This window comes from Sceloporus occidentalis, unplaced genomic scaffold (assembly GCF_023333645.1).
Source record: "Sceloporus occidentalis isolate IW3139 unplaced genomic scaffold, rSceOcc1.0.p SCAF_2, whole genome shotgun sequence".
NCBI classification, from domain to species: Eukaryota; Metazoa; Chordata; class Lepidosauria; order Squamata; family Phrynosomatidae; genus Sceloporus; species Sceloporus occidentalis.
In genome coordinates this window covers 177,324,825-177,613,182 of record NW_028316982.1, presented here as the reverse complement: position 1 = coordinate 177,613,182, position 288,358 = coordinate 177,324,825, and the positions used below count along the sequence as shown (strand labels likewise).

The following is a 288,358-nucleotide window of genomic DNA, read 5'->3' as shown; positions in this document are numbered from 1 at the left end:
CCCCTTTCCTTCCTCCCCGCAGGTGCGTGCAGCTGCGGGAAGGAAGGAGCAGGAGGACCCCCCCTTTCCTTCCTCCCCACGGGTGCGTGCAGCTGCAGGAAGGAAGGAAAGGAGGAGGAGGCGGCCCCCCCCATCCCCTTCTCCTTGCAAGTGCCTGTGCCAGGGCCAGCCCTTGCAGGGAGAAGGGAAAGAGGAGGGAGCCCTTTTCCCTTGCGCGGTGCCTGCGCTAGCACAGGCAACCTTGGAGAAAAGGGGAGGGGGAGGCAGGGGGATTCCCAACCTGGCAACTCCTGCAAAAGGGTCGCGTGACCCCCAAGTTGGGAACCCCTGCTTTAGTGGATTACAGATGTAACCCTTCAAGTATTTAAGTACAGACAAGACGCAAAAGAACAAGGTGACAGAAATAGGGTAAGAATCCTAAAAACAAAGTCCAGCAGTGTGTGCACAAGGATAAATATATCTGCAATAATAATAATAATAATAATAAATTAAGTACAAGATGACATCAACAAGGTAAAACAAGAGACCCAATCTGCAAGATCTGAGAACTCAAAGGGAAATTTAAACCAACAGGAGAGATGCTGTATGACCAGTAGGAGAACATATTCCTTGATAAAGAAGAAATAAAGAGATGATGGAACCCATCCAAACTATATGTGAGAGTGGAAAGGATTGCAGATTCATTCAAGGAAGGACCATTTGAAGAAGAATCTACAATTTTAGAAAGTGAAGCTGCACAAAAAAGTTTGGAGAAATAACTCACCAGGAACAGAAGAAATACAAATAAAGCTGTTTCAAACTACAGCAATAGAATCAATTCAAATTCTAACTAAAATCTACCAGCAAATATCAAAAACAAAACAAAACCCAACAGATTGGAAATGTTCAAAGTACATTCTAATCCCAGGAAATAACACACCAGGCACTGCATTGGACCATTGGATTAATCTCCTATGCAATCAAAGTGATACTCCAAATGGAGGGATACTGAAGCTGAGTTCAGAAAGAAGATGTCCTGGACTGCAGCCAGCACACACAGACACAAGCCAATAAGGAAGGAAATTAACTATGAAGCTGGAAGTAGTCCACAAACCTTGCAGGGAAAGAGAGAGAACAAGCAAACCAAAAGCCAAGCCGAAGTCAGGATAACAGAAGTTACAATAGTCAGTCCAGTCCAGGGTCAGGTCAGCCAGAAGGTAGCAACAGTCCAGTCCATTCCAAAGTCAAGGCAACAAGGAGTCAAGATACAGAGAACCAGTGCAGGCAGCAGTCACACCAAAGGATCATACAATAAACTCTGGCACTGAGTTGGTGTCTCTCTGCTCATTAAGTAAGAGAAACTCTCCCCCGTGCCACCTGAGGCTGATTTGCAAATTGCTTCTCAGCAATTCTCTGGGATCTGCGTCTGCCAGCACTTTCAGCCCTGCATTGTCTATAGGAGGGAACCTTCAAGCTTGGTTCCTCCCCAGAGTCACCACTAAGCTGCTGTACCATCAGAGGAATCCCATCAGCACTAGGACCTGGCTGAGCCTCCGCCTCTGGGGCTGGGAGATCAGGGCTGGATTCTGGCAGAGCAGGATTAGCACCTGGTGTAGCCTCAATTACCTCTTGCTCTGGAGGAGCCCCATCCTCCTCCTCATTCTCTGAGACCTGCTCTTGGCTGGACATGACAGAAGATGCACTGGACATCATACATCATAGATATGTTGGATAAGGTTCTTCCCCTTTTTTCAAAAAATACATTAATGTAATTTAAATGTATTAACCCATTACTTTTTTATTATAATATTTCTGCATTATGTATTATTTATTTTAGTAATTAATTAATTTTAATTGACATGATAATATTTACAAAGATCAATAAAAGTTTTCTGAATTTCTTTTCTGAGTATTATTATATATTTCATTTCATGATAATTATGGAAAATAATTTAGGTGGGGTTAAAATGTACCATGCTGGGTGTCAAATATGCTAGGTATGCCACTGTGAAATATAAACACTATCCTTCAATTCCCATTGTTTTCTCAGTATTAAGATTTCTGGATCAGCAGGAAGTGCACCCTCTGTTTCATTGCTACAATGAAAATTTCAGTATTCTTTGCAGTATAGAATGCCTACAAAATGTGCCAGGGACAGCTATTTGGTTTCAAATCTGTGTGTTCACTTTCTTGCCTTAATAAAATAAAATAAAAAATAAACATCTGGATGGTTCAAAGAAGGCAATATGTCTTTTTAGTTTCTCCCATTTGTGTGATCCTGGATATGTGATGCAACTATATCACCAACATAGATTTAGGGGTGCTGTAATTTAGAAGTAAGGAGAACTGTACTGGATCAGGAATCATGTGTGGCCACAAATACTGGAAGTTTTCTGCTTTGAGGGAAAGAAATGTGAGTGTATATGTGAGTGTGTTTTGAAAAGTGCAAAGGTGAATGTCTGTTCCTGGAGGCTTCCAGGAATGGCAATTTGCCCTCTTTTTGAATGGAACAACAACAAAAAACAGTTCAAAGATGTTGGAGGGCCTGAGAGCCACAAAAGCAGCCTTACTTTCCACATGCTGTTTTAGCATCACATTTTAACCACCACTGGTTTATAGGAATTCTGTCCTGACTGTTTAAGTACTGGACTGGATCCATTGTTTCTTATGTTGGAGTATCACAACAGAGTAGACTTTCTGCTGTGTCCTGTTCAAACAGCTGCCTAGACATGCTCCCTGCCTGAGGAGATGAAGATTGTCTCAAACATGGGATAAAGATCTCTGGAATAACTATTTCAGGTAATTTCAGCATAACTTCTGAGAACACTGGGTGCAGGATAATTTGAGACTTCATAGATGTTAACCATGAATCTGTTCCAACATATCATTTCCCTATCATATATAGCATCACACATTTCAGGTATGACTTCCCCAGCTGGACAGAAGCATGAAAATTTGTAGTTAGGGGATTATAACATCTTTCCCATTATAATGGTGACATCCTTTCTTCATGAGGTCTTGATGCAATAGAGGGACATTGGATTACTCAGAAGCCAACAAGATAGCAAGAAGCACCATTTTCAGCCATTTGTTGAGTGACACATCTGTGTGCTTATTCGTGCACACATTCTTATGACTTAATATTGAAACATCTGGTGATGAGTTGAATGTGCAAATGGACCACAGACAATAGCACCACAGACAAATCCTTCATATATACATGATTTGAATCACTGAAGGGGGGGGGAGAGAGATGCTATTCAAATGTATTTAAATAATGTGCTAGTTGCCCAAAATGGCGTATAAAAATGGTAAATTAGAAATATAAATTAGAGTGTATGATAAAGCAAAAATGACAGGAAAACATGAAACTAGTACCCACCACTAATATACAAAGAGAAAGCTGAAATGTGATTACTAGTTTACATACACAAAAGTGACTTGTGCAGGTATCTCATATGCTATATTGATCAGGAAGCCAAATTAAATAATAATATCTTTATTTAAAATGAAAGAACCCTAGAAAGAAAATATTGGTTGAAAAATATAATAGAAAGAGAAAAAGAAATATGCAAGGTGTTTCTACCTTGCTACATGACTACCAAATCTTAGACAAGCTGTTTTCATATCTCCCCTTGATGTGAATAAAGGAAGCAAAAAATCATCAAGGCAAAGCCTCCAAGGAACAGTCTACATCATTCATCCTTCCTGTGAACTGGAACATGGACAGAATATTAAGGAGAACAACAGTGCCATTAATAAACAACAAGGAAAGTGCATGTTTTCCAAGTACTTTTACACTCACTGTCATACCATAAGGATATAAAAGCCAGTGAGATGATATTACATAAGAAATTTTTGTATGAATGCAGCTCAGGAATCATAACAGTGAACATCTGGAGACAGGTTTTCACAGTGTAGGTCAGGGGTAGGCAACCTTTTTGAGCCGGGGGCCGGGTTGCTGTCCCTCAGACAACTGGGAGGCTGAAGCCAAAAAATAAATAATTAAATATTTTTTTAAAAAATTAATTAAATAAATATACCAGGACAAATGTAGGACATAATTTTCAAATGGAGGACCCATTTTTTTTAAAATGGAGGACACATAAAAAAATTTGCTGATTTTTAAAATTTTTTTAATATAAAGGCATGTTTTGGAGGCTTCTATAGACAACTGCCCCCCTTGCCTGCCGCTTGTTCCCCTTGCCTGCCACTTGCCCCCCCTTCCCCGCCTCCTCCTGATAGGCCAAAGGCTCCAGCGGCAATCGGTGGCAGGACCGGGCGGGGGCCGGTCCCAAGGCCTTGCTGGGCTGCATCCAGCCCGCGGGCCGCAGGTTGCCTACCCCTGGTGTAGGCACTAAAGTTGTTTTGAGTGTTTTGAAAATGTGCCTGATATTACCCAGCAAATTGCTCAAATGGGATTCCAGTAGAGCAAAAGTAGGGATGCAGGGGCTTAGTGGCTAAGATGCCAGTTCTGATGATCGGAAGATCAGAAAGTTGGCAGTTTGAGGCCCGGGTGCTGCATGATGGAGTGAGCTCCTGTCACCAGTCCCAGCTTCTGCCTACCTATCAGTTTGAAAGCATGCAAATGCAAGCAGATAGATAGGTACCACTTCTCAGTGGGAAGATAACAGCATTCAGTGCAGTCATGCTGGCCACATGACCACTAAAGCAGTCCTCGGACAACGCTGGCTCTTTGGCTTAGAAACGAAGATGAGCACCATCCCCTATAGTTGGTTACAAGAAGACATTCATGTCAAGGGACTACTTTTACCTTTACCTTTAGAACAAAACCACCGTCCCATTAGGCACAAGCTGATATAAGTAGTGGAATGGCATCAGTATGGTACAAGCCATGTTAAAGAAGCAAGCTTGCATGCTGCTTGTAATGAATGTATTTGTACAGTAACAGCCTGTACAGATTGGCCATTAAGGCTGGCCTGGGGGAGGAGTGGAGGAATGGCATCCACATGATGCACTCCCCAACTCCATCCCCATGGTGGTGCGATGCCACATGCCACACCATGCAGCAGGGGGTGTCACGGCATTCCAGTGGCACTGCATCTAGATGACGTAGCACCAAAGGAGTGCCATAAAACAGTGGTGCTGGCAGCTAAGGTGCCCTTTCCATGGCACAAAAAGGAACTGCTTTTTGTTGCTCCTTTTTGCCCATGGAAAGGCCAGATCGAGGCCATGCCATTCGGTTGCTGCAGCCCCGATCTGGCAAAGACAGAGGTGGGTGCAGGCCACCCCTTCTGTACAGCCTCTGAGGCAGCTCAGACCAATGATGCCAAGAATTTTACAACTCAGCACAGTAATGATGTAAAGCAATGCATTGTAATGTAAACAGTTTGAGTAAAGCTCCAACAATCCCTACCAGACAAATTCATTGTATCAGTAAGCACCCTAGAAGGGCCTCCAAATTTAAACTTGGAGTATAGGCAGGTTGGTTGCGATGCCTTCAGATATCATGATCCCAAACCATTTTGGACTTTTATGGTGAAATAGCACTTTAAATTGGACTCACAACTGCATCAGCAAATACAATTGTTACTGATGTGTTGTTGTTGTTGTTGTTGTTATTGTTGTGTGCTTTCAAGTGTATTGGTGTCCAATGTTCCAACCATCATACTCACACTAGCACTCAGCTGAGGTGTCTTCAGGTATAACACCACACAGAATACATTGTAACAGTATAATCTGGCTGTCACTAGCAAATAATTAACTGAGGATATATGATTTGTTTTTCATTCAGAGTTTTCTCACACACTTCCCTCCCTTTTACACATGGCTGTATACTCCAAGGTAGCGTTTTAGGTATTGTAAATGGTTGGAATCTTGATTACATATATTTAACTATACTTAACTAGGTAACAGCTACTGGTCCAACCACCGCAAACCTGATGAAAATGTCATTCACCCATGCTCCAATTGCTGGCAGAATGGACCTCTTTCTCTCCATGCAGAAGATGCCTGGTGAAGTAGGTTTCAAAAGGAGTTACAATTGTGAGAATGATGTCAAAATTGTGACTAAGTAGCAAGCATGAATACAAAACAATTATGGATAAATAAATCTAATTAACTATTTAGTGTTCACAAACAGTACTTAGTAATGACTGTGACACTATTACCATTATCATAAGCCCTCCTCCCCCAAACTATTTTAATAATAATAATAATAATAATAATTTGTTTTATTTATATACCGCTATTCCAAAGATCATAGCGGTGAACAGCAAGTAAGCTAATTAGCAAGTAAGCTAATTTGCCCCCAACAGTCTGGGTACTCATTTTAGCGACCTCGGAAGGATGCAAGCCTGAGTCGAGCTTGGGCCCTTTTTTTTGCTGGTCTTGAACTCGCAACCTTGTGGTTTTGAGTGAATGGCTGCAGTACAGGCATTTAACCACTGCGCCACCAGGGCTCCTCCTTTTATCAAGCATAAGTTGCATGAGGAGACCTGGGTAACCTTGGGCAAGTCATACTTTCTCAGACTAAGATGATGGCAAAGGCAGAACACTTCCGAACAAATTTTGCCAAGAAACTCCCATGATAGTGTGGCCAAAAGTCAGAAATGATTTGAACACATGCACTTAAAAAAAAAAAATTAAAGCTGTCATATTTAGCTATATATTTTGTGCTACACTGTTACCTCTTTTTTTTTTTTACTTTTTTGTGATTATATGTTAGAGATAATTCAGGATGTAAATCCTCAGCTATTTCATCCTCACATGCATGGATAAATAAATAGAATAACTGCAGAATAAAATATTCCTTCACATTATTTTTCCTGGTTTTGAATGTGCCGAAGTGTTGCAGATAAATTATTCTGTAAAGAAAAGCACACTCAGGTTTTTATTGGGAAAAATGTGTAGAACAGGTTTATTGCACAGGAAACCCATCTGTGCAGAATAGTAGTGAGGAGATGAGAGGGAACCATATGTTTTGTCTCTAAGTAACTCTTTTGCAATGCATGTCAAGTATCAGGGGGAAATCATGCAAAATTCTGCTGGTCTACTATTCTTCCAGATGCAGTTTCCCAACTGTGAGGACACTCATTATTTTACCTGGGAACAAATGATTACAAAAATTGTTTCCACTTCTAGTAGTTACCCTAAATTCAGTCTTAGCACCAATAATTACTTAAAATCCTTTCTAGGACAGTTGACTGAATTGTAACTCATATTGGTACATTTAAAATCTCATCCATGTGGGTAAATTTTAATTTTTTGAGGATGGTTGAGATAATCATAAGTGTGCTAACCCAAAGATATTAGATAAGAAGTCAGAAGCAAGTTTTGTTCCAAATTCTGCTGCCCTTTGTTAGGGCCTAGATGCCAGCTATACCAAGGAGGTTAATTCTTATTTGACAACTCTGTGGTGAAAGCATTCTCCTATTCCACAGGAGCTGTAGCAGCTAATAGTTTCTCTTTTATGGTGACAATCCCTTATTTGATGTGTTTGTATACCAACTGTGAGGTTTGTTCTGCTGAATAATTTGATGTTATTATCTCTTCTTTTGATACATCTTAAACTATTGATCAAGACCCAGTACCATGACCTTCCATTCTCAGATGTGTCACTATGAGAAATTGGGAAAGCACAGAAACTCCATCAATGACACACCATATAGGATGTGCTGGTTATAAGAAAATTGGCATATTGCTTACTAGATAAATGTAACAACTGTACTGCCACCTGGGCCCCTTCTATTTCCCTCTTTTTTCAACTGCTCACTATCCAGCTGCCACATCTGCAACATTCCTAATCTCTAGAAATACTTTGGTAATGGACTATCATTTGCTGGAGAAAAGGAAATATGGTTTGAATGAAATATGATCAAAACCAAGTTTACAGCTGCCTATACCTGTTGATAGTTTGGAGGATGGCTCACTCAGAGTTCTTCAGTTTTCAAACCTTGTGGTAAAGCTCAATGTTATATAAGAGACAAGTTGCTGTTCAAGTTTGCTTTACATTTCTGTCTTCAAGAGTCTTAACACAAAGAATAGCAATAGGAACAGAAAGTACATTTCTATACCACTTATCATGGCACTTAAGTACTCCCTAAATGGTTTACAATGTGTAAGCTATTTGCCCCCAACCAACTGGGTACTCATTTTAGCAACCCACAGAAGGATGCAAGGCTGAGTGGATTCAGGAGCATTGCCTGAGATCAAACTCAAACTTTGTCGCTGTGAACGGCTGCAGTATCAGTATTTAACAACTGCTCCACCAGGGCTCCTTATGCAGAACATGACACCATCACTCTCTAAAGAGACTCTGACAGAGACTCTGCAGTAAGATATGGAATATAGCAGTGATCACATTTCTTTGACCATCCTAGAATCTTAGTGCTTCGCTACTATGAGGGAAGACACAACCTCTCTTTAAAGACCTCCAAAGAAGAAGATTCCAATCCCAACCCCATCAGCCTTTTCCACTGTTGAACAACTCTTACAGTAAAGAAGTTCATCCTAATGTTAGAATCTCTTTTTTATTATTTGAATACATTAGCTCATGTTCTGGAGCAGCAGAAAACATGTTTGCTCCATCTTCTACATTGCTAAACTGATATGTCACCTCTTAGTCTTCTCTTTTCTATGCTAAATATACCCAGCTCCCTCAGTTGTTTCTCATAAGGCTTCTTTTCAGGACTTTGATCATCTTGGTCACACTTTTCTGGAAATGTTCCATCTTGTCAATATCCTTTTGAATTGCCATGTTAAATACATAGTATTTTTGATTTGACAATAAATCAGCTGTGATGTATGGCAGGGAAAATTCACATTTTTGTACTTTCATGTTCTTTTTGTTTTTGTTTTTTTACACTTCTTTTTTGTGTACAACTGTTTCTGTACAGCTTGGCATCCAAGCCAATGTGCATTATGAATCAAAATGATTTGTTAATGTGATAGATTTTACAGGAAGTAATGTGCCATCTATTAGATACTTTGGATAGAACGTCTTAATGGTAGCAGTGGTTTGGCAATGGAATCAATTGCTTAGAGAGATGGTGCAGTCTATGTCTCTGAGGGTGGCAGTTATCTGTTGCTGGGGATTTTCTGCATTGAATAGGGAGTTGCACTCAGTGGCCTATGGGGCACTCTCCAATGGTAATCTCTTGATTCCTATAAATTTGCATGTGTTCATCCTTGTTGTTGATCATTAGGGTTTCCTTCTCTCTTTTTTTTTCTCAAAGGTTCCTCATCTTTAAGAACTATGGGCCTAAGCAGATGGGCAGGATAGCACAGGACAAGCCCATCATCTGGGTCTGATCCAAGTCAGTTTCACCTGCTCGCCACTGTGCCATGAAGACATTGCTGTCACATTCCCCTGACTGCCTCAGCCATGAATATTCTCAGAAGGTTTTTGTTGAGGCCCATAAGGGTGGAAACAGGGCATCTAGCTACATACACATGGCCAGGTGGCCTCATCCATTGTCACAGGTAACAATGGGAGCCTTCTAAGAAGATATGGTGTCTGAGGCAGGTAAGGGATGTGTGGGGCTGTATGGGGTTCCAATGGCATCCATGAAAATCCACAGCAGACAACAAGTCCTTTTGACCTGCAACCAGGGTCAGGTTCAGTCCAGGACCACCAAATTGGTGTCTGGACCAGCAGATTCCAACCTGGGGCTAATAGTTTGCATTGTCCATACAGAATGATATAAGGCCAAAGCGAACACAGGCATTTGGACCTATATGTATAGGCCCTATGTCTTCTCTTTGGCTATACCAGGAACAATTTTGCTTTCACACACCCTGTTGGAAAAGCAAACACTCTAAAGAATAATTCACATGGCTTAGAGAGGGTAGGCCAAACACAAGATTCAAGGCCCTTGAATGTTATAAATGTTGCTGTCTGGACATTTTAGCACCCTCCTCCCTTCCCCAAAACAGTATGGGATTATCCACTGGATTTTAAGTAGGAAATTATTTGGACCATTAGCACACTGTGGTGCGTCAATGATGCAAGTGTGATGCCCCGACGTACGGATATGGTGCCACACTTGCATCATCATTGTGGCCCCCATGGGGACAGGATGCTGCCATGATGGCGGTGTCTGTGCGGACTAGGGTTTGGGAGCATGCGATTGGTGCGCGCTCCCAAACCCTAGAATTGGCATCAGCAGTCTGCTTTCTGCCTGTCTGTCTCAGGCCTAAATGAATGAAGTTTTGGTCTGATTTAATTCCATATTATTGTCTTGAGTCTTCATTCTGTAATGTGAGAACAAATGGCAGACAGATAAAATATCGCCCTTTGTGTGCTGTGTATAGTTATTAGCTGGTGGAAGTGATGGATCCTTTCATATCAATTCATTTTTGAAGAATTTCCAAATCACATATTCAGGATAAAAATAAATTGAAGTTTTAAAAATTGAGATGTGGAAGAAAGCGAAATTGACAGATTTTCTCATCTATAGAGGTGTGTGCGTGCGTGTGTGTTAATCTCTAAGGAATATATATATATATTCCCAAAATATAACATCTACAGTCTATTTCCTTACTTTTTTACTGTCACAGCTAGAAAAATACAGTATGAAAACCCACACCCCAATTTTGCTGGTAAGTGGAATACTACAACTGTGCTAGTGCTCTTTATATCAATCAGCTATAAACTCTTCATTGGTTAAGTCAGGGCATTCAAATTAAGAGCTAAGACAGTCAAGCACCTGCACTTGCTAGTGTAACAAACAGCATTCAATTACCATCACTGGTTTGCAATTGGCAGCCTCTGTATTTCACCTTCTTTTATATCCTGGACTTGGTTTACAGCCGGCATATAATCACCATGAATAGTCACCGCTTGCTGTTCTCTAAAACTTGAAAGAATTACACTTAAGCACAGACTTCAAGTGAGCTGCATTCTCACTGAAAAAAAAGATTTATTATATCTAAACTATCCATTTTTCAACAGGGAACCTCCTTTATGCTCACAAATACTGCAAGCAATGAACAACTTTCCTGTGAGGCCAACAGGGATGTAGAGGAGGACAGCAGGAAATCCAATAATGGCAGCAATCTACATGGTCTTAGTAATACAAGCATGGAAGCAATATATACACTATCATATCATGAGTGGACTTTATTATCCACCTCTGAATATACCTAACATATGTTGTGAATCTTTCCCCTAGCTATTCCCCTAATTTAGGCATAGCTGTTTCCAGAAGATTTATGTCACAAGTAAACTGACAGGCAAAGCCTGTGCCACAGTGCCAAGAAAGATACATATATGGGATCTCTTCAAGCATTATAGCCACTAAAGGCATTGGAATCATATGACATATTACTGTTTAGAAACAGTGGGGATACTAAGGCCCTTTCATACTTTATAATTATCACACAATAATTCCACTTTAACAGACATAGTTGCATCCTGTGAAATCTTGGAATTTGTAGTCTGGTGAGGCACAAGAAATCCCAGGTTGTGAATGGGACATGCCTTGGATCCCATTTTGGGAGAAAGACGGGATAAAAATAAAATAAATAAATAAAAATAAATAAATAAATTCTAAATCCCACTCCCTAAACTACAGATTCCAGGCTTCTGAAGGATGTTGTCATGGCAGTCAAAGTGGAGTCACAGTGCCATAATTGTGGGGTGTAAAAGGCCTCTGGTCTTTGAAAAGTTTGGAGTACATGAATAACCATCCTTTTACAATGAATTTGGATACAGTTCTGTTTTTCAAGATTTCCAGAACTCCTGGGAGTTCCTTATTCCAAAAAGGCCTGAAGTATTTATTTCTTAAAATGAGGCTGTGAATTAACTATGGGGGAAGATAGGAACATGAGCTGTGATTTTTGCTGGACACCTTCTTCTGACCTCAGAGTGAAGTGACTCATGGTAGATGTGGAAATAGGGGGTGGCATAGTGGAATTCACATGTGAACAGCTATCTCACATCAGAACTGAGGTCCATTGTAATGGGGAAGATTTGAAACAGTCCCAGGGTATCCTGAGTCCATGCAGATACAGTCTTCTTTGTCAAAAATTCATTGGCATCAAAACATACACACACTTTGCAATACTTTTTCTTACATCTATGTGTATCTGTCACATGGTTTTCTATGAAAATCATTGGCTTGGGGACAAAAAGTGGGAATTTCACAAATAAATGTGTCCGCACAAAATTCTCCCTGTGTGAACAATCAAGGGAAAATGTACAAAACCTCTCACAATCTCACCCAAAGCAGAGAAAACTTTTAAAAGCATTCATTATTACCTGGAAGAATGAAATCGGCAAAGATTTCACCTCGAGGCAGAAATGTATGTATATATTTAATCAATAAATAAATTAATTTGTATGCCGTCTTTCCTCTAGAGTGGAACTCAAGGTGGTTCCCAGACAGAGACAATTAAAAGAGAGAGAATAATACAATAAAATGTTAAAAACAATTAAAATCACCACACAAAACAGTATAAAATTGTTTAAAAGGCATACATGTAAATGGTGCAGGTAATAAAAAACTGAACATCAGCCACTTTTAGAATGCACACTATTAAAAGAGAGCATTTGTATCCTTCCAGATAATAGCCAGGAGAAGAAGTGGCCTTAAACCATTTGCCCTACTGAGAGGATAGCCCAATTAAGATAATGGCCAAGGTGCCCTTGCTCTGTGCTATTTTCAATTATACATGAATAAAAAATGTTAAATCAATATGCCAATCTGCTCTTCCAGTACCCTCTAATAATAAAAAAGGCTCTGAAGGAGCCCCAAAATGTCACTGATGCAGGATCTGCACAGATTGCACTAGGACACAATCTTGCATCATCAGAGAGTGATGGCTGAGTCTCTTCACGGCCCTGGGATCATTTACAATGTTATTAAGACCTGTAGGGTCAATTCTGAGGGCCTTAGGAATAAGACTGCTAATATATCTAGATGATATCTTAATAGCAGCTCCATCAGAGGAAGCTCCATTAGTTCACATAAAGGCCACAATTCATTTATTAAAAGCCTTGGGCTTTGTAATAAAGGAGTGGAAAAAATCAATCTTTTCACTTCAAAAATCAATAGCCTACTCACGTTTTGAGGGGGTGAACACTCGAACCATGACAATAATGATACCTTGGGAAAAGAAAAGAGTTAATATAAAGAGAGGGGGAAGGGAGAGAGAGTGTCCGCAATGGTAAAAGACTTTCAGATGTATTATGCAGTAAGACATAGTCATACATCCTTTTAACTGTTTCTCAGTGGTAAAGGGAGCATGTGTATTATTATCTAGCCCTGAAACCCCAGGCATATGTGTCAAGAATGATGGGATACGTGCAAAAGCTGAGGTTGAGTTTACTCCTTTTTGAAATGTACTGTGCTTGGAAGTAATACTTTTGGACTAAGAGACCCAGAATCCACTATCAACATAGCACATGACTTTAAAACAACATGGAGATAATTAAGTGAAAGAACCACTAGAAGGTGTTTGTAACTTTCAGGTGTTGGAAGAAACTGGGAAAGAGAATAAAACCTTACATTTCTCCACTGTATAATTGTACCTCATTGCAGCAGAAGTGGGAGCAAAGCAGAGCACCACTTAACCAGTCCATCAAGTTATTAATTCGTATTTGCCATTCCTTTAGAACAGATACTTACTTGCAGCATTTTCCTTATTGAGACAGTTACTACTGAGATCTGACATAAATCATAGTTTAGTGGACTACTTGAAGCAGTAATTTGCTTGCCACCAAATTAACCATCAAAGTGCTATGGGGCTTTTCTGGTAGGCCAGATAGTCAAGGCCAAACTTTGTTTTCTTTCTTAATGTTTGTTTAAAGTTAAAATACATACAACTTAGCAATATAGAGGTAAAACAGATTCAAAATTTCCGGAAATTAATCAAAATGTCTAAACATTAAAAGCCTCCCTCTCATCAGCAAATAATCCCCACACATGCGCACACTCGTATTTGATTAATGGTTTTTAAATTTAAGTTTATACAAGTAAATGTGAAAAGTGCTTAAATAGAGCTTAATATTGATCATGGTATTGCACTATCGACTTTAGTAAATTGACTGTTATTGACTATGGTACTGATTGTCCTTTTGGGGAGAAAGTTGGGACATAAATCAGATAGATGCATAAAATAAATTTCCTATTGGCCATAATATATTCAGCAGTTTGATGATTAATTTGATGGCAAGCAAGATTCTTGGTTTCAGGGGCTATGGTTTTCACTCTGTGGCAGGAGACATTAAGCAAAACTAGGAGATGAGTTCTTCATCAGCTGGTGATCTGGCTTGGCTTGTGTGGCCATTGACAAATGGAACCAAAATGGCTATTCCCTTCTACAGCTCTTGGTATCGATTGGAGTTTGGTTCCAGACACCTCACCCCATGTATACCAAAAACAGTGGCTGTTCAAGTATCATTATATACAACGTTGTAGTAAAATCATAGACTTATAGAATTGTTGATGTCCCTTGTGTAAAATAGCAAATTCAAGGTTTACTTTTTGGAAATTTTTGTGAGTGTGAATATTTTCAATCCATAGATGGTTGAATCCATGGATGTAGAATCTATGGATACAGAGGGCCAACTGTTTTTTGTGAGGTCCCACCCAAAGAATATTGAGTAAATGCTTTCTATCAAATTAGAGGCTGTAGAGCTATGAAATGGTGCAAAAGGTATTATAAATAAATGTCAATGTTGTTATTATTATTATTAGTGGTGATGGTGGTGGTAGAAGTATTAGCTGGCCTCATTCCCAGGTTCAAGGAGAACACACAGTTGCGTATGTCCATGTGGCTTCTTCAGTCTGTCATCTTGCCCATATCCCACAAGCGAGAGTGTTGGGGTGATGGTCCATTGGTCAGCGGATAAATTTGTTGATCTTTCATTCTGTTTCATTCTGGACATTATGCTATGCCAATGCACTTCAACTGCAACCAAAAAAGTTGTGGCATTTTCACGCCAAAAAGATGTTGAATGATTCCTTTCTTGCTCACTTTCTTAACCACAAGAGTTGCAAACTACAGCATCATTTAAATATTTCTGGCCAGAAAAAAAAAGGACTATATGTGGCCCATGAGTCACACTTTTCACACTCCACATTAAAGGGTTCATGCTTTTTTGCTGACAAGGAGAACTGTGATACATGATTGTTTCAGACTGTATCATAATGAAGCTGAGGGGGAAATGGCCCAGGATAGATGGGCCCGAAGCGGCATGCCACTGTCGATACTAAGGTTCAGGAATGTGCTGTAACCGCACGCTCCTTAGCCCTAGCACATCACAATGGCAGCATCATAGTGATGTCCCATCCACATGGGCACCACCATGATGACGTAAGTGACGCACAGCGTATAAATGTCGCTATGGGTCACTTATGTCATGAGTGTGCTAATGGCACACTAGTGACGTGCGTGCGTCATTCCAAAAAAAACCCTTTTTTCCAGGTTATTTTTAGGGTGGAGGGACACCGGGCAGTTTGGCTGCTGCGGTGTCCCTCCTCAGGGAAACAGGCCACCACCAGCCTAAGGACTGTATGTGGCCCATGTTTCTACCGGGCCGATGCTTCTGAATGAAGCAATCCCCATGTCTCATTCACAGAAGTTTACCAGTGATGGTCTTGATGTTCTTTTCTTCAAATTTTAACCTTTCAAACTTTTTTCACTGCTTCTTCCATATTTTTACCGACCACAAAAATACCCTTTACAGAAGTGAAAGAATAAACTGGGGTGTTATGTTGTTTTAAAGTATTTAAAACATTTTTATTTTTTTAAAACTATATTTTATACTTTAACACACAATTTGTTTTAATATCATGGTAATTTAATTCAGTTTTAATGTACTACTTTTGTATGCTTTTAATTGTACAGTTTTTTAAATATTGTAAACTACTACCCTGAGACCCAATTTTGGGGAAAAGGCGAGATATAAACAACAACAACAGCACTACATACTCCTTTTTGATAGCTAGCATGGCATTGCCCATATCAAAGAATCTTCAAATATTCTGTTAGTGAAAATGGTTGACAGGTGTTGTGTCTAAAAATGCTTCCAACCAACAGCTTCCCACTAAAATATTTCATGCTAAATTTCCTGAATTTAGAAAATTATCACTGGGATTTATCACCCTTGACACTGTTTGGACAATATGTTTTTAATCCTCTTATTTCAGCTGAGCATCTCTCACTCTTGTTTGTATACTTCTCTGCGCCAGATTGCATGCAATGTTAAATGCACCTTTGCATTTAATATGCGTTGTGTATCTGGGAAGGCAGATAACTTCAGTGGGGAGAGCAGATAATTATTGCAATTGCAGCAAGGAAAACATTTCCTCAGGGCCACAGCAGAGGAAGAAAGGACAAAATATGCCCTTCACACTTACTGTGATGCTGGTAATTATCAGCTGATGCTGCTTTATTAAGTGAACTTTCACATATACCACAATTAAAAAACATTATCCCAGTGCAAGAGAGTTACATAATGCAAAGACACCCTTCCCCTTCATCACATGCAGGCAGTTTACTGTTATCTATATAATCCATGTCTCACATTATCTTTAGATATTTTCAGCATATTCCATGAAGATACTGATCTTTGTCCATGAACAGCTAGTTTTCTCAGTCTGGGTTCCATCTCACAAACAAAAGGTGAAGGAGGCAATTTAAATGTCACTGTAGTTCACTGTACTCCACTATCCCTTCATGGGACACATCCTTATTGTGACAGAGACACAAAAGTAGTCCAATGGCAAAAATATTCAGATATGTTGGACATTTCTTGTCCTAGATGTTTGTTGTTGTGTTGTGTACAGCTGCACTATAATACAAGAAGGTTAAAAAACTATTTTTGGTGGTATCTGTTCATTCAGTCAATTGGCTAGAATACAATAAATGTATTTACAGAGGTGGTAAGCTAGACATTTTTGGTTCTTTCATGGGTTTATCACTTCATGTTGATTAGATATATTCTACATTGATGTACTTTATTGTTAAGACAGATTTTCAGACTCTCTTTTGTATTTAAATCTCTTGCATTTTTGCCAATCCAGAGAACCAATATTAAGATTATTCATATAAGCCCTATGCCTTATGATATTGTATTTAGTATATATCATTATTATAAATATTAAAACTAATCCTGAACATGATTAGTTGGAATAGGTTCTTTCAGTTCAGTGAGGACTTAATCTCAAATATGCTCAAGGCTTCACCTCCCAGCAAAAATTAAATGTTTTCTAACAGAGCTGGATCTCTTCTGAATAGCTGCAAAGGGACAGAATGAAAGAGTATTTTGTCGCAGTGACAGGTGGTAGGTGGGACTTAACCCTGATACCTTCTCTCTCTCCATTTTTTCCAGCTTCAACAGATGTAAGTACCTCTGTGTAACATGGGTTGAGAAAGACTTTTGCCACCATCTGCTTTGTTGCTCCAAATTGTTCTTACTCTATTTTAATTGCTTTCATTTAATTGCTTTCATTTCATTTTATTTTGCTCTGCTCCACAGTAACTAGAAATGCAGGTATTCTATACCTCCTCAACCTCAGGAAAGCTTTATAAGGACATCACATACATTGTTCCTCCAATTCTGAAGTCTATATTCTCAATTTTCAAGTGCAAGGTTCTAGTAATGCATATTTTACAACATTATTTATTTGAAACACAAGACCTTTTGATAAACTTACTTCACTTCATGAGCAGTTTTAACTTATGTTGAGATATGTTGGCACACTCCATATTGTCAAGATTCTTGTTGCTGGTGGTTATGAGATAAAAACAGAGGATTAGGCTTTAGAAACCATTTCTGGTTGTGCTAATCCATTTAGCAAATTAAAAAGTCAACATCTCACTTTTGACAAAGGTGCAGAGTGGCACTGGCCACGTGTGTCTTCTGTTTGCTTTTCATTTCTACTCATTTAAAGCATTAACAAAGTTCTTGTATAAATTATATAATTGAAAGGCATTATGAGGAAGTAAACTACTGCTTGCTCATTGGAAACTTCTTCAACCATTAAGCCAGATTTGAATGCAAACAGTATATTGTTATATAAAATGTAAACACAGCAAGAGTCTTCTAATTCAAGTTAAATGTGTTTCAGTAAAAGTGTCAGAGTGGATCATTTGTTGCTATTCATGTCAAAAATCAGAAAATGATATTACATGAACTTGGCAACAGAATGAGCTAAAATGATTTGTCCCCTTCCTTGAGTTTTAATAAAATGCACAGTGCTTTTGTTCGGAATGCCAAAGCTATTACACAGATTGCAAAATATAACATATCCTCATTGAAAAAGGTCATTCGTATTTGCTTCAGGACTAAGAATAGCCAGTGAAAGATGTGTATTTGTCAAGCCTGAGTTCCAGAAACATTTAGCAGAGGATGTCTTAAATAGCTATTCAGCATTTCCTGACTTCTCAGTGGAGAATATTTTGGCAATGACAGCTGAAAACATGCAACCTATTAGTATAATTCTAGTGGCAGTAATGACACATTTATTTCTACAAATGCGACCTGCTTGATGCTTAATATTAGGATGCTAACAGCTGAAGTCAAACTAGGATAATAATGTCAGCAGTACTGTCACATATGACAGGCAAAAAAGATAAGCAGGGCATATAGAACTAGTTAGGGTTCATGGTGGACAAAAGGAAGTGCTCATATACCTTTTCTATGGACCTGATTTCCAAAGGATATTATGAGTGAAACTCATATTTTCTTTAATGCAAATTGCTATCACTGAACTTTTCCCAAATAGAGAGAAATAAAATTTTCATAATCAGTCACCGAATACTGTATTGACTTTAATTTTGATCACCAGATGCTGGAGGGAACCAACAAATGGCTTTCACGTTCTTGTGCTGTTCTGTTCAGTTTTCTGATTATTACAGAACACCAACAGAAATATTCAAGCAGGGAAGTTTTCCACACTCAGACAACTACTATTTAGGATGATGCAGTCCATAAATACATTTTAGAATGTTTTTAGGAGAATACATTTTATCAGAGCAATGGGAACACCCAGTTGACTAGCCCAAGATGCAAGCCTATTATTCTGAGGAACTAAAACAAGTGAAAGGACATCAATCAATTAAAAAATAATACACTGAGATGATAATACACTTTCCATTTTATAACCAAAAATATTAAAAGGCCATTAAATTATTGTAAGACTCTTTCCCAAGCTAGATATTATGTTAAATGATAATATCAGAAGATTTTGGAGGCTTTGGGCATAGGAGAAAAGCCCCAGTGTGGACCATACGTTAATTTCAGAATGCAGAAAATATCCATCCAGAATTTAAATAGAAACTTTTTGTGATGGTGACAACATGGCACTGCCCCAAACCTCTTTATTTCCCTTTTTAAAACCCTTTTACTCCTTTGTCACCTTGTGCCACAGTTGCCACCACTGTGTGACAAAGACTTACTTTTACCTCAATCTACTCAAGGGCACTTAATACCAAAATATTTTCCTCAATGTTGGTAGTGTGTAACTGTATCTTTGAAAGCACTCCAAACAGTCATTTATTGAAACAATGTTATAATTTTATTTGCAGGTGAAGTTAAATACAGTATCACTTGTGTTAGATGTTGTTCACTTTAGATACGTTATTAGTATACTTTATTTATTACACTGTGCTACATTTGTGGTTTTTTGTCCTTATACTTGTTTGTTACAGTAACCCAAAATCATTCAAAAACTTTATTATACTCATTTCTTACATATTTATTAACTGTTTGTGCTTTATTTTTCACTGTGTACTATTCTTCTCAGAGACTAACACTTCACTAACACTTTACTGCTTTTCTCTGCAGTAAAACCTAGCCTCTCAGGCTCTTCAACCCCTCAGGTTGTACTTTTATTTTACACAAATAGCATTTCCCAAGGTCAGTGGCACAACATTTCATTAAGAACATTTTTATAACTGCTTGTTGGACAAGGCACCAATGAGATAACATGCATGGCATTGGACTGCAGTAGGTATGTGGCGAGAGGCTTGTTTCAGAGGTTTGCAATGAACCTCAGAAATGAAGCTTGGAGCTTTGGACTAAAATCAAGCTCAACTCAACACATCCCAACTAAACATTTATTCTACCAATTTCATTTATATAAAACTAGGGATGGGCAAATCTCCCTGTTTGATTTTGCCCACATTTGAATTTTTGCAAAGTTAGGTTAAGTAGTGATAAAAGATAAACTGAAACAAAAATATCTCCCATTCCTATTGAAAAGTAGGACAGTGGATATCAAGAAGTATGGAAAAAAGAACCCAGTGGAAAGTCTATTTGTGTTGTCTCTCTTAAAAAACAGTATATAGACCTTTCCAACCTGTTCATGCCCTGACCCCTGAAAATCTCATTATGACTCAGCAGCTTAAGATCAAATGTCAAGTGCATTTCTGTTTCATCAGAGTATCTGGACAGAGTCCTTACTTTTATTATTGCTGCTCATTAATGTTTTTAGGCATAGTCTCAGGCCTCTCAGAGAAAGATTTCATTAGATTCAGCAAGGTAAGAAGAAGTTCAATTTAAGATGCTCGTGATCACCTTTGAAGCCCTAAATAGTGTAAGGTTAGGTTACTGAAAGTCTTGATCCAGGCCATGAAGTCAGAGGCCCTGGTAACATTGTTAAAATTAGATCTATCAGGTTGGTAGAGCCTCTCTGTGGCAGCATATCTAGTTTCCTCACATTTTAAATGGTCTTTAAAATATGGCTGCTGTAGTCCATTTTTAATTAGTGCTGCCATACTATATTCCAGGCTGTCCTGAAACCCATAAGAATGCAGATGATCATGAAAATCAATTATTGATTGTACTGGTTAATATAACAGAAATTGTTGACAAAGTGAGCTCAGTGCAACAACAAGGGAGCATTGATTAGACCGATTTTGTGTCAATGGTGAAAATATAGGATGTCATTTTAAGATGTCATGTATAAAAATGCATATTGAAGGATATGCTCCATATCTTGCCAGCTTGGGTTTTCTGTTAGACTTCTGTTTCAGTGGAATTTACATTAGGTTGTTCAAAAGCAGTGGGAAGTATGTAGCAGAATTAATACTAAATACTGTTCACCCAGTATTATCTAAATGTTTTTTCAGATATATTCTAATTTTAATTTTAATAGGGCCATTTCCCATTAAGCCTGTTTTGGCTGCCATTGTTATTTCAAAGCAATTTCACAGGTGTTTATGCATAATAGATCTTTACTGGCCACTGTTAATAGCAGGATTTTAACATGCTTTCTACTTCCTTTTTCTGCTTTCTCCCCAACATACTGCAAGTGAAACAGAATGAACTAAATTAATAAAAATTACTTTAAAATGAGGTGAACACATTAAAATTGAATTACAATAAGTACATAGGATTCACAGCCAGTCTATGAGCAAAGGATTCCCACTGGGATAAGCTTGCTTACCTCTCCTTGTATCTCTGTAATAATAATTGACCTTTATTTAATGAGGCTATATGTTTAGCTATTCTTTTGTAATTTTTTTTTAACTGTACAGGCTCTGTGGGTTTTCTGAGGCATGACCTATGAACAGCAGTGTCCTTATTGCCTGGAAGTCTAACATTTTCAAGCTGACTGCCCATTACTGCATCACTGCTTCTTACTATACATTAATAAGAGAAGTACTGCAGATTCCTACACAGGAATATTTATCACTCCCACTGCCTCTTAAAGCCGTGTCTCCATGGACCATAACACCAGTATTGCAAGAAATCAAAAAGAGATAATATATGATTCAGAACTGCAAATGTTTAAATGTTAGACTAAGACCATATGAACAGTTAAATATTAGAATTTTCCCTTACTCCAATGTAATCCTTATGGATATCTGATCTCCAAGAGAAGGCTCCCCACCCCCAGAGAATAAGGCTGAATCCCTGGTTATTAGTCATAGAAAGATATCGGCCTTGACAATTGTACTTTGCCCTTTACTAAAGCCATTCTGCCTGTGGGGGATTCTGGGGGCTATAGTCTCAAAAATAGTTCCATTTTCCATATTCTGAACAGAAGCCACAGTTTAAATCCAGGAATTTCCAGATCATCTGCCATACAGTGCATAAATGCACGGACCTTTTTGATAATGTTAGCTTCCATGAATCTAAAGGCAATCAAAATAAATTAATCCCAGAAGTCATCTTAACAATATAAACGCCAACATTTCACAGATGAAAACTAGGACATGTGACGCCAAGCAACATCAGAGTGTGGATGCAGCAGTTTACTTTTGCCTCACCCAACTGAGAAGAGCACAATTCTGCCCCCTACTCCCCCGCTGAGTTAATTGACTGAGTTAATTTACTTCAAACCATTTTTGTATTTTGAACTCAGTTTGCAACAACTGAAGTAAGCTGGGTACAAAGGTAGAAACTGAAAGGAGGATAGAGAAATTGTGCTATTTTCAAAGCAGCTAAAAATTGGACGACAGAGTAGGAAAGATGTATACAACTGGAATGAAGTATTGGGCTCAGGGTCTTGACTTTTGACTTACCTCTGAGACCTTATTTGTCCCAATAAAATAGCAATAGCTACTAGCAATTAACCAATCTGTCTTCACTGAGTCATATGGAAGGCAAAGAAGTAACTGGATGCAGGGAAGGCCAGTATGAACATGCTGGGGCCTTTGGGCCATGTACAGTTTAAAGGGCCCTATTGGCCCCCATTACCTCCCTGAACGTATATTATGTAAAACTTGAAATTCAGTAATTTTGTTTTCATTTAAAGGGCCTTCATAATCTAAGCCCCCAAACTGTATCTTAATTGTTTTATGTAAAAAAAAAACAGAATTATACATGATTTATTAAGTGCATCTTGTTTTGGAGGGCTACATACACCTCCCTAATGGCACCACTTCCCATCTGATCTTGGAAGCTAAGAAGGTCAGCCTTGATAAGTACTTGGGTGGGAGACTGCCAAGAAATACCAGGTGCTGTAGGCTACATTTCAGATCAAGAAATGTCAGATCAAGTCATTTCTGAGTATTCCTTAGCTAAAAAAAAACCCTATGAAATTCATAGGTCTCCATAAGTCAACATGGAACTTGAAGGCACAAACACACACACCCATTCAGGGACCACTAAACTCTAGAAGATTTTTAACCATGTGTGGTAGGGATGGGCAAAACTGAGTCTTTCAAATGATGTTGGGACTTCAAGCATTCCTTACTGTTTACTCTGCTGGATAGATCTGATAGGAGCTGCTGTCCTAGAACACACATTTGTTTAGGGCCACACATTTCTGACCCCTGATCTAGGTAGCTGGCTGAGGACTAAAAAGAAGATAACTGATGTAAAGAGTGAGCTTCTTTTCAGCCTACGCTGACATGTTATCCCACCTCTGGGAGCCTGCCTCAAAATTTGTTCAATCACTCACAAAGCTGCACCAATGTTGAGAGAAGATGAGAAAGAGTGCTATTTGTGACTGCACCATCTGTTGATAGTTTAAAAAAATGGCATTTAAGATATTATTTTTGAGGGAGATGGGAGGAAGTAAGAATCAGTGGGGAATATGGAAAACTAATTTGAAAGACTAAATTGTGTGATGGGAAACTAGTTTAGGGACTCTGAGGGAAAATTAATTGGGAGAAACAAACTGAAAGAAAATAGCCTTGGTGTGAAAAATTAACTGGCTTGCCTTTAGTAACATGACTGCTGTCTTAGAGCACCAAATTTAAGGTCAAAGTAGTGGTTTGCAACTAACAGATGAAAGAGATGGGTGAATTAAAGCGGCTTCCAGCCACTTTGAGGCGGGCCATTTATATAACACATGCCTCCAAAGCAGGTGGAAAATGAAACCAAGCCATGATCTGGGGCTAAAAACCAGAGCAAAAAGAAGTGATACTCCAGCTTAGCTTAAAAATGCACATCTTCATGGCTGCATATAAATGCCCCAATGCAGGTTTGGAGCTGCAGCAAAGCAAAAAAGGTGAAGTGTGGCAACTCCAATGTATTTAATTCCACCATACACAAACCAGACAATCCAACAGGGGCATGGGATGAAGGAGAGTGAAAGGGGTATGTATGGGGAGGTGCTCCATGATTGTGCTTTGTCAAGGTATCACTCGTACACCAATGCATTGTTGCCCTGTACAGGCAGAGCATCACACCACATATGTGACTGTGTGGCTGATCAAAGCAGTGGCCATGCATTTGGATGGCATCTGGGCAGGGCATGGGAAATAACTGGATGACACAGGCAGTGTGTTTGTGCAACAGTGCATGTGCATGGTGAGGAGGCAACAAAAAAAATTACTTAGTGGCACAGCTTGAGGCCACATGATTGTTTCATTCTCACGATTAGGGATGCATTTACCAACAATGCATTTTGCCTGCAGCATTTTCTTCTCATGACTACAATTGGTGTTGTAATGGATTTAGGTCTAGTTTGAAAGGCATGGGTCATGAATTTGTTTCTACTGGCTGAAAATGATGTGCAAATTTTAATTTGACTGACTTTATTGTGTGGAAGGGACACATTTGGTGTAGACAGGTGCCATTGTGCTGAAATGGCATGTGCCTAAAATGACCATAATAACACTTTTTGATAGATATGCGTGGAATACAATTGAGAGATTATTTGGCTTTTGTGTTGCCATTATCTTGCTATTGCACTTGTGCGAAAATATTGACCACTATAGTGGTATTATCATGTTCTCGTCTAATACCGTGACTGTTGCTGAGCTGGTTCTCATGTGATAATCTTGTAAATTCCAATTTCTATCTGAGTCAGGATTGCAATGCTGAAGGAAAATGAAGCTTCTTGAGAAAATTATACCTGAAGTTTGCTTTGAAGAGCTCTTTGCAAAGACTGCACTGAAGGAAAAGGGATACAACAAAGCAATAAAGGAAAGGAGATGCCTCAAAACTGGAAAAGAGATGTAACAAACATGCAGTGATTAGAATTTAAGATTGTGTGGACTCTTTTTTGTTTGTTTGTTTGTTTGTTTTGTTTCATGACTTGTTGGATGGAGTAATGCTACACGTTTTGTATTAATGTCCAGAAAGAAATCAAGTTCCATTTTATTTTTTCCTAACAAGAATCTCCCTTCTGTAGGAATAAGAAATTTTCTGGAGAGTATGGAGTGGCTTTCCCCACTCAGTTTCCCTCAAAGCAGAATAAAATGTCACTGCTTTGCCATGTTTTATTGGTTATACCTCCTATAGAGAAGTATTGTACTTATGAAAATGTACATACACTTTTTAGTCTGTATTATTTATATAGTCTGTTTCTGTAGTGTTATGAAACATGTTTTCATTTCCCACTTGAAGTGAGAGAATAACTTGATCCATACACTTTTCTTCATAATCTTTGACTCTGGCCTTATGAAAAGTAGATTAATTCAAAGCAATCTGGGGATTAAACATGCTGGTTCCTACTACTGTGACCTTACCAAGTCACACCTCACTTCATACTCATAAGCATCCTGAGGACACAACTGTGCATAAGCTTACATGTGGTTTCTCTCTTTTTTCAAGGCCCGAAAACACTTTAAAGACCTTTGCATTGAGACACTAAAGACAATATACTGGAGAGATAGTTGAATGCATTGGAATTTAAGTAAGAATTCATTTCACTGGCCTAAGCATCACAGTGTAAACAAAGTGATTACTGCTTCTTTGAACATTATGATTATTCCTGACTTTTCCTATGAATTCAACTAGTGAAATTGATTTAAGGAAAATAACAGAGATTCATCCACTTATTTCTATAATTTATCATCCTGAGAAAGAAAACAGCTATAAAGAATAATGAAGTTTTTCTTTCAATGTGAATGTTGTGCTACTGAATGGTTTAAAATATATAAATAACCATATATGCTTATGCAAAGCGGTCTTGTTGTACCTTTGAGACTAACTGAAAGAGAGAATTTGGTAGTATGAGCTTTCTCAGACTTGAGCCTACTTCCTTAGATGCATGCATATATGCTTATTTCATATTTAATTAGAATATTGCATCTCTCTCTCTCTCTCTCTCTCTCTCTCTCTCTCTCTCTCTCTTCCCTCTCTCTCATGCTAGATTACTCCTGGTTTAATTGAAATGAAAGTGCAAATTGCAGTTTGGGTGTCTTTGGATACACTGATGTATGACACATTGCAAACCACAGGAAAATGCATCACCTGTAGTTTTTCTTAATAGAAAATACTTACAGTAACTATCTCTGGGGTTGAGAAGAGAAACGTAATTATACTATTCTAGATTGTTGTGCTCCAAAGAAAATGTGTAACATGTTAATCCAAAGGTTTAGAGGGAACAGAGTTAAGGAAAAAAGCAACAATCTGTCAATTCATGCTGCTAAAATAATTTGACTAAGTCAAGGCTTTACAGTCAGCCTTCCATATCCATGGATTTTTCAGCAACAGATTCAACCATCCATGGAAATATTTTTAAAAATATATAAATTCCAAAAAGCAATTTTTAATTTTGCCATTTTAAATAAGGGACACCATTTTACTATCTGTTGTATTTAATAGGACTTGAGCATCCGTGGATTTCAGTTTCCATTGGGAGTCCTGGAACCAAACCCAGCAGATATTTGGTTGCTTTAAACTCTAAAAATGAATCTGAAGGTGCCTATTGACAGATTTGGTATTGGCAACTGTCATGACTGGCAAATTCCAGATCCCATTCAGACTGATTTAAAGCCAAAACAAACAAACAAACAAACAAACAAATAGCTATAGCACTTTGGGAAGTATCATACTTTATCTACTTGGTAAGCTTACTGAGAAGAATTGGAGATGATGATCAGGATGCCTCAACAATAAAACCATTCAATAGCCTATTAATAAAAGATGCCTTCTTCTGTTCTTTTCTCCTTCTACTACTTTCCTTGGGGCCTAAATACTCAAAAGGCACCATGTATCATTTGATTTTGGAAGATAAGCAGGGTCAGACCAGGTTAGTACTTGGATGGAAGACAGCCAATGAATAACAGGTGCTATAAACTATATTTCAGAGGAAGGAACTGACAAAACCACCTTTGAGTATCGCTTGTGAAAGAAAATCCTAAGAAATTCATGGGGTCACCACAATTCAACAGGCAACTTGAAGGCACATACAAATACACAATACCTATCTCCATAATCAGGTAAGCTGGGTGATTCAGGTATCACTGCCTGAGAAAAAATGGTCTGGTACACACCGCTAGGAAGTGGTGTCCTGGTGGCTATAGTAGGGCTCAGGACCACACACCAACTGCACGGTCCCGAGCCCTATAATGTGCAGGCAGTGCCATTATTGAGCAGCACTATGTGCGGGCAGCGGCCTGATGGCAGCATCCCATCCACACGGTACATCCCATCCTCACGGGTGCATTCCATCCTCATAGGCGACATCCCATCCTCACATTGCTGTGCATCCATTACGTCATGAGTGCGCCAGTGGTACACTTGTGACGTAACTGGGCACCACAAGAAGAACCTGGAAATACCGGGTTCTTTTTATGCCAGAGGGACGTCATGCTGTTTGGCAGCTGCGGCATCTCTCTGGAGTTAAAATGGGCACCTACAGACCACTGTTTTGGGGCAGTCTGTACTGCGCCATAGTTTAGATGGATGATCCTTTGGTTTATTAACAGTGAATACTGGAGACTCTGATGTCAGTGGGGTGGTGAATCCACTCCATTTTAGACCAAATTTTAAGATGCTCAGTCATATCTCCAAATAGTTTTGTTACCTTGGATAGTTCCTTTAAAGTTCTGACTACAATGCAGAGTGAGTTTACCACCCTGCTGGAACTGCCTGGTTCCATTCATTAAAAGGAATTAAAATGCAGGTGGAAATGGAGTTAAGCCAAAGTCTGTAAACCACTTAAAAATCCAGGACAACTAGTTGACTTGAATATTGTAAAGCTGTGATAGTTCAGTCACCACCCAAGTAAGTACCCATATAAAAGGCAAGTTGGTTATCTGTGGTTTTGTCAACTTCTCATCCAAAACAAACTTTTCAGTGTAAGTGCTGCAAACCTTATAGGCCTGAAGTAGATGGGCCAAAAGGACTGCACTGGCCTCCATTGCTGTGACCACAGTGACCATACGGACTCAGTCCCAATCCAGGCCGGTGTCATGGTCCTGAACTGGGCCATTGGAAGGAGTGGATGATTTCCGCTCCTTTTTAGCCAGATTCTTCTTGTATGGCACAGTGTCAATGCAGTTTCCACCCACATTCATGGCACACCTCCAACGAAACCCAAAGCTGCACTATTTTGTCCATGTGTTTTGCGCCATAGACAAAAAATTTGTTTGATCTACACATTGTGCTCATGAGAAATTGGAAGTAAAGTCACAGATAAACATTATGATTATGAATTACATCATTTTCTATGCCAGTTATGCCAGAAGTCCCATTATATGGGCACTTTGATCAATGTTGTAGAGAGTTATTTTCTTGAACACAGTCAGAACTATGGTTGGTAAACTTAACACTTTAAAATGCTTCTTTATGGTGGCAAGGCACTGTATAGTAAATATGTTAACAGAAATATGTCTGTGCAGAAAAAATATGTCTGTGGTGCCTTTAATTTCAATAAAAACAGAAAAGAACAGCTCTGAATCCTGCATGCAGTGGAAATAACAAGCCAAAGCAAATGGACATATGTTATTTTGTTTGTTTATTCTTTGTTGGGATTAATCATCTTGATTTTCTGTTGAAAATATTTTTAATTCATACTGTTAAAGTTAATGATATATTTATTAAAAATAACTTGTAAATAAAATATATACATATTTATAATTAAATTATAATTTATAATAAATAAATGCAAATACAAATAAATTAATTAAGTTACCGCAGAAAATGTGGCACAATAGATCCAGTCATTTACCACAAATTTTTGGTTTCTGTGTTGGATGAAATGGACAACATGGATTATGCTTTGCTATTTGATTCCTAATTATATTGTTTTGCTATATAAAGAGGATAACAGAATTAAGAGATGAAGGAAGAGGAGGAGGGAGGAGGAGGAGGGAGGAGGAGGAGGGAGGAGGAAACATCTTTCCCCACCATGACACCAAACCTGGAATTCAGTCTATACTTGTATAATGTTATACTTGTACACTTATTAATGTGTACTTTAATATATCTTTAATATATTGTTCTTCAAATAAGATGGAAAGATACACAGGATATGGCTTACCAAAATGACCACATAAAAGCAAAAGTCCTTGCAGTGGAGACTTGAGGAATCCCTTGAATGCCCTCTAGAGTTTCTTGATGAAAAGATTAAATACACACTTTTAAAAAGTGACTCAGCAGACAGCAAAAGTAGCAAGAGTACCACAAAACTACATTAGCAAGACAAACACATCATATGAATGTGTATTTTCATCCTTCGCAGAAATATATATTTGCACCACAGTATGCCAAAAGACAGGGATCTCCAGTTATTTGCAGGCCTTGCTGGCTAGTTTTTATTTGTTTGTTTGTTTGTTTTTAATGGTAGACTTTTTCTGGCTCTTTTCTACTCTTGAAACCCTCCTTCTGATGGCTTGTTCCAAGACAGGTACTATAGCCAGTGTGATGTAGTGGTCTGGATGTTGGACTAGGATTCCTAGCAACCAGGGTTTGACTTTCTGCTCAGCTATGGAAACCCACCTAGTGACGTAGGACAGGTCACACTCTCTCAGGCCTCAGAGAAAGGTAATGGCAAACCAATTTGAAGAAATCTTGCCAAGAAACCTCATGATAGGTTTGCTTTGGGTTTGCTTTGAGTTTGGGTTGCCATAAGTCAGAAAGAACGTGAAGGCACTCAGCAACAAGTTACTACCAGATGGTGATTGCTACTTGAAAGAAATGTGTGTACTGGAGGCTCAAAACGCAATCACACATAATATCATTGACTTTTGCCACAATTCATCTAAAATGGTTTACTTTTACCTTCAGTTAGTGGTAGGCTGGTAGTTTGCTGGTTTGGGCCCAGCCTAGCCAATGCTCTTCAGGATAGCTATTGTTTGGTAGCTTGTAGCCACATGCCTTTGCTAGCAAGCTGCAAAACAACCCCCAACCTTCTTAGTATTGGAATTGCCAAACTTATAGGTTTCACCATATAACTGTTGGTATTATCTCTATTGAAATTTCAGAATTGGGAGGAAGCCTACCCATTAATCACACTCAGCAGTGGGTAGTACTACTTTCACCCTGTTAATCATATCAGACAGAATTGTTGAAGCCTAGAAAAGAGCTAACAATGGTGAGCCAGGTTGCCCCTACTTGACAGCATTTACTTAAGTCTAGTGATAAGTCTGTCATGGACACGGTGACTCAGTGGTTAAGGTTTTGACTCTGTCGATTGCAAGATCAACAGGTCAGCAGTTCGAGGTCCAAGTGCCACGTGATGGGGTGAGCTCCCATTACTAGTCCCAACTTCTGCCAACCTAGCATGTAAAAATGCAAGTAGATAAAGAGGTACCACTTCAGTGGGAGGGTAACAGAGTTTGGTGCAGTCATGCTGGCCACATGACGCACAGAGTTGTCTTTGACAATGCTGGCTCTTCGGCTTAGAAAAATGAGCACTGCCCTGACAGTTGGGCATGACTTGACAACCTTTTAGTGACAGACACAGAAAGGTCTTGTATACTGTGCATAAGCAGGGTATTTCCCGATATCAGAAAGGCAAGTAAAGGTTCTTGTATATATATCTAGGATGAGCAAGTAATCAGATATCCCACTACCGCATCATATAGGTCTTTAAAGTAAGGACTAATATCCAAGAAAGAAATTAGTACTGTCTAAAGATGGTAGATTATTTTATATGATTCAGTCAGTACCCTGACAGTTGCATTCTGAACCAATTGAATTGGCAGCAGCTTGGAACCTCAATACTTGATGAAGAACCTATCCCTACATTTATTTATTTATTTAATTTATACCCTAACTTTCTCCCAATATGGGATGCAGCCTTCATATGGACTTTCTGCTGGAGGGCACCTTTCTTGTGTCCCACCAGTGACAATAGTATATTGTGGGAGGGTGTGTGGAAGGGCTTTACACCATGGAATGTCCTCTCCTTGAAGGTGTAGTTAACACCAATGTTGATTTTATTCCAGTGGCAAGGTAAAGCTTGGGAGGTGGGCTAATTTGTGCTATTGATTCATATGTTTTTGTTTGTTTAAATTGTTTTATTGTTTTAAATTATTAATAGCTTTAAACTGTAAATTGACTTTATGTGAATGGCACCCCAATATCCCATATTATAGGGTAGGATATAAATATTTTATTTTTTTAAGCACGTTCCTAAGACAGTTATGGTTATTATAACACTACAGTAGTTCTACCTAGATGTCACTAAGGCCAAAATACATTGGCAAGCTCTCTTTTTTTTCATGATAGTATGTAACTGTTGTGAGCTGCCTTGAGTCCTGAACTTGGAAGGAAAGCATGATGTAAATAAATCTTCTACTACTGGTGAAACCTAACACAGGAGAAGGCACCACTGACCAGAATCTAACAATCAAACTGCAGTTCCAGCATACTAGTAAGCAGTAAATGTTATTCTTAAGGAGAAGTGTAGCCCTATCCAAAACACACTGACCTTCTAATCTTAGATCAATACATTACCCCAAAGCAACAGTATTTCATTTTATTTGGATGAAGCTAATCATTAATGGACAAATAGACCATATTGTGAAAAGAAATTGGTCTCTCTCTCTTTTTTTTCTCCCAGATACAGAAAGACTATAATATTGGTCATATACTCACTGTTGGTTGTTACATCATCAGAATGGTGTGTGTGTGGGGGGGGGGAGATGAAAAAGAAAGATAACAACAATAACTAGCATCCTTTCTCTTACTTTTTAGGGCTACATTGGTGAGTGGAACTATGGCAGAAAATCTTGCACGAACATCGTTGTCCCTTGACACACACTGACATAGAAAAATAAACACACTAGATAATTCTAGGCCAGGGAGTGGAACCTCCATCCCTTGGACCTGATACTCTTTGTAGAGAGTTGGAGTCCAGCCCTATGTTCCATATTCTATAACTAGTACTCATTTTCTTTTCTGAAGCTTCTCTCCTCTGCGGGATAGGAATCAACCTTAATTATGATCAGAAATCACAGCAGGGATTCCTATTAATGCCATCCAAATCTCCCTCTTATCCATATATGGACTTACAGAACAGAGAGAAGAATCATGTCATCTGTGCCATGTCAGTGGTAAATACTTTAGCAAATACATTCTCTATAGTTAGCAACAACAGCATCAACTAGCACACATTTAGTAGCTACACTTTCTATGGCCAGCTCAGCCTTGGGAAGTTTTCTTGCAGAGGCATTATCATACAAGGCAGAAGGATGACCATAGAGAGCATAGCTACTAAATGATCAGCATCATTATGATAGCAGTGGACCTTTCAGCAGTGCCAGCAACTGGGCACCCTAGGCTTTTGCATAAGAATTATTATTATTATTATTATTATTATTATTATTATTACGCTTTATTTATATAGTGCTGTAGATTTACACAGTGTTGTACATACAATCAATAAAATAGATGAAAATAGATAAAAAATAAGCCTGCCTATGGTGTACATTCTACAAAATAATAAAATAATACAATAATAAAATAATAGATATTAATACAAAGGAGGCAACAAGAATTGTATAAGACTCTGTAATTACATGGACTAAACTAGTACTACTGAAATTTGTGCTCAGTGAAAAAGTTCTGGGCCTGAGCCACTGGCTTCTGGTCCCTTGCAAATTTCTAGGAAAGAAAGAATTATCATCAACTGTCACAAACATAGTCCCAGTCCCTGGTACATAGGAGAAACAAACAAACAAACAAATGCTTTTTGTGTGTTTTTGGGCTATGTGGCCATGCTCTAGAAGAGTTTCTTCCTGATGTTTCAACAGCATCTGTGGCTGGCACAGATGCTGGCGAAACATCAGGAAGAAACTCTTCTATAACATGGCCACATAGCCTGAAAAACCCACAAAAACTATGGATGTCAGCCATGAAAGCCTTCGACTTCACAAACAAATGCTAGTTCCCACATATCAGATACCCTAGACAGGACAAAGGGACAATGGAAAGACATAGCAGAATACTCGTACTTTTTTTTAAAAAAATTATTCATATATTATACTTTTAAGCTACCTGTTAATTGACATTCCTGAGCAGAATAGAGTCTTTTAAAATATAAAATACATCAAAATATAAAGAACAATTACCTTAAAAAATAGATTAAAATCTGGTAGCAGAGAATAAAGCATTTCAGCAATTCTGATATCTCTTCACTCTGGTATCAAACTTTCACACATGTAGATATTCATTATTGGCATGGGTTTAGAAATGTAAAATGTCATCCCCTCCATCCCCAAGTCTGGCTGTTTTGCTGTTCTGAAATATGGTGAATTAGAAACCCATAAGAGAGAGAGATAGAGAGAAAGAAAGAGTGGGGTGCCCTGAAAAATCAGGAAAGTTAGCAAAACTTGGCAAGGTCTGTTTCACCTAGGATTAACTGTGCTTGCCGATTTCAGTTAGAATGTATCAATAAATAATCCTGCCTGAAATACTGAGCTTCCTGCTTTTCCGTTATATTTGGGTAAGTTATCTTAGACAAGCAGCAGGTGCAAACAGACTTTTTTTCATTTCTAGCTCTGTCATCATCAGCAACAATTTTTATGGGTTTGTCTATGGACAAATTGTGCTTTTCAGTGGACTGACATTAAATAAGAATTTAATTTTGTTGGGATGACTTGTCAACTTGTGTATGGAGAATCTACCATGAGACCTACGCTGATCCAGGACAGTGTCACTCACAGAAGGTGATGTAAGGGGTTTTGGTTTTACAGTTTATTTTTTAAATGTGCATATTCCATTTCCACATGAGAGTGGTGAGTACTGCTATACAGTACGTTTGCAATTTGTACAGGGGCACCACCCTTTGCACAGTCACTCTCAAACTTTGGCCTTGAAGATGGTTTGGACTTCACCTCCCAGAATCCCTGACCATTGGCTATGCTGGTTGGGACTTCTAGGAGTTAAAGTCCAAAACATGTGGAGAACTAGGAATTGAGAATGGCTGCATTAACAATTAATGGGTAGGGCTAAAATCAAGGTTTCACACCTGTTTCCTTCCCTCATTCCCCACAGTGGACCTCCATAAGAAACAAGTCTTGCCCATTTTCATTGACCAGCTTCCGCTTCCTGTGTACCTCTTTCACTTCATTGGTTCCTGCAAAACATGGTACCTATGACAGAGCAACACCCTCAGGGCTGTCTTGGAATTTTTGCTTTACCTGGGGGTGCAATAATGCACTCATATATTATCTAGTGGCTCTAAATTTAGTTGTATCCAGCTGAGAAGGGATTAATTTACCTTTTTAGGTTGGTTAGGTGAGATCAGGGAAGACAATCTTTGCCAGTAAAGCTTCCTCTGAGCATCGAGATGCTAAAACATCTAGAACTTTCAAAGGTCAGGACTATAAAGGTTTCACTCCTTTATTCTCAAGGATTTGGCCTGTTCTTTCAAACTGTTCTTGGGATGCTGACCATTGGCATGAGAAAGGGGGGTAGAAAATGGTTTCCAAAATGTCAGACTCCCCCTTCCTTAGTTAGCGAAAAACCTGAGAAGAGAAGGTTCGCTTCTTTGTAAGTAGAAAGGGACCATTTTTAGTTGGGACCAGTAAAGAATTGAGTTTCCCTAGTTGGTCATCTTCAAGGTATCTTTGGAATATAATGTGTTTCTGCAACTTCCTAAACTAAGCCTAGAGAAGGATGCTGCAAGATATGATACCTAGAAACCTGATGTAATCCTTAATTTAAATAAAACTTCCTTAAACTCTCTGTTAACCTTGAAGTGCTTTTGGCTACTCGGACACACACAGGTTCATTTTTTCTCTGGGGGAGGAGAGGGAAAAGTGGATTTACTCTGGGTTGCTCATAGCTCAGTCTTCCACTGGGAAAAGTGGAGAAGAAGGGGCTGGGGAGCATACTGGTAGGAGCAGGGAGCTCTTGTCTAGCCCTCGCTTCTTTGCCCAAAGGCTTAGGGCAGAAGAAAAGCTAAGAAAGGGACATGAAGAAAATTTGAAAGGTCTGACTCAGAACTTGATGTGCATATTACCCCAGGTACCTTAGTACCAGTTTTTTTTTTTAATTTATCATTTTAAAAGAATCCTCAGGAAAGAAGTAGCAGAACCACTGGAAAAAAGATGACTATTGATCAGGTAAAAAGAAAAGAGGATGAAGTAATAGATCTGTCATGATAGGATAAACTGGGGAATGAGGTTTTAAAAAATTGTCATAATCCTAATCCTAACAATTGTAGATTCATTTGTTCTTTAATAAATTCTTACTGTCTGGTCTCTTGCTCCCACTCACAGGATTTATGCTGATATGAATACTAAAACAAAACAAAACAAAAAAAGAGACACTTAAAAAAACTCTTCCATACACTGAACAAATTGATGGTCAAGGGAACATTTTCCTGTGCAGAATATTTTGAGGGAAGTAAATGGAAATTTAACATGATAATAAAATAATTAATTGTGTATCATGATACAAAAAGAGAGAGAAACTACATCTGCCCTAGTAACCTCCTCAGAATGAGTTTGCTGGAGTAGGAGTGAAGATAAATGATTTACATTTTATCACTGAATTCCTGCCTCTCCATAAAATTGCCAATAAAATCCTCTATCTGACTGAAGGTTTTTGATAAGGATCCTAGTGAGTTGTTCTCAAAGTGGTATTGCTGTTTCAGTTCCCATTTTGTCCTCAGTCATCTGGGAGGAAATACCTAGAGACTTCCAACTCTTATAGTTCTCAGCGATTTTTTTAATGCTCAGAGTCAAATGAAATTTGAGGATTTTTCTGTATCAATATCCTTTGGCTAACATCTTCTCACCTTATGTTTGTTGCCCGTAACATTCACATCATGACACACATACCATTTATATTTGTAAACACTGAATTTTTGTGGCAGTTTCAAAATAAAGGTAACACATACCTTTGGTACAATCTGCCTTAGAAACAAATGAAATCTAAAAATATTATAAAAGAGAAAAGGTATAAGAATGTGCAACTAGTATCAGATTATTTCCATTTCCAGATGTAGTTTTGTGTCCATAATACACTACATTTGAAGGGAAAAACTAACTCTGAGATGGTGCTTGAAAAACATAACAGTATTATTTGTATTTTGCTGTCACTAGGGAACATAAAAAAAATCTTACCACTCCAGTTGTAATCATTTCTGTGATGAAACATCTCTCTCAGACAACAGTATATTATTAATGTTAAGATAACATAATGCTTTTCTTCAGCGTATTTTAGGAGTGTTCCACTAGTAAATAGTTTGAAATGATGCTGGAATGTATATTTATAGAGACATATTAACAGTATGCTGAAAGGGTGGCACCATACCACATCTATAGATGTCTACCATTTTACAATGCTCAAAACTGCTTCCATATGATATTGCATATGTTGTGCTTAGGTGCAATCCCTTAGAAAAGGTAACATGCCTCACACATGGATACAGCAGTATTATTGTGGCAATGATTTCTGCAATCTCTGCATCATCTTTTCAAGGACCTACCACACTGCAGACATAAAGCAATTTGACACCACTTTAGCTGTTGTTTCTCCATCCTATGGAATCCTGGGATTTGTAGTTTGGTGTTAGAGAGCTCTGGTGCAAAAATCCTAACAAAATCTTGTAGAATAGAGTCATGGCAGTTAAAGTGGTGTCAAACTGATTTATTTCTGCAGTTTGGATATGCCAACAGTCAGAAGTACTGATTCTACATCACTGAAGCCTTATGTATGGAATGGCCTGTCAAATTATAACGGCTTCTTTTACTCCTGCTACCACCACTATGACCATCATCTAAGGGACAATGCAGTGCCTTAAAACATTTTTGATCATGTGAACTAAACCAACATCAGATTTTCTTTCTCAAGAGTCACTTGCATGCATTAATATCCTCTAACATTACAATGTTGGGAGGGATTTTAAAAACATGTTAGGAAATCATATGAAAAATAAGAAACATACATAAATGCCAGGCACATTTTACATGATGTGTCAAAAACGTCAATATGTGTTGAACTTTGTTATAAATTCTTAAAATCGGGATTTTCTGTTCCTTACAGCAACAATGACACATTCAGGCATCCAGCCTAGAGGCTAGTATAATGAAGTAGTCTGTGTGGCACCCAATGTTTCATAAAGGTTCCTTTTGCAAGTTGACAACTTTTTCTCAAGTGGGACTCCTGTGCCTTTTTGAGATTTTTTTTGCACAACTTGGAATGCAATTTTTAAAGAAGCTACTTGTAATTCACTATTACCAGAGGAATGTGAGTAATACATTAATGACTTGTTAATGACATATAACTTTAAATAGATATATAGACAAACAGTTGGATAGATTTAAAATACAAAAATGGCTCAACAAATTCTTCATAATGACCCCTCAAAGCAAGGTTTTACAAATGACAAGAAACTGTGACTTATTATGCTACAGAAATGATGAAGCTATTAGTTCTTACATTGCTTTTCAAAACTAACTTTGCTTTTGTTATCCAACACACAATGTTTGGAGTCCTATTTGTATTATGCATATGCATAAAATGAAGCGGTTGGACATTGTTGCTTTTGGTGGAATACCTGCATTCATTTAAAGGCTGTGGAAGTGGAACTCTACATATGGGACTATTGCACAGATGCATGGAAAGGCAAACATGTATTTCATTGTATGTTCAGTTACAATGTCTTTATTCACTAACAGGCAGCATTGCACAGCCATCAATTAACTTCATTACCCTCTGTCTCCTCAGTGCAGAATCTCAGCCAGGATGTTGAAGGTTACCTGAAATGTGTCACCTCTAACCTCTGGTGCCTTGCAAACAGAAATTTAACAGAAACAGCTTTTACAAGCAATTTATCAGTAACTTGGGGAAAGTGTCACCACCTAACTTGCTCCTTTTTGTTAGAGCTCAATGTTCTCTTCAAAATTATTGTTGAAAGGAGGAAATCCTGAATTTAAGGATTGTTAGAGAAGCCAAATAGGTATTGACATTCCAATACTGATGTCAAATGTATTTAGGATTTCTATTGATTTGTTATCCCATGTCCTTTTGTTTGCCTTTGCAGTTCTCTTTGACTTTGGGGTTTAAATTCACAACACTTATACCAGTTTCAATTTCAATCTGAAGAGTCAGGTTCCACTCTGTGCCAGTATAACCATTTGCAACATGTACCAACCTGAAGATTTTTCTTATATAAACCCCATGTTTGCCCTCTTAACAACAACAATAATAACAACAACAAAACCAGGAGGTGTCAAACAAACTCAAAACAGTGTTGAGTTTGCTCTGCAGAGGGCCTCTACTGGTATTGCTGTGGTCAATGGCAGCTGGTAATTTCTGTGTCTGTTGCAGGTTTCAGATAGAATTTAAACAATTTAAGGTATTCAGCTTAGATCTCTTCTAGTTCAGACTGAAAAAGCCTCAATGACAAGCAGTGGTGTCCTCACCCCTGGTGTCACCTGGTGCAGAGGGTCTGCTGGTGTGTGGCAGCAGCCAAAGGGGTGTGTTCAGGTATCTCTTCTGAGATGGCAGAGGCCTCATCACAAGGAGGACCCTGCCATAGTGGTGAAGGAGAGGCCTAAGCACACCCTTCCTGACTTGGCAGAGGTGGCTGAGGTCTCCCTGTGAGGAGGTCTCTTCTGCCACAGAAAAGATGGGAGGGGCACACTTGAGGGGCAAGTGGAGGTCTTCTCATGACGCAGACTCCAGAGCACCACTGTGGCTCTGGTTGCCATAATTCTCTACTAAAAACTGGGACAAAATGTAGGACAAAATTTAGACCAAAATTGTAGCATAAAATTTAGCCCAAAATATAGGACATTTAAGAAAAATGGAGGACCTTAAATATCCTATATTTTGCGCTAAATTTTATCCTACAATTCTCCTACATTTTGGTCTAAATTTTGTCCTACATTTTGTCCCGGTTTTTAATAATAATAATAATAATAATAGGATTTATTTATATACCGCCCAATCACTGAGAATCCATAGTAGAGAATTATGGAAACCCTATCCCAATTGGAGGTTATGTCTGGAGGCTCTTGAGATGTTGTTTAACTGAAAATAAATCAAAGATCAACTCTGCTAGCTACAAATGCCTCAGCTGCTGGAAATGATGGAGGAGATGTCTTTATCAGCCAAAATATGGGACAATGAGGTGTTTCCACTTTGTCGCTGTGTGTCTTCAAGTTGTTTCTGACTTAAGGAAATCCTAATATGGGGCTTTCTTTGGATTTGTTCAGAGGGAGATTGTGTTTGCCTTCTTCTGAAGCTAAAAATGTGTAACATATCACTTGGTTTCCAATGGCTGAGCAGGGATTCAAATTCTGGTCTCCAAACTAGTGGGCCAATGATGAAACCACTACACTGCACTGGCTCTATTTTTCTGCTCTTTCTGCTTTGCTTTCCTGTTTGTCCTGTTCTTCTCCAAATGCTGGTGACACCAGACTCCAAAGCTTCCCAAATCTAAACAGCCCATGGCCAAAAGTAAACTTCACAGAGGTGAGGAAGCATAACCAAAGAGCATAAGAAAACCTTCAGAGCAGTGGAATAGGGACTGAAACTACTTGAAGGTGGTTTCTCCTGCACCCTCCCTTTAAAATAGTACAAAGAAGAGGGAAAAGCAAAGCAAATCTGGTTTAAGTTATTTATACTATTTTTTTTTTTTAAAAAACTAGGAGTTGGGGCTGCACTGTCCGAAGCAAATGGGTAGTCCCCTGCCTAATCATGGAAAACCGGTGGGTAAGTATGTATTTATGTATTTTTATTCTGCCTATTACTCAAATTTGTGTTATTGCTATATATAGTGTACGTACATGCATAATGCATACATTGCTGCTGTTTCATTCTCTGTGATGTTATTTCATTTTATGTGTGGTTGCATATTTTATTTAATTATTTTAACTTTTGTGCTGCATTCTAGAAAATACTCTTCTTGAAAATTAGGAAGGGTATAAATATTGTAAAGAAAGAAACTGGTTCACAAGAAGCTGACTTACACCAGGAGAAACCATTAGTTATTCTATCCCAGTATTATCTGCTCCAGCTGGCAGAGGCTCTGCAGGGTCTGAAGCAGAGATCTCTTGCATCATTTCCCATCCAGGTGATATGACAGAATGGTAACATTAGGGATGAAACTTGGTGCTTCAGGCATGGAACACTCTACTGCTAAACTACTAGAAAAGACTTTGAGTACATGTTCAAGACGTGGCTCATTGAAGAGGAACCAAACCCCACATCTGCTTTGAATGGGGTTTCAGTGGATGGCAGGCAGTGGCATTACTGGATTTGGTGTCACCCGGTGCAGTAACTCTGGTGTCACACACACACACACACACACACACACCACCTCCTCTCATACTACACCATACAGAATCCTTACTATTGTTTTTTGTACAAATGTTGCTCATACATCGAAATTCCAATAAATCACTGAATATAATGGTAATAGTTGTGATGTAAACAACTAGCAAAATTAAAACTATACCTTGAAATTGCAATTTCATGTGCACAGCCTAAATGTGTTTACATATACACCGTTTCACGGGGTTAAAGTTAAAATTTGGTAAAATGTGATTTAAAAAAAACAAAAATTATTTTTTAAAAAAATTATTTAAAAATCAAATTTAATTTTTTTTATTTTAAATACAATTAAATTTTATTTGTTAATTAATTTTTTTTTAATTTAAAAGAAACCTGGGGGCTTTTTCTTTTTCCTCCCACTGAGCCTCATCCCACTCAGACCATCTCTTCAGTGTTTTAAAAGGACGCGGGCAAATACCACAGCCCATTTCTTCCAAAAAGGAGATGTTTGGAGAACAGTGGTGTAACCCCCTCCCCTTAGTGATGCCACTGATGGCAGGGAGAGAAAATAAGGTTCTTGAAATGTCATCTCAGTTTGAAGGTTGATTTATGAATGAATGAATGTCTTTATTTCAGTTAAACAGTAGGCAGTATAAAAGCAAAACAACTTTTATGGATTAGCCATTGGCTTGAGTCCAGGCTATCTAAAGGGCCATATCTCCCTATGTGAGCCCATTAGGGTTTTAAGATCATCTGGAGGGGTCCTCCTCTCTCTCCCACCACCTTCTCAGGCTTGTTTGGTGGGAACAAGGGAGGGGGCCTTTTTGGTGGCTGGTTCCAGACTTTGGGTCTCCCTCCTCAGAGAGGCCAGGCTGGCCCCGTTCCTGCTTTCCTTTTGGCCAAACGTTAAAACATTTTTGTGCTGCAAAGCCTTTGCAAACTGTTGCGGCTGGATTCTTAATGCTGTATGGTGCTGGTTGTAACGTTTTTGATGGATCTGTATGTAGTTTCTTATTTTTATTCTTTTCAATGTGTTTTAATATTTTAACTGTTTTATTTATGATTGTTGAACTGTGTGTGTGTATATTCATTTAATATTTGTATTGTTTTTAATCTGTATTGTTTTTTAAAATGGCGTTAGTCATCTTAAGTTCTATTATTGGGAGAAGGGTGGGATATAAATTAATAATAATAATAACAACAACAACAACAATAATAATACAATCCTGCCATACTTCCATACTTGTTTTGAACACCAACTTGCTACCATACCAGGTTATCTTCCCAACTTGCATTGATTCATCACAGTGACCATAGATATGTATGTTTATTGGAGTCAGCTTAATACTTGTCAAATGTAGCTTAATATTTGTTATCAAATGAAGTCTTCTTAAATATTGTGTTCTAGCCATTTGGTTTATATTCTGCCAAAATTTAACAGTACAAAATCCACACATCCCTTTTTTTTTTTTTTGCTTTAGTTTTGCTGAAGTTGGAACATAGAATATTACTTTAAACCGAGGCCACACTGCAGAAATAAAGCACTGAAACCACTTTATCTATTATTATTATTATTATTATTATTATTATTATTATTATTATTATTATTTTCTTATATCCCACCTTTCTCCCAATATAAAGACTCAAGGCGGCCATATATCCATGGCTTAATGCTATGGAATTCTGGGGTTATAGTTTTATGGGACAAGGGACACCAGAGCTCTCAGACAAAGAAGGCTAACTATCTCATAAAACTACAAATTCCAGAATTTCGTAGTATTAAGTCATGACAGTTAAAGTGGTATCAAAATGCTTTATTTCTGCAATGTGGCAGCAGCCTGAGTCAGACTGTTGGACTGCTAACCAAATTTTGGTTTATCTAACTTACTGTTAGCCAATGACTTCTATGTCAGTGTAGCAGTGATACCACTTTAGGTGGCAGTCTGAAATATAAAGGAGTTACTCATAGTGTCAACATTATTTTAGGGATAGGATTCAGAACCATGGAGAGCTCATTTAAATTTAGGACTAAAACCTAGAATTGAGTCATTGCTCCACTGAAAAGACAGTCACCTGCCGCAACTGTTGTGTAAGATAGTACTCTCTATCATTTCAAGCAGGATTCTTTCCTAGTTTTACCTAGAGATGCTAAAGATGGAAAGTAGGACCTTCTGCACTGTATCACTTATGTGCCCTCCTATTATGTTCTTTTGGATTAGACCAAGTTCCTATCTAGTTCCTCCAAATATCTACGGGAGGCCCATAAGTAGGACATGCAGAAGCATGCTTTGTAATACAGGAAGCCCATGTATCACACAGGTTCATTTCCATGTGCTGGAAAAATTATGTTCTCTCTAGGCATTTTCTAGCTCCTCCACCACAATTCTATGGTATGCTTCCGCTGCACATTGACCATAGACTTGAACATTGACCTAGAGATTCCTAGAGAAACACTTTTCTAGACATTTCTAGAGAATACAACTCTATGATCAATTTCTGGCATACCATATAATCAAGCTGGAGGACTTAGAAAATTCCTGGAGAGAATACTTCATTGTTCATTTCAGGAAGGGAAATGTGGTTCCAGATTTCATGTGAAAATCATATTATGTGAAGGGTGCTGGAACAGATCCCTTGCATAATGTGAACACCGTTTGCACATGTATCTCCACATTTCAAGTGAAAAAGAATGTGCATAGATGTTCATGTATTTCCTTTTCTCATATTATTTTAAAAGTGTGAATATGGCCTATTTTCTCCTTTGCAAGTAATGTCCTAACCACATACATACAGAAACCACCCTTTTCCTCCAGCACACAGGGAAAGGGATAGTCTGTATAGTGGGGGCCTAGAAAGAAACAAGACATAATGTGAAGAATAGAAAGTTCTTGTTGTCATGGCACATTGTGGTGCACACTTAACAACATGGGATATGGTGGCTGATCCTGTTGTTGGTGCCAACCCAACAAGTGGAGTTATCACTAGCCTTCACATGACAAATTTAAGTAATTTTACCATGTGTATGGAAGCTATACTGCTGTTACAAATATATATAAGATGAACTGTCAGCAAGAGGTGTAATGATCTTTTAGTGCCAGATCTAAAATGCCTCTTCAAAGAAAATCTCTGCTGGTTGTTTGGTGTTCCACTGTGAAAGATTATCTGAAGGACTGTATCCTCCGGGATGAGCTTGTTTTTTGAGATCAACATAGTTGGGCATTCTTTTGGTTCAATCACAGTCACAGACTTATGTAATGAGAGAGAGGGCCTTCTTGGTGGTTGGTCTAGCTTATTAAACACCCTCCCAAGGGAGTCTGGGATGTCCCACCACTCTCCTTTTGCCAGCAGGCAAACATATTTATTTTGAGAGGCTTTTGGCTCTTATTGGTTGCCATGAAAGGGTCCATAAATGAGTGGTGCAGCACTTTTATTTTATCCTTCTTATGTTTAACATGCATTTAAAGGCTTAGTTCTGTTTTTAATAAGATACTTTGTTTTTACTATTAGAGTTTAACTGTTTTATTATCATGGGTTTTAGCTGCATTTTGTTTTAATTTGTGTTGCAAGCCTCCTTGGGTTCCAAACTGTGAGAAAGGCAGAAAATAAAATGAGTAACAGCTAACTAATTCATTCAATAAGTCTAAGGGCTTAAAGAGAGCCAGCATGGAATAGTCATTTGAGTACTGGACTATGACCGGAGACCAGGTTTCAGTTCCCCGCTTGGCCATGAAACTCACTGGGTGATCTTGGGTGAATCATTCAGAGGAAGGCAAAGACAAACTCCTCCTGAACAACTCTTGCCAAGAAAATCCCATGATAGGTTTACCTTTGGATTGTCATACACTAGGAACCCCTTAAAGTCACACAGCAACAACAACTTGCATGACACCCAGGCAACACGGCCAATGGGAATCCTATGATTTCCGCCTCAGGAGAAGGCAATGGGAAACCTACCCTGAACAAATCTTGCCAAGAAAACCCCATGATAGGTTCACCCGAGGGATTACCATAAATTGGAAACAACCTGAAGGCCAAAAGCAAGAACAACAGCATCAACAGCTGACTCCACTGTTGTTCTTGTCACTAAACATCACAGTCAAGGCCCTTATCACACGGATGGTTTTGCAGCTCTGATCCGAAGCCACTGCAGGTCCAACTATGCAAATTCACATTAAAACGTGATGTATTATCTCACGTAATTGCTTTCTATGGGGGGTTGTTCTGAGGCGGATCCACAGTCAATCCAAAGTGACTCCTGATTTTTGTGAATTCGATAACAAGTGAATTCACAAAAATTGTTTCCAAGCTCACTTCGATTTCAATCCAAATTGGTCTGGTGTTGAATGGGATTCCGTCCCAGTACACCCCCCCCCAAACCTCCAAGGTCCCACATTTCCCATGATGCTGCGCTGCAATTTTGCTCCATTTGCTTCTGGGATTCCTTCAAGAATGGAGGCTGCACAATTATTCTATAATAATAGTAATGGAGAACAAGGCACTGCAAAATAACAACAACAACAACAACAACAACAACAACAATAATAAAGTTATTAGTTTTCTGAGGCACCAGAGCTCTCTGGCAAAGAAGGCTCAATGTCTCCAGGACTCTGGAGACCAGGGTTGAATCCTGCCTTAGCCATCTAAACCCACTGCGTGACCTTGGGGTAGTCTCACTCTCACAGCCTCAGAGGATGGCCATGGCAAACCGCCTCTGAAGAAACCTGCCAACAAAACTCCATGATAGATTCACCTTAGGGTCACCATAAATTGGAAATGACTTGAAGGCTCATAAGAACAGCAAGGGCTGAAAAACTTGATTTCACTGTTGTTCTTGTCACTGCATAGCATCTAGAGTCCAAATCTTGAGATTTGTGGAGCTTCTAGTCCTTAAAATAATTTTTTTTATAAAGCAGGTGGAAACATACTATGTATTTGCCTAAAAGGAACTATTTGTGTGTATGTGTGTGTTTTTGTTGTGGTGGAGTGGAGGAAGAAGAGGGCAGAGAGGTCATAAAGGAGTAGAAGAACAGAACAGCAACAGTTGTTTTTCATAGAATCATACAACCTTAGAACCGGAAGGGGAGCAGCATGGTATAGTGATCCGAATATTGGACTACAACTCTGGAGACCGGGGTTCAAATCCCAGCTTGATCATGTAAACCTATTGGGTAGTCTTGAGTCACACTCTCTCAGCCTCAGCAGAAGTCTGTGGCAAGCCTCCTCTGAAGAAACTTGCAAAGAACACCCTATGATAGAGTCACCATAAGTTGGAAATGACTTGGAGGCACACAACAACCATGAGAAGAGCTGGAAGAGACCCCTAGGGCCATCCAGTCCTACCATGCAAGAAGACACCATCAAAACACTCTGGACAAAGGGCCACCTAGCCTTTGCTTAAAAACCTCCAAAGGTTTTTCAATGGCATGGTGGCCTCCAACAGTTCTTGCCACTATGCCATGCCCCAAAACTCAAGGTTGAGGGATCCCCTAGCATAGGTCTTTTAAACAAAAAACATAATACAGCGAGTGGGAACACGCTACCTATTTACATTAAAAAAAACAACCCAAAACCTATTTGTGTGTATGTATGTATGTGTGTAGCTAGCCAGTGTGGCATAGTAGTTTGAGTGTTGGACTAGGACTCTGGAGACTAGGATTCAAATCCTGCCTTAACCACGTAAACCCACTCTGGGTGGCCTTGGGCTAGTCCCACTCTCTCAGCCTCAGAGGATGTCAATGGCAAAACCCCTCTGAAGAAACCTGCCAACAAACCCCCATGATAGGTTCCCTGTAGGGTTGCCGCGAGTCAGAAATGACCTGAAGGCCCACAAGAACAAGGGCTGAAAAGCTTGGCCTTAGAGCCATAGTCCAAATCTCAAAGCTGAGGGATCTCCTAGTAGAGTTATTTTTAGAAAATAATAAAGCAGATAGAAATGTGCTCACTATTTACAATAAAAACCACCCTTATTTCTATTTATATACAAAGATCCAACATGGTTAGTTAATTGGTTAGTTTGGTGCAGTTGGTTAGTCTCCTAGTATAGTTATTTTAAAAAATACTAATAAAGCAGGTGGACATATGCTACCTCTTTACGTTAAAAAAACACACCTCTATTTCTGTGTATGTTTACTTCTATTTCTGCTTATGTATAATGATCTGGCTAGTTTAGTTGGTTAGTTAGTTGGCTAGGTTAGCTGGTTAGTTTAGTTAGCTGGCTAGTTTAGTTGGTTAGTTTAGTTGGTTGGCTTGTTTAGTTGGCTAGTTTAGTTGGTTAGTTTAGTTGGTTAGTTAGGTCCAGTTGGTTAGTTATTTCAAACCTTATTGAAGCAGGAGGAAACACGCTCCCTCTTTACATTAAACAAACAAACAAACAACCCCCCTACTTCTGTTTCTGTCTAAAGATCCAGCATGGTTAGGTAGTGGTTGAGTCCGGTCCAGTGGGGGAGTCCCTGGCTGTCCTGGGGCTGGGGCTGGGGCTGGGGCTGGGGCTGGGGAGGCCGGGGAGGTCCAGGGAGCTCCCGGGGCAGGCAGGGCAGAGCCGGGCTTGGCCCAGGGGCTGCTCTCCCTCTTGGCTAAGGCTCCAGAGTGAGCCTCTTCCTCGGGGCCTGGGCTCTTGCAAGGGCCCCCTGGGCTCCCTTTGGGGGATGCTGGCTGGGCCCTCCCTCCTCCTCCTCCGCCGGGGAAGCTGCAGCCTGGGGCTGGGCGGCCGAGATCGATTGGCTGCCGGCTGGGCAAAATTCATGCCTCTTGGTCCAATCGGAGGAGGAGAAGGAGGCGAGAGCCGGGACCCTCCGCTGCCTCCCTCGCCCTCTGCCTCCCTCCCGGACCGGCGCCCTCCTCCTCCTCCTCCTCCTCCGCCGCCTTTTCCTTTTAGCAGCATTCCTATCTTTATTGCAATTATTTCCCCTCCTTTTCCCTTTCCTTCCTCCAGTGGAAGTCAAAAAGCCTCGGGGGCTCCCCAACCTGAGGTCGCCCCCTGGCAGTTTGGGGGGGGGCGTTGGTTGTGGGTTTTTTTGGGGGGCTGGGTGCATCATCTTCATCCTCCTCCTTCTGTTCTTCTTCTTCTTGTGTTTTTTGGAGAAGAGGGGACTGTTGCATTCCTTTGGGCCAAGGAGAGGAAGGCGGGGGGAAACAAATAAACGAACAAGCCAGAGACCCCCCAGCAGACGCCAGGATTGGATTGCGCCCCAAAAGGAGAAGACGGGATTTGGAGCTTATCTCGGGTCGAATCCGACTTAGGGAACACCGTCTGGATGCGTTTCCCTCGGCGGCCGCCTCGCCCGGGCAAAGGTAGGAAGGGGGAGAAGAGCTCTGGGGCAGCCCTTCCCCAAAAGAAAGAAAGAAAGGGGAAAACCCTGTCTTTCCCTCCCTCCCTCCCTGTCCTTTCCTTTCCTTTCCTCCCGAAAGGGACTCGCTTTGCTGCAGTCGAGGATGGGTTTTAAGCTTATTATTGTTATTATTGGCTTCGCCACTGTTTCGTTTCATGTAATTTGAAGGGTGTGTGGGGGGGGGGGAGAAGGAGAATTACGTCTTTGTGGTCCCCCTCTCTCTTTTTCTCCCAGCATTTCCACAGAGAGAGAGAGAGAGAGAGAGAGAGAGAGAGAGACCCCATCTCCATCTCTCTCTCAGTCAGTCTCTTCTGATGGCGAGGGAGGGGAGCCCTGTGCTGCAGTCGCCTTTTTGGAGAGGCTTCTTCTTCCTCTGTGAGGCTGGCCTTGGTTTGTATTTTATAGCTATAGATATATATTGAGGGAGGGGTGGCGGTGGGGGTGGTTTCCAGCAGGAGAGAAGCTCTGTGTGTGAGGTGTTTACCAAGTCCCTCAGCCTCAGAAGTGGGGGAGAGAGAACAAGGGAGAGGAATTGGCTGGGGTGTGTGTATGAGTGTGTGTGTGTGAGAGAGAGAAGGGGGGGCCTTGCCATCTGCAGTGTGTGCTGCTGGGGAGCCTGGCTCCACTTTCCCTGCAAAGCACGAGAAGCTCTGGGAGGAAGGACCAGGAGGGACGGCTCTTGAGGTGGGCATTGCAAGGGGTTCTTCTTGTGGTGCTTGTTGTTGTTGTTGTTGTTGTTGTTGTGGGGAGAAGGGTGGCCAAAAAAAAAAAAAGGCAGGCTGAACTTGGAGGTATCCCTCTCCCCCCTTTCCCCCTCACCCTTGGAAAGAAATTGGTCTGATTTTTTTTGGGGGGGAGCAATGGTTGGAAGGGGGCTGAAGGAGAGGAAAGGGCGCATTGTGAATCTCTTCCCTTCCCTCCCCCCATCCCCACCAGCACTTGGGGGAGGCTGGTGATTGTGCTGGTGGTTTTGTTCAACATCCCTCTATCCATCTATCTTTCTCATCTATCACTCTCTCTCCCTCATTCTTCTTATCTATCTAATGCACGTGATGGGTTCCCAGTCTGGCCCCCGGGGTGCCTTCTCCTAGCTTGTTTGCTGGTCTTTTGCTTTGAGGGAGAAAATGCCAACCAAGTATTGGGGGGGGGGGGGGGAGCCAAGCATGAGGCAGGATTGCTGGGGACAGGAGGGGGGAGAGGAATTTTGCAGGATCCTCTGGGTCGGATCTGTTGGTTTTGTTGTTGTTGTTTTGCTTTGTTTTCCAGAGCCCTGTCATTTCCTGGAGCTTTGTAGGGTGGGATTGGTGTGTGTGTGTGTGTGTGTGTGCTAAGATCCCCCCTCACCTCTTTCTTGCCCTAAATAAGGGGTTGGTGGCAGTGGCCAACTCGGTTGGAAAGTTCAGAAACCCACGTCGGATCCTCTTGCCCCCCTCCCTTCCCAGTCTGTAGCATCCCACATCCAAGGGCTCCCAGTGTGTAGCATCCCAGGAGCATCTGTGACATCTCTCTCTCTCTCCCCCTTCCCCTCCTCTGCACTGCAGCTGACTCCCTTTCCCTGCTGCCACCCCCCCCTTCTTCGCCTGCTTCTCCTTTTCCTCTGCAGGGCTCTGGGAAGGATGGACTCTCCCCTCCTGCAGCCACCCAGGAAGGGGGTCCCCAGCTCTGACAGCCAACTTGGGGGAGCCATCTGGCTTCAGTGGCTGTCCTTCTTTTTGCCCCCTCTTTCCCAGGGGAGATCTCTCTGACAGCGAATCTTACACACACACAAGGTGGGCAATAGTGTGTGGGTCTGGGAAGGGCAAGGGCATGATCCACCCCCCTCCCTCCTCCTTCAAGCCACTGCAGACACTTGGAAGTTTCTGGTGCAGACAGGTCTCCTCCACAGGCTGCTCCTCTCTCTGGCACACCGAGAGGCTTCCCACGCTGCAGCTCCCCCTCCCCTTCACACAGGCATCTATACACACCTACACACACATTCACCCTGCCTTGCAGCTGATCAGGTTAAAATCTAGCTTTGATGGTTAGGCTCATATTGGTGGAGGGGGGCATGTCTTCCCTCCCTTGCCTCCACTTTGCCAGGGTCTCCATGCTTTCCTCTAGCTAAGTTGCTTCTTGGCTGGTCGCTGCTGGCCACCCCACCCTGGATTTCCCAGTCATTTTGCCAAGTGATGAGGGCTGTGCTTCTGCAGCTGTAACCCAAGGGTAAACTCAACTGGGAAGCTCTAGTCCTCCCTCCCCACCATACAAGCAACAGTTCAGTGGCCCTCTTAGATTTTTGCCTATGCCTTGACTTCAGCTGCCTACAATAGAGCCAATCCCTGAGGTTATGACTATCCACCTGGAGCTGTTAGTATCCTCTCAGGAGTACACTTAGTTGCAAGGGACTAGATTTGCTTTCCCTTCCCTTCCTCTCTTTCCTTGCCACCAGCTGGTGTTCTGGTTACTAGAAAACTACAGGTTGTGGTTTACTGCTTTCCATTATGCCAGGAAGATCTTGTGTGCGCAGTGGCAGAAGGATTCATGGTTGGGTTGTGCGACTGGTTCATCATGCTCCTCACTGTTCAGGAGGATGACAACGGTATGTTATTCCAAGGAAAATCAAGCCAATGTCATTGTCTTCTGTAGCATTTTCATGCTGAAGACCACCAGATAACAAAAAGACAACTTTTATCTGGCCCAATGCTGTAGTAATTTTCAGTCTAGATAAGGAAGGAAGGAAGGAAGGAAGGAAGGGGGGGGGGGGAATAACTTTTTTAAACAGTAGGAACAAGCAGGTGTTGTTCTTGCGAGAAGATTCCACAAGGTGGTAGTGTGGACACTTCTTAATGATGTGTATTTTATTTATTTTGGGGGGAGATTTGGTCAATTGCTTGAATAGTTTTATTTCCATGTACTTCACTCAGTATCTTAAAAGACCCATTGTATGTCTGTTTTGCAAATGACAAAAGCAGGATTGTTTTACAAATCATGGGGTATTCATCCAGGCCTGCTCTCTTCTCTGCTGGCTGTTCCTCCTCCAGAAAGAGAAAGGCTTCTGAGATTGCAAAGTTTATATATGGGAACTTCAATAAATGAAGGATTTGGTTTGTTTGAGACTAGATATAGGCATGATGTCAAAGGATCTGCAACAGAATGAAAAATGGAGCATCACTTCATGGTTATATTAGATAAATCAAGTGTTCCGGTTTAAACTGTAGCAGGTCTGGCAATTCAATAACCAGAGGCAAAAAGCCTCCTGATGTTGCTACTGAATCCATTACACTGGCTGTTTTAAATCTAGTGCTGAATTCTTACTTTATTATAAGGGTTTATGAGTGTGAAAGAGTGGCCAGTTGTTGAAAATCTTCTTGCTTTTTTGTAAATACTGTATATGATTTTATTTTATTCCTTGAATTCAGCAAGGAGAAAGCTGTAAGCCAGGTTACTGGGGAAAGATGTTCCTGAAAACAGGATAAATCTTTTGATCCTGTATATTTAAGGTGGGGCACGCATGTGGCATCACAGAGATGACAAGGTTTGAAAGAAAAGGGCAAAAGGGCAACATTATTGAGAGAAAGACCATATGGAAACCATTCAGATTGCTTTTTCATTACCATTTTGCTGCAGATTTGAAACTGAGGTTAAGGGAAGGCCAGAAGTATATTTTTGGAAGATGCAAAAAGAAGTATTGAAAAATATTATTTGCTTGTTGCTAAAAGAGAGAAAATAGTTGATTACATCACTGAGTTGTAAATTCACCGGATCTAAACCTCTTTCTTGCATCCCTTTCTTTTTTTCTATTTGACTTTCCTACTGCAGATAAGGATTTACTATGGCATAGAAACAGTTACTCTGATCTCTTATTCTATATACAGTACTGTAGTGTATTATATTGCTTGGAAGTATGTAAAATTCTCTCTCTCTCTCTCTCCCTGTGTGCGTGTGTGCGCTATTATATATCTGTCAATGATGGTAGAAACATAAGAATTAAAGCAACATAGTAACTTACGACTGTTAAAATTTCATTATGATCTCTTTCAATAAGATTGTCTTTTTTTTCTTTGTAGCTGTGAAGAATACATGTAAATACATGTTTTGAAAACATATTTGTATTAGGTTTCTTTTCTCTGTTGCCTCTGTCTAGTAGATTCTCAATGTTTCTGTAATATTTCAAGGCCATAGTTGGATGAAGGAAGTTTTTAGTACACTATACTGTAAATATTTACCTTTAAATTCTTGTGTTGGGTATGCCAGAATATTACATTTCTATGGTAAATCATAAATATAACTGGTAAATATAACTTGGCTGTTGGTGTTACTAAACAACCATGATAAAATAGTGCAGGAAAAAATGGACTGTCAAATGTGATAAGAAAAAAGGAAAGTAATTCCTTTAACAGTAGATACTTTTTAATTCTATTGTTATTTTAACTGAATTAGCTGCTTGTTCAGTTTGACTGTATCAAGATTTGTTTTTTTTAAACATGGCTAGCTTTGCTTCACAAGCACTATGTTGAGTTGAGGGTTTTGAACATTCAGTTTGGTTCCAGAAGAGAGGAGTTAAAAGGGTTTGTCTAAAAATGGCTGTCTTAATATGCACACGCCAGGATGAAGTTCATCAGCAGTCGCTGAGAAAAAGCTGAATCTGAAGGAAGAGCTGCTTGAATCCTGCCACTAAATAGAAATTGTCTTCTAAACAGTGACAGTCCCTGGAATGGAGGAAGGCAAGTGTGTACTGCTGTTTTTGATGGATTCCCAACACAGATGCTACTTGGCCTTTCAAAGTGAAGGTCTGTTCTTTGATGAGTCAAATCACCCACTGGGTGGAACACATCCACTTGCGTAGGGCAGTATCTCTATGCAAACCCAACAGAAGGTTCTGTCATTCTGCCATTTTGTGGCTTGCTGTGAAGAAGGAGGGAGCTGATCCATCCATATGACTAAGGTCTGTTATTAATGTGTACACCTAAATGGCTAGAAAAGAAAGAAGAGGAAACATGATAAAAGCAGCTCATAAACACAGAACTGGCACTGAGCCGTTCTGAACAATATTGAAGCCTTCATGCCAACATGCAGCTATTTTCCCTTACCATGCAGCTCAGGTGCACTCAAGCTATGTTTGTAAAGCATTTATGTTATGAGCCATTTTGATCCCTACATCTGACAGGGTTATGTATTCAGCTCTCTTACCTTTTAATGGGCCTTACTCTGTTTGCTTTAGTAGTCCCCTGACCTGAATTGCAGCAGGGAAAAATGCTTGTTGTCTGATGGAAATGAGATTTCATTGGCAGTATTCCTGGAAATAATAAATAGCGAAAGGCCACTCTGTATATCTGGGTGTTGGAGGGGAATATGGGGGTGGGTTGCAGTAGAGGACAGCTGGGCAGAACTGTATTTGCAAGGGGATATTCGTCAGTAAATTCTTAAGCTCCCATTTATTCTTTAGAAATGTTATGAATAACAATTCTTGACATACACAGACATGCACGTGTGCTTTCCTTTCAGGTTTCTTAAAGATACTACATCTGATCTTCACATCTATTTGACTACTTGTTCCTTCTCCCCCAGTTACTTAATGTATTGCTTCTAACTTTCATGTTTGTTTGGACTAGCTTACAAGATAGGACATGACTTAGGCCATGGGATGAGTTTCCTGGCTCAGCAGGGATTTACATTTACACTTCCCTCTTCCTGTCCCAACACTTTATCCAGTGAAACACATGAAATTGTGGGTGAAATGTAATAGATTTTTTTTAAAAACAAACAAACAAACCACTACTTCCTTCTGGGATAATAAGCAAAAGTGAGAAAAGAATGCATACAGAAATTTCTGTCAGTCAACAAAGTAATTTTGAGTCCCTCCACACTGCAGAAATAATCCAGATTGAGATCACTTTATCTGCCCTGCATCAGTGCTAAGGAATCCTAGGAACTGTAGTTTATTGTGGCACCAGAGCTCTCTGTCAGAGAGAATGTCTCACAAAACTTGAGTTCCCAGAACTCCCTAGCATTAAGCCAGGGCAGTTAAAGCAGTCTCAGACTAGATCATTTCTGCAATGTGTTTTGGACCATAGTTTTTAATACTGAGACTTTGGATTTATAGAGTAACCAGACAACCGAGGCAAATTCTGGTGGCATAAGGGGAAAAAGAGATATCTTCATAATGTTATTATTTCCCTAGAGAATTTTACCCCCCAAATGCTATTTTTTAAAAAACAGATGGAGGCTTAAATTCTGATTCTCAGCCTTCAAGACCATATCACCTTGTCTCATTGACCAATGATGAAATGAAAATCATAAAACAGAATTTGTGCAGCCATTTTACTGTTTATAGTAACTGACTCTTAATTGTTAAATGTTAAGAATAAATCAAAACAAACATGCACAGACACACATTATAGTTAATACTGCTGAAATTTTGTGTATAAGGGAGAAATATGATTCTATTCTATGTATAACTACTAATCCAGACTGTTTCTGCTAAATGTACTTTCAGATAAGATAATCAAGAATTATTATTATTATTATTAAAAATGTGGATCAAACTTAGTGGCTAAACATATTGAATCATTTATATTTGCTCTTTTATATTTATATAATATGCCACGCGTGGCTTTTTAGTTAAAATCAATGTGAACTTCATTTTGTATGGGACACCCTCTTAGACCTAAGTGCCCCTTTATCTAATAGTGTCCATCTGACAACAAAATGGATTCATTTTTTCTGCATGCAAGCCTCCCACAACTTCCATATTGTCTCTGAAAGGCTAGGGCATATTTAGGGGGAAGCCATATTCTATGAGTGGATGTCAAGAGGCATGGTGTTGGATTTAGGCCAGGCTTATGCACTTGTGTACGTTTAACTAGATCAATAATTGTGTATCTCAATTTGCTGTAGATTATTGCTTAACTTTTCCAGTACATGGGCAGAAAACTGCCAAATGAGAGTAACAGTTCATGCATTTGATGGATAGTGTCCATGAAAGTTTATGCCGTTATAAATGTGCTGGTCTTTATAACTCCATGAAATGCTCTATAATATTTTCCATGCAGATTTTTACAGAAATTGGTTACCAGAAAGAAGTTACATGAGCTTAAGTTCCTCTTATGACTGTATAATATGTAACTCAATGTCCTTATAAAAGTTTAGTCTCACAAGTCTGTGCCTTCTTGGGAAATTTTATTTTACACCTATGTAATCCAGATACTGGGTTGCCTTACCATGGGGCTGTAGGCATGCATGCCTACATACAAATAGAGGTCCTATCTAACCAACTTTCTTGAATTTGGCAAGATGATTAGTAAATGCAGAGGTAGGTGCTCTCCAGCAAAGACTAGATGCTTTCCAAAAAGTTCTTCACCAAATTTAGCAGTCACAATGGACCCAAAAATAGTATGAGGGCACAAAGCAGATCAGGGAAGAAAAATCAAAGGGTTTCTTAATGGAAGGAAATAAGTGGTGGAGTTCCCAAAGGATCTGTATATGGAAAGTTCAGTGTAGCACTATGCAGTTTATTAATAAATAAATTGTATAAAAGGATGAGTATTGAGATACCAATGTTTGTGGATGACACCAATATTTACAGTGACAAAATGAAAAGGTATCCAGAAAAATCCAGTACCATCTGGAACTATTTTGAAAATAATACCAATTTGAGCAGACAGTCACATATTTGCTGATAGGATCTGAATTAGTTACAACTACCAAAACAAAAAGACTTTAAGATGTAGTACACTGAAAAGATCAAGTCCTCCTGCAGTAACATTGAGAAAGACAAACTGGGAAGGTAGGGTCCAATTGTGTCATTTGCAGCAGTTTCTGCTACACATGCCCTCAAAATTTGCTTTAGTGGACCGGCACATGTTTGATTTGATGTAATGCAGAGGACTTGCAGAGGGGAAAGAAGAATAGAGGAAAAAAGCTGTTGCACTGGCAGAGGTCTACTAAATTCATGTTGGCTTTAAGTAGGTTGCTCAGGTGAAAAACAGGAAGAAAAAAACAGATTTTTTTTTGTGCCTTTATGTTGTTTCTGACTTATTGTGACCCTAAGGTGTACCTGTCATGGGATTTTCTTGGCAAGATTTGTTCAGAGGAGGTTAGCCATTGGATCTTGTACCTTTAACAGTTTTGTAGAAGAAGGAATTTCAGCTGTTGTTGTTTTTCTCACAAGTTATATCTGCTAAAATTCCCTTTTCTGCATAATCAGTAAAGGTATATGAGCCCTATCCTGTTTTTCAGCTGGTAACATGATTGAAGCCAGTGTTTGGAATTATTAGGAGATGGATTAAAAATAAAATCCTTATGTTATAATTCAGTAAATATATAAATTCAACGTAGAGCCATGTTTGGCATAATGGGGGTCATTGAGGAATTTGAAAAAACAAATACAAAATGGTATTGCCATGGCAATACAGGCTTTGAAATTAAGATTTAAAAAGACCCCTCCCCCCTTTAAAAAACAAAAAACTTAATTTCTAAGCACCCCTTGTTAAGAGAAGTGTGAAGACACAGACACCAGATGAGCCACAGCAGTGTTTACGGATGAGAAGCAAAAATGAGGTCATCAAAGCTTGAGGAACAGTTCAGGTGACTTTATATTCAGACAAAAATTGCTAGATTGCCATAGAAGTATTGCTATCTAACAGGGTCAGCAAAAGCAAATGTTTCATGGGAGCAGCGTTCTGCCAAGTGGCAGTCTCAGTGTGTCAGGATTCCATTCTAGACCAAACCTGTGGCTGCAGAAGGATGGCAGAATCTGCAGTTGCCTGTCAAAGGGTAAGGTTTTTGCTGAAAGCTGCAGTGCCTTTGAAAATATGAAGCCAGACATGTAAAGATACAGTTATGCTAGAGATCACCCATGAAGTCCTTGCAGTCTCTGATTGGTTTACAAATCTGGGGTGTGTATCAGAGGCTGAGTTAATCTGAAAGCTGATTGGCTGGTTTCTGTCAGTGTTGAATTTTTTCATTCTTAATTCAGTATTGTTCAGTTGTCACAGCAGATTGTCATTGTATTAAAATTTAGCATGAAAATTAATATACAAATTCATTTGTGAGTATATGCATATACACATTTTGTTGAATATATGCATTTTGCCCCCTTTTTAAACTAGTGTGTGTGTGTATGTGTGTGTGTGCGCGCGCGCGCGCACATGTATATGTGTGTGAACTCTCTCTCACACACACATACACAATATGCAGTTTCCTGTAACATAGCCTATTGTTCTATGGATTTTTGGGGTGTGTGGAGTTGGAGAACTTCATCATAGCATTCATATAATTTTGCTTTGTTCTTGATATGGGAGGTACAAATTAAGTAGGTTCATGGGATAATTTCGTTTCCCATTTCTAATTTTTTTTTCTATTTGTCCTTATCATTGTGGGTAAAAACAACACTGGCGATATTAAGCATTTGAACTCTCTATAAAGCAGGGATGGGTGATTTGGAGCCACCCAGATATTATTGAAGTGCTGCTAGCCAATGTTGAAGGAGCATGGCAATTGACATCCAACTCTTTCCCATTCCTGCTATAAAGGATGTCTTTTCTCACAGCTGATCTGATTTATGCATTTTCCTTTTACTGTGCGCTTGTGTTAATGTGATTTAATGTGCTTGTGTTCCAGCTCTGCTGTTAATGGAGTCCTATTAAGATGGCTTCATTTCAGTAATGTCATAGCATTTTTGAGGTTCTTCTTCCCTATGCTATTTCGCGAACACCTTTCTACTTGATGGAGGTGCTGAAACTTTTAAGAGGGCCAAGCTTTGAAAATTAATGGAACTCTTATTAGAAACACATTATAGGAAATATCACAAAGAAGTGATTAAATGGCTAGGCTGAAAGAAGAGGAAAATGCACTCATTATTAAAATGACTTTTTTTTAAAAAAAAAGTACCAATTTATCAGTGGTTGGAGTGGGACTATTTTACTGGACTTTGGTAATAGCTTAAGAGGGTCTTATTGGAGTGTGACTGGCAGTAAATGGAAAACAGAGGATTTGTGATGAGTCTATTGAAAACCTGAAGAGTATAAAGCTATATATTATTGAAATTATGAGCCTGAGTGATATATAAATATGTAATTGTTCATTAGACATAATTTTATATCTTATCTAATGTAGGTTTTATACATTACCATAGCAGAGTGGTTGCCTGTGGATAATGCTTCCATGCTGACTCTTCACTAGTAAAATATCATTTAAAGAAAATGCTTAATGAAAGAGGATATACTTTGCAAAGAGTAGATCACAGGTTCAGACCTTGTCCCTTTCAACTAAAAAAACTCTGATAAATACTGGAACATACTCCATCTGATGCCATTCCTAATAACTACTAAAAGGACAGTATTGGGATAGAGAGTATCTGGTTATGCAGATATCTAGCAGTGTCACTAATTGATTTACATTTTTTGGTATCACATTGTTCCTAAACTACATTCTGATGGAGGAATGATTGACTACAGAGAAGGATGAGATATGTGTATGGAGTTAGTTGAATGACAGATGGGGAAAGGCAGTTGTGAAAGTCAACAGAGCGATTTTAGAGGGATTTGGAGAAAGGAGGAGGATGAGGTAAAAGTCTGGCAGTTGGAAGAGTTGTTAAGGAAGGGGTTTAGTATGGTACAATAATGGTATGGTGTGTGTATTGTATATCTATATTGATGACTATTTGCTCTGGTTGTTTAAATGTGACTTAGGGATGGAAAAATATTTGAAAATGTTTTTAAAAATGATTTAAAAACCCTGACAAAAAGAATCCTGATGAAAATATTCACAGTTCAGGACTTATTCTGCACAAGATCCACACATAATTGTTTTGCACAGAAAATAGCATTTTTGTTGCAGAGAGCAGCGTTTTCTGCATGGAAAATAAGATTTCAATGCAGAAATATTAATTCTGGTGAAGAAAATGTTGTTTTCTGTGCACACAAAAAATGAAATTGGAGGTTTGTTCACCATAAAATTGGTACATGGTTGATTTACATAGATACCAGTGTTTTCTGTGCAGGAGCTAATATTTCTGTCATTGTTTCTTACACAAACAAGTATAAGGAATGGAGAGAGTACTATGTCTCTTGGTAAATCAACAAGTGATGACAACAGGTTATTTTGGGAATGTATTAGAGAAAATCTGGAGTCAAGGAGCAGTCTAAGTGAGATACCAGTTACCTTATTTAAGAGCAGACTTTTATAGGGAGTTGTGGAATGTATCAATGAGGTCCAAAGCAAAATATTTTTCAACAACTGTTTTTTACACCAATTTGGGAAGCACAACCATGTTGGCCCTGACTTGGGGAGCACAACCATGCTGGGGAACTGCATCAACCGAATATATACATACACAATGTCTATGCGTATTCTCTTTCTTCACCATAGTCTCATCTGTGGGCAGAGAAGAATTAATGCTTTCCTTGACAGCAGAGATCTGGGGATAATAGGGTGAAGCCTCACCTATACTACAGAAGTTATCATTGATATTTCTCCCATTCCTCAGCAACTGTTGCTGGAATGAAGTAATACTTTAGGAAGACAGCTATCTCAGAAGTGGTATCATGGGGGTTTATGACAGGTTTTTGTTTCTCCCCCATCCCAACAAATATTCACTAAGATAATTTGTTTATGAATATTGCCACTTTAGCCTACTAGTGCAGAAAAGCAGGAATCTCAGAAGCCAGGAGATCTCTTTAAAGTGGGTAGGTTCCTTCTGTTTTTCGAAGCCACACAGAGAGCAGTTGAGAGGTTATAAACCTGTGATTAACTCTAAAACAGTTTTGCTAATTTTTCAATGTGTTATGAACTCTTTGAGATAATGAGGATTAAATGAAGATCATGATAATTGAATGGTCTTAGTTGTATTCAGGTGACAGTAATGAATTCCAGGGGAGTTTAGTGTTTATGTCTCATAGGCTATAATACTTTGAAGACAAGAAATTTCATTGCAGTGCAAACTTTTATCAACACTTAATCAGATGAATGAATTGTTTTCTTCAGGTAGCAGACAATTTAGATGCGGGGAATATGACCCCTGCAAGTATATTATTTATTTTAAACAAATCAACAACAACAGTATTCAGTTTTCTGTGTGGGCATGTAAACAATTTTAAAATGGCATCTGAAAAATGGAAAGAGACTTATTTAACAACGATCCTATTTAATAAGGTTATATGTGTTATGTGTGAAAAACCAATAAAAATTATTAAAAATAAATAAATAAGGCATGACTTCTTATGTTTAACTATCTCAAATAAATGATTTAAGTCATTTTCCCCCAACAGGATCACATGTCTTCCTCTGAATGTGAAATGTATTGTCATGAAAGATGGTTTCTAGGCCTGCATGAAATGCTATCGCCAGGGCCACATATGCTCACTTGGATAGGAGCTGCTTTTGAGCAAATGTGTCAATGTATTGGTAGGACAATTCACTAGATGTAATGTAATGTAGTCAGTGAAGTTTTCGGCATAATATTTGCTGCAGGTCTCTAGTAGATGAAAGGAAAAGATGAAGCTTGTGCTATCCCTTGGAGTGCTGAATCAGTAAAGCATGGTGTAAATTATACACAGCTGGACAGACAAGCTGCAACCCTTAGGTTGTAAATTAGATAATGCAGACTTCCCTGTGGTAGGTCTCATGCCCAAATTAGAAATGCAGGGTGATGTGTCGAGATTCACAGAACAGTTAGGAAATAAGAAGTGATTATGTAGTTCTGAAGTCAGCAACTGCTTAATGTATGGCACTTGTTTTGCTCTTGCATACCAGGCAGATAAATTTGTGCCAGTGAAGATAATAGAATTGTGGCAAGGACTCTAATGGATTGTATTGATGAAATGTCAGATGATAGCAGATATTACTGTAAACACCATTGTTGGCTTCAGTGGGTGTGTGTTAATGTCTTGATATGTACTTCCATTCACCATCAAGATGAGGAGGCAATGCAAAGATGAGTCTGAACTAATTTGGGGAAGGATGCCAACAAAGACTATGTTTATTTTTTCTCTATAACAATGTGGATATAATTTTTGTGGATCAAGACTACCATCTATAATTAACTATTAAGTATTTATTGCTAACTGTTGCATGATAGTTGAAATTGATAGGTGAAATTCGGTTACAGTGCACCATCCACAGGGAATTCTTTTTTTTGCCGGAGTGGTTTGATTGCATCCATGAGGCAAGGCAAAATTCAAACTCTATAGACAGCTACTGTGAAAACAATTATTTCAGTTTTAGCTCTGACTTAAATAGTTGTTTAATGTTATAGTTACTTTAAAAAAAGATTAGTTTTTACTTTTCTATTTTGCCAAAGTAAATACATAAATTATAGAAATGTAGATTAGGCTATATCAGTGTGCCTCTTTTTAGACCTCTTCTGGAAATCATGTGATTTAAAACTGTACAATTGCTTTAGACAAATTCCAAATTTTAAACAAAACTGGCTGATTCAGACCAATTTAGAAGCAGGTCAGGGCCACCTGATTCAGAAATGGCGAAGATCAGCCAGGTCTGAAGTGATTTGGTCCATTTTGGAATGTGTGTATGTGTCTGTCTGTATGGAGTGGAGACAGTATGTCTCCATCTATACCATATAGGGAAAACACTACAGTGGGATAATGGAGCTGGATTCTGCACAGTGCATCCCTAGCTCCCAATTTGAGCTAAGAATCTCACCAACGTTTTCCAGGAGAGGAGAGATGAGATCGCCAAACTGTATATGTTCGGTTGTTTCTGGTCTTTTGTTGGTTTGTTTGTTTTTCAGCTGATATAAGTGCCTGGCTGCCATCGATTGGCCACCATACTGCCTCTAGTACAATACAGTACTTCTGACCACTACTTCTTTAGTTGTGCTCTTCAGTGTGGATGTGTAGTGGGCCCTTTGTATCTGTTGGGGTTTGGTTCTAGGACCTCCCCCTCCCTCTGCACATACCAAAATCCACAGATGCTATGTTCCCATTATATACAATAACATAATAAAACGGTCTCCCTTATATAAAATGGCAAAGTCAAGGTTTGTTTTTTTGGAATTTTTATAAATCAAGCCATGGATGGTTGCATCTGTGGATGTGGAGGGCTATCTGTAATTGTATTCTAAACTTTGGGAATGAACCTAGGTGCTCTTATGTGGTATTTTTCAGGTTCTATGATTTGTACCTATCTAGAGAAAGTATCTTACTCTTCCCTTGTCTCTTTATCATTTTTATTGTGCCCCTTTGCAGTGTGTGTGTGTATGTTTGTGTAAGTGTAACAGAAACACATGGCTTTTACTGCTCAGGTGTCAGACAAACATCAGAGACACTGGAGTACAAAAAACATCAGTACCCAGAAGAATTAAGCACTCAACTGTATGCACATGCTTATTTTTATTACAAAAAAGCAATTGCACATGTGTCTAGCACATAAACCCCTGGAGCTACAGTACCTGTCTGCAATTGGGCTGTCTTTATTTGCTCTGAAAGGGATACCATACCTTCAGATTTCATATTTTAGTGTTTACAAAGAACATAAATCTTGAAAAGCTATAGCTTTCCCACAGCAGCTCAATAGGAGACACCAGAAATTCAGATTTCTGAATCTTCACTGAGATTTAGAATTCAAAACAGATTGGACTGGCCCTGAATCAGTCCAAATGTATTCAGGCCCAATTCATATTGTTAAACTGGGATATGAACCAAATTGGGAGAACCCTTGCACAGCCCTAATACATGTTTAAATGATGTTTCCTACATGTTCAGGCTTTTGGTCTTTATAAAGCAAAATTGCTCATATGGTACTTAACTAGCCAGTATCCTTGAACTTTTAATCTTATAGCACTCCTTATAGGGAAAATTTATTATAGGTTAATAACCTGTAATAAATTACCAGATTGTGTACTCCTTTAATGTTCCATAGCAAAGAGGTATAGATTTCTTCACCAGTGGGCTTTTTATGAGCAATTAGGAATGAATTTGTCATATATATATATGGGGAGGGAGAATATCCTGAAACTGGTACTCATACCTATATGCTAGGTAGGTACCATATTATCATATGAGGAAGATTATAATACTGAGAAAAGTGATGTTGTTTTGGGGATTTTTTTTTTTTACAAATTTTGCAAATGTCTACATAAATTCAATGGAAAGAAATTGTAATTACAAAAATGGAGGGGGGAAAATCACAGAGATGATTGTGGTTGGTGGCATGTTTTTGTCCCATTTACTAAACATTCTTGAACATGTGAGTGGAAAATTATGAAGCTGTTACACTATTATGTGATCACATTGTATACTAAATCACCATTTTCAGATTTGATCACACTGGTTCCTCCCTCCCACCCCAAAAATAAATGTGATACAGTGGGCAGAATGTTCAGTTTCAGTGCTAGTCATCCACCTGGAGTGTGCATTTGAGAGAACGATTGGTACAGTTTTTAATTAATAAATCTACATGCCTGTTCAGTCATCTTGTCTATTAGTTCCCTTAAGTGTACCATTTCCCTTCATTTGACCTCTCAGTGTATCTCATAAACTGTGGCAAGATAATGAGACAAAGGCATCTGTGAGCCCTTCAAACAAGATGAGGAAGAAGCAACCAGATCATAGACTCCTTGAGTGGGAAAGTCCTCACAAGTCATTGAGTCTCACCCCCTCTCATTGCAGGATCTTCAGCTAAAGAATCCCCAGCAGGTGGCTGCCCAGCTTTTTTGGGAAGATGTCCAGAGAAGGAGACCCCATTGTTTGTCAAGGCATTTGGTTCAATTGTCAAGCCATTCTTACTGTCCAGATGATTCTTCTAATGTTTTATCAAAATTTCCTTGTATTTTTGTTATCTATACCATCACAGGATGTCCCCAGGAGTTGAGAATGCTTTTGAATCATCTTAAAATAACCATTACCCTGGCAGAATTAGTATATCATGGCACACTATTTCCATTTACTAGTCTTGTTGATTAAGATAAATGTGGCACTCTTGTCTAGATAATTCAATATGTACTAAAGATCTATTTCTACAGGAACAGATTTTCTTTGTTCCATATGATCAATAACCATTATACTTTTTTCTTTTGGTTTTTAATATTAATTTAAATAATACAAAATATGAGATGGCAGCCAAAACGTGGAAGACAAAATGGACTACATAATCACATGATTCTGAAGACACATGGATATATTACAAGGGTCAAACATGTAATAACATTTTAAAGTCTGCAATAAGAAAGAAAAATGAGTTAAGGGAAAGAATGAAAAATAAAAAGGCATTTTTCCTTTTCTCACATGCAAATAAAAGACACCGTTTCTTATTGTGGTGTTTTATATTCTTATTTGAATTTCAGTCTGGATTTTATAGCTGTGAATTACATGGTCTCCTTTTCAGTTAACCCTAATGCCTTAGCAATTAGCCATTTTGTTTTGAAGTCCATATTTATGGCTACACTTATGTTATATAATCTCATGATATTTATGTATTCTACAATTTTCTCCATTGGGAATGGAGCATGCTCTTGGCTTCACAACAACACTATCAGTAGGCTTGCCATATCCCGCCTGGGGGTGGGACTTTCCCGGTTTGGGGCGGGGCCACCCAGTCCCGCCCCAGTTTGGCCCCTCCCCCGGGACCTCCCCCCCAGCAAGGCCCTGGAGGCAGCTCCACCCCTCCCCATGGCTGTGTGCCACCCTCCCCGCCTCCCTGCCTGGCTTAGCCTAGAGAGCAGGTCTTCAAGACATCTGCCACTCAGAGCTATTGCCAGCCCACTTGGTATATATACCCTGCAAGAGGCATTACTTTCCAGGTTACAGTGAGAAAAAAAAAAGGCCATCAATTGTTCCTGTTTCCCTGGGAGTCTAAATGCCTCATCTTTTAAATGTCTACCGCGTCAGTATTCTTGTAATTCTTTATCACAGGGTCATTTTTGAGGCCCTAAACACCTTTACTTGTAATATGCAAATTTCTCCCGAAGCTGACCAATGAGAAAGAAGCAATCAGCCCTCCCCTTGGGTTGGTTTTCAATGGCTTGGAAGGAAGAGATTTTGCCTTGCAAGTTGCTGGTAAATAATAGAAGGCTTTGGGGTTGCAAAAGGCTGCAGAAATAGTTTGACCCCCCCCCTTAAACATCCATGGCTCAGTGCTATGGGATTCTGGGAATTGTAGTTTCTTGTGGCACCAGAGCTCTTTTGACAAAAGGAGACTGAATGATCCACAGAGGAGGCGTTGCCTGGCTGGGGGCAGAGCCTCTTGCCAGCAGTGAGAAGGCTGCGATGATGAGGAAAAGCAGGGGCTCCTCTGGTGGTCCTGGCCACTTCCCTTGGCTCCCTCCCTCCTCCTCCTCCTCTCAGAGCTCATTCACACTCCCTGGCTTTTCTCTCTCCCCCCCCCCCCCCTGCACTTTGAGACCCCTTTAACTGCCAAAGCTCAATGCTCTGGAATTCTGGGGTCTGTGAGGCATTTGGCCTTCTCTGTCAGAGAGCTCTGGTGCCACAATCAACTACCATTCCCAGGATTCCATAGCACTGAGCCCTGGCAGTCCAAGCAGTGTGTTTTGGACACAGAGATCCTCCAAATGAATCCAGTCCCTAGCTTTTATATCTCTCACACACACTGCAGGAATAATAACCCACTTTGAGACTGCTTTAACTCAGTGCTAGGGAATCCTGGGAATGCAAGTGTTTGGGAGACATTGAGACTTCTCTGTCAGTCATGGCTCTGAGGCCACAATAGACTACAATTCCCAGGATTCCCCAGCACTGAGCAGTCTCAAACTGGACCATTTCCTCAGTGTGGATGCACCTGGGGAAGCATTCTAGGCACTGCAGTTTAACTACGTTTGGAGGGTTATGGGACTCCCTGTCAGAGATAGCTCTGGGGCCACAATGTACTACAGTTCCCAGCATTCCCCAGCACTAACCCAGGACAGTTAAGTCACTCTCAAACTGGATTATTCCCTCAGTGTGGATGCAGCTTTGGTGAGGAACTCTGGGCATTTCAGTCCAGCATTGTTTTATTTCTGCAGTGTGTTTTGGACCAGAGACAAGGTGACCAGGCATCCTCCTCCTTTTCCAGGATATGCCCTCTTCTGTCAAATTTCAAAATGTCTTCCATTTGGATCATGGCTAAGAAGCATGGATTTATAATTACATGGGTGTTTTTAGCTTTTATTTTTGGCCATGTCCTACATTTTTTTGCTTGGGTGCCCTACATTTTGGGGTGAGGGCATTGGTCACCTTGGTCCGAGAGCTTTCCAGGGGTTAACTGCCATTCTGCTGTGGTGCTGGAACAAACCACCATTCCCAGAATTCCATAGCATTCAGCCAAGACAGTTAATGTGGTCTCAAACCAGATTATTTCTCCAGTGTAGATGCAGCCCAAGCCTTTTGCCTCTCTTATGCCTGAGATTTCAAAGCCCAGCCCTGGCACCACAACAAACTACAAATCCCAGGATTCCATAGGATGGAGTGATGAGAGTGAAAGCAGTGTGGCAGCAGCCTAAGTGTGCTTAATGCAGTTCTTAACATGGTGCACCTCTTGCCTACAGAGTCTCACAAGACTTTTTTGTTTAACTACTTGTACCCATTAACTCCATTTCATGTCTCCTTTATTTAGTGGGGTGGAATACAGACAAAACAAGCCAAAATGAAGAAAAACCAAAGTCCCTTGACCAAAGGGTTTGGTTGTGGAATAAGCCTCTGAAATATGCAAGAGGCAATGTTAAAATAAAGCCATGATCAATGCCCAAATGTGCTGTTTGGAATGGGGAGAGGGGGGTGGCCAGAAAGGGAAGTACATTTCCGTGATCTGTCTACGAATAATGTCAAAATGTCCTCCATTTTGATCATGCCTAAGAAACATGCATTTATATTAACATTTCAAAAAAAAGCCTCAATTTTTTGCGTGTCCGCCATTTTATAAAATGTGTCCTACATTTGAAAATGTTGTCCTGCATTTGTCCTACATTTGTCCCGGTTTGGAGGTCCTCACTTATGGCAACCCTAGCTATCAGGAAACTTGGACTGAGGAATAACTATGTTAACAAGACATGTGGGTCACACAACTGAGCATAGTTTGGCACAGGGAAAACTAGCACATTTACCTGCTGCCCACAAGTGCAAAAGTTTAGTTTCCTCCATTGTAAATATTGAAGGTTACTATTGCTTCATGTGGTGAAAATAAATGGTTGCAGTTGGGAACAAGAGAGCTGCCTCTTTCCTGCATTCCCTCTAAAGCAGTGGACCCCCAGGAGATGGGAGAGTTGCTCAAGGAGAGTGTGAGGTGTGGATGACCTGATCCCTGCTCCTACTCCTCTTCCAAAACTTTTTTATGTGTAAAATTTACACATCAATTGAGTTAAATATTGCCTTTTCCAAATTGAAACGGTTCTAATTTGAATGATGTTATTTTTGTATAAGGTATTACAATATGAATATTCATGAATGTGAAAATGAAAATACACACATTAAATTAACAAAATGTTTTTATACATATATTATGTCAAGGGGGCACAATGCCCATATGTAAATCTAAAGGGGGATCCCACGGGTAAAAGGTTTGAGTACCACTGCTCTAGAGCACTCATTGAAATATTTGAAAGACCATATTGCTTACATGAGACAATTAGATTTCTAAAATCTTCAGAGGAGGCCTTTCTCTTTGTCCTACTTCCTTCTCAGGCTTGTTTGATGGGAATAAGAGAGAGGGCTTTCTCAGTGGCTGTTCCTAGACTTTGCAACTCCCTCTCTAAGAGGGCTTAGAAAGCTGCCTATTTACTCTCTTATTCTGTCAGACTTTTAGAAATTAACCATAATGGTCTAATATGGTGCACTGTGCTTTTTTGTTGATTTTTATATGGTTTTTAATTGAATTTTAATGGTTTTAACTTTACAGTCCTCAGATTATTAATGAAAATAAGAAGAAGAACACGTACTATCTCTATATGTAGGGCAGCTTATTCATACAGGCCTTTTCCCCATCCATACATTCTTTCCAACAGGATAATTAGTTTCAAGGGTTTAGAATAATCTGTTGTTCTGTTCTGAATCTTCTTTCAGCTTGACATAGGAATCCAATATATTTTAAGACTCCATGGAACAGTTTAACTTAAACAATACCCTATCTTTCTCCAAGCTGTGGTTTGCAAAGGTAAATGCTGAGATCAGGATTGGCTGCCAGACCTGAATTTGATAGCTTCCTTACATGTAGTATTTGAAGAGAAGGGTAAGAATGCTTTAATATCATGGGTAAATAATTCTTGTTGCTGATTGAATGTTGCCATTCAGGATCATGTAAGGTGGTAAGGGGCTCAAACAAGTCATTTCATTTTAGATCTGCAAAGTGCAGGAAGCTTCCCAAAATGGCAGGGAAGGACATAGTATAATTGCATCTCATGCCAACAGGTGGTGTGAGGAACATTTCTGGTAATTTTTAAAAAACAAAGTCAGGGGCACAAAAGGGATTGTGGCTAAACAGTCCCTGGTAGTTGTCCCTCTGGGTATACAGGGACTCTCTAGGGGTGTAAAAAAGAGTATTTTCTAGTTCTTCCTAGATATGCTTGACACTGGAACCTTCTGCAAAGTGTGTGTTCTTAAAAACACTGCAGAAATATACATAATACCAAACATATTTTTGAAAATATATGATAGCCCCAACAGATGAGCACTGAAGTCTTGGTAATAATTATTTATGAAACATTCTGTAGCTCATATTAAATTGTATATGACCACTATTTCCCCTCGAGTAGGAATAAAACACACAGAACACTGCTTAGGAAAGTCATGATGAATCATCAAGTATTAAATTAATCCCTTGCAGTGCTGTGCAGGATATGGATAAAATTAACATCTACTGTAAATGTTTTTATGTTCCCATTCCCCTAGCCTAAGAGCAGGAAAATCCCTCATAACTAGTAAATTTATGTAGCAAACAGAAGAATGTACTTGCAGTAATAGATATCGACTTGGATCCTTCCACTCTATGATAGGGTCACCTTGTGTCTTAATCATACAGAGGACAATTCTCTGGAGATTTTTCCAGCCCAAGCCTAGTATAAGATAAAGACCTACAAGAAAGAAGAGCAAGAACCTATAATTTGCCAATTAACTCTTATCACCTGTATAAATACTGGACAAGTATACCAGTCAGGTGGATCATCACAAATAATTATTTCTACATTGGTATGTATGTATACACAATAACATAACAGTATACAATTTTTGTGTGCATATGCATATAACGGAACAGTCACAGAGGTCATTACAATCTTCTCCATTATGCTGAGACAGATGGCATTTAAATTATAGTGTGTGTATATATGAATGTTTGCATGCATGTTGTTGTGCACCTTCAAGTTGTTTCTAACTTATGGCAACACTAAAGTAAAGCTATCATGGGGTTTTCTTAACAAGATTTGTTCAGAGGCAGTTTGCCTTTGCCTTTCTCTGAGTCTGAAAGAGTATGTCTTGCCCAAGCTCACCTAGTGCGTTTTAATGGCTGAGCAATGATTTTAATCCTGCTCTCTAGAGTTGTAGTCCAATGCTCAAACCACTAACCAAACCAATGCCACCCATTGATCCTGTCCAATCTTGCAAGCTAAGTCAGGCCACACTTGTTTGGTACTTGGAAGAGTGAATTCCAGATAATGCCATGTGCTGTGGGAGATACTCAGGGGAAGTCAATGACAAACCATCTCTGATTACTGGTTTTCTGTGAAAGCCCCATGAAATTTTCAAGGTGCCATAAGCTGACAGGTGACTTGAAGGAACATAATACTAGCCCTGTGACTAGGGTTGCCATCCCTGAGGACCTCCAAACCGGGTAGGGTTGCCATAACCCGCCCCCCCCCGTGACCAGCACGCTTTTGGGGGGCCCCTCCCGGTCACGGTCCGGTTTGGGCCCCCACCCGTGCCTGGTCCCCTGTTTGGGGGCCCGCTCCGGCCATTGCCACTGCCGCTAATGCGACTGCTGTGGCGCCAACCCACCTCCTCCTCCAGCTCCGCCTTCCTCGCCTCCAGGACGAGGGCTTGAATGCCGCCCAGGCCTCAGTAGGGGCCAGAGGCAGCGCGCGCGCCTGCCCCACTTCCCTCGGCGCGCGCACGCGGGGGGAAGGAAGTGGGGCAGGCGCGCGCGCTGCCGCTGGCCCCTACTGAGGCCTGGGCGGCATTCAAGAGCTCGCCCTGGAGGCGCGCCTGCAGGCTTCAGGGCAGGGATGAAGGGTCTCTCCTCCAAGGGACACCCTTCTCTCCCTGCCTTGGGGCTTGCCCCGCTGGCCAGGCAGGCTTCAGGGCAGGGAGGAAGGGTCTCTCCTCGAAGGGAGACCCTTCTCTCCCTGCCTTGGAGCTTCCCCCGCCGGCCAGGCAGGCTTCAGGGCAGGGAGAGAAGGGTCTCTCCTCGAAGGGACACCCTTCTCTCCCTGCCTTGGAGCTTCCCCTGCTGGCCAGGCAGGCTTCAGGGCAGAGAGAGAAGGGTCTCTCCTCCAAGGGAGACCCTTCTCTCCCTGCCTTGGAGCTTCCCCCGCCGGCCAGGCAGGCTCCAAGGCAGGGAGGAAGGGTCTCTCCTCGAAGGGAGACCCTTTTTTCCCTGCCTTGCAGCTTGCTCCTCATCTTTCTCCTCCTCATCTTCTGTCTCCTCTCGTCCTCCTCTTCTTCCTCCTCTGCTCCTCCTCCTCTTCCCCTTCTTCTTCTTCCTCCTCCTCTTCTTTTCCACCTCATCCTTCCCCTCTTCCTCCCCTTTTTCTTCCTCTCTACTTCCTCTTCTTCCTCCTCCTCCTTTCCCCCTCTTCCTCCTCCTCCTCTTCCTCCTTTTCTTCTTCTCCTCTTCCTCCTCCTCTGCTTCTTCCACTCTGCCTCCTCTTCTGGTTTTGACCAGAAAGGGAAGCACATTTCTGCCATCTGTCTAGGAATAATGCCAAATGTCCTCCATTTTTATCATGCCTAAGAATCATGCATTTATATGAATTTTTTTTAAAAAAACATCATTTTTGCGTGTCCTCCATTTTTTAAAAAATGTGTCCTCCATTTGAAAATTTTGTCCTATGTTTGTCCTACATTTGTCCCAGTTCGGAGGTCCTGACTTATGGCAACCCTAAAACCGGGAAAAATGTAGGACAAGATTTTAAAATATAGGACTTTCTTTTTTTAATTTCCTGGCCAGGAAATTAAAAAAAAAAAAGGTCCTACATTTTAAAACCTTGTCCAAGGCCTGGCTGGGGCCTGAGAGACAGCGTCTCCCAAGCCCCAGAGAGGCCTTGGAGGGTGCTAGATTTTAAAAAACAGACTTTAAAAATAGATTTTAAAAAATAGACTTTAAAAATAGATTTTAAAAAATAAAAAAAAACATTAGTACTGGAACTGGCCACTCACCTCCTCCTCCTCCTTTTCATCCTCCTCCTCCTGGATGCCAAAAAAGGGCAAAGGAAATGGCCCTTTCTGGCTGCAGCCCGGCCCAACAGAGGAGGAGCTCCTCCTCCTGAGCCTGGCTGGCCAATGGGGGCAGACTGGGGCTGGGACAACCCCGCCTCCTGCCAGTTCTCACAGGCTCCAGCCTGGAGAAGGGGAGGGATGTTCAGCCCCAGCCTCAGGAGGAGGAAGTCCTCCTCATTAGCCCTGTGCGCGGCTCCTCCTCCTCCTCCCCTTCTGAGGCTCTGCCTCCTTAAAGGGACCAGCTCCCTTTTGAGGCCGGCGTGCAGCCAGGGCCCAGGCATGCAAGCAGGCCAATTGCTTGGGCAACTGCTTGGCGCCGTCACAGAGGAGGAGGTGGGTGGCCAGCCAGCCAGCCGCGCACAACCATGCAAGCTAGGGGGATGTGCAGGGGGAGGAGGAGGTTTGAGAAGGAGGCGGAGGTGGGTGGCTGGTGGCCAGAGGGAGCGCGCAGGGGGCGGAGGAGGAAGAGGAGGAGGCAGAGGAGGAGGCGGCGGACGCGGAAGTGGGTGGCCGGCCGGCTGCATGAGCAGCCGCGGCCATAAAGAAGTCGTGTGCGGGGGCAGAGGTGGCCGCAGGCGGGGCAGTCACAGTTTTGGGACAAAACTGGACCGTGACCGTGCCAGCACCCCCAAAAGTGGGTTTGCCCCACCTGCAGCCGGGTTATGGCATTCCTACCTGTGACTACCAGTATACATTCATATTGGCATGGAAAAAGAGTATGTAAATAGACTTCTTTTTTTCATCATATTGTTTGCTGATACACTTCCTTTCTTTTTGGAAATGTGTAAGTAGACCACCTCATTCTCCGAACAGAAGGTGTTTCAGTTAATGAAGTTCTGTGTGTGGCAAGGGACCATGAATGGAACCTGACTTCTGAGGATGAAAGCTCAGAACTTGATGCCAGTGTTCCATAACTCATTTCTCCCAGTGTTTCTAATTGTCCACAGGTTTCTAGCATGATCATAGACACTTAGTACAGAACACTGGGAAAGTGTTTTCTTCTAAGGTGTCAGGGAAAGAGCTAATTATCATTTTGTGCCAACAGACCTATATAATGAATGCTTGCCAATATTTATAAAATTGAGTGCTTTTCCAGCAATGTTACTGAGACAAAGCCCCCCATAACAAAATCACTGTTGTATTATCAAGGCTTGCATAAAAGATGATGCTTGGGCATACCAAAGCTTAATAGTTTTAGTTGGAATTATATACAAAAAATGTATTAAATATTACAAACTGTTTTCTGTTATCACTGTATGTGTTTTTGTCAACAGTTTTTGAGGAAAATAAATTTTGATAAATTCTTTATATTCTATTAATGGAAACGTTATTATCTAATCTTTCCTGTCAGGTAACCAATAACACAAACAGTTATTTATTGCTGTCATTATCTTAATACCTTTTCTTTTTTGGTGTAGTGCAGAATTTTGCACAGGATTTTACTGCTTGTTTCAAAAGTAGACAGCCATTAAGTGGGCTTGTTTGGGAATTTGCTTAACAATAATTATAGACACAAACTGTATGAAGGAAAGCTGCTGTTGTAAAGCCACACATCTGGGAATAGACCTCATCAAATGTAATAAATATACATCAGAATAAACTTCAGTATAGTATTGTGCTGTGATGCTGCACAATAAAGTACATTTTCAGCCTGCAGGTATGTTTATTCAGAAGTATGTTCCATTTATCTTTCTTCCTTCATAATATGCATATGTATGTGTGTACATCCATATATATATATATATATATATATATATATGTGTATATATATATATATATATATATAGAGAGAGAGAGAGAGAGAGAGAGAGAGAGAATAATTTTACTGGGAAGAAAGGACCAATGAAGTCAGGCTGATTTCAAAATAACTCTTGCAATGTCTCATTACATAACTAAAGTATAAAACATTGAAGGTAGAATCCACTAGATTCCCTCTGCCACACAGGATCCCTGTTTAAAACATTGGAATTCTGGAAGCATTGTCGTTTCAGAATGAAATTGATCATGCATGAGATTACTTTGCCAGCTATTGCTTCCATGGACTTTAAGGGAGGAAAGCAACTTGATAACATTTTAATCACTTCTCAGATTTCACCAAAACAATGAAGATTTGACTTTTCAGGCTTGTTAACAAAGTATATTGTTCAGTCATGCAGCTCTGATGCAATCATACTGTGTTTGAGAAACTGTGCAACACCTTCTAGTTATGAACTTAGAATCTGAGGTATGATGAGGTAATTCATCCCTAATTTTCATAATAATAATAATAATAATAGACAGAAATATAGAATGTAATGGAGCAAAAATGAGAGTAAAAAAGTTAAGCCTGGGTGCATCCAGACCAGAAAGTCCCAGGTGGGTGGGTGGGTGGGTGGCTGTTCCTTCTAATTTTATGTTGATCCATACAAGTTTTGTTTATCACTAAATATTTTCTCTCAGCTCCCTGTATGATCAAGGACTTTTTGTACCATCTCATATAGAAGTATTCAGTATCTATAGGCCTGAACAGACAGGCCAAAATAAAGCTGCTTCTGGTCACTTTGGAAGTATGTTGTTTAAATGATGCATGTGTCCTAAGAGGCCAGAAGCTGTGCCAAAGCTAGTGCTCCAGTCCTTGTCAGAGAGCTCTGGTGCCACAACAAACTACAAACGCCAGAATTCAATAACACTGAGCCATGGCAGTTAAAGCAGGGTCAAACTGCATTATTTCTGCTGTGCAGATGCAGCCTTAGTGTCAAAGATGCTCCAAGATTGCTTTGCATGTTGATATTCCAGATTAACATGGCTATCTCTCTGAACTGTATCATTTCCATGTTTATATGATTATCCAGAAGTGGTTTAGACACAACACTGTGTTGCAAACAGTTATTCTGAACTTACTGCGTTAAGTGTTATGCCTAATGTGAAATGGTTGGGAAGCACATTGGTACAGCCAGGATGGGGGTCTATTAGAAATTGCTGTAATGTATACGTTTTGCTACCATGTTGACAGGAGTGCTTGAGGGCTGAGAGATCAAATTTCTCCATCTGTTAACAAGTTATTTAGTATGCCAAATGGTAGGCAAGCACTTGATTAGATTTAAATGTCTAATGGAATCCCCTGTCGGGGTGAGAGCTGTATGTTGTTCAGAAGTAAACAGACAGATATAATCATAGTCACTGTTATAACTCAGTATCTCATATGTTTCCAGAGATTGCTCAGAAATCTCAATATTGGACACACCGTACTATAAAAACTACCCCTCTACTGATGATATTTTAAAATGTTTTTTTTAATTACTTCATTAAAAAAAACTTTAAATTTATACATTTATATTTTTTTTAAATTGAGGCTAGATAGCCATCTGCTAGGGGTGCTTTGATTTTGTATTCCTGCATGGCAGGCAACTGAACTAGATGGTCCTTGAGTTGTCTTCCAATTCTATGTTTCTATACACTTATATCTTATTTATTTGATTGGGTTTGATTTATACCCTACCTTGTTTTCAAAACTGGAACTCAAAGTGGCTCACAACAAAATAAAATAAATCTCTGATACAGATAAAAGAAAAGATATTATATTAAAACCCTATAAAGGAAATTAGAAAATTAAAAAGAATCAAAAAAGCATTTATAAGCAGATGAATAAAACATTGCAGCATTCAGCATTTTCAAAATTACTTTCCTCAGCAACCAGCCACAAATGATCATTAAAAACAACAACAACAACAACAACTTTGTGTGCTGGTGGAGGACAAGAAGTAGAGAGGATGTCTAACCATTCTTGGAAAACCCATGGCTTTGGAGGAACGGTTGGATGGTTGGGCTGATATTATATTCACAGAAATAAATATAGCCCAGGACACTTGTTATCCCCCCCCCCCCCGGCCAAAGGTGCACACACCTGAGGCAAATATAAACATATATTATTTTTGAGTGAATTACCGTCTCTAAGCTGTAACCAGCTGTTCTGACTCCTCAGATAAATGACAGGAAATCTATGTTGTTGTTGTTTTAAAAAATAATTTTAATTTAAAATGTGTCAATACAACTGCTAATGATGGGCTGCAAAATAAATGATGGGCTGATTAGCTGGGAGTAATGTTTTCTAATCATGAGACGTATATCTCTAAAGAGCTGAAAATGTTATATTCATTTGCTAGTGATTAAAGGATCTATGTAATTAAATTTGTTACCTATGGTTAAGATACACATTTTCTGCAATTTGATCCATACCATATTGATCTGTAGGCATAATTGTGCACAACTCTAGTTTGATACTGAAAATAAAGTGAGCAAAACAGATCATACCTAAGCATAAATCAATTTGTTACTTTCAGATGTGAGAGATCCATGAATCAGTGAGACCTTCATAAATCAAATGTAAGTTCCATTGATTCACTGGGTCTGCTCTACTTGGACTAACAATTGGATTTAGGCCACAGACTCTAAAACACGTAAACACATACACACACACCAATACCAATTCTAACTGCTAATATAAATCCTTGGCATTTTAGTTTTGCTGACAGAGAGAATAGGTAGACATAAATCTCAGAAATCACTTAATGGATTTCACGTAGGGAACACACACACACACACACACACACTGTGTGGTGAAATGTGTGTTTGTTTGTGTATTTCCCTGTGTCGTCCATAGCTTAGTTGTATTTCTTGAAGCAGGGTGTATGTTCATGTTCATGTGTTGATCATAGACTTCTGTTCTCAAGAATCTAATTTTCAGGTTTGAGCCTATAGTTTGTTCATAACTGACAGGGAGTAGAGAACTGTAGGACTTATTATTAGTTTCAAGCTGAGCATTTGACTTAATAATAATAAATGATTTATTTGTATCCTGTCCAATCACAAGGAATCCGGACTTTTTTTTTTCAACTGCACCTTCTAGCAAGCTGTTGTTCAAACTTCTGATGTATTGTTGCTATTAAAAAAGTGAAAGATTTTACAAACTGGGTTGTTAAAGCCTTTGGCTGTGCTAAAACATCACAGCCAAAGGAATATGTGCATAATTTACAAACTGCTTTGTTGAGGGAATAATTTTGTAGTATCCTGATTCTAAAATATTGCAGTGGCTGTGATGTTTTAGCACAGATTTCAAGCAAATGTGTGTGTGTGTGTGGTTTTTTGTTTTTTGTTTTTGTTTCTGTACTTATCTTGTAATCTTGCTTCAATCCTGTTCATACTAAGGGTCAGTTTTACACATGCACTGGGCACAAATTGTTTACAGAATGAGTTTGAGAAATATAGGTGTCCTATTTGTAGGCAACTAGCTGTGAGGACTTGCTACCACTTCCAAATTTTTGGAACACCACTATCATAGTTTTTCTTCACTTCTGCTCACAGTTTGCATCATTTTTTTATTTCAGGAGAGCCACTAACTGCTCAAACTCCTCCTTTCATTTTCCCATATCTCACTAAACAATGAAGTTTTGGGCAGGATTGTATGTATTGCTGAAACTGTTAGGTTTATCGTACAGGACTTGAAGAATGGGAATGGAGCGGAACAGAAGGGAATGTAATGGAAAGGGGGGGAACGTATGTTATTGCATGGGAGAACACCGTTGTTGCTGCCGGGAGCCCCCAATCCGTTCCCCAATCATTCCACAGCAGCCAATTTTGAAGAACAGTTCAGAATTGGTCTTCAAAATAGGCTGCTGTGGAACACTTGAGGAACAGATTGGGGACTCCCGGAGGCATCTGTGATGTTCCCCCGGAAAAACATACATTTTTCCTCCTTTCCATTCCATTCCCTTCCCTTCCGTTCCACTCCGTTCCCATTCTCCAAGTCCCATGTGATAAACTTATGTGTTTTCTCCTTGAGGAGGATGGTCTGTCATTGTAACATTAAGACAGAGAGAGGAGCACTCTTTCCAGTTTTCCAGACAATGTACAATTTTGAATGTTATCATGTCTTCCTTACTTGTCTTTCTTGCAAACTTAGTAGATTCAAACATAATAATCATTGGGCACTTGGCTACATTTACTACTTTCCAGCTCTACAATAGGACACTTTTCCTGGTCTATTGCCTACAACTCATATTGTGTCAGTGTATATGTGAAGCTAGATACCCCCCACCTCCTCCTTTATGCATTACTTTGTACTTACTTGCAAATCTGCCGTTTGACTGTTCCTTTATCCAGTTTAAATAGATCCTTTTGGAGTGCTGATTGTTGTTGCTCACCATCTTGTTTAATCTGTTTTCATGTACAAATATGGCCACTTCACTGCTCACTCTCAAATCCAGATAATTTATGAACAAGTGAAAAAGCACCCATCATGACAAAGAACCTTATGGCACTCCACTTCTCATGTCTCTCTATAGTGACAGCTATCTACTTATTCCTAGTCTTTGTTTATAGTTTTTTAGCTGGTTGCCAATCATCTTATTCCATAGTTGTTGAGTTTGTCCAGGAGCCTCTAATGGAGAACCGTGTCTACAGGCTTTTGAAAATCCCTGTGCACAGTATCTGTTTGGTCATCCCTACCCATGTACTTTTTGACCCTTTCAACTCTGAAAAGGTTACTATAAAGGATGAGTGAAACATGTTTTATCTTTCCAGAATCCACATTAACTCTTCTTCAGTGAGCTATGTCTTTCTGTGGTATGCTTTATAGCTGAATCTCCAATAATGCTTTTCATCAGTTATCTGGAAGAGATGTTAAACTAATGGACTTTAATTTCCTGTATTTTCTTGTTGTTGCTCTCCTGCTGTTGTTATTGCTTTTTGCCATCAGCTTCCAACTTATGGAGACCCTGTGTATGAGAGACCTCCAAGGGACCTGCCCATCCACTGCCCTCCCCTTTAAAAATTAATACTATTTGAGCACTTCATAGTTTTTAGGTACTAAAGCAAATTGTAGGGTCAAAATGCATAATTTTTGCTATGTCATTTCACATTTGAATTTCTCTAGGTACATACCATCTGGAATCAATTTTTTTTTGTTAATTTTTAATTATTACCAGTAATTTTGGAACATTTCTTGCCAGTACTGTTTGCCTTAGTTGTATAGAATTCTTCAAACAGGAGTTTAGGGCTTGTGTGTACCCTACATATTCCACAGTGAAGACAGAAGCAAATAATTCACATAGGCTGCAACTGCACTGCAGAAATAAACCAGTATGACACCAATTTAACTGTTGTGACTGAATGCTATGAAATTCTGGGAAATGTAGTTTTGTAAGTATTTAGCCTTCTCTGTCAGAGAACTGTGGGGCCACAACAAGCTACAGTTCACAGAATTCCATAGCATTTGAGCCATGACAAAGTGGTGTCAGACTGGATTGTTTTTGCAGTGCGAATGCAGCCTTAGACTACACAAACTTCTTTTACTGATATCAGTGGTGTCACTGGGGGGGGGGGGGTGTACCGGGTGTGTGGCCTGCACCCAGGTGACACCCTAAAGAGGGGTGACAGCATTGTTCTTCAAACACATTTTGGCATAAACAGGCTGTGGCATTAATCTGCTTCCCTTTAAAATGCTTCAAGAGATGGTGGGAGTGAGGGGGAAGCTCAGTGGGAGGAAAAAGGAGTGGCTTTGGAATTTTTTAAAATCAAAATTTCAAATTTCAAAATTTTATTTTTGAAATTTTTATTATTTTTAAATTTTCTTTAACAGCATCATATTTTACCCAAATTTTCACTGTGTATATGTATATACATTTAGGTTGTATGTATGGTGTTGTAATTTGAAGGTATAATTTTAATTTTGTGAGCTGTTTGCCTCAGATGCTGCTGCAAATAACCACACATAACAACAAGTTTGGAAGAAAGGCCACAACTTTATTAGCAAGCAATTGGTAAGGGTTGGCACCAAGCATGAGGTCAGGGTCTGCAAAATCAAACAACCCCACGTTTGTCTGATTATCCAAAAACCTGGCACCCACCAGGTGCTTGGGATGACCTAGGGGCTAAGGAACACAACTTGACCGCAAAACATGCCATGCGTTCACATATTCACTAAGCCCCTAGTCACCGGGAGGCGCTCCCGCGTTATGGCCCCCGCAATGGCCATACGCCTGCCCTATTTGCCCCCGGGTACCTATTGACTCCCAACCAGAGCTCCATAGCCCTGGTACCACACCGTGCAGATCCTGGCCTATGCTGCCGCCCCAAGTTGTGACAAAAAACCCACAAAACAGCGGTGGGTGGGCGGGGGAAGCTGCTCCTGTCTTCCTCCCTTCCTAGCTTGGCTCCGCACCATGCAAAGCCAGCACGGCCTTATATAGGCCTAAGCCCCGCCCCCACAATGTGTGCTGCAGAACTCCTCCTCCAAGGCAGCCCAACCAATGGGCTGCCCTGGAGGATTGGAAGCTCCGCACCACTGAGCCTGACTCCCAGAGCGTCGTGGGGCGGAAGGACCGCCCCTTCCACCCCGTGCACCAATAGGGAGCCGGGGCAAGCCCCAGTGCATACTGGGGCTTGCAATTTTTGCCGTCTCTAGCGGCAAAAAGGTCTGCCTGGCTAGCGGGCGACCGTTTTTAATGAAGATTTTCAGACCAGAGCTTAAGCGCTGGTAAAACGCCACTAAAACGTTTAGGAAGCCAATGTGTGGGAAAGCCTGACACACTTCCTAAACATCAGGGAATTGTCAGATCCCCTCCAGCATACCTAAATCATTCAGGGAGCAGCAAGATCCCATTTCCTGCAATCATTTTTTTTGGTAAGAATGACCAATTGGGATCCTATTGCTAAATTGTACCATTTTCTTTCTGGAGAGAAAGTACACCTAGTGTGCTGTATTGCAAAATTTATTATAAATGCTGCTCGCCTGAGAGATCAATTTATTATGCAAAATGGGGTTCTGTGCCATAGCAATGAGTTTATTTAAAAACTCCCATTGTTTTTTTCCCCACTCACCCAGTCTTATTTGTTTTATATATCTTAACTTGTATTTTATTACATTTGCTTTATTTAACTTTTTGTGCTTTTATTTATGTGTGTTTTAAATTGTAAAAAAAATGTTTTGGTATTTTTAATACCTAACAAATCTCATCTGGAATTCTGTTGGTTAGTCCTAACTTATTGGTAAATCAGTACACAGGTAAATCTTTTTGATTCAGTGAGCCTGTTTTAGGTAGGAGTAACAACAGAATTCAGGTCCTTGTAGATTATATAGTGTCACAGTACTATGGAAGTAGAATATCGGTAAGGATGTAGCCTCAAATTACAGCATCACTTAAAGAAACTTGTAGAAATCAGTGCAGAAAGATGGAAAGAAGATAAATGGTTATTACTTCCACTCCCTCTGCCCCTGTATCCATTGCTAGTATTGTACTATATAGTTTTATTCAGTTAAAAAAAGAGAGGTTACCTTTATCTACCGATACTGCTGTGTACTAGTGATACAATCTATGGTAGCTGAAAGAGACAGGTCCATAGAGGGTTGCCAGTTCAGAACTATCCCAACCCCTGCAATTTTAGCACTAAAACCTGATACCTAGGGAGGATCCCTGGTAGTGTTGGGTGGCAGTCACTGGTGGTGATACTGTAACTATTAATTACATATGCGCAGAGTATGTTATTCATATCAACTTCACACTAGCTAACAATTGAGAGAAACGTACATACAACACATTTCAAGATGACACTCTCACTCTGAGATTCATCCTGTTCCTCCTGAGAATCAGAGACAAGGCCCTAAGATTGGGAACTCTAAGGCGGGTTACAGACCGCCGAGAAGCGGCTGTCTGGCTCCGCCTCCTCTTGCAGTGTCCGGGAACCGCAGCCTTTAAATGGCGCGGCTTCCGGATGCTGCAGAGAAGGAGTGTGGAAATCGCGCTCCTTCTCAGGCTCCGGAAGAGGCGCCGCGAGTGCCAAAGGGTGCACTCGCGGCATCACTTCCGCCGTGTGGCGTGTGGATGCAGAGCGTCCGCTACGTCAAAATGGCAGCAGCCGTGTGGAACGGCCGCCGCCATTTGTCACGGACTCTGTCCGTGATAGGGTAAGGGGCGTCTGGAAGAGATGCCCCTTTTTCAAAATGGGACGTCCTAAGGACGTCCTCTATGGCGGTCTGTAACCCGCCACAGTTCACATCATAGGTCCAAAACACCCTGCAGAAATAAACCAGTTTGAGACCGCTTTAACTGCCCTTGCTCAAAGCTAGGTAATTCTGGGAATGTAGTTTTGCGAGATATTCAGCTGTCTCTCTCAAAGAGCTTTGGTGCCACAATAAACTGCAATTCCCAGAATTCCCTAGTACTGAGCCAGGGCAGTTGAAGTTGTCTCAAATGGGATTATTTCTGCAGTGTGTTTTGGACATTAGTCTCTGAATCTATGGTATATAGGTCATGGAATATGTGACAGGATGAATGTTACAATAGTAGCATGGGGGGGGGGGTGATTGGGTACGCACAACTGTTATCACTGATTTTTGCCTGAAGGGATATTTTGAAGTACCTGTGCCAGCCAAATATCTATGAATTTCCAAGAAAAGCAGAAATAATTTGGATAAGTTTAAATACACTAGGGCAATTTTCTCTCTCTCTAATTTACCACCAAATGTCACCCAATGCTATGGTTCAGGTGGTTTGGAAAACTGTGTTTGGGTGAAGCATCTGCATGGATGTTAAAGGGTAGCAAAACATCTCAGAGATCTCAGATATTTCTAAGCATCTGTGGACTGGAATGGGGAAAAGACTGGGGACAGGGAGAAGAAACTGGGGAATTCCAAACAGGAAGATGGTGTGGAGAACAGGCATAGGCTGCCACAGAGATCCTTGCATGATATTTGAGGATCAGTATAGCATGCTTTTGAAGCCCTACTGATTTCATTAATGATACATATTTGACACAAACCTGTGCCATTAAACTTTATTTGGATCAAACCATTTATCCTACTTTGTGTGTCATGTTAATGTGCTAACAAATGTTTATTATCTTGCATGATGAAATAATGCAACTGTAGATTATTCTATCCCAGAGAGACAATTATACTTTCAGTAGCTTGAAAACAGCTATTTGCTTGTATGTATAAGCAATCTTGCTATTTATTTACTGCAACAAAGGTGGTCCTGACATTGCAGAGCCAACCACATGCTGGTTGTTTCGAGTCTCTTATTGTTACTATTTTGTGTGTGTGTGTGTTGCAATTTTGAGGAGTATTAAGGAAATTAGAAATATAGGACACTACTTTATATAGATTCATACTCATGGTCCATCTAGCCCAGTAAATTCAAATCCATCTAGTAATGGGTTTCAGGCAAATTAGCAAGTCTAGGTCTCCCAAATTCCTTGCAGCATACAATTCTAGACTCATCTAGAGTTCTTGAATATAGTCTGTAATAAGCAGAGCCAGCCTTGCTTAAGCAGGGTAAACACTGCCAGAAAGAGGTGTGTCCTCGGCACCTCTCTTTGCTCTGCAGGAGCACTGCAGCAACCAAATTGTGCGGTGCTCCTGCAGAGCAGAAAAGGAGCGCCAGGAAGCGGCTCCTTTTTGCAGCGCACTTCCGGTGCCCCAAAGCATCAGCAACGGTGTGGGGATGTTGCAACTGCGGCGCCCTCATCACATGTGAGGGCAGCTGGCCATGTGGGCGCTCTGCCCACCAGGCAGCCCTCGCACGTGATGAGGACAGTGCAAAAGCCCATCTGTTCCGGGCCTTAGTTTCCAAAATCAGCTCAGACTGAGTGTATTCAGGGTGATATTATGGCAATGCACTGTTTTAATGATAGTGCTATTGCACACATGTGGGTTTCCTGTAAGCTACTGTTTGGCCAGTGAGTATATATACTGGATAGATGTTTACTCTGTTTTACTTATGTTTACTTACCACCATGACATTTCAAATTAATGTGTTTTTAATTCACTTGCCTCTGCTTTAAATAAAATTCCAAAACAAACTTCAATGAAAGCTTGCTGTTGAGTTCATTTTTAAAAAAAAAAATAGCATTGTTTTATTTGGTCAGGAAACATATTATATAACATTTGTATAATCTGCAATGTTGTCCTAGTTAAATTGCTAGATGTAACATTAGAGTGTAGGGTGAGAGCTGTCCAATGTACTGTAAAAGGCCTAGATACAGGGAAGGAATTACAAGATGAGATTTACTGGGTTGACTTTAAATGACACCTAAAAAACAGTTAAGATAAAAAGCTATTTTTAAAATATACATAAATCAAAATTCCTATGGTTGAACACACACACATACACACACAGTCAGTATGGTTTCAAGACCAGTTAGAAACACTGTTTCATCTTGTAAACATGGGAAATTGATTAACAAATTGTCAGAAAATTTCCGGCACTTTTCAGTTACTTGAGGACTGAATAATCTACCATACATTGTGCACACATCTGTTTTTTATATATGCTTTTCATAGCTGAGAGATTGTTGAGTAGATAGCAGTTGCAACTCATGAAGATTAAGCTGAATTAAGTACTGCAAATGGTCAGCGCAGGTCAGTGCAATTAAGTAGAGATATGCATAGGCTAAAGAAATGTCTGAATGCTTTCAGATTGCAAGTACATGACCAAGAAAAGTTGGATAGATTCCAAAATAAACAGGATTAATATTTTATAAGTAGGAGTAAATACTTCCAATATATACAACAAAATGCATTGCTATGGTGCCTGAAGTTATGCATAATGAAAGGGACACTTGCTTGAAGAAAAAAAGTTTTACATTACATATAATAGCATCCTTTCTATTCCTTTCCACAAATCTTCTTTGGGTTAAACAAAGTTTGACCTTAGGGGAGCCTTAATGCATATAGGATATGATAACAAAGTGCTTCCAGGCAGATGAACTCTTGGATTTAACTGATATGGAGAGAACATGATGGGAAGTACTGCAGATTTAAAAACAAGAGCGAATCTTTGACTCAGTGTGGTACAGACGGTTACTTATGTTTTTGGGATCGTGCCATTCATTCCCAACTCTCTATTGTTCTCTTCTGATTCATCCTTTAGGATTATTAGTTATACATTGCTTACTTGAGTAGTTACCCAAGCTATCAGAGGACCTTCAGGTCTGATGTATGGTTTGGCCATGGAACTACTACCTAGAACTTGGACCTTCATAAGGGAGACACTATAAACTGGCATATTGGTTAATGATTAAAAATGCAGATACTACTTTATCTCAGTTCTCTTCATTTTTGTTTCCTTTACGTTGTGTAGATCTTTGTCCACTCCCTCCCTCCTTCCCTACATCCCACACAAACACATACATATATGGATAGACACAAATCCTAGAGTTTAAATACACATGTAAATGGTTAAATATCATACATTTCTCTTTGATAGCAATTTCTTCTCCTTGCAACACAATCTTTGTAACTTTATCTTTCATACTGAATCCATCTCATAGTACTGTTTCAGTCTTTGTGGTAACCCTCTTTTGTTCTCTGACCCAGGGCTCCAAATTATTCTTTGACATGGAATTATTTTCTGTTAAAACTTCATATTCTGATTTTGTTCTAAAGTAGGATCTCAGAGCAGGTCAGTCATAGAAATGGTTGGAATAGTGATGTAGTTATGGTATTTGATCTTCCATCTCTTTACTTGCTTGCCCTCTGCTCTGCCTTTTGAATCAATACGCTTTGTTGTGTATGCTGCTTTACTGAATTCCAATGGCCAGAAAATTTTTTGAAATACACTACAGAGAATATTCTCTTTAAGAGTGTTTGCAAACATAGCCCACATGAAATTATCCATCACAGGGTGATGTCACAGTTGTTGTTATGTACCTTCCAGTGGACTCTAACTTATGGCACCCCTATCATAGGGTTTTCTTGGCAAGATTTATTCAAATGTGGTTTGCTATTTCCATATTCTAAGGTTGAGAGAGTGTGGTGTGCCCAGGGTTTCCCTGTTTAAGTAGGAATTTGAACCCTAGTTTCCCAAAGTCCAAGTCTAACACTCGAGCTACTGCACCATGGTAGCTGTCTCTTCTAACTTAAGTGCAAATGGGCATTTAGAGTCAGTTGAGCTGGATAGCTAGTGTTAAATCCTGAGAAGAGCATGGGATGGGGGTGGGGAAGGAAGCAAGTAATATAAAAATATTTACACATTTTCTAAGTGTCAACTCAACTCAGTTTCACCATTCAGCTCAGCTGAATCTCACCATGCATTTTAGTAAGGGCTTTTAAAAAACAACATTTAAAATTTGAAAAAAATAATAATGTGTGAACAAAAGAAATTGTATTTCGAAATGTTTTACTCTTATGTGAAAGACAAAGGTAACCAAAGAATGGATACTGCTCCTCTTCCTCTCAGCACCATTCCTAAAAGGACTTTCCCAAGGAAGTTTAACAATTACTGTTGTTGTTTGTTGTTGTTGTTGTTGAAGAGGAAGGAATGGCTTGTGCAAACAAAGCAATAGATGAATATTTGAGATTGTTCCCTAAGTATTTATTGTGAAGCTTGGCCTATAGTGACAGTGTCAGCTTTATGGGATGCCTCTTTGCAGCTTTTTTGTTCGTTGAAAAACAATAAATGTTCATTGTTGTTTTTGAAAGAAAGAATACAGCAAATGTTGTTCCTAAGGTGTTCCTTTGTCAACAAAATAACTGTGCCTCTAGAGCAGGGGTAGGCAACCTTTTGGAGCCGGGGGCCGGGTTGCTGTCCCTCAGACAAGTCGGGGGGCCGAAGCCGGGGGGTGGAGCTTCCACCCTCCCGGGGCGGGGCTGCATGCTGGGGGCGGAGCTTCCACCATCAAGGGGCGGAGCCACATGCCAGAGGCGGAGCCTCCACCGAAGCCCCGCAAGGAAGAGGAGGTGTGTGCCCGTCCTCTCCTCCTTGGTCCCTTTCTGGACAAACACCCCCAACCTGCATTCCAAAACACACACAACAGCACATTTGTGCATTTCACACTTTGAAAGGTGACACTCTCTCAGCTTCAGAAACAGTAGTTCTCTGCCTCTCAAGCTCACTCATCATCATCACCATCACCACACTATCATTGTCAAAGCAAGGGAGACTTGTTAGCATTAAAAGCACACAAAACAAAATTTAAAAAAACCTTGAGGCCTCTAGCCACTCACCACCTCCTCCTCCTGCTCCTCCTGCTGCCCCCTCCTCCTCTTCCAACTCTTCCTCCCTCCTCTTCCTCCTTCTGCTGCCCCCACCTCCTTTTCTTCCTCCCTCCTCTTCCTCCTTCTGCTGCCCCACCTCCTTTTCTTCCTCTTCCTCCTGCTGCTCCTCCCCCTCCTCCTCTTCCTTCTTCTCCTCCTCCTCCTCATCTTCTTCTCCTCCCCCTCCTCCCCCCTCCTCCCCCCTCCTCCTCTTCTTCTTTCTTCTCCTTCTCCTCCCCCTCCTCCTTTTCCTTCTCCTTTTCCTCCTCTTCCTCCTCCTCCTCCCCCCTCCTCCATGCGCCGCACGGCCTGGGGGCGGGGCGGAGGAGGCAGAGGAGAAGGAGGTGGGTGGCGCAGGGAGACAGGGAGGGCGGCGCATGGCCACGCGGGGAGGGCGGCGTGGGCCCACGCAGGGAGGCGGGGAGGGCGGCGCAGGGCCGCGCAGGGAGGTGGGGAGGGCGGTGTAGGGTTTCCCCCTTTGCCTCCTCTGCCCCAGGCCGCACAGCCCTCCTCTTCCTCCACCACGCGGGGAGGCAGGGAGGGCAGCGCAGGGCCGCATGGGGAGGGTGGCGGCGGTGGCAGGACCGGGCTGAGGCCGGTCCAGCCGCCTCCGCGGGCCGCTTCAGGCCCGCGGGCCGGGGGTTGCCGACGTCTGCTCTAGAGGTCCTGTGGGCTCCACAGACTGTGTCCAAATTATGTTCAGACTTCGTAGTCAAAATTGGTATTTACTAGTCAGTAATACAATGCAGAAGTGCCTCAGATACATGTTGCCTAAATAAACATACCTTGCCTACGGATGACATTGTTCTCCATAGGCCTGAATTCCTAGCATATCTCTTTCTGAAAATTACATCTCACCCATTTATAGGGCAAGACACAGCACAACAAACATGCATTTTCAGAAGCAGGATTATTATTATATATTTTTTTAAAAGTAATCCAGCATTATTTTCTGTTTGCCTCTTCGATTAAAAGGTTCTGTTTTATTTTTCTAGTCTGGAGAGTGGAAAAAATGAGTAAGAAAGTCAGAAAGATTGCAGAGAGGAGGACGAGGGAAAAATAGATCGAAGCAGGCACTCCTTGAATGGTTTTTCAGTTTGGAGTGTACACATTTGCCTGCTCCATCTTCTCTTCCCTTTTCTTCTCTTTCTTTTTTTAAATATCTGTACTTTGAATGAAGCAGCACAGGAATTATTTTTGAATTATTTGGAAAGACATTATTCCCAAGGGGTTGGACTTTCTGAGATTCTTAATGATGAATTTTAGAGTCAGGATAGTTCATAGAATTGTCGAGTTGGAAGAGACTACAAGGGCCAGTTCTTTGGAAGGTAAGAGAGACTTGGAAGCCTTGGGCTTCTTCCTAAGTGTTTACCCCATTCTTGGGCTGGGTAGGTACTGTAGAATGAATTTTGAAACTTGCAGGTTTTGGAGGCCTGCTTTGTGTGTGGAGACAGAGAAAAAGAAAAGTGAATGAAACAGCTAGGAGAAATATTGAAAATGGTGTGGCTAGCCCACAGTCATCAGCCCACTGACGAGATCCTCAGTATTCCCAAGACATGAAAGAGAGGAAACACTTGCTGAACCCATTTAGCACTAGAGAGAAAAAAAATCCCCCCAAATAGCTCCCTACAACCTTATTTAGAAGCTGTAATGCCCTTCCGAGCATTTTGAATAAGCTAGAAAGTTCTTCCCACCTCACCCTCATATACATAACCAAGCTTGAACAATTACAGAAGATAGTAGTCTCTTCAAAATTGGATTTGGTCTTCAAGTCTGAAAATTCATATGATTCTGAAAGTTTATATCAAAGCTGAATTAGCACAGATCAGGAATGGATGGAATGAGCTATACCTCCATATGTGTATGATCTGTAAAGTCATAGTGCTTGTTGGAGAAGAATTTAGGGCAGAATCCATGGCTACACTCTGAATGCACTCAAAACACACTGTGGCTGACTTTCCATAACTGAACTGATAAGCAGTAGCATCTAAACAAAGGTACCCCATAAGACTATTAAGTCTAAACTCTAAATATGCCTGAGGAGCCTGCTATGTGTCTCACAGTGTCATAAAATCTGCGGTCAAGTATATGTAAATAGTGTTGTGCAAAAAAGCTCCCTGACCTTTTTTAAAATGCTTTCCAGCTGTTCTTCTGCTATTTCTGTCCAAAGTTAAATTCTTTTTAGTGGTTTTTAATAACCAGCTGTGCTTTCCTCAGAGATAAGGGTAAGCAACATGTTTGCTCAGTTAAATATATGCACATTTTAAAATGGTCACTGATTGATTTTCAAAGATGAAGATTAAAATAGGAACAACAAATAAGGAGGGGGGATAAAACAATTTGATTTAAAACTACTGAGATGGCAACAGTTTGTATAAGCCAGATTTCCTCTGGCAGCAGTGATTTTATAGAAATTCATATATGTGACATTCTAAATATTCTGGTGCAAAACCAGCATGTTTAGAACCATATCATATAATAAATAATAAAATTTTTATTTATATTGCCCCGCCTCTCCCTACGGATCGAGGCGGGGTTACAACCTGATAAAAACATACGGTGCTATCATAAAATCCAACAGTTCCAATAAATACATCCAGTGGTTATATACAAAGAGTCATATATTATATGGTTCTAAACATGCTGGTTTTGCACCAGAATATTTAGAACTTCACATATATGGAAGACATTTCCAAATCACTTTGTTTCCATCCATGTATCATTCACACTTAGTATTACAGGGACATTTCAGCTGCAGTTCTAGTCCATAAATAACTATGCTTAGCTCCATTTCAAGGTGGGGGAGAATGCTGTTTAAAATTATAGGCCAGAATTCTCTTATCAGCTAGTTAGTTCAGTATGCTTAACTAGGTACCCTCTTGGTGTGAACAACATCTCTTCCCCCCAAAAATACCCCGATGGATACATCACTTAATGGTGTTCTTACTGCTAGCAGAATGAATCTCCTTTTCCCCACACATCAGACGCCTGATAAAGTAGGTTGGGTGGGAAGTTACAATTGTGGCAATAATACAATGCCCCCCCCCCCCTTATGCAGTGGATCTGTTATGGATCCCCCCTGCATAAGGGGAAATCCATGTATGCTCACACCCCATTAAAAATAATGGGATGCGTGATTGCAGCTCAGGGCGTTGCGTGCACATGCACCATTGGCATGGGGCTTCCGCATAAGCTGGAAGCCACATATAATGTGCCCACATATGGTGCAGACGCACTGTAGCACAATTGTGACTATGTAGAGAGATCTTGTAGCACTGAAATAAAGAAGTTGGCAGCATGAGTTTTCATAGACTTCAGTCTACTATTCTACAGACTTATATGGCTATATCTTTGAATTCTACAAGTGTGACTAAGTAGTGAGTATCAATATGGAAAAGTTACTCATCTATAACTATTCTGTATTCATGATCACTCTTAGCAACATCTCTCCCCCTCCCCACTTTATAGTCATCAGTTGTAGGGGGAGAAGGGGTCCCACCTTACCAGTAATCAGAGCATAGGTTTCTTTTTTTTTAAAAAAAAAAATTAAAATAATTTTTATTGAAACTAAAGTTCATACAGTGAATTTTATACAATACATAATTCCGTATATACATCTTCTACATTCTATTACAATTTATCTGAATATCCCACCTCAGTGCTCCCCAGAGCAATTTTCACCCTTATATTCCAACCAAAATTTCAGTTCCTCTCGTGGAGGTAATCTTCCATCTTCTTTTCTCAATACTTTCTCAATGAATTATTTCCAAATTGCATCAGTCACTTCTTTTCCATAATGCCTTTTTTACTTTTAATCTGCATGTCAATGTATCATTAATCGCTAATTTCCATACCTCTTTATACCACTCCTCCAATTGTACAGTTATTTTTGTTTTCCAACATTTTGCTATAATTAATCTCACTGCTATAATCAAATTTATTATCCAATCTTTTCCTCTTTTTTCCATTTTTCAGAATTATATAATTATAACAATACTATAGTCAGACTTCTATCTATTTTTATATTCATAATACTTTCTACTTCTATCACTTTTTATCAAAATTTTGTACATATGTACATTGCCGCCACATATGCATATATGACCCTACTTTTTGATGACCTCTCCAACAACTTTTTGAATTATTCTTATCAATATTATGTAATCTCACCAGCGTCAAATACCATTTCTAATAATTTTCTTTGATCCGTACTGATAATTTCTTCAAATGTCTTTGTTCCCAAATTCTGTCCCATTCCTTATCACATATTTTACATCCTAGTTCTTCTTTCAGTATTCCTTTCAAAGTATTCTCTTTTGTTTTTACCCTTTATTTTCCATCAGCGTTTTGTAAATTTTACTAATCATTCCTTTCAAGTTCTCATTTTTCTCCATTTCTCTTCCTTTCTGAATTAATTGTTCAAATTGTGTGTACTTTTTTCTTTCTACATTCCTCCTTTTCCTCCAATTTTTAATCCATTGTCCTCTTTGAGCCCTGGTGGTGCAGTTAAATGCCTGTACTGCAGCCACTCACTCACAAACCATAAGGTTGCAAGATCAATACAAGCGAAAGGGTTCAAGCTTGATTCAGGCTTGCATCCTTCCAAGGTCACTAAAATGACTACCCAGCTTGTTGGGGGCAATTACACTTTGTAAACCGCTTAGGGAGTGCTTAAGTGCACTGATAAGTGGTATAGAAATGTACTTGCTATTCCTATTGCTATTTGCATCCAATGAAACCATGAAATTATTATTGAAGCTGCTTATCTTTTACAGAAAGTAAAACAATTAAAAAACAACAGCAGTGTGACATATATGCCCTGGTGGCACAGTGATTAAATGCTTGTACTACCAGCCACTCACTCACAAACCACAAGGTTGTGAGTTCAATACCAGCCAGGGGCTCAGGGTTGACTCAGCCTGGCATCCTTCTGAGGTCACTAAATGAGTACCCAGCTTGTTGGAGACAATTAGCTTATACAATGTAAAATGCTTAGGGAGTGTTTAAATGCACTGATAAGCGGTATAGAAATGTACTTGCTATTTATATTGCTATGTTTCTCTCAGTAGTTTTACCAAAAGACAATCTGTGCCTCTTTCCAACAGGGAAGAAAATGTTCTGCATCTAAAATGACATTATGCTGTCTCCCTCAAATAAAATTTGAAAACTTATTAAACAGCAGAATTCTTATTTCATTTATTTATTTCATTTATATGCCACTTTTCCCCCAGATGAGGTCCGAGTCAGCTCCCAAAATCAGTTTAAAAACCTTCACAATAAAAATGTAAAAACAAGTAAAGCAATTGACTGGTAAATGGTCTCCTGTCTTAGCCATAATCATATTTTAGAAATTCAGACTAGAAGAAACAGTGAATATATAAGATCAGATCTTTTGTCTCTTCAGATATTGATAAAAGGCAGTTGTGCATGGATGGGAGGAGTTGTCAGGATCATGGTGTAGGAAGGAGAATAATCACACTTTAAATATTTTTACAACTGTCATATTGGATGTTTCCTGTTGTTGCTGTTCTTCTTGTTGCTGCTGCTGCTGCTGTGTTCTTTCAACTTGTTTCTCACTTATGGTGATCTGAAGACAAACCTTGCATGGGTGTTCTTGACAAGATTTGTTAAGACAGCATTTGCCATGGTCTTCCTCTGAGGCTGAAAGAAATGTGATTTGCCCAAGGTCACATTGGGCCCAATGGGTTTCCATAGTTGTACAGGGATTACAACCCTGATCTCCAAATATACTAGTCCAAAAATCAAACCACTATACCATGTTGGCTCTCATACATTCTTCTGCAGCAACAGAACATTGATGTAGTATTCTGTTCTTCTTTTGACTTTTTATACCATGGATTCTCTGCCTTTGGTGCTTTGTTGATCATTTCAAGACACATTTTAAAGTCCCATAATATCTCCTTAAGAGAAACGTAATGGTATGGGAGCAGAGTAGTAATTGGAAGCTTTATGTTACTTTGTTTGGGTTCTAAATTCCTACTTGTATTTCTGGTTGAGAAATAGTTCTCCGCTACTTTTCCCCTCCATCTCCCTAAATTATGTTCTTTGTCAGTTCTGTTTTTTTCCAATTCTATGATACTGTGCACTACTTTTAAATATTCCATAAAAGAGAAAAAATGGAGCAGTCCTATGCCAGGTCTACTTAAGTTCAAACTAGCCAAAGATAATGACTACAAGGACATTAAGAATTAATGTTGGGATGTGGTGGTTTTGGATAAAGCATTTGATTTTGATAGGACTTTATAATGGTGACACAGATAGGAGTGATCTGTTCTGAGACATTGTGGCTTTTATTGCTAGTGACAGGGTTTCCATTAATAGATACAGTGGCTCGGAGGCTGTGAGCATGAAATGAACTGATCTAAGTAGAAAAGAGAGTGATGCAAGCTCAATAGTGTGTTTAAAATTTTACACTGGGTCAGTAGGACCTGGATTTAACTGTGAGCTGAAACAATCAAGCAAAAAAGAAAATCAGCATAAATAGACGTTAGAGACTGATTCCCTCAGGGGAAATTACAGCATTGAACTGCTTAGATGTTACTTCTTAGACCTAGCTGTATACATGGATATGGTTCCTTAGGTTATCAATTAACGACTGCCAGAGATAATTTACACTATCAGAATTGTTTATTCATTTTTAATTTCCATGTAAATGACAAAAGTATGCTAATGGTGTGACTCATTGTTTTTTCCAATATAAGGTTTGCATTGGGTCAGAGTTGAAAAGCTAGGACAAAGAGTTTTGGTATGGTGTGGTTTTTATTTTGTGACATGCCTGGTTAAAAATGTTACCTCCTCTACAACTTTGAAAGTTGCAGTATGGATGCAACCTTAGACACATCACTATTATCTGAGTTTCAGTGCCCAGTTTGCTAGATGGTCCTAATAATAACTCCCTTAACAAAGGCTTAAATGCATTGTATTGATGATTTATATGCACCATTTGAGCAATTCACATGTGCTGCCTTCATATTTACCTTCTGTTTTTGCTTTACTGGAAAGGGCTTCAGCTTGTCCAAGTTGGCTCACCTCATTTTTGCAGATTTTCCATAACTCTGTTCCAGGGGTCACCCTTTCTACTGATTTTCGGGGAGGCTTAAAAGGGGAAGATATTTTAACAAGAATCAAGTGTTTGGACTGGTGCTTATAGATGGACAGCACCACAACTGAAAGGTACTGGAGATGCTGGATGAAGCTGATTTCCAAAATGTATTTTCATACTTCCTGGACCAATATGTGAACTGGAAGAGTCATCTTTGGTTTTTATGTTTCTCTGTATTTTGCAACACAGCTCTTGGCTCCCCCACCCACAAGTGCCAGTATGAATTTAAAATGTGAATATTCAAATTCACTCAAAACACAGGTATAATGCATTCAATAATAGATGGTGCTTTTTTTTGTAGCAAGAAGAAGGTGTTTCCACTTAAATATCATTTTGTGGGATTTTTTAAAAAAATAATATTAATGTAAAAATGGGACCAAATAGGCTTATGCAGAACTCACAAGGAGCAGGGATATGACTTGCCTTTCCTTCACTAGATTAAATCCAGTTTTATTTATTCAGGATTTATTGGGTTGCATCCAACAAACAGGGCTGTATCTAGAAGTTCATGTAACAAAGGACAAAACATACCTGTGGTTTTAAGGATTTTATAGTTCTGTCATTTTGATCATAAATGTTTGCTGCTTTGTACTGTACAATGGAATTCAAAGAAAAATAGTGATAAAGGTTAATGGTAGTTATGGGAAGAAACATTATATCTTAATTCAATGATTCTGCCACCTAAAAAGTATGGCATGGAGGTGGGGGAGAAAACAAACAGAAAACAAACAAGAAGAAACAAATCTGGAGGTATCTATTGTATTTCATTGTGTCTGAGACACAAGGGAAATTTGAAACTTTTCAGTTTGAATTTTTTTTCATGCATCTTTAAAGCAGATGAATTTAGAAATTACAAATTGAAAAATGTACAAGAGATTGTGACTGATCATTTCTTAGAGGTCAGTACATTTTGCCAGATGTTAATGTGATTGGATAGGAGGTAACTGAAGAGGGAAAAAAAGGTTAGGCACAGCCCTGTTAGAGGCAGTCCAGTATTGGGAAGAGGACGAAGAGTCTTCTGCAAGGAAAATCTAGAAGAAGCTGATGTGGTAACACAGACACGATCTGAAATATGTTAGAAGGGGCAATAGAACTGCAGCAAGCTGTAACTATCTAGAAAGAGTAACACCAGAAGGACAACAGAACTAAAATCACAGAAGGCAGAATCTGAAACAGTCTGTGATGGAAAGAAAACTTCTACCACAACCATCTAAAACCAGTGAGGCCAGATTTATCAGCTAGTTGCTGTTGCGATGGTATGGATTTTTATGTAATGGGAGCTGAAAGATTATTTTCCCCTGCTGTATTCTGTTCCAGTAAAGCAAAATTAGGCCTAGACATATGAAATGTTTAGGACAGGGATGCTTGGATAATAGAACTCGTTAGGCAAGTGAACCCACTTAGGGAAGTAGATCCTTGAGACAACAATGGAAAGCAAGTACTAAATTACGCCTGCTTTTAATATTGGCTAAATGATCTTACGTTTTAAATAAGCTATATATAATATGTTATTGTTGGCTGAGACAACAATGTAAAGCAAGTACTAAATCACATCTGCATTTAATATCGGCTAAGTGATCTTACATTTTAAATAAGCTATATATACATATGTTATTGTTGGCTGAATATAAACATACATCTCCTGGTTTATCTGTCTCATCCTGATAGCCAAGCTTAGCTACTCTGCAATTAGCAGACTATAGAGTCAGCATGATATAGTGGTTTGAATGTTGGACAAGGACTGTAAGACCACAGTTCAAATCCTCTCTTGGCTATTGAAGTCCTTTGGATGACCTTGGGCAAATCACACTCTCTCAGTTTAGAGGGAGGCAATGGCAAAACGTCTGTCAACAAATCTTGCCAAGAAGACTATGCAATAAGTTAAAAACTAGTTGAAGGCACACAACAGTAACATCATATGTGCTTGTTGGTAAGGACATCATAATGTTATAAATATTTCATGTGTAGTGGAAACACATGTAGTAGAGATTAGTGGGTGTTGTAGTTCTGGTCATCCATTGTCCCAAGTAGTGTAATCTCAACATTTTATAACAAGTGGAGTCTAATCCTCCCAAGTTAGCATCTTTTCTTCTACTCTGTTTGGATGATTGTGTTCTGAGTATGGGGAAGCAATTTGTTAGATTCACATTTCTGTCTGAAAATGCTCATTTCAGACCATTTGAGACTCCCAATGTAATGGAACCCAATTTGCCTTGGAAATCCATTTATTGATGAGGCATGAGATGCATTTTAGAAAGATGCACACAAAACATATACCATAGAAAAATGCCCTGTCTGAAAATGCATACATTTGGGGTGGGGGCGTGGGGGTGGGGTGGAGTATACAGTAATAGGCAGAAAATTTCACTGCAGGGCAAAAAATAAATAAATAAAAATCCTATAGCCTGATTTAAAGATGAGATGGAATGAGAATCTGGGAGGGAAATTGAAAAAGTATAGAAGAATGAGACTTGCAGATTTGCATAATTATGGAGACTTTATGACTTCAATATAAAGCCAGTCCTTTCCACATTCTCCTCATTCTTTTTTCCTAACAACTTGTCTAAACCCAATTTTCATCCCTATCAGAAGAGAATCATTGAATTATTGGCATGTATTAGGCAACACCAAGACAAGCCCTGTTGATTTAACTTAGTATAGTCTGTGAATCTACAGCATTATATAAATAATAATAACAATAATAATAATGTTTATTAATCAACTGTAAATCATTTGTAACTATTTGACTAATGGGATATACCATTATACTGAAATTTTCCCCTTTGAAAGCTTGCTCACAATTTGTGTATTTTTGATGGCTTTAATAATTACCTAATCTTGCAATTTTTAAAGATGATCAAGTTAACAATATGGACCATCTGTTCAGAATCCATGAGGGGTATATGGTATATCCCATTCGTCAAATAGTTACAAATGATTTACAGTTGATTAAAAAATTAGGACTTTCAAACCTCCATCTCTCTCACCCCCAGTATGACATTACAAATGCACAACAACACATTCATCTTCTCTGAGGGTGGTGCTGATTGGTAGGGTAATGTGAGAAATTCAGTGTTGCTCAGTTTATTTAGGAAGTTCATAAACACTGATTTGTTACATCATGTATGACAAATTGTTCTTTGATCTCCAAACTGAGTGCTGCTAGAACAAAGTGGTGCAATAAAAGGATTTTAACTGATGAGACATAAGTACATCAGTCTATTTTCATGCCAAATGTAAGCAATCCACCTCAATTATGCTAATTTGTGCCCTAAAAGAAAATGATACAGCTGTTCAGTGACTCACAAAGGTAAAGATGCTATCTTTTTCAGTAGAAAAGACCCCACAATATTCTTGTCAGAAGGCAGTCAAACTGTTGCATGTACATCTCCCCCCCCCCCCCCCATGCAACATATAATTTGGTAGCATGATATCAAGGTTCCCTGTATTCCATGGGTTGTATATATTTGTAGTCTCTCCTTAATGTAAATATCTATGTTTCATCTGTATGAAAGTTTCTCCTGAATCAGTTTTTCCTCACTTGCTCATATTATATGATGCTATAGAAGGGAGGAAATGGAGGCTACAGTCAACATTATGCTCCCGTTACACCTCTTGTTATAGTTATAATTTCATCTGATGAAATATGTGTGTTGTCCTCCAGCATAGGCTCTTAGGGCGTCATAAAATAAAATAAAATAAAATAAAATAATAAACACACCTAAAAATGCATGGAGAGCTTAACTCTAAATACGTGTATCTAGGGATACGTATAACTGAAATTAATGGACTTGGTTCTGAGTAGACATTATTAGATTGCTGCCTTTGACAGATTTTTGGAGAAGGAAAGGAATGAATACATGCATTGCACTATAATCCTAGGTAAATAACTACAACAGACCAATAAAAATACTTTTTATTAATATTCATTAATATTCAATTATATGGTAGTAATCATGTGTTTTATCCATCTCTGGCAGTGAAGAAATAATCAGAAACATGGATACTATAGCTTCTTTGGATGATCTAACTTTCTGATTGATCCTTTTACAGTATTTTGTCCATCAAGGGGTTTGGACTTCAACTCCCAGAGGCTCTAGTCAGTTTGGCCAACAATCAGGGATGATGGGAATTGAAGTCCAAAACATCTGGAGTACCAAAGTTTATGTGTATGTTTGTACATATGTATGTATGTATGCACATGCATAAATTAGTTAATTTGAAAACTTCTTAGAAAGATACATACATTAGCAAAAAATGAGTTAAAATAGTGTACATTAGGAAAATTACAAACAGTACCAAAATAAGCACACATGTCTATGTGGAGAAAACAAACAAACCCAAAATTTCACAACCCAATAAAAATACAAAGATGGGAAGAAAATATAGATTGGGAATAAAGAGCGAGATTGAGATTAAGTGAGTTTTACATATCTTTCTGCTTTCTATATGGGCTAGTCTTGCAGCAGTTGGAGATGATTTAGGATATGAACAGACAGAGAAGGAAAGCCATCTTATTCCTGGGGTTTCCCGATTCACAGGGAGAACCCACTGACTACTTCACACACTCCCACAACAGGCCCAAGACCCATGGGCAGTCCACAACACTCCCCTTCTTCTTCCAGAATGATGGGCCAAAACGGGGCATTCGTGTGTATACAGTAAGCCCTGCTGCACTATTATGTTTTTCTTCTTCCACCCCAAACACATGTGCACGGATATGCCACCTGCAGTCACTAATGACCTCCCTCATCCCACCCACCTGTCAGACCATTTGACATGCCACACAACCAATCATGCAACTGCCCAACTGATCACACAAGTGATTGACCATTCCTACAGCACATTTGTGCACCCAGTGACACATTGCCATGGCACTATCATGGAGGGACCCCGTACATGCTCTCTTCCCCCATTGGTCTACAAAGATACTGACTGGTTTGTTAACGTTATGATTAAATCCATTGTATTGTTGGTGACAAACCAGGTCAATTATCATTTTGTTTCATGGGTTATGCAATGGGTTTATAATGCGGCTATCGCTTGTGTACATGTGTGATTGATTTGTGGATGAATGACAAAATGATATGGGCAGCAATGGCACTGGTCCTTTCCCCCATCTCCACATTGGCATACAGTCTGTATGCCAGTGTGATAATCCATACTACCTAGCATAAACTAGAACAAATTAGATTGTATGCCATGGGCAGGTTTACTTTATTTTATTGTTTGTATGTACAGCACTGTGTAAATCTACAGCGCCATATAAATAAAGCATAATAATAATAATAATAATAATAATAATAATAATAATGGGGTTATTTTGCTTTAGTGTTTAGCTGTGGAGCGTGGCTTCATCCTATACCCCTCTCTTGTTGGCCACATGCATCATTTAAACAAGTAGGATTCAAGATGGGGCAAAACAACATTTTATTATTTGTGTGGACAGCCCTTGAGTTAAAGCTGACACAGTCCACGATGAACGCAGCCTTTATCTTTAAATGTCATTGAGCATTAAACTCTGCTTGCTTAGTTGTAGCACTTTCAACCAACAAAAGTTGTAATCTCCTCCCCCCACTGAGGAGGACCTCTTTGGGGGAAAAGATTTTTTTTTTTAAAGCTTTCTTCCTGATAGGAAAAAAAATCCCAAACAAAGGCAAAGTTTAATGGAATTAACACTCAGTATCTGATTTGGTTGTTTCAGATTTGTATGCTATTGTGTACTTAGCTAGCTAAAAAGTTGGAACACAGGAATAGTTTCCACGATTTTAATAGTGGTTTCTTATATGTTGATGAAAATGCTGGGCTTATTTGTGCAGAAGCGCAATTCATCTGGACCCAAGGCCATATTATTTTCCAAATGCACATTGACAGACTGATTAAATATACTGAGATGTCTGTTTATAGTTACAAAGTATACTTACTTTCTGTGCCACCAATTTCCTTTGATTGTGCCATAAAAAAGTATTGCTTTGGCATTTAAAGGATGGTAATTTAAGGAAAAGCAATCAGTACAATCAGTTTTTATTGCACATAACTCTATGGCTCTATTGCTTTTCTGTAGTGCATTTGCATTCTGAATGAATGATGCTTGACAGCCTTGTTTTCCGTCTGTATCAGACAGAAAAGGTTTTCTAGTCAAATGTGTCTGGCTCTTACCTGCCCACTGGGGAATCCGAGTTACACTGTGTTAACATTTGTGCCTGTGCAGTAATTTATGTGAGTGTGATATGGACTGGAGAGTCTGAATTTCCAGTGCTTATTGAGTGGTTGTGGGCTAGTTATTTTCTTTCATTTGAACCTACGTCATAAGTATGTCATAATTTCAAAATGGGATAATCACTGTGCATTTGGTTCAAAGCTTCTTTCTGGAGTTGTCATATATTCATATGGTAAAAAGTAAAAATAAGCATATTTCAGCAGCATACAATGAATTTTTTTTGCAAGACTTTTCCCCTTTCACTTTAGTAAACAGGGAATTTCTAAGATGTGCTGGCTAAGCATAGTTACCCCAAAATATCATAGAGAAGAAGAAAGTCTGTGCACACAGAGATTCTGTGTGTCCACTTTGTATCAGAGCCATATTGTACCGTTCATGCATCTATGAATCATGTGCTTTGTTCATGCTGGCTTTGGAGATTAATGTAAGTGTTATTTTTGTCCACTGCCTCGTTTCAGCCAACTGCTACGGGCTATTAGATTTAGTGACACTGAGCAATGAAGAAAATAAATATTATTGCCTACAGCAGTTTGTTACAGGGCAAGCCAAGAAAAAATTTCTAAACCTTTGTTGAATTCTAAAGGACACTGGGAAACAGCCAAGAAATAAAAGCAGTGCAGTATAGAAAAATCAGGGCTGGCACACACACCATAATTTAATTGAGGTTTGTAGAATCTGTGATCCTCCTGCCATCCACCAACCATGTATTGTGACCTGCCAGATGCTTGTCATCCCCCTTGTTTGTGCAGTGCCAGACAGCCAATTAACACTGGAGGCTATTTAGCCATTGGTGTGACATTATCCACAACCCACAAAACAGTGATACCTTTATCGGTCCAAATAAAAAGTAAAAAATGCATCATGCAATTTTCTGAAGATTCACTCGCTCGATCGTCAGTCAAAGATATTAAAAATCATGTAGGAGAAGAGTGGTGATTAAGTTAGAGTCACAGGCATACATTTGACGTGGATATTATTTTTGTTGTCAGTTAAGATGATATCAGTGCTTGCAGAAGCCACTCCCTCTCTTGGCCATGTGGGGACAGAACAAAAGACAGTGAAACACAGGAAATAGAATTTCAACTCCATTAGTAGAAGCAAAGTAAATTTGTGTGATGTATTTTGTGCTTTTTAGTTTTAGTACTTTGCTGCATGGCCAACATAGCTACCCCAGAATATGTTAGCTGCTGGTAATTGATGAAGCTGTGGTATGGTCTATGTTTAATAATAATATAATAATAATGATTTATTTCTATTCTGCCTTTTCCCACAGAATCAAAGTGGATTACAACAAGAACATTAGATACAAAAAAATAATCATACAGTAAACATAAGCCAGAATACAAAACATAAACCTAATGTCTAAAGCAAGGAAAATATATATAAATATATATGTAGAAAAAAATACAAAGAACAAAATCCACATAATACATTGAACTATACCCTAACATAGTTAATCTAACTAATAAATATCAACTTTCCCCTAGCAGCAAAAAAATACTGTTCAATACAAATACTAGGACAGTAATAATACAGTAATGACAGGAGACCATAGTCCCTTATACTCCCAAAAACATGACAATAGCAAATTCCTCAATTTAGATTAAATTAAACAATTAAAACAATACAAAACCTGTAAAATGCCACACTCTGTCTAAGCTGGCCCTAGTTGGTACAGGGCAGGAGGCGAACTCCGTGTCTGTCTTCTTTCTTAGGCTGGTGGCTGGATTGTCCAGAGGAGAGCTGCGAGGGTTTTGAAGCCTGACCTTGGACTCCCTCAACGCTGCTCACAGCTCGCCATAGTTGGTATCAGGCAGGGAGGCGAGCTCCAGGATTTGTTCTCCGCTCAGGGCTGGGGCGAGATGGTCAAAGGTCTGTGAGCCAGCTCATAAAGGTGCCTCTCTCACAGGCACGCCTCCTCTCAAACAGCAGGGCTGGAGTGGTGTTCTAGTCTTCAAACAGCAGGGCTGGAGTATGTTTGACTTGGTAGATCACAGTATGGCCCAAAAGGCACTCTTCATTCTGTAATCTAAACCCTGAGCCTTTTGTTTTGTTTTGTTTCGTTTAAACATTAAAGTACACTGATAAGTGGTATAGAAATGTACTTGCTATTGCTATTATAGATCGTGCTTTTTGAATTCTTCTTAACTGAATTGATGGTTATTAATACTCTTTACAAAATAACTGTGTCCACTGAAGGAACTGTGTGTTTCTCAGAAATTGCAGTGGTGAAAATCCTAGAGCATAACTGTGATTACAATGTAGGCTTGATTTTTTTTAAAAAAAAAATCAGTGTCTAATGACATTTAAATGAAAAAGGAATAAACTAGCAAAGAACAAAATACGTAGCAAAATGATTTTTTTCACTACATTGCAAATATGTTAATATTAGAGTGTTGCTGTTTTAGTTGTTGCTGTGTGCTATCAAGTCGTTTCTGACTTAGAGTAACCCCAATTTGAAATTATCAGGTGATTTTCTGGGGCTGAAGTATGTGACTCACCCAGTGCCACCCAGTGAGTTTCCATGGCCAAGCAGGGAATCAAACCATCATCTCTAGAGTCGTAGTCTAATGCTCAAACCACTACACCACACTGGCACTCCAACATCCGAGTGGCTTCCCCAAATGATACCTGGGATATATTTACAGTGCATAATGCTAGTATTCTTCTAACATGTATAGTGTTATGGTTTCACCAATACATTCTTGGGATTTGAAGTTGGGTGAGGAATTATCTGGTGTACTCCCCTGCTCTGTGGCACCCTTCCCCCATACCATAGGAATCTACAAATCCTAAGGAACTATAAGATGGGGATGTGTCAGTTAAAGAGGTGACAAAATGTTATAATTGTGTAGTAAAGGTGTCCAGGTAGAAGCACTTTGCACTCAAGCCATTTCAGAAGAGAGAAAATTGTGGGTTACTTTGGCTTTGGGAAACTCAGGAAGCCATATTTGCACTTGGAATGTAGAAGAAAAGAGCTGCCAAGTGACTGGATTGGCTGTCTGAATCATTTTGAATTTTTTAAGAGTATTCTCATGGTGCTTATGGTCATGGCTTTTTCTCTTTTTTAAAACTATTGAATGAAAGGACTTAGAATTAATCAATAGTGTAAGACTAGGCAAATGTAGTTTTCATAGCTCTTGTATGAGAAGTGACCAAAAACAAACAAACAAAAAAACAAACAAAAAGCAATCATCAAGTGCTTTAAGCTTTCTCATATATACTAGGAAACAGGTTGAAAATGAGACTTTCCTGATATCAAATTATCCAACCTCTTTTTCTAAAAACAAACACACAAAACAAAAACAACCAAACTGTGCATGTGTATATCAGAAAAAGTCCCAGCATTATCCCTGTCCAAATGTTTCCTTTACACCAATTTAACCAGAGCAGTTTGTAGTCACACCTGGAAGTAGTTTCTACTTTGCCATAGGAGAGTGTAAATAAGCCAGATGACTGTCATGGAGGATCATAGCATCACATTCACCCTTGTATGGAGGCTATAGATAGCTACCTTTTTCCATGCATGAAGTAGATTTTGAAATATCAAGGTGATGTGCCATAGTCCTCAGTTGTTTGTGTGAGGAAGGCTGGGAGCTTTACATCTTTTGTTAGAAAGAGCATTGAAACACATTCACTGTTTCCACTGCAATGAAAGCAACATTACCCTACCCTAACATGAGAAAAGTTGGTTGCTACAGATGGTGAAAATGAATGGACAGCCATGTGAAGTGAAATATGACTTTGCTTCAGGATAAACAGAACACAGCATAAAGCTCTGAAAGTAAGAGAAAGGTCTGACAGAGGCAGGGAAGTTTGTACAGAAGGTGAAATATTGTTAGCCTTGGAGATTGTTTAAAGGTCAAAGGAAAAGACAGATATTTTGTGATTTTCTGAGCAGTGGCCATTGGCTACATTATTCAGAGTATAATTCAATGGTCTAAAGCAGGATTAAAGTCTACTCAAGCCAAGTAGAACCAGAAGAGTGGAAGTTTTTTTTTAAAGACCAAGGAACCAATAATGATGCTACTGTACAGTGTTAAAAATGGAGAAGGCTTTTTTTTTCTTCCATCCACCCATATCTTTCTTTGGTCTTCTATGACTTGATTGAGAGGGGAATCAACAAATAGGTGTGGGTCAGCTTGGAGGGTAATTTCTGTAGCTGTGCAGTGAGGTTCAAGTGTTTCATATGGGAAAGCAGGATCAGGATATTTGAGGTCATATTTCAAGAAAGTCTTACTTCTGAGCAGTCCTGCTCATGAATCCAGTATACCCTTTCTATTCTTCTCTGTTTTGTCATTATTGTTATATTCGTTAAGTACAGTTTCACTGTTCTCTCAGGTGGTATGCTGTCTCTCAGACTCTTGATGGAGGATTGCACTAGGAATGTTCATCATAGATGATAAGAACAGACTGTTGACTTCAATTTGACAGCTATAGTCAAATTATAATAATATTGAGACTCAGACAGTAAATCCCAGAGGTCCAAGCAGGTTTCAGAAAAAGAAGAGCAACTAGGGACCACATTACAAACATATGATGGCTGATAGAGCACACCAGGGAATTCCAAAAGAAAATCAACATGTGATTTACAGACTATAGCAAAGCTTTTGACTGCATATATCATGAAAGGCTATGGAATGCCCATAAAGACATAGGAGTGTCAACACATCTGATAGTCCTGACGCGAAATCTGTACTTAGGGCAAGAATCCACTGTCAGAACAGAACACAGAGAAACAGAATGGTTCCTAGTTGGGAAAGGTGTCAGACAAGGCTGCATCTTTTCACCCTACCTCCTAATTTGGTATCATCTGCAGATTTGATAAACATGCTCTCTATTCATTTGGCCAAGTCATTGACGAATAGCACTGGGCCCAGGACAGAACCCTGTGGCACCCCACTGCTCACTTCTCTCCAAGATGAAGAGGAGCCATTGCTGAGCACCCTTTGGGTCAACTAATTACTAACGCACCTAACAGTTGCATTGTCTAGCCCACATTCTGCTAACTTGTTTGGAAGAAAATCATGGGGGACCTTGTGAAAAGCCTTACTGAAATTACGATATGTGATATCCATAGCGTTCCCTTCATCTACCAAACTGGTAATTTTATCAAAGAGAGAGAGAGAGAGAGAGATCAGATTAGTCTGACATGATTTGTTTCTCAAAAACCCATGTTGACTTTTTGTGATTATGTCCCTTCTAAAGGTGCACTGACTCTTTGTTTAATGATCTGCTCTAGAATTTTTCCTGGTATTGATATCAGATTAAATGGAAGATACTCATTGGGATCCTCTCCCCTCTTTTTTGAAGATGGGGATAACATTTGTCCTCCTACAGTCTGCTGGGACTTCTCCTGTTCTCCAGAGGTTCTCAAATATGATTGACAATGACTCTGAGATTACATTTGCCAGTTCTGTTAATTCTGTTGGATGTAGTCCATCTGGTCCTGGAGACTTAAATTCATTTAGATTAACCAGATATTCCTGTAATACCTCTTTACTTATTCTGTGCTAAATTTCACCTATTCTCTCCTCTGCTCCATTTTCCTCAGGCTGAACACCCTTTTCCTTTTGTGAGAAGACTGAGGCAAAGAAGGTGTTGAGTAATTCTGTCTTTTCTCTGTCCCGTTAGCATTTTGTCATCCTCTATGCAGTGACCCTACCATTTCCTTCTTCTTCCTTTTGCTACATACCAAAAAACAAAACAAACACCCCCCCCAAAAACACCCCCCACAAAAACTGTTTTATTGTTCTTAATCTCTCTTGCAAGCCTGAGCTCATCCTGCATTTTAACTTTTCTGACTTTCTCCCTACACATACTATTTGTTTGAATTCCTCTTTGGTGATTTCACCTTTTTTTCCATTTTTTATACACCTCCCATTTAAAACTTAGCTTAGTTGAAAGTTCTTTAGTCATCCATCCTGATTTCTCGAGACACCTCTTATTTTTTCTCATCATCAGAACAATTTGAAATGGTGCCTTCAGTAGCTCCGTTTTGAGAAACTCCCGTGCATCCTGAATGGGAAACGTCCTTCTCTTATAGTATTCCTGACCATGGGATCACCGCCAGTATTTCCCTAAGTTTACTGAAATCAGGTGTCCTAAAGTCTAGAATGCATGTCTGACTATGCCTGGCTTCTCCTTTCTATCCTCCTAAGGATACCACCACTTGCACCCCATTTATCAGATTATCCCTGTTTGTTAGGATCAGATCTAAAATAGCTGATCCTCTTGTTGCCTCTACCACCTTTTGGGCAATTGAAATTGTCTTCCAAGCAAGTGAGGAATTTGCTAGACCTTAAGGTTTTAGTTGAATTTGATTTCCTGCAGATATCAGCATAGTTCAAGTCACCCATCACTACTACATTTCTCCTTTCCGAGTGTGTAGTTATCTGTTCTAGAAAGCCAATTATTCAGTCTGACTTGGGGGTCTGTAGTAGAGTCCCACAAGAGCATCCTTGCTGTTTTTCTTCCCTTTAATTTTAATCCAGATGCTCTCCACCTGGATTCCAGGATTTAAGTCCTGGGTCCTTTCACAGGTGTAAACATTCCTGACATATGATGCTATTCCTCTTCCTTTCCTGTTTGGCCTGTTTCTTTTTAAGAGGTTATACCCCTCTATTACTACATTCCAATCATGAGATTCAGTCCACTAGGTTTCAATGATGCCTATTATATCAAATTTCCTTTGTTGTTCAAGGAGTTCAAGTTCATCTTGTTTATTTAACATGCTTTGTATGTTAGTATAGAGACATCTAAGACCGTGGGTCCACCCCCTAGCTGTCTGTGTAAAAGTTTTTTCCCCTCCCATTGTTGGGTCCTTGCACTATTTGCCTTGTTACCTCTGTGACAGTTTGACTATTATTTTCAGCCCTTGAAGTAGTCCTGCCTTCCAAAATACTGTCTCTCTCCCCCACATAACTCATTTTAAAGCCCTCCTGAGCAAAGTTTTGAGACTATTGACAAAAAAAACCCCCACATTTCTGGCAACAGAGATGAATCCAAATCATTTTTGGTAGCACTATTTGCAGAGCCACCTCCACTATTTTCCTCTCCTTCCCTGGACCATGTCCTTCAATTAAGAGAAGAGATGAGATGACAACCTGTGTATCCATCTCTTTTAGCTTCCTACAAAAAGCCTCATAATCTCTTCTGATATTCTGAAGGCTGTGTCTTGCAGTATTATTGGTTCCCACATGGACCAAAAGGAAGGGGTAATGGTCAGTATGCTTGACAAGTGTTGTCAGCTACTCTGTCACATCATGGATTTTTGTCCCAGGGAGACAACATGACTCCCAAGACATCTTGTCAGTCCCATATGCCACTGCTTTTGTATCTCTCAGCAAGGAGAGCCCCTGCACCAACATGTGCCTTCTATGAGGCTTAGCAGCAACTGTTCCCTGCAGTGGTACGTCTAGAGTCCCCTGCGGCCCTTGAGGATTTCTTTCTGCTACTGTTCCTTGTCATCCCTGACAAGTGACAGAGCTTCAAGTTGATTCTGTAGCTGCAAGCTCCCTGAACAATCCCTGTTTTCCCTACTTTTGTGTGTGGCATTCCTCCATCTGTCTACTTCCTGTGTATGTGAAGGTACCTCCTTCCTAGTAACTTCCTCTGTGTGTTCCCCATCCAAGATTGTCTGTTCCATTCTGTACAGGAAAACCTCTTTGCTCCCTAATATCCTGAAGTGTAGATACCCTGGCCTTCAATTGCTGGACTTTCTCTTCCAACAGGGCTACCAACTTGCATTTGGTGCAGGTGAAGTTCCCCACACCCATAGGCAAGAAGACAAACATCCCACAACTGTAGCCGGTGACTGCAGCAGTTCCCTCGGTGTCCATATTGTGAAGTCTTAAGTAGGTACTGAAACAGGAATGTGGACTTTCCCCTCAGAAAGTTCCCCATTAAACACCCACATAAAGGACCCCTCAAGCACAGTTCCCAGCTCTCCTTCTGCTCTGTCTATTATTTGACTGTTAAAAGCCCCACACTTTCAGCATCAAACACACTTTCTTATGTTTCTTTTTTAAAAAACTCACTCAGTCAAAATGGCCACCCAGAAACAGCTTTCCTTCTCCCTGTGCACAGACTGGCCTGGAAAGCCTCTGGCAGCAGTTATAAAAATCTAGGCTGTTTGCTCCACCTCCCAGTGACTCACAGAAGTGACTCACAGAAGGCCCGCCCCATAGCAGCAAACACACTCTCTTAAGTTTATTAAAAAAAAAAAAACCCTCACCCAGTCAAAATGACCACCTAGAATTTTTTTCCTTCTTCTCCCTGTGCAAGGACTGGCCTAGAAAGCCTCTGGCAGCAGTTATAAATATCTAGGCTGCTAGCTCCCCCCCCCCCCCCCCTAAAGTGACTCACTGAAGTCATGTTTCCTTGAGTGGGTGACATGTTACATTCAAGAGATGGGTCTACACTTTACTTGATTACATAAAAAACTGAGATTTAAATATCTCTTTTTCAGTCTTGTGGTGGTTCTCTGAATCTTAGCAGCATTTTCTTGTTATCTTTGCATCAATCATCACAGGTTATGAGATTTAGTGTTTTATTCCCACATTGTTACTCACATAGTTTTAATGGTTTTCTTCTTAGCTGTGTGTTTACTTGCAACTTCATGCAACATTTCCCCAATGACTAAAACATTTTCCTGCATATTTTGTTTTGCCAGTTATATGCCTTTTAACAGTATTCCTTTAAAAATATGGGAAAAAAATATTAAAAAAATATGGAAAAATATGTGAATGCTCAAGATGAGCAGTTGATTGTAACAAGTTTTAGGAGGTACATAAGTGGTACTTTCATTTATATTGTCAAGTGTGACAATTTCTTCATATCCTTACATAAAGTTAACACATGCTCATAAATTCAATAATTATAGAGTTTTCATTCAAGTGTCAGATTTCCTTTTTACTCTTGCAGAAAATAGCAGCATTTTTTAATTTGCATATTTGTAATTAATAGTGATTTGGTTATTGAATGCAAGATGCAATTCTGTGGTGGAACATACATAGTTCAGTCATGTGCATTAAAATTCCACAGAGCTCTTAGACTGTGCTACTGCCAATAAAAAAGAACATTATTTGTCCTGGTTCAGAATGAGAGGCGCTACCAGCCTTCATGTGAGTGGAGAGCAGCACGGTCCCTTTCCTCAGTCATAAAAAATGATGTTATATAAGAACAATATCCCATGCTATTGCTTGCTCAGATGGAGTCTCCAGTTACATGATCTTGGTTGTTGAGGACTCTTATGAACAAGGGCAAGTGTAAAGTACCAGTGATGGCCCCAGTTTGTCAAAAGTCTCCTGCTGATCAGACTTCTCGTTTCTATTAAAGCGAGAGATAAATATCTTCCAGTTTATACTTTGGCTTTCAGAGTTCAAGTCTTTTGTTCTTTTGTTGTTCCTCCAGCTCAGTTCATTTGTCTGTTAGTATTCATCTCTCTACCATTTTAATTTAATATAATATTTTATTTGGTTTTATTTTGTTTATATCCTACCTTTCTCCAGGGTGCTGTCCAGGAAATCACTCTTGCCTTCATCCTCAGCTTTGTTCTGGAACATAGAATAAACTTGTTTGGAAATACTAATAAAAAAAAAGAGAACTAGAACGTTAAAGGAGTGAATAATATTTATTTGCAGCTTTGGCCCATGGCTAAAAACTACTGTATTGTGGGACTTATTAGTAAACGTAATTGTAGCATTAGAAATCTTACTGGGTGATGCATATGCAGCCGTAGGTTTAGGAAATTTTCCTTTGTACATAACTTGTTGAAAACATTCAACAAATGCAATAATGTGAATATATTTAGTAATAAAAATGATAGTATATTTCCTTCAATATTTTGTCTTACTTTCTGACTCTCTCTTCTTCTAGAACAAAGATGCTGAATTGAGTTAAAATTCTGAAAGCTCATTGATGCGCAAAAGTGTAATTAAGCACTGGAGGACATTTTTTAAATTTTATGTGTTTGGTTGGATGATAGGAACTGTCAAGCAAATCATTTTAACAGGTTTAGCTCTGTTATTACAGAAAAAGCACTGAGACAGCATGTTTTCTTACCAGGGACTAGCTATGAATTATAATAAAATTCTGTCATCTTCCCTTATTATCTGTTTTCCTTTTCTACGGGGAATAAGACAGTATTTTAAGCCTCTACTCATCTAATTAAATTACATGTATTCTCTCATTTCTATTTTGTACTGAAATATATTATGTGAAATGATCTATTATTCTTATTCTTATTCTGGCACTGTTTTTTGCAATACTGGATTTTATTCTGTAATTGATCATTTTTAGTCTTTCATCCAGTCTAGATTGAAAAGGATAAAGGATTGAATATTCTGCTGCTGAAATGACAGTGCCTTAATCTTCTTCATTTTTTGCTATTTGAATAGAAACCAAGAAGCAGACTTACTGGGAAATCTATCAGTCCATTTAATTGCTGAACCTCAGACTGGGCCATATTGATTGATTAGAGAAAAAGATATGGAGATACAGGAAATGAATAGCAATTACCAATCAATTCTGTTACTTTAAATAGGAAGGACGTGTCATCAAAGGGGCCTATGACTGATTCACAAAATGATCCTATTTTGCTTCTTAGTTGTGGACTTCTCTAAGTAATCACAATGTATCTGCTCGGAACCCTTAGGACTTAGGTTTAATTTTAGAAAATTGCCATTTTGAGAAGGAACAGGTCAGCCCTGTATTGACACAAGGTTTTGTACCTGCATCCGAATTCTGGAGAGTTTTGGATGGAGGCAAATGCTAGTGTGCAGCAAAAAGCTACCTATTTTATAATAAGTATAGCATTAACTTCCTACTGGAATTAAAGATTGGCAGTACAATAAGGGCTGTGTGAGAGAAGCACATATATTTTTAAGCATGGAGTGAACAGGATTTAATGCTAATACTTTGTTTTTTGTTTTCATTTTTTTTAAAAAAATAAGCATACATGCACAAGCAGCCAGGAACTATTATGATGGTGATACACTAAAACAAAAAATGAATGTGCCTTATTTGTCTAATGTACCCTAAAAAGGGGAATTTTCAAACAAAATTGTGAGCTTTGCCTCCCTTCCCTTGAATATAGCTTGAATAAGTGAGAATATAGCACAGACATGTCAACATTTGAAATAAGGTTGCTTTGAAGGAGGTAAAAATGCCCCCATAATCCATTGAATCAGTGCTGTATGCTAAAAGCATTGTTAAAAAATCCATCCAAATGAATGGAACAAGATAGCTATAATTAAACTAAGTCCTATTCATTTCAGTGGATCTAGGATTAATATATATAGACCTCAAATTCCTAGTAATTAGAAATATTTGTGCAAGAATGTGATTCATACGTTTGTGTTTATTTATTTAAAAAGTGAGGCTTGGAAATGGACACAGGGCACAGAACACAGACCAGATTTTTAGGCTTAGAAAAACGCTCTTGTTTCTTTTACTTTGAGTGAAAACATTCCCATATTGCATCGCTGTGCATTTTATGTTGCAATGTATACAAAAATCATGGGACAAATTTCTTTACATTGATTTAATGCTAACAATTTCAGTTCTGTGAAAAAAGTACTTGTTGCTTCTGTGACATAACCGGGGGGGGGGGGGGTGTAAACAAATTCCCATATTAAAAGTAGGACACATCCTCAGGGCAAACAAGGGATATCTAGACTGACAGCATTGAGTATTCCTTTCTTCAGAGAACCATGGCAAACATAATTCCATTTTCTTGAATATTTGGGAACTGATGTGGAAAATTGCTTCTTAACCAAGAACTTGAATGGAGGCTTCTGTGTTGCTGCTATTGTTGCCAGAATAATGTAGCTATGACAACATGTCCCTTGCCTGCAGGACAAAAATAGACCACATTATTATTTTATTTATTTATTATTTAGATTCTAGCCTTTCCATTCCAAAAACACATACAATGTGCTCAGAAATAACTGATAGCTGCAGAAATGATAAAGAAAGAGTTGTAGTTCAGTGTTAGGCAATCTGTTTTCATGTGCAAAAAATGCCTGAGTCCAGGCTTTGGCACCTTTAGATAGGACTGGGAAATAATGTTTGCTGGCATACCAGATAGATACTGCATACACTCCAACTTTCACAGATGAAAACTAGGACATGTGTGGCCAACCAATGTATGGTCCGAAGAGGAGGAACTCACAAGCTGTGAAGGGCAAATTTCTGTCCCTCCTCTCTTCAGCCTTCTTACTGAATTAATCGATTGCAAACTTAATTTTGTACTTTGAACTCATTTTCAGTAATTTAAGTAAGCTGGGAACAAAGAAGGATAGTGGGAAGAGGTGACAGAAACTGGGGCATTTTAAAGTGCTGAAAATGTGTCCCAATGGAGAATGAATCAGGTCTGTCTTTGGCAAATCAGGATAGTTCAAGGGCATGCTACTGCTGGACAGCCTTGTCTAACGTGTACTTGGCATCCACAGTCCCCATCATCACCACAAAGCATGGCTGTTGGGATGGTTTGGCATAACAGGATGACACCGTAAATAAAGTGATGGAAATGAGGATTCAGGGCATCTGAAAGTCCTCAAATTGATGATCTGAATGAATTGATGGCCAGTATAAGTCCATTTCCTGTATTTCTGTCCAAAATGCCAGAGAAAGGAGAAGAATTAAGAAATATAACAACACTTTTTTCTGGAGTTAAATCAAACCACCAAAAGTCATTTAAAAACTGTTTCTGAAAGATATTTTTTCTTGAGCTTGACCCTCTGTGGGTCAGAAAAGGTGTAGATCATTTCCCAACGTGACATTAGAAGCCCCCTTGAACTTCTCTTTCATGTGTGTAAAGTACATGCAAATGTTGATAATAGATACTACACAGAGGAAAACTTGTTTCAATAGTACTATTAGCCAAAGGTATCTTTAGCCAATGATAGTTTTATAGGTGTATGACACCATGCTCTGCGTGTGAGTGTGTGTGAGTGTGTGTGTGTGTGTGTGTGTGAGAGAGAGAGAGAGAGAGAGAGAGGTGTAATTTGATATTATGTGCATAAACAATGTAAAAGAGAACAGGGTATGTTGAAATGGACATCAGAATAAATGGACTTCAAATGCTATACTAGGTCAAGCGGTTTCAAATTTTCCTCAGGCATGAACTTCTTGACTGACCTTGGACTAATCACATGTAGGTCTAACCTAACTCTTGAGGCTTTAAGATGAGGAAAACACCACCCTGAACTGTGTGGGGGCAAAGAGGTAAATAAATAGTTAAAATACACATGGTAAAAACTAGGTCCTTCTGCCCAATTTCTTTATAATGTTTCTTCAAGTTATTTGATTTTTTGGATTTTATTTTACACATGCACAGATGGCAGATGGTTCAGTAGTTCAATAGTTGTATAGCTGATGATAAAGGAAATGTGCAATGTCACTACTGCCTGAGGGAGACAACAGCTTCCATTTAATGCTCCCTTCCTGAAGCATGATGTCTCACTAGGGAATGTGACCCACTGGACTGATTGGCATTGCAGATTCCTATGGCCCTAAATTATCTGCATGGTCTATTTTGTGATTCTTATCTCATTCTTATGCATGGAGGAAACAGCAATATTGGGAAAGACATTAGAAATGCTGTTTTAAATATTGCCAGTAGCAAATGTATGCTGATTTTTGATCTTTCTTCCTTTCCTTTCGCACAGGTTTATTCATGATGCTGGAGCTAACAGGAAGGAATCATTGTGCCAGTGCAACAGAGTAGATGCTTAGCATCCTGCCACCTCTCCTTGGGTAGTGACGTCAGCATTAAGACAGAAGCAGGATCAAGGGATGGGCTTTAGGCAGAAAGACTTCCTCGCTTGTTGCATCTTTGGAATTGGTGGATGGTCAGTCTTTTGAGATACATACAACACTCTTTCTCCCTACTACACTAAAGTTACCTGTTGCCCCGTATTCAATTTTCCTTGGTAGTATTCTCCGTTCCCCTTCTCCCAACCCATACACTCATACACATATATTTTTTTTTGGTCATTTCCTGACTCATTTGATTTTTCGGTCTGGGTGTGGAAGATAGAAGCCTGCTAATGTTGATGTAAACCATGTCAAGGCCAATGGGACTCTTATGGCTGCCTTTGATCTTTACTCCTGTTTGTGTCATGTTGAATTCTAATTTCCTCTTCTGGATCACTGCTCTGGCAATACGGTTTACACTTATTGATGGACAAGCACAATATCCTGTTGTAACCACGAATTATGGTAAAATCCGTGGTGTAAGAACACCCTTGCCCAATGAGATCCTTGGTCCTGTGGAACAATACTTGGGAGTTCCTTATGCCTCTCCTCCAACTGGGGAGAGACGTTTCCAGCCTCCGGAGCCTCCATCCTCTTGGACCGGTATACGGAATGCCACACAGTTTGCTGCTGTCTGCCCCCAGTACCTGGATGAGAGATCGCTGCTTAATGACATGCTGCCTGTTTGGTTTACTGCTAACTTGGATACTGTGATGACGTATGTGCAAGATCAAAATGAAGATTGCCTATATCTGAACATCTATGTGCCCACTGAAGATGGTAAGTATATTAATTCAGTTGTAAGCTGGCCAGCTATGTTTACTGCTACAAATTAGTGAGGTTCTACTGTATAAAATCCTACATTTACCTGTCCTCATACTGAGAGCTGGTTCATTTCTCCCTGCCCCTTGTCAGGTCAAAATGTGATAAAATAATTTAATATTTGTATTTTATATGATTGTAGAACAATTACATGATATATACCTTTGATATCAAACACATTTCTATTTTCAGATGGTAGCCATATCCATATAAATACCACCACCACAGTTGTTCATAGTGGAAAAGTCAACAAATTATGGATTTATTTTTCAAAAAGGTCTCCAAGCCTCATAAAAAATAAAGAATCTTATTGTGAAATATTAAGATACCGCCAAATTAAATGAATGCTATAGTCTCTCCCAATCGATATGGAAAAATATCTATAGTTAATTTTATTTAGTATATGAGGGCTTCTTAGAGTGGGATAATTAATTTTGCTAGAGCTCACAGTACTTTAAATTATTGCTTTTTAATTGTTTATTATATATTTGTAGTATAAGACCTCATGTTTTTTGGAACAGAACCATTTCCTTAACACTGTCCATATATCACTGTTTCTTCTGGCTATTAAAAATAAGATGATCAATAGCTATGGCAAAGTAACCAAGAAGCACCATCAGTTGTTTCCAGAAGCAACGTCCTTCTTTAATATTTGCCATATTATATTCATTCTATTGCAAAATATTTGTTTTTGTGACATTTTTATTTTATTTGAATGTTTATAATAATAAAATAATTCCCTCCCCACATCCAATATAGTAGATTCGCCTCATACTTGACAGTGCTCTTCCCTACCTAAAATATTGATTCCATACATGACGAAAATGGTTCAGAAGATCAATAACACATTGTTTCTACTTCATAGAATAAAGTCAAAGGTAAATAATGGTAAACCATCCAAAGCAGATTATTTCATTTAGCCCTGATTAATAAAATACCCATTTTGTCTAAAGATGCATGGTTACCTAAATGTAGTATTTGATGGCCCAGACTAATTCTCTTGCTTTCTTGCATAATTGAGAAATTATTCATCCAGCAAGAATACTAAAGATAAAGACTTGACAGGATCCCAAGAGTCTGTCAAATCTTTACCATCAGTATTGTTGGTTGAGTAATTTGGAATGGAAATTTAACTGGACTTTGGATCTACATAATCACCACCAACAATAATAACAAAATAAAACATGCAGCACAAATCATGACCACTCCTCCATGCTGGGAACCAAGGAACGTTGATGTGTTCCAATGTAAGCCCCTCCATGCTGCCACCTGCTGCATCTCTTGGCACACTACGGTTGAGTTGAGCTGTTTGCTAGGCTGAAGTCCTTTGTCCACTTTGTCTTGCCACTATCAGTGGCTTGCTCTTCCCTAGCTTCCCTTGCTCATTTCTATTGTTCTGAGGGGTGGAATCTTTGTGCTAGGGCCTTTGAGAGCTGCAAAGTGACATACAGGAGACCCTTGGTTAAAAGTGCATGGCCTGGCCATGTTGCAGTAAGAGCAGTGAAAAAACAGCATTCCAGGACAGGTACATATTCAGTGAAATATTCCATGCCTAAAGGGAGGAGGAGGACTCATGTCAATTTTGTGAGGAGAGGCAGAATTTCTCAGTAGATAGCTCCGTGTCCAGTCCCCTTTCCTTTCTTTCACTCTTTTCTTAAAATAAAAAATACAATGTGTAACAACTCAAATAAATATGGCCCGCATTATGCTCCATAGTTTGCATTATCAGGAAAATATTTATGGCAAAATACCTGTGGTATTGTGCATACACAGCTGGATCCAGTGAGGTGGGGGGAACCTGGTGGTGGACAACTTACGTTTATTAATATATTTTTATCTGCAACTTGCATTATGAGAGTCAACATGGTGTAGCGGTTTGAGTGGTAGACTGTGAATCAGGAAACCAGGGTCAGATCCCTGCTGAGACATGGAAATCTTTTAGGTGACCTTGGGTGAGTCACACTCTGTCAGCCTCAGGTGAAGGCAAAGACAAACTCCCTCTGAATAAATATTGGCAAGAAATATAGGCTTGCCTTAGGGTTACCATAATTCAGAAATAACTTAAAGGCACACAACAACAACAACTTGCATTACATCCTGACAAGATGTCCAGTGATGAGAGAAACTTAGAGTTGAAATCCATAAACATATGGAGGGGCTAGAGGTATTGATTGGAAGTACCGTATATACTCAACTATAAGTTGACCTCATGTAGAAGTTGAGGTCAGGTTTTGGAGGCAAAATTATGGATTTTGATATGACCCTTGGATATGTCGAGGGTAAAACTTAGGGGCATGTAACAAAGGATCTAAATGAGGAAGCAAAGTAAAACAATGCCAAAGAACCTGTTAAATTATGTCAGGCATAACTGTTTTAACTCATACTAAAGGCTGGATGGAAGAGAGAGTAGAGGGAGGTCAGTGCTTCTAGGACAGATTGCACTCTTGCCTTATACCAGGGGATCATTCCCTTTTTAATAAGAATTAAAGTATAATATTTACATTTGACCCATGGATAAGTCGACCTGGGATTTTTGGGTCAATTTTTTGACTAAAATTTCTAGACTTATACATGAGTATATACAGTAGTCCTTCTGGAGTAATTCTCATTTGTTCTGTTTTCTGTCCTATACCGTTTACTTATGAATCTCGAATGCATTTGGTCTTGGAGAAGCATAAATCTTTGGTGTCATTTTGCAGCATGACACAGGCAAATGCATTATCATAACTATGTTGAAAATAGGTTATATGTATGTAGTTAACAAGTAAAAGCCAAAAGAAGGAAAGTTTTTTTTTAAAAGGTTGGGTTGAAAGTCATCACCCAGCCATTAATTTACTTGCAGTGGATTGATGACAGATTTGTTCACTTAATTCTCAGTAACTTGAGATGTCTAAGCTAAGCTCTTTTGTAATGCAATTAGCATGGTCTGCTTCACTTTTGTTCCAAAGAGCTAAAGACTAATTCAAGAGATTAATTCAAGTAACAAGGGCTTGGACACTAAAAACATGTACAACGCCAGCTGTTTCTTTTTTTAAATATTTCTTTCTTGAACACCTGTGCCTAACAAAAATTATCCAAAGCTTGTTTAATGCACTTTTAATTATAGATGACCTAACAGAAAGAATTGCCTCTCCAGCCTTATATTTCTCATGAGTGAACTCTGGAATTTTGGAAAGGTCACACTTAACCCAGGCAACCAACAGAAGGCTCCATAAGATGATGGAGGCCTTCCAAGCCATTGATTTCAACATTCCTGTAGGAACTGCATTCTGGACATTAGGGGCCTTGGTTGTTTGGAGCATCTTGGGCAAGCAAAAGAGTATTAAGAGAGGGGGCTGATGGATGATTGCATCTTATCTACTGCTTTTACTATGTAATAATGAAGAACATGTACTTTGTTCAAGGAGCAGTTTTACAAACAGGACATTCATATAATGAATGAAAGTGAAAGATCCTTGGAAAGGTGGAGGGAAGCAGACAAAGAAGAAGGCTGCATGATGGATGGACTCTATTAGAGAAGTCACAGGTTATAATTTGCAGGAACTAAGCAGAGTAGTGGAGGTTAGAGAGTCTTGGCGAGGGCATTTAACAATAACAATAAAAAGGTTGGGATGGGGTTTTTTGGGGGGGTGTCATGTGGCATGTAAAAACATATCTGTACATAACCTTTTCAGCTGTGACGTACACACTGATGTCTTGAGACATGCTTAAATTTGGTTAGACTTTGTAGGTTCTACATAGCTTGATTTAGTTTGTGATGTCCTTGTTAGTTTCCTCTCCTTAAACTACAGTACATCTGATGTTTTAAGTACTGTTTGGCAAAATGTGTACATTCATGCATTTAGAAGCTGCAACTGCAACATTCAGTGTGAGTAGCCTCTTGAGGAAGAGAATACCATGTTGAGATGATACCATCAGATGAAAGAGTTAAGGTGGCTCACTTACTAGCTCAGCAGAGCCCATAATATTGTGGTTCTTGTTCAAGACCTTGGCTTGGGTAGCTAGTCATACAAAATGAGAAAGGAGAGAGCTACCCAGGAAAGAAAGAAAAGGAGAGATCCTCTACCTAGTTTTCCACCCTGGTAGATCAGAACCAGGAAATTATAAGCAGCACATTTAATTTTTGACAGCATATAGAAGCTCTATGAGGATTGCCTCTCTATCAAATGTTATCAAACATTTCTCCTCATCCTCCATTTATTTGTCATAATGGAAAAATACTGCTAATTGATATTTCACTATCAAATGAAAAAAGCCCTGGAAGCCTGTCATGGTGTTGTTGGATTGCTGATGCTAGTCTTTTGAATCAGGACACTGGAACAAAGATGATACTACTGAAGAAGACAATTATAATATTTTGTTCCCAAGATTTGCATTTGTAAAGAACTTGCACCTTTTGATGTTTGCCATCTTGAATTATTTGGAAATTTGCATCTTTTCATCTGGGAATAAGCAGTTAAGCACATTAACATTTATGGAGCTGAAATTCAGTCATTCTGCATGGAAGGACATTAGCATCTTTTCATTTTTCATTTTTACTTTGGATTTTGCTGCCAGAATTACTGACCATAAGAGGCTTTTCTTTTTCTCTATGGTGTACAGTTCTTCTCCCCCCCCCCCCCCCCCATTACAGCCCTCTTGCTTTTGGAGACTTGTGTGAGCTTCTGTTTATAGGGTGATGCCCTCTATATATCACAGCTCAGTAGCCTCCCCCACCCACACAGTGCAATTGTAATCTGCTTTATCATTTTCACCTCATCTGACTCTGGATTTACTGTTTCTGTATGCTTTCCTCTAGGAACAAGATGCTTAGTCACTTGTACCCTGGCCTAGGACCTGAAAGGAATTACTTCAGGTTTGCTTAATAGTTTGTAGTGTGACAATACTAGCAAAGCTCAGAATAATTAATTCATCCAGGAGGATTTGTAAGTGTATTCAAATTGATGGGGTGGGGAAAAGGAAATTGTGGTCTTGGAGCTGGAATACAACAGTGGTTTATTTATTTTGGTTTTTATCTTGTGCATTCTTCTTCTCCCCTCTTCCCCATTATAAACAGCTTGTCAGGTGGGTTGGGCTGAGAAGGACCAGGATTTGATATAAACAAACTGTATGTTTTTCTTGTAAAGGCATGAGCCTTTATAAGGTTTAGGTTTATATGACCCCACTTCCTTTCCCTTTCTTTTGTACACTTCTGAGCAGGAGATTGGAAATGAGATTTTGGTCTCATATTAAACAGATCATGGCTCCAGTTCATATTCCAAAACTTTGGGAACAGCAGCTAGTTTCAATTCCTAGTGAATGAAGAAGCTGGATTTTTTATTCTGATTCTTCTTTTGTTTCTTCTTATCAAACCATAATTTAAACTGGCATTGTTTCCAAAGGACAGATACTACAAATTCAACCAACAGTCACATGACCATTAAGTTTCCCTTGTTGTTATTACTGCTGTTGCTGTTGTATGTCTTCATCATAATCATTACTGTCATCATCTTTTATTTACACAGTTTGAAACATTAGGTGCTCTAATATATAGTGGGCTCTTGGTATCTGCTGAGATTTGGTTTCAGGACCCCCTGTAGATACCAACATCTGTGGATGCTCAAGTTCCATTATATATAGTGGTGCTGTAAAATGGTGTGCCTTATATGAAATGACAAAATCAAGTTTATATACATATGTACATTGTTACAAATGTGACTTCTTTCTCACCAACCCAAAATCTAAAACCCACTGGTTCAATGTTAAATTTAATTGAATATCCCCAAGTTCATCATCATATCTGAGAGACACTTCACATTACCTTCAATTATTTGAGAGATAGGGAACCTACAGGGCAAATTTCACTACCATCTTGCCTTCAGGGGTTTAGCTGAGCTTCTTTGTTCTTTCAAGGCCCACCTTCCCAAAATGGAAGGAGTAGGACACACTCATGGGTCAGTTGGATCTGTTCCTTTTTCCTGTTATCACATAAGGAAGAAGCAGCAAAGCCAGCTCTGAGCTTGCATATGGTCTCAAAGACAGCTCCTCACTGAGTCCATGTTATTTTTTATTTCATGTGTCTTCACAGTCAAGCTAGAATATCATGGAAGTAATACAGTCCCTGGAGAAACATTTATTTCAGATATTAGTCAAGTCCCTTAATCCACTCCTGTCGTTCTAATTGGGTTTGCAAAGCAAGGCCTATGCCAGACTTAACCAGTGCCTGGAGGAGTGTCTTCAAGTGTCATCTGTGCTTCTTCTCCACAGCATGTAATTCACTTTCCTGCTCATGACAATGAACAACAGATGATGCTGTATTAGCTGTTGCCTAAAAAAAGCTGCTTCTCAAAAGCACCAGCCAAGTCCCTTTTTCTTTGCAGAGAAAGACATGAGTTTTGCTTCTCTGTGTGCAGAGAGACAGAAAAAATGGGTCTGGTGTCCTAAAGGGCGTAGTGTAGACTTTAGTCTCATCTGACTCATGGGATTTATTCTGGGGGACATTCCATCCCACAGAATGAGTCCTCTAGAACTGATTCTGTGTCCCATCTCTCCTTTCAGGCAGACAACAAAAATAAAAGGGCTGGGACTCTATAGGTTAGTCTTGGCTAGAGTACAACCATTCAATCAATTGTTGATTGCTGAGTCAGCACCCTGGTTAAATCCCATATAATTGATGAGTTTACTCTACCTAGGACCAGCAATAGGTTTTGGGCCATTATCAAGACTATGGGCTCAGGCAGCTGGGGCTAAAGGACAGCCAGAGGCTGCTCCCACCCTGATAGCCCTGGTATACCACCATGGGACTATGACAACCAGATGCTGTGGTCCTGAGGGTGTTCGCTGTTGTGGTCTTAAATGGGCCACAAAAGGAAAGGTAAGAAACTGCTCCTTTTGCATCTGGTTTTTGGCTGCATTTGATGGCCCGGTGTGGCCGGCACAGCTTCCAAGTGATCCAGAGATGTGCATCATGTGCATGCCCCACCCCCAGATTGGCACAATGGCAGCCCTTTTGGATCATATGTTTGAGGCCTTTGAGACATTTATTAGTCCTCTTCAGTCATTTTTTGAATAGGAGGGGGACTAAAATGAAGATGTGGTCATGCACATAAGCCAATAGTGCCTAGGTCTTACATACTGAATATGAAGATCTTCAGAGAACTTTGTAACTATGTATGCAATTACATGTTTGCTGCAATCAAAAATGCCAATAGGACAGCCAAATTAGTCAAATGTGGAATGCCTCCTTATTTTCATGTCACTGATGACAAAATGAAGGATTGCTAATTATTTATGAAATCATGGAACCAGGCTTAGTCACATTTTCAGTAGAACCATTCATCACGATTAATGTAAGTCTCAGTGGATCTACTCTAGGAATGTATGCATACACACTATTTGCTTTATGTGGGGGATGGGTCCAGAACGGATCTCCATGTAAAGCAAGGGCACACTGCATTTATTTATTAAAATATTCATATTGTGCACATGTCCAACGATCTCAGGCAGAGTTCATAAAATAACAATACCAGATAATTTTAAACAATTAAAAATATAAACAACAAAATAGTTAACTAAGAGGTTAAAGACTGGCTCCAAATCTGTGACTGTGTACCACTATACCTCCATGTACCTACTTATCCAGTCTCTTCTAATGTTGGAAGCTTGGAAGGATTGGCTCTGGGTAGGAACCTTAATTTTAATAAGGTATAAAGAAGAAAGAAAGAAAAGATAAGGGATTGCCAAGAATCTTCAGGACAAGCTATAGAATTGCCCTGTCTGAATTGCTGGATAAGCATTGTCAGAGCTGACAATATTGGGTGCAGTGGACCAATCATCAGTCAGTACAAGACAGCTTTCTAGTTGACACTTTCAGGAGACAGATCTTTCACACAGCTGTGGACAACTCAGATGTGGGTTGCTGATGTGTTGTACATAGTGGCACAGCCATCTTCAATGTTGTAAGAATGAGTTCCTTCTGCCCCTCTATACTATTCATTGCAGAGCTTGACTGCAAGACGTAATTAAAAATAAGGCCCTTCAGTCCTGATTCTTTAGTACTAGGGATAAAACTCCATGAGGAATTTAGAGATGTGAGTAATAACCCTGCTTTAGGTGAGCTTTTGCTATTTATTCCTTTTAGATACTAGACTCTCTAGGATTAATTTTTAAAAATAAAATGGAGTCCATTCATTTATAATCTTGGCTCAGTTTTGGTTTTCAGAAAAGGCTCCCAGTGAGAGTTAATTGAAAAGCACTCTGACTTGAACGTGAGAGCAAAGCAAGGAGTCTAGTTTTGCAGCAAGCAACACCTAATTTAAAAGTCTCACAAAATCATTGAGAATGAAAATATGCAAAATTCAAATCTAGTGGGAGAGAGACTAGCAGTACATACTCCTACTCTTCTTATGGCATTGTGAAAACTAAAGGACAAAATGTGTACAGGCATGCACATGACAGAAAGGGGACAAGGAGGCTTCTGGTTTTTCCAAGCATATAACTAATTGAAGGATAAGGGTGAAAGGGGGTGAGGTATCATAGGTTGATGTCAGATTAGGGCTGCCACACTAGAACTGAGTGTAATCTTGACTAGATTAGATTAACTGGTGGATACCATAAAAAATACAGCAAAGAAAAACTACTCTCTCATGATATTGTAACTGGACCCCACAAATTCTGATGCATTAGCAGAGGCATGAACAAACACAATGGCTTCATGACATACTCCACTGCATACTGCATATGTAACAAAAAGAATCTTCTCAGAGAGAGTTTTGTACCCAGGGAAACTGACTTTTGGTAAACAGATTTATTGCTTTCACACATGCACACTGTCTAATCCCTGTAAAAATCAGAAAGACCTGTATCTCTTCACCCACTTGTTGAAAATTTAGGACAAGATAGATGATTTGCATCTTTCTGGGTCCCATTACATTCTATCCCACTGCCACAACTGTATAAACATGCTTTTTAACCTGAGGCTTTAATATTACTCTCTACTGCAGCTGAAGTTTATATCATCGAAACTCATGCTAAAATAAAAACCATTTAGTCCTAAAGGTGCTGCTACATTCCTTTTTTCTCTACTCCCTTCCTCAAAGCAACAACGACAACAACAACAACAAAAACCAAACATACAAAAAAGAACAACACATCCAGGGATAGCCATCTTGGTCATGTAGCGTAATACAATAACATTCAAAATCCACAAAACAGTGATACCTTTATTGGTCAACCAAAATGCAGAGCATACATGTTGCAAGCTGTTGAAGCTCAACTGCGTTCTTCTTCAGGCTAAGCTCTTTCATGAGGCAAAGATGTTAAAAATCATGCAATAAAAAAAGAAAGAAAGAAAGAAAGAAAGAAAGTAGTCTCATGACTGCATTTTGTCAAAATGTGGCTGTTTTCAGTTCAAGTGTTGTTAGAGGGACATTCATGCAGGCCAGCCCCTCCTCTTTCTTGCCATGAAAGTAATCTAGGGGGGGAAATAATAAATTGCATTAGAAAGACAAAAAGAGATGCCTCTCTTGAGATCCACACACTCCTTTCTTAGGTAGGTAGAAATATTAATTCCCACACTGAAAATGTTGGTTTCTGTGCAAAACAGAATCCAGGGTTCTTCTTGAGGTTCTCAAAAGTTGAAAAACATGTCTTTCAACTATTTTATTTTTTAAAAATACATTCATTGCATTCCTACTCTCTTCTGCCAAATGTCTTTTCTTTTAATGGGAAACCTGAAGAAACAAACATTTTTCATAGGTGATTAGGCACAATAACTTTAAGAGATATACTAGTACTGTATGTTCCTTCCTTCCTTCCTTCCTTCCTTCCTTCCTTCCTTCCTTCTTTCCTTCTCTTTTCTTTATTTTTTTAAAGAAAGAAATCAATTCCTAGGTCAGATATAGGAATAACACAGAAAATGACCAAGTCAAATTCCTTAAGCCTACAGCTTCCTTATGTAAACAAATCCTAGGAAAAGTTACACTGAGCTGAGTGAAATTTACTACTCAGGATAAATACATTGGATCAGTGTATTGATATTAAAACCTGTAATTTATTTGTGGAAGATATGTGTGAGTGTGTGTGTATTTCAAGCCACCACACAACCCATTTCTAAGACAAAAGCAGAATGTAAAAACCAAAGTTAGTAAGTATAGTTGTATAGTGAACATAGTGGTTGGAATCCTGTTTGGGCAGAGTTTTGCATTCATGACTGCTTTCAAAGATATAGCCATTTTAGTCTGTAGAATCAGTATGTAGAGAGATCTTGTAGCATCTTTGAGAATAACTGGAAAAAAGAACTTGGCACCATAGACTTAAGTCTACTTCTAAATATGCATTTCCATCTGAGGAAGTAGGCTGCCAACTACTTTCTTCCAGTTAGTCTCAAAAGTGCTGCAAGATCTATTTGCATTCATGACTGTTTGTTATACATGATCCCTACAGTTCCCCTTACTTAGGGAATACATAGTGAGCGTGAAGGTTTTCCCATCCCCACTTACTGGGAAGACACCACTATGATCAAAAGAGATCTGTCATTCACAAAGCAGGTGGCTGACAGTCCTATCCCTATCCTCCTCCTGGGAGCAATCTCTTGCACAAGGGGGAATTGCTACGAAGATCCTGCTTCTGTCTGTTACATAAGAGATCATGTATGGGAGGGGATGGGAATCCCTGCTGCTTCCTGATCAATAAGGGGATGGTCCCCCATTGGGGATTGCAGTGGCTTCTGCCTGGTAAATAAGGATCAGAGGAATCAAGATGATAGTCACTGTGTAGCACCATAACTGTGGTGCTTACACCCTTGTAACATCCCAACAGAATTCTGGCCTTTGTCCTAGTAATATGATACTTGGGATTAATCATTAGTGAAATATTAAGAAAACTATTCTGCCATTTAGACTAAATAGAGATATGTTTTGTTCTACTGTTTCTAGAAGTAATCGTAACAGTAACCATTTCTATAGCAACATTGAATAACAATGTTGCAACTATTATGATTTGTTTCAAAATAAACAAAATACCTTTCCCATCTATGACCCTGATCTTAATCTTCCTTTATTGTTATTCCTCTGCCTTTAAACCTTCATCAGTTTACTCCCCCTCACTGGTTACTAAAGAAGGTTTCTAATATCACTCACAAGTGAATTCAGCTTTATTATTTCTGCCTGTCAGGTACAAGTTATCCAATACTTTCCAAAACCAATCTTGGCTAAAAGAATACAATGACTTGCCCCTGCATCATCAGCAATGTGCATATTAAAAGTATTTGACAATCTGAGCAACCTTTGCAAAACTTTACTGTTTAATTGAAACCAGGTAACAGTTCATTTTGCCAGAGCCTGAGATAATTCTGTATAGTTTTGTGTAATTTTAGTATGACTGGATGTTGTATTTACTATTTTATATGGTTATAATTGGTTATACATATAACTTAAAAAGAGGAAATTAAGGCATAGTCTAAATTATGTGGTTATGTGTCAGCATTGTTTGTCCATATAAAGAAGAGAATTTTATACCCATTCCACCATTTCCCCCAAATCTTGATCAGGCACAAGTACCTGTGGTGGTAGTCTATGTACAAACCACAAAAAACCATCACAAAAACATAGACAAAGAATATTAACCAGTAATAGCAAAACAAATGAAAATAATCTTTATAGTCAATATGGATTAACAGATGAATAGGTACACACACAAACAAACGCAAAATAGAAATGTCACAACTTACTATTCTATTCTATTTTCTGCATGCTTTAAGTAATATAAGTAATTGGATCTCCATGTAGTGTATGCCTATTCTACTAATTTATTAGTTGCCCTTATTCTCTATAACATTTTTCTATTATCTATGCCTCATGTGGATCATTAATAATTTGTACACAAATTGTATTAGGACTTGTATCCATCTCCACGTTTGGGGAGTTCTCTTTCTGGTGAGGTCCACTTACATGTCTGACTCCATCTGTTGTTTCCTCCTTAAGAACTGCAAAAGCTTGTTGTGCCCTACCATAGAAAAAGGTGGAAGGCAAGTTGTTTAGATGCCACATTAACATTTTTATTCCATGGTGACTGTATTAATACTTAAGGTGTGGCATTATAGTGGCACCTAGTGACACAATGTGGGCATTTCTCAGTATTAGGACAGAAGCCAAACCAAAAACAGAAACAAGAGTCAAAAACAAAAACACAGAAACCAATCAGGGAGCAACCCATATGTTCCTATCTCAAAATAAAGTACATCTTAAAATAGAGAAAGCCCACTCAAGTAACCAACTAAAATACATAACTGAAATCAATTGGATAAACACATCTTCAGAATCCCTTTGAAACAGAGCAATCAGCTTTATAGGCAATTCTTTCTGAACCTGAGTAACATATGAATCCAAATTTCACATTATGAGCATATGAAGGACTGAAACAAGTACATGTTGACTATTAAATAGCTAGGCAATTTAATCCAGCATTACTATGGTATGTAGGCTTATACAATAGGATTCATTTATATCCCATGAATCTAGCTTAAATTTTTCTCATCTCTGTCACTAAGTAAAATTGTCTCATAACACTCATATGAAAATTCTACCTGGCTAGTTCTTCTGATTAGACAACACTGTGAATCTGTTTTGGATACCAGCTACTCCACTGTTAACTTAATATCTAAGAATATTGAAGATTTGTCTTAAGTTAACATTCTGTTGGTTTTTGGGATTTACAACAAGGATCCTGCTCTGTGTATAAGATGTAGATGTGGATTTCTTCTTTTCATTCAGTTGTCCACTCCTTTTATAACATACTCCAACTGTTTAATTACCAATTACCTCAAAGGTGAGTTCAAATCTTTTATAACTGTGTCTCATAGCTATCATAACACTTGTTGTTCTAAACCTCTCCATTTTGTCAGTCAGAAGATCCTGAATGGAGTACTAAAAATATGATTAACACAGAAAGGCCTATACTTCAAAATCTTTAAGCTGGTGTGTTGCCAAATCATGCGAAAGGTAAATTGCTTTGCATGTGAGTCCACGAAATCAGATTAAATACATTATACTACATCATATGATTCTTGGCTGGCAGAAATATGCAGTGTTGTTATGGAGACAGACCATGAAATTAGATTTGAAGGAGAGGTTTGAAAGTGAGCTACTCCGTGAAAGTAAAATTCACATTTGCCATTCCATTCTAATATAGATCTCTTGCAGCTTCCCTGAGTGAAAAAATGAATAACATCACTCAAAGAAATTAATGATATAGCATTGGAACTCATATAAATCATTTTATAGATTCCTTTTTTTTTTCTATGCAAAAGCAAACAGTCATTCCTTGTTTTCAGTTTTATAACAGGTCTGAGTTGTTTGCTTCCCCTTAAAACAAAGTTAATCAATTTTCATCTCAGCTTGGCTACATCAGTCATAGTTATTATCAGTTATTTTTTGGAAGAAAAATGGGAGATATGAAAAAAGAAATTGATAGAAAAATAGGTTGTGTCACATAGAAAAGCAATGAGAATCCTCTTGAAGGTATGGGGAAAACTGTTCAGATATCTTGATATATTTGCAGGTTAGTCCAGTCTTAATACAACCCTAGTCTCGACCTTGCACACTTAGAGGATGTTGTCTTGCTAAATTGGTAACAGTTTATTGCAGTCTATTGTAGAAGTGAGGAAGTTAATGGAAAGATTGAGCACTTGAATTTAATTGATAATAAGCTCAAACATGTCATTGGCGGGATACAGACGGGCAGGAGAAGACGTCTTGGAGGTGTATTCTGCTGAATACGGAGCCTCCAGGCTGCCCGCCCCGGGGACGTGCTTCAGGTGTCGGGGCTTCCACACGGGGGGCAGTGAAGACGCCTCACCTGGGTCCGTTTCGGACCTGTAGCTTCTATACCGCCGCCTCGGAGGACGCCGCAAAGAAAGGGGCAGCTTCCGCACGGGCGGCTCAAACCGTGGCTTTTTTTCCCCCTTTGCCGGCTGGCGGATGCGCAGCTGCGCAGCTGCAGCGCTAAGCAGCGGCGGCAGAAAGCCTATGGGCACATTTAAAGTGCCCAAGCCCCTTTAAAACTTTTCCCCCCGCTCTGCCCAAGAACAATGGTGGTCTCCTGCCAGCTGGTGATCAGCTGGTGTTGGCATCCTTGTCCGCTTGCACGTTGCCAGTGTCACCAGCATCATGGATGCCTCCTCTCCTTTGGTCCCCGCGCTCTTGCTGAATCTGCAATGCACAGCCACAGCTGTCGCCGCTGCCACCGCTGTCCCCCTGCCATCTCCCATCACCTCCCTTGTACATATGTAAATATTTACAGTTTTAGCTTTTTTTATTGTTAGGTGAAAATGGCACAGGAATGTGTGTAGGGGCTCACTTTAAAGTCCAAACTTTCCAAGCAGCGCATGCGTACATGTTGCTCTAGGGTTAGGGTTAGGGTTAGGGTTAGGGTTACGAGTCTTAAAATGCGCTGCAGCTGCGCTGCAGCTTCCACACCTGCATGGCAGCGGACACCGCAATTAAAGCCTGACTGCAAACTGCGCATGTTCCAAGACCCCAACTCATTATGCGACGCAGCAGACACGGAGCTTTTAAATGGGCAACTTAAATTAGCGGCGTAGCAATTCTGGTGTACCGGTGCAGCAGCTCTCATGGCTTCTTCCACTTCTCGATATGTGTCAGCATTCAGGTAAGACTGCTCCAGTTTCTGCAAAATGTTTGGCTGGGACCATATAGCTATGAGGTCAGCCGTCTCCGCATGAGACCAAGACGTCCCCCTGCCTTTTTTCGGGGTGCTGGTGGATGGCTGTGCCATCCTGCCTGGTGGCAAAGGGGAGCCGCCACACAGCTGTGCCAGGAGCAGCCGAACTGTGCCCGTTCCCAGGTGAAAATGGCGCAGGAATGTGTGTAGGGGGTCACTTTAAATTCCAAACTTTCCCTTATCACTTTCTACAACCAAAACATCCGCCGGCAAAACTTACAACTTCCCGCGATTCCAGCAACGCATGCGCACAAGTGGCTCTAGGGTTAGGGTTATGAGACTTAAAATGCGCCGCAGCTGTGCCGCAGCTTCCACAGCTGCATGGCAGCGGACGTTGCAATTAAAGCTTGACTGCAAACCACGCATGTCCCGGACCCCGACCCATTATGCGACACAGCTGACACGGAGCTTTTAAACGGGCAACTTATATTTGCGGCGTAGCAATTCTGACGTACCGGTGCAGCAGCTTACATACGGAGCTGCGCACGTACGCCGCAAATCAAAAAGAAGCGGAAAAAAGCAGCACTTTTTTAATGCCGCTTCTTCCCGCTTGGGGCGTGCGGGGGGCGTGTTCATGGCGGCATTCAGGTAAGGGCCGTCTGAAGGCTCTACCTTCATGACGTCATGAATACACCCCTTTTTGCCCGTCTGTATCCCGCCCCAGTTTGCTTTGCTTAGGGCTGGGTTGGCTGTTCACATTCATAGGTCAGTTAGTCCTTTTCCTCCTTTTTGACAAGATAATGACTGGGCAAAAAACAGATTGCTACAACGTGGATGAAGCCTTTGTTTGCAGGAGAGGTCTGTTACAGGATGAGCAGAGGCATAACACAGCAACAAGTTACCTTACAAGAAGGGATTCCTGACTGCTCTTAGTGAAAACCAAGTAGTCAACCTTTAAGGAATAGCTCAGCATAATTAAGAGAGGTAAACACACAATAAAAAGTTAAAACTATTAGCAGAAGACTATAACATTGTAAAATTATGGGGTATAAAACAATAAAGCTTAGTGATAAAATCAAACAAACTGCAGGAGGTCCAACAGAGCTACCACCTGCTTCTTCATCTTGGATCACAAACCTTCATGCCAAAACACTCTACCAGCTCATCTAAAAGTATATGACTGGGTTCATGTTCTCTATTTACCATTATAGTATACACAGAATTACAAGTTATTTGTAAATCTTCCAATATCAAAAACAGATTAGTGAGATTAGGATCTCTCTCTCTCTCAATACATATATTACAAAAGATGTGAAGGTGTTCTGACCAAATTTTGTGAGCTGAAAAGTACATAGAACAAAGGGAACACCTAGTGTTATTAGTACAGTTTTGATTATACAGTACCCATTCTTTCATTTACCTGTGCTCCATGTCTGCTGCCACTGACTTAGGCTCACCTTTTCCTTGCGAGAAGCAGTGAAATGGGGGAAAACAACAACACCTTCTGGCCCTTACTTTCTCCCCCCCCCCCCCCCCATGGACTCCTCTCCATTGCCTGTCACTGGATGAAAGGAACAGAGGGCTGCCCACTTGTTGCTGCACCTTTCTACTTTATGCAGCTGTCAGTTGGCCAGAGTATCTACATGATAGCTGGCCTTTCTTTCATTCTCATACATAAGAGTGTGTACTACCTGCCACTAAGAGAGGCAGAGGGCTTCATGCAGCCTCTCCCTCACACCCCTCTTTCAGCCAAAGAAAGAATGCCTCTGAAGAGGAGGTGGCAGTGAGCCTGGCACAGGCAAAGCAGATGCTGCTGGCCAGCTGGATGCTTTGCAAGGTGAGACAGCTGGCAATGGCAAGAATGTAATCCTGACATTGTACACACCTTTCAAGACTGTGCTCTCACCCTCAGATTCCCTTCTCATGTTCTGAAGGCTGAAGAATACAGTCCAGGCCCCAAGACTCGGGGCTAGAATCTGATAAATAGGAACCTTGTGTCTTCTGCTGCTTTAAAAAGTAGTCATGTGCATGCGTGCATGCATGCATGCACATGCAGAGATGAAATACAACAGTTTTTTGAAAAGCTGAAGTTAAAATTCTTTATTCTGTGCTCATGGATTTCCTATTCATTCCAAATATATAATATGAAATATTTAAATTGCATAATGATAATAATAATAATAATAATAATAATACTGCATACTGCATTATTGATGCCTGTTATAGCAGCTGTAGTTAAAGTGTAGTGGAGGATAATAAATCTTCTATGAAGATAGCTCTTTTACCAGCGAGATTTCAGATGGTGCAAACAGTGACTCAAGGGCAGAGCCAATTACTTACTGGAATCCATGAGTCATACCCTGCGATATCCTGCACATACATATGCAAATTCACATCTGAGCTATTACTTTGTCTAATTTATGAGAGGGGAAACATTTTATTGTTACTATGGTTACAGAATGAGGAGTCAGAAACAGTCATTTGAAAAAGCAAATCATCCAGCAATCTGCTGCTGTGTCTATTTTCTGCCCATCCTGCTCTGCATCACTGTAGCATGCAGATCATTGCCTTGCTTGATTACCTGTAGAGAGTCTTTGCTCTTGTCAAAGAAGTTTAATTATTCTTGTGTTTTGTACATTTTCCTTTTCCATGAGTAATTTAATTTTTTAAAAAATTTTTTTTTAAATACTGCAAAGAAATGAGTTCCTTTTTATTGGGGAGTTGTTTTAAAATGTGTCTTCTGGTATTTTTTGTTATTATTATTGAGGATGATCTAGTTGATGTAAGCTTTTCTTATTCTCCTTAATTTGGTGAACTATCAGCAGTTAGGCACTTATTCTTTCTTTTTTTGCTGACTTATTTTCCCTGCCAGCTTTTTTAAATGATCAGCATGACCTGTTTCTTTTGTATTGCTTTACTACTGAGCATTAAGTAGTATTTAGGAATTCATATTCTTAGCATTTCTCTTTTACTCGTTCCCAGACATCTTTATGATGATATATTTTCAGAGTCTTTTAGCTGCCTTTCACAACTGTATATGAATACTTCCCCCTCTTCCCCCTTTTTCATACATATGCCTTTGTTTCCTTCCTACATTTCTATGGATCATTTTTAAAGCACAAGATATTTATCTAGGCCAGTCCTTTTCATATTTCTGTCCTCAGCATGCCCTTTCTATGCTAGTTTACCTACTGAAACATCTTGGCACAAAACTCTCTGTCCTAGTTCAGTGGTCCTCAACCCATTGCCTTCCAAGGCTGCATCTGCACTGCAGAAATAATCCAGTTTGACACCACTTTAACTGCCATGGCTTAACACCATGGAATTCTGTAGTTTGGTGAGACATTTAGCCTTCTCTGTCAGTGAGCTCTGGTGCCACAGCAAAGTACAATTCCCAGAATTCTAGAACACTGAGCCAGGGCAGTTATAGTGGTGTCAAGATGGATTATTTCTGCTGTGCGGATGCAGCCCAAATGTTTTGGACTCCAGAGACAGGCAAATCAGTTGAAAAGGGTTGGATTAGTTGTCTGGGAACTGAAACATCATTTAAATTTACTGTATATACTCATGTATAAGTCTAGAAATTTAGGTTAAAAAATTGACCCCCCAAAAATGGACTTGACTTATGCACAGGTCAATGTAAGTATTGTATCTTAAATCTTATTTAAAAGAAGGCTCCATCTCATGATCAAAACCAAGAGTATAATATGTGAAGCACTGACCCCCTCTACTTTCTCATCCATCCAATCTTAAGAGTAAGCACACAGAGTTATGTCTGGTGGAATTTTATAAGTTCTTTGACATTGTTTTGCTTTGCTTCATCCTTCTGATCCTTTACTATATGCTCCTAAATTTTACCCTCGACTTATCCATGGGTCATAGCAAAATCCATAATTTTGGCCCCAAAACTTGCCCTCAACTTATACATGAGGTTGACTTATAGTCGAGTATATACGGATAAGTTGTTGTGGTCACACTGTTAACATTTAAACTGATTTTAAATATTGTTTAAGTTTACCTTAGGTAACTATAGTTAAGCTCTCTCAAACTTCACATGTAGTTTAGACAGTTAATATTGACTATTTTGGGTAATTTGCCTCATTTCTTCTGAAGGGAAGCATGCATCTATTCATTTAATTAAGAATATGACAAAATCAAATTCTATATTCCTTCAGCCTTTTACCAGCCTGAATCCAAAATGTTATTTTTTTTAAAATCAGGAAGAAAATATTGGAGAAATCTGCTGATTTGTGACTTCCCCACTAGAAAGTTATTAGAGTGACAGAAATTATTTCCTAACTATACATTCCCTTTATCTCCATCTGGCCTTTTAGGTTTCTTATTTCATTGGTCTTCTGAAGTGCTTTCTCTGTTAAGAATCTCTGACTATCTTTCTCTTACATTATCTGCCTCTCATATTCTATATATATTTCTCCATTCTTCCACTCCAAAACAAATATCTCATTAATAATACAAAAATGATTTATTTTATCTCCCTGTGGATCGAGGCAAGATTACAACAGGAATAAAAATAAGACAATAAAACAATAAAAGTTTACATCAACCCCCAAACCCTCACACCATTAAGATAATAAACATTCACTTTAAGTTCTAAAAGAATGGAATTCCCAGCTGGCATCACTCTGTCAGATTGCCTTTAGTTTATGTGTGAATTGTGATAAATTATTGGAGATTATTGCACCACAGTCACCTGCAGGATAGACATGGGATTTAATAGTCAAAGATGGATTTTATCGCACTGCCCCATAGCTTCTATTTTTTGCACCATGGCTCAAGGATGGTGTGGAGACAGCTGAATCTTCCTGAAGGACCCCAATAAGTTGTGCTGCAAACCTCCAACTTTTGGAGTGGCTCCTCCAAGTTTTAAAGTGGTTTCTGGGGATCAGTTTATTTGTAACTATGGTTGTGCTTACATAGATATGAATGTGATATAGGATCTTGGGTTTTTTAACTTACACAAAATTGCTCACTGGTTTTTTTTAAAATACATGTTTTATATTAAAACAAAACCATATCCTTCATAGAGCTGGATAAATAAAGGGTGATAACAAGGCAAGGTGTCTTAAACATATCCCCCTTGATTCTTTTTACTGCACTTCCCTCTTGCAGTATAAAACTTTATTCTCTCTAAACATTTGGTCCAAAACAGTTTGGTTAAATCATTTCAAATATTTTATAGTATAGGAGAAAAATAATGTCATAAATAGTATTTTTTTTAAAAAGTTGCATGCATATCAAAGTAGTATTTTCAATGTCAAATTAATGAATCCTGATTGCTATCCAAGAGTATCAACTTGTATTTGATTTATTTGGTGGACAAATTGTGGTGATAATTTTAGTTCAGGAAATGGTACTCAGTGTATACAGCTCTTCATATTTCTTTCTATCAAACCTGTTCTCCTTTCTGTGGCATATTTCTGATTTCCTGTTATGTTTTGAATCTTATGTGAATATCCTTCAGCTCTGAAGAGTGATCAATATCTAGAATGAAGCAACCGTTATTCTTGTTGAAAAAATCACTAAAGTTTTATTAAGGATGAAATGAATGAATTGGACAATATTTTTTTAAAAATATGGAACTTGTACAAAATGATCTGATTAACTGATTGCACCTTACCAACAAAATTAAACTGCAGTATTTTCCTACACTGTGTATAATGGGGACAAATGAAAGACTCTTTTCTAAAGTGCAGAGAAAAATACCAAAAGGAGTCTAGAATTATGCCCAGACCCAGCCCAAACATTAGACAGAGTTAGGCAGCCTTAGGCAGAGTTACTCTGTGCTATGAGGATGGAATTGTGACTTCAAAGCCAGTCTGCCACCTTGATGCTGTGGAGGATTTTGTCCTGCTGTCAAATTTGAATTGCCAGCTCAGTTAGCTTCTGTATGTGGAAGGGAATGGAGCATTATATTTTTATTTGCCTCAGGCTGCAAAATAAATTTGGACAGCTCTGATTATGTCATAAAACATTGCTATCCATTCCACATTTGACAGCGACAACAAAGAACGATTGAATCATTCTGAAGTAAGAATGTGTAGTTTTAAAATAAGATAAACTCCAGATATTAAAAACATCTTATTTACTCATTCCTTGATTATCATACTGTTTTGTGTGGTTTTTTTTTTTTTTTTTGCAGAATAAGAGTCCCCCTAGTAGCCATTTTCTTTATTCTAAATGGTAGCTAGTTTCTTGATTTATAGAGTGAGCTTGCAGAAGCATTGGACTTCTGGGCCAAGGTTGTATTCAACCCTGGCAGAATTGAAAGCCCTATTAGCATAGCAGTGTTGCAGCTTCCTGCTAGAGACTGGCCCTTTATAGAACTAGCTGTTTCTTAAGTGTTAACATCTGAGGCGTCCTCAGAGCCAGAAACTGAAGAAATAGCCAGCTCAGACTATAGCTGGTTTCTAATGGGAAGCCCACACCATGTAGCCATCTTCTTTCTGGTGGTAGCAGGGTCATCCACACGCAGTGGGTCTTTGGGTTCATCTACTGCCATTCAGCATTGCTTCCATCTTTCTTCTGCTGACACAATGAAGTTGCTGATATGTGAAGTTATGACAATCCTAGTAAAAACATCAAACCACTCAGACTGTGGTCTTTAGCATGACACCAGAAGATCACGGCCTTGTAAAGATTTTCTTCAATAGAAATATAGCATGCTAGACAGGGGGGGCTATCTTAACCTGACTTCTTCTTGGCAAGATCAACAAGATGTTTTTGTGTACACATGATCCACTTCTCATTTTAATCTTACAGTGTCTTTGTAGCTATTTCCACTGGATCTATATGTTTCTCCTGCTTTATTTTTTAAGAAAACTTTGCTAGTAATTGGCCTTTATAAATGCATCATTTAAGATAGAAATTTGGCTATATACTAGTAGCTTTAGGATGTATACTACTAGCTGAAAAAATGAAGAGCTTATTTAATTTTGAGATATTACTTGAGTGTCATCATCTGGCAAAACATTCAAATCAAATACTGTTAACAGCTTTGCAGATTAAGCTACAGCTCTGACATCTTTACTGCATGAACACTTATAGTATGTTTCTCTACATGTTCATAAAATTTTGTAGATTTTCTACCATATTTAAAAGACAAAACCCACTACATTGTCTTGGTTAAAACAATCTATTTAGTAACTTGGTTAAAAAAATCTATTTATTGGCCACTCCAGAAATATTCTGAAAACATAAACACTGCCTTATAGACTATGAGGATAAACTTGTAAAGTCTTCAAACACATAGCCATGTTTGTCTGGAAATTCAGTGTACAAAGGGAACTTGCATCACCTTTGGGAATAACTGAAAGAAAGAAGTTGGTAGAATGAGTTTTCATAGACTTGAGCTTACATGTAGCAGAGGAAGTAGGCTCAAGTCTACAAAAGCTATGCTACCAATTTCTTTCTTTCCATTAGTCTCAAAGGTGCTACAACATCCCTTTGCATACTTGTAAAGTCTTGTTTATCAGTATCACTTATGTCCGTTCCTCTTCTTCTGTCATTAATACTATCGTCACATTTATTACTATAAATATCATCTTCATTCAAGAGAATCATTAATGAGCATCTGTCATGAACGAACCTTCATTTTCAGTGCTAAGGAGGATGGGTGATCATTGTTTGGGTGTTCAAACAGTACTCATGTTGTATATTATTCTTAGATGCCTTTGAGGGAACATGACTCTCCCAATCAACCATGAAGCACAATACTCTGTATGAATGATAAAATAATTGGAGTGCCCCCCAGGCCCTCCAAAGTGAATTTTGGGTATGCCACATACCTATATGTCAGGTTAAACCATCCTTAACGTTTCCATAAAATTTAAACATTTATGTGTGATGTGGTAATGAAAAGACAAAGCCAATCAGACAGAAACTTAATTGTATTTATATAGTTCTGGCAGAAATTTTTAAAACATTACTGAACCCATCTTATCAAACTTTTTAAAATGATGTTCCACACTACTCTGCATGAATGAAAAAAATAACTGAGATACCATTCAGTGAATAATGTGTATATTTCATACCCCATATCTTATGTCAGATCATTGCAAATATGCTTTCCAAATTGCTGAAAACACACACATATGTGGTAATCTAACTCCTCCTTCATCCTTGTACATTTCATTTCAAGTAAGATTAGCACAGACATACAACTTTACCAAATGTATTTTAAGATGCTGTTTTTGGCTTGAGAACTACACTGAAATATGTGCATGTGTGTGTTGGTGTGTAGTCTTGATAGATATTCCACATATTCATTTAAGAAGTGTGTGTGTATGTGTGTGTGTGTGTGTGTTAGTTTTCCTTTAAGAAAGGTGGACCAAGCCAAATTGCCTGCTAACTGAACATATTTTGTGGCCCTGCTTTAGCAAAATGCAAAGTCTCTATCAGTGGTTCTTCATCTCTATTCCAACATCTCTCCTATGTCTCCTACCTGAGCTGGACCATATGCTTCTGTTTTGTTTTTAACACTTTTCCCCTCTTTTCTGCCTCTTTGCAGTCATTATTTGTTTCTTGTTCATATTAGAACATGCACTCTTCTCTAAGGTTGCATCTGTTGTTTCAGTTGCTTTTAATTCTAAGAGGCTCAAGTAAGTCCTGATGAAATGCTGAAATGATTGCATGAAATAATCAGCTGCCCTTACTAGCAGTGACTTTTTCACTTTTATATAGACTTTAAAGATTAACTACCATATATACTCCGCTATATGTCTATCTCTTGTATAAGTCAAAGGCAGGTTTGAGGCCAAAATTATGGATTTTGATATGACCTGTGGATAGGTTGAGGGTAAAACTGAGGAGCATGTAACAAAGGATGTAAAGGACATAAAACCCAGGAAAATGATGCCAAAGAACTATAAATTCTAGCAGGAATAACTGGGTGGAACTACGGGAAATGGTGACTGTGTGATGGGTGAAGGAGGCAACTAGGGACAAATTTAAGAAAAGGCACATATGTCAAAAAGGATGAAAAGACAGAGAAAAAAAAGATGATAACCAGGGTCTCAAACATATGGCTCAAAAGGGCTGCCATTGGGCCTATCTGGGGGCAGGGCATGCACATGCTGCATGCCCCCAGGTTGCTTGGAGGATGTGTGAAGGCTGCACTAGGGCTGCCGAACATGGCCCAAAAATGGCTGTGAAAGAAATTGTTTCTTACGCTCCTTTTCCTGGTCCATTGAGGACTGCGTCTGGTTCCGTGGTCTCTTCTGCTTGAGCCCTATATTAGCAGTGATTATAGCCTTTAACTTTAATGTGATAACGTTGCCTGAAATTAACCCACAAAAGCTGACTACGGTGCGTTATAGACAGGCCCATGAGGCATTGTCATTACGCATGAGGGGCGGCGCTTCCTGACGCGCCTTGCCCCTTGTGCATAATGACTACGTCAAAATGGCGGCGCCACATACGGATGGGCGCTACCATTTTGACGTAGCAGATGCTCTGCGTCTGCATGCCGCGCGATGGAAGTGACGCCGCGAGTGCGTGACTAGCACCTCTCGGCGTCTCTTCCGGGCCCAGGAAGAAGCGCGATTTTCGCACTCCTTCTTTGCTGCGTCTGGGAACCGCACAGTTTGGATGCTGCGGTTCCCGGACCGCGCAGTTTGGATGCTGCGGTTCCCGGACGCAGCAACCAGCAGTGGCGCGAGACTGCCTCTTCTGGGCTGTCTGTATTCAGACTGCCTCTTCTGGGCCGTCTGTCTTATTCAGATCCTTCAAAGCCTGATTCCTTGTGGCAGTCCTTTGAGGGGAAGTGTCATAGATGTGCCACCGCTGTCATTTTCTTACCCAAACTTTGGAAATATTCAGAAGCAGTGCCACAGTGGAAAGAGTAGAGGAGGATGATGCTTCTTTTAGGTGTTCCTGGAATAGACTAAGCTCTTGGCTTTCATCACTTTATTGAGACAAGAGGGTGGTTCCTTTTCGATAAGAGTTAAAGTACAATCCATGGATAACTTGGGCTAGGTTTTGAGGGTCATTTATTTGACTAAATTATCTACACTATGGATGAGTATATACAGTATACTCGTACTTCTTCTCCTTGGACACTGGACCCAAAGACGTAAAAGGCTTAAGGTCAAATGCAGGTCAATCCTAAGTAACATTTTATTTGGCCTTGTGCTGATCATATAGTCCCTCACTTTTTACTCTCTCTTTGATTAAGGGCTAAAACAGATGGCCTTTTGAGCGATGGATCGGGGCTGTGGCAACCACACACATCCACACAATCTGACATTTTTCCAGCTGAAAAAGGAGCAGGAAAATGCCACTCCTTTCTCGGGTACAAAAAGGATGACTTTGACACCACTACTACAGCTTTTGGGTGTTTCAGCGGTGCGGCCAAGTAAACGGTGAAATGCTGTGAAGCTGCCAAGCATGTGGTCAGCTGTGCAGCTTCCCAGTGTCATGGGGGTGGCATCAGAGCATGTGGCATCTAAATGCTGTGCTCAGACACTACTCCCAACCCAGCGCTTACTGCCGGTCTGTTTTGCCCCTGCCATTTATAATTTTATCATCTCTATCATTGTCATCTCATTTCCTACTGTCCAGTTTTTTCTTTTTCATTATCTACCAAGCTACAACCTAGTTACACTTTGTATCAGTTCAAAATTTCCTTTGTGACTTTACTGTGACTTTTTCTGGTTCTTAACACTTTCTTTCCATTGATCATTGTTACATTTATGAATTTCCTTTCATGTGGTTTTGTTTCTGAAGTGTTAATCTGGGTGTAGGAAGGTGTGTTTCTCCAGTTGTTGATTTTTTTTTTACCAACAGCTCCCATGAGCCTCATCTTATGTAAGCCAGTGGTGAAGAACTGTGACAAGTACAGTCCAAAATATTGGCATGAATAATATCAGTCCTTTCCCAGCAGATTTTAAAACTGACAAATATAATGTAATTCTCTTTAGAAGATAGAGGGCCAAAACTGCAGAAATTATCCATCTTATATTTTTAACTCAATGCTAGATAATTCTGGGAACTGTAGTTTTGTGAGATATTGAGCCAAAACAGACAGCTCTAAAAGGGTGGCTTCAAGCCGCCCAGGAGAAAGCCAGATCAGAGCTGCAGCAACCACATGCCGTGGCCCCAATCTGGCTTTTTGCTGGCCCAAAAAGAGATGACATAACACTGCTCCTTTTTGAGCCAACAAAAAGCCAGCTTTTCCACTGCCTCCGCTACTTTGTGGTGTTCCTCCAGAGTATGGCATCTAAACACCACACTGCTGGAGTGCAGCAAAGCTGCCCAACATGTGGTTGGGTGGGCAGCGTGATGCTGGCTTCGGGCAGTGTCAGAGCATGCTGTGTCTAAACACTACACTGATGCTGCCCCAAGCCAATATGAAAGGGCCATCTGTTTTGCCCCATTGAGCATTCTCTGTTAGGGACCTCTGATGCGACAACCAACTTCAGTTCCCAACATTCCTTAGCACAGAGCCAGGGCATTTAAAGTGGTTTCAAACTAGATTATTTCTGCAGTCTGTTTTGGCCCACAGTTACTGTATTTACTTTTTCCTGTTCTCCAGTGGGATTCTCTGTATATGTATATAAATGCTATCTGTTTTCTACAACGTGCCATATAAGAGAAGCATGTGTCAGCTCAAGCTTAATTTTTTCCCTATTCTCATAAAAATCTACACCTTGTCCAAACCAGGCTGTTATTTTAGTTTGCAGTACTGATACTTGTGCCCTTTACATCTAAGTAAGCAGCAGCAATTGTCTTGATAGTTCCAAGAGTTCTGTGCATGACCTATATTAATAGCACAGTTCACAGTACTTTTTAAAAAAGGCAAGGACTTTGCCTCTAGGTTAGGGCAGAAATGTGTCGCTATAAATGGGAACTCTCACGGCCCTAGCTCATTTGATAGATTAAACGAAAGACTTCAGTCAAAAGAGCTGTCAATGTGACATGTTTTAATGAGTTCTAAATGCACTTAAAGCATTTTAAATCAGAAGAGCAGTTACCATAGCAGCCACTGCATCATATGAGAATTAAGGAACCTGTTAAGACTTTCCTTTCTTTGGCTAATTTGAGATGAGGAACATTAACACAGAAAGCAATTTTCTTGGCTTGTCATTTTCCACAGTCTCTTCACCTTCTATGATACCATGGTATGGGTATTTGTTTCATTCCTTCCACATCCACATCTGTTTTGTTAACAATTTGTGTGTAATGCTTTATAAGAATAATAATAAGTAGATTGTTTAAATTTAGATTCACTGCAAGAACAAGGGAGACAGAACAGAAATTTTCAACTTAGACATATATATTACTTATTTGAATTTCTTGTTTGTGCATTCTAACATTGAATGCTTTCTTCACACACGTGTGTGCACACATGTATGTCTGTGTGTAAGAAGTCAAGGGGAATAAAATATATTTGCATTTTTCCTTCCATATCTCTTTTGTCTTCTCCCTCCCCAACTTCTTTTATCATAAATTGATGACATTTTGTGTCTTGCTTGACCTTGGAAATGTGTTCCCCTGCTCCATGTGGCAGATTGTGTTTCTCCCTGACTCTTCAACAGAGATTTCTCTAACACACATTTTCACCTTCCTTCATATTCCATCACATTTTTCTCAGTTCTAAAGCATTACTCAATTTCAAGACCCTACCCCATGCATGTTTCACCCCTCCTCCTAACCTCTTCTGTCTGCATTTCATAAAAAATGACCCAAAGCCCTTTCACAATACACTCTTATAGAGTGATGATTCCACTGTAACTGCCATGACAACATCCTATGGAATTCTGGGATTTACAGTTTAAATGGAACCTTTAGATTTCTCAGCCTGAGAGCCAAACTAAACTACAGATTCTAGGATGTCATAGAACCCAGCCATGGCAGTTAAAATGAAATCATAGTGCTATAACTGTGTAATATAAAAGGGCCCTCGGAGATCCTTTCTAATAATGAGCATTAGTTGAAATGGGTGGCTTTGAGTAAGTTCCCACTAGCTGCAAAAAAATACCTGCCAATCATGTAGGATGTGGTAAAATACAAGGAAAATATGAATCTACTCATGGACTGCAGAACAGATTAGGCTCTCTCTGTATGTATGACACTGCACCCATGTACTCCTACCCCCATATGAATTGGCAAATTGTCACCAGGTTTCATATGCAGTTGGGTTTCCTAAGGTATTCTCAATCGGAAAATGATTTAACGCTAAGAAATATTAAAAGAAAGGTCATTAAGCCCTCACAGGAATGCTAAAGGCTTCCTGCAATTTATCCTGTACTCATTTATGTGGGAGCAAGCTATGCTAGACACGTGGACATATATATGGACAGACCATCTATGTGCATATTGTGCTTGTAAGAATTTCATATTTGAGAATGCATGAATGATAATGGATGGGAAAATAATTTGATCTCCTTGTTCAAAGGGCTAAAATAGGAAAAATCAATAGCAACTTGCCTGCTAGTAGAACACCTTCTAATAACTGTTCTGGGGCCCCTGAATCCAAACAGAAAAATGCTCCTTTCACATTTCTATAGGATGGATGAATCAGTTTCAGTCACATTCAGCTATTAAAACAATAATAATAATAAAAGTTCTTTCCAACTTGTTTATCAAGAAATTTGTTTGTTTGTTTGTTGATAAATGCCATCAAGATGACTTTGGCTTATGGCCAAGACCTCCAAGTCACCATGTTATCAACAGCCCTGCTCAGTTCTTGGAACCTCAGGGCTGTGGCTTATTTGATTGAGTCTATCCACCAGTAATATGGTCTTCCTCTTTTCTTTCTATCTTCCACCTTACAAGCTTCTAATGAGTCATCTCTTCTCTTGATATATCTAAAGTACAATAATCTCAGTCATTTTGGCTTCTATGGAGAATTCAGGCTTAATTTGCTCCTGAAACCATTTATTTGTCTTTTGGCAGGCCACACTATCCATATAATTTCCTTCCAGTACTTCATTTCAAATGTGCTGATTCTCTTCCTATCAGTTTTCTTCACTGTCAGCTTTACATACACAACTCTTCACAGAAATTAGAAATATTATGGCACAGACAATCCTGGTTTTGGACCTTTGGAACCTACTGGGGTTTGTTTCTAGGACCCTCTGGGGATACCAAAATCCATGGATGCTCAAGTCCCATTAAATACAATGGTGTAGTATAATGTCGACCCTTTGTATAAAATGGCAAAATGAAGGTTTGCTTTTTGGAGAAAATATATACAGTTGGCCCTCCATATTCACAGATTCTTTATCCATGTTTTCAAGTATCCACTGCTTGAAAACATTCCAAGAAAATATATATTTCACAAAGCAAACTTTGATTTTGCCATTTTATATCAGATACACCATTTTACTATCCATTATATTTAATTGGACTTGAACAGCCATAGACTTTGGTAACCATGGTGGATCCTGCAACTAAACCCCAGCAGATACCAAGGGTACTCTGTGTGTGTCTGTGTGTGTGTATTCAAGTCATGATGGTTGAATTCGTAGATAAAGAATCTGTGGTGTGAAGGGCCAGCTGTAGATAATTCCAGCATGGAGAAGAGTGTATTAGACCAGAATGTTAAGGAATTGTTACAAATGAGGAGTCTTATTAGGAGAAAAAGAAGTGGCATCTCAATTTCACCTCTGTGAAACATGGCTATTGGAACAGGGATTCAAAGGCTGATGTGTGAGACTTTTGCACTCAAAGACATCTGCCTCTCCTACAGATGCTATTAGTTTCCTTTTCTCCAGCATTACATTTTAAATTATGTTTTCCCCACTTGATTTATGAGGAAATCTGTGAATTTTTGTGACTTTTCATCAAAACATAAATGAAATATTCAATTCTTTTTACCTCTGAATTTTATAATATCTTACTGGATATGTGGCATAACAATTCAATCACTGTGTGATTCGTACAGAGATGGCATCATATAATGAGAGCATATCCTCAAACTGTCCTGATTTGGCAGGAACTGTTCAATTAATCCCCACCACACTTTTCCAGTGTCTTTCTCTCCTCTTCCCACTCGCCCTCTTTGTCTTCAGCTTACTTCAGTTGCTGCAAACTGATTTCACTGGGCAAAAATAGCTGGAACACAATTAGCTCAACCAGTGGATGATGGTATGGGAGGAAATATTGCCCTTCCCTGTAGGTTCAGGCAAAAGTAAATGACTGCAGCGTTTCTCCTAGTGTATGTGTTCTTCTGCATTAATATTTTTTGCCATCTTGACTATACTTTGATTTTGTTTTGACCACAAATGTTCTAGTTTTCATCTGTGAAATGTTAGAGGGTATGCGAGAGCTAGTATGGTGTAGTGGTTTGAATGCTGGACTAGGATCCTGGGAGAAGAGGGTGCAAATCTGTCAGGGATGATGGGAGTTGTAGCTCTTCACCTCTGGCTCTAATTCACCACCTTGTTATGCAGCAGAGCTGACCAGCTTTGGTCAGTGGTTAATGCTTTTCTTCAAAGCAGCAGAGTTTCAGAGAATAGGCTGAAGACCCTGACAAACTCTCCAAGCTTTCTCACTCTTCTTCTTCAGATGTCTCCAAACTTCTCCAGGATTCTGCTGGCTCTTGTATCTTCACTCAAGCCACCAGACAACTCAGTAGTCTTATATAAAAGATCTACTTTATTCTACTATATACAAATACTATATGCCCTACAAAATCACAATCTCCAATACTCCACAATATCTCCAAACTACTCCAACTACCCAACAAAAAACATTGGCAAACATAGCAATTATTATAGCCATTGTTAATCACCACCCACTAGTCAGTTTCCACCCAGTGGGTGTGTACACTCATTTTGATTGGTTCATATAGTTCAACCCACACTTAAGACCAACCCAAGTATTTCATCATTTTACTTTGTACACTTAATGAATCTCAGGTGTTTCCAATTGTACATTCTATAATTCTGTCCTTGACTTTCAAGACTTCTAAATTACACCAGCTTTTTCACCTGTGTAGCTTCTTAATTGCTCTTGCTTAGTCATTGTGACTTTCACATACATATTTTATTTCTATTACTGTATGTCCCATGTTGCATTTTCCTTAACACTTGGGCAAGTCACATTCTTTCAGTCTCAGAGGAAGGCAAGGACAAACCCCCTCTAAACAAAATATATGAAGAAAACCTTGTGATAAGTTTGTCTTAGGATTGCCATAAATCAGAAATAGCTTGAAGGCACACAACAATGTGAGAGGAGGAGGAGCCTCTGTCACTGCCTAGTTGTTATTGCTTTAATATCCAAATTAAACAATAATTTTAAAATGATTTTAAAACACATCAGTGGAAAGGGGGGACAACAAGTAGAAGACCACCCTCATCTCCCTTGGAAGGCACTTCCACAACATTGGAATAGTAACAAATGTTGTGTACTCACCAAACCTGCCTGTGATAGTTGTGAAATGAAGAGAAGTCCTCCTTTGAAAAATCTAAACCAAGGTGAGCTCATTCACCTGCACTGTAAATTTAGGGACTGGTGATATGCAAGTATGAGCTCATTACATAAATTTGAACATACATGATCTATTTAACAACAGTTTGCCGTGCATTTATTTCACACTTTTAGTCAATTGCCTTTCATTCAAAAGTCACAGGATTAAATATATAGATGAAGGAAATATTATGAACCTGATCTCACCCTTGGGAAAATAAATAGATAGAGCTAGGTTAAGTGAGGCTAAACATTTCAAAATCCCATGCTGAATGGAAGGCAGGAATAGCCATTTACCCTGCATCTCTTGACTTCTACTCCTTCAGGCTACTACTATGCAGATGGCATCCTTTTGTGCTTTTTTTTTTTTTAATAAATGAAATCATAGCAATCTCATTCTGGTGAAGAAAAGTAATGACATTGTATTTGAGCTTGGAAGGAATTACTCATACCAAAGATATGTAAAGCATTTTTAACATTTATTTTTATTTCATGGTCTGAACAATTAGCATCCTGAGAGAACAAAAAATGATAAGATTGAGTATGGGTTCAGTTATTATTTGAAAAGCCCAATCTGCATTTCTATCATCCATGCAGAGATGGCTCATCTGTAATGGGACGATGCACACAGGACAAAATTACATGGTTGATTCATATATTTTAACTGGAGAAGTGATTATGTAATTTTGTCCTGTGCATATAGGCTTGTACAGTCGTCCCTTCTCTTACACAGGGGAGCTGTTCTGGACCCCCCACATAAGGGAAAAAATGCAGATGCTTGGCGGCAGCATGCAGGGCATACATCACAGGAGTGTGTGCCATTGTTTCCTTCCGGTGCGCGGCTGCCTTCCTTCCAGCGCGGCTTCCAGCATATATTGGAAGCCGCATAAAACGCACCCGCGTATAACACATGCACACTGTACATATAAGGGTCCATCTATATGATACCCCTGTACATGTGGGCAACAGAGGTGGAGAGGGCATGCCAGTCTTGGATGTAGGACAAGGTTAGATGTCAGAAGTGACCTTTGAACTAAACCATACAGTAATGGCAGTTGGGGGGGGGGGGGGGAGAAGAGAAGCTATTTGGATACAAAAAATATGATGAATAAGTTTCTGACTTATGGTGACCCTTAGGTTTTCCTATCACATGACAAGCTTCTTCAGAGGAGGCTTGCCATTGGCAGCCTCTGAGAATGAGAGAATGGGACTTACCCAAACTCTGTGCGGGTTTACATAGACAAGCCAGGATTTGAATCCTGATCTCCAGAGTCATAGGGATGAAGCAGATGGCCAGGAAGTAGCAGCCTGTGGATGCACTGGCTGCGATTGGGCCAGGATCACAGTGACTTGAAGGCCTGCTCCCAAAGCGGGTGACCACCTGTGGCCCCAGGCTGTATGCCACAGGAGCCAGATTAAAATGGCTCCTTTTTGGCCAGAGGGCAGTGTCTGGGTGGCTTCTGGCTTCTTTGGAGGTGTGTGTCATCTAAACACCATGCCCTCAAAGCAACTGGAAGCTACTTCTTTTGGCAAGTGTGTTTCCGGCCAAAGTCCAATGATCAAACCACTACACTACTTGCATATCAGTCTACCTTATGGCATTTTAAGCTGTAAACAGATGAAAACCAGGCTAAATTATATGACAATGGCATTGGAATTGCCAGGCATTTTAGAATAAACTAAAAGTAAATGGAAAAATCATTAGGGTTAAAATAATAGTACCAGTACAAGGGCCAGCATTATATAGTGGTTTGAATATTCATAGAATCATAGAGCTGAAAGACATCACAAGGACTATCCTGTGCAACCCTCTACTATGCCTAGGACACTAGGGGACAAATGTGCAAATCTCTACTTGGCCACAAAAACTTAGTGGTTGACCTTTGGCAAGTAGCACTCAGTATCAGAGGAAGGCAAGGACAAACCCCCTGTGAACAAATTCTGCCAAGAGAACCCTGTGATAGGTTTGTTTTAGGGTTATCAAAAGTCATAAACATACCACAACCACCAATATGAAAAATAGTGGATGAAGAGGAATAAAAGCAGATTATTACCAGAATGTTATGGTCTGGGACTAGTGAAGAAAAGCATGTGCAAATTATGGGCTACTGCCTAGTGTTAATCTCAACTAAGGTAGCCTCGTTTTATGAATAGGATTTATCTATCTGTTGGTTTTGTGTTCATCCATTGATTCAGTGGGTCCACTTTGACTGGGATTAACCAGGGGAGTTCAAGCTGTTGTATCTTGCTTCCTTAATACTGCTAATGCGATTTGTGTAGGAGAGACAAAGCAACCTGGGCTTGGAAAATCCAACACATCTGGATTTGTTCTTGTTTTTGTTGTTGTGTGCCCTCAAGATCAAAGTTAGAAAATGTACATTTTAATTTTCACAAAAGTGACTGTGGAAACATAACAAGATGTGGCCTAGGAAGGGACTGCAAAGTAGAGAACCAAACACTGATCTTTGTGAGGTTGCTAGAGGGAGAAGAAGTGATGACAGATGAGAAAGAAAAGGGAAACATGCACTTTGATGTAAGACTTCTGCACAGACCAAGGAATTATTGATAACTAAGATATATTTCTTTCCTTCTGATCCTCACTGTGTGTTTCCTTTTAATGCAAGCCCATTCATACATACCATGTGCAGTATAAGAAAACAACCACTCCTAGAATTTTAAGCAATGTCTGTAAATAAATACTATATTCATGGAAGAAAGAAATATAGTACAAGAACTATAGTTGAATGTTTTTGAACTTTAAACACATATGTGGTAAGCTTTAAAGAAATTAGACCTAAAGAAAGATTAGTCTTGTAACTATGATGGTACAAAATAATTTATATTGCAGGCTCATACAATGAATTTGTGCTACTGAATATGGAAACTAAATATAGTAGTAGTGAATTTTTATAGAGATAGTACTGACATAGCAAATGGTCTGTCCATTTTATTCTCGGAAACTAAAATGCTAAGGTTTGACTTCTGGTTGGTGAACAGAAGCGTGAGGAGCATTTGTTGGAAGCTCTGGACAATGCTCAGTGGTGCAGGGCTTTTAGTCAGGAGCAACAAAGCTAACAATGCTTGAGGATAGGAGACAATAGGGGAAGTTCAGGACCTCCCAGTGGCACCCAGAATTGAAGAACTTAGAATAGAGCAGAACAAAGGAGAAGAACTGAAACAGAAGAGAAGGGGCCAAAAGAGAGCTGAGTCATATACACGCACTCCTTTTGGAGCTGTAACACCACCATCAACTTTTAAACTTTTTATTTTCTACACTTACAAATGATGGATTTATCAATATTGAAAACATCCATAGCTGCTTGGAGAAGAAAACCCATCTGCTACAATAATTTTTGCTATAGTTGGCGGCATTGAAACTCCGACGGAGGGTGGATTCCAGGATTCAGGCGTGAAGTGCTGAGAGATGCTGAGTTGGATATGGGGAATAGAAGCAGTGAGCCCACTCAATAATTAATTAACAGGAAGCTAGGTTTTAGTTAAATTAAGCTAATTCAAGTTAAGTTAAGCTAAAACAAACAAAGAATGTATAAATAAAAAATAGTAATTAAAAAAGAAAGAAGGGAGGTGGTGAGAAAAAGAAAACAAAGACTCTAATGAAAAGAAATTAAAAGAAATAAAGGAATAATTAAAGGTTTGAAGGGAAAGTGAATGAGTACAAGAGAAGGAGGACAGGAGAAAACAAATTAAATAAAAGACAAAAGATTAAATGAGCAGAACCAAAAAGTTAGGAAAAAATACGAAGGGAAGACATGAAATAATAAAGCTGAAAAGAAGGAAGAATGGCAACATCTACAAGGAGAGCTGCTATGGCACAGGCCACAGCCTAATCACAAAGGAGATCTTCACTAGAATAAATTTCAATTGTAGAGGCGATTAAGAAAATAAGAGAGGATATGTAGAATATGCAACATAGCTTAAAACAAGAGATGAAAGAACTGTGGATTGATGTAAATCATGATATTAAAACAGAATTAAAATAATATAGACAGATTCTAGAAGTTCAGATTGACCTAAAACAAACTAATTTGATAATAGAAACACTTGAGACAAAAACCAAAAAATTAGAAGAAACTACACCAGTACTAAGTCAGTCTAGAGAAAAAAGAACTGGATCAAGAAGCACTGGAAGAGTTGAGAACCAGAGAGAACTGTTTAAAAGTAAGATACCTTCCAGAGAAAAAGAAAGCAGAACTGAACACCTATTTGTTATGAAGATTGGCAAATATATAAATTTATCGGAACAAGAACTAATCTGTGAGATTAACAAAATGTATTGCATAAACTCCATTAAAACAAGAGAAAAAGACCTACCAAGAGATATAGTAATATATTTTGTAAGAGAAAGATACGGGATGATATACTTTACCAAAGCTATAAGGAAAATTTATCAATTGATGGGAAGGACATTAAGGTCTATGAAAATATTCCAAAAAGAATATTTAAGGTAAAGAGCTGATTATAGATTTATTACAACACAACTAATAATAAAGGAATCATATACACATGGGAAAAATTAGAAGGAATCTCAGTAAACTTTAATCAAAAATGGTACAGTGGGCTCTTCCTTTACTTGGGGGATCTGTTCCAGACCACCACCCCCGTGTAAGGGGAATTCCACGTATGCTTGAGCCCATTTGAAGATAATGGGGCTTGTGTACATGGCAGCATGCGTGCCATTACAGTTTCCAGATGTGCCTGTTATGCCCAAGATTGTAAAGGCTACCTGTTTATCCTGAGAGCGTGTAATGAAAATCTCCCTCTCCAGGGACTTATTCACAGTAGGGCTGACACAGACATTGAGACACCAAATTTGGTTTTAAACACCATGCATGTAACATTTATTGAATCACACAAGTAACACAAACATTGATTATCAAGAGCTCTTTCACTCACACATTCATACAATACTCACACACACTTTCCTTCCGCCGAACATTGATCACTTGTTCTCGAAGGCTGGGGATGACACCGTTGCCGCGGATGGTGCCAACAAAATGGAGATGAAAGTCCAGGGTCTTTATACTTTTTCTTCTCTCTGGCTCTTGGCTGCTGAAGTCTTGCAATATTGCAGCCCATTACTCAACTTCCTCTTTTGGGAGGACAGACAGGTTGTTCAGATCAGTCCATGTTCAAAGCAACTCGTTCTGTTCAAAGTTCTCCATTGTCCTGTCAGTTCCTCATCATGGCGACTCAGGAAATAAGGTTCTTCCTGGTCATGGTTCATCACACCTGGACGGCACCCTGCTTCAGCTTCCAAGTTTTCAGACTTTCCTCGCCTCGGTTGCCAAATACCTTCGTCACATCAATGCTTTGCGCGGAACCATCTTGTTTGTTCCTTTAGCTATGTATAAAGCACAATTCCTTGGTTCTTCGGTTCTTCAGCTCTGGGTTTAAGTCAGAACTCACTCATTCGTCTTACATGCCAAGGCTTTTTCCAGCACGGACTTCCAGCGTATGCTGGAGTCTGCAAAAGGCGAACCTGCGTATAACGTGGGCGCACTGTATAAACTAAATTCAATACAAAAAGCAAAAGAGTTCTGGAAAAAAATACTCAAAAGACATAGAGAAATGGTCAACAAAAAAGAAGAAACAAAAATGGAGATAACACACAAGAACAGAAAACAGGAGAGACGTGGTGCAAAAACAATAACCCCTCACGGGTGAAGGGAAGAAGAAGAAGAAAATAGTGGAGAAATTCATGAAAAGAACAAGTAGACAGCCAAGATGAAGAAGAGGAACTAGTGTTAGTTTCAAAGAGAAAGACTAAAACTCTTAAAGGCTCACAGGAACAACTAAATTAATGTCAGGGGAGAAAATGACTTATTTGGACATTTCCATTCTGTCATGGAACGTGAATGGAATGAACTCTCCACACAAAAGGGTGAAAATAATTATTTGAAGAGAACCAAACATAATATTTTCTGCTTACATGAAACAGAAATAAGATTGAAGGACAAAAGATTATTGAAGAGCAACAGTTTAGGACAGGAATTTCTATCAGAAAAAAAGAAGAAAGGAATTGTGGTCTATACCCCAGAAAATCTACAAACTAGAGAACTGTTTAACAATCTAAAGGACATTATATTGGACTGGAAATAAATTGTGGCAACCAACTAATTTTGTTTGTTTGTATATATGTTTGTCGGTATATATATATGAACAATAAAGAAAACTATTAGCAAAAGCTTTACAAAATTATATTTACAAGGTGTTAATACTGGCTGGCAAGTGGAACTGAGTGATATATCCGGCAATTGATAAAATTGGTTCACGAGCATCAGTGTGATTTCTTGTCAATTTGATATCAGAAACATCCTAAATTTAATTGAATGCCATGAAAGGCACAATGAAAAGAAACTTGCACTGATCTTCATAGACATTGAGAAGGCTTTTGACAATGTTTCATGGAAACTGATGGAAATCTTAAAATACAGTCAGTCCTCCTTATCCACGGATTCAGGCATCCAAGACTTGAAAATGCTTTAAAAATATAAATTGCAGAAAGCAAACCTGATATTTCCATTTTATATATTTTCTATGCCATTGTATTGAATGGGACTTGAGCATCCATGGATTTTGTTATCCACGGGGAGCCCTGGAACCAAACTCTAGCAGATAACAAGTGCCCACTGTATATGAAGATGGGGGAAAGGTTTAGAACATGGTTTAAGGTGGCAGCATCACTGGGGTTGTGGGGTGTGTGAACTGCATTGGGTGACACCGCTGAAGGGGAGTGTCCTCTCCCCGCCCCAAGGAAGAGTACCCAGCTCTCCCAGCCCCTGCCCTGCAGGACAGAGAGGGAGAGGTCCAGGCTCCCCCCAGTCCCTGCCTATGCAGTTTTTCTTCAGAGCAAAGCCACATAGGACAGGGAGGGAGAGGGTCCGAGTGGTTAGCAGAGGAGTTGATGATAGGGTGTTGTGCAGATGTCTCATTCATGGGGTTGCCATGAATTGATGTTGGCTCAAGGGCAGTTAACAATTTAGTAATACTAGTTTCTTTTGGTGGGAAAGGTTTTGGATGGGGCAGAAGGTGTACGACAATAGCCCTGAGCTATTGAAAAACAGACGTATGCATACCTTTGGAATATTAGTATTTCACTGGTGATGGGATTTTAAAGAATAATTTTTTACCATCAATAAGCATATGGAGACCAGTCTCCTTTTCCTGCTGCTTTTGTGCTTTTCAGTATCTATTGAGGATAGCAGGAAGGAGACAATAAATTGTGTGTGGTATGTGTGTGGGTTATGCTGTGCTGTGTCTTATTAAGTGAAATGAGAATGTTATGTTTCCTTTTAATAGATGCTATGTTATTCATTAGAGGTTTTCTCTATTGACTTATTGATCTGTATTCTAATTTTCAAAAAAAACCAAAACCCATTTCTACACTTTTAGACAGCTATTGACAGCCAAAATTTTTGTTGATCCCACTAATATACATATACTTTTGAAAGTTGAGAACATTTTGCTTCAAGAGTGAATTCCCTAGGGAATGTACATTATTCCATCTTTATGCTGAAATTACTTTATGCCATTTTATCTGATTATGAGATGAATATGTAGTAGTGAAATGGTATATATGAATACACAGATATTCATTTGCAGTAATGAATTCTTCAGAAGCGCAATACAGATGTCCTTGGTATTTTTAGGTGCGCCTTTATAGTTCTTAACAATTACTTTCCATTTTACTCCTTAAAATATTAGACTAGGTTGTCTTTGTAGCAATCATGCCCGTCAACCTACTATGACCAAGTTGCTTGTGATGATTTCATAAACAGTGCTACACATCAAGGCACTGGTTACTCGTCAATATGAACGAAGCCCATCAGCAAGGACAAAGTGGCTTGCCACATTCCTGGAGCCCATCAGTAGGAGGCCATCAATTGTGACAACTTTCAAGTTGCCTTTCCCATTTTTGCATAGTTGAATATATTTAAGTTACTTTTTTAAATACACACAAACAGTAAGAATCCTTCCCAGGTTATATTTTTAGTACTGAGAACAGTCATTTGGGTATTCATGGTACATGGCTGTACATGACTGTCTCATACCACATATTAAAATCAATTTGCTGAGGATTTTTAATCTGTTTTCCTTTGACCTTGATAATGCACCTTTATGGATTTGCTTCATACAGTAATTTATTTCTAATAGTGGTCTTGATTCAGACCATGTATGCGTACATATTTCTTTTGAGATGGCACAGTTGTACATGCATGAACCTTACATTAAGTGTAATGTCAGAAGTGGCAAGAGATTATAGTGGGCCCTTAGTATCCGTACAGGATCCCCCTTGAGGATACCAAAATTTGTGGATGCTCAAATCCCATTCTCCTTAATGGTGGTGCCACCACAGGGCTTTGTTGTTCTCTACCTCATGGCTACCTCATGGCTGCCTTCTCCTCTCCCCCCCCACCTCTGCTAACCCCCCCCCCAACCAGGTATTCAGGATCCATCCAGCTACTGGACCAAGGCTGGTTCCAGAGGCCCAAGCTTGAATCCTCCCAAGTGAACCTACTGAGGGGAGGGGAGGAGGAGATCCCTGGGCCGCAGGGGTATGTGCTGTTGTGGGGGGGGGGGAGAATATGAGGAGGAGTTCCCCTCAGAGGGAGAGGAGTTGGGGGCTGAGGCTGAGGAAAAGAACCCCCTCCCTCCTCTCCCCTCCCTTCCCCTCCCCTCCAGGCGGCAAAAGAAATAAAGAAGAAGAGAAAGAGGGAAGAGGAAAGAGCAGGGACAGGGCAGTGTGAGTCCTTCTCCTCCTCTTCCACCTCCGGGGTTCCATTTTGGCTGGTCCATCACATTGGCAGAAGCTGCCCCCTTGGAGCCGCTCTCCCTGATCACCACCAGCCTGGATCCTACACCCCAAGTAGGAAAGCGGGGAGGGAGGGAACCAGGAGGAAGCACCCAAAAGGAAGACCGATGAGGAATGCTCCAGACACAACTGCCCCTACTGCTCTCCTCTTCCCTTTCTTCAGCCTCCTCCTCTCCAGTGGTTCCTGACCAAGCTGCCCTGAGAGATGGAGATGAGTCCCTTTGGCTTTGCATGGAGGGGAAGGGAAGGAGTCATTTCATGGTGAGGCACAGGGACCAGCTGGTAATGCAGATTCAAATTTCTGTGTCAGCCTCTTTCTTTCTCCTCTTTCTTCCTCCTCTTCTTCCTTCCTTCTCCTCCTCTCCTGCCACTGCCCGCCCTGTGGCCGTCGCTTGTTCCTCCTCTTCCTCGCTGCCTCCTCTTCCTTGCCACCTCTTCCTTGTCACTTCCTCTTCCTTCTCCTCCTGTGCTGCCCCCCAGGCTTGCCATTCGCAGATGCTGAAATACAGGGATGGCAAGTCCATGGATATGGAGGGCCTACTGTATTAGATATATTCTGGTTCCAGAATATATCTGTTAGCTTTTCCAGAATCAAACAAGTCTAACCATTGTGTATACTGCAATTTGGACATACTTGAACCATGTACATTAAACTAGCCACACACAATTAGTTTAGCTAATGATATTGACTCCTTTTATTGATTTAGTAAAAATAATATGTAGTGAATAATATACAGTAAATAGCAAATAGTGTCAAGTTGAGGATACTACATCAGTTAGGACTGATAAGAAGTAAACTGCTCATTCAAATATAACATTTATAACATCTAAATCCAATTATTAATCCCAATTTGTGTAAACCTACTGATTAATCCATTAATCCATTAAGTTACAGTTACTGTGATCAACTGGATTTAGCCCAAAATTTATGAACCCAATTTTAATGTTTATCAAAAAAAAAAAAAAAAAAAAAAAAAAAAAAAATCAAATTTGTTTTGAAATATTTCTAGCTGATGACTGATAATTGCATACTGTAGATGGCTGAATACGTAGATTAAAAAATCCATGGATATGCAGCATATGGAAGATACTGTACTCATTTATTATCTACAGGCATCTGGGTGTTTTACATAAGCATTATATCTAGGACAGTATAGTGGACTGGACTGGACAGCAGACAGCAGACCACAGAAGATAATAAGGAACCATATTGTTACAGATGGGACACAAAAACAGGAACCTAGATCTTTATATCATTTTATTTGCTTTTTAAAATAACATTTTGAGTTTCATTTTTTGTTGTTTAGTATTTTTTGTCTCAACAGTACATATTTATTGTCCTTAAAATATCTACAACTAAAGATCTCATTTTGCACACTACCAGTGTCTTTTGTTTTAGTACAGTGAACCTGCTTTTAGATTATAACTTGGTGTATTTTAATGTGAAAGTCGTTAATTTCATATCCTCCAATTGTCTCCAATTAGCAGGGATGGTCCAGATTAATTCTCTGTAATCCCACTTTTTCAGCTGCTTCAAAAATGTCCCAGATTGTCCCTCCTCTTCTCATTCCCCCCCCCCACCTTTGTAGTTGCAAGCTGAGTTTAAAATGCAACAGTATTTTTCACGCAGCTCGGCAGGAGGGAAGAGAAGAGGAGCATAATGTTACCTTTGGTTCAAAACACACTGCTGAAATAATCTGGTTTGAGACCTCTTTAACTGCCCTGGCTCAGTGCTAGGGAATCCTGGGAACTGTAGTTTATTGTGGCACCAGAACTCAGTGATAGAGAAAGCTAAATGTTTCACAGAACTACAAATCCCAGGAATCTCTAGAATTGAGCCAGGGCAGTTAAAGCTGTCTCAAACTGGATTATTTCTGCAGTGTGTTTTGGACCTTTCTCAGTATATTCAGAGAAAATGCAAACTGCCACTGCCTCTCCTAGTCTGTGCATTCTTACTTATTAATAGCTTTGTCATCTTTACTACACTCTGATGTTGCTTTGCCACATTTCCTGGTTTTCATCTGTGAAATGTTGGTGAGGATGTCATTCACTTTCATGAAACTAGAAATACATTTTTAACTACCATGTTTAGATTCTGGTGTTGTATTGAAATGAATACCAAGAGAAATTTAACATTTTTTTTAAAAAAAATTAACAACAAAATCTAATTTAAATTTAATTTTTTTTAAAAAAAACCATATATATATATATATATATATATATATATATATATATACACACACACACACACACACACACACACACACACACACATGCTTTACCCACGCTGATTTGAACATTGCTTTCTCCTGGCAACCATTATTCTTGCTATGGTTCCATAATAACTTATTTCCAGATGAACTGGATATCATGCCTTAGAATTACATTTTGTGATTAAAATAATCATATTTTTCTTCAAATTTTTAATTCATAAACATATTGGTTTTGATTTTTTGCTTTTCAATGAAAAGAGTAAGCTTTTCAGCTCAAAACCAGAAATGACAACTTCAAAATCTCTATACCCCTATGTTTATGGGGTAAAACATATTTTGACACATCTATTATCTTTCATAGTAATGGAATTTGAAATTAATTGGGACCCACGATTAAGCTTAGAGCCTGTACCATCACAGTGACTGCATGGACAAGTTGACAGTAAACTAAGTGTGTGATTTCTTTAATTCACTGACAAACTGCGATGTGTGCATTGCATTGCGATGGGTTACATCACTGGTCATAACATGATGTAACCCAATGCAGCATGGTGTAAGTATCGTAATACATTGGAGATTTAAAGAAATTTAAAATCTAACTTGTTCTGCCTTACTGTTTCACCAAATAGGGATTTTTGGGGAGGTAGTGGGGAGGGGGGAGAGAACAAAGATATGCAATTATTGTGTTGTTAAAATTAATTATAATCAAAGAAGTGCAAGGCAATTTAAAATATTATGGCTACAGTGAAAATGCCCCATGTCTTTAAATGCATTTGACCAATTAGCTGATTAGAAGGAATTGGCATGAATTACTAGTGCCCGTCAGTCTGTATAGTAGATGCTCTTCCATACATCCAATCTGAACCTCAGTGAAACCTGAAGAGCAGGGAAAGGGATGGGTGGATAGGTATCATCTGCCAGTGAGGTTGAACAAATATATTTCTTTTCTGTGTACGTCATCCATAAGGTATTTAGTTTAGGATTGGGGCCGCGGCAACTACATGCCACAGCCCCAATCTCACCTTTCCATGGCACAAAAAGGAGCCGCAAAAAGCGTCTCCTTTTTGTGTCCCAGAAAGGGCACTATAGCTGCTGGCACATGGCTTTTCCTTGCTCCTTTGGTGTTGCGTCATGTAGACACAGTGCCAGAGGAGCGTTGTGATGCAGCACGCCATTTGGTGTGGTGTGCGGTGTCACGCTGGCCAGGGGACGGAATCAGGGCATGCATCATGTGGACACCACATCTCAACTTCACTGACAGCCTGGCCTTAATGGCCAGTCTGTACAGCCCCCAAGTCTCCTTCCTGGAATCCCTGAAATTTGACAAACCATATAAATGAAGCTGTTTGTTTGTTTTGTCTGGACACTTGTGTTGAAAGAGGAAGACATCTCAAAAATTATATGATTATTTTAGTGTAGAGATGGTGAAGCTGTGTAGGATATCTATCTATCTATCTATCTATCTATCTATCTATCTATCTATCTATCTATCATCTATCTTAAGGCTATTAAAAACACACACACACACAAGGATTCCAATAGGCTCATCAAGAGAAATCAGCCAGGATGCAGTTTTTTGCCTCCAGAATTAAATAGGATTCATGCCCATTAACCCCTACAATTGGCAAAAAACAAAATTGGAAGTGGAGTTCCAGCTGCCTCCTACTTTTATTTGTTTTTGGTTTTTTAATGTTGGCTGTAGTCAGTGCTGTTGGTGATGAAGATTCACCTCCAGACCTTCCAGATAAGCCCATTATTGACTTAAAGGAATATGTACAGTTAGGATGATTGGTCTGTTAGGATATCATAGAATTATAGAATCATAGAGTTGGAAGAGACCACAAGGGCCATCCTGTCCAACTCCCTGCCGTACAGAAATACACAATCAAAGCATCCCCGACAGATGGTCATCCAGCCTCTGTTTAAAGACTTCTAAGGAGGGAGACTCCACCACTCTGCATCTGCATCTGACATGGTACTTATTTAATAAGCTGACCCTGTCTTGTTTTTTTTAAGCCATGCTGTTTCTGTTTGTGTGTGTGTGTGTGTATGTGTGTGTGGTTGTTGTGTGCCTTCAAGTCATTTCCAACTTATGATGACTCTAAGTTGGTTTTCTTGACAAGGTTTGTTCATAGGAGGTTTGCAATTGCCTTTCCCTGAGGCTAAGAGCATGTGACTTGCCCAAGGTCACATAGTGGGTTTCATGGCTCAATTGAAAATCTCCAAAGTTGTAATCCTACACTCAAAACACAATCCAACTCTGGCATTAGAAAGTGGAATATTTGTTCATCTCTGTTCCAGATGTATTTAACTGCAGAGTTCATCTTGTCCAGACTTCTAAGAATTCTTTGAAAATTCAGCTACTTAGACATTGATTGTTCCTTCATTTCAGCCATTCTTTTCTTGGTACAATGGAAAAGTCAGTTAGGGCTTTTGTAAGTTATACCTGCAACATGATGAGTGGTACCCAAAAAGTGAAAAAGTCATTTTTGGAAAGTTCTTGAAAAGATTTAAAAGAATCACCTTTCATCTCACTCATTTCTTCCTTCCTGAATGCCTTTTGTTCCCTAGAAATGTCAGAGCAAAGGGGAAAGTGGAAGGTGGTAGGCCAAGCTGTATTTGATACCTCATGAAGTCCTGGTCATCAGGGGTGAAAGCTTTTTAGTTTGAGTAGGTGATTTTTGCTGTCTATAAAAGAAGCATCTGGTTTTTTTTAAGGGGGTGTTAAATAACTTACACATTTTATGTATTTCAGTTTTACTTATTGTTATAAGAGTTTTTCAAAGTTCTTAACTGTAGGTATCTGGAGCAGTAAAGTAGTAAGTGTTGTACATGCAAGTAGACTCAGCTAAGAGGCTATGCAGACCACTCCTAAGGAGCGGCCTTCAGCCACTTCCAGCTGTGCCAGATCGGGGCTGCGGCAACCACATGCTGTGGCCCCAATCTGATCTTTCCTGGGCACATAAAGGAGTTGCAAAAAAAAGCTCATTTTTGCACCCTGGAAAAGATGCGATAGTTGCGGCACCTGGTTTTAAGGCACTCCTTTGGCACTGTGTCGTGTGGTTGCAGCGCCAGAGGAGTGCTGTGATAATGCGCACTGTTTAGAGCAGCGTGCAGCATCATGTCACCTTCGGGTTGGAACTGGGGCATGCATCATGTGGATCTAGAACTATGTTACAATAGTAACACACTTTCCTGAGTACTTTTGTATTACTTACTGATTTTCTGCTTTCTATGTGCTTCATTTCCCAGTAAAATTGCAGAAAGAAGCCAGTTAAGGGGCTGCATTACCACCTGATTTACGCAAGATCACCCAATGAATTTCATTGTATATTCCATCTATACTAACTCTTCTATTTATTCCAGAATTCATGTTTGTGCTGTGAAATATTTGGAAGGAGCCTTGTAAACAGTTATTCTCTGTTGATCTGAAAGCTCTCATGTAGCAATGAAATAACAAGAAATCTGGTATTTTAGAAACACTCCATGATTTATCTATTAAATTGCTTTGGCTCTGTTCTCCATATTCACACTCACATATTCTGGAACAGAATTTTTTCAGTACAAATTTTAGACATTTAGATATTACTGTCTATATGCTAGTATCTATCATTAAATGATTATAGCACCTTGATTTAAGTTACATGCTTCCATCTTATGCTGTGTTTTGTAGGGAAGGGCTTTAGTCCTTCAACAGATAACAAATCACAGGATTTTGTAGGATGCAGCAATGACAGAATGGAACATGCCACTTTAACTGTTATTTTTTTAAAAAAAATATTAGTAGTAGTAGTATTAGGATTCATATATTGCATATTGATTATTATACAATACATACTTCTGTATATATATTCCTATATTCTATTACAATTTGTCTGAATATCTTTATCCCACCACAGTGCTCCCCTTCCTTGGAGCCATTTTCACCCTTATTATCCATCCAAAATCTCACTTCCTCTTGTGGAGGTAATCTTCCATCTTCTTTTCTCAATATTTTCTCAATACTTTCTCAATAAATTCTTTCCAAATGCCACTTTAACTGTGAAGTGTGAAAGGGCCCCAGGACAACCATTGTGTTACTATTTTTACTATGCCATTGTATATAATGGACATTGAACATCCATGAATTGTGGGATTCATGGGAGGGCCTGGAACCAGACTCTAGCAGATACCAAGAGTTTACCGTATAATGAAAGTGAATATTCACCACATGTAATAAAGTGGGTGGAGTGGCCATGTATCCTATTTTAGAAAGGATAATAATCTCTTTTAAGATTATGCATGAAGGCATCTAGAGACTAGAAGTGGTGGTGTGTGCCAAGTCTCTGTGTGTGATGGGGCAGAGATGGAGGGTATTTAGAGCCTAACCATCCCTCCACATTCCCTCTTTCCATGTTCAAGTCACATCCCACCCTCCTATCTCCAGTGCACTATGGGCTCAGCTGGTTACTTTGGGGATTTTTTCTCTTTACCTGATTTTTTCCCTACCCCATACTCTATCTGGGGGAGTGTGAGAATTGGCTAAGGGTAGTGCCTATAGGTATACTGTCAATGGCAGGTAGTTGGGGAGGAGGATATGAGGTTTTTTTTTTAAATTCTATTGTTATTATACAATAATAATATTTACAATCCAATTTCCACAATGTCGTACATTTATTCTAATTCAGTACTTTTTTCATTTTTCTCTCCAGTTATTATCCATTTTTTTTCATTTTCTGCTACCTTTTTCTTTTCCTATTGTTCTTCTCTCAGTGAAATACCAGATCATAAATTGTCTATTAAACTTCCATCATAAATTTTTCCCATATTCTAATTTCCCCTGTGGTGACGTTTATTCTACTTTTCTTCCCCTGTAGTCATTATTTCCAATATTATCTAAGAAACCTTTATACTACTCATACAGCATTGCTACATAACTCCCTTTTTTGGCTCTCATATATTTCATTAAAGGTTCCCATGTTTTATAAAAGTCTTCTTTGGGCTTCCCTCTTAAACTCAGTGTTAGATTATCCATCTCCATATACTCATAAATTTTGAGTAGCCATTGATCCCGAATGTGAATTTCTACACCTATGAGTTTTGTGTACATCTCAGCATTCCTTTTGGTGAAGGACTTTGGCTCTGGAGTGGCCTCTATAGGTCCTGGCCAGGGAGGAGTCCAACTGTTTCATTGCTCTCAGAGCTTAGGTATTTCACCCAAGGGAAGGCTGAGCATGTTGTCAAGGCTTGCCACCTGGCCTCAGCTGGACCCATGTCAGGTTGCTCCCACTCCTTTCCAAGTTCAACATAAATTAAATTGGTTATAGTTCAAGTAAAGTGGCCCTTATTTAACCCAACGTTCTGTGACTGGTTTCATTATTCCATAGTTGGTCATCAATGAAATGTTACAGTAAATGTATTTTTAACTGACAAATTGTGCCTTCTCTGTGTTTTAAACATTACTTTTTGTGTGTTTGTGTTATTTGATTATTATTAATGGTAACTCTGAATACAATGGTGATTTTGTCAAAGAATATGATTCAGATAGTTACTTGGATGTACTTAGTAGAATTTTTGACTTTTCCCCTTTGAACATCAGATCCAAATGCCATGACCTGCTAATGACATTTTTCTCAGTTCTAAAGTTGACAGTCTCCTCAGGTCACGAGGCATGGCTGCTATTTGAGAAAAAGTAAATAATTCCCTTAGATATGCAGAATTGGTTGTGTGTTTAAGGATTCAAGTCATAATGATTTGCTGGCAACAAAATACTCTATAAGCAAGCTTTTAAATCTAAATTTCTTACTTATTTTTCACCACAAGTTTCCAGTTTCCAGCAGCCTCTGCTGATAATGTTTATATGATCCATTTTGAACTCTGACGGTGCACTGTCTATTTGGGCTGTGATTGAATTCCACATACACACAATAATGTGTACATACATTTTTAATCAATTTTGAATGCATAGTAAGCAATCATTTCTAATCAGAACTGTATTGTCACAACATACAGTTATTTTTCCTACTCTTTTTTCTTATTGTTTTTAGCATTTATGTTAGTGTGCAGTTTGCATCCTATTATTTTTAACTATTCAGATTTTGACTTTTTGTTTTGCTTTTTTTTCCCAATTTTTGGATCGTTCTTTTTCTTTAAATTTTTGGGGAACTGCTGTTTTTGAATTCTCTTTTTTCCCTTTATTCTCCTGCTCACTCTGACCCCAGGAGCCAACACAAAGAAAAGCGCAGATGATATTACCAGTAATGATCGTGGGGAAGATGAAGGTATTTTTTGGTTTTTTCCCAAAAAAACAAAAACAAACCCTCAACCCTGATATGCATGAACATGAACTTTCCCTTTCCTTTATTTGATCACACACATTCCAGTGTGCTGTTTTACTTTCTTTTTATCTGGAATCTGAGCTTTCCTTCCTTCCTTCCTTCCTTTTCTTTTTTCTTTTTTTAAAAAAGCACACAATTTGGCATCTACATGACTGCAACTCCCTTTTGATATAAAATTACCTGTTATCTGTGAATATGTGTGAAGTGAAACAAGCATATTATTTACAACCAAATGTTTCTTCATTCCCATTCTGAAATTTTGTCTAGGAAGAAAAAAAAATGGAATAGAAACCTTTGCATGTGTATCTCTTCCTTTATCCTTTTGGTATATCTTGTAACATCACCTTCACGTTATTTATCTCTTTTCCTTACCCCATATAGTGGATGCAATTATTTCTTCTGCTGTTTGTTTTTATGTCTTTAATATCTGATATTCCAAGAAAAGTAAGGATGCTTTTCATTTTGTTTTGTGCTATTCCTTAAAACGTTCTTCTTGTGCATGTATCTGGGGCAGCAATATTCCCATCCTTTACTCCCACATAGCTCCCAACAAGAATACATTTTGTATATTTATATAACACACAGTGATGATATCTGTTCTCTTGAGAGATCCCTGATTTGTATGTCAGCAAATGTTTTATGTAACTTGTGGGAGTTCTGTGGGTGTAAATTGCTCAGGTGGTGGCAACTATATCAGGTGGAAAGGAGGTCTAACTTTTTGTATCTGGGACCATTGCTTGAAATGCTTTTTAATTACAGATGGTTTGTTATCAAATGTTAAAGGATTCAGACTTTCCCCTTAAGCACAGTAAATGCTTGACTGTAAAGCTTAGTAAGTTTACATAAAGATGTATATTTCTATTTAATGGTAATTACAGAATGAAATATGTGTATATTAAGAGGTCAACTATGTTATAGTCAAATTAACCTACAGTGTCTTCTGAGTTTCAGTGAAAATCTGAATGAACCAATAAAATCAATGAAATATCACATTTCTTCCACATTGAATAACCCTTTTGGTGGTAGCTTATTTTGATTTTTCTTTACTTTTAAAAGAAACTATATAGTTGCATCCCCTGACAGTGGTCCCAGAAATAATGTAGTTTGGCACCATTTTTAACTGCCATGGCTCCATCCTATGGAATCCTAGGCTTTGCAGTGGCATCAGAGCTCTCTGAGAGAGAAGGTTAAATCTATTACGATATTACAAATTCTAGAATTCCACAGCATCAAGTCAAGGCAATCAAAATTTTGTCAAACTTCATTATTTATAAAGATGAGGCCAAAAGCTTGCATAAAGGAACAGCTACAATATTGCGATCTTTTTAAAAAAAATTCAGGGGTGAAATAGGCTGTTCCTTCTGAAGGTGGATTGAGGCTGGGGCAACCACATGCCATGACCCCGATCTGCCTTTTTTGCCAGTTGAAAAAGGAGCAGCAAAGAGCTCCAGTATGCCTGACAAAGAGTCACTCCTTTTTGGGACCAGAAAAATCTAGTGTTTCCACCCTGCTGTGGCTAGAAGACAACTTTAAGGTGCTTTAGTGACAAGCAGCATATAAATGGTATGCCGCTGGAGAGTCCAGAAGCCAGCCCATGTGTGGGCAGCTGGGTGGACTGCAGCCGGGTTCCAGGTATCCTGGGGTGTTCGTCATCTGTATGCCATGCCCCCAAGCCAGCTGGAGGCCATTTTTTATGCCGGTCTGTTCCAGCCCTTAGTATATATTCTCTTGGATGATTCTGATGGTGGTGTTTTGTTAGGCATTGAGTGGGGTCATAGCTAAAATTTGGCAAGGCCACCAACTCCCCCCCCCCCCTCTTTTTACCACCTTTTTTCTCTGAAATTCTGTCACTGCCTAACATGCTGTGGGAAATGGGGGGAAAATCACTCTCAGCAGAGACCTTGAACAAGACCACTTGAAGAATATTTTTGAAATAAGACTGAGGGGCACATGAAATTAGTCTGAAGACTGCTTATGACCTTAGACTATAAGTTGCTAACTCTGGCACAGAATGATTAATTATTTGTTGTGCCCCTTACCTGTCACCATTCCATGATAGTTGAACTTTTCTAAGCCCTATCCATGTCTCTTCTGTTTTCTATTCCACACTGTTTCAACTGGTATTGTAACACTTGCCCTTTCCTTTCCCTTCAGAAATGTGGATAGTATTATCTGGTCACTTGTTAATCTCCCTCTTTCTCAAAAGTTCAGCATGACTGTGGCTTCCTGACCTTTCCAAGAGCATCTGCTAAGATCTCTGCTTCTGTGTTATTGCTATTGTTCACCCTTTTTTTTTCACCTGAAGTCTTCCACTGCTGTGTACCTGTGTTCCAAATAAAGCAATTGGACCTTTATTTCATACTCATATTGTAGATTTTGTCCTTTTAGGACCCCTAGTGCTGCAGGATTACTTTGAGAGAAGTGTCACAATCCCCCTGGGAAGGGGGCAGTCATCTCACATTCAACTTCTTCTTCTTTGGTTAAAAATATATATAACACACAATATAAAGCCTTATTCAGCTGTTTAAAATATGTTCACTTAACACTCGAAGAGAAGTGTGCTAGCCCCAGTGGCATCACTAAGATTGGTGCCAGCTGGTGTGGTAACTCATGATGCCACCCCTCCCTTTGACCTCCTCCCATACCACACTGTACAGAATCCTTAGTAATGTTTTTTGCACTAATGTTACTCATAAATTGAAATTCCCATATCTTGGTGAATGCAATGGCAATAGTTGTGGCATAAATAATTAGTAAAATTAAAAGTATACCTTTGCATTACAAAATCATATACACAGCCTAAATGTATTTACATGTACATAGTTTCATGTGGGTAAAATGAAAGTTTGGTAAGATGTGGGCTTTTTTAAAAGAAAATTTTTAAAAGAAAACTTAAAAAAAATATTTAAAACTTTTTTTTTAAAAAAAATCAACCCCTGAGGTCTATTTTTTTCTTCTCTCACGAAACCCCCATGCCCCCTAGTGATGCTCCTGACTAGCCCTGCCTTTTTCCAACATCATTCCACCAAGCTCTCAGTATGAAGTCAGGACTGGGGACAGCTTCATCTACACTGCAGACATAATCTAGTTTGACAACACTTTAACTGCTATGGCTCAATCCTAAGAAAATCTGGGAATTACAGTTCTGTGAGACATTTACCCTTGTCTGTCAGAGAACTCTGGTGCCAAACCAACTACAACTCCCAGAATCCCATAGCATTGAGCCATGACAATTAATGTGGTGTCAAACTGTATTATTTCTGCAGTGCAGATGCAGCGGAGACAGCCTATATTCTCTCTGGAGGCTTTCCTTGAACCCTTTCATTTATAGTTTTATTTTCTGTCAGAACATTCTGAGTGCACCACCAAACTTCGAGCTCCAGAATTCCAAAAGATGGCGGCTATTCCAGTTCTAATGAAATCCAAAGACTTATAATTGTGCAGTATGAAAGGGCCTCTTGTGAGCTAGAATTCTGGAAAATTTATAGTTTGAATTGTTAAGACATTTTAAAACATCTGAATAAGGCTATATAGTGTATTATATATGTTATTATGTTCCCTGTTCCTTTATTATTTGTTAACTGAAAAGATGTGGATTTGGAACGGAACTGCCAGTTGTTGACCACTGTTTTAGAGTTTCGGAATATGACTGACAGTCATAACTCTTAGCTTCAATATTGGGCCAAAACACACTACACAAATAATCCAGTTTGAGACTGGTTTATATGCCCTGGCTTGCTGCTAGGGATTTCTGGGAACTGTAGTTTGTTGTGGCTGAGAACTCTCTGACAAAGAAGGCTAAACAACTCACAAAACTACAGTTCCCAGAATTCCCTAGCATTGAGCCAGGGTAGTTAATATAGTCTGAAACTGGATTATTTCTTCAGTATGTTTTGACCCATCGTTACAAATATGACTGGTAGTAGAACTTTTTTTTTAAACTTACCATGTCAATGTTATATGAAAATACTTCCAAATTATGTGAAACCAACCAAACAAACTTTTGTAAAAGTATTTTGAATAAACAAAAAAGGAACAACCAATTCAACAATAAAATGGGCCTCATCCACTTATACCATAGGTAATGTGCCCAATGATGTAGGATATGGTCATATAAAGTAAGGACTGCATGTGGAAGACACTCAAAAGGTTATAGTGGACCTGGTGTCGAAATGTCATGTTCCTGAAATTCTGATTGCATCCTGGGTCTAAAATATTGTACCTGGACACTGTCAAGGTGCTGTGGAAAAAGAGTGAAACATGCTTTGTGTGTTATTTCCCAAGCAATTAGATCTGGTTCTTACTATGCCACCTGGTTGTTCCCATGCTGATGTTCTAATCTTCTGAAAGTACTGTTTGAATGTCCACAGGACTTTACAATGCTAGCGTGCAAATGTTTCACATGTTTGGATCAAGTGGCGGATACATAAGGGGAATGTGTTTTTTTAAAGAAAGGAATACAGGCAGTACAATACGTTTAATTATACCTTACTCCCCACTACCACAGACTTTGATAGTCTGCATAATTTCTGGTGAACTTTAGTTCATTTTGGTAACACTCCATTTCAAGAATGCTGCCCTTTAAATCTCTCTCAAACTGCTTTGGTTGAGGAGCCTATATACCTTAGTCCTAATTCACTTTGGTGTATGCCCTTTTGTTGCCCTCAAATAGAGTAAACCCACTGAATCCATTATAACTTGATAAGTTATGTCCCATTGAGTAAGTGCGCCAACTCTAATTGGAACTAACAATAGGATCCAGCCCTTTAAATACCTAATCATGGGGGAAACTATTTTGTTTTATATACTTCATGGGGAAAAACTATGAGTTTCACTATCTGCAAGACAGAAATAAACAGAAAATGATGTTTACTGTAAATCAGTTTTATATTATTAGTGTTTTATTCATTTATATCTCACCTTTCTTCTATAGGGACTCATGGTGGCTAACAAGAAGTTTAAAACAATGCAAATTAAAAATGATACAAATACAGTAAAAATATAAATGTAAGATAAAACAATTTATAAAGTTAAAAACATTAAACATTAAAAAGTAAAATGTATTACAGGACTATGCACAACACCCTATAACCTATTTAATATTTAAGAGGGTGGGTTTTTTTTAAAAAAAGAAAATAATGGAGTTTCTGATGACACTTCTTTGTGAATTACTTTTCCCCATTAGTTTTCCAATATTTTATATTTATTAGACTCTTAATACTGTAATACTTTTTCAAAAACCACACAGCTCTCAAAAAAACAACACTCACACCTGAAAAGAAAAGAAAAGTGTGATATTCAGTAGGTATGGGTCCTTCTTCCACCATTTTCAGCCTTGTAATTGTGCTTATACCTGCAGCAGTTCCCTGCCCCCCCCCCCCCCCCGGCAGAATTTATCCTGAAGTACTTTTTCAGAGCTCATCTAGAAGGGCACTAAACTGGTATAGGAACAAACAGAGGAGAGAGATACATGAACTGGGGGATTTTGTGAAGTACTAAATTGATTAACACTGTAGGGAAAAATAGGCAACATTTTTTCCTTTAATACTCGTATTATTTTCTTGTGTTTTCCTTACTTGTACTCTTTTCAGACATACACGATCAGAACAGCAAGAAGCCAGTGATGGTTTATATCCATGGTGGATCATATATGGAAGGTACAGGGAATATAGTTGATGGCAGCATACTGGCAAGCTACGGAAATGTCATTGTTGTAACCATCAACTACAGACTAGGGGTTCTAGGTAAGTAATTTTTTCTCTTTCTTGAAAGTTCTTGAAAGTCATTTTAAATGTATATCTGTTAAACCACTACACCTGTGGCCTGATTTGTGCCAGAGAAATCCACTATGTTAGGTCATGCACAGGTGTGATGGAAAGCTATAGCCTTGCTTTGGGGGCTCCTTTCAGAGTCTGTGATTACAATCTAATTGGATAGGTTTTAATGTTGTCTGTACCTATGTATCTCTACTATATATTATCAGAATATTGGGACAAACTCTTTGTAAAATCAGTTCTTGCCATGTTTGTCATCCGTTTTGGACCTGCCTTGTTATTTTTGGGGCAACATGATAGTTTAGGAAAACTGAATTAGATGAGTGGTGATATTTTTTACTGATTGCTTGCCATTGTTTTAGTTGGTTCAGACATCTCTGGCTATGACATCATGATGCTATCAATTCAAGATGGCCACAGTATGTTTTCTTCTTAATCTGATGACTTTATTTGCCCTAGGTAGAATTCTGCTTGATTCTCTTGGTAGCATTTGCTAGTATAGTCGGCTCTCCTTATCAGCAAACTTGTCATCCATGAATTTGAGCATCCACAGATGGCAAGCCCATGGGGAGGGGGGGAGGAGGAGGAAGAAGAAGGCACTGTTTGGCAGCAGGAAGAGGAAGATGAGGCATGACACAAAGAGGATGAAGAAGAAGGCAAGGCGGAAGGAGAAAAAGAAGGAGGAGGAGAGGGTTGTGTGGTGCAAGGAGGAGGAAGAGAAAAGGTGAGGCGAGAGGAGGAAGAGGAGGTGAAGGAGGAAAGAAGGAAAAGGCTGGGAGAAGTGCACCTTGCCCACCGCCACAAGGCTGGCCATCTAGCAGCAGCCTCAATACCCCATGGCCGGGACTGGAAGGGAGGGAGCCAGCAGAGAAGGAGGAAGGAAGGGGCTCAGCAGGAGGGGTCCGACTGTGGGCAAGGGAATCTAATTATTATTATTATTATTATTATTATTATTATTATTGTTGTTGTTGTTGTTGTTATTATTATTTATTATTATTATTATTATTATTATTATTATTATTATTATTTATATCCCGCCTCTGTACAAAATGTAATCAGGGTGGCTCCGGGGCCAGCTGTCCAGCTCTGAGTGTTGGGTCAGGAGGGAGAGCGCCCAGCTCCCCATAGTGAGACACTGGCAGTGGTGGGAGGTTTAACTCCCCCCTTCCTCCTCTTCCTCCTCGGCTTCAGAATGGGCAGCCTAGGGCAGAGGAGTGATTGCGCCAGAAGCAGCAAGTGTCATTTTCTTCAATAAAGTCAATGGGACTTGAGCATCCACGGATTTTGGCATCCATGAAGGATCCGGAATGGATTTCCTATGGATACCAAGGACCCACTTTAATGGCTAGGTAGTTAGAAATGAAACAAAGTTACATTTGAATATAAGCAGTTACACTTGGGTAGGATTTTTAGTTTGTTTTTGTAACATAGACTCTTCTGCTGTATAGAGGATTCTGTACCATAGATGAAAACTGTGGCGGCTCCACTGTTGCATTTCAGTATCTGAAGCATGTAAAGAAGAACATTGGTTAGCATCCTGAAGGTCAACATAATTTTACTACCAACACTTGACATAATTATATTTGCTTTCAAGGTTTCTTTTAAAAGTGAAAGGCTTGCTACAAAGGAAGGCTAGATTGGTTCCCTTTCTGTTCTTACGCCTTTAAAGCAAAGCTGTTCTTATCCAGGCAGGGATTTGGTGTATAAGTTGATTCGTTGGAGTAACTGTTTTTAATTGGTTGAGTGCTACGTGTTTCTTTTATTGTTCTATTTTTTCCCACTGTTGTTTTATGTTATGTTTTAACAAAGTTTTCAAAGCTACTGTATTTTGTTATTCTTAGGCTCTTTGAGCAACATTCTTGACTAAAAGAATGATATAATTGATTAAGTAATAAACCAGTGAAATATAGATCACAAAATTAACTTGCCTACATTACTTTGCTAAAAAAAAATGGCTAGTTTTTGGTTATTTTAGAGGCATGTACATACATTTGTTTTAAATTTATAATCCACAGATAAGATTGGTTTGTTTAATAAGATTAATTGTCATCATTCATAGAAGAACCTACTAAATAAATACATTTCACCATGCAGTCTGACACTTGTTTCTGGCTTGTTTTCCCCTTATGGCATTAGATGTAATTTCTAGAGAAGGTGGAACATTCTCTGCATTCTCTGCAGTATTTGTGTTAAAAGATTATATTTTGAATTAAAATGTATCTAGATTATTCTGATGATGAACTGGGATTTTATTGCTGTCTCTTTAAATAAAAATAAATAATAGCTAGAGCAAGTAGCTATGCACTTTATTTTTCAAAGCCCATGCAAAAGATGGGATAAGCAAAGTCTAATGTCATGACGAGATATGGTCCCACAAAGATGTTTTTGTGCCTGTTGACTCCTCCATATCCTTGGACTCTCCCCTTTTCTGGCTAAATATATGAAATCTTCCAGTGATTCCAAAGTGGTGGTTCACTTTTTAAATATGTTTAAATAGACTGCAGCCCATTCTCCTCCCACTTAAAGCCATAAGGGGCTTTTCAGCTATTCCTAGTTTTATTCCCTCTCTTTTTTACATTTTTTTTTGCAGTTCACCCCAATCCTAGAGAGTGACAAAAGCAGAAAATGCTCCTCAGACCAACAATAATTATTAATCTGATCTATAACACGTTATGTGTTTTCAAGTGTTTTTATTTATTTGTGTGTGTATGTACTAGATTGGTATTACACTGCCTTTCAGTTCTGAAAAAAAGTGTGAAAGTCATTATCTATCACCAATCAGTATAATCTGTGTATTGTCCATTCCTCTCAAATCAACAGACTCCTGTACTCCAAAAAAATAACATACACACTCAGCAATCTAGGAAGCTAGACAAGTTGTATTGTAGATCAAGGTACACAGACACATTATTTATTCAGAGTATTAGATATCTAGAAAGCATTTCTCCATTTATAGATTAGGTTGAAGCTGGTAGGAATGCGAGAGGGAAAGTTAATTTTGTCTTTTTTTTAATACATTGAGAGAACCCATAAAAATATCTTGAAAATTTTCAGTTTATTTTTCTTGTGTGTGTGTGTGTGTGTGTGTGTGTGCAAAAAAACAAAATATGCACATGTGCAAAAAACAAACAAACAAAAACAAAACAGATCACATTTTGCACAAAATATGTTCATAAGTTTTCTCTGAATATTTTCTTTCTTTCTTTCTTTCTTTCTTTCTTTCTTTCTTTCTTCCTTTTTTTCTTTTTTAGAGAAAACAAATAAGAATATGACACCTGGCATATTATGATAATCTATGATATAGATGTAAAGGAATCTTGCAACATCTTTGCGATTGAGAGGAAGAATTTGATAGTATATGTTTTCATAGACTTAATTCTACTTCCTCAGATGCATGAAGTGAAGTGCCTAGGAACAGACTTTTATACCTATGAATTAGTAGTTGTACATGTGAATAACAACTAAAACACAAAAACTTGTGGATATGATGATGGGGTGACAAGTTCAGTTTTAATTATGGCTGTTCTGGCCAAAGGCAGGAGGAAAGATATTGCCTAAAGCCAAGGTGAATACAGTGGGCCCTCCCCTTATGTGCCACCATTGACTTCTGTGGGACTTGAGCATACACTGATTTTGGTATACGTGGAGGGGGGAGGGGTCTGGAACGGATCCCCGCATATAACAAGGGCCCACTGTACATAAATTCAAGTTAGACGATGAGAAAATTGAAATAGTTAAAAGATTTCCCATACTTTGAATCAAAGTATGGTGGCGCAGTGGTTAAATGCCTGTACTGCAGCCATTCACTCAAAACCACAAGGTTGTGAGTTCAAGACCAGCAAAAGAGCCCAAGCTCGACTCAGGCTTGCATCCTTCCGAGGTCGCTAAAATGAGTACCCAGACTGTTGGGGGCAAATTAGCTTATTGCTAATTAGCTTAATTGCTGTTCACCGCTATGATCTTTGGAATAGCGGTATATAAATAAAACAAATTATTATTATTATTATTATTATTATTATTATTATTATTAAATATTGACCAGAACAGAAACTTCAGTCAAGAAATCAGAAGACTGGGAATGGGAAGGGCAGCTATGAAAGAACTGAGAGTGGGGTGTAGTGTAGTGGTTTGAGTGTTGAACTATGACTCTGAAGACCAGGATTCAATTCCCTACTTGGCCATGAAACCCACTGGGTGACCATGGGCAAGTCACATCCTCTCAACCTAAGAGGATGGCAATACCAAACCTCCTCTGAACAAATCTGGCCAAGAACGCCCCATTGTAGTTTTGCCTTTGGGTCATCAAAAAGTTGGAAATTACTTAAAGGCACACAGCAACAACAAAGTGAAAGTACCTCTAATACTGTGGGTGATATAATTAGGTCCCATGTTAAGATTTCCCAAATAGAGGGCAGAGTTGGCATCTGGGTTTGTTGCAAGGGCTTATATTTGTCTCCCATCCTTGTTGTGTTTCTTCCTGTAGGTAGATAACTACAGTGCGCCCGTGTCATACTCTGAAAGCTGTGCAACAAGGAGGAAATGAGCAATGGGGCTCAAGCATACGTGGAAATTGTCTTACGTGGGGGGGGGGGCAGAATGGATCCCCGGTGTAAGGCAAGGGCACAATGTATTGGGGATTGAGAAGCTGTCTGTAGGCCTACCACTAAGAGCCATTGAGAGGGCAGCATTGAGTAAGTTGTAATTCATTGATGATACATCAGGTTGGTCTCAGTTGGGAGCTGTACGTAACTACCAGTCGGATTCTGCCATTTGTTTTTTGTTTTTGTCTTTAGTTTGCTTTACAATAGATTAGTCTTGAGTACAAGTCTTGCCTTGTTGCTTTTTTACAACTACATATGGTTGGGTACTGTAGATTGTGGAATGCATTTGCTTAGACCCAGAAGACAGGGATACCAAATTCCGTGAGTTTGATGTCCCTGTCTTAGGTTTCTGATCAAATGTCATTTTATTGGAGGACTTTATTGTAAACTATAGATTTGGTAGTGTGGGATAGGGATTCTTGGAGGTGTCTCATCCACTCAATCGACTCAAAGGCAGATAACAACAAGATGGAAACTGGAGGCATGTAAGTCTGTGCAGCAGTCAGTGAGTTTTTAGTATATTATAGTGCCTAGATGCCCATTGTATAGCTGTACAGTGGTATCCAGACACATAACTTGTTCTGTTGATAGTTCCAGGCTTAGGTTGATGAAAGGGTGGAAGTTGTTGAAATTCTGGTGGAAAGTATGAGTCCAAATTTTGAAGATATCATCAGTATACCTCAGGTAGAGGAGAGGTTTCTTGGTGCAAGATTGCCTCGAGGGGAGAAAATGGAAGGATGTAAGTATGTGCAGTTCTCGGTCAGTCATGAAGATGTTGGCATATTGCGGTGCCATTCATTTGCCCATGTTGGTACAGCTAATTTGAAGGTATATGTTATTACCAAAGATGAAGAAGTTGTGCGTGAAAACAAATTGGCAGACTTTGGTATGTACATGTTATTCTGGATGTAAAAATAGCTTTAGAATGTACTGAAGAAAAAAAGCATGTCTCTGGACTGCATTAAGAATAAGATTTCATGACAGTAAAATCTTGGTCTGGATGGCTGCATGCCTCTTTCATATTGAAGATTCTGTTCAATATACATTGCAATCTACAATCGTCTCTTGAAGCCTATTTTCAGATCAAGTCATAAAAATGGACATCACAGTTCCACTGATTCAGATGATTATTGTTAACACACTTATTGTCCAATTATATCTAATTTGTTTTCTGTGATACAGGTATGATCAGGAAACTGGTAAGGCTGGTAAGGCAAAAACTTGTTCAAAGTAGTCAGATAATTAAGAATTGAGGATTCACACTTAGCTATGCATCTCATTTAACTTGTAGGATACCATACGCATTAATATGCTAACTCCATTTCCATACCATCTATATCTGGATATACTTTTAGATCTCCTACCAGTTTCCATCTACACTTCCCAAATAAACAGATATCCGAGATGTTCTTTGGTGAGTATCTTATAGCATGGGCCACAGAGGAACATGACAGATTTCACACGTTGTTTTTTTAAAAATAATATTGCTGAAAATTATCTTTCTTCCTTAATGATTTCAACCTGTAGTAATGTAGTATCCTGAACAGTGGGGCTGACTTCTAAATCAACATGCATTTAGCTGCACTGTAATTACAGTCTAATCTTACACTATTCTTACAGATGGCTCATGGCAATCATTTCAGTATCTCATGTTATAATATATGAGTATTTACAAATTAAACACCTGCTTAGCCTAAGAATTTTTCTTTGTTTAGGTTCTTGAATGCTAATGATGAAGGATCTGTATAATAACAATGGCAGCTCTGCTGTATAAATGTCAAGGAAAGGCAGTCTCCCCCAGCTTTGATATGCATATACATCACTAATATACAACTACCTCCAGCACTTTTGACATGAATGAATTAATGTATTTAAAATTGCTGAGTTTCTACAATAAGTAAGCAGTTCACAGGAACCAAAACTATCTTATAGGAGTCAACATAGCAAGGCTGTTTACAATCATTTCTTTTTTTTTAATGAATTGCGTGTGTGTGTGTGTGTGTGTGTGTTTGTGCGTGTGTTTGTTTTCCTTTTAGCTCCTCCAGTTATGAAGCATAGAAGCCCACACACGTCCATCTCTCTAACTATATGTATTATCATGATACGTTTTTGAACTGCTAGCAAAATTGTCAGTAAGAAATCTTGTCTTGTTTATGAGTAAATTCACAAGAAAAATAATCCTGACAATTTGAAGAGTCTGCAATATTTCACTATTATTTGACTCATATAGTAGGCCTTTTTGTAGAAATTCTATAGTATTCTGAATTAATGTACCAGTGATAATTTGTACATACAAGTGGAATTGCACACTGAAGGATATTAGGAGAACTTGCATATATACTTTAAACTTGTACTGTTTGTAAAGTAGGAGAAGGGAGATAAAGATGACTTGGTAAATAGTGAACCACACCAGTAGAATGTTTTTTGGAGGGAGAATAATCCATGTTCCCACATTGTGGTCTGCAAAATTGTTAATGCATGTGGGTATATATTGTTCTGCTTCCTCTTATTGGGAGGAAACAGGAAGTATTAGGCTTTTCATCCCCACTTTTATTTTCAAATCACATTAAAAGAATTGCATGAATAAAAAGCATGTATTTTAAAGATAAACTTTCATTAATGCTAAAATTCATTAAAATTTACATTAAAAGATATTGAAAAATGGGCATATTTTTAAAAAGTGTACAGAAAAAATCACATTAATTTGCATACATGAAGGAAAAATTGGCTATCAAAACACAATAAGAATGAGAATAAAATGGAGGTGACAGCTGGAGAAATGCAAGAACATCAAGACCAAAATATTTTCACATCTCTAGTAAGGCACTGAGGGGAATCCTTGCGATGGACTTTCCAGGCAAGGAAATCACATGGTGAAGTTGGTGCAGTCTCAGGTCAAAATGGTTAGACAAAGAGTTCAGGCCTAAGACATCACCAGCCAGAAGCGATAAAGGGTGCAATAAGTCAAAACCAAGACATAAATGTTAGTAAGTAATTTTAAACCAACAAGTTCCACAGCCACGACCAAAACAGTCCAAAATCAGCAGGATAAACTCTCAGCAAACAATGTACAGTCCAAGGTTATACACATTAATCCATAGTAATACAAGGTTTGACTAAAAAGCTTAAACAGTTCCTCTTAGCACTGTATGTGGCCCTAAGTGGAGCTTATATATTCCTGGCTGAAAACCTATCCAAGGCTTTAAGCCATTTAGCCTTGTTTTCCTAAGGAGGACTTTGTTCGCAGGACTTCTTTGGAGCTGATAACCTTTTCTTGATGGACTTCACCTGAGTACATTCCACTATCTATCTCTACTTTTATGGACTTGGAGGGGGTCCAGTGTCTTCTGCAATGCTGGGACTGAGCTTTTCCCTCCTGCACCTGGAAGGACCCTAAGTGGACAGGGCTCACAGAATCCTTGTCATACACTGAACACACTAGAGAACTCCTCCACTGAGATCCAGTGTATATTTTGTACATGGGTTGACATCATGATCAGAATGTACCCGTCAATGCATAATTTAATGTCTTTGTGTTATTGCTATTGCTGGCAGAATAACAGTTCAATCTAAGTCATACGAATGACTGTGAGGTCGATACCGGTCAGGAAATAATAATTGTAGTTTAATTGTTAATTTAAGTTGTACACTACCTTGAGTCCCTTGTTCAAAAAAAGTCAGGATATAAATTAAACAAACAACCTATCAGCATGTCAAGGATCTCCTCCCTTTTTAAAGAAAAAACGTAGATTTTTTTCTTATGTAACTCTTTATTTGTTTTCAATAGGATTATTAGCAAATAAGTGTTATCAAGATTATAGATTGTGTTTATAGACCTGTGTTTTATTGCTTGAAGATCAATTTTCTTCTATGCTCCTTAAGAATAAGAGTCTTTATATTATTGTTAAATCAGAAAATCAATGGATTTCTAAATTGGAACAATCCCTGTTAGTTTCACCTAGAATTAACACATTTTTTTTAAAAAAATCCTGTTGCTGAAGAAACACACAGTGTAGAAAAGCCATTATGCTAGGGAGAATCACTTCATTTGGCTCATTAGAAAACACAATGCTTTGTTACTTCAGCACAGAGATGTTAAAGATGTTCTTTTTAAAAGACTTGCAGTGAGATGGAAACTATTGTATTGCAAGGGAACATGTGCACACTAGGGTGGTCCAAAAAACTCAAGTTATTCATATACTTAGGTACCCTCTAATTTTGTTACACTTAATAACAATAGACACCAAACAAAATTTCAGCATCCTACAAGAAAAGGAAAGCAGTGCTCTACGACTGTTATTTTTCAAAATTTTGCTTAAATTAGTTTTATTTGCTAATGGAGAAGAGAAACTACTTGGAGTCCCAAAACTTTCTTCCAGCACAGCAGTAAATGCTGGCAATGCAGTTTATAATGTTCTGAAATCATGGGATCTTGATGATAAAATTATTGGAATAGGTTTTGACATGACAGCAGTTTATTCTGGAGCTAAAAATGGAGCATGCACCTTGATTGAACACTGAGTAAATAAAGAGTTACTGTGGTTTGCATGTCGCCATCATGTATTGGAAATAATTCTAAGCAAAGTATTTACTCTATGCTTAGGTCCTTCCAACTCACCTGATATTCCTCTGTTCCAAAGGTTTAAGGAAATCTGGAATGTAATAGTTCAAACTGATTATATACCTTTGGATCTTACTGCTGAAGAAGAGGACTTGAAAAACTCTACCATCAAGATATTGCTTCCACTTCTAGAGAAAAAAGATCATCCCAGAGATGACTAGAGCTAATTGAATTGACGTTGTTGGTGTTGAGATATCCACTGAAAACTGTTCACTGGAGAGTGCCTGGACCAATTCATCATGCTTCTTGGATGGCCAAACTTATTTACACATATAAGTTGTACCTTTTCCAGACTCATGGTGTTTTCCATCTCACCCAACTGAAAACATAATTTGAAAAGATTTGTCAAGCTTGGGGCACAGTTGTAAAAACTGGATTGAGGCTCCAATCAATGCGGATGCTGCCATAAATGACATGGTCTTTTGGAAGGAGGCTAGAATACAGTGAAAAATACAGTATTTTTGACAACGAGATGAGTATCACTATAAGAAAAGCTCTATAGCCTCACTTATGGTATCTTTCTGATGAGCTAGATGGCCTATCCCTGTTTCAGATAAAGTTACTGAAGAAGAAAAACTGCATTGTTGAAAATATAGCAAAATATTCCTCCACATTGAATGATAAGAGGAAATCTAGATTTACTTAATGAAGGATGTGAATTATCAGATTTTGCCAACTGCAGAACATCTTGGCTATTGTCAAAGTTGAAAATAGACCAGACATTCCTCACAAGGCCACCAAGTGACTGGGAGCAGGATCCACAGTATACAAATGGTAAAAAACCCATAAAACATCTAAAAGTAGTTAATGACATCGCAGAAAGGGGTGTTAAACTGTTCCAAGACTACAAGAAGCTGATCACACATGATGAAGAAGAAAAGCAATTGTTGCTGCAGGTTGTAGAAGCCAACAGAAAACAAGTTCCAACTGAACCAACAAAGAATGCTCTTGTAGAAATTGTACAACTATCAACCTCAAAGAAGTGGCCTGGCCACAGAATGACTGCCCCCCACATCATGTATCAGCCCACCACTCTGTCCTCGCTGTATTTTTTATTGTGTTTTTAACAGATGTTTTAATTGTAACTTGTTTAATCCTGTTTTAAGGGGGGGTGGGAATTTGGGATATAAATTTGTAAATGTGGATTTTAACGTGTTGTAAGCTGCTTTGATTGTCCTGTCACAGAAAAGCAGGATATAAATAAAAGTTTTATTATTATTATTATTTAAGTGTATTAACAGTATCAATTATTACATATATATTTTTGGGCTTTGTTTAAAATGGCAAATAATTAATTATAAATAAATATTTTTACCTACATTTGCATTTGCTATTTTTGTTTATCCTATGAAATTTAGTTTAACAATTACATTTTTCTACTTTTAACACTTATTGAGCACTGCCTTCTAAATGAGTTATGACCATGTCATTTTGGGAAAATGTTTACTTTATTATTTGGAACTAAATTAGGGAGTACTTTGGTCCTTGGGTTCAACTTGAGTTTTTACCATTATAAAATGAACCACCCTAGAGCACACCCATTAAACATGTATATACTTTTCATCTTCCTATTTGGTACTGGATATTTAATTTTATTGTATATTTAAATGAGTCTTAGGAACTCCACATTTTACATTGCACATATGGACTTTTCCATTACTTCATGAAAGATTGGCTCCAGGCTCACATTTCTTTAGGCATATAGAGGTGTATTTGTTCCAGTGAAATGAATTTTTATTTTTAACATTGATCCACCACCCCACAGTGGGAATTGCCCACCCTCACATGCAATGAACACAAAAATGTCTGTTTTGTTAAGTAAACATTCATTGTGAAACTAAAGTTGACAGCAAGCTTATAATGAATGTACACACAATGTATGAAAGAAATGTGGTGTTTGGGCCATGATAAAGTGTATCTAAAACAACTTTGATTTGAACAATATGTAAAGAGATCTTGTAGCACCTTTGAGACTAACTACAGAAAGAGGTTGGCAACATGAGCTTCAGACTTAAATCTACTTCCTGAGATACATTCAGCCATATTCAGTATTCAGTGTGAGGAAGCAGACTGAAGTCTACGAAAGCTCATGCTGCCAACTTCTTTCTTTAGCTAGACTACAAGATCTCTCTACATACTAATTCTACAGACTAATCTTTGAATTTGATCTGAACAGACATGATTTCAGCATGTAAATAATAATAATATTAATAAAATTTATTTGTACCCCGCCCCTCTGAGAACAATCGGGGTGGCTAACAAAGTTAAAAATGCAGAACATATAAAATCCCTAATACCCTCCCCTCCTTAAAAAAGTATTAAATCCAATACAGTATTTAAAAAGGCACAAAAGAAAAAAATACACACAGAAACATACAAGTTAAAAACTGACCAAAAAGTCAGCAACATCACACCCGCAAACAATCAGTGGGAGCAGCAGTATCTTTCCCAGACGTTCTTCTAAGGCCGGGTTCTCTACTCTGGGAAGGCCTGTCGGAAGAGATCCGTCTTAACAGCCTTTTTAAAGCTGTCTAAGGATGTAAGGTGATGGATCTCATCCGGCAGGCTGTTCCACAGTCTGGGGGCAACGATGGAAAATGCCCTCTGGGAGGTAGTCGAAAGCCTAGGTTTTTGTGGCTGAAGTAGGCCTCTTCCAGAGGAGCGGAGTGCGCAGGGAGGATTATAGGGGAGAAGGCAGTCCCGAAGATAGTTTGGACCCAAGCCATTTAGGGCTTTAAAGGTGATAACCAACACCTTGTACTGGGTCCGGAAGCTAATGGGCAGCCAGTGGAGGGACTTTAGAACCAGCGTAATAGGGTCCCTCCTGGATGTTCCAGAAATTACTCTGGCTGCCATATTCTGTACTAATTGCAGTTTCCGGACCAAGCACGAGGGTAGCCCCATGTAGAGCGCATTACAGAAGTCTAGACGTGAGGTTACCAGCGTGTGCACAACAGTCTCAAGATCCCTTACTTCCAGAAAAGGGCGCAGCTGGTGTATCAGCCGAAGCTGATAACAGGAGCTCCTGACTGTCGCATTTACCTGGTTCGACATCAGGAGCGACGAGTCAAGGAGCACCCCCAGACTTCGAACACAGTCCTTGACGGAGAGTGTGACCCCATCCAGGACTGGAGGTTGCAACCCAATTCTTGGTTTCGGGGCTGTTACTGTGAGCACTTCCGTTTTGTCTGGATTCAATCTCAATCTGTTTTTCCTCATCCAGCCCATTACTGCCCGAAGACATTCACTGAGAGAGGAGACGCCATCAGAATTCGAGGCCGACGAACAAGACATGGAGAAATGGATTTGGGTGTCATCAGCGTACTGATAACACCCAGCTCCATAACTCCGAATTATCTCACCCAGCGGCTTCATATAGATGTTAAATAACATCGGGGACAGAATAGCACCCTGTGGGACTCCACAGGTGAGCTCCCTTTTACTGGAGCAACTGTCCCTGAGCATCACCCTCTGGGATCTGCCCGAGAGAAAGGAACAGAACCACTGCAATGCAGTGCCTCCAATTCCCAGCCCCCTCAGGCGATCCAAGAAGATGCCATGATCTATCGTATCAAAAGCCGCTGAGAGGTCTAGGAGCACCAACAGGGTCACACTGCCCCTGTCGATGCTCAGACGCAGATCGTCAGTCAAGGCAACCATGGCAGTCTCAATGTGTTTGAATGATCTAGTATTCAAAATTCATCACATGTATGTATGAGCCTTCAAGTCACCTGTCCATTTATGGTGACCTCATGAATTTCATAGGGTTTTCTGAGTCAAGGAATATAGTTTTGTCAGTTCCTTCCTCTGAAATGTAGCCTTCAGCACACTGTATTTGCTAGTGGTCTCATATCCAAGTACTAAAGGGCTATCCTGCTTCGCTCCAAAGATCAGAGAAGATGTGATACATTTAAGGTTTATCATACTCTGGTTTTATACACAACACACTGCCATAATAAGGAATTTCTGTGTCAGGGTTTTATACTGAATGTGTTATGGAAATATGGCTGTAGTACAATCATCAGTAGGTGACCTGAATCAAATATTTCAGAATTCTCCCTCAGCTTCTATTAGACATGCTCTACTGTTGAGTGTGTCACCACAATCACTGAGGGCCCATGTAAACACCTGCTCATCCCGGCACTGACCTAGGGATGGATCTGGATTAGAACCCTTGCCAGAATAGAACGGACTTGGCTCATGCTGTCCTGGACCCTCTGCTCAGCCCCTGAGTTGCTGAAACCTTACCTGGCCTGTTACTCCCTCACTCGAGTTATGCACTTTTAATGATGGATTTGGAGGTAATATGATAGAACTAACAATATCTGTTGAATGAAACTTATTTTTTTGCCCATTACACTACAAGGAGGGAGCCATCTGATGAGTTTGTAGGGGGTTATATGCTCTGCAAACCCACTAAATTGTATAAACAATCAAAAGGAAGATCAGCAATTTCATGGGCTAATTAGGGTTGTATCCTTTGGTTCCAGGTTTTCCTGCCCAGAAATTTAAATAGAAAGAGCACAATCTCTGAGTCCCAAATAAAAGAACAAGTCACAGCTGTTTGAAAGTTATCATGAAGAGCAGGGAGGGCTGGAAAAGAATATGAACTCTGAGATCCATGGAAACATTTCCAAACCTCTCTTTGCATACATACAGTGGACTCTTGGGGTTGGTTCCAAGATCTCCCATGTACAGTGCTACCTCGGGTTATGAAATTAATTCGTTCCGCGGCGCCGTTCGTAACCCGATACATTTCGCAACCCGAAAAGGCTTTCCGTTAGCGCTGGAAAGCCGCTAGCCGCGCTTCGGATTTGAATTTCGCGCCGAAACGCGCCGAAATGATTTTCGTAACCCGAAAAATCTTTCGTTACCCGGAACAGTTTTTTCCAATCTAACTTTTTCGTACCCCGGAAATTTCGTAACGCGATCAATTCGTATCCCGGGGTACCACTGTATAACAATATCCGTGTATGCTCAGGTCCCATTAAATATAATGACATAACAAAATGGTGTTCCTTATAAAAAATGGAAAATCAAGGTTTAATATTTGAAATTTATACTTTTAAAAAAAATATTTTCAAACCATGTATGTTTGAATCCATGTATAAAAAAACCTGTGTATAAGAAGGGCCAACTGTACTGAACTCATGGACTAAAGTCCTGTCATCTGACTGCCAGTACTTCATTTTCACCAGTTTTTCATGTTGGTATCCTTTCATAGGCAGTTGAAGACCTTATTGATTTTGAGAGCTAATGGCTCAGAGGGATAGGGCCTTTGATGTGCTGAGTAGTTTATATAAGTTGTTATTTTTTTTAGTGGTCTTGTTTTTATTTTATTGATAGTTGAATTATACTTCTAACATTTGTATGATAGGGATTTGTTGTTGTTAACTGCCTTTGTGTCGATCTTGACCCATGGCAACATCTCCAACACCATCATCATCCTCTACTGCTCTGTCCAGCTCCATATCACCATCATCAGAAGAGAGAGTGAAAAAGGCTTGGACACATATATAATTGTATTGTGTACTTCACCATTTCATAAAAGCTGAATGCACACTTTACTTTTCCATATGCAGAAAAATAGTTGCATCCTTTTAGTTATGGTGAAAATGCAAAAGAAAAGAAGTTTCCAAAATTATAAACTTCATAAGTACATTATTTATAAAAATAAATAAATATTGTTTGATTATTAACTTGAAGCTTGGCATCCAGACAAAACAAAATCCAACCTAACCACTGTGCTCATTTCTTTTGACATTCCTTGATTGTAATTGCTCATATTAAAGGTTGCTCAATACCCTACTTTCTGGGTGACAAATGGACAAGTAGGAATCCTATGGCAAATGACTTTGTCACTGAAAACCTCTTATCTCTATACTGTCTTAACCTGGCAGCAAGCTGCTATCTAGCTTTTTGTCTACAGCCTTGAAAAACAGGATGATTCTTAGCTGAAAGAAAAACATCCTTTAACATTGGCCTGTTACAGACTGCCAAAATAAAGCTGCTTCGGGTCTCTTTGGAGGTATGCTATTTAAATGATGCATGGGTCCTAAGAGTCCGGAGGTCGCACCAAAGCCACACTCCATTCCTAAGCACTGGAGTGCAGCTTTGGTGCAGCTTCTGGATTCTTAGGATGCATGCATCATTTAAGCAGCATACCTCCAAAGAGACCCGAAGCAGCTTTATTTTGGCAGTCTGTAACAGGCCTTCATTTTGATAAGTTGACTCTTTTTAAGCATTAGTTCAACTTGCACCTGAGGCAGGAGATACATATGCCTACCTTGCATTATTGCCACTTGTGTGGAATGTACTGTATTCTTCCTTGTATCTTTATAATAAAAATAGTTTCTTAGAAAGCAGTACTGAGCTTTGCTAGGCAGAGCAAAGGATTAACCACAAACTTAAGATAAAAAGGTATACTGATACAATTGTTTTCTTTGAAGGGTTGTAAGAAATTGGCTTTTCTCCTAACTTGCAGCAATGAGTGAATGTATTATTTATACAACTCTGTCTGCTATTAAAATATTCTCAGATAAACCTTCTTTAAAGTGCAAATACCCTGATAATGTGTATCAGTAATTCAGCACGAAAGGCTGCTCAAAGCAGCTGTACTTATCATCTTCCCAAAGGTGGTGGATTAAATGCTGAAAAATTATACAGATGTGGAGTCTCTCTCTCTCTCTCTCTCTCTCTCACACACACACACACACACACACACATCACCTTGCCAGTCTGCCCCTCTTTCACCCAGAAATCAACAATATATTTCTTTTGGATTCTGCTTCTTTTCCCCTTGTAAATGGGAAGGTTGGGGCTATCTGACTGCAATATCCCATGCACTCTAGTACCGTGGTGGCAAACAGAGATAGCATGCAAAGCCATTTTTTGTGGCACGTGGCGGGCAGGGAAGAAGAGAAATACCATGTGCCTGCTCCTCCTCCTCCCCTGTCATTCCAGGCCTTCAGCTGCCTCCAGAAAGGCAGCCAAAGGCCCAGGAGGGTGCAGGGAGATGAGGAGGAACAGGTGTGCACCTGTTCCTTCTCTTCCCATCCATCCCGGGCCTTCAGCTGCCTCCAGAGAAGCAGCTGAAGGCCCAATGGAATGGGGGAAGAGGAAGAACAGGCACATTCTTCTTTGCCCCTCACCTCCACGGACCTTTAGCTGTCCCTAGAGAGGCAGTTGAAGTCCTGGGAGGGTGGGGGAATAAGTCCAACCCTGGAGATCCTGCCCTGAAAAGCTGGAAATCCTTCCCCAGAAGTCCTGTCTCCCCTCCCCCTGGAAGTCCTGCCCCCCAGTGCCGTGTGATATCCCGTGCCGGAAGACATTTTTGGTTTGGGCACTCGGCCTCTAAAAAGTTTGCCATGACTGCTCTAGTAGTTTGGGACCAGTGGATTATGATAGGGAAGAAGAGGGGATTAAAATCCTATTTCCACTTGCAGAAGCAGTCATATAAGACAGTTGGTGCCATGATTTGCCACTGCTGGCTGGTGTGCTATGTGTGCTTCTCATAAATGAAGGCAGATTTACCTAAATTACCCATACATCATTGTATTACAGCAATGAACTCTATGTGGGCTGCCTTGGGAAAAGTTCTACAAGTAGTGCATAATACAGAAGCCACACTGTTGTTTTCTGTGCACTTCCGACCCTGTCAGGATCCTATCAAAAATAATGTTTAGCAGATACTTTCTTGTGTGTTCCACCATCATAGTGAATACATGAGACAGGGTTTTGTGAGACAGCATCTCAAAAACAGGTCCCATTCAGCAGAAAGGCAGGATAGAACATAAGCACACAACCAAAGAAAATAAGACTGGAACTTCCTCCCAAGGGATTGTAGGTTGGCTCCATTGTATGATGCTTTTAGTAAGAGAGTGAAAACTACATCATGAAGGTTTTTATTTTTTATTTTTATATCGAAGATTTATTCTACATCACTTCAGAGCCCAGTGGACAGAAAAGTGATTTGTTGACTAACCATGAACTAATGACATCAGACACAAATAAGTGGATTCAACAGGGGCCATTTTGTTGACCTAAAAACCAATTTAATTGTTTGAAGCCTGGGAGTAAACAAATGGATGAACAAGGGGGCAGCAACCTATGACATCTCCCCAGGTATCCCTTGGGTGAAATCTAAGTCCCTGAGGGCAGTTCAAAGGAGATTGGTTGCTACTTCAGCCAGTCATCTTTGGAAGACTAAAACATGAAGCTCTCCCTACCAAGTCACTAAACTTTGTAAGGAGTAAACCCCAGATTATCTCCAAGGGCAGTCTTCTTGCCACACACCCCGGTCACTTACCCGATGGAGGCAGTTCCACAGACCAACCCTCCATCACAATGGGGTGCCAAGATGTACACCAATCTAAAAATCTTGTCGCCTTGCTATCTGCCAAGGAAAACCTATTTAATAAGACCACCCTGAGCCAATTGTCCACTTCCCAACAAATACAGTATAAGGTAGGTGAAAGCCCCCAGGTAATGGGGGGAAATCCTACCTGGTCCCTAGATGACCAGCAGAGCTCACACTGCACTGAGGATGGATGCATGAGTTGCAAAAAGTGAAGAGCTGACACTCGGGGGGGGGGGGGGGCAAGAAGTTTAAATAGCCTTTGCAATTGCCCCCTGTAATGTGGTACAGCCTGGCCTACCAGGCCAAGTTGTTGTTATTCTCTGACCTCTATTCATGGAGGCCAACAAAGAGGCCCCTTCTCCTGCAGCAGCTTTGCTGCACAACTCAGGGACCAATTATCAAAACTTTTTAATAAGAATGTGCACATCTGTTACAGATTATCCCTTTTGGAGGTATACTATGTACAAGAAGTTACCCACACTAAATGCAAATAAATCTTCTAAGAACCTAAGGATGTGGCAATTCAGGTGGTGCCAAAAAGTGTGATCTTACTCTTCATCTCATATATTCAGATATACATCTGGATTCAATTCATTGGATGATATTTTACAAGCTTTGTTGAAAAGAAATATCTTCTTCCTCTGAATTTCACCTGAATTATTAAATAAAATAGGGCACTCTTACAATATTTGTAATATTGCTGCAGAGTGATCATAGAATGCTTACCACAGCAAAAAGAAATTATAAAGTTATTTCAGTGCCAGAACTTGGGGCCTGAATCTCACCATAAATAACAAGATATGAAACACATGGAAATATTCTGCTCTTACTGTATATACTCATGTATAAGTCTAGAAATTTAAGTCAAAAAATTGATCCAAAAAATGTTAAACCTATCCATGGGTTAATGTAAGTATTGTACTTTAGCTTTTATCAAAAACCAGGAACTAAACCCTGGTGAAAGCCAATCTGTCCTGGGAGGACTGACCTACTTCTATTAATTTAAAATTATATTGTTAGTGTTTTATTATCTGTATTTTTATATTTGTATTTTACTATTTTATTGATGTAATCATACCTTGATCTGTAGGGAGAGGCGGGAAATATAAATTATTATTATTATTATTATTATTATTATTATTATTATTATCCATCCAGCCTTTAGTGTGAGCACAGACAGTTATGCCTGCTGGGATTTTGTAAGTTCTTTAGCATTTTTTCCTTTGCTTCATCTTTTAGATACTTTGTTATATGCCCCTAAGTTTTACCCTCGACTTATCCATCTGTCGTATCAAAATCCATAATTCTGGCCCCCAAACCTGCCCTCAATTTATACATGAGGTCGACTTATATATGAGGCCGACTTATAGTACATACAGTAGTGTGGCTTTGTATATACAGTAGTGTGGCTTTCTAATAAATTATGAGAATGAAAGGAGAGGACCTATTGTTTATGTGAATTATAAAACTAAATAAACCCTACGAATTACTTATATAAACTGGGCAACATTTGGGTACAGTTTTTATTTGTTCCAAAATTCAAAAGAAATTTTATTCCAGTAAGAAACCAAGTTAAATTCATGAATAAATTTAATAAAGGTTTTGTATATGATTTTTCAACATTAACTCTAGTATTGTGTACAAATACAGAGGTTACATTTTTACAGGGTACATACTGTGTTATTTCATCCACTGAATTGCATTTTATGGTGGTTCTGAGAATGTTTAGAGTGAATTAGGTGAGTATAAATGCCATAGTTATCCAAGTATCCCCCCCCCCTCCATAAACTCTGAACAGTTTGAGTACCCAAAACACAGAAACACAGTCCATAAGAGTTTTGCAGCTTCCATACTATTTACTTGTACATAGATAATATAAGGTGAATGAATAACCATGCTTTTCCCTTTTCCAAATGTTTCACCTATAGCGTTAAAGATGAACAGTCAAAAGGAATCTCCAAGCAACTGATTGAATATCAAATGGTCCAAATGCTACTACTCCTGTGGTTGCCAACTCATCCCTCTTTCCCAGAAAATCAGAAGCTTGCCCTCAGAATGATTTCAATGGCGGGATACAGACCGCCCATTTGGGGTGGCCTACAGCTGCCCCTTTGCACCACATATTGGGGCCAGGGCAGCCACAGTTGCAGCCCAGAGTCCCCAATCCAGTGCTTTTTGGGACCAGGGAAAAGCAGCAAAATGCCGCTTCTCTCTGGTCTCAAAAAGGGGTATCGTTGAGGCTTCATGCCCCAGGACACCCCGGAGAGCTGCTGCTAGGAGAGAAAGGAGCAACTTGGCCCCTTTCCCCCGGCTTCGTTCCCACAGTCATTTTGTGGCTGTGGGAACGAGGTGCTCCCCAAGAAGGAGCTCCATTTTGGAGCTCCTTCTGGTGCCGCTGAAAGGGCGCCCAAAGTGCCCTGAGGCATTGCGGGGACGTTACACCTGAGCCGTGCCATTTGGCCATGGCACAGCCATGATGTCATAATGGCAGCGCCCATGTATACAGGGCGCTGCCATTATCATGCCGTCGCAGCATGCTAAAGGATGCGGGGCATGCAGTGGCGCTGCCCTCAGGCAACCTAGTACGTTTCCAGGCCGGTGCAAAACACTGGTCTGGAAAGCACCAATAAAAGAGAAAGTTCTAATTAAAGCAGGATACTGCCCAATAGGATATGATATATGAATAATCATTTATCGCTGAGGATCCATGGCCATTTTCAGAATGAAAGACCTCCAAATTATCCTGTTATCAACAGCCCTGCTCTGGTCTTGCAAATGGAGGGCTGTGGCTTCCTTGATTGAGGGTGTCCGCCTGTAATGTGACCCTCTTTTCCTATTGCTCTCTAAGGCCCTGTGCAGATGGACCTTAAAGGCTGGCTTGGAGGTGGAGTCGAGGCATTGCATCTACATGACTCATGCCCTGGCTCCTCCCCCAGGGTGGTGTGATGCCACATGCTGCACCGTGTGGTGTCACAACTCTCCTTTGGTGCTGTGTCTGCACGACATAGCACCAAAGGAGCACCGTAAAGCTGCAATGCAGGGCCTATTGCACCCTTGCCACAGCCCCAATCTGGTTGTAAAAGGGGCGGCTGAAGGCCGCCCCTTCAGGGCTATCTGTACAGCCCTTAACTTACAAAGCATTATTGTCTTTTCCCCCCCATGGTGGTGGATTGTATGGTCTTGTGAAGCAAGAGGCTATGCTGATAGTAGCAATGCTGTTCATAGGATCTTGCATGTCAGACAGGATTTTGCTTAGGATGCAGACTAAATGTGCTAAAGAGCTACTGGACAATAGTGGAGGATCTCTCAGTGTCAATGGCAGTGGCACCATAACTAACACTTATTAATACTACACAGAAAGAGCACTGACAAACCACTTCTGAATGTCTTTTAACATGAAAACATATGAAGAGAAAATCCAAAATGAAACAAGGTTTTGAATCCATTGAAAGTTTCCTTTAAATTAAGAGTAAAACACAGAGGTAATTCACCACTCCACTTATATGGAAGCTCCAGCTTGGTCAGTCTCCAATCCTCAAGAGTTCCTTGGATCATCTGCTGGCTTCTAGCCTGTCCTCTCCTTTTCCAAGTTGCATTGCTGTTGTTGCTTCCTCATGTAATGATACAAAAACATGATAGGTACATATATGGAATGTAGTATCACTTGTGTATCGAGCTGTATCTTTTCATCTAGTTTGCACTGTACTGAGTTTCATTGTTTATGACAGGGTTTGAAAATTTCTGGGCATTCTCTAGTTTTGAAGAAGGCTAGAAGCTAAAGGTATAATGATCAAACTTGGCAGGTTTCCAAAGGTTTTGACTGAATGTCCCTGCCTAAATGTAGTCAGCAGTACTATCACCTATAGTTATAAGGGTAAATCTATCCCAGCTAAGAGTTTGGTTTTTTTCATGCTGTACTGTGAAATGAAGTAGAAGATCTTGTTCTTCTACCCTGCCTTAAATAAAACATCAGTGGACCAAATCATTCAGTAGTTTTGAACATATGTTTTCCCCATCTTTCATGTTAATGGGATTTTTTCAAAGAAGATTGCAATGAAGATTTGTAATTTGTTTGGCTGGGGCAAAATTTTGAAAATTATTAATCAATCTAGCGATGCCAAAAATTGAATACTATGAATTATCTTCAATTTATAATCTCCTTTGTAGATGACAAATTAGGAGATGATATTAATTGTTTGTTTGTTTTTTAATTGGGGTGATATGTAAAGAGATGCAGGGTAAAGAGAAGAATGTACAGTTGTCCCTCTGTATCCATAGAGGATGTGTTCCAGATCCCCCCTCCCCCCGGATAACAAAAAATGTGGGCCCTCAAGTCCTGTTGTTTCCTATGGCAGTGCAACATGTGCACGGCTGCTAGTACAGATCCATATACACATCTCTATTGAAAACAACAGGGCTTGCTGTCTGCAGAAGTTGAAATCTGAAATGCTCAAATAAATAAATAAATAAATAAATAAATGGCCCTTATTCAACCCAAGTTCTTGTGTCTAATCTCTTTATTCCTATTGTAGATCAGCAAATCCCTCTACTGTGAAATATTAGAAGTAAAATTCAAGACAAATTCAAACATATTTATCATTTGTAAAATAAATAAATAAAAGATTATTATTATTATTTTCTGGATTGTTAAAGAGTATTCCTACCCATGCTTATTTATGGATTCCCAGTCCATTTGTAAATGGTTATCTGTCTAACATAGTGGTCCCCAAACTGCTCTTCAAGGGAATTTTGGACTTCATCTCCCAGAATCCCAGACTATGGCTGAGAGTTCTGGGAGCTGAAGTCCAAAATCTCTAAAAGGGCACCATTTGGGGAACACTGACCTAAAGTATATGTGATGCAAATGTAGCATCCATTCTTCAGGAGAAAAAATACATTTCTAAACTGTACAGACTGATTGACTGTTTAGACAAAATCCAGCCAAAAAACAGTGCTGGAACTGGATGTTATAGATACTGACACTATGTGGACACTTCTGTAGTTGCTCTTGTTTTATGCCTATCTAATGTCATTTTCTTTTGGCACTTTTAAATGTAGATTGAAGGGGGTAGGCAATGGCAATGTTGAAACTATTCTGGATTTTGCTTCACTATCCTAAATTAGAGATACTAGAATGATTTGATTGGGTATGTTGTATCTTTATTTGCCATCACTATATAAGGAATCCTATTTAAGTTTTAAAAACACAATCATTGGTACTAATCAGTTATGACAAATACTGATCAGAATGATGAACTCATGGGACTTGGAATAAAGCAGTTTTTCTGTCTTCCAGATGTTCTTTCACAACATAGCCAAGTGAGAGCTTTGAAAATTTAATTTTTTTAAAATATAGTTCCCAGAATTTTCCAGACAACATGGCTGGTTTCCAGGCTGGCTGGGGGATTCAGTGAGTTGTAGCCCAAAAAGTAATGGTTCCAAGCTTTGGGACAGTCAATGTCTTTATCCTTTTCTTGTTCATTTGAAGGTTAGAATTCCATATATACACATACAAATGGTGGACAGGTATAGACTTCTTCATGACCTTTGAGGTATTGTTGTTTTTTCACATTACATAATTAGAGCAGTTTCATACTATGTTGAATGCCATGGCTCCATCCTATGGAAATCTGGGATCTGTAGTTTTGTGACTTATTTAGAATTCTATGCCTGGGAGCTGTAGTGCCTCACCTAACTACAAATCTCAGCATTCCATAGGATGCAGCTATGGTATCTAAAAGTGGAATTCACACTTCTATAATTCTGCAGTGCCAAATATACCTGAGAGTAGGGATTGAAGTGCTGGCACAGAATGAAACAATATCTGTAAAAAATTATATGACTCCAAGCTCAGAGAAAATGGCAGAAATATTGGCAAGCCTATTGAACACTCTGTTCAAAGGACTCACAAATGAGTATTATGACAAATGAGGGCAATGAATCCATGAAATAAATCATGATGATGATGATGATGCAAATAAGGGTGTAGAATATCTATTTCTTTTTCTTTTTTAAGCCTATTTAATCTTTACTATTGGGAAATGAATTTAAAACTGGAATTATGCCTGTTCTTTTTATAAGCTCAAGAGGACATTTCTGGGTTAGAAGTGAAATTGGAATTACTGATTACCCAAGCTTCCCAGAACATTCTGGCCTGCTCTTCAGTGTCTCTCAAAAATGTAATCTTCCAGAAATGAAAGACTTTATAAATTATCTAGCTGTCAATTTTCGGTTCACAGTCATCTAAGCCTGTGATGACCAGAAGGCAATATGCCGAGAATCTTGTGGCACAGATACTTGGAATTTATTGACCATACTGTTTTGCTGTGCCCTTTTCTACCAATATAGTTAAAGTTTCTTTCTCCTGCAGAAGATACAATAACCAGAATAAAGTATGGATTTTTAGAATTATTTTGAAGTTTTAGCCTGATCAGAAAGGAATGGCAGAGAGGGAAATTATGGTGTCTGCCACAAGACTTGTACAGTAGATTGTTTGTTGAAAATGACAAGTAGCTCAAATCAAATTTAATGTAAGCATCTTTCCAGTTACAGTTTTAAAGCCTAAGTGGCAGCTGTCAGTTCCTTATTAAAGTTTTTGTATTAATTAATAGTTGCTGGGAGGAATGGTGACAATTTTCAATAAACTGTGTTGTGGCATGAAACCCCAAATCAGCAAAAAAACAAAACAAAACAAAACAAAAACCCTTTGTGTACCTTCTGATAATGATTAGAAAATTATAACAGTCAATGAGAACATCTTGACACCCATCACAGTGTGCAAAAGGATAACCTAAAACAAGGAACTTCAGCAAATCTGGGCATGGAGGAATGGACTGTATTGGTCTAGATCCAGTATTACAGTAGCATTGATGGTGAAGATATTTTTTAATCCCATCACAACTAGCACCTAGATTTTCTTTATCATCTCCAGCTGTGGGGGTCAGTCAAGCAGCAACATGACAGTTTAAAAATAAACACAAACAAACCTTGCAATGGCTGGATTACCATCATGAGGTTTCCATGTGTTTTGTGGTTCTGGCAGGATGTGAGTGTTTTGTAGAAGTCTGTTTTTTAAAAAAATTACTATGTTAGTTGGAAAGTAAAGAGTTTTCAAAACTGCAGTTATAATGACATCTAACTACTTTTTCAGCTTTGCAAATATAACTATAACTGTAGGGCAACTTTCTAAGCTCTGGTTAATCCCTGCTGTTCCTGTTTTGTTTCCACTCTGCCCTTTATTACACTCTTGTACTTGGTAAAATGAGAAACTGTGCTCTGGTTATAACATAAACAGACATTAAGCCATAAGGAAAATGACTCTACTGAGAGAACCCTTGATTAATTCTATTGATTAGTGGCATGTGTCATTGATAAAACAATGTAATTTAAATAGGCAGGCTCAGCAGGAAGTTAAAAGGCACATGGGTGTAATTGCCAAATTTAAGACCTAATCAGCCTTCTGGTTGGCAAGTTGTGGTTTTCTCAAGTGAGTCTTCTTTCCAGATGAAATTGCAAGGTCAGCTAATGTTACAGGAATAAGTAGACAATAAGGCACTGTGGGTTGTATGTTTAGCATTTTCCTTCTTCTTGGGAACTTATTTATCAGTACTTTGACCTCCCAGCTATTAAAAGTACGGGTGGGGGAGGAGAAGGATTTGTATCAAGCTAAGGAAATCCATATGCAGAAGCTGTTACTCCATTTATTGTATCACATGCTACATGAAGAATCATACGTTTGGATTGCAGATATATCCAAAAATACCTTAAAATTTACCTTGGTGCATGGCCACTCTATCTCTTCATTTAATTATTTTGAATGTGATGTTGTAATGTCCCCTGGGACCACAATAATAAATTCCCCTTGCTTCTTGAAGCCGACGAGCTTACACTGTGGGATGCAGTTCAGAAATATTTTATTGCCAGTTACATATCAAGTCAACATTTCAGAAGCTTTGTTACATTACACAGAGCTAGATTCTTTCACCAAATCAAGGCAAAGTATGCCTCTTGTAGATCATCCCTCAGGGTCCCACAGTTCCAGGCTATTTTTGATACACCTTCATTTTGCTGTTCATTGCTTCCCTTCTGTAAAGGCTGGGAAATTCCTACACACACAGGTCAGACAGCTCTGGGAAAAGACTTGGCTATAGCTTGTAAGGAGCTGTTGATAGAAGACTCATAGCCATTGTACTTGTCTGGTGCCAGAAGGCATTTTGAAACTGCTGCATTGTCCAGTACACCCACCTGGTTTCTGAAAATGATTTCTGGCTTCACTGTCACCAGGTAGGTTGGTAGGTAGGAATTCAACTTGGCCAGAAAAGCCAAAGTTGACTATTTCTGCTGCCCCCCCCCCCCCAATACATACACATGCATTTCTAGCTATCTTGTATAAGCTGTTTCCTGCTGCCTCATTCTTTCCTAGAAGTTGCTCAATTCTGCAACCAGGTGAGTGGCCTTCTCACCATATTCCTATTGGGACAGAAGGGTTGCCTGTTCTTCCAGGATCCACCATCAAGCTCTCCTCTATCTGTAACATTTTACAGATACAGACTTGAATCCATTTGTCCATCAGAAGTAGCGCAACTCTTTTTTGCTACTTATTAGTCAGTACTAATCCTTCTTCTTCGCGACTTACACACATGGGATGTAATGTGCCTGCACAGTACTGTTCGGAGATTTCAAAGCAGTCAGTTGGTGTTTTTGGAGGAAGCCCCGCCCCTTTATGCCTCTCCAAATAAGTTCCCTCCAGTGTCCACACCTCGGTTCTTTTTTTGTCTGCTGCAGCAGTAGCATCATTAAGAGTATTCAGAGTGTTTTCTTCTTTCACAATCAGTTTTGACTTAGCTTGTTCCACTGATTTTTCTCTTGGATTTCCCTTTAATTTCAGTATTTTTGGCTAAATCCTCAGACTTGGTATGACATCCACATTCTTCAAGCAATGTATTGAGTGCAGGGGTAAGATCCCCAAAAAAGATGGCCAAGTGCCTCCTTTGCCTTGGAGAAGCCCATAACGTGGCCTCATGTCACCATTGCTGGGCCTTCACACCTCAGTCGTGCTGCAACTGTGTCACTGGGCTTAAAGCACTCCTCTGAGAACAAACTCTCAGTGCCCGAACTCCATCGGCTGAGCACGCAGCTTTGGCAATGGCTCTGCCCAAGACCACCACTGGGCAAAGACCTCTGAGTTCTCTGTTCGATATGCCATCTGACAATTGACTGTGGACTCCCACTCAACCTCGTTTCTTGCTCAGCCAGCACTGGTATCAATATCATCCTTGGTACTATCTCTCCATGTCGAGACAATCTCAGGGTCTACCCACCTCTCCAATATGTCTGGCACACCCAAAAAGTAGAAGAAGATGGCTAAGTCTTCACCAAGACTCATGTACTCACCCTGGACTCCTCCTCTGGTGCAGTATTTTTCTCTTCCTTCACAACTGGTCTCTCTATGGCCTCATGCCGATGAAACCAAAGCTTTGGCCGAAGCTCACGCTTCACCTGTGTCTTTCCAGGAGCCTCCTTTACCACCTCCTCCACAATTTATGGATCAAGAAGATTGACAGTCTCCCTCCAAACATTCACGGGATCGTCCTTGACCTCGAGTGACTTCACCAGCCTGTTGCTCACCATCTCCATGTCAACCTAGATTTCAGAGTCCACTACAGTACCAAATGGTTCCACTTCAATCTTTCCACCACTGTCACCTCAATGATCATGCCATGTTTGACAATCTAGAGCCTATAGCTTGGACCATCCTCCATCACCTAAATACTACAGACTTTATGACTTGGAAGGTCATAGGTTTTTTGGCACAGATGCCCCAGTCTTCTACTCTCTCTCAGGATTCTCTTTTTGAAGATCATCAGCAATCTCCACCAAAACTATCTCCAAGGAGACATGCCTCCTTGCCTACCTGTGTGGTATGACCTCAACACAGGTCTGATGCCTCTCTTTCTGATTTGCCAGCCTCACTGTATTCTTGACACTCAGCCACTTATGATCATGCCACCCATGATGATGAGTCCACATCGCAACTGGAAGATGCTTCACAGGCCCCTTCTTCCAATCTCAGAGCCTTTGTGGACCAGATGATATGGATAGCTCTTTGTTTGCATCTTCAGATTCACACAGAACCACCAGAAGACATGACCCTATCTACCACTTCGGTCAGGAAGTTGTTCCTCCGCTGACATCAATACAGTCCTGGGGGTGAAGAGAATAGAGAGAGAGAAAGGTTTCCACCCCCTTTTGCAACCCATGAGCATTGGCAATCCTAGGAGGGGAGGGCAGAGAGAGAGAAAGGTCTGTACCCCATTTTGTAAGCCATGAGCCTTGGAAATCCTGAGGGTGAAGTGCAGAGAGTGAGAGGGAGGGAGGGAGGGAGAGGTTTCTACCCCCTTTTGCAAGCCATGAGCTTTGGAAATCCTGGGGGTGAGGGGCAGAGAGAGGGGGGTTTCTACCCCATTTTGCAACCCATGAGCCTTGGAGATGCTTTTGATAAAGGGAAGATTGAGAGAGAAAGAGTGTGTGTGTGCGTGTGTGTGTGTTTGCGCGCGCCGAGGTTTGTTTCCCCATTTTCCATGCCGAGACTGGGACCCTTGGGAGAAGTCTAGAGAGGGAAATGTAGGGAGGGAAGTGATGCTTTGTTTTCCCCCTTTAGATCTTTTGTAACATTCCCCAGTGTTTGACCCTCGACTTATCCATGGGCCATATCAAAATCCATCATTTTGGCCCCCAAAACTGCCCTTGGCTTATACATGAGGTAGACTTATATACGAGTATATAAGGTAATATTAGTTTGGGTTTGAGGATCTACAATCAGAGAATGAGTTAGCTATTTCGTTGGCCCTCTTTATCCATGGATCCATAGGAGCCCTGGTGGTGCAGTGGTTAAATGCCTGTACTGCTGCCACTCACTCAAAACCATAAGGTTGTGAGTTCAAGACCAGCAAAAGGGCTCAAGCTTGACTCAGGCTTGCATCCTTCCAAGGTTGCTAAAATGAGTACCCGGACTGTTGGGGGAAAATGAGCAAACACTGATCTTGCCATTTTATATGAGGGACACCATTTTACTATGCCATTGTATTTAATGGGACTTGAACATCCTGGATTTTGATATCCACGGTGTGTCCTGAAACCATACCCAAATAGATACCAAGGGCCCACTGTCTTCTGAATCTCACACCTCAAGTTTGGAAAACTCTTTGTCCTTATGAAAGAAGTAGTCGGTTTTTCTTCCTCTGCTGTGGCTGTTTGTTGGTGCATAACCTAATAGTGTTTTAAGGTGGCTAAGGAGTATTGGAGTTCTTGCTTTAGCCACAACAATTTCTTCCCTTCTTTATCTTCATCATTGTCTTTGTCTTTATCTTTGTCTCTAAAGGTATGTCTTCACATGTTGTCTCACTGTTTTTCATAGCTTCTTAAATAGCCCATGGGAGGATGTAACATGTTTTACAGGAAATACAGTACTCACTTCTCAGGTGCTCCACTGGTAGCCTTCTCAAACTAGTGTACCGTTAGCATCCATAGAAGGTTGTCATTGTGAAAGGACCTGCAAATAATTAAGGAGACTAGCTCTTAAATCCCCCAAAATATTATTTTATTTGATGGTGATGGTGAGGATGAGGATGAGGATGAGGATATTTTTTTTAAAAAGTTTACGCATTTTGTGACATGATTCCTCTCTCTGGTGGCCAAGATGATGAAACTGAGGCTGTTGTACTTTTGCCACATGATAAGAAGGCATGACTCATAATATATATGACTCATAATATATATAATTATGCTGAAGAAGGTTGAAGGTAATAGAAAGAGAGGAAGACTGCACACCAGATGGACAGACTCAAACAGGGAGGTCACAGGCCTGGATTAGCAGGACCAGAGCAGAGCAGTGGAGGATAGCGGGCTTGGAGATGTTTCATTCAAACGGTTGCCATTCGGGCCTGTCACCTTGGGGCCAACTTGCGGGCAGTTAGTAACAACTTTATTCTCAGCACAATTTCCTTTGGGCCCTCTAGACATAGAGATATACTTCTAATAGTATATTTGAAACTTTCTGAGAGATGTCAGTGGATTTTGATTAATTTATCTACTTACGTACTGAGGATTGTCGATAAGAAACCAAATTTGCATATTCAAGTGTCATCTCTCCTGATCATAAATTCTGATAGGCAACCATCCTTTTCATAAGAAAGTACATCCAGCACCACCTCTGTTGGTGCACAGATAAATCCTTTTCATACTTGTGAGATGTTGTAAGGACCTGAAGAGGGGGGAAAAACATGGCATGGGTCTGCAAAAAAGGGGGAAGTACCACTGGGGGTGAAGTTGTGGTAAGCTACAAAATGAATATGATAGTGAGCTAAATCCAGCTGTTAGACCCAACCAAAATAGCTAATCAACGAGAATAGATAAATCAATATAATGTATGCTTCATGCTTCATTCAGAGGGTCTATTGTAGTTGAGACCATCAGTTGGATTCAGGCCAGTCATTCTTTTGGTCCACAGTTTATGGTTGCACCACAGTTGGCCTCAGCCAGGTCTGATTGTTACCTAAGCAGCTTCATCTAGTCACAGATCTGCTTCAGTTTGACAGTTAGGAAATTCAGAGACTTTAATTGCCAGCCTGTTTAATGAGAACTTTAATAATCTTTGGTAATTAGTCTTAATAGCCTTACTCTTATATTGTGCATTTACATTATTGATTGTGAATCTCTCATTTTGTTAAATAAATCCCATTCTATCTACAATCCCTGTAAAATGGGAAAACAGAATAAAGGGCTTATTCATGTATCCTCCCTGGGCATACCAGGAACATGGAACTGCTTTTAATATGGCACATTTCCACTACTGCAGAGGTGCATCTGGGAAAGTCATAATCATGTGGGTGAGGAAGATCATGGGAGGACTTTGTCATGAAGTCTCCACGCTCCAGGGCGAACATGTGGATTTATAATCAGGGAGCAATGACATTCTCAAAAAAACAGTTTATTGAATTTTGCACCAAATTATTTTTGGCAATTATTGCTTTCCTTTGTGTTCATTGAATGCCAACACCATGTGTATGCTACTTATATGATAGATATGGTGATACTCTGTCAGGTAAACTTTAGAGTTCTGCAAGATAGAAGCAGACTCAGATCTCTGAGCTGGAAACAACTGTTCTGTTCAATGTCAGTCTAGTTCTTTGCTGCACATTTAGAAATTTATTGGTGCTAAGAGCATGATAAACCCATTACTCATGTGTAGTTCTATCTGTAAAGTTCTGAGAGTGTACTAAAATCTCCAGAGTGAACATGCTAAAGTGTTCAAACTTTGTTGCTTCTCAAGTTATGATAGACCTTTCTAGTACCTGATATCTTTAAACATTCAGCTCTGAGCCTAGAGGCTCAGGTTTCAGCAGTGACCAGAAGTGCATTTGAACAGCAAAGTTAGCATACCAACTGAAACTATTCCTGGAGCAGTGAGTGGTGTCCCCAGCCAGGGTGTCACCTGGGGCAGGGGGCAGGGCTTCCAGGGGACAGGGCTTATGAAGGTGGAATCAAAAGTGCAGTCTCCCTCCCATGCCTTCCAAGTCCACCCTGGACTGGTAAGTCTTCTCCTCCTCAAGCCTTCCAAATCCACACTGGACTTGGAAGGCAGCCTCCCTCTCCTTCTGAGTCCACAGTGGCCCTCCATCCTGAGCTTTATCTCTGGAGAGGTTTATCACATGAACCCCTCCTGCCTCAAATGGGGAGGAGGGCCAACCAGGTGTCACCCACTTTCTGGTTGTCACCTGGTGCAGTCTGCAACCCACCCCCCCACCCCCCACCCCCCAGTGATGCCACTGGAAGAGGTTGGATGTGGCCATGATAGTTTATGTCTTGGTTACACCCTGTTTTGATTATTGTGATGTGCAATATATGGGACTGCATTTGAAAAGTGCTCAGAAACTTCAGTTGGCCCAAAAAGCTGCAGCCAGATTGCTAACTGAAGTTGGTGTCAAAGAACACAGAACTTGATTGTAACAGCTCCACTGACTCTTGGTCCATTTCTGATTACAACATTTGTTTTCTTGGATAACTTTGTTCAAGAAGTTTGCCATTGCCTTCCCATGAGGCTGAGAGAGTGTGATTTGCCCAAGCTAATCCAGTGGGTGTCATGGCTGAAAGGTGAATCAAACCTTGGTCTCCAGAGTTGTAGTCCTACAAAACCACTATGCCATGCTGGATGTCCCAGACATTTGTACATTAGCATAATTTAAGGTATACATTCCTGAGTACATTTTACCCATTAACTAAAGCACATTTGCCCATAGTTGTTCAATGATACACAATTTTGAAATCTGTGCAAGCATTTCATGCATTTTCTCCCACTGAATCAGAGGAGATTATCACACAAGGGTAAGGATGGGAGCAAAGCAGATTGCTCCCATCCTTATCCCATCCCATTCTCACGATCAGGGGAAAGACCATCACATCCTGTGGTCTTATCCCATTCTTCTCCCATCCATGAAGTGTAAGGGACCCATCATTTGGTATTAACAGGAGTTTCCATTAATACCAAATGACGAGTCCATTACACTTCACAGATGGGAAAAGAACAGGATAAGCATGTGGGGTGTGATAATCTTTTCCCCAATCATGCGAATGAGACCGGATAAGGATGAGACCAATCTGCTTTGCTACCATCCTTACCCTCCATGTGATTATCTCTATATGTTTGTAATGTGGTTCCTAGTGTCTCTTCCTTTCCCAAATCCTAACCCTTGGGATTTCTCTCTCCATGTATGGTTGGAGTCCATTTTGCAGAATTTTACATTTCTTACATATCATTTATTTTTGTATTTTATTTTATTGCTAGTGACTGGGGAAAGTAGCATAAATGATATAATTCAATCTAATTTGAGTTTTTCCAGTTAAAGATTAAATTTCATTGCATTTGATTCATGGAAATATTGCTACATAATCTTACAGATGTATTGCTACAGATCTTACATTTCATTTCATTTAAATTTTATTTTATTTTATTGCTGGATGGTGAGGAATGTAGCATAAATAATACAGTTAATTCAATCTAACCTTTGTTTTCCAAGTTTCATATTAAATTTCATTGCATCTTCTTCATGCAAACAAGGCAAGTGAATAAAGTTCAGTTCATTAAGATTGGGTAAAGGGAACATTTGCTGCAGCAGGCATCTGTTTGTAGTTTGTTTTACAAGTTTCTGACTGGGGCAGGATACGGGAAAATCCCTAGATATGTGTTACTGCTCTGCTTGAACATTATTTGTCAGTTGGATAGACTGACCCTGATTTTCAGTTGTTACTTTGACATAAAGGTCACGTGCATTCTGTCTTTTCATATGAGGCTGGATTAGTAGGACACTTACCAGGGAGCAACACTATTGGACAGGGTGGGACTGACCTTTGAGTAAACAGATATAAGATGGCACTCTGAATGCCTCATACCTTCAGATTTTCAGTTGAGATATCCTTTGCAATATTTTTTTTAAAATAAATCCAAATTTATGTGGGCACCTTAAGCACTGACATGGCCATAGGTTCTCATCATGGTTAAGTATTGACAATAGTTATAAATAAAAATGATTTAATAATAATAGGGTAAAATGTATAATATTATTGTTAGACTAAAATGTATTTGTAGAGTTGACAGTGGTGAAGATAATTCAGTTTATCATAAGCTAAATCATCTTTATTTTCTGTGTACATTGTAGTATAATGGGCCCCAGCCATTCCTTGGAACTATGCTTCATCATGGCTGGATACACATCACTGTACAAGAGTTTTCCTGTGAGGGGTCAATGTGAGATGTAACACAAATAATTGTTGGTTATAGTGGGAGAATGATTATACAAAATAGAGCAATAAAGATTTTTTTACTATTGTCCTTTGTCCTTATATAAAGGACAAAGAAAAGGAAAGGCAGGCAAGGACAAACCAGGTAGATTTTGAATCCTAGTTGGATTTCATTTGGGGAATAAGGGGAAACTTATTTTAGTTAATAATTATCTCTATACAGTTCATCCATGAGCATAAAACTGCCTGTTACTTCACAAAAACAACATAACTATTTCCTTATTTAATTGCTGACAGATTGATTTAAAGTTAACACCATGTTACATTCAACAACACCTTGTTTCAATTTAGCAGTGCTTGAGTAAGTGCTGTAGCTAAGTACAACCAGTCTGGGTTTTGCCCCCCCCCCCTTGTCTTTCACCTGCCCTGTGGGATAGCGCAGTACTATAATTTTTAAGACATGTTTATTTGTGACTAAATTTAACTTGACACTGAAGTGGCACTGAAAAGACCTGTTCATGTGTTAAAAATAACTTGAACTGCCCCACTGAATCAAAATGCCTGATCTTATCACTTTAGCAAAATCCAGTTTGTTAAGAATTGCCACACAGAACATGCATAGAAAGAAATCTTTCATCATGTATAGGCAAAACTCACATTTTATTAAACTTTTCTCAAGTGAGAAGGGATGCACGGGGATTTTGTAGAACCTCTGAAATTAACTGAAATAAATAAATTGGTAGCCTAGGTTTTCATAGACAGCCTTTGATACTTCTTTCTCTCAGTTTCAAAGATGCTAGCAATATCAGCTTCAAGATACTACAAGATCCCTTTCTATATTGATCCAGACTTACTCGGCTATGTCTTTGAATTCTGTAGACTTAACAGAGTAAATGGAAAATTCAGGTCTTCTTCAAAAAACTTCACCCTCTTTTCTTCTGTGTTACCTGACACTATCAGGTCCTTTAGATGGTAATGAAATATCACATTGTATTTTTGGTGATCTAGTTTGGTCAAATGAAAGATAATTGGATTTGAAACTATTGAACCTCAAATTACTTCCATTGAATCAATAAATACTAGGTTGATGTGAGGATTGTTGTTTCTAAATAACTGCATAATGTTTATTGATAATCACTAAATAAGAATGCTTCTGTAAAATCAAATGTCACATATGATTACCAAAAAGTGTAGTCCACTGGGAAATAATTAAAAATGGGCCGGTTAACAAAAAATGAGCCAGGAGATGACTGTATGAAATACTTTTCATGTTTACTATTGCATTTAAACATGTGATCGAATAGTTGTTGTTGACTTCCCTTGAATTGACCTCAACTCATGGTGACCTCAACTCATGGATGAGACTTCAAGACCCCTTTCCTCTACTGCTCTGCTCAGGTCCTATAGGCTGAGGTCCATGTACTCTTAATGAATCCATCCTCTTTCTCCTTCCTATTGTCTTTTCATGATGTTGCCAAAGTACGATAGCCTCAATCTAGTAATCTGGTCTTCCAGAGGGAGTTTAGACTTGATTTGTTCTAGGACCCATCTGTTTGTCTTCTTGGCTGTCCACAGAATCCTCAGCACTCTTCTCCAGCAAAAAAAATTCAAATGAATTGAATTTCTTTCTTTCTACTTTCTTCACTGTCAGGCTCTTACATCCACACATGGAGATGAGGGATACAATAGTTTGGACAATCCTCATGATAGTGTTCAGAGTTATATATTTGCTCTTTAGGATTTTATCTAGTTCTTTCATATCTGTCCTTCCCAATCCTAGCCTTCTTCTAATTTATAGCCTACAGTCTCTGTTCTGATTAATGCTTGATCCAAGGTGTGAGAAGTCTTTTACTATTTCAATTTTTTTCATTATCCAGGATGAATTTATGTAGATAATCTGGGATCATCAGTTTTGTTTTCTTGATATTCAAGATCAAGCCTACCTTGGCACTTTCCTCCTTGACTGTATTCAATAATTGCTCCAGGCCTTTGTTAGTTTCTGTTACTAGCATTGTATCATCAGCATGTCCTAGATTTTTAATTCTCCTATCTCTGAATTTTACTATTCCTGCCTCAGAGTCTAATCCTGCTTCGTGTATGATATTGGTGCATACAGGTTGTGTAAATAGGGTGATAATATGCAACCTTATCTTTTCCAATTGGGAACCCTTCCGTCTCTTCATACTCAGTTCTGATGTAGTTTCTTGTTCTGAATACAGGTTACTTTCAAATGTAGTGGTACTTCCATTTCTTTGAGAGCATCCCATAGTTTCACATGGTCTATGCAGTCAAAAGCTTTACTGTAATCCATGAAGTACATGGTAACAGTAAGGGCTGTTCGACAGTGGAACACACTTCTTTGGAGAGTGGTGGAGTCTCCCTCCTTGGAAGTCTTTAAACAGAGTCTGGATGGCCGTTTGTCGGGGAGGCTTTTACTGAGAGTTCCTGCATGGTAGGGGGTTGGACTGGATGGCCCCTGTGGTTTCTTCCAACTCTATGATTCCATGATTCTAATTTTCTTTTGGAATTCTTTGGTGGGCTCCATTATCCATTGTATATTTGCAATGTAATCCCTAGCTGCCTGGTTTGCGTCGCTGGTTTGCGTCGCTGGACGCAGCCTTCAGACAGCTGCGCCCAGCAATGCAAGGGAGAAAGGGGCCAAGCACTGAGGAATGTTGTTCAAACAAGAAATCTTGACCATGAAAAGCAGTTTTCTAATCCTGGAGAGGAGAAACCTTTCAAGGGTGAATGAACTCTGAACATTTTCAGACAACTTGTATAATGAAAACAAATACAGTAATTTCTTTACATTCCTAGAGCATGAAGACCTTATACAATCTAAGAATTTGTGAACTGACCATACTTCATGTAACCTTTACACAGCTTCTTTGTTCAAAAACTCTGATAGGGCTGGGATTAGGAGATCACAGGAGTTCTGTAAACATATCTAGCCAGACATGTTTACAAAGCTCTCTTCATGTCTTGGTGCTCAGTGCATGAAGCTCCAGTATACTTCTGGGTGCATGAGATGCCCAAGGGAGGCTTACATATATTCCCATGCTCACACCATCCTTTTAGCTTTTGTTCCATTTTCTAAAAATGGAAATTAAATTTTCTGAGCTTGTTTTTTCTTACAGTAGTATCTGTTGTGTACTTCACAAGACTGACAACAGGACAAAACATATATTGCTTCAGACATCTATGATTCTAAAGCTTGTGATACAATTCAGTCAGAAAATAAATGCATAAACCCATGCCTACAATTGAAAAAAATCTGTGATACATATACTGTATTTGAAAAATATGTACAAACACCCTTTAGCCAATGGGGGAAATAGTGCATTAGGAACAGCACAAAATGAGTACCTTATGATAATATATGTGATTTTCTCTGCTGGAAGAACACGGAATGGCCTTGTGACTTGATATAAAACTAGGTCAGGACAAGAATGCCAGTGGGAAATACAACAAAAATGAGACTGACACATTTTCACGTGCCTAGTATTACCAGTAATATGAAATGCATTGGGTAAAATATTATAAAGGTTTAATGTGAAATGAAATTAAGATAATTTACCAATGTATGATTAATAAATTGTGCCAAATTACAAGTAACTATTAAAAAATATTCCTGGACACAACCTTTTATCTTCGAGAAATGTGAATGCTGTCTATTCTTTCACACATCAGTGCAGAATTAAATAGTTTTTTGTCCAGAAAAGTTTTCCCATTTTGATTATCAGTGTATCAGTACAGTGCTATTTATGTTGGGTATTCTTTTAGACGTCAGTAGTTTGACAGGACAAATCTATCTACGTATTATGGAACTATATGGAGAAAGCACCTACTCAGCATCACAGTAGGAATGATATACATATTGGAAAGTCATCATTTATGACACAGGCATGGCAAGACAAGGATAAAGGTGTCATCAAACCCAGGGGAAATATTCACATCTCCTATTACTGAAAGTGTTCCTTGAAGTCAAAAACATTACAACACTAATGGCCTTGAGAGAAGATGTAGCATCAGTGACTGGCTTTTGACCTTTAACCAAAACCAATCTCTGTTATTATTAAAGACAGGAACACTAGAACTATTACTGTCAAATAATACCTTCATAGTGTAGCTTTTTTGAGAAGTAGCATTTTCCTTCTAAAACAGAGTATGCAAACAAACAGACAAAGATTTAGAGTTGTATATTTTATTATACTTTGAGAAGTTCCCGACCCATTCCACATGCAAAGAACATCATGAGGGACTCCTTGCTGAAAGGTACTGAACCAGTGGTTTGTGGGCCTGACAAGATGTCCGAGGAGGTGTGCTTTCTCCCTGTGGCAAAGATCCATGATGTGACAAAAGAGAGGCTGACAAAATTTGTCAAGTCTACTGACTGTTACCCCTTTCTTTTGGTTCATTTGGGAACCAATGATACTGCAAGGCACAGCCTTCAGAATATCATAAGGGATTATAAGGCTTTGGGTAGGAAGTTGAAAAAGATAGATGCACAGGTTGTCATCTCATCTCTTCTCCCAGTCAAAGGGCATGGTCCAGGAAGGGAGAAGAAAATAGCAGAGGTGAATAACTGGCTCCGCAGATGGTGGTCTGAGGGTCCATGAGGAGGGACTTCTGGCAAGGGATGGGTTGCATCTCTCGCCAGTTGATAAAAACGTCTTTGCCAATAGTCTCAAAAATCTGATCAGGAGGGCTTTAAAGTGAATTATGTGGGGGAGGGAAACAGTATTCTGGAAGGCAAAAAGGCTGGAGAAAATAGTCAAACTTTCATAGAGGCAAAAAAATAAATAAATACTTGAACAGGCAGCAAGTAGGGGGGACCCATGGTCTAAGATGTCTCTACACTAATGCACAGAGCATGGGGAATAAGCAAGGTGAACTTGAGCTCCTAGCACAACAAAGCAAATATAATAGGCCTCACTGAAACTGGTGGGATGAGTCTCATGATTGGAATGTAGAAATAAGGGGTATAACCTTTTCAAGAGAAATAGGCAAAACAGGAAAGGAGGAGGAATAGGGACATTTATACCAGTGAAGAGATCCAGGACATCGATCTTGGAAGCCAGGTGGAGAGCATCTGGATAAAAATTAAAGGGGAGGGAAACAACAGGGATGTTATTGTGGGAGTCTACTACAGACCCCCTCTTCAGATGGAGGAATGGGATGAAGTCTTTCTAGAACAGATGACCACACACTCAGAAAGACCTTTATTAATATTTACATAAAATTTAAAAAATCAATTTACTCAATACCTTAGGAACCAAACATTCCATATTTCTGGTATATATTAATCAGGAAGTTGTTGTTTTGGCAATAAAATATATTGTACAAAAGTTAAAATTATTTGGACAAAAATCCAATATTTAATGCAAAGAACTATGTCATTTTATTTTTTTCCTTAAAGTCCCCAAATGGGGGGAAAACTATAAAATATTTTGAGATTGAAGTAATCTCATCTAGCAGGGAAAGACTTCTGAAATAACTCATCCCTACATGGAAGAATGAACTAAGCAAAAAATAGCTGTTTTTCTAGAGGAGAGTGGGTACACAGAATGATTAAATGGCTGAATTCTCTTGCACATAGCTATCCACCATCAGAGATAGTTAAGGTTCTTATCTTGTGAACATTTATAACTGGATGCAAGGCCTGAGAGGCATTTCAGAATATCTTCACTGGCAGTGATGCTTCTACAATGTTTCTACTGTTAAAACTCATATTTGTGTTTATAAAATTTACAAATCCAGACATCTTGTATGACCTATTCTGTTTCATGTATCCTTTATTCCTTACCCACCACACCACACTATCTCAGTAGGAATTTTTAGGCAATATTTTATCCAGTCCCTTTGGTGTCTTTTGTAATAAGTAGCTATTAATTTACAAGTATATAAAATGTGCAGATGGGAATCATGCACATTCAGCCAGTATTACCTCCTAAAACAGAAGAAGTCATTCAAAGGAGAAGCAGCCTCTCACTCTTCCACCCACTGCCAGCAGGATTTTTCTATCGTTATTTGAAAAACAAAAACAATCCCTACTCATTGTTATTGGAAGAGGTTGAAAACAACCCTGTAACCTGCTCAGAAAATATTCTCTAGTTATTTCAGAAGCACTGTTTGTGCTTACAGTGAAAATGTCGAGGCCGTAATGCGATTTCATGAAGAGTAATATATTGACATATATTTAAACAGGGTATTAATCAGTTATTTTCTAGTAAAATTCTTGCATTTTGTGATTCTGTTTCTCTACCTGCACCTGACTGCCTTGAAGTATAGATACAGAAGAAAATATATGTGGAAGTATACCTGGAACTCAAGAACAATGCGACTTTTAAAACTTTTTTTTTAATTTCTAGAGTGAATTGACACAGGGTCCTCCCTTTTCATAGGACTAATTCCAAATTTTAAAATGTTTTTTTCCAGAAGAATTCTAAACATATATTAACTCATTTCAGCATTTATTAACTAATGTCATCTTACTGTTACTCAACTGAGATTAAAAGGTTTACATAGCTACAGCAAAATTAAATTTGAAAGTTTGCATAAAAGAGGATTTTTTGAAATGTCTCATCACAGGAAGTCAAGTTATTATCCTGTCCTTAATCCTTGATCATGCAGTAATGTACTGATCTTGTCTCTGCACATGGTTTAGAAAACTGAAGGAATGAGACAAAGGAGATTACATATGATTTATGATATCACTTGTATCTCATCTCTTCTTTTTATAAGAGAATGGCCTCGTTCTGTCAATTTCAACTTTTTCTGTGCATCCACAAATGACATTCTGTGTTCTATTCCAGATTTTAAATACTTTCTCTCCTGGTGAAATGTTATGATGGTGTGTGTTTTGGTCATGTCTCATATTAGTCAGGCTAGCTCTATCACTAGATGACAAAAATAGCTTCCTTGGGCAGCAGATGCCAAGGGGTTGACAGTGGTGGCAAGGGGTTGCCAAAAATCTTGTCCTGCACTCCTGAAGGTACCTTTCTGCCTTCAGATTCAATGGAAAATGCTATCCTGTAACCAGAATTTAAGAAAGATTCAGTGGACAATCTGACTGGCTACTGTACGTAGAAGCTGGACTGAAGACATCTTTTTCTTTGTCTCAAGCTTTAAGTAAAAAAAAAAAAAAGTTGTGAAATTATCCTTCAGTTTTTGTATAATCATAAACAGAGAAATGATGTAATGTGTGATGTGCTTGTGATGATGATCATGGCGGTGATGATGGTTATGGCTATCAATATTATCTTTATATAATGGATGTAATTCCTTTCTAATTTCATTCTTGAAGGAAGCTGTGAGTGATGTCAGCAATTTTCTTCTTGCTGCAAGGAATTTTCTGTGTGTGTGCGTGCACATACACACACACACTCTTCAAAACTTCCCTTTGTGGACTCCATGCACCCTGGAAATCTGGTCTGGGTTTTAATGGATGTATTCCCATTTTTTCCCTCTGGGCATTGAATTTAATGTATATGATGAAAGAGTTAGTGTGTGTGTGTGTGTGTGTGTGTGTGTGTTGCACAGAAATATTTCTTTTTGCTATGCATAAAATACTGTAATTGAGGACTATCTTTTACTTGTATGAGTGTGTTTGTGTGAAAGTAAGATTCTCTGCACAAGACACACAGAAAATATATGTATATTCCTCAGAAATATTTCTTTCTACTATTTACTTTGCATAAAATAATATAATTGAGGCCTATAATTGCCATTTTACATAAGGGACACCATTTTACTATCCATTGTATTTAATGGTACATAAACATCCATAAATTTTGGTATACATGGAGTGTCCTGTAACCCAACCCCAGCAGATACCAAGGGCCCACTGTAAAATCATTTGAGCTTTATTAGATTTCATTAAACATGTGGATAATCTATTTAAATTCATGGTGGTAATAGTATTTATTAGCACTTAAAAGACAGGAGTCACTGAACCTCAGGCATAGACTAGAGATTTCCCAATCTTTTATATGAACAGTAAATATTCTGCATTAATGGTACCACTTGAAAACTAACTTGGTGGTTAAATGTTGGTGTTACTTTTGTGGGCATGATCCACTCATGTTCCAGACAAACCAAGCAGATGCACTTAAGGAAAGTCATAGCAATTTACATGAGGAATATTATTTGCTTAGTTCCATTCCTTTTGAGTCATGAGTCTACAGGTTGACAAGATATGGACCATTTTGTGCAAGTTATGTCATAACTCACTAATATTTTCATCATTCTTCCAGGCTCACACCTTTTGTGTGTATGTGAAAAAAATGTTAAAAGGTAATAGTTATTTGGGTGATGTCCAGTGGAATACAAGTAGATTTCTGCTTACAAAGGAATTATTTATATCAGTTATGGTGAACCTTTTAGAGACCGAGTGCTCAAACTGAAAGGTGTTCTCACACTAGGTGTCACCTGATGCTGGGGGTGGGACTTATGGGGGATTGAATGTCCAGGTTGCAGTACATCTGCCTTCTGGGGAGCGGGACTTCAGGGAGCGGAACTTCCCTAGAGAAAGTTGAAGGCCTAGGAGGGCAGAGGGAAGAAGAGGAATAGGCACACAGCTAGCCCTCTGCCCCCCACTGTCCTGGGCCTTCAACTGCCTCCCCACAGACAGCTGAAGACCTGGCAAGAGGAAGAACAGGTGTGTGCCTGTTCCCCCCTCCCCAGCCTCTCATGCCTTCAGCTGCCTATCCAGAGACAGGTGAAGGTCTCTAGCACAAACGGGCAAAGAATTAAGGAGATTCATGGCAATTTACACGAGGAATACTATTTCCATTCCTTTTGATTCATGAGCCTACTGCCTCTGCAGACATGTGAGGGCCTGGGAGAGTGGGGAAAGAGGAGGAACAGGCTGTTCCTCCTCTTCCCCACCCTCCGCATGCTCTCAAAAATGGCTTTGTGTGTCATCTCTGGCACACATGCCATAGGTTCTCAACCACGGCTTTATATCTTCCCTTTTGAACTCCATGCACTTGAAAAATCAGGTCTGGATGCATCTCTATTTTTTCCCTCTGGACATTGAACCTAATGTATATGATGAAAGAGTTAATATGTGGATTTATTTTATCTCCCTGATAATACCATTTACAAGTCTTCATTTCGTTTTTCAATCTTTGTGATATTGGTGAGATACACCCTAGACTAGATCACTGACATATCATTTTTCTGGATGGTCCTCATATCTATCCTCCAGATCTAATTGAGAGAAGGACAGGAGAGAGAGGAAAATCTGCTCTACTGCCATTCTGCCAACAGATTCAATTAGATTTCACCATTTGCTTTATGTGATACAACAACTGAAATAAATCTCCAGCTTGGCTAATATAAAAAGAACAATGTTTCTCTTTGCTATGGCTCTCTGTCTTCCAAGGGAACTATGAATTCTGGTTAGTGCTGGAGACAGAAACAAAGAATTAGTTTTTTTTAATATTTTAAAACATGTGGGAACTTTGTCCCAGAAGGCCTAGGAGCATCATTGTGCAATTTATCTTGCACTTAGGGAGGCTAATCCACTTATGTCTGTTCAACTTTTCCTGGACGCCATCTGAAGACAATTACAAACTGCAGACCTGGAGGCAGCAACAGCATGCCCAGCTTTTCTTTAATATTCAGTTTCACAGTTCATGTTAAACATGATTGAGATGAATTATTGAGGTCAAGGAAAGCAAACTATGGCAGCAATGTCAACAGCAAAATCTTATTCTATTGCAATGTTGATGTCATGGAGGGTGACCAGCTCTGCTTTTCTTTCATACTGAATACAATACATTTTCCTACCTCCTCCTCCTCCTCTTCTTCAAACACCTGTCTTTTGTGAATAGTTTTCTTCACATACACCATCAAATTAACTTGAATTTGACCTACTTTATTTTCCTGTACTACATAATGACACCTACACATCACTGTGTATTTTAATTGAGTTTATCACATATTTTCCCCCCTTTGGTTTTCAGAGATGGATTTGTTGTTAGATTGTTGTCTCTTTTGTCGCAAGGTGTGAGGCTTGTTTTATTTTTGCTCAACTTTCAAGTCATGCACTGAAGGAAAAGGAAGAAAGATATATTGCATCTAAGAGTACACTGCAAAGAAGACAGGGGAATTTTCTCTACAAGTCCCCACTACAAATTGATTTTTGCATCTGACTCATAGTGAAACCTGTTTGGACCATTTGTAGCCAAACAATGATACAAATGTTCCAAGTGGCACAAGAAGCAATATGTTGTGTATAGAATTCAGTACCACAAGATAAGATAATGGCCTCTCGCTATTGAAGCAGCAGCATATATCAGCAGTGCATACTAGGTAGACCAAAGTTCTGCTTATCCATAGAGACTAAATAGAACCATTATCTACAAAGGATAGTAATAGTTGGATGATATTAATAGCAGTGCTTTCATGATGTACTTCCGGGTTACTCAGAAATATTGGCTGGAAATAGGATTCAGAACTACATGCAGTCGGCGCACCCCTTACGCGGAGGATCTGTTCCGGACCCCCTGCATAAGAGGAATTGAGCATATGCTCAGATCCCATTAAGGACAATGGGGTGTGCTCTCACAGCATGCTGCGGTGCTGCATTGTTTCTATCGGGGCTTGCATTTCACATGAGCTCAAGTCTGCGGAAGGCAAGCCAACGTAAGGGGTGGGCCAACTGTACAGAACTATTTGATAGGACAAAATGTGTGTGTTCTGTCATTGTTACGATCAGTGTTGCCTTTGCTGTGTAAACTAGTCTCAATAGCTGCTTACATTGTCCACGAAATTAAGGTATGTGTGAGTGGTGGTCTACCCGGTGTCTTGTGATTTTCAAGAGGTTTCATAGTCATATTTATCACCTTTTCACTGTATTATCTGTCTTAAGATAGTCTACAGCCTCTCTCACATTATCACAAACACAGCATTCTTTCTTAAAAGCAGTTCACACATTTAGCTGGGAAGTGTTAAGTATTAAGTGATGGACATACATATATAAACAGTCTCAAATAATTGAATTCATAAATGAATTGTCCATGAGATTCAGACACACCAGGGGGCATTATGCTCCTATCTCTGAATTTGGATATGAGTGGATGAAATAGGGTTGGAAAGTAGTTCCAGTGCATTGACTGAACATAGAGGGAAGCCAAATTGAGAATTAGATTAAATTTGATTGTAGTTTTAAACTTCATTTTAGATAATTTAATAATAATTTGCCTCAGTTTAATCTAATTTACTGTCATGGGGGTAATTTAGACAATTCGATGGAGCTCAGTGGCGCAAACTGAGTTTTAAACTTTCTTGACAACAACAACAACAAAACCTCTACAGGAAAAAATCCAAATGCATTTATGTGTCTGTATTTATGCATGTGTGTTATAAAAACTGAATAGAAGGATCAAAGACAAAACATGATTTTAAGGAACAAAAAGAATTTAAAATGTTATTAGCTGAAGTTTCATTATGAGATTCAGTTGCCAGATTATTTTACAGATGCTTGCTACTATCCATCCCATAATAAAATGTGGTTACTGCATGATACTAGATCTTCTCCGAAAGCCATCAATTTTCATGCAGTAAGATTTTGCCTTTAATCCATGTTCCTATAAATTATTTTATGGCTTCTACTTTTGCCTATGAGTCAACCATTATATTACTATATTTTCCTGTGTATTATCAACAGAATCAAATTATCTTCTTAATACATCATTAAATAAAACTATATCTAGCATTGAATAAATGGTAGTGTTTATACAACCTAAATGTCCTTGACACAGAAACTAAAAACAAAAATAGGAAAGTTAATGGTAGTTAAAAGTTTTACTCTACAAGATTTGTGTCAGAAAGAAAGTTCCCAACTTCTGCAGATTCACTGCACAGCTCAGTCAGGTTCATCTGACATATTCCTCTACAGGCATACCTCAGTTAACAAATCTTTCAAGATGAAGCTTCTTTTTATTAGGAGGTTTGGGCATACCTGGCTAGATATGGCTTCTTCACACTGTTGACACCCAGTGGAAGAGAAAAGTCTCCCAGCAGCACCAGTCTACCCACCAGGCTTGACACTGTAGTGTTGAATCAGTACCCTCCCTATCTATTGAGACTAGCCTTTAATTGCAAAAGTTTTCTGAAACTGAAATATTGCTATTTACAGTGTAGATCAGATGAACTGTACAAATCGAGAATGACATACAAAGAGAAAACCAGGAAATGCCTGAAAGGGATTCCTAAAGCCCCTTTCCAACTCAGTAGGTTATAGCTTAACCCTTTGTGTTCACATTTTCAGTGATTCAGTCTGAGTCCTACCAGAGAGCCCTCAGAGCATTGTGCTCATTTAGATTGTTACAGTGTGATGCTGTGTGGTAAAAGAAGGGGTGAGATGGCAAGGCTGTCCCCTTGCATTTCAGGTGAACACTTTAAGTGGTCTGCAGAAGATTCTAAATGTAGAGGCTGGGTGGACAGATGCTAGAACAAACATTTAAATACTTATTGCAATGTCATCCCAACATGGAAGACATATAAAGAATTTCAGCATAATGTTTGCCAAGAGGCTTCAATAACTCTGCAGTAGTTTGGTTGTGCCTGTATATACCGGGAAGGGCAAGAATTTGCTACCTCTGGTCATCTCCTCCCATTAATTGAGTTCAAACTATGTTTGCACTTTGAAATCAGTCTGCAACATCTGAAACAAGATGAAAACAAAATTGGAGAGGAGAGAGCAACAGGAACATTTTAAAAGCAGGATGACAGAGGCTTAATCAGACTATCCCTGATAATTCAGGACAACTGGTAGGTATGAAATCCATTCAATTAATCCATAGAAACTTACAATTTACCAGGTTTACACTGATTCAGTGGATTTAGAATCACAGAATCGGAGAGTTGGAAGAGACCATAAGGGCCATCCAGTCCAACCTCTGCCATGCAGGAATTCTCAATCAAAGCATCCCTGACAGATGGCCATCAAGACCTCCAGGGAAGGAGACTCCACTACACTCTGAGGGAGTGTGTTTCACTGTCAAACAGCTCTTACTGTCAGGAAGTTCCTTCTAATGTTGAGGTGGAATCTCTTTTCCTGTAGCTTGCATCCATTGTTCCGGGTCCTATTCTCTGGAGCAGCAGAAAACAAACTTGCTCCCACCTCAATATGACATCCCTTCAAATATTTAAACAGGGCCATAATACAATGGGCCCTCCTTATAAGCAGATTTGCCATGTGCGGATTTGAGCATCCGCTGATGGCAAACCCATATATTGACCCCAATGACGGAGCGCATATACGTGCGCCACCATTGGGGACAAAAGTCCCTTGCCTCACCTCCTCTCGTCCATTCCTCTTTCCTACTCTTCCTTCCTTCCTTCCTTGCCTCCCTCCATTCCTTTCCTCACAAGTCCCAGCTTATTTCCTGCTGCCGCCAGTGTGGGAAAGGCCGGGTGGCAGTCTTGGAGGCCTTGCTGTTGCCGCTGAAAGACCGGGTGGTGGTGCTGGAGGCTGACCCTCGGCCTCCTCGTTGCTGCTGGAAAGGCCAAAGGGTGGTGTTGTAGGCCAAGAGGTCTCCAGTACCGCCACCTAGCCTTTCTGTGGTGGCGGCAGCAAAGAGGAGGCCGAGGCTTGGCCTCCGACACCACCACCTGGCCTCCTCTCTGTCTTAGCCTCCTCGCTGCCGCCACTGCTACCATGAAAAGGCCGGGTGGCAGTGCTGGAGGCTTCTTGGCCTCCAACACTACCACCCAGATTTTCCCACGATGGCGGTGGCAAGAAGGCCGAGGCGGCGAAGAGGTCGCTGCTCCTCCACATTCTCGCTGCCGCTGTGGAAAGTCCAGGTGGTGATATTGAAGGGCAAGAGGCCTCTAGCACTGCCACCTTGCCCTTCCGCAGCAGTGAGGAAGCAGAGCAGCAGGGCCAAAGGGCTTCAAGGCCTCCAGCACTGCCACCCGGCCTTCTCGCTGCCTCGGTCTCCACCGCCTTGGCTCCTCACCACCACCACGGAAGGGCTGGGTGGCAGTGCTGGAGGACTCTTGGTCTCCAACACCACTACTTGGCCTTTTGTGTGGCGGCAGCGGCAAGGAGGGTGAGGCTTGGCCTCCAGCACTGCCACCCGGCCCTACCACAGCGGCAGTGAGGAGGAGGTGGAGCAGCAGTGTCAGAAGCCTTCAAGGCCTCCAACACCATCACCTGGCCTTTCCCGCAGCGGCAGCAGCAGGAGGTAAGAAGGGACTCAGGAAGGAAGGAATGAGGGAGGGAGACAAGGAGGGAGGGAAGGAAGAAGGGAGGGAGGGAAAGAGGAAGGGAGGTGAGGAACTTTTATCCTGAATGGTGGCATGCGTGCACACGTGCTGTCATTGGGAACAAAGGGATTTGAGCAGAGACGGATTTTTGGTATACGTGGGGGGTCCGGAACAGATCCCCGGGTATACCAAGGGCCTACTGTATCACCTCTTAACCTTCTCTTCTCCAGCCTAAACATCCCCAGCTCCCTAAATTGTGCCTTATAGGGCATGGTTTCTAGGCCCTTCACCATTGTAGTTGCCCTCCTTTGGACACATTCCAGTTTTTCAACATCCTTTTTGAACTGTGGTGTCCAGAATTGGAAGCACTATTCCAGATGGAGCAGAATAGAGTGACACTATTACTTCCCTTGATCTAGACACTATACTTTTACTCTAGTTGGAGCTAAATAATTGGATTTAAGTCTCTGTCAGTGATTTGAGTGTTGTTTCAAATACTGGGAGACCAGAGTTCAAATCCCCACTTGACCATGGAAATCCACTTTGGGCAAGTAATACTCTCGTTACCTCAGAGGTAGGCAAAAGCAAACCTCTTTTCAACAAATCATGCCAAGAGAACTGTACAATAAGTTTGCCTTAGAGTCACCATAAGTCAGAAATTACTTAAAGAAAAATAATAACTATAACTAGAATCCACAAGTCTAGCACACAAAAACGATCAGGTTCATTTTATGTATTTCTCTATTATTTTATGTAGCAGCCTCTTCATAAGTTAAGTTTTCACTTCAGCTGCTATTTGATAAGAAATTTGCAATTACACTTTATAGTTAATTCATCTCTGTTGTAGGCTGAAGAAATTTTGTCAAACAGAATGTAGCTGTTGCTGTTCCCCAGCTGAGTTTCTAAATGCTATGTTGACTTGACAAACTCTTTAGATAATACTGTGTATGAATAAGATAGCACTTGTGAGAATTCATAGTCATTACTTCTGATCACTTGCTGATACGTTTTCATTTTGATTAATATGGAATTGGATAAATATAGTCAAACTCACAGCAGAATCTTTTAGCTCAAAAAAAGTATAAAGAATGAATGGACTTGATTACCCAATTGCAAAAATATTTGGTAATTCGCCATTAAATAGTTAGGGAGTAAAGAGAAGTCTATAAAATCTTGCATCCTGTTGGGACAAAGAGTAATTGTCATGAAACAGACAGTATATTGTGGTGAGTTGTTTCTATGAAGTGAAAGTAGTATGCATAGAAAAAGGTCTCTGCAAGGAACATAGTGAAAAATTATAAGACTACTAAACTATTCTTTTAATTTTGCATCTACTAAAATATTTAACATCTTAATATCATTTCATAAAACTGAAAGTTTTAGATTTATAACTAGTAGTTTCATGGAACTCTGGTGCCATTTACTCTGTTTTATCAAGAAAATAATAAAAAGAATAAGCTATGTTAAGGGAAAAAAAGACTGCTGTTAAAGAATAAATGTAAGTGCTTTCTTGTCTTTCAGAAGCAGCCCTTACCATGGTTATCAGTGTTCTGCAACAGATTAACCAGTCTTATATTATACTTAGCACTAAAAACTTCAGTTAACATAGAACATAAATGTACGATGAACTAATATTGATTGTATGAACATATCAATTTTTGATGTGTTTTCCTCATTTCTGGGAACTTGGAGAAGTATATTCATAGATTTCCATATCTGGCTCAAACGTCACTGAAGCATCCTTAAAAAATGGAGGAAGTGCACATGTCTGGAAACCAGGCGTGCTTCCTCAATTGTCAGGGAAACGTTGCTCCCTCCTTAGCATCCCTGAATCGTCCCAGGGGAGCAGATTTCCTATGAACGTAAACTTTGTGTTCATAGGAAATTCACTCCCCTTGGACGATTCAGGAACACTAAGAGGGAGTGACGTTTCCCCGACGATTGGGGAAACGCACCTGGCTTCCAGACATATGCGCTTCCTCCACCTTTTAAGGATATTTGAGAGACGTTCGAGCCAGATATGGAAATCTTCAGAGTCAGCATAGTTCATTGCAATACAGTACTGAAACTGGATAAACCCGTATTGGTTGAGTATCCATTATCCAGAATTCCAAATTCCAAATGTCCACAGAAGTGGCTGAGATAGGATACCTTAGTTTTCTGATGGTTCAATGTATACAAACCTAGTTTCATTGGCCAAATTATTAAAAATATTTACGTTGTGAAGTATGTTGGTTAATTTAACAGTAATAATAATGTTTTTAGTGTAGTGTTCTGAACACCCTCCTAATGGCCTCTGTGAAACATCGATCTGTAAAATGAAAATGACGTAAAAACATTGTTAGCAGTGTCCACTGGAGCCCTTGTTTGTTTCAGTCTCAGAAGACAATATTCCTTTACTCTAAACTATTATTGGGGAGGGGGGAAGAAGAGTTTGGAAAGTGTTTAGGACTTGTTTTGCCTCAATTCATGTTGAATTTCAGTATGCAAAACTGCTTCACTGTTTTCTTCCTTTCCCTTTCTTTTTTTTCAAACATTCAATGTTTTGAAAAGCCCAGATGCAGGAATACTTTCAAAATGTTTTTGCTACTGAGATACAGTTTGATCTTTGCTGAAAGATGCTGATTTTGCAAAGACATTCCTGGCCATGAAATTTTTTCAACAGATGGGTCTCACTGGAGTAATTAAGCTGAAGATGTGTGTGTTCAGATTCCATCCTATAAAACAGACTTCTCCCTTTTCTCTAGGTGCAGATTATGTTTAATCAAAACACAAGATTTAGTGCATATTACTTTAGTTGTACATAAACGTTCAGGTGACCTTATCATATTAAGCTTAGATGGTTTTAGTCATTGTATAACCCTGGTTTGATTGACATTTGATAAACTAAATGTAGAACCTAAAGTGCTACTCATGTGGATTGCAATTGTCCAATGTACCAATGGGTCAGCATACCAGTTTGTAGCAATTGTATTATAGCAATTGGAGACAGCACATCTCTTTAAACGTGTCCTGCATTATCATGAAATAAGACGAGTATTCCATGGGGTCTTTTAACTGTCCAGTTGTGCAAGTGGTGGTACATTTTCCTGGCATGTATAAGGATTTCTTGAAGACTTTATGTGAGTCAGAGAGTGTAATTACAAGGTGGTGTAATTGTCAGCAGTTATCCCAGAAAGATGCATGAATACAGCTCTGCCCTTCCTCCTACTGGGGCAGAATAGAACTTCAGTTCTCTCCAAGGAGTTAAGCTGGTGGAGCATTATGCTATAGAAACTCTCAGCAGTATCTTGGCCTAAGTTTATTAATCACAATATACTGAAAAACACATCCACTTACTAATACACCACCCTGAAAATAGTTTTAGAAGATGTGCAATGATTTCTTGATGAGAATTCTTAGAACTCTCAGGCAAAACCATAATTAAGGCAATTAATACCTAGTGATTAGTACCCATTCTAATGTGCACACGTTGTACACTGGAATAATTAGATAAAGAGTTTCACCATCTGGAAGTACTTAACATAAATGCATTATATTGTAGCATGAGAAAAGTTCAGCATATAGGCTGTGTGATATGGAAAAGTAAGGAAAGAAAACTGCCACAAAAATCCACTAACCCTGCATGTATGTATAACTCGGCATGAGCAGCTCCATGCTTTTTCACCACCCAACCCTGCTGTTGTTGCTTATGGATAGGGAGGGGAGAGAGGGGGAGGCAAGTCAGACTATGGAGAAGAAGCTAGTCTCAGCTCAGTCATGAGGTACAATTATTCTTGGAGCTCCATTTTTTACCTTTAGCAATGGAAAGCAATAGCAACTATATTTCTATACCACTTATCAGTGCACTTAAGCACTCCATAAGCAGTTCAACTGCCCCCAACAAGCTGGGTACTCATTTTTAGCAACTGTGGAAGGATGCCAGTCTGAGTCAACTCTGAGCCCCTAGCTGGTATTGCACTTACAACCTTGTGGTTTGTGAGTGAGTGGCTGTAGTACAGGCATTTAATAACTGCTTCTTTTCCATATTCTGAATTGTTTTCCCCTCTCTCCCCTCCTTATCTGTAAGCAACAGCAGCAGGGCTACTTAGCACTCAGAAGGGCCAAATCTTTATGATCTGAAAAATCCCCTCCTCTTCTCTACACCATTATATGAAAACAACAGGCTTCTCTTCTGAGGTTTTGACAGTTGCTTGGGAAACAGGAAGCTTTTGGCTGGAGCACAAGGGCAAAATGGAATTTACACATATGTTGTGCACAGGATGCCACCATCCAGTGAAAGGACGCCAGAAAAACACACACACACACACACACACACACATTATCTGAAGGAAATAAATGATACAATTGCTCACATATTTTCAAATAAACAAACAGTTTGTGTTTAACATCAGTAATGAAGATTCCAAATTGTTTGTGCAATTTACTCTAGGAGCAACATAAATGGTATCAGATTTTGCAACACTGGAATTTTACTGAGGAAACATAAGAAATGTTCAAACTGTTAACGGTGAAGACTCTCTAGGGCAAGGAGAGTGAGAATAGCAGGTGGAAGGATGAGGATGCAAGGGAGTGTCTCTAACCATTTGGAATGCCACTGCAAAGAATGTTTTGGTGGCTCTCTTTGTGTAATGATTTATTAACTTGCTGAATTCAAAATATTAAAGGAAAGAAGAGGAAAGATATATGGGATATAGTCATGGATTAGTTATGTGCATCTGAATAAGTTAATCATTTGTATTTGTCTGATTGAAGTTAATGTTGATAAGATCCATGTTCATGTGATTTAAATTGATTTTGTATGTTGTCTGAGATCTGATGATACAGGGTGGGATATAAATATTTTAATTAAAGAAAGAAAGCAGTTATCTCCCTCAACCACTGAACAAATGGTTCTTGAATAGTCTTTCTAACCTTGGAAGCTCCTTTGTGCAATACAGTTTATCTTCTGATCATATACCTCTTTCATCTCTCGATGAAAACTTTATCTGGATTTTATTGAGATAGTTTTAAATTGTAATTGCTCCTGCTAAATATTTATACTGCATTGTATGGTACCATACAGTAGAAATAAATATTGTACAGTACTTTTAAATATTTCAGCTCATGCAATATACGTAAATATAGAATGAGGAGTGAGAGACCTATTGGCAAATCTGAATACTTGATCCTGATTCTGCTTGACTAGACTGCCTTACTATAGATCTCATTAAAGGCTAAATGATTAGTGAGAGGGAAGCAGAAGTGGGAGAGAAGCCATCAAAGAAACATCACATGCCTGTTCCTACATTAACTAGGATACTGTTTATACCAGAGATTCTCAAATTGTGGGGTGAAATCCCCAGGGGTGTGTGAGACTTGGAGGTCCTGATCCTCCACTTCCAAAACCTTTTCTATCTTAGAGGTGAAGAGAAATGTGAGGCGGAGGAGAGTGGGAAATTTCACTGGATCATAGTCTCTGGCAGGATCCATCCTGAGCTGCCACTTCTTGTGCCATCCATCCCATCACAGGCCTGATTCTTCAGATGAGATAGTTCTGTACAAATATATTCATGAGTACACATGAATATTCAAATGAAAATATTCACAATAAACAAACAAAATATGCATATACTATGTTGAGCATGTAGATGTAAAAGGAGTCACAAAGATAAAAAGTTTGAGAACCACTGCTTTATACTAATCCATTTTCATGTGTCTAGGGGATTCTCCATATGTGGAAGTTATTTTTCAAATTGTTTAAAGTAGGGATTGGCAAAGTAGGGGCCACATGTGATCCTAGGGTCTCTTTTTGCAGCCCCTGAAATTCCCAAGCAGTCCCACAAAGCTCCCCCACTATGATCTTTTTATAGAAAGAAAATTTGTATGAATCGGATGCCATTTTTGCCTGTATATCTAACAAGGACCCCCAAACACATGAAAATATCTAAAAATATTTCTACCTCAACCTCACAAGCAACTCGGAACCCCACACTACTGTAAATACCTGCATTTTCTTCTGCAGCCATTCTAAGAAAGGTGACAGCAAATGCAGGTTCATCTCTTCCTGTCACCATTTTGAGAGTGTCTGTAAAGGAAAACAGATATTTGGGCTTAACAAGTGAAGGGAGTGGCCCATAGGAGGTCTTTGGGGAATATTGACTCATTGTCATCACATGCATTAGTTTCAATAAGAATTGAACAAGAAGATTTCTTTGAGGGAATGTCTAGCACTTCTCATTTTTGTGAAGAACCGGATCACTCTGTCTATAAACATGTACACCCGCACATGAAGTTTGTTATACAGTTTTATACATTTATTAATATGTTTATTTATTTAAAATATTTTTAAAAGTAAAGACACTTCTCATCAGGGCCTCGTAACTGATGTACAATAAAGTCACCATCTCAAAATGAAACAGAATGAAACACTTGTTAAATACAGATTAAGAACAGTTTAAATTGTAAGGGACGTGATGATAACTGCCAAATGCAATCCATCACTCATTTTAAAGTAAATGTATCAGATTAACAGAAATTAGTGTATTTTGTGCAAAATACTCAGATTTTTTAGTCAATTTATTTGCACAATACAAGGCACTTTGGATACAATAACAATGTTGCTGGGTTTTACACAACTTCATTTTTCAGCAATTTTTTCCCAAGTTGTGAAAAAGCACTGGAAAATGTTCAGAATGTTTCACTGTGAGGAGACTTTTGAACATATTCATTCTTGCTTGTGAGAATGAAATAAATTCTTAAATCTTACCTATTGTGTGTCTATCATTTTTAGGTCTACTTTGAATTTCAGGCTGCACTGGTAAATTTAAGTAACTGTTATTTGGTATTCACAGGTGGGAAGTGTGGGAAGAAAACAGTTCTTAAAACTGACGAAAGCAGGGACAAATTTACCATGAAAGTACAGGTGTGGGTGAGGTGTACCTTTTCATAGGAGGTGTCTGAGACTTTTATCATACTGGTTTCATCACCTGGTAAATAGGTGCACCATGCAAAGAAGACAACTCTCTTCCCTATCATATATTTGTGATACATACTGGCATTGTAGCCTAAACACTTCTACACACATCATTTTGCACTAGTTTGCATGCACACAGAGTTCTCCTCCCACAGAAATAAACATCATAAGCAGTCTTAAAGGGTCTTTCCCCCCAGTACATTTCTGTGTGTGTCTGCCCCCCCCCCCCCGCCCCCAAGTTCAGGTACCTCAGACCTCACTAATTGATGGTAAATGAAAGTCAACAGCTACTGAGCTATCTAGCCCCAAGCAGTGATTATTATATCTAAACAAATAGCCAGGGGAAGCCAAGAAAGTTTTCATGCACACAAAATAAATTCTTACAGTGTTCTGACAATTCCCTACTAGAAAACTCCATGCATTTATTTGTTTTAATTTTCACTTTCTGGCCAGAAGACATATGCTGGTACAAGCATAGTGTACAGGCCACTGGGTCTAAAAAACACCCTGTTTTGACTTTTATTACCAGAAAAATCTATGTAAAAGATTACACAGTTTTTCTTTGGCCAGTTATATGGTGCAGCTATTCTAGAGGTGTGCCAATTTCAGTATATTTCCAGTCCATCCCACCTTCCTATTTATACACACATAAGTCTGTTCTGTCCCATTTGTTCATTTTTAAAAATAAATCCCATGCTACCAAACAAGGTTCTAAATAGGTGCTTATAAAAGTTAAGCATCCTCCTTCCTGCAATTCCTCTGCTCCAAATGGTCCTCCCTCACAGCAGCATTTCCTGAATAGCTGGACTTCTATATGAAGTTAAATGAAATGTTTAATTGCATTTTCTTTTTCTACCTTTAAATCTAGTTTTTTCTCTCAAGGAACATTAATGGAATGTGAACACCAGGCAGTACATAACTAACCAGGCAGTACATAACTATGTTCTAATCCCTACAGTAGTCCAAAAGGTGGAAATAAGGTCATCTCATATCAGAAATCACAAAGATCAAATTCCTCAAATATCCGTAGGCTATTCAGAGCACAGCTTTCTTGAGGTCAGGTGAATGAAACAATTGTTCAGTAAAATCACATTGATGGTTGATGCCTGGCTGGCACTGGAGTCAAGGGAAAGGTTTGTTGCTCACTAGTAAAGTAGGTGCTTTCAATGCAGAAGGTCACAGGTTCAGTCTCTAGCATTACCAGTAGCATAGAAAAGCCTTGTCTGAAATGCTGGGTGGCAACTGCCAGTCAGTATAAATAATACTGGACTAAATGGATCAGTGTTGTTATTAGTTTTAAGGCAGCTACGGCATTCCTGTACGAGGAAAGTGTCCCTTATTTATGTCAGCAGGAATAAATGGAAGAAATAATTGTGAAACTATGGTGCTTTTAACATATACAGTTTGCATATTCTGAATATGTGTGCTGAGATCTACATTGTACTCAAATCTACAGTAAGGTAGTTACAAGTTGTTGGTGTTTTTTTTTACACCAGCCTGATATTGCCCTTATGCAGTGACTATGCTATCTGCCGGTGTTCCATCATGCACAATAGCTGGTTCTGAAATCCATTTGAATCAAATGGTAAACTGAAGACACTGAAAAATATTTATACACTATCCAAGAACGCACAGCTGCATGGCTAGAATCCTATTGGTTAGTTCCAACTAGATTAGACTGATTGAATCAATTGGGCTTGAACACACAGGCAAGATACGACAGACCAACCTCATTGTATCCCACCTGTGGATCCAGCCCATTTCCACCACCAGCACCTTCTTGGTCCAGTGCAGCAATGGGCAGGTGTAGCAATACTTGCCTATTGTGGTGTTGCTGCCAGTTTGCCTGCTGCTGCCACTTTGATTGCAGCTTCCCGCTAAGGGCAGAAAGGGGGTGCCTGGCTTCACCTATGTGACTAGGCACCCACATCTGACATCACAGGTCAAGATTGGGGCCTGAAAGTAGAACAGTGGTGGCAGTGACATGTAAGGTGGTGCACAGCTGTATGGTCCACTGGTTGGTTCTCAAATACTTGTCTTTTTAGATGAAGTGAAGGGCCCATTGAGCCAGATCAGGCCAGATCCATTGGAATAGCATCCAGTTTGCTCATCTCCAGCAAGGGGCTTTTGGCCTGCATCATCTAAAGTGGGTGGTGCCATCCTGGGAAGCATACAGTCCTTCCTCAGTTGTTGAATGATGAGCCAGCACATAAGCAAATACTGTGGATTCAGTGAATGTAATCTAGTCAGAATTACAATAGGATTTATTCTGATGTGAAATGGTTACATCTCTGGAATTCCACTTATACAATGACAAACTGAAAATCTCAGTTGCCCAAAATTTTGTTCAATGGCCAAAAAAATTACAACCACATGTGAAAGGAAGCACGTTTCCTACACCTGCTTCACAGAAAACTATCCTTTAATAAAATTGCATATTACTAAAAAGTGGGTCAGGGACTTTAGACTGTTAGTATTTTATATACTAGATCTGTCCAAAAACATTTATAACAAAGCACCCAGAATTAGTAAAGATAGAGATGTGTTAAAGAGCATATCTGTGAACCATTTACTTTAATTGAAAGCCATTTATTTAGTAAGTTCTCAGAGGGGCTTGTAAGCAATTCCTATTAATCATAATCACAAGAAGTCCCCAGTGTATGCAGAAAAAGAAGAAGAAGCAAGACTGTAGTTGCAAGCTTGCTTTTGAGGTCTATTTTTTGATTGCAGGGATTTTCATCAAAGTCATTGTTAGACTAGTGATCAGTCAGTGTCAGGTTAGATGGAACTGATAGGTGTCAGATAGTGCTTTCCAGAGAACTTTCTTGATGAGGTAAATGTTTAGTATTGTCCTGTTTGCATCATGCAGTATAACCAGATATTAGAATAACAGTGAGAAAAACAATGTACAGCTTACTGTAGGTCCATAATATCAAGATAGCTACAGACTGATGTCTGTTCATGTGCATTTTTGCAGACACCAAATAACACTATGAAAAAATAGAGCCATGTCTCTTTTTAGAAAGGACTTCATAATCACTTGATGACAGTTAACAACAAAAATATTGTACACACACACACACACACACACACACACATCCCATTCATCCCTGTGGTCTTGTCATCAAGTTTATAGAACTAGCCAAGACGCAGCAGACTGAGAACTTTATCGCATAGGGCTCCTGGGATGTGACAAGAACTGTCCCAAAGGAGCCAGGAAGGAAACAGAACCAGTGGGGGACACATTTTACCGCACACACAAGTCCCTCACTTGTTCTGTTCCCCTCTCTTCCGCTCCCAATCCATCCCCAGACGGGGTGATTTTTGAGAACTGTTTTGAACAATTCTCAAAAATCACCCCCTCTGGAATGGATGGGGAATGGAATGGAATGAGTGAGGGACTTGTGTGTGGTAAAATGCATCTCCCACTCGTCCCTCACTTATTCCTGGCCCCTTCCGTTCCGTTCTCATCCCTGCCTGTGCAATAAAGTTCACAATTAGTATTGCATTTCCTGAAATAGCATCCTAATACAAAAGGGAATATGCACAATAGACAGGATTTATTCACAATGTAAACCCCAATAGACTATTGTCAACACACATATTTGAGGTTTAAATTGTATGTGTTGTTGACACTTCATGAGTAATAGTGTGCCTCAAGAGATTGTGGAGCTTGCTAACCAATACATCATGTGATTCTATAGGCAAACATTGGAACATGGATACAGAGTTTTAGTTCTGCTACTACTGGTTGGTTGCTAAACCTCAGCTCTGATGACATGTTCTGGTTCATTGCCACAACAGCAACATCCCTCAATATTTTCATGGTTTTATTTTCCCAAGACATCAGCATTTATAACAGCTTTGAATATAAATACTCTGAGGTCCCAGGAAAAGTAGAATAAATAAGAGTAAAACTAGGGAGGGGGGATGTAGAATAAAATGGATTTACCAGCTTGCCATGTCTTCCTGTGTCTTAAAATAATTTGCTTGCTTTTTTGTTTGTTTGGTTGGTTGGTTAGTTGGTTGGTTTTTGGTAGAAGAAAAATTGAACAACAGCACTGAAGGTAATCTGGCCACCATGCTTCTCATTTCTAGAGCCTAAATGAGAATACTAAAGCCTCATCAATCATAACTAACATGGAATACAAGACCTTCAAATGCACAATGCAACAAAAACACAAATGGGTCAGAATAAATTACTCCCTTCCAATTCTAATGCCACCAGACTTTTTCTGTAATCATATGCCAAACCATTATTAAGATAAATCTTAGTTCTAATCCCTCCATCAAGTAGTAATATTGTGAAATATTCCATTCTGTTTCATATCAGATATCTTTTTTTACCAGGCAATCTGGTAAATGCTAGTAACTGATGATATGAGATGGTTTTGGTCAGCCTGGGCACAAAATTGACCCTAAATAAAACCAAGAGTTTGAGCATGCACATGCTTGCACATTTCAATGTGTTTAAGGACTAGAGATTAAAAGAAGACTCATTTGCATGGAACTGTCAAAGGCACTCTGGGAAATAGGGTCACACAGAGATGTAGACTTCTTATCTGCTAACTCCCAGACAAAAAGTTTCATCTCACTCTTCAATACAATACAAGATTCTTTCCTAAATACAATCCCTTCTGATTGTGGCAGTGTTCAGCAATGTAACTAAGGCTGCAATCACAGACACTTACCTGGGAAGTGGACCATTTGATGGGGCTTATGAGCACCAGCACAGTGTAAGGTTTTGTCAAGGTAAAATTGACTATACAGAAATCTCAGAGAGAAAAAATGAGGCCCTTTTATTGATTGCACATTTAATGCATTGGCTGCCAAGGCTACCAGACAATATAATTCAGCAGCCCACACGTCCCAGGTCCGACACTGGCCAGGTGGAATGTAACACTCTGCCTGCTGAGTTTTGTGTTCTCCCCACTGCCCTGGTAGCTGTCAAGCTTAGAAGAAGCTCCTGCTATTACTGCTTCTTAATGATGAAGGAAAGCAACTCAAATGATGAAGAATCAGCTGGTCTCATTATAGAGAGGGGAAGAAATGATAGTGGGCTTCACAAGTGGTGTGCACCCTCCTTTAATTTCCATGACAGCCCAGAACTGTACCTTCATCATCTGAATTTCCTTCTCTCCTCCCTATCAGTACACAAGCAATATCAGCTCAGCCTGGGACATGACACCTGCTGGTGGAGCCATTTTGGACAGAGTGCAAAGAGCTAGAAACACTGCTAAAATACAGTCTGTAATTTGTTATGGCACCAGAGCCCTGTCGGAAAACTCTGGTGCCATAACAAACTACACACTGCATTATGCTGTCAGAGAAGGCTAAATTTCTCACAAAACTACCAATCTCAGCATTCTGTAACATTGAGACATGGCAGTTAAAGCAGAGTTGAACTGCTTATTTCTTCAGTGCAAATGTAGCCTAAGGGGATAAACAGACCAGCATTTAACGCCGGCCTTGGGGTAGAGTGGGAATGTGGCATCTGTATGCCACACACCCTGATGCCACCCCAATGTTGGTGTCACGCTGCATGCCCAACCACACAGCGGGGGCTCACATTGCTCCTTTGGCACAGCGTTTAGACACACTGCACCAAAGAGAGCACCGAAAAGCTACTGCCATAGCAGCATGACTGCCTTTTTGCCAGTGCTAAATGGAGCAGCATTTTGCCATTCTTTTTAGTGCCACCAAAGCACCAGATCAGGGCCATAGCATGCATCTACCATGGCCTCGATCTGGCAAGGAAAGGGGTGGCAGGACTGTAGAGCCCCTAAGGAGCAGTCTGTAGACCCCTAAGTCTCTGCATATCATTCAAAAAGACATGTATGCATATGTAAACCACATATATGTATGGACATGTTATTAACAGATTGCCAACCATGATTACCAAACCATGATGATATACTGTAACTCAACTGGTCACCTTCATTAGAAGGAGATTTTTAGTGAGTCTTGAATGTATTCTGGTTAACCATAGTCAAGTTTTTTAATGATAGGACAGACATACCATTCTGGAGTCTTTCTACACAGCCTTTCAGATATATGTCTTCAATGAACACACCTAGTTTGAACTGAGTTTCGGTTTCCCCTTGCTAACTTATCACACACTTTGCCTAATAGTAGAACCTAGTACGTTTACATAATTTCCCCACTTCCTGTCTATCCTACAATAGTGAGGTATCCAATACATCTAGTAATGTCAGAAAATCAATCCAGTAGTGTCAGGGAAGAAAAACACCAATTTGTTCAGCAGAGTAATGCATGGACCATAATCAATGGGTTCATAAAAGGCCAACAAGGTGTTATCTTACTACAGTTATATTTAGATATTAAGTAATATCTTAATCCAGTAAGTAATGTCTTCCTCTACATACTCAATGTTGATCAAATATTTGCTTCCTAAGTTGTAACTCTGGCTTCAGAGTAATGTAATAAAATTATTTCTGAGATGACAGATATATGAAAGTATTAACTATCATATCAATAGGTGTTCATCCCCATGCAAGTCCACTAATAACAAGTACATATTACCACCCAATCATTTAACTTGCAAGGAAAGCAAGGATTCTTTTATACATGGGAACAAAGGATGACATACCAGTTTCAAAATCTGTGATCTGTCTTTTTGTCTGGAGAAAGTTTATATGGATTAGTCAATTGAGCAGACCCTCCCCCTTTCCCAGAATCTTGACTATTAGAGGAAAGCAGTTTATACCTTACACATGTTTTGGACCTCAGCTCCCATAGTTCCTGACTGTTGGTCAAGTTGGCTGGGACTCTTGGGAATTAAAGGCCAAACAAATGGAGGACCAAAGACTGGAAACCATTGTTATGGGGTGGGGAGAGAAAGTGAGAAGTCATGAGAAATCAAACCATTAACCAGTCTAGATCAGTGGCAGCCATTCTCTCAAGTTTCAGGCAGGTGTCTATCCCTGCCTTTCTTCTGCACAGAAAGCACATATTCTGGCCAGTTGGTACATGCCTTGGTTACATCTGCTTGGATTATTGTAATGTGATCTATATGGGTCTGCCTTTGAAAAGTGCTCAGAAATGTCAGTTCACCCAAAGAGCTGCAGCCAGATTGTTAACTGGGGCTGCCTACAGGAAACACAAAACTCCCTTCCTGCAATAGCTTAACTGTTCCAGGGCCAATTCAAAGTGTTATAAGTGTTGCGCAGTGCTATACAGTTTGGGTTCAGAATACCTGAAGGACTCTGTTTCCATTTGGGAGCCTTTTAGAGTTTTACAATCATCTGGAGAGGCTCTTCTCTCTGACCCAAATTCTCCAAGTGGGTGTTAACATATATTTCTAATTTGTATTGAAAATGTTCAGATGTGTCAATGGTTAACTGAGGTTTAAAATGGTTCCTGTTGCAGGCCAGAAAGCCTAGGCCTGGAAGAACAAGTCTTCAAGGACATTGCCTGAGACATAATATAAACAAAATGTATTATTGTTATGCTTTTGTGTAGTGTGGTGACTTCATGAGAAATAGGTGTGTCCACTTGGTGGGAAAGTTGATCTTATGTGAGAACAAAGACTGATGTCACATTCGAGCTTCTAGCATGGACTCTGAAAGAGTATAGATGTATAGTAGCCTGCTGTAAAAGTGTAAATAGCAACAAAGTCAATAAACCCTCATTTGAGTGAAAATCTGTGTTGAAGTTACTTTGTTCCTGAGTTCCAGGAGAAGACTGCATCTGTTTGCAGTTGGTACCAGTCCAGAACCACCGGTAACAAGAGACATCAACCATCCCAAGGATCTTTTTCTCTAACAGTGGGAACAAAGGAGAGGGCCTTCTCAGCGGCTGCATCCAGAGTAGTAATAATAATAATAATAATAATAATAATAATAATAAGTTTTATTTATGTTTTCCTGCCTCTCCCAGTGGATCGAAGTGGGATTACAGTCAGATTATAAAATTCGCCAACAGTAATTCTAATAACAGTGTTAAAATCACTTTTGAACTTGCTCCCTGGAGAGAGCTGCATGGCCCTGTCTTTACTTTCCATCAGGAAGTCAAAACATTTTTATACCATCAACCTTTTAAAAACTGGCTGGGTTGGGGTTTTTAGTGCTGTGTGGTGCCATTAAATTTGTATTGTATACAGTCGTCAATGAATTTTATTTTTTTTAATAATTTGCTTATAATTTATAACAACCTTATAAAATGTTTAATGACTTCTTAAATATTTCTTATATTTATACTTTTATTAATTACTTGGTTGGTTTTAATCCATATTGTTTTAAAGTAAGTATTTAGCTTCCTTGATCTCATTATTGGGAAAAGAGCAAATAAATAAATAAATAAATAAATAAATAAATAAATAAATAAATTTCTACCACTGAGCTAAGACTTTGCAAAAAGAGGTAATACTGATAGCAATCTTAGACTTTTGTCCACCACATTCTCTTACAGGTAAAATAAACAGCCTTGGAAGGAGAGAGAAACCCTTAATAGTTAGCTATTGCCAATAATTTCATTGCATTAAAAATTGCTGATGAAAATTCCTGGTATCTTGATAGCTTTATTTTTTCATTTTAAGTATTAATTTTGCCAGTTGGCAGTTATTAATATAATAGCATTGGTTTTCTTGGCCAATTAAAGTGCTTTTCTCAAAACAAACCTGCCATTTGATTATATGATTAATCCACCCTAATCCTTTAATCAAAAAGAAATACTCCCTGAAGATCATAATTAAACTGAAAATACCCAGTTTCAATAACTTGAGAATATTTGTTGCATGTGGCTAGTTGGTTGTCTTCCTTAACCTTTCCTTCTGACATTTTTAAAAAAAAAGTAATTTGAGTATTTACCAGCAGTTCATGGTAGTACATTTTAGAAATATGTACAGCTTTTTAGAAACAGCTTTTTTTTCAGATGCTAAAGAATTTGTAATGCTGTGAAAGTCTTAGAATCTCATCCTGCATCTGCCTGAGCCAGATGGGACTTCCAGAGGCCATCTGTCTTAGTGGCAACCATTCATTATTCCCCTTGCATACAACGCCGTCAGATTCCACTTGCATTTTCCATCTCTGACTCTGCAAAGACTTACTCTTCCTCAGGCCTATGGGGGAATTTTAGCTGAGCAAAATTCATGGGAAATGAATGTAGAAAAAGGAGATACACTTTTAAAGGAGAGCTTTATTCTAAGCAAGAAATCTACATTAGCAAAAGGTATCTCGCTTCAGGCACACTTAGAGAAAGTTACACATTATAGATTAGTGTAAATCATTTCATCCAAGGTCACAAACATTCATAAGCCCTGATGCAAACTGACTAAATAGCTTGCTAGTTACCCACAACCGAATTGGGATTCAGAGATAGATAGAAGTTTGTAGCCCCCCACCACTGGGGCAGATCCCCCAGTCCCAGAGCATCCTTTTTCCCCCTTACTCTCTTAGACTATGTCACCTCATGATCACCTGATGCCTTTATACTTCTTACTTGGAAGGTTTTCAAAGCTTCTCACATTCAACAGGCCCTTTCATTGTGCAAATGTCTCTCATGATCTCTCACTCCTTGTGATGCTGACCTCTAATAAAATGTAACTGTAAACAAATCATAATTGATCTTTTATTTACCTAGAAGAGAGACTATCCACTCAGTTGTGTTGAAATAAAAATACATCAAGTATGATGGTCCTACTAAAATAAATAGGATCCAATCCAATGAAAAAGGACAGCATTTATCTGAAGAACAAAAGAAGAAAGTCTGACATGCTGAAAACCACATTTTCCTCCAGAAGAAATATGGTCATTGAAACACAGTTCTGCTCTCTTGGCATGATAAGGTGCTCACAATATAATTATCTTTTTAGAACAGGGGTGGAGAAGATATGACCCTTAATTGGCAGCATTGGCTTGGGTTCATGGGAGTGGCAATACAATATTGAAGGGACACATGTACCCAGAAACTTATGATGAGAACCAGCATGGTATAAAAGTTTGACTTCTAGGGACCAGTGTTTGAATCCTCATTCAGGTAACTTTGGGCAAGTTACAAGTTCTCAGCCTATGGGGAAGATAACGATACACCTTTTTTGAATAAATCTTGGCCCAGTACATACTGGGGTTTGAGGCGCCCTCGTCACATGCAGTGTGAGCGTGGCCTGGGGGGCAGAGCGACCACACGCCCCGCAACCATCGCATGTGATGAGGGCGTAACAATGGTGGCACCCTGTTTACATTGTTACGTAAGTGCCGCACATTTTGCAGGTTCTTTTTCCGCTGGCGGGAAGCCTCGCCATTTGATGGCTGAGGCTTCCCTCCAGTGGAAAAACAGGTGCCGGCAGGCCACCCTTTTTGGGCGGTCTGTACCAGGCCCTTGTCAAGAAAATTCTATGATAGGGTCACCATAAATTGAAGTTGACACAAACGTACATAACCGCAACAGGGGAAGAACATAGAAAGAAATGTGCCATGAACATTTTGCTCAGCTTTGAAAAATATTTCTAAATGTAACAGCCTTTTTTAAGGATTTAAAAGCAGGGCTTTCTAGACCAGTAATATGATTACCTGAAAGTTCAGAGCCCTAAAAAAAACTTTCTTAAATTTATGAAATTAATAATGATCTTGGAACATGTTTGACCCTCCAGCTTCTTCCAGATTAATGAAGGAAGAATTATAACATTCTGTACTTCAAGATACTTTAGTTTATTACTTCTATATTATTGAATTGGTATGAAAAGCAGGATAGAGTTAACCAGTGTCACAGAGGCTGTATCCTTAAGGGGAGAGCCCTTGCTTTCATGATCTCTCAAACACAGTAAGAGCATCACAGGTAGGAAGAAAGGATTTTATTGAAACTCAAAGAGTCCTCAGTCATGAAAATGGCTACAGCACTGAATTCAGTGAGTAGCTTCACAATTCAGACCTTGGCTTTGGTGCAGCTTTCAGACTCTTAGGACACATGCATCATTTAAACAGCATACCTCCAAAGTAACCCAAAGCAGCTTTACTTTTGCCTGTCTGTACAGGCTCTCAGTTTTCTGGAGAAAGTGCCGTGCTTCTTGACATGGTTCTGATTTCTCAGCTTGACCCTTTGAACTACGGACTGACCTGACCATACTACTCTTCTGGAACCCTTGACCTGGACTGCCTGACTTTGCTCTTAGCTTGACCCTTTGATTCCAGGCTTCGCCTGCCTTTGCCTATACATCTGCCTTGCAAGGCTTACCTTGCTCCACAAATTCTGTGTAGAGTCTTTTTGTGTTTGGACTCATTATCAGCTTTGGCTGCTTTCCCAGACATGCACCCCTGTGCACTTCTCCCATTTTTGTCCCATCTGTAAAGAGTAATGGAGGCATCATTGGTATTAACAGAAACTCCCATTACTACTAAATGATGCCTCCATTACTCTTTACAGAATGACAAGAATGGGAGAAGCACACTGGTGTGTGATAATCTTCCCCCTGATTGCACAATTAACAGGATTTAATGATAAGAGTAGAACGCTTGCCTCCTCCATGTGGTGATCTCCTAAATCTGGCTAAATCTGGCACTGTCTACAATTCCAGGTCTTCCCTTTTATACCAAGACCTGGTACATATCACTGCTGTAAAATAAACTTTGTTGTGATAAATCAATGCAGTAGGTGGTCTGCAGAGGAAACCATCACATCATTTAGCTGATGGGTTTCAGCTGCTAGAATGAGGCCCCTAAGAAAGATATTTTATCTAGATAATCCCAGGTAACTTGCCTCTTTCTCAGCTAGCTGTCATTGCCATAGGCAAGCAGGGTGAGATTTGACTACAGTCACTGGTTCTCAATTTTCTGAACTTCTAGAATAGTGGTTGATCTTCAAGGTTTTTGAATTTTGGCTCCCAGAATTCCTCACTGTTGGTCAAGCTGTTTTGGACTTCTGGAGGTTGAAAGCCAAAACGCCTGGACAACCAAAGTTTGGGAACCATTATTCTAGAAGGATGGCAGAAGAATTTTATGTATTTTTCTTTGACACATAGATGTTTTCTTTCATACATGGTTGGAAGACATGGTGGCTTCAAAGGCAGTACTCTGTGGTGTGGATGGTGTACCATGGCAGTAAAAGAAATTACCTTTCTTTGCTACAAAGCACTGGCTGCATCCATTGATTACCAATAAATCGTCTTCTATACCAGTGACTATGATTCATTATGGTTACCTTCAAATATGTTTTGAGGTGGAAACCTTGATCAAGGTGTCATTATCATTATAACAACTACGTAAGGTGTTATTTGTATAGGACTCTTAAAAGATAAAGACTTAAACTGAATTAAAAGGAGAGAGAAAGAGTACTGCAGATGAGCTGAATGCACCAGTGAGAGTAGAGGTCTAAATTGATTCTGCTCATGGGTGGTGGGATACTGTGCTAGCAGCAGCAGAAACTTAATGAAGAAAATGAATTTTTACTTTCTTTCTCTTCTCCTTACCTATAACTATTTTAATAACCATAGCAAGGGAGAAGTGAAAAAACAACCTTGGTTCCTTTTCAGCACTGAAAGGCAAAATATTTTGTCAGTTTGTCACAGTGTGAAGTTGGCTCCATAGGAAAGTTTAAAACCCAGCACCTGCCATGTCTAATTTACCTGCTTTTAATACCAGCAATTTTGTACTAACTTCTCTACTGCAAACTGAAACTTGTATCTAACTGCAAGCTGTGAATTGAAGGAATTCTGAAAACTAAATGCCATTTTCTTTGCAATGTAGTCACAGTCACAGGATTGAGGTGTGGAATTTGTACTGTCATGGCATTTTGTAAATTCTTTTGTAAACCCACTCACATCCTTGAAATATACACTCTTCACAATCCCTTTTAAACGATATGATATTTGCAAAATACAGTGGTAATATTGGTTAAATATCTTCAAAAATGGACTGTAAAGTATAGAATGAACTCCCCAAGGAAACAAACATGCATTCCTGCATGCATTCTTTCTGAAGTACATGTTCTCTACAAGATATTATTAGCTATGTATCAAGGTGAAAATACTTTATGATCTAAATTCAGTTGTTAGAACCAACTAGAACTGAATCATAGAATAAATGAGATCTTGATGAGTCAGGGCTTATATAAGCTCTATTGATTCAGTGGCTTTTGTTATTGTTCTGTGTTTTCTGATTTACATCAACCTTAAGGTGAATCTATCACAGTTTTGGGGTTTTGGAAAGATTTCTTTGGAGTTAGTTTGTCATTGCATACCTCTGTGCTGAATGGGTTTCCATGACCATGTGAAGGTTTAACTGTTGGTCTCCTGGAATCTTAAGCGGGGTACAGACTGCCCAAAAGGGGCGGTCTGCCGGCGCCTCCCTCGCGCAGCAAAAAGAACCCTAAAAAAGTGGATTATTTCTGCGGCGCCATTGTGACTCCGCAGTGTGCCAATGATGCATTCGCGACGTCACAAGGGGGCGTGATGTGTGGACACTAAGCATTTAATGATACTTCAACATTTTAGTTCTTTCACAGCCACCTTTATAAACCATGGTTTTCTTCTGATTTCTCGATGACAGTCTCAAGTTTCATTAATGATTGAGCCAGGGTATAGAAAGCTAGATCTATGTCTTCAGCAGCATTTGTGGTCATCACTTTTGTTCCCTTAATATTCACCTGTAGCTCTGATTGGATTTAGGTCAATAAGTTTCTGGACCAACTTAGAAACATTTCATGCACTCAATTCCAAATGTACTTTGTCTATGGTCAGGTTCTTGAAACAACAAATCAAAAAATAGTTCTGGACTTATCCAGTAGAAATTGGTTACCAATGCCATGATATTGATAGCAATGCTATGATATCATTAAGAAATTTTTACCCTGCCCCAAAAATTGCCCTATGCTTTTTAAAAGTTCCCTTTAAAAAAAAAATGATGAATACTTATAAACCCACAACTTTGCACAGATATTCTGACCATGGTGCTGATTCTAGAATCCTGTTTTTGATGTATATCTTTTATTATTTGTAGTAGCTAAGATTAAACTAGTTTTAATGTATGTTTAATGTTGTGGATCACTTTGAGATTATTTTTAGAGTAAATGATATATATTTTAAACAAATAGTATTTATTTAAAAAGACAAATAAACATGGGAGAAAGAACAAGTCTTACGGATGAATCAGGAATGATTCATTGGAATGCATGGTGGTTAATCAAACTAGAGAAATCTGGGAATCACATTACAGCTATGGGACTCACTCTGGTTCTGTTGTATATTCCATTTGTATCGTCTATTCATTAAGTTGTCTTTGTTATGTCTCTCCCCAGGCTTTCACTAAGGCTAAGCCTTTCTGATAGACTTTTGCTCAGCAAGGAATGCGGGGGAATGTATAGCTGGCTGCAACAGATCTATACAGGTCTGGACAGCAAGTGTGGAGAGACATAGAACCAATACAAAACTGACAGACAAACATCAGTGACTTAAAAAGAAGACAAATTTAGACCAAAGCACAACCGTCTGTTCATTTCTTTCTGGTCCTTTAACTGATTGATATCACATCTTAACTCCATGATGTGTGTTACTAAATTTGGTATTATCTAAAACCTTGTGTCTTTTGTTAAACTAGTAGTTCATTATTCATTCTAATTATTTGTAAAGCAACACCTTATTGTTACATACTGTTCATTATTTGATGAGGAATATGCTCACATCGTGGTGTTATTTGTTGTCAAGCTGGGTTTGACTTATGGCAACCTTCTTGAGCCCAGCTTTTGCAGCCTCATATTAATTTATTTGCATATCACATTCCTTGCCCTCCTTTTAATTATACATTGACATAAACAAATTGATTCTAAAATCATGCAAAGTAACACCCTCCAAAAGTGGTATTTTAGGAGCAATTACACTACTTTGAGTAGTCATAGAGTCATAGAATCATAGAGTTGGAAGAGACCACAAGGGCCATCCTGTCCAGCCCCATGCCATGCAGGAACTCCCAATTAAAGCATACCTGACAGATGGCCATCAAGCTTGTGTTTAAAGACTTCCAAGGAGAGAAACTCAATCACACTCTGAGGGAGTGTGTTCCACTGTCAAACAGCACTTACTGTCAGCAAATTCCTCCTAATATTGAGGTGGAATCTATTTTCCTGTAGCTTGCATCCATTGTTCCAGGTCCTGTTCTCTGTAGCAACAGAAAACAAGCTTCTTCCCTCTTCAGTATGACATCGTTTCAAATATTTAAAAAAGGATATCATAATACATTCACTATTTGTATCATCTATTCAGAGTAGTCCCTACACTACTTTGAAATGTAAAACAATTGGTAATTTTATCAACCAAGATCTTGAAGCTATTTATAAGCCAGCCATAGCTAAGCTAACCAGGATCAACAATAATGCTGCAAAATATAACTGCCACCACACATTGGTGTCTAACTTATTCTGAGCAAGAGGAATAGTGGATCTTATAGGTTGTCTTTGATGCTTCTTGACAGACAGAGGCAAATCAACATACTCCCTTTTCTAAAAAATCAAAAGCCAAAACAGAAATTAGAATTTAGCAACAGTAATTGAGCAGTAATTGAGCTTAGAACTAGACTCATCCTAACAATACACATGCACAATAACCTTATTATATGGAAGTAACTTTGTTTGTAGAATAAAATAATAAATATAACTTCACAAATTAAGCAATTAGAACAGGAGGAGGAACAAAGAACTGAAAACCAGTTGAGAGCAGGCTATACAACAATCAAACATTTTAAAAGATACCTATGCTTATACATGTATGTGTAACCTCTCAAATTATGGCGACCCCATAGATTTCATAGGATTTTATTGGACAAAGGATACTCAGAGGTGGTTTTACGGTTCCTTCCTTTGAAATGTAACTGACAGCACTTGATATTCATTGGAAGTCTTCCATCTAAGTACTAACCAGGGCTGACCCTTCCAAGATCAAATGGGATCTGGTGCCTATAGGCCATTGTCCCCAGTCTAGCTTTGCAACAAGGCCTACATTTACATATTCAGTAGATAAGAATCTACTGAACATGTAAATGCAGACCTTGTTGCAAAGCTAGACTGGGGACACTAGTATTTACAGAAATAAAATGAAAAATCAATGAGAAGGACAAAAGAGCTATATTAACATTTGGCCATAGCTCACGTGAGCATAATTAACCAATCGGAACATTCACAGGTTTAAACCTTCTGGCACCTTGCCATCTCAGCAGGTTTGTGTCAAAAATGGATGAAATTAATTCCCACTAAACACTAACTCCTTTGAATACCCTTGAACCAGTCATAAACAAGAGACAATGCACCCATTGACAAGAGACATGCACCCAACTAGCTTTTTCAGTGAATGCAGGCTGATATTATTATTGTTATTATTATTAAACTTTATTTATAAATCAGTGTAGGTTTACACAGTGCTGTACATAAAATAGAATAAAATAAAGTAAAAAAAAGTGGACCTGCCAGTGCCATACATCTAGAAAATGGAATATAATACAAAATTCATACACAATATCATTCAACAAAACTATACAAATAACAGATTAAAATAAACATCAGTCAAGTAATGTCTGGAAACGCTTCACTGAACAGAATTGTCTTTAACTCAGTTTTAAAGCCGGGTAAAGAAGAGATGAACTATTCTCAAGAGGGAAGGAGGTTCCAGGAGTGAGGAGCAGCCAGAGAAAATGGGTGGATCTGAGCTGGAGATGTAGAAAACCTTGACTGGGGCAACAGTCCTTGGTTAGCAGAACAGGGGGCACAAGTGGGAAGGTATGGGGAAAGAAGATGTGATAAGTAAGGAGGGGCCAGCCTATGCAGGTCTTTAAGTCATCAACAGGAGTTTATAATGAATACGGAGGGGAGAGGGAGCCAGTGAAGGGATGACAACAAGGGAGAGATGATTGCACTGGTGAGCCAACATAATGATACATGCAGTTGAATGCTAGACAGAAATCAAATGATGGAGATGAGAAAGAGGAAGCCCCACCAGAAGAAGGTTGCAAAAATCCAGTCATGAGTCTACTAAGGCATGGACTAGAATCTTGAGAGTGGAGGTTGAAAGAAACGGTCGAATTTTAGTGGTGTTATAAAGAAAATATTTACATGTCTTAGCTATAGCTTGAATCTGGGGGATACATGACAGGGAGGAATCAAACATGAGACCAAGACTGCGGGCTTCCTGCACAGGGTGCACAAAGATGTCATTGACAAGAATTGAAAAGGAGTATTGAAGAATAGGCTTTGGAGAAAAAACAAGAAGTTCAGTCTTGAACACATTGGGCTTTAAACACCAGTGCCACATCCTCTGAGAAACAGTATTGAGACAAGAAGACATTTGCTGTTCAAGACCCGAGGAAAGATTAAGGGTGGAAAGATACAGCTGGGTGTCATCAGCAAACAGGTGATAAGAAAAGCCAAAGGAACTTATGAGCTTACCTAAAGACAGTGTGTAGAGAAAAAAAACAATGGAATACCCAAAACAAAGGCCTGTGGAACTTCAACAGAGAGTGGGAAGGGAAGACGAAACCTGACCGTCAGTGACCACTGCGAAAGGTCTGTCAGACAGATAGGATTTAAACTACTTAAGAACAGAATCCGAGAACCCAAGGTCAGAGAGTATATCAGGTAAAAACAGTGGTCAACAATGTCAAAAGCCGCAGACAGATCTAGGAGGACAAGAACAGAATAAAGGCCATTTGCCTTGGCCCACAAGATATCATCAGAGATCTTTGTGAGAGCCATCTCTGCAGAGTACCATGGGTGAAAACAGGACTGAAAAGGATCTGAAATGGAATTAGTGTCAAGGAACTCTAGACAGTGAGAATAAATGACCCATTCCAAAACCTTAGAGAGAAAAGGAAGAAGAGAAATAGGATAACCAGACAGAGAAGAAGGATCAAGAGAAGGTTTTTTTTTTTTCAAAATAAGGTAGACTATAGCATGTTTAAAAACAGAAGAAAGGGTGCCAGTAGAGAGAGAAAGATTAAAGATATAAAGAAGCAAAGGCAGAAGAGAAGGAGCAAGAGAAATTAGAAGACGAGAAAGAATTGGATCAAGAAAACAAGTTGCAGGTTTGGAAGAGTTCAGCAGTGTAGAGAGTTCATCCAAAAAGACAGGCGTAAACACAGAGTATTTTGTTTAGACAATGATGTGTGACAGTTAATTATAGCTGAAGAAAGAAGAGGGGCAATCTCAGAATGAATAGTAGTAATCTTAGTGATAAAATAAGTAGCAAAGTTGTTAAGAGAAAATAATGAAGAGACAGCAGGGGAAGAAGGTTTTAACAAGGCATTGAAAGTGGAAAACAAATGCTGTGGGCACCTCTGCTTGGCACAGATCAAAGATAATAGTTCTGTCTAGCCATGGAAAAAAGAAGATAACTAGTTTATAATGAATGAAATTGGCCCACTCCCTGGATTTTTTCCACAAATGCTCGGCTGCTCGAGATCAAGAATGGTGAAACCAGACTGTCTGAGTAAGCCAGGGCCGAGGCCTAAAGGAAGACGCTCATATGGAAATTGGGGCAAATCTGTCAAGAATTGATGAAAGTGTGGAGTTAAATAAAGACATTGCAGAGTCAGTAGAGTCTGCAAAATTTAAAGAAGAAAGATAAGAATCTAAGGACTGACTGAGCTGGTCACAATTAAGACTGAAGATTGTGAAAATCATGTTGAATGATACGAGGAGGTGGTGCATGAGCAAGAGTAAAAGAAATTAAATAGTGATCAGATAATGGAAAATCATTGGCCAGGTAGTCAGAGATGACACATTTTTCAGCAAGAACTAGATCAAGACAATGTCCAAGCAAATGAGTGGCAGAATTAGAATGAGGTTGAAAATCAAAAGAAGCTGAGAGAGAACAAAAGTGAGAGGCTGTCAGATTGTTGGAATCGTCCAAATGGATATTAAAGTCACCTAAAATCAGAGTGGGGACAGAATCTGATAAAAAAGAATGTCAACCATTACTCAAAGTCAGAGAGGAATTAAGTAGTAGAACTGGGTAGACAACAGATAACAGCAACCCACAACGGTAAAGACAGAAAAAGTCTGATAGAATGAAGCTCAAATGAAGAGAAGCAGTAGCTTGGGGGAAAGACAGCACTTGGAACTGGCAGTAAGATCCCTCTTCCTCTACCCTCAGAATGACTAGTATGTGTGAAAGACCTCATGCCATGGCCCCAATCCGGCCAGGAAAGGGTTAGTCTGTATAGCCCTTCAGTGATGCCAACAGCTGAGGCAGAATGATATCAGAGCACTCAAACAATGAACATTTGGAATGGAAATAAGAAATAATTGGTGTCTCCAGGACTTAAACAATTAAATATTGCCTCTGATACTAGAATTTAAACAGAGAGTGATTTACATGACACCATAAACATGGCAACCAGAAAAATGTCCAGACTGGGTTAGACAAAATTGATCCTACATTTATGACAGATCTCCTGTTCATGTTTGTGTGTAATTGTTGGTTGGCATAGTTTCTTTAGTACAGTAAAGTTATGGTAAATACTGAATTCCAAAATCAGTGGATTAAAAAAAGTCTCCTGCATGTTTGATATAAATTTAAACAGAGACTTTCCCCTAGATAATATTAGCTACCACACCACAGGAGTTCTTTTTTTAAAAAGGTTAAAAATTGCCTTGCAAACAGGCAGGGGTATTTGATCTGGCACTGCACTACACCATCCAGAGTTGCTACAGAATTGTAGTAGCAGTTCAACAGCAAAGGGAAATTCTAAAATCAGTAGATTAAAAAAGGTATCCTGCATGTTTGATATAGATATAAATAGAGACCTTTCCCGAGATAATATTAGCTACCACACCACAGAACTGTGGTAGTAATTCAACAGCAATGGGAAATTCTGTGGTAGCCATCAAAGTGGTAGGACAGAGAAGCACAACAGCACCCCCCAATTAGTTATGGGGAGCTAGCGTAGCCACCTAACCCAGGGATGTTGCGTGTCCCTCACACAACACTGTATCATAAATTACAATGGTCCCAATCTGGCAGGGATAGTTCAGATTAATCAGGTGCTTTTTAAATGTCCCAGTTTCTCTCTCCTTCTCCCACACCCCGCCTTTGTCCTCATCTTAATTCAGTTGCTCCAAATTGAGTTCAAAGGCAGTTAGTAGTCAATTAACTCAATATCAGGGAAGGAAAGAAAGGGGATAGAATCTTGCCCTTTCATCTGTGTGTGTTGTGTGCTTTCAGGCCATTTCCAACTTAAGATGACCCTAAAATGATCATATTATGGCGGTTTCTTGGCAAGATTTGTTTAGAGAAGGCTTGCCATTGCCTTCCCCTGTGGCTGAGAGCATGTGACTTGCCAATGGTTACCCAGTGGGTTTCATGGCCAAGTGAGAATCTAATCCTAGTCTCCAGAATCATAATCCAATGCTCAGACCAGTACACCATGTTGGCTCCTGTAGACTCAGGCAAAAGCAAAGCACTGCAGTGTGTTCTTTCTAGATTATAATTTTTGCCATCATGCTTCTGAACGACTCTGGAGTGATTCTTGTTGTGATCATACCTCATTATAGAGTTGAGCAGGCTTTGCCAGAAGAGGCTTAAGACCCTTGAGAATATTTTTTTTTACACAGGCATCAGGCAGGTGCTGATTGCTGGAAGATGCAACTTGATATTCTGAGTCATTTCAATTCAATCTATTAATCAACCCCTTTACTGCAGTCCACAGAACATGAGGCAATAAACATTAAACACAGCATTACTTAAAGAAGATAAAAAATATGCAACAAACTAGCAAGATAAATATACAAAATTACAGAATTCATTAGAATATATTTAAACATATATTAAGATTGTTTTAACAATAACTGAAATGATACAATGCATGTCTGCTGCTAAAGTGCTCCTTTTATTCTGCAGAGAAAGTTCTTTATTTACAGATTTTATATTGTTAATCCTTATCTGCTCTCAATAATATGTAGTATAGCTCCACACAGCCATTCTATAGCCCCAGAACATGCATCACAAAATTGAGGTATGGCAAAGGGGACATCCAAGTGTTGTTTTGTGTGAGGAATATCATTTTAACCATAAGTGTATGCTGATTGTTTACTTTGTGAGGATTTCAGATAGAGGTTGATAGAACGGAAGTTTTCAGAAACTTTAGGTGTGTACATCTGTGTGCCAATTCTGTTTATTTCCTGTCTGTTTCTCTTGTATATGTGATTTTTTAAATATGACTGTTGACATCAAAATAGAACAATCTGATAATAGTAGAAGGCAGAAACTCTAGACCAAATTATAGCCCTCTGGTATTATGTAATTTGTGGTCCCTAATATCATGCAATAAAAATGAAAGGGGGAAAAAAGCACACACACACCTCAAAAATTAGACATACTGGAGAGATATCTGTAGCTGGTGTATTTGTGTGTGCTTTTAAGACTGCCAGACCTAAAATTGATTTGATAGAGAGCCAACCCTTAAGCCATACTATGTAGACAAAGAATAGCTTCTTCAGCAGAGATGCAGTTCTAGATAATTCTGAGTCAGAGGCATATAAAGAAATTATGGCTCTTTGTTCCTGAAATAAATCTTTTTTAAAAAGAAAAAAAGAGGCTTAAACTAATTCCAGTAATGTTCCAAAATTATAGGTTTCTACAATCAGAGAATGTGTTTTCTTCTTAGATGAAGGCTACACTATCCAAAAGCTTCAGTTTTCCTTTTCTAATTGTTTCACAGCTTATGTTTACACTGAGAAATTATGTTACGGAACAACATATACACTGGCTTTAATAACATCATCATCACCACCATCCATTATTTCTATTATTATTTGTTTATTTGATAACATTATGATTATTATTAGTAGTCTTAGTATTACGATTTCCCCCTGATTTGTCTTCTATTGGATTGATGAATAGAAATAAGCTTTCTCGTATTAGCCATCTTCAGGCTGCTGCAAGAGCCCACTATGAATACTTGGTGTACTGCTTATGACTTGTATTCCTAAAAATGTTGGAAACATAGTCTGTTGCTATGGATTTCAAAGTGTTCATTCTTGTTCATATAGGCAGGAGCTATTCTAGTTCTGTATGTTTTTCATGTGAAGAGATAATCCTTGCCTTGAGTCTAAAATGGTTTTTGACAAATATAATGATTGGCAATAAAATCATGAAAAGCTGCTACATATCTTCATCAAAAGAAGGAATAATGTCTCCTTTTATTTGTTGTCAGATGAGACTGGCTCTCTTACCTTGATGATTAGTTTTTAAATTAAAAAATCTTGGTCTTGCTGCTAATGAGGAAGTGAGGAAAATCTTCATTTGTAAAAATATGAGTTAATAATTGGTGGTAGTCTTTTAGCATGTTTGTTAAAAACTGAAAAATCAGCAGATTAAAATTCCAGGCTTTCAGATATCTTGCCAGACTCAAAATGTAGACAGGGTCCCAATTTTAAAGGTACTTTGGAATAGTTACTTTAGAGAACATAGCTCTTTTAATTTGTATGAACTCTGGGGTCCTGGCATGCACTGCTTACACAAATTTAATTGATGGACATTTCCCCCCGATCTGTTTTTCTCTTTTGTATATCACCCAAAACAGATGGGCCAAACAGAGTAGCTTCTGGCCACTTTGGTATTTGCTGTTTATATGATGCACACCCCTGAAGTGGTCAGAAACTGCTCTGAGGTTGTGTGAATACAAGTGGCCCAAAGCTGCTGGCAAATGTAGTGGTGAAAAGCTGCTCCTGGCAGAGGCTCATTTGGGACTGTGGCAACAGCCTGCTTCAGGTGCAGGCCAGGTGGTCACCGTGGTCCTGGGGCGATCAGAGCTGGGGCAGTCTCCGGCTGCTCCTTTTGGCCTATCTGATTCATCTCTCTGTCTCTCTGTTTGTGTGTATTCCTCTTTTTTAAACGGTTTATTCATCTAGCCAGTTGTAAATTTTAAAATATAAAATTAACATAAAAGAGTAATCCTAACTATTTAGTCATGCATCTGTGGTTTTAATAGTATCCTTGGAGTTGTGTCCAGTTGCACTTCCACACCCCACAAAATGTGACAGCAGTACCCAACAGTGAAACAAAAATGTTTTATAAATCTGAAGAAAAGCCCTAAATGGCTTGGGCCCAGGGTACTTGGAGGACCGCCTCTCCCCATATAATCTGCCCCGCACTCTCAGATCAGTCGGGAAGCATCTGTTGAGGGTTCCTAAGGCGAAATATACCTTGTCTTTACAAAGGGCATTCTCCTTCTCAGCCCCACAGACCTGGAACTCCCTTCCCGACGAGCTCCGCTCCGTCGCGTCTTTTGATCTTTTTAGGAAGAAACTAAAGACCTTCCTCTTCCGACAAGCTTTCCCCCATATGTCCTGATGTTATGCAGTTCTCCCTTCTAATATACAACGGTTTATCCAGCTAGTTTTTGTGTGCGTGTTTTAAGGTTGTATGTTTTATAGTTTTTAAATTGTATTGGGATGTTTTTAACATGCTGTCAGTGATACTTGTTCGTTAATGTTATAATGTATCACTTCTGTTGTACACTGCTGTGATTGAACTTGGTATTTCGAATAGCGGTATATAAATAAATTTTATTATTATTATTATTAAAAATAATACCATATGAGTTGTCTGAATCCATTATCCTATCAGTGTGAATAGAAGTGCTGGAAATTTCAAGTAATCAAGTTTTTACATGTATTTACATTTTATCTGCAGTAAAGATTATTGTTACAATTATGTACAGAATTAGACACAAGGAAATGTTATTAAATACAATTAAACTTGTGGCGAATTGTAGCCAATGCCCATCTTCTTACTGTCATATGTCAATTTCTACCCCTCCTCCCCACACTCTCTTACAGGTTTTCTGAGCACTGGAGACCAAGCTGCAAAAGGCAATTATGGATTGCTTGACCAAATACAAGCTTTGCGATGGATTGAAGAAAACATTGGATCATTTGGAGGAGATCCCAAAAGAGTTACTATTTTTGGATCAGGAGCTGGAGCATCCTGTGTTAGTCTGTTGACACTCTCTCATTATTCAGAAGGTAAATATATTCCTAGTTAAATACAAGTAATGTTAAATGTTACAGTTTAATAGTGAATTGTAAAAGTCATTGGAAGCTTCAGATAATACCAGGAGTCATTACGATATCAAAACTAGCATTAAAGATTTGATTTTTTTTAAAAAATAACATAGTTGTTAATACAATTTCCAGATGTGTTAAAATAATAATAATAATAATAATAATAATTATTATTGAAAAAATAATGTTTGAAAGAATTCATTCTTCTGTGTGTGAATATAATAAGTGAAGATTTGCATTCACTGGGCAGACAAATCATACATACTAGAAGAGCAAGAAGTAGCTATGGCTACATCCTCACTGCAGAAGTAATCCCGTTTGACATCACTATGGAATGCTGGGATTTGTATTTTTGAGAGACATTTAGTCTTCTCTTTCAGAGATCTCTGGTGCAACAACAAACAATTCCCAGAATTCGACAGCATTTGCCATGGCAGTTAAAGTGGTGTCAAAGTGGATTATTTCTGCAGTGCCGATGCAGCCAATAATAGCAGTAGCAGCAGTATGATCCATTCAGATAAAGCCTTCTTTTTTAATCTCCTGCTGATAACTCCCTTTCAGTTCACTTTATTTTATAGTACCCTCCTCTTCTTCTGATTGTGAATAAATACTTTGTAGATTTAGTCAGACAAAGGTCCCTATTAATTACCTTATGATTTGATTGCTAGATTAAGAAAAAAACATTGTAAGGGCATATTGGGTTTCCCCACCTCTATCTTTTCTAATAAAGAATAGCTTTGCCAGACAAGTCATCCTAAACATGTGCTATTTTTTATTAGTCTCTATTTTATTTCCTCACCTGAAATTTAACTCATCTGGGATAGGTTTTTAAAAATCCAGCAGCTGTGATATGCTTTAGTGATGCCGAGCAGCTTTAGACCAGCTTCGGGTGGCTTCACTTCAGTGAAGCATAGCAGAGAAGTCTCACTGTGCCACTGAATCTGATCCCAATTCCCAAATCCTTTAGAAGGGCAAATGCAGATATGCTCTGTTTTATTAATCTGTGCAGTTGCTAAATGCAGAAATGCCCATCCAAGTAATGAGAAATGAAGATGCAGAATAAAACCCCTGGAATTCAAGCCTATTAAATTGATTTCAGCTTAACATGTTTTCTTCAGATTATATGATGTATGGCTTCTGTGAAAAGGGATGGGGGGGTTAGTTTTTCTTTATGCAAGTCATTCATGCAAAGAAGAAATGATTGCTTGTGGCTGTCATTCTTATCAAGCCCTTGGTCATAAAGCTTGGTTTAGTGAAGTGCCTTTATATGTGCTAGTGAAACTGACCAGACACAAGCTTGCTTATGAATTCAGAGGCTTGCTTCTAAAAAGAAGTTCACGTTAGTGGAAAAGAAAATCAGGAATAGAGTAACTCTCGAAATAGAACCTCTCCAGGAATTTTTCTGGCCCTTCTAAGTGGACAAAGATAGCTAGGGATCAGGAAGACTGAGATTGGTGCAACCAGCCTCACAAATAGCTGGTATACATGTGGAAAGCCCCATTTTCTGCAAGGGAATTGGGGTGATAAAAATATTTATGGAGAGTGGAATGAAGGCTTAAGCCACCAGAATATGCTTTTATGGTAACAGCTTCTCTATTCTTCCTCAAACCAGAGGAATAAAGCAATTTTAATAGACAGCTTACAAGAGGGTGTAGCCATGAAGACTGCTAGCGGGGGCAGTCCACCTCTCATCAAACATCCGATTCCCCAAATTTTCCTATTTCCCTGAGGATCATCTGCCCATTAGCCTGGCATTCTCCCCAGTTTTGGTGAATGGGGCCTGTTGAAATGCTCAGATATTTTGCGCAGTTTCATAGGTCTTTACTAACTGGCAAATTTGTAGTTCAATAAGCAAACACCTAGGTTGATGTAAAACAGAGCATGAATAGGACCAAAAGACACAAAATCTGAAGTACCATATTTAGCCTTTATATAGGAATGGACTAATGGAGTTTTAGGATTATCCAGGCCATTGTATTTCCAGTTTCTGTGTATGGGTTTGAAAGCTAGACAGTGAAGAAAGCTGATTGGGGGGGGGTCATTTGAATGGGGTGCTAGAGAAGAATTCTATGGATACTGTGGACTGATGAAAAACCAATAAAGGTCTTAGAGCAAATCAAGCTTGAACTCTCCCAGAAGTCAAGATTACAAAATTGGGACTGCTGTGTTTGGGCCATGTCATGAGAAGAAAGCACTCACTAAAACAAAACAAAACAAAACAAAACAAAAAAAAACACACACACACAAACTATAATGTAAGCTAGAAGGCAGTAAGAAAAGAAAAATACTGCATTATAGACAAAATCAAAGAAGCCATGGACTCAGGTATATGGGATCTGATAATAAGGTGCCTTGGAGGTCTTTCATTCATAGAGTTGCCATAAATCAAAGTCAACTTGAAGGCAATTAACAACAGCAGCAACAAATGTAAAATTGAGCATGTTCTAGATGCCCCCATGGATCAGGCTTTTGTGGCTCTGAGTTACCTGGGGACAATATGTAATTAACTACCAGAAGCCAGGAGTATGTTAATGACAAACCCAATGTGAATCCATAAATGCAGTTTTAGAAAATGTATAGTGAGGGGGAGGAGACCCTCTTTTCCCAGAAATTACAATAATTAACCGATCCTTCACTTTGAGAATGATTGTTTCATTATATTAGTGATCTTCAGAAAAATCACTTTAAAAAATCCAATCAGAATTATTTTTAAGAAGCTATTTTAAGCTATTCTCATTTTTTAAAAAGGTACCCCCTCCCCCAATCTTCTCTGCCTCTTTAAGTTTAAAGTATAATTTACAGGTCTCTGTGTTAAGCAGAACTATGGAAATCCTAACATTTTCGTCAATACAGATCACATAGATAAGTCTAATGTTATCTTTATCAACTTGTAACATGTCCTTTGTCTTGTAGCAAATATTTATAAAACATATTTACCTACGTATTTATACTTCTCATATGTATAGTTGTAGATACAGTTATAGTTATTACATAACTCTCTCTCTCTCTCTCTCTCAATCACATAAAAACACACATATTAAGAAATGGGAAGAGTTTAGCTAAAAATTCCACTAAGCCAAGTGGAGTAGGAAGGAATGAACTAAGAGCTTTATTTTTATTTTTATTTTTTGGTACAAACAGAAATAAATTCACTCTTCATTAGGCTGTACTTCCTCTAAATAACATACAAAAGATTCTTTTGCATCATAAACGCTACTTGTTCATGTATTTTAATTTTAACATTTGCACCTGCAGGTCTGTTCCAAAAGGCAATCATACAAAGTGGAACAGCCCTGTCCAGCTGGGCAGTGAACTACCAGCCTGCCAAGTACACTGCAATTTTGGCAGAAAAAGTGGGTTGCAACACGTTGGACACAACAGACTTAGTTGAATGCTTTCGGAATAAGAATTACAAAGAACTCATTCAGCAAACAATCACGCCAGCTACATACCACATTGCCTTTGGGCCTGTGATTGATGGGGATGTAATTCCAGATGATCCTCAGATTCTGATGGAGCAGGGAGAATTCCTCAACTATGACATAATGCTAGGTGTAAACCAAGGGGAAGGTTTAAAATTTGTGGATGGCATTGTGGATAATGAAGAAGGTGTCTCCCCAAATGATTTTGATTTCTCTGTATCCAATTTTGTGGACAATCTCTATGGTTATCCAGAAGGAAAAGACACACTGCGGGAGACCATTAAATTCATGTACACAGACTGGGCAGACAAGGAGAATCCTGAAACACGGAGGAAGACTCTGGTAGCACTGTTTACTGATCATCAATGGGTGGCACCAGCTGTTGCCACAGCTGATCTGCATGCCCAATATGGCTCCCCAACATACTTTTATGCATTTTATCACCACTGCCAGAGTGAAATGAAACCCAGCTGGGCTGATTCAGCACATGGTGATGAAGTTCCGTATGTGTTTGGCATTCCTATGATCGGTCCTACTGAATTGTTTAACTGCAATTTTTCAAAGAATGACGTCATGCTCAGCGCAGTTGTTATGACATACTGGACAAACTTCGCCAAAACTGGGTAGGTTTGCCACATAATGGTTTTTTATTGTTGTTTGTTTGTTTGTCCTGTTATTTTGAAATGCTAGAGCTTATGTTTGACCTTCTAATTAAATATTTCAGATTTTGGCAGACCTTGCTTTGTGCGGGGTTTCTTGAGTTAAAGCAATATGGTCAAAGTATTATTATGTATTCCTGAACTAGAAGACTTTAGGGAATGTTATCGTTACCAGTGTATAATAGCACAGGAAGAGGCCTTACAGAAATTCTTCTCTGGTCCAGCAAAATCCTTTGGTACAGCAGATCTGGTTCTTCTTCTCACACAGTGCAGACTGTTTTCCATACAGTGTCCTGAATCACATTTGAGGGAGTGCTGGCTAGGGCTTCCATCCACCTCCAAATCAAACTTGCTAGATGTGTTTTTTTGTTTTTGTTTTTTTGACAATCTTACCAAAAGGTAACATTTTCATATCTCCTGTATTGTTGCAATACAATGTGTATCTTGCTTCAAGCATTCACACATTTGCAAGGCTTGTAAGGCATTTCCAACAAATGAAGAATGCATGTAACAAAGTATTTCTTAAAAAAATCAAAAAAGAAAGAAAATACAAATGGCTAAAATTTGTATCATACATAGAATCATAGAGTCAAAAACCACAAGGCCCATCCAGTCCAACCACCTGCCATGCAAGAATACACAATCAAAGTAAAACACATGCAGAAAAGCACTTTAGTAAATGGGAAATAATTGGGTAAATTGTGCAAATGAATACCCATATTAGGGGAAATGCATACTTTTTTTAAAAATTACATTTTGAAATTAATGGTATTTTAACATGGTAACTTATTAACTTTGTTTTAGTTTTTTTAAAAAAACCTTAACGTTTTGTTTTTATTTTGTTTTAGTCTTCCTGTACAGCATTTTGGGTCCCATGTCAGATGAAAGGTGGGATATAAATTAATCAAACAAATAACAAAGAGGGCCCTTGGTATCTCCTGGGGTTTGGTTCCAAGACCTCCTGTGGATACCAAAATCTGTGAATACTAAAGTCCCATTAAATACAATGGCATAGTAAAATGTGCCCCTTACAAAAAAAGAAGAAGGTGAAATCAAGGTTTGTTTTTTGAAATTTATATATATTTAAAATATTTTCAAGCCACGGATGCTTGAATCCATGGATAAAATATCCAGGGATATAGAGGGCTGACTGTATACAAATTTTAATATAGGAATAAAATATATAGTCTTACAACCCAATACAAAACTAAGATGAGAATTAAAGAGAACCAGTATTGCGTAATGATCTGAGTGGTGAATTAGGACTGTGGGAGACCAGGGTTTAAATCCCTGCTCAGCCATGGAAACCCACTGGGTAACATTAGGCAAGTCACTTTCTCTCCATTTAAGAAGACCATGAAAAATCTCTTCTGAATAAATCTTTTTTTAAAAAATACCCCATGATAGGGTTGCCTTAGGATTAAGGTGTACATGCATATGTGTGTGTACACATATGAAAATGCAGATGGAATTGGGAGAAATTCAGCAGACTGAGAGTTTTTCACATCCCTACTAGCAGTAATAATCTGAGATAGTAGTGGATTGGACAGCAGCATTGCAAGGATCATATATAGCCTCAAGGTCTGGGACCTTGAGATATTATAAATGACTGTAATACAGATGAGCTCACTTACTATACTGGAAAAGTTCCTAGGAAGCAAGGCCACAAACAGTCTTAATATTTATGCATTCTCAGAAACTCTAAGGTACCATAGTTTTGAAAGTACAGTGGTACAGAATATTCTCAGTAATAAAAGTGTAATAGGCAAGATTGTAAAGAAATAGGTTTGTGGAGTACAGCCACTCTATGACAAGGATATGGTTTTATGTTATAATGTACCAGGCTTCATGGTTAATCCATCTTTGCAATTGTTTTGTTTCCTAAAGACCCTTTTCTCTCTATTTTAAAACTTCTTCACTCCCATGTATTCTCTTGCTGCCTAATGTGATGAATGATGCATTGAGTTTTCACATAAAAACAGTGCAGTTATTAAACCGTGAATGTTCAGGAAAGCCAAAGGCCTCAGGTTAAGGCGATAAAGAACAATGAAGGAAAAGGAAAGTATGATGTAGATCAAAGAAGTCCTTTGTTCCTCTTCCAAAAAATTATCTCGTTGCCTTTCTTACAGTGAAGGAAGTGTGGGGAAAATATAGATACACTAAGAATTACAGAGGCTCCTTGTCTAACCAGGCTTTTGACTAGAATTAAAATTAATGTCTTTTATTTTAAAAATTAAAAAGGAGCTGGTGAAGGCAAATAAAAACAAAAAGCAGTAGAAATGTAAGATGGGGAAAGCATTTTCCATCAAAATATTCCTGAGAAATACTGCCATATTCTACTACAAACAAACACAACATACAAATATTCTGGTTTTGCTTTAGAAGTTTAACATTTCTCTCTTTTTTTTCTTCTCTCAGTACCAAATTAAAATAAATGCCATTGTGGCATACCAAAGGCCCATAAATCTTTCCAATGTACATTTAATGGCAGGGCTGGGCATTCCGAACTGCTGCTCTACTGCAGTGCAGAGAATGGTATTTAGCAGTATCCAAGATTCCAGAGAAATGTGTTATGTCCTGAAACATCCACAGATTGAAGAAGCCTTTATATTAGTTTAGGACCCAACATGTATATCATAGATGATAAGGTGGTATGTTTTGCACCATAATAGTGATTTCTCAAGCAATTTATTGGTAAGGAAAATGGAAAGGGAAATATCCTTTTTAAAAACATACAAGGAGCTTTGTTTTATCTTGACTTGTACAGTTGACTCCCGCTCTTTAAAGTAAATTGCAACCTACTGAGTGTTAGCTGGGAATTGAAGGAGCTTGGAGGTCACATGGTGGAATAATTGTAGTATTGGAACTGGGAGTTATTGGAAGTAGAACCAATTGCATCTGGTTTGATACTCAAATTCTCTTCTTCAATGGTCTAAATACACTTAAGCAATGCTTCCCATTTAATAACATGAAAGAATAGTGGTTCAGAAGGGTTAGGTGCTGTCACATTTGATTCTGTGGTGGGGAAGAAAAAGGTGTGTGGTGTTGACAACCCCTAACAGCCATGCAGGTTGTGTCTCCCATTCATCAGAGAAAGAGTCTGCCTGCAGCAGAATTCAGCCTTGAAAAGACAGTTTTGAGCAACCACCATAACAAGTTAAATGTTTGCTGCAGTACATTCAGTGTTAGCTGGGAAGAAAAGGTGTGTAGCTTGGCTTTCAGCACCCCTTACAGCCACTGTAGTTCTCCAGCTTGGCATACCGCTGCTTGACCAATACCTCTGGCTCCAAGGTGTTCATTCTCAGAATAATAAAGAGTTCATTAACACCAAAGTCAAATGATGGCCAAGGTTTCAGTGCTGTGTAAAGTCAGTTGAGAAGTTGCACTGAATAAAGTGAAACTTAATTCTGAGTAAAATGCATGAGATTTATTTATATATTTATTAATTTATTTATAGTAGTGCTATCCTGCCATTTAGCCAAAAGGCTCACAGAGTGGTTTCCAGATATTTAATTTGACAGTTCTGTGGCCTTGGGCTTACAATCCAAAATAAGACAAGACACATAAGAAAAGGAGGATGGTGGCGGGGTTTAGTCCAACAGATGAACTGTACTAAAGGAAAGATGATTGCATCATAAAAAGACACTAAAGGGAAAAAAACTGTTCATTATAACTTTGATCTAATACAGCATATCATAAAAAGAAGGGAAAAAGCAACTTAGTACATATGTCCCCCTTCACGGTAAAATTGTGCTTCCAAAGCATTGTGTGAGGCAGTGGGAATGCCAATAGGAAGAAAACCCTCCTAGTTTGGATTTATGTATTGTGTTCCACCAGCAAGGCACACACATACACTCAAGCAGTAAGCTTATTTCCTGTTTGTAAATTAAGATGGAAATCTTACATAAGGGGTTGTTTCCAAATTGAGGTGAATTTGGATAATGGGATAAGGACAATGTAGTCTATCCTCCTTATTTCTAGCAAGAAGGTGGATGTAATCCAGACTGAAAGGTGAGAACTGGCACCACAACAACTGGGAAGGGAGGAAGAAGTAAATACATAAACTTCTTGGAGATTGTTTGTAAGCTGAAGCAACAAATCGACGCTTGCAAATTGTAGCAAGTTGCTGCTTTTAATGCTGAGCTTAACTTATTCTATACTCAGCCTTTTCTCTTGGCCTGGATCTGAGCCTGCCAGAACTGGACAGTTTGCATCATCATCTACTGTCATCTACCCCTGAAAATGGGAGACTCCTTGGCCCTGAAATCTAGCAACCCTACTAGTGGATTCAGTAGAATGAAGGAACTGGGCAAAAAGCAAAATGTTTTGTAGCTCTCCACATTTTTACACTGAACTTTTCAGTCTCTTGTGATTGGAGAAGGAGGAAGTAATGTCCACCTAAGGCACTCATAAGTACAGGAGAATCTGATGCTCTGCCTAGGGCTTGAGATGGCTGAGCAACAGGAGGATGTGTGTATGTGAGTGAAATTCCTTTGAGATAGAGGAGTATTGGGTCAGTAGGTCCTGCACTGTGCTGTAATTTACAAAAAAATTGTTTTGGATTTGGAGAGCCTCATTCCTAGTATGAGAGAGAGAAATCAGAGAGAAATTGCTTAAAAGCCCAAAAGAGGACCCTCTCAACATGGCTGAAAAAAGCCAGGGATATATGAAAGAGCCCTCTAGAAAAGAGAATGGGGATCCAGATGGGCAGAATTATACATGGGCTCGCCTTACACTGCTTCCAGCATATGCTGGAAGCCACGTCAGAAAAAAACGCTGATACACCACAGAAGAAGTAATGGGCCGCGCACCCATGCTGCATCCCCCCGAGGTGCGCCATGGGCACGAGCCCAATTACTTCTAATGGGACTTGAGCGTACACGTTTTTTCCCTTACCGGGGGGGGGGGGGCAGAACGGATCCCCGGCATAAGGGAAGGGCCAACTGTACAGTATGTTTGCTATGGTGAACACTTCGTGAGATCAAGATAGCTTCCTTTAAGACTGGAGTGTAATCATTGCCTATAAGTCAGTTGGCACATGTGGATCATTGTATGACAGGGATAGATAGTGTGGCAATGGCAGCAACAGGCAATGGTGTTTGAAACTGATTAGTCAGTGGAAAAATTCTTGGTGCTGGAATTTTCAGATAGATTAACATAATCTGTTTATAGCAGATATAATTTCCAATAGAGAAGAGATATAAATGGTCCACTGGAGTGGCAGATAAGGTACCCAACTAACTGATGCTGCTGCACCTTTTTCTACACAATTAAAACTTGTAATACAAAGCATGTAGATGTTAAAATGTATGGAGGCACCCTCCTGGGGGTGTCAAAAACGCCTCTATCTTCTTATTATTTATATTACTGTTGTTATTATTCTTGCCGAGTGTTAACAAGTGGACTCCCACATTTGTCTAAGGATTTAAAAAGCTCCCTCATGATCCCATCTGTCAGTATTACTCATAATTTTGAATCGTTTTCCACAGGCTGCCTGCTCCAGAGCTAATTTCAGCAGGGTGTACATAAACTTGTACTGTCTCCTGGGTCTGGATTTACACCGTATTTCCTAAAGACAGCACAAATGTTTAGAAAGGGTCATTAATCATTTTACCATGTGCCCAACTGTTAATATGATTACTTGGTAGAAAGAGACTTGACTATTAAAAATATAGCTCTTTTGGACTTGCTTTGATTTGAAAATAAGCATTAGAACTGTGTGACCTTGAGAATTCCACCTATTCTAAAAAACATTGTCATGTCTTTATATCTTAATTGGTCTGTGGGTGTGGATGTGGGTGCGTGCGCAGAAAAAGCATGTAGAATCAGCAAAAAAAGAAAATAAATATAATCTTTCTTCATTTTGTAAAGAAGAAAAAGAGAAAATGCTGCATCCAAACAAGTACTGTCTGCAAAAAAAATAAGCTCAAAATTCCTCTTCTGCAAAAAGAAAGACCAGGCACATATGACCTCAGTTGTCTGCTTGCTGGGCACATCGTAACCTGGCCCTATGAAAGACTGGTCCTATGTAGGATATATCACAGCCCACCAAAATGTTGGGGTGGCTTTTCCCCAAAAGCAGAAGGGGTTTCCAATGTTGGTGGTAATAGTGGTTTAAGAACCCCACCACTTGATCTGATGGAGAACTATGTTACTGGAAGGTTGCAAGAGTATTATTCTTTCTTTTAACAAAACAAGGAGTTGCGAGTGAACCATTAGTGGCCAACATATTGCTCTTATGCAAACCAACACCCTCCCAAACAAGTAATAAATAGCCTGAGCTTACCATCCATGAGCATGATTTTGGATCTACTATGAATAGCTCTAGAACATTGATTTAAACAGAAAGCCTAAAGTGTGTCTTGCATATCAGCTACACTCTGGGTATATTAGCAGTTAAACTGGAGACCTCTAAAGAACCCTAATATACCTTGTGCTCTGTTCAGCCAGCAGGTAGAACTGTATCCTTGAAGCATAGATTGCCTACAGTCTTTTGCATACTTAACCTGGGTGTGAGTCACACTGAACACCGTTGGACTTACTCCTCAGGAGGCAGTAATACCATTGTACTCCCAGTATATCACTTCCAAATCTCCATTAGAACTCCAATGTGCTCATATTATCAACATAAAGAACAGTTATTATATATGATATAGCGATATATACTATATCTAAGGCAACATAGCAAAACACCTATGAGCTAAATGCCAAAAATGTGAAACTAGCTGTTCCACAGTAATGTCATACAGGTTGAGTCTCCCTTATCTGGAATTTCAAAATCCAAAATATTCTAAAAACAAAAACTTTTTACATAGCTGGCTGAGATAGTAACACCTTTGCTTTCTTATTGTTTCATCAAAAAATATTTAAAATGTTGTATAAAATTACCTTCAGGTTAAAGATGCACAGATGCAAAATTTTCAACATCAAAAAATGTCCCAAAAATCTTGCAATCTCATCCAGGAGAAAACTTTTGAAATTTTCAATTCTTGTGTGCAAGAAAAGCATAAAAGAATATTCCTATTCCTATTCCTGCCTCTTCCAAAGAAGGCAATAGACAACTCACAGTATATATATATACCCACAGGCTCACACAATAGACACACACACACACACACACACACACACACACTTTTTCCAGGCAAGCATTCTTTGAAGATGCCAGCCACAGATGCTGGCGAAACGTCTTCTAGAACATGTCCACATAGCCTGAAAACCCCCCAAAAAACTAAGCAATAGACAATATTTGTGGCTTTCCAGTGGCAGTACTTCCCTGGAAGATTGACACAGCCCATGGACCAAACAGAGTGGGTACCTCACTCAGGTGGAGTACGGGCACCCCCTCCCTGTTCCAGCCATAAGCTATCAGTGCTGGAAGAGAGAGCAGAAGAGCCGAGTCCTCATCCAGGTAGTTTGGAAATGTTTTTGGTCTATAGCTCTAAAAATCCACTGGACACTTCTCTATTTTCTGGAGGATTCTGGATGCTGTAATCCAAAAAGGTAAGATTTCCAAGTTCTATGAATATGTATGCAGAATATATGTTGCCTTTGCTGGTGTCATACACAATTGCAAGGACCCTTTTCTCATCACAGTCCTTGTCTTTTCTAGGATATAATTAGACCTCTCTGGTTCACTGCCTAAATCCAGAGGATGTTTTCAAGTATGACACTGAAATAATATAAATTTCCCGTGAGCAGTCTTTTTTTTATCTTTTTTAAAAATCTTACTCCTTACATTTTTTAAGTTGTAAATGACTATCAGAATGACACAGTATCCAAAAGTTTACTGTACAATTACTACTCACTGCACCATTAAAAAACCCCAAAAAGGACTATCATGCTCTTCTAATTGCCACAGACCTCCAGCTGCTTATTAACCATACCCAGTTGAATGGGTCTACTGCCAGAAGTAGTTTTCATGGACAGGGCAATGTTGCAAAACATTTATTGGATTAATTTCATGTAATGCAGCATTAAGATGTTTCTGAGTGGTGCAAGCAATCACCTTTATTTTATATCCTTGCTTACCCTGTCCACTGGGAGCACCCTGGAGTGATTAGCTGAATAATTCAAAGAGGTAATTCACACTTCTTTAAGGGAAGGAGTGGTCCCAGACACCTGAAATCATGACCACAGCCACCCCTTAATGACTGTTCTATAAAACTATCTAACGCCTCTTTAAAACTATCATTGAAAACATCAGGTCAAGTGTCCTTTCAAATGTAAGGTTTTGCACAGCCGGAGAGCTAGCATGGAATAGTGGTTTGAACAGTGGACTAGGATACTGAAAAGCAGGCTTTGAATCCTGGCTTGGCCATGGAAACCCACTTGGAGACATTAGGCAAGTCACATGCTCTCAGCCTCAGGGGAAGGGAATGGCAAATCTCCTCTGAACAAACCTTGCCAATAAAACCCCATGATAGGTTTGCCTTAGGGTCGCCATAAGTCAAAAACAACTTGAAGGCATGCAACAACAATTTGCACAGCTGCACTTTTGCAGAAACCAAGTCCAGGAACATTTGGATGACATGGAATACCTGAATTCATTTCAGTATGGATTTAGGCCTGATTTTGGTACTGAAACTAACATTTGTGTCCCTAATTGGTGATTTATATCAGAACACAGATGGAGGCAGTACTGACTTATTGATATTTCTTGATCTCTCTGGAGGTTTCGATACAAGTTTTCATGCTATGCTGATGAGCCAGTTCTGTCTATTCAGGCATAAGGGGCATGGAAGTATAGTATCTTCATCTCCATCACAGAAGGGAACTGTGGGAAGTTTCAACCTAACTTCATAGTGTGGAGTCCTGCAAAGTTTTATCTTATCCCATATGCTTTTTAATATCTGTAAAATTTCCCCAAAGTGGTGGCTTTCAGGTGTTTTGGATTAGCTTTTGTTTAGCAACAAGACTATTGGTCACTGATCATGTGAGGTGTAGTCAATCAGCATTTCAAGGGCACTGAATTTCAGAAGGTTGTTGTACATAAGGAGTTACTGGGCAAGGTCATCATATGTTTTGTAATGAAGTGACATCAATATGGACAATTATAAGCCATTTTAAAAACAGATCAATAAAATGACATCAGTAATAAAGTGTAATTGAACACCAAGAAGACAAGTGATGAAGGCCATTTGATAAATATGCTTACACAGCTAGACTGCCTTAACTGGAGGTGTAAATGGAAATAAATTGCTTAAGAAATCAGATAGAAAAGTACAAGTCTAATTTTCTTGGTTAAACTTTCTAGGCTTCTTCTTTCTTTCACTACTATTACTATTGCTGTCTCATTCACCAGCAGCAGCACTACCATATTCAGACAAGGATGACTGTAAAATGTCTATAAAGATCATGTACATAAAGATAAATATTTAGTCATATATATAATCACACTCTGATCCAGCTTTAGTCAGAGATTTGAAATATATCTACGATGACTGTATGCAAGAAGTATCACTAGAGGTTTCCATCAAAATGTCTATTCCATTGAAAATAATGCAGCGCAGAGATAATGCAGCCCATTGTCTGAAGGTGCATTATCCAACAATCCTGCTGAAAATAAGCCTGGGTTTAATCAGTGTCTATATGGGATACTGTCTGGGAACTGTATAAATTCAATATGAGTTTTAATAATGAAAACAGGTGGAATATAGATGTAATAGAATAATACAAAAGGTTGAGATTGGAGCCTGGAACCTTACTTTTTAACTAAAACTCTCAGAATACCCAGACAGAATCCTGTGGAATAATGGCAGTTGTAACCCATAAAAGTAACCTTTCCATGTTCCATTTGAAATAGAACTATCTATCTATCTATCTATCTATCTATCTATCTATCTATCTATCTATCTATATAAAATCTACTGATGCTGATCTAACAAATGAAGATTCCTTTACACATCATTAGCTGCAAAGGGATCAAGTTATCATAAAGATCATTCTTTTGAACTGATCAGCCTCTGCTTTCGGATTTGTTTCCTCCTCTTCTTCCTTTTGTTCTAATTTGAAAAACTAATATTGTGGAATTATTTTCAAAAAGAAGTAATATGTTTTCATCCCAACTTACTGTGTTGAACTCGTACAAAATGGTAACGGTCACACTTCAAAATGGATTTTACTAATCAAGCTTTAGCCAAGTGGAAAGTAACAACAGCAACATTTCCTTAACTTTGTGTAAAATCTGCACAATACAGACTGGTATGAACTGATAATGAATTTATGTTCTTCCTGTATTAGGAGTTCAATCATTGTAGTATATTGTCAGCATTAGGTGATTTTACTTTGTTTTCCTCTAGAACAGTGGTTCTCAACCTTTGGCCCTCCAGATGTTTTGGACTTCAGTTCCCATAATTCCTGACTATTGGCCAAAGTTGTCTCAGGCTTTTGGGATCTGAAGTCTAAAAGAAATGGAGGACCAAAGGTTGAGAACCACTGCTCTAGAAATCCAGCTGAAACTCGAGTGAACAGAAAACTATTTTTGAAAAATGAAATAGTAGTTTTACCTACTCTAATAGAAAGAAAACAGTCTCTTTGAGCAATGAAGGAACCTTGAAAGTATTTAATTGTGCTTATGGATATTTTGAAAAGTTCAGCACTGTCTTAGACAAGCTTTAGAACTAAACAGAAAGGATTACTGGAATTCTAATTTCTAAAACAAATAAACCTAACATGTATGGAAATAAAACACAAGAAACCTCAGTGAAATTCAATGTAATACTTCACGCTTCATGGTACATTACTGAAGGCACTAATATGTCAAAAAGAACTAGAAAAAAAGGCCTGAATCTCATAATAACAGACAGAAGGCTGAGTAAAACAGTTGCAGTGCAAAACATATTCACACATTTGTCCTATTCCTAGGGGAAATTGGTAGATCTGCATGTGCTTAATAATATTCATGGATCCAGGCTTAGATCCAGTACTGACTGTGTAATGTAAAATTATGCCAGCATACTGATGCTAGAGCTACTGATTCCGATTACTGAACAACTGATTGTGTAATGTTGATGTTGATGGTGAAACCATATTTAGACAGTAACTTTTGTGCAGTGCCCTGAAAAACACAACCATTTGTATAACAGTAAGCATAAGGCACCAATTCAACTCTAACCCGAAATTTAGAAATAATTACTAAGAAAAAGAAAAGTGAGATATAATTCATTTCTCCCCCTCCTCCCAAATTGTAAACAGGTAACTTGTGTACCTTCTCAGGCTGCTGTCTTAAGTGTTCACCATTGATCAACAGTTTCAATAATCCTTTCTCTCTCTTCTGATAACTCTGGGCTGAAACAGATGGAAGCTGCTCCATCGGAACATGGGTTGGAGCCACGGCAACCACATGCTGTGGCCTCAGTCCACCTTCAACCCAGTTGGAAAAGGAGCAGAAAAGATCTGCTCCTTCTTCAGCCAGCAAAAAAGGTGGCTTTTGCTATCCTGCTGTAGCCCTATGGTGGCTTCAAGGCACTCCGGCAGCATGTAGCATATAAACATCATGCTGGCAGAGCGCCTTGAAGCATGTCTGAGTGACCACCCAATGTCCAGGTGGCTTCAAGGCATCGTTGACAAGTGCAGCGTCTTAACGACGTGTGCCACTGATGCCCTGAACCATATTTGGGGTGTCTGTTACGGCCCCATCTTTCAACTAGATTTCTACTGGAAATCTCTTCAGGTAGTGTATGCCCTGTTCTCTGTAAAGTAGGGCTAATGTATACCGTGAGTTCTACTCATGTGTTCCAGGTACACCACTAACTTTCACTTTGGTTTCACCACTGATAGCAGTAGCAGGAGAAGTGATGGGATGCTTGAGAGAGTTGTGCATTCATCCTTAGATATGTCTATGGTATTGACACTTTTTAGAGAAAAACATCAGGTATTTTAATTCCCTACATGGATGTAATGCTGTTTGATCATTCTTTTGGCTAGATAAATTCACTCTAAGAATGGAAAAAATATTCAATAACATATTAAAAATAATTGAAAAGCATTCTTTTTTGAGTGCTGAGAAACTGGTGAGAAGCATCCTGATGAGAATTGTTGAAGTCTGGGACTTATTCTTCACAAAATGTTGCATGTGACTGTTTCGCTCAGAAAACAAAAGTTTCAGTTTGGAAATATTTTTTTTCTGTGCAGATAAATATTTTTCCTGAATAAAAAATACTGCAGTTGCAGATATTCCATGAAAGAATCACATATGCTTGGTTTGCACTGAGAGTAGTTTTGTTTTGTTTGTTTTTCCTGCACAGGAAACTACTTCTTTGAAATAGTGCCTGTGCAGGAAGAGCTGTTTCTTATACAGAAAGTGCTGTTTTCTGTGCAAAATGACTGTGTGCAAATTTTGTGGGGAATAAGTCCCAAATTGCAACCAAGCTTTAAAATGGTGTGTATTTCAAAACTTTCTTTCAGCAGGAGAGTTATCGCTAAAATTACTCATTGCTTCCATTGAGAAGAAAATTAGTGATGAATTACATCTCTGCTCATTCCATTGTGATGGGAATGGGAATTAAACCTTCTGAATATTCATACTGATTACACCAAAGTTTCTTAAAGCAAATTTTCAATCATGTCGTTTTACACTTAGAAATTCCAGGTTGTTGTTTTGGCTTGGGCTTTTTACCAGTTCCCTACTATCTCTCCCTTCTTTTCAATGAATGTACAGAAAGAGACAGGTATGCTTTGAAATAGGTACAGTGTATTCAAGTTTGGGGACTGTTTTTGTTGCATTTTGGGTGGAGGTCAAAGTTGTCAAAGTTCAAGGCCAATCTTCATGGAGTCTTAGGTTTGTTTCTATTTGTTAACTAGTCTAATGTTTCTATTTATAAACATTTATATAAGTACATTTACCAGTACACAAAATATATCCAAAGTTTCTCAATTGGACAAGTGGTCTGATCCACAGGGTCCAGTAAACCAGTGTTAATGTAGGTCCTTGCATTGTCATTAAAATTATTATATCCTATACTATATTTGAATATTTTTCAACTCAAAATCATGAATAAAAGCATTCATTTTATAAAACTTGCTCTGTGCATGAACATATAATTATTTGCAGTTTTTCATTGTTTGTAATATTGTTTTGTTTGTATATTTCTAGGGATCCCAACCAGCCTGTTCCTCAGGATACAAAGTTTATCCATACAAAACCCAACCGTTTTGAAGAAGTGGCCTGGTCTAAATATAATCCAAAAGACCAACTTTATTTACACATCGGCTTGAAGCCCAGAGTTCGGGATCACTATCGAGCAACAAAAGTTGCTTTTTGGCTAGAACTTGTACCACACTTACACAACTTGAATGAAATATTTCAGTATGTCTCCACAACAACTAAGGTGCCACCTCCAGATTTGACATCATTCCCTTATGTTACCAGGCGTTCTCCTGGAAAGTTCACCACCAAGCGTCCATTAATGACACCAAGCAACAATCCAAAGCATTCAAAAGATACACAGAAGACGTCCCCAGAGGATACAAGTGTTCTGATCGAAAACAAGAGAGATTATTCCACAGAGTTGAGTGTTACCATTGCTGTAGGTGCATCCCTGTTATTCCTCAACATTTTAGCATTTGCAGCTTTATATTATAAAAAAGATAAGCGGCGCCACGAAACACACAGACGTCCCAGTCCTCAGAGGAATACAACCAATGATATTGCCCATATACAGAATGAAGAGATTATGTCCCTGCAGATGAAACAGCTGGAACACGATCATGAGTGTGAGTCCTTACAGGCCCATGACACGCTGAGACTCACTTGCCCACCTGATTATACCCTTACTCTTCGGAGATCTCCAGATGACATTCCACTTATGACACCCAACACCATAACCATGATTCCAAATACATTAACAGGTATGCAGCCTTTGCATACTTTCAACACTTTCAGCGGAGGACAAAACAGTACTAATTTGCCCCATGGACATTCCACCACTAGGGTATAGCTCTGTTATTTGCCCCACCCTTGCCAACTGGAAGATTAAGAATAAGGGGGGAAAAGAGAAAATTTTAAAAAAATTAAAAGTTCATAATTTCCATCATGCAACTTGTCAAAATACAATGGTGAAAGAGAAAGGCAGACATAATTTTCTTACAGCTCCTTTCCATAGGAACTCTGATATTCTAAAAAGATCACCTACTCAAACCCTGTGAAATGTGAAATGTGTACATTACTATCAGGATACCGCTTTAATATCTCAACCACTCTGATTGAAAGTTAAGAGTTGAGGCCTGAAGAAAGTCATGTAGAAAAGGATATGTATTGAATATAACAAACAGAAGCAAAAACTTCTGGAACACAGAGCCAGTGACTGTACAGTTTTTTAATAAATAAAATTTTAAAAAATGTTCTATATGTGCCATACCGTGAATGGCCCTTGTTATACAAAAGACATCACCATGGGCTTTTACCCATCATAAGAAGCTGTAATCCAGAATGGGGAAATAAGATTTTATTATTAAGAAAAATAGGACTGACTATGCAGTAAATCCGTATAGTTCTGTGCAAAGAGATGACTTGCCAGCCTGAACTATATTTAAGAAACTTTGTAAAAACAAAACAAAAAATTGTATATAGCTGTGAGTTTAAAAAAGAAGCTTTTATTGATGTTTTCAGTTTGAAAAGAGCTTTTAGAAAGATTGTGCTTTCAGTTGTGATCTATGTGTATAAACATTAGTCATGCCACCTCTGTTTCCTCCCAGACCAAAAGGAGGACTTTCTTCTTAATTACTAGTGGTAAACCAAGACATGAGGGTTTTTTCCTAAAGTTTCATTTCTAGAAGACATGGTGTCTCATACAGAGGAGACAGGTGACTGTGTGGCCTGCCAGATTTTCCTTTACAGGTTACACATGTGCATGATAAGGCATTCATAGACAGGAAACAGTTGGGTTTGTTTTCTTGTAGAAAAAGAACATCTTTTTTCTTTTCTTTCCAATTTTTGTGTTAGCCTTCATTTTATTGCAACACAGAGACGGAATGGAAGAATTACAAACAAACAAAAAAGGCTTGGTAAATTGGGGCCTCTTTTGTCATTCTTGGTATCTGATGTTCCATGAAACATTGCTTCCCAATTGTTGCACACCATGATCATCTTAAGAAAGACTGCCTTTTCTGCTAGTCTTTCTTCTGTGGAAAATTCATTGCTGCCAATACCAGCAAGAAGAAGACTGATGAGAGGAAGCACACAAGTTGGCCAAGATGTCAAGGCATAGTTATATTTACTGTGGTTTCAATAAAGGAAAGGGGGCAAAATCTAGATGGATCTAAGATTTCTACCCAGTATTTCTAAGTCCAATATTTTGCAGATCAGTTTTTCTGTACCACAGAAAGGATGGATGCCATGGGGAACTGGGGGGAGGGACATATCAAACATTCAATAGACAAGTTGCCTTGAAGAAACTGGATCATTTCACTATTCAAAACTGGCCCATATATTTTTGTTTCCCTTAATTTCCCATCCCATGGGACTTCGGGATGAAATGGATCTGGCCCAAAAAAGATGTTTGGCACATCTATGTAAAGTTTTAAAACAGTCCAGCTGTTATAAAGGTAGAACTGAGTTATTACTAAGTAAAGAATGGTTTATATTTTGTTGTTAGAAAAACTAAAGTTTAAGATGGTAACCAAAGATACTTGAATGGAGTTGCTCTGCACAAGATCACATCTTTCCCAGGATATATATTGTATTTTTATTCCCCTGTATTAAGAAGGGCAAAACACTGCTGTATTATCATCTCCAGAGATTAATATCTGACATCAAATGCCTTCTGCCTGTAGAATAGACAGCTTGTGATATTCTAAGTTATAGGTACCTTCACATATCACTGGTTGTGTGATACACATAGCTTTGTGCTGACTCTGGCAGAGAAAGCAGGTCCATGACAAAAGCAAAAGCACCATTAAAAATTCCAATGGTGATTCATACTGCATTAGAAAGTGAAATGAATGTGCTTCCCTTTTGATTCCATGTGAGAATTTAAATAAGCTAACAGATCCAATTTTCACCCAATAGTAAATGGCGGGAGGGGGGAGCCTTCCTCTATCTGTTCACTTTAGCTGTAATTGCAATTCAAGTTGGATCTATTCTGTGCCATCATCACAACCAGCATATTGCCTCCACTAAGACACAGCAATTCTTCATGAACTGGGGGGAGAGGGGAGGGGGGAGAAAAGAAAAGAAAAATGATGGCATCCAAATCAGTTGGGTAAGTCTGTTATGTGAATTACAGTATTTGTTTAGTACTTCCAGTTGTCTACTGCTAGCAATATGTACAGTACTGTGTCAGGCTTGTGACATTTGGGTAAAACCGTTTCTGTAAGTGAATGATTTTAGCTTTTAAAAAAAAATGATGACGATGATGTCACTTTAATAATTTACATCTGGACAGATGTATGATTTATAAATGGAATTTTTAGGCTCTTCATAGGATTCTATAATAATAACAACGAAATATACTTTAAAGAAAAGAAAAAAAAGAACTTTCCCAGACTTTTCTTCTTGACCTTAAGAGGCACGCAGGGTTTCTTTTGTTATTGTTTCTGCATTTTCTTTTCTTTTTTGGTTTTGCCTTAAGTAAGGACAGAAGATATATATGGCTGGACACATATGTATAAACTTTTCAGCAGCATTTTTAATAATAAAATATCACAGTATTTTCTAATGCTTTGTGCAAAGAATTATGTGTTTATCATTTTTGTGGGAGGGGGAGCAATCATTTTTAACTGCATGAAAGCAGCATTAAAGTCTCAAACCTACATAGAGCCCTGAAGTATACTGCAAAGTGTTTTGTTAACAGGTTGGATGTGGGTTAATTTATAATGGACATTGTTATACGCCTGCCAAGGTGATGAAATGCCAGATGCTGAAGCTCAGAAGTACAGAACAGCAAGTACTATTCATTATTATGTATGTATAATTTCTATCACTTTTTGCTAAGTCATCGTTTGTCACATGAAAATGAAAAAAAAAGTGAAAACCAAAACATGTCCTCACCAAATTAAGGTGTTAATTAACTCTTTAGCATACACTTTCCCATAAGTAACAAGTTAATGAAAATTGCTTAAAACAATGTCTCATCTAACCTTGAATCTGTAATGGATAACTGCTGTCTTCAATCCAACATTACAAACAGTAGATGGAGGGTGGTCTATCTATAGAGAACAAACTATCTATACCACTTTCCTCCATCTGGTATGATCTATCTGTGTTGGCATACAGATTCCACCATCTCCAAGACAACATGTAGTCTGCCATATCAAGGGGGACCAGATTATAGATACCTGCTCTACAATTATTGACTTCAGTTTTCCAGAGTTTGTGACTACAGGGTGTTTTGTAGCCCTGTCTAGAAATGCCAGGGACTGAATCAGAACTTTCTACAAGTAAAGCATGTGTTCCATCACTGAACTACAGCCCTATTCTGGAACGAATGATACTCCATGGCCAGAATTTTGTTGATGTACTAGGCTGGCATAACAACACCTGTGTAGGCAGTTGTGGCAGGATGAAACTGGCCTCAAGGACAGTAGACATGAAGGTAATAAAGGCTGTTGGAGGTATAGCTTAATAAAAACCAATGAGTTTTTCTACCTTCCCTTGATTCCCTGTGAAAAGGTACAGTGTAGTATACCAGCAGGATTCTGATCCATTTGTACCACTAATATCTTAAACTGATTTCACAGATTAGGAACTTCTTGTCCACCACCTGCACCAGTAATTCCAAAAGCACATATTTTCATTAAATATGTATTATATATGTACCTTCCCCCTGCATGGGGCCTGAACACAAATCTGACATGTATGCTTTTTTGGTGATAACTGGGTCCATGGTAGGAACCATCAGAGTAACTGATTTTAATCCAGAGAATGCTTAACCTGAACATCTAAATGTGAACTATTCACATCTGCTTTCATGAAGTTGTTCTATGGATGGGGCACTATTTATCTGTGTGCAGGCACACACTCCTCAGAAGTTCAAAAAAAATGATTTGTTGCTTCATATTTCACAATTTTCCTGCCTTTTCAGAATCAGGGGATTACTATTACCTTATATATCATTTCAATGTGGATTCATTCTGAAAATGAGTGATAATATGAAATGATATTGAATGAATGAAATCATACTGTTACTACACAACATTAAATGAATTATAATACTTTTTTTTTTAAAAAAAACCCACAAATTTGTTGTGTAAAAAAAACAAATGTCTTCTTAAATGATTGTAATTTATACCAGTTCATCTCATGCATAGGTATCAGTGTGACATAGCCATATATTGTTAGGAAAAATTGGGTTATTTGCATATGACACAGGTGGGCAACTGTAGTCCCTCAGATTTTATTTGCACTACATCTTCAATCATCCCTTACCAACATAGCCAATTATGAGGAATTGTGGGAATTTTATTATTTTATTTTGCCATGTGGTTTTGAGCACAAAACTGTCTTGACTAAGTATGTGCACCATCCATTCTTTCAGAAACAGCCCATTTCGTGTCAGACCAATTTGCAGCCTTGTCCACCCAAATGGAATCCCAAGTCTGAAACAATATGGGAAGATCTGAAGGATTGTGCCTCCCACTGACAGACAACCAAAACAGAATCTTTTCCCCCCCTCTCATCATTGTGTATTAGAAGGATGTTATGTCTGCTAAATAAGAGATGAATGTGCCTATGTGTGTGTGTTCATATATATATATATATATATATATATGAATATGAGTCCTCAAATTTTGGAGAAGATTACTACGAGGCTAATTACTATGATATGATCTATATAAAGCAGGTTAAGGATTTTAAAATAATGAGATATAGGGCCCATACAGACAGGCCAAAATAAAGCTGCTTTGGGTCACTTTGGTGGTATGCTGTTTAAATGCTGCATGCATCCTAAGAGGCCAGAAGCTGCGCCAAAGCTACGCTGCAGTCCTTTGGACTGGAGCATGGCTTTGGCATGGTTTCCGGCCTCTTAGGATGTATGCAGCATTTAAACCTGCAGCATTTAAACCTCCAAAGTGACCCAAAGCAGATTCATTTTGGCCTGTCTGTCCATAGTGGCATTGGAAGAACAGCTTATTATCCATCATTGCCTCTCACTACCTCAACCCAAGACACAGCAGTTCAAACTCTCTTCACAAATATGCTCTAAAATTAGACAGCATAATTGCCAGTCACTCAGCCCCACTTACTTCCAGCTCTTCTCCACCCTTGGTATTTTCACAAATATTAAACATTAAAGATGCCTATTGTCTTCCCCGTTTATAGATTCCAAATCTAATGTGAAACTTCAGCCAATGTCCCACTTTAGTCCTAGTAGCATTAGAGAGAAACCCAGAACAAGTCTGAACATCCTGATTTGACTTTGGCTTTGAGCTTTGTCCAGTGTATATCCATAGTCAGCATAGTTGCAGATTTCCTCTTTGTCACTTGCATATTTCTTCCAAAATTCAAACAGAGATTTAATTTTTCTGTTCACAAGTCTCCACTTTTCTTAAAGTTTCTACTTTGGCCAAATTTATAAGCTATGTTTTAAAAAATAATGTGTGGGGGTTGTTGAAGTAACAGGCTTACCTACTCTGTTCTTTTCCTTCTGTTTTACTGTTTGCTCAAGTTTATATTCAGGAAGCAGCAGATGTTTATCTTGTATGCACGTTATAAACAGACAGAATACATGGCCATGATAGCATCAGCTGGAGTAGAATCTCACTTTTTTTCAAGTTCAAGCTTTGTTTGCTTACTTCATTCTTTGTTGCCCTCTCACCCAAATGGCAATGCCTGAAACAAAAGTTGATGAAATAAGGCCACAATTTTATTTACTCCAAGAATTTGCAACACAACAGCCAATGAGACATGTGGGCATAAATTTGTTTGTGGGAACTTGGATCTCCCAACTGGAAACGTCTGGGTTCAAAACCTATAGATCCAGCAGTTCATCCTTGCCTGTTCCCATGAAGAAATCAGAGGATCCCAAGTGATTCCCCCAGATGGCACTGGTTGGCACTCTTTCCTGAAAATGTCATTTTGGAACAAGAACCTAACACATATCTCCCCTCAAGCAGGTTGGCAACGATAGGGGAATGGGTGACTTCTTTCACCTTTTGGTGCCACCAAACTGGAAAGTTGATGAAATAAGACCATATCTTTGTTAACTCCTAGAATCTGCAACACAGCAGCCAATGGAACATGTGGACACAAATCTGGGGAAAGCTGGTTAAGACAAATCTCCTAACCAGAGACGTCCACACTTGAAGCCCAGGGTATAGACCCTGTGGTTCTTTTTAGCTTGATCCCACAAAGTGATCAGAATATCTGAAGGGATTTCCCAGGTGGCAATGGTTGATGCTGTTCCTAGAGAAGTCATCTTGAGACTAAACCGCACCACACACATCTGCACTCAAGCAAGTTGGCAATTATAGGGAAATAAGTGAATTATTTCACCCTATGATGACACCAAAAGCCTTCAAAGAGAGCCAATAGAAACAAACTGTCTGTGCTTCCCCTCTCCAATGTGAGCCAGAACCCACCCTACAGACTCAACAGCTGATCGAGCCCTTACTGCAGATTCCCAAGGTACGAATCATAAAGATGTGACCTATTGTGAATAATGCCATGTTGGTAAATATAAGCCCCACCAGCTTGATCCATTTGCTCACATCCCCATTGACTCATGTCTGACCTCTATCTTACCAGGGTTGACAGAACCTCTCTACACCCCTCACTCCAGCATTTCTATCCAAATAGATAAGTCTAGGGACTGCAGCTTTGATGTATGGAAAATCATCCCAATCTCAGCAGAATTGAGACTCTAACCTGTAATACTCACCAAATCTTTTTCACTGAGATGCAGAAGCAACAAATCAGGAGGGGCTGATCTTGTTTATAAATACCAAAGAATAAGGACCAACTCAAATGGCTTCATCCCCTTACTCTCAAACCAAGAAACCAAACAGTAAGGAGTCAAAGAGTTGAGATCCAAAATCAGAGGCTTCAGAATGATTCTTCATGCAGAAGATGAAAGAGCAGAAACCAATCGGGATTTGGCCAGTCCTCAGTTTCCAGCCTAGGAGAATAAAGGGGAAATTAGCAATAGAAGTAATTGTGCTAATTAAACACACAGACAATCATCTGGCAATATGCTTAATGTCAGTAGTGGCAACACCTAGCAGCAGAAAAGTCAGTACCTCATTAGAAAGAGTGAAGGCTGTAAAGCACAGGATCCAGGCCTACAAAGAGCAGCAACTTGCCAAGCACCACTGGTAATGTGTTAAAAGGAACTTATCAACATGATGGAATAACAAATCAGCATCTTTCCACCTGGTGAACAAATGCTTCCTCAGTGTATGTGAACCACAGAGCTGTCCAGGGAAGAACTCTAACAGAGGTTAATAAGTTCTCCCTTGTCACATTAGTCAGCCTTGGACCTACTCAATGTAATAGATATCTGAAATTCTGCAAACCAGACATCCTGCAAGAAAATTGTCCTGCCCGACTCATCCTGTCTGGAGCAGTGAGGAACTTATTTGAGTGCAGGGTGTGCAGAAAAGTATTTCATACTGTGAAGAACAAACAACTCAAAGCTGTAAGTTAATTCTTTATGGGACATCAGATGCAACCAGCTTCTGGTAATCAAGAGCGTGAAGATACAGACACACCCAAGCTTCTGTCATTTTATGCAACCTGAAGTCTGATATGAAGTTAGGGAAGCTCTGCAATTTGACACTAAATGCAAGGGCTGCAAAAACACCTGACATGGTTTCCACTGCAAAAAACCTTGTATTTTATGTAAAGGAATAAGTGCTCCAGAGCAGCTGGCCAGGACTGGGGCAGCTGGGCACCTGCTGTGAAAGCATGGAACTTCAAGAGAGAACTGTTGCAACCAACTCTAGTGAAGAAAGCCAATGCAGCAGCTACTGCTTGGACAATTTTAATATTCAGGGTTCCACACTGCCACGAGAACAGCATCCTGCTTGTCCCTGGTTTCCGGTGCCAAAGTTCTGAAGCAGTCCATCTGGGAATGAGAAGGCATGTGGCCAAAGCAATTGTCAACACTGGTGAGATAGTTCTTGAAGAAAATGTTTAAGCAAAAACACTAGAACAAAACAACTCAGGGCCTTCATCACCAAACACTGGGCAAACCAGCCAAATGCTTGTTGCAACACAGCTGAAAGCAGAGATGCTGCAGCAACCAGCAAAGAGAGCATCTTACATTTTGGTACTTACTTTGCTTAGCAAGAAAAAGCTTTAAGTTCCAAACAAAGTTCATTCACAAGCTTCAGGTCTGCCAAGAGAGTTCAGCACTATCCAAGTAAGGAAAATGGTATCCAGAGTCAACAACACAATCCTGGTGAAGCACAGAGTTCATATTATTATAATTATATTATATTATATATTATTATTATTATTATTATTATTATTATTATATAACCCGCCTCTTCCTGTGTTGGATCAAGGCGGGTAACACTAAAAGGAGCTGGGTTGTCCAGATAATGTCCGCCAGCTCCTGGAGGGCACGGCTGGGAATTTATAGATCAGCAGCTCAACACAGCGGCATCTTAATTAATTGCTGCTTCCTATAAATCCTCTGAGACTTCCTAAAGCACCCCCCCCCCTTTGTTGTCTCTTCTCAGCAAAGGGTATGGGTAAGTTGTCCTCTGTTTCTGAATGGGCAGGACTCTGCCAGAGCTGGTACTGCACTCTGGTCTTTATCTGAAACTTGTGGCTCAGGAATGTCCTCCTGCTCTGGTTCAGCAGCAGATTCTACCAGGTCTACTGCTTCAGTCTCTGAGTCAGAGTTCAATTCCATGTTCTGGAAGCAGGGCATGGATCATGCCAACAACTATCAGGTCAGAATGCACAGGGAAGCCATTGAAATCCATAAACATCCGGATAATTTCAACCGGAAAGAAGAAACCTATAAAATGAACAAAGTTTGGCTACTAGTCCTGAAGAATAGCAAAATAAGGACTGAGCAAATGCAAATGGGCAATCACCCAGGATCAGGGGCTTTCTCAGCAGATAATGATAACTAATTAGCAGACACTAATCCTCCTTTACATATCTTCCCACCCAGAGGCCTGGCCATCAACAATAGAACTATACACAGATTAACATTGAAATCATTCCTACCTACCCAGGATCACATTGTGTGTGTGTGTGTGTGTGTGTGTGTCTGAAGATGCCAGCCACAGATGCTGGTGAAACTTCGGGAATAAACTGTTCTAGAACATGGCCATATAGCCCAAAAAACCCACAAAAATCTAAAACCAAGGTATGATATCTTGGAGATTTGAAAACTTGGGAATTAGCCACTGTACAGCAGTTTGATTGTCACATCAGAAGCAAACAGTGGCATTGCACAGGAAGGTAGGCCAGATGTGTACTCCTACCATAAGAGGTAAACTTTAAAGAAAGGTCAGGTCTCCTGCTTGTGGCAAAGAAGCTGGCCATGGACAAGATACCATGTCCATGGCGGGGTACAGACCACCAGAAAGAGGCACCTTCCCACACCTCTCTTTGCTCCACAGGAGCGCCACAGCAACCAAATTGTGCGGCAGCGGCTCCTTTTTGCAGTGCTGCTGTGATGCCGCAAGGCACCAGAGCTGGCATGGTGATGTCGCAGCTGGACCGCCCCATCTAGAAGCGGTGCAGCTGCGACATCACCATTACGCACCCCGTCTGGTGGGCGTGCCACAGCTGCAGCACCCTCATCACGTGCGAGGGTTGCCGGGAGTGTGGGCACATGACGAGGGGACCACAAAGGCCCATCTGTTCTGGACCCATGTCTACTGAAATAAGTTCCCAAACCCCAGGATCCAGAAGCATCTGTGCATAGTTAAAAATCCTTCTTAAGAAAGAGCTCCCCATACCACAAAGAAACCACACGAAATGCTCTAAAAAAATAATCATTGAATCATAGAGTTGGAAGAGACCGCAAGGACCCTCCAGTCCAACCCCCTGCCATGCAGGAAATCCCAATCAAATCATCCCCGACAGATGGCCATCCAGCCTCTGTTTAAAGACCTCCAAGGAAGGAGACTCCACCACTCTCTGAAGGAGTGTGTTCCACTGTCGAACAACCCTTACTGTCAGGAAGTTCCTCCTAATGTTGAGGTGGAATCTCTTTTCCTGTAGCTTGCATCCATTGCTCCGGGTCCTAGTCTCTGGAGCAGCAGAAAACAAGTTAGCTCCCTCCTCAATATGACATCCCTTCAAGTATTTAAACAGGGCTATCACATTATCATGGCTGATTTAAAGGTTGCATTATTTTCACATGATGATTTGGGGCAGAAAGGTCCTGAAGGACATCATAAAGGTAGTTTTTAAAAGTCCTGTCAGGGTCTATCACTCTGCAAGCAAAAACACAGTGGCCAAGAAGTTTTCAATGATTCAATGTCCTGGCTGACAAGCTGTCAACCAGTTCCCCTCCCCACAAAAAACACCTCCAATTTAGTGTTAGGGAGCCTACCCACCTGGATCAGTATTCCAATTTCAGTGCCCAAAAAGGCCAGGGATATGACATGCCCCTCAGATTTCTTTGAGGTTAGCAGGACACCCTAATAATTGGTGAAGACTTGAAACTGGTCTACAAAGGTAGCACACATGATGTTGTAGGCAGTGTTGGTCAATGGAAAATCATCTAAATAATATAGCTGTGGAGCCTACCAAAAACCATGGCAAGCCCATTCCAGAAATATACTGAAGACAAAGTCTCCATGGTGAGGCACTTGTCCAGATAAAAATCCCCTTGACAGTGAAAACCCAAGAGATTGAAATCAGTATGAATGAGAAGGAGCCTAAACACTGACTTTATGTCAACCTTAACTATGAGTGTTCTGGGATTTAAGCTGCAGACCATAACAATTGTTTCATCAAATGAAGTGTAACGAAGTGAACAGAGCTCATCAGGAATACTGTCATTTACCAATGAGTCCTTGGGAAAAGAAAGTTTATGAAACAGTCAAAATTCACCCTCAGGGTTATTGAGAGCAATGCACAGTAAGAAAATGTGCAGACTCTCAAGAGGAAGGGTTTTGAAACACTACCTATGTTGCTGACAGCCACTTCCTTTATTAAACCACCTAATAGAGACATCCTCCAATTGCATAATGATGACTGATGATAAAGAGGCCTGAGTCAGGGCAGCACCATCTTAAATAACCTAGTGCATACCTAAATATCAACACATTCTGGCATGACAATTGGTGAATGGCCTCGGGGGGGGGGGGACTACTCTTGTCATAGCATCAAGGAAGTGAACTTGCTGACAACACTGCTGGAACTTGACAGCAAATATCTGTATTCTTCCATCACTCATTCACTATCTTCCCTGTGCTAGTGCTGCTAAAAACTTCCAGCTAGGGAGATGTCAAGGAGGAAAGGATTACTAAGTGGTCATAAAAAGCCTTTGTAAAGAGGAACTTTGCTATCGGAGGCTTTGTTAATTGAGGTATGTTTGTATTAAGCAAAAGACAAAACATAAAGTATCACCAAATGAATGCAGAATAGTTCCTGACATGTCCTCTACTACCTTCAGAGCAAAAGTTCTGGATGTCTGTCAGTGGACACATAGAATCACAGGATCATAAAGTTGGAAGAGACTACAAGGTCCAGCCATCTGCCAAGAGGGAGCAAAGAACCCCTGACAGATAGCAATCCAGCTTCTGTTTAAAAACCTCCAAAGAAGGAGACTTCACCACACTCTGAGGCAGCATATTCCACTGTCAAATAGCTCTTACAGTCAAAGGTCTTTCTAATTTCCGGGTGAAATCTCTTTTCCTGTAGGTTGAATCCATTGCTGTACTCCCATTTCTAGAACAGCAGAAAACAAGCTTGCTCCATGTTCAATATGACACCCTTTCAAGCATTTAAACATGGCTATATGTCACCCTTTAGCCTTCTCTTCTCCAGGCTAAACATACCCAGCTCTCTACACTGTCCCTCATAGGGCATGGTATCTAGACATTTTACCATTTTGGCTGTCTTCCTTTGGACACACACCAGCTTGTTAATATCTTTTGGGAACTGCTGTGCCCAGATCTGGACACAGTATCCAAGGTGAGGCCTGATCAAAGCAGAAAATAGTGGCCCTATTACTTCCATCGATCTAGACACTACACACCTATTGATGCAGCATAGAATTGCACTATTTTTTAAGCTGCCACATCACACTGTTAACTCATGTTCAGCTTGTGGTCTACTAAGACTCCTAGATCTCTTCGGCATGTACTGTTGTCAAGCCAGGTATCATTAACCCACTAACCTGTGCATTTCATTTTTACTTCCCAAGTGTTGTATCCCACATTTCTCCCTGTTGAAATTCATTTTGTTAGTTTTGTCCCAGCTTTCTAATCCGTTAAAGTTATTTTGAATTCTGATCCCGCCTTCTGGGGTATTAGCAACACCTCCTAATTTAGTGTCATCTGAAAATTGACAAGGAGGCCCCATATGCCATCCAAGTCACTGATCAAAATGTTGAAAAGCACTGGCCCAGAACCCTGTGGCCCCTACTAGTCACTTCTCTCCAGGATGAGGAGGAGCCATTTTTGAATACCTGCTGGGTTAGGTCACTCAACCAATTACAAATTCACCTAACAGTTGCATTGTTTAGCCCACATTTTACTATCTTTTTTGCAAGGATATCGTAGGGAACTTGTCAAAGACCTGATTGAAATTGTGATACGCTACATCCACAGCATTCCCTTCATCTACCAAACTTGTGACTCTATAAAAAAACAAACAAACAAACAAACAAAAAAGATAAGATTAGTCTGGCATGACTTGTTTTTGAGGAACTCATGCTGACTTTTGGTAATCATGGCATTCCTTTCTAACTGCTTACAGACAGTGTTTAACGTCTGTCTGATCTAGAATCTTTCTTTGTATTGATGCCAGACTGACAGGATAGTAATTATTGAGGTCATCTCCCCCCCCCCCCCACCACCACCACCTTTGAAGATGGGAACTATATTTGTCCTCCTCCAGTCTGTTGGGACCTCTCCTGTTCTCCAGAAATGCTCAAAAACTATTGCTAGTGACACTGAGATTACTTTTGCCATTTTTTTAAAATTCCCTTGGATGTAGTTCATCTGGTCCTGGATATCTGAATTCCTTTAGAGTAGCCAGGTATTCCTGTACTACTTCTTTACCTATACTGTGCTGCATTTCTCCTCCATTTTCCCCACGTTAACTACTCTTTTTCTTTTCCGAGAAGTCTGAGATGCTGAGTAGTCCTGCCTTTTCTCTGTTCTCCGTTAGTGTTTCATCATCTCCATGCAGTTGCCCTACCATTTTACTTGTGCTTTCTTTTGCTATGGCCATTAAAAACTAACAAACCTTTTAAATTGTTTTTAACCTTTCTAGCAAGCCTGAGTTCCTTCTGCACTTAGCTTCTCTGACCCTGTCTCTACATGTGCTGGCTATTTGCTTGAATTTCTTTTTCATGATTTCCCCCTTTTTTTCCATTTCTTGTACACGTCTCTTTTAAATCTCAGCACAGTTGAATCCACCCATCCTGGTTTCTTTAGACACCTTCTATTTTTCCTTCTCAATGGAACTATTTGAAATTGTGCCTTCAATATCTCATTATTAAGAAACTCCCATCCACCATCAGCTCTTTTCTCTTGTACAGCACTCTAGAACATTAACAGAATATATTTTTTTAAAAAGGCACCTGGGCAACATCTAGTCTTACAATGCAATTAGATGTTATAAACAAACTTACTGTGCCTTATTCAGATTCTCATGATAGTGCACACAAAGCTAGATCTGAAAAAAATATGCTAGTGATTCTGAGGCTCCATATTGAATTACATGCAGAGGTTTGTAGCAAATAACAATTTAAAGGACAATTCCTTGCAAATAATCAAGACAAAGAAGCATTTGCTATGTTAATGATCCAAATTATCTTTAAATTAGCCAAGATTCAAAAACTGTGAGAAAGCAATATGAATCTATCCTGTTAGCATATTCTGTTTAATATTTTTTTGGATAAACCCCATTGCAAAAATGCCTAGAATAATCTCCCCTTCTTTGCTAAAGTATTATTGATTGTAATACACATTAGCTGTGTGACAGAAAGCCTAACATTTTGAAAGCAAGACTAGAAACAGACTAATCAGGTCAGGAAATCACAGGCTCTTTATATCAAATAAAAAGTGAAAAGTAAAAGTCTTTACCTTTTAAACTCAGATTCTATCAAGAGAGCTTGTTTTATATGGCAGAATACCCCCAATACACTATAATGGGGGGGGGGGGTATTCATATGTTTATATTCAATGTACATTGGGCTGGACAAGCTACTTTATTAACACTAGTAGGTTATGATGATCACTCCAAAGGGAATGACATAAATATTCCATGCATTTGACTTCTGCTCCAAGGAGTCATCAGAAATAACCATTATAATGCAGATATAAAGGTTAAAAGCTGGATAGAAAATGCAGCCAGTATCCCGGATTCCAGTCTTGTTGTACTGAATAGCAATGTTCAAAGCATGTTTTAACCATGTTCATTTGAGTGTGTGCAGAGCTCTCTGATAAGAACTCTTCATGATGCGAAGGGATATTCTAGTGGTGCAATAAGGGGATTTATTCATGTCCTGTGGAATATGAGTAATCCAGCATTTCAAAATAAATTGCTTAATGAAGCAAAGTTGGGCATAGGTGACGGAGGCTAAGATTTGTCTGTGTGCCCTTGCTTCCTAAGCACATTTCACATCTGTTGTTAAATTCCTACATAATGCTTAGTTCCTATCAGTGAAACATTTATTGCTATTTTGTTAAGTTTAAGATTTAGCTTGCTGGCCACAATCCAGAAATATTAATCCAAAACATAATGTTGTGTACAACTTGCAATATACCTGGGGAAAAAACTATGAGACATGCCTCTTGCAATGGTATTAGATGTGTGTTCTGCCAACAAGGGATGGAAGGTAATGTAGGATTTAGGAAGAAACACATGAAAAGCCCTGCTGGATCATACTGAAAGCTTAACCAGTCATGGCATTATTTTCCTCCCCAGCAATGAAGAAAATGTCAATAACCTTCTCCTGCTGCCCACTTACTGATATTCCTGTAAGCAGCATATGACCATCATGACTTCTTTTAAATCCCTCTAGCTTTACAACTGTCACAACATCCCGTGCTAGTGAATTTCATAGTTTAAGTATATCCTATGTGAAGATTCAAAGAAAGTGAGTTTTCATGTTAAAAGCAAATAATTATTCAGAAGCAGTGTTATCTCTTCCACAATGAAACACTGGGAAAGTAAGCTGTAGTGGATACTACTGACTTAATTTGTTATACATCTTATCTCAATGTCTCAAAACCAGATTCATTTCTTTATGTTTGATTTTTTGAAAAACATATTGAGCTTAAATAAATATAAAAAGGGAGGGAAGAGAGAGAGAGAGAGAGAGAGAGAGAGAGAGAGAGAGAGAATGAGCGTGTAAGAGAGAGAGAGAGAGAGAGATGATATCTGATATCCCTCACATATCTGATATGTGAGGGAAAGTGATTGTGGAGATGGAAAAGTCAAAGGACTACCAGAGAGTCAAATGAATGAGAAAGAAAAAGAGTATAAAGTAAACTTGATACGTTGCCCAGTTGGCTGGCTTTTACTTGAATGCTAGCCATGCCACCTGGTACATATTTTCACCTTTGGCTGGCTTTTCTAGATGCCAGTTCTCTTTTTTTCTTAAAGTGTAAAACAAGCTATACAAGCCTTAATCAAGAAATGAACCTGTTATGCCTCAAAAACCCACAAAGAACTATGAACCTGTTATGCTTTTCAGTTATTTTAATAAGTGAAATTAGGCCTGTGGTCCACATCATATTGTTGGGCCTTAAATATTTGAAATTATAGTGATCCCTTGATCGTTCACTGTACACACATAAAGACAAATCCAGAGAGAGAGAGAGAGAAGCCACTTAAATGTCACAACTGTCACTAAAGGGTTAAAGTTTCAGCCTTCAATTGTAAGTGCTAGCATGGCCTGAGGATGCGTCATACGAAAGTGATAAAGTTTGATTCATCTCATCTGTTTCTTTAACAGGTGGCAGCTTTTCTTTTCTTTTTGTTTATTTTGTTTTGCATTTTGTAACTGTGTCATGTCTGTACTGGGAGGTGTGTGTTTGTGTGTATGTGTGTATGTATAAGAGAGTGTGGCTGAATGAGTGAGTGAGATATATTTTCAGAAACATGTTGTCTCCCAGACAGAAGTTAGTCTTATTCAGTACCCATTTATCTATGACTAAGACAACTGAATAGTTGTGGTAGTGCTGTGTGTCTTCAAGTCCTTTCTGACTTATGGTGACCCTAAGGTGACCCTATCACAGGATTTTCTAAGCAAGATTTATTCAGAGGGGGATTGCTTTTGCCTTCTTCCTGTGAGAAAGTGTGACATGCACAAGATAAGTCAAAGGGTTTCCATTGTTGAGTAGGGATTCAAACCCTGGTCTCCAGAGTCATAGTCCAGCACTCAAACCACTCGACTGAATGATACTAGTTTGGTAGATAGGATTCCACTGATTTTTTATTCTTATTAAGATGGTCGCTTTATGTCAAACATGAGAAGCCTTGTTCATATATTCAGAAACAACTGATCTTCAGGTCCATTGCTGAAAACAGAATCTCATTCTGTTCACAGAGGAAAGGTATTCTGGAGAGCTATTATTTAATTCTGTCATTTTTCTTATTATATAGCATATTTTCTGCTAAAAGTAATGAGCATTTTAAATGGCTTTTTTAGTATATAAAATACTTTCCCAAGGAAGCAACACTAATCCTGAGAAAGGTCAATATAATTGTTCCCAGTTTGCAAATGGGTCATGGCATGAGGCTCAGCGGAGGTCCAATAATGCCTCAAGCAGGCTTTATGGAAGCCTCATTTTTGGCAAAACTATATGTGGTGCATATATGTATCTTTTGTGGTCTATAAAGGCACAGAAACTCTCTGAGCAGGAAAGGTTAAAAGATGGTAAAGAAAAGGGGTCATGAAGGTGCACAAAACACCATGGGATGCAAGTTCTACATTCCAGTATTACATGCAAAGAATCTAAGAAAAAATAACTTTCTCTTTCCCATCTGTAAAGCAATTTTGGAAGGAGAGATTTTGAGTGGGAAATTAGTGGTACTCCTGGGTGCTAATATTCATAGTCCACTACATAGTCCACTGCTTAATGAGCAAATATATGCCAATGAAGCTGCCTGGATTTGAGAAACTATGAAAGTGTGGTTGTGGGGTGGGGGAGTAAAATTCTAGTGCCTGGAGGAGGGGAAGGCCTGAATTTATTTCTGGCTGAAAGATCAGAAATAAAAAACTGTTCAGGGGAGAAGAAAAAGAGCAGTGGGAAAAAGAAAATGCACAGGAGGTGGAATTTAAATGATTTCTAACCTATATGAAACTGCTACAGTATAAATGAGTACTACAGTAGAAGATGAGAAAGCAGGGTAGCAAAGAGAAAGAATGCAAAGAAAGAAGAGAAGTAGTACAGAGGAGATAGAATAGTGGATTTTGAACCTAGACAACACCAAATCCTTCTCCCATAAACCAATAGTCCATTAAAAGCTATTGATTAATGAACCATCACTTTAATTATGTTATAAAACATAAAGGCCCCATACAGTATATCATTCATTGTTGCAAGTACTGCCCCCATGAAACAGAAATGAATAAGCAACTCTTTGTTATTGTGTAGTATGAAACAAAAAACTAGATTAACCTAGATTAATGCTCTGCCCGTGGGAACTGGTAAGGCACATGTATTTGGTAATGATACTTTACATAAACCAAGTAAGCCTGATGTAAATGTCATGAAGATACCCATAATGGTTCTTTCCCACAGGGTGGTTGTGAATCTCATAAACTCTATGAATTATAGATCATTATGAGGTTAGATGTCACTGATATCTGATTATCCTGCATGTATTCAGCACCCACTGAATGATGGTTTGTGGAACTGAAAATACTACACTTGCTATATGAATTGCCAGAGGATACAGAAAATATTAATATAATTACACCTGCAGAAGATTCATTGCCTTATGACAGTAAATATATAAATATAAAAACATATGTCCTTACATTAACATAAAGTATGAATGTATTCATAAACATATCCTCATATATGAAATGATCCATGTTCCATGGTAATGGGATATCCATCTATTGCATGTACCTAGAAGGTTAGCCATAGGGAACAAGGGCTGAAAATATGTTGTTATGCTATGGCCTGGTACAGACGGGTGCTTTGTGGTCCCTGGGGCCAAAACTAGGGTTCGGGAGAGCGGAGCAACTGCATGTTCTCGAACCCTAATACATAATGGTGCCGCCATCATGGCAGCCTCCTGTCCACACGGGCCACCATCATGAAGCAAGCACAGCACAGCGTCCACATGTCGTGGCGCCACATTTGCTTCATTGATGTGTGACAGTGCGCCAATTGTGCATTCATGAAGTCCACTGTGCGCACCAAAAAGAACCTGCTTTTAGCGGGTTCTTTTTGGTGCAGAGAGAGGCCACGTGGTTTGGCTGCCGTGGCCTCCCTCAGGAGCAAAAATGGGCACCTCTAGCCTGCTCTTTCAGGGCAGTCTGCCGAGCCCCTTTGTGTCCTCATGAAATCCCTAGCTAATTACCTCTTTTGGAGACCAGAGCTTCTTCAACACCAAATTAGTCTGCTGCCTTCAACAGCAGTGAAGACCACTCTCTAATTGTCAAAGCTGAAATAACACTCATTGACTGGTTCAAGCAGCTTCTGTGAATGGATTGCCAAGTGTGTCCATTGTGTCCATCTCAAGCTGCAAAATGCCTAGAGCTAGCTCTCTCTAATGCATTCTCAGCCATGTAGTAGAGTTTCTATCACATCTATATGGTCTTTTTGAGAAAAAGGTATCAGCCATCAAATGAAGGAATAAAGTCATTGAAAAATAGAAGATAAGGTTTTGGAACCTGACTGAGGGGTGTTTAAGACTTTCTCTGTCACACTAGCCCCTCCCCACTCTGTTTTTATTCTCCTAATATGATGAAAAGTATGAAAAGAACAGTCCCTGCTCAATGCAGAGGTCTCCATGAGAGATCTCTCCTTTGCAGATGTTTGCTGAAAGATGGAGGGATGTGTCCGCTGTGCAGGATGTGTGTGTATATGCCCTAAGATGATCTATTGGCTTATAGCAACCCCATGAATTTCAAAAGGTTTTCCTAGGCAAGGACTACTCAGAGGTGATTTTACTTATTCCTTCCTCTAAAACATAGCTAGAGCACCTAGTATTAGTTGGCAGTATGCCATCCACATACAAACCAGGGCTGACCCTGCTTAGCTTACAAGATCAAACAGGATTTAGTGGGTTTGCGGCTTTGATTCCCCCAGTAACATGTTTGCACAGTACCCGGACAGGGCCTAGATATGTGGTAATGTAGCAGAGTCTGAAAAAATGAAGACATTTTTCAGAAAATCCCAGACTACAATTCCCAAAATTCCCTAGTCAGAGTGATCACTGTAGTCGAAATGTAACTTTTTCAACATTTGTTATGTGAAGAAAGAGAGTGAATAGGAACATCATGGATAAAGTCAGCAACAGTGACCTTAACTGTGAGATCATGGGAACTGCAAATTATATCTATGGTGATCCATTTAATCTGTTGTCAGCACCCCCATATAAGTGAGCACTACACATACTGATACCATTAAACATTGTGGGCTAAATCCAATGTTAATTCTACCTACAGTTAATCCAGTGTTAGTTCTAACTAACATTGGTTGTGTTGTTGTATACCTTCAAGTTGTTTCAAACTTACAGTGAGCCTATCATGGGATTTTCCAAGGCTGAGAGTATGACTTGCCCAAAGTCAACCAGTGGATTTCCATGGCTGAGAAGGATTCGAACCTGGTCTCCAGTCATAATCCAACGCAATGCTGGCTCCTCTAGCTACAGCAGATCCATTGAAATAAATGAAACTTAAATTACTTGACACTAACAAGCCTCTTTAATTTAAATGTATCTGCTTCAGGCAGGATTAACATTGGATCTACCCCTGAGTGACCAAGGCCACAGATACAGATCTATAGAAATGTGTAGTGAAAGAACATTCAGTTCTGTTTCTGTAATTATTGGGTTGTGTAACAGAAGCCCATTCCATCTTGAATTTGGACTCAGCAAATATCAATATAAAAGAAGTTAATACTCCAAAACCATTCTCAATAATTCTTGACATTCAGTTTTCCACATCTAATAACATTGCTTTTCAAGAAAACATATGGAACACTGCAGTTGGTAACTATTAGAAAAGCATACTTGACACTAACAGCTACAAAGTAATGACTGAGTAATATCTATGGAAGTTTAACAAGCCTGACAAAAAGTGTTTTGATTTACCATTCAGCAATTGCTTTCAGTGCGTCTAATATAATTGAAACTAGGAAATGGATTTAACCCCTTTATTATACTATTAGGTAATACTGCAAAATCTGCTCTCTTCAGCTTGCTTATGATGGGTTAATTAGACACAAGTGCCCTTTGGTATCCTTCTATTTTAAGCAGTTACTGAATGTTTATTTAATCTGTGCCCAAATGTATATCTCTTTTGGTCTATTAAAAGAAAATTCATAAGTGCCTGTGCCATAAACATGCTAAGCATTAAGTGCAGGTTTTCAGAAAGAGAGCTGCTTGGCCCAGTACAGAGCACCCAAAAAGGGTGGTGGTCTGCTGGCATCCTAGTTTGCTTCATGAGGAAGCTGCAGTAGGCAAACTGCACAACTTCCTTGCGGAGCAAAAAGAACCCATGAAAAGCGGGTTCTTTTTGTGGCGCCATAATGAAATCATTATGGGACTGTGACATGCGGACACTAGGTGTCCGTCGCATCAAAATGGCAGCACCCATCTGTACAGGGCACTGCTATTTTGATGCCTTCATCACGTGCTAGGGTTGAGGCATGTGTGGGCGCAGCACCCTCAGCCAACCCCTGGCACATGACGAGGGCGCCCTATAGGCTCATCTGGACTGGGCCAATAACAATAATGTCAGAGTCCTTGAGTGATAAAAATGTACATCAAAGTCTAAATTCTGTTTGTGGCCTTTATACCACAGCACTATACAGGGCAAAGTCGGGGGGGGGGGGGCGGACCCTGAAAAATTATATGAAATTTATAATGAAAAGTGTTTGGAATACATGAGTCCAATAACATTATGAAGGGCATCTCAGTTCTGGCTCATTTAGATTAAGCAGTGTTTGTCGCAATATATCACACTCTCTGGTACACACACAAGCACAGACACACACTCAACGACTTCTATGAATGAGTCAGACAATGGTTGATAGCATGTAAAATGCCTTTAGAAAAAAGGTCTGTGGATGTGTTCCATTCTAAAATGTGATCAATCACCATATTTACTGTTGGAAATATATTACTTTGGACGGAACTGAAATTACATTTTTAATTTTTTTTTCCATTTTCTTCACAATTCTCTAGGAGGGCTTTCCCTTTCCTCCTGTCATCCCTCAAACATGCAGCATTCCTTCTCTACTTAACAACAGCCAAAGAAGTAAAAAACTGTGTTTGTACTAATAGAATAGAAGATGCTGCAGAGTATTTTTGCTGCATGGCTTCAGATAATCCTTCTGATTTTTTTGTAGTCCCTGAGTACAATTTTCAGCTGCTGCTGCATTTCTTTATGACAATGCCTGGTCTCTTGGCATGACAGAGCTTTAAGTGACTATTCCTCTGTGTAGCTTTCATGTCCTTCATGTCTACATTCTCTCTGTATCTTCCCCCTATTATCTCACCACCCCCCAGGGCAGCAGCGACAAGCATTGATCTACCTGACTTTCTTATCCTGCCAAGGGGCAAACTGTATTAGCTGTAATCTCTGGACTCTTCAGTGCTAGCTGTTCTTTGTATTTGTTGGTGTATTTAACCCCAAGATACCCCAATGTATTCTTCTGGTATCTAGCCTTCTGAACCCTAACCTCTTATTTGATGGTGGTCCAGTTCTCTTGTGCATTTGATCTTTCCTAGTTCTTGCTGGGTGCCTCTTATACTCAGTGAATTCAGTTTTCAGTAGAACAAGGCAACAGCAGCCCTAGAAACTAGACAACATTAACAATAAAAAGTGACACACTTTTGTCCTCAAAAGTATTGCTGGCTGTACTTACTCGGTACTGGTAATTGTGGAAGTAATACTATAACCACTAAAGAAAATGATATATTTGTTCACTTCCTTAAACTGCATGCTGCTTCTGTATGTCTAGGAAGGAAAATTAACAATTATCTGTGTTGTTGTCATGGCCACCCAGATTATATGAAAGATTCAAACCATATGGCTGAATATGCTGATATGGATGTGTTTCATCAGACAATCGTTTCAGCATAAGGATGCTACACATATCAAATAATAGTATAAACATCTAATATTTTCTAAAGCTCCACACATACTCAAAAGCAAGCAGCATTGAATTGAATGGGATTTACTCCCAGATAAGTGAGTATAAGATTGTGTCCTGATGAACACAAGACAGCAGGTGCTCAAGGAAGCAGGTGGTTGGTGTGTAAAAGCTGTCAGATAGTCTCCCAAATCCAGGTCAGTCAAGGATTATCTGAGTAAGATGGCAGGAAGAGCAGGAGGGTGGCCTTCAGCTGGACCAGATGTCATTACATTAGGTCAGAAGTCCAGATACATGAGCCAGTAAGGCATAAACAGTGTAGTCCAAAACATATCCAGTCCAAGGTGATGAAAACAGGAACTGTGAGAGACTACAGCAGTCAACTAGATAAGACAGTTGTCAGCATTAAGACTGGGAAAGAACTGTCAGGATATTTATGGAGAGCTTATTCAAGGCCCCAGGTGTCTAGTACCCAATGAGGTCAGCATCAATTACTTAACAGGCTCTAGCATTGGTGTCTCTCTTTCCACCACTCAACAAAGGATGGGGGTGTGTTGCCTTCAGTGTCTGAATCCTCTGCCAACTCCTGTTGCAGAACAGGGTTTCCTACTGCTCCATCCTCTTGGACTCAGAGGATTGCTCCCATCCTTAACCTCTGGTATTCACATGATCAGGAGGAAGATTATCACACCCTTGTGGACTCATCACATTCTTCTCCAGTCCATAAAGAGTAATGGATTCGTAATTTGGTATTAACAGAAGCTCTCTTTGAATTTCACAATGGTAGATATTTACATGGAAATTTTGATATAAAAGGGTTCTGGTCGAATAAGAATTTAGAAAGTACAAAAAGAAAGCATGTGTGAAACCTGGATAATTTTACATTGTGTGTCAAAGCCCTTTGGACTTTTCTTGAAAACCCGGGTGTTTGACAAACTCTGTCCATCTCTGATCCCAAGAAAATTCATGGGCTACCAAAATTCTTTCGGTTTGAATTTTTTTCTCATGTATTTTTTTTAACCTAACTGGTGTCTCCATATTTGTTTCAAAGTTTTGACTTAGGAAAGATGTCAGAGACAAAACTAAATAAAGGCGATGTTAAAATAGAAATATATCTGTACAGGAAATAAGAGTGTGTTTGGTCTGCCTCTATAGATATTATTAGTTTATTAACTTTAAAATATCTGTCTGTCTGTCTGTCTGTCTATCATCTATCCACACCCTACCCTATACACAGGATCTCAGGCTCAGG

General features: G+C 39.3%; 1 protein-coding gene across 7 annotated transcripts; it reads left to right on the top strand.

Moving 5' to 3' along the window:
* Positions 1–47,296: 47,296 nt before the first annotated feature.
* On the top strand, positions 47,297–267,368 carry LOC149319377 (neuroligin-4, X-linked). 7 transcript variants are annotated; one of them, XM_089511563.1, is made up of 7 exons: positions 47,297–47,551; positions 112,970–113,837; positions 162,215–162,274; positions 167,923–168,075; positions 246,432–246,617; positions 249,912–250,701; positions 263,831–267,368. In XM_089511563.1, exons 2-7 carry the CDS (start codon positions 113,366–113,368, stop codon positions 264,672–264,674), a joined length of 2,505 nt encoding a protein of 834 aa, XP_089367689.1. In that variant the 5' UTR covers positions 47,297–47,551; positions 112,970–113,365; the 3' UTR covers positions 264,675–267,368. The 7 variants fall into 7 exon arrangements, with proteins under 7 accessions (XP_089367689.1, XP_089367695.1, XP_089367691.1 ...); XM_089511565.1 differs by lacking the exon at positions 47,297–47,551 and adding an exon at positions 47,903–47,964; XM_089511564.1 differs by lacking the exon at positions 47,297–47,551 and adding an exon at positions 48,139–48,273.
* The last annotated feature ends 20,990 nt before the right edge of the window (positions 267,369–288,358 follow it).

Coding starts and splice junctions, on each gene's coding strand:
- LOC149319377 (XM_089511563.1), top strand. CDS start 113,366: ATGTCAAGGCCAATGGGACTCTTATGGCTGCCTTTGATCTTTACTCCT. Junction 246,618..249,911: donor ACTCTCTCATTATTCAGAAG/GTAAATATATTC, acceptor TTGCACCTGCAG/GTCTGTTCCAAAAGGCAATC. Junction 250,702..263,830: donor ACAAACTTCGCCAAAACTGG/GTAGGTTTGCCA, acceptor GTATATTTCTAG/GGATCCCAACCAGCCTGTTC.